The sequence below is a fragment of the Anastrepha ludens genome, chromosome 6, assembly GCF_028408465.1.
Source record: "Anastrepha ludens isolate Willacy chromosome 6, idAnaLude1.1, whole genome shotgun sequence".
In the NCBI taxonomy this organism is placed as follows: Eukaryota; Metazoa; Arthropoda; class Insecta; order Diptera; family Tephritidae; genus Anastrepha; species Anastrepha ludens.
The window spans coordinates 66,369,327-66,657,684 of NC_071502.1; the positions used below are offsets into that span (position 1 = coordinate 66,369,327).

At 35.2% G+C, this 288,358-nt stretch overlaps 1 protein-coding gene across 1 annotated transcript; it reads right to left on the minus strand.

Annotated features, from left to right (window-relative positions):
• Window positions 1–32,748: 32,748 nt before the first annotated feature.
• On the minus strand, window positions 32,749–190,422 carry LOC128867648 (protein sax-3). Its single transcript, XM_054109071.1, has 20 exons — window positions 190,246–190,422; window positions 140,058–140,176; window positions 136,108–136,291; window positions 123,243–123,512; window positions 120,539–120,816; window positions 117,029–117,230; window positions 116,757–116,839; window positions 95,579–95,739; window positions 86,499–86,580; window positions 85,150–85,320; window positions 54,961–55,053; window positions 54,133–54,331; window positions 49,970–50,091; window positions 47,152–47,304; window positions 46,703–47,024; window positions 42,089–42,306; window positions 41,736–41,970; window positions 34,630–34,804; window positions 34,180–34,497; window positions 32,749–34,048 (listed from the first exon to the last, which is right to left on the minus strand). The coding sequence occupies exons 1-20, from the start codon at window positions 190,343–190,345 to the stop codon at window positions 33,367–33,369; spliced, it is 4,167 nt and encodes a 1,388-aa protein (XP_053965046.1). The 5' UTR covers window positions 190,346–190,422; the 3' UTR covers window positions 32,749–33,366.
• Window positions 190,423–288,358: the final 97,936 nt, after the last annotated feature.

A 288,358-nucleotide genomic window follows, 5' to 3' on the forward strand; every position in this document is an offset into this window, starting at 1 on the left:
ACCACACAAATTTTCCGTTTTAACTTATTTCTGGCTTTTACGTTGAATTTTGAGCTTTGGCTAGAATTTTACATTTGCTCTCAATTATGTTAGCCCTTTTGGAAAGTGTGAAATTGAAAGTGGCGGTTTTTTCAATGGGCTCCGAAATTTGAGGGATTTGTTTCTGCACGTAAATATCCTCGAATCTTGTCTATGGATACACTAACACCATTTTTTTTTTTGATACTGCTTCAGCTTTAAGTTAAGTTAAGATAAGTTCGGCTTTGTCACAAATAAATCAATGATCTACTGATTTTTCTATATTATTTATGCATTTTTTTACCGCATCGTCAACGTTTTTAACTTCGCGATACTTTTAAGGTGTGGGCTTCAAAGCACTTTTCATACGCTGATCTCAATTTGTGAAATCAACGTATGCTTTCTAAATTTCTCAGAAAACTCACAAATTGCATAAGACGCATTGCGAAAACAATACGCCTCTTATCAGCGTTTAAGTTGTTTTATAAATAAGACAGATTGTAATTATTACACTTCGCTATTCTCGGCACTGGTAGAGCAAAAAATAATTACAGAAAAATTGGTTCTACGGCGGCGTTGATCAAATCTTTTTTCCTCTGAATTCAATTGAAGGTGATGGTGTGTATTAAGGGGGAGCCTGGTTTATAAGGTCAAAAAACTAATTTTTTTTTTTTCCTTTTAAGCGATTCCTAATATATGTATTTCAGAATATTCACACAAAGTTACAGAGCCTAATTCTCAATATTTTCGTAGATACAAAGCCAAAGGTAGGCGAGCGTTAGGTAGTTACGCTGTGACCGGACAGCTATAGTACAAACTTTATCTTCTTTTCTCGACTTTTCATTTTTATGATTTCTTTGAATTGGCGTAAAAGAATGAAAAAAAACTAATGAACCTTTTGAAATGAATCATAGCTTGTTCCCTTCAGTATTAAATTCTCTTCTATTTGAACTAACAAAATAGATAAAAAAAAAATTTCAAGATTTTTATACCAAGTTGAAGTGAATTTTTTTTTATAGAAAGGCATTTTTTTTCTTTAAAACCTCCAAAAAGTTGAAATTTTGGAATTTCTCTCAGTTGTCTTAGTTCATCTAGAATAAAAAATCATGATAATTAGAAATCCATTTGAATTGTTTGCTTTAGATAATAATTACGAGCTGTATCTTGTACGCCAGTTGGAAACTACAGCGTTGCAGCGCTCTACTAATTTCTATGTTAAACATTTTTTTCAACTTATTTTAGCCAGTACAAAATTTTTTTATACTTTTTAAATGTTCATTAAAAGATAGAAAAAACTTTGCAGTGCTAAATTAATTGTTTCCTTAAAAAAAATCGCAAAGAGATGGAATTTTTAGACTTCATAAACCAGGCTCCCCCCTTAACTTTGACCGCAAAAAAAAACAACAAAGCAGAGTGCAGAGCATTTACATTTATCATTGACAGATTTCTGCAATAAAGAGTCTGTTTCAACATTTTGTCTGCAAAACTATGCTGCAACGAGTCCAGGGCAATAACAAAAGCTCCTTGGTATATACCAAACGCCGATGTCCGCCGTGACTTAAATATCCAATTAATGAGACAATCCATCGATGACGAATGCTCCTAATTTAAAAGAACGGTCGAAGAAAGCTGAAGCGTAAGGCTCCTACTGCCCTAATAAATAGAATTCAGCAAATAATTGCTGAGAACTTAATTTAAAAATTATGTAAATATCTACCAAAATAAACTTTAGCAAAATGCCATGAGGGACATTAGCTTACACGTGTCCATCTATTTATTTTCATATCAACAGGTGTCATTTTCAAAAAAAAAAAAAATTATAACCAGATAAATTTAAATATGTATTTTAATTGACACATTATGTTTCGGAATCTAATAATAAGCTTACTAGCGCCAATGAACTAAAAAGTGTATTTACGAATAGTACTTCAATTGACAAAAAAAAAGTTTTTCCAAAAATAGACCTTCGCTGAAAAATTTCGCAGCAACAGGACCCGCGAAATATGATTTACAGCATTCATTTTATTTTTATTCCTAAAGTGAATACCTTAAATTTTATTTCTCTATTCTTTTGCTGAATGAATTTATTTTGTTTTGTTTTAGGATTACTTTAGTGTAAACGGGACCTAATTTTTGAGTGATTAACTAATTATTGTACTTGGCACAAGTTTCATTTAATTTAAAAAAATATTAAATTTTGTGTACGCTTTTAATGTGGAATGGATTATTTTTTGATCTATTTGAACTGCTCTAAAACTAGCTATTATAGAAACAAATGGGACTGTAATTTTTTTTGGCTTATATGAGCTGGTATTTTAACTGCTCTTTTGCTGATGCATGACCGGAATTTGTAGAACATCGCCAAGTAAAAAATAAAAAAAAAAAAAAAAAAGGTATATCAGGGTATCTACAATAACACTTACATATGTAGTTTTGTCCCATTCGACAGGCGAATGACACATCACGTCGATGTGACTTACTTGTTGAAACCCTTTTCAATCCCAAAATAAACAGTCAAAAGTTAGTTGTTCATATTCTGTTGCAAAGAAGTCAAACTGGCAGTCAAGTATGCCATTTTTTCGGCGACACAGCAAAAGTCCAGTAAAAAAAATGAGAAGAAATAAAGTAAAACGAATCAAAACACTACTTTGCTGCATTAACTAAATCACTTTAAAGGTCTAACTGACAATTGACAACTGAGTATTTTAAAGGGATATTATGCAAATTATTTTAACCAAATTCTTTAAACAATGGACCCGATATTGGGCATAATGCACAGAGGCATAAAGCAAAGAGTAGACACAACCAAACCAAGGAGTGCTTGTGCAAAAGATAGAGTAGAGTTGAAGTAATTTTGAGCATCAAGTTGGATATTGTAAAACTTTGTATGAGCATATCTCGTTGAGGAGTAAGGTCAGAGCAACCAACAAATATTCAGTAAAAGAAATTGAAAAGTAATGCATACTCTTTTAAGGAGTCCCGGTGGTCTAGAGCTTGAATACTTAGGGTATTTTCATGATTTTTTTTAACCAATAAAAAAAAATTAAAAACGATTCTTAAATTTTTTTCACCTTTTATTTAACTTCTTTTCCATACAAAAAAGGAAAATATTTTTTTATAAAATTAATAATTTTAAAAATGGCGCTGATGTTGACTCTCCCGTAAAATTCGACCTGGACGGTGTTGTCCATTTTGGCTCTTCTATTTATCTGAAACACAAAACCCCAAAAAAATTATACAGCAGTTTAACTGTAGCTATGTCCCGTACTAGAAAAAAAATGTTCACAAAACGGCGCGGTTTTGAATTTGACACTCTAAAAATCAGGCTTTTTCAGTTTTAAAAAAAAAAAAATTCGAAATAATTGAAATAATACCATGATTCTAGTACGAGCGATAGCCACTGATGTTGTGAACAACATTTTAAAATTTCAGACGATTCGGTTGTATATATTTTTTGTTTTTGACAACACCAGGCCGAAAAAAGTAGGTTTGAGTTAATTGAGATTTGAGAGTGGATATTTTCCAGTGATGCCGCCGCATGACGAATCTGACTCTACCTGCTAAAATGGCAGTAGAATCGAAAATATTCCCAGTATTCCAAAAATTTTACAGTATATTCTTAAAAGCCTATACTTTCGAAATATCGAAAAAAAAAAAAATCGATTGTTTACAAATTCTAGACCACCGGGTCTACTTTAATTTTATTTCAAAGCCTTTGACTGGCTTAAAGGTTAGGTAAGCAAGCAGCTTTGCTCCTCCTTTGCTTGCTCGCTTTTGGCAAATTGTCTTCCTTATTTAAATTAATGCTGCGTTTTACAAATCAACGTACGTACTTATATAAACAAATTTTAAATTGAAGTAAAAATTGAACTTTTGATGCAAATTATCACCAACATTATTTTAATTTTGGCGCTTTACTTTTTTATTATTCGTTTGTCTGATTGCAAGTATTTGAGTATCTATTATAATAAAAACGATTTTTTTTTTTTTTTTTTTGTTTTTTTTTAACCTGATGTTCGAGAGTATCGTACGAGCCGCAGAACTTAATCGCTTAGGCACAATTTTTTATAAGAGCGTACAATTGCTGGCGTATGCCGATGATATTGACATCATCGGCCTTAACAACCGCGCTGTTAGTTCTGCCTTCTCCAAACTGGATAAAGAGGTAAAGCGAATGGGTCTGGTGGTGAACGAGGACAAAACGAAGTACCTCCTGTCTTCAAACAAACAGTCTGCGCACTCGCGTATCGGCACTCACGTCACTGTAGACAGTTATAATTTCGAGGTTGTAAAAGACTTCGTCTATTTAGGAACCAGCATTAACACCGATAACAATATCAGCCTTGAAATCCAACATAGAATCTCTCTTGCTAACAAGTGCTACTTTGGACTAAGTAGGCAACTGAGCAGTAAAGTCCTCTCTCGACGAACAAAACTAACAATCTACAAGACTCTCATCATGCCCGTCCTAACGTATGGCGCAGAAGCTTGGACAATGACAACATCCGATGAAGCGACGCTTGGAGTGTTCGAGAGAAAGATTCTGCGTAAGATTTTTGGACCTTTGCACGTTGGCAACAGCGAATATCGCAGACGATGGAACGATGAGCTGTATGAGCTTTACGACGGCATAGACATAGCGCAGCGAATAAAGATCCAGCGGCTACGTTGGCTGGGTCATGTCGTCCGAATGGATACAAACGCTCCGGCTTTGAAAGTACTCGATGGTACCAGCTGGTGGTAGCAGAGGAAGAGGGCGGCCTCCTCTGCGTTGGAAAGATCAGGTGGAGAAGGACTTGGCTTCACTCGGTGGGTCCAACTGGCGCCGGTTAGCACGAGAAAGAAACGACTGGCGCGCTTTGTTAAACTCAGCCAAAATCGCGTAAGCGGTTATAGCGCCAATTAAGAAGAACATCAGGCAAATGAGCGCTACGATTACGCTTACAGGACAATATCCTTTTCAGGAAATTTCCCGTAACCCAATTGCAAAGTAACTGCCCTATGTCCTCGATAGCCTCACGAATCGACTCTGGGCTGTTGGCGTAGACCTTCTCTTTCACGTGGCCCACACACAAGTTGTTGTTGTTAAATCACAAGACCTCGGTGGCCAATTGTGATCACCTCTTCCAGAGAAAGTCCGGAAACTTTTCCCGTCAAAGATCATTGGTTTCGTTGCTTGTGTGGCACGTAGCGCCGTCTTGTTGAAAGTAACGTTGTCCAGATCAATACTATCCAATTCCGGCCATGAAAAATCGTTAATCATCTCTCGATAGCGCAATCCATTCAGCAATACTACATGTTATTGGAAAACCCTTTACTACTCTAAATTCCTTATTTTCTTTAATTTTCTTCTGTTTGTATCTGAGTGAAACGATAGTCGCAGAAGGTTCATATGTTAGGCATTTTAGAAAAAAAAATCCTATGTATTAAACGGTTAAAGCTAAGCGCCATAATTTTATACTAAATGCTCTAAAAGCCAGATTCATCTTTTAAGAATATTCAATATATTTAAGAGTTTTCTTATTACTCATTTTTGATTTAATTTACTTTGCATGAGTTCCAAAGAAATTGAAAATGTTCCCTCTGCGCTTACTAAACCAACGGTGATCCCCTTTATTACTTTGGCGCTAAGTCACTACGCAGCGCAGCACAAAAGTTGAATGATTCCAGAAATTTATAAATACATACTTATGGATGTATGTAAATTTATGGCGTCTGCAATGTTGCTTCACTGCTGCCACATCAGCATAAATTCCGCAATGACTTTGTTTCAAGCTCCTACTTCATTCGCTTGATATGAGCGCCTAAAATGAGAATCAGAGACAATGAGGGACCAAAAGCGGCGGTGCGGCAGGCAAAGGGGCGCATGTCGATTGTTTTGTGTTGTGAGGCAGCACAAAAAAGTGTTTGTTGTCGGCAATGCATCAATGCTTTCGTATGCACCCAAAGGGCTTGAAAAGCCTGCCTCGTCTTCCCCATAACCCATAACATATAGGAGCCACTGCACTGGCAAAAAGGGTTGCACTTGCAGCAATTGCAACAAAAATGTCAACATCAGCAACATGATAACGTTGACAGTCAACAATGCGTATGCGAATATTGTAAGTTGACAATACACAACAGCATACATGCAAATGTACATCTACAAATAACGCACAACAGTGTACCCAGTAGGGAACATCAAGCATTAGTTAAAAAAAAAAAATAGGTAAAAACTTTAGTTTTTATTGCAAATATTTATATTTTAGACTGGGTAGACCCGTATGTATCCAACTAAAATAAGCTTTAAGGCCAACTTAGTCTAGTCTTAATTCAGCTTGAAGGCCGTACGGAGATGCGACTAACTTAACATGAAGACTACACAGAGAGGCAAAGTGTTGCTGCTGAGGGCACTAAAATTGCTAACAAAAAAATGGACGTGTTGTGTGTTCTTTAGCGGATATTTATACGGATAGGTCACTAACGACTAACTTATAGCCTTGTACATGAGAAGCTCGCAAAATGCATACTATTCCCATTCTGTGCAGAGAAGTATGAGGCACTAGGTTAAAATGAATGCTTTGCTGTGGGCCTTTATTAATTTCGGCACTTGCACTAGTATGGATTTTGGGTAGGCAAAAATAAAAAAAAATACTCGATAGACGAAGTCCATTTTCAGGCCATTGCAGTTAAAGTCTACGAAAGCATATCAAGATACAATGAAAAGGGGTATAAGAGGTTTTGATTTGGTGACTTTGCTTCAAACTTACCTGAGAGTAGTGAATGTGATTTGTGAAAGTCTTCTCAACAGAAATAGTTGAACCAGCAAGGACTTACCTTACTTGCCATTGGCTCAGCTGCGCATATCTTGAGCGACGTACTCGTATAACCGGTTCCGAAATAGGAAATTCCATGCCACTGAATTTTCCTCCTGGATGTATTCTACACTGTATTTGTATGCAAGTTAGTATGCAAGTGCGTACTAGCTCATCACTGCTGCCACATTTCTGTTAGCATCGCTGCCGCTTGCTGCAATAAACGTTATATATTCATACGATGCCAGATCAGGACTCGCTCGTCTGCTTAACTGTTGTCTGATTTGTAGCCTCTTTCCGGCCTGCGAGCTTGTCGCAATTATTTGTGAAAAGTTGTTCCAACTTCCAACAGACGGCTTGTAAATATACACAAATGAGTTTATGCGTGTGTTAGTGTCTCATCGATTTAATGGATATGTGGGATTTGTTGCTTCACAATACGTATTGAGAGTGTAAGTATGTACGAGTTGTGGAAGTATCTCGGCACAGTTTGATAGTTTTTTTGTTATGAATTTTGCATAACTTCGAAACAAACAAACACTTACATCTATTTGTATGTGATCTAGTACTTGTTTATGTTTGCATAGATGTGTAGTCCTTTAGCGTTCAAGAGTCAAATACCAGTACACAAGTTTTGAATGCAGTTTAGACTTTTATACGCCCCATAAGTTCAGAGGCAGGGCTCTTTATTAAGATAACTCGAACTTTTACAGGCCGCCGTAGCCGAATGGGTTGGTGCGTGATCACCATTCGGAATTCACAGAGAGGTCGTTGGTTCGAATCTCGGTGAAAGCAAAATTAATAAAAACATTTTTCTAATAGCGGTCGCCCCTCGGCAGGCAATGGCAAACCTCCGAGTGTATTTCTGCCATGAAAATGCTCCTCATAAAAATATCTGCCGTTCGGAGTCGGCTTGAAACTGTAGGTCCCTCCATTTGTGGAACAACATCAACACGCACACCACAAATAGGAGGAGGAGCTCGGCCAAACACCTAACAGAAGTGTACGCGCCAATTAATGCGTACACCCTTTTTGGGTGTTTGGCCGAGCTTCTGCTCCTATTTGTAGTGTGCGTTTTAATCTTGTTCCTCAAATGGAGGGACCTACAGTTTCAAACCGACTCCGAACGGTAGATACTTTTTCATAAGGAGCTTTTTCATGGCAGAAATACACTCGGAGGTTTGCCATTGCCTGCCGACCGCTATTAGAAACCTGTTTTTTCTTAATTTTGGTCTTTCACCGAGATTCGAACCTATGTTCTCTCTGAATTCCGCATGGTAGTCACGCACCAACCCATTCGGCCACGGCGACCGCTGTTGACAACATTTACTTAGTGTTAATATATTTTATTTATTTAATAATAATAATAATCATAGAATGCTAAACGATTCCATAATAATTCGAAGTTCTTAAAATTTAATTGTCAAAATCAGTGTTTTTATCAAACGATCTCGAAGAAAAGCACCACCTCCTTAAGTTTCTGGATTTGGAGCTACGGAAATCCCCTACACAGTTATCAGGGCCCATACACTACAAGAAAGTCATTGTTTGGTAAGGATTTTAATTCGGTGGCGACATTGGCCTTCGCAGATGTGCCTGATCACTGTCAACGGCCACCGATATTGAAGGAAGAAAAACAAACTTCTTGTGGCTTAGGATCGATGGAATTGATGTTATAAACAAATTGAATTCAACAGGATAACGCCACTTGCCATACTGCAAGGACATTCAACAACATTCAAACTATTGGATGATAAGTCATCTTGTTTCGTCCTCTTACATTGCGGCGCCATTCACTGACCAGCAAGATCGTGTGGCTTAACGCCGCTTGGCTATGTTCTATGCGGTTACGTAAAATCTCTGTTTGATGCAGACCAACCACAAATGAATGTCAAGCCAAACGCGAACATAGTTGTGTTCTTCATGAAACTTTGCCCCATTTACGCAAAGACCAAAAGTAATCAACTGATATGCACCTCCTACAGCGCGGCCGCAATACCTGTTTCCCAGTTATTACATATAATCTGCAAATAATTCACTTAATGCAGATAAAAATATATAAAAAAGAATGTGTCACAAATTTCGAGCGCTCTTAATGCAAACCCCCTTATAAATGATGCATATTGGGAAGTGACATTGTTCTTACAGAAATTTCTATGGTAATATTTGTGATGCTGCAGTGGTTTTTGTTACTCCAGGTTCTGCTTTCTACTTCCTTGACTACTATGATTTGCTATGATTTGATTTGTATCTGGGTGATTCTCCGCCTAGCGCAGAATTCCATGTCCCAGACGTTTTTAAATAAATAAATAGTATTTAGAGCAATGAATCCAACGTAAAAAGGTAATTTCAGCGGTGATGCCTCTCCCCAGCATCACTTATAAAATAAAAACCAATATTTTAGTGAAGTGTAATAATCAGTATAACTCTTATTGACATTTTGGTATTGTGCAAGATAGTAGAATTGAAAAATATAAAACACTGGCCCCTATTATGAGTTGGATTCGATCTTCGATATTCGCTGGTTGTCGATAGAATCAGACAATACCCACATGTTGCGCGTTCGTTTAGGATTTGGCGTAAAATCACTTTCGTCATTTTAGGAAATGTACACGTCTGATCTAGATAGTTATGCAGGCGGTTCCATACTTGTAGGGTTAACATTTCTGATGTAATCTGTGATGAGTTTTTGCTTAGCTGGTTTAGAATCTTGTTTATATGTACAATTCCCGATAGGTCGACATGCATTTTGTAATTTAAAAAAAAACGCACTATTTCAAAACCGCATAAAAAAAAGCCGCATAAAAACAGAACCTACTGTATATCGAATTTACAGTCGAATGCAATTTTGTTTTCGATTGTGTAGCGTATCGTGGGAAAATTTGTTAAAATGTAAGTTTTTTGCGATTATTTATTGTTTTATAGTAACCAAATAATAAATATATACTAATTTTATTAATTTTATGCAGGTCGAAAGTCGTGAGTACCAAACAGCAATTAGAAAGGCTGGTTGCGTTAATGGAAGAGAATCCACAATTCGCAAAAGGGATTTGCAACAAAGTTCAAGCAGCAAAAAAATGGGAGGAGTTTACAACGTAGCTGAATTGCTTGGGACCACCAGTTAGAACGGCAGCAAAATGGATTAAGATTATTAATGGTTTTTTTGTGATATTTGTAGAAATACATTTTTATTTTCCCGTGGCAGGTATGGGCTGACATGAAGACAAAAGCGAAGAAAAACAAGTCGCAAAACAAAGCTGAACTCCGAGCAACAGGTGGGCGCTCTAACCAACTTCAGGGATTTTCAAATACCGAAGAAAGTCGGTCTACTGCAACTTGATGCCTGCATAAATCCGCCTGGGGTGGAATTTGGCCTGGATACAACTACCAGTGACCAGTTCACAGTTTTGTCCCCGTCAAAGCCCATAACTTCTGGTCCAATACTCTGAGAAAAATGAAGTGGAATTAAATTTAAAGGATGCGTCCCTCAACCGTTTTCTACTTCTAGCTAGTTCCACTAATCTTTCGTCGTCTGAAGAATCGTCAAACCACAACTCCGTTGTACTCATTTTCACAAAAAATACTTTTTTTAACTTTTAAAAATGTTGTTTACAAAGAATTTCAATACACTCGCACTTTAGCGAATGAGCACCATAATACCAAATGAAAATTCGTTCGATCAGCACTTTCGACTACAGTCGAAGATCGAATGTTGCTCATAATAAGGGCCACTTAGTAAAAAATGTAATGCCTTTTTGGATGATATTTCTTGCGTCACTGTGGAGCCAATCAATAAAATTGGATTATTTACATAAAAATAAAATATCAAATTAGTTTTACTCTAGTAAAAGCAACATTTAACTTTGTTAACTTGATCCACTAAGGCAGAAATGAATCTCATGATTGAATTTTTTGGTTTTTTAGTATACCTTGGAAGTATATTAAGAAACTTGTAATGGGAATAACAGAATCGTCACGGTGAAGCCTCCATATATTTTGGAATAGAATTAACAGTTATTTATAATTAATGTTAAATAATGTGTAGTACTATTAGTCTAGTGAGTATAAATGGTCTCAACATGAAAAAAATTGAAAATCGCCGCCAATTTGTTTAAAAAATCAGTAGTACATGTGCGTCATGGTGAAGCTTTTTTGTATTAAACCGTGTGCTTTATTCAAATAGTTACACGTGCAAGTTTAGTGAATTTGTGTAAACAAATAAAGACAAAAAAGACGAGTCATATTTAATTCTCCCACAAATCCAATAGCTTACTTTGCTAAAGAATGGTTGGTCAATAGCTATATATAGTATTGGGTAGTCGAAAAAGTCTTTTCGTATTTTTAATCAAACTTCAACTCATTTTTTTATATTTATAATGAGCTTTACTAAACCAAATATGTGCCATTTTGGTCGACCACCTTTTGACATTTTTCTTCTAGAGACATTATTCCATCAGTGTAAAACTTTTGTGGTTTTTCGGCGAAAAGATGTGTGTGGCTTAGCGTTGCCCTGATGGAAGACGACGCTCTTTCTGCTGATCAGTTCTGGCCGTTTTTTTTCAATTGCTTGCTTCAATCTCATCAGTTGTTGACAGTAAAGTGTAGAATCAATCGTTCGAGTAGGCTGGAGCAGCTCATAGTGGATGATTCCTTTCCAATCCCACCAAACACACAGCATAACCTTTCGAGGCGTCAATCCTGGCTTTGCGCCCATTTGTTGAGCTTCACCACCCTTCCACCATGATCTCTTTTGCACATTATTGTCGTATTTGATCCACTTTTCGTCTCCTGTTTCCATTCGCTTCAGAAATGGTTCGTTTTCATTTCGTTTCAGCAAAGAATCGCAGATGTCAATTCGGTCCATTAAATTTTTCACAGATAATTCATGTGGTACCCAAACATCGAGCTTCTTTTTGTAACCAGCCTTTTTCAAATGGTTCAAAACCGTTTCATGATGAATGTTTGGTGCCTTGGCGATGTCATGGTAGCTTATGTGACGATCCTGGTCAATATTTTCCATAATTTCATCGACTTTTTCAACGATAGGTCGACCGGAGCGAGGTGCATCTTTCACATCGAAATTTCCAGAACGGAAGCGTCTCCAGAAACTTCACAAATTTCACTGGTGGCTTGCGTGGCATTCTTTTTTTTTATACAGAAATTTCAAAATATAGCGAATTTCTTCATTATTTTCACTCATTTTTGAACAGCTATAACTTTTTTTCAACTGCTCCGAATTTAATTTTTTTTGGTTAAATGACATAGTATGATATGACACAATGTGATTGACTTCAACGACATCTACTGACAAAATACGAAAAGACTTTTTCGACTACCCAATAGTACACACCAGCGTTTACAATTAAATTAAAAAAACACAAAAATTATGTCTCACTATGCATATTTCATTCTTGACCCATAACCTTGAAGATTACGTTCTGATTTTTATTTAATTGTAAAAAACTAAAACCAATAATAATATGAATGAATTCTGCTCTACGCGGAGAATCACCCATCTTTAATTTGTGATGGCTTTCATTTTCAGAAAACATAAAATACTTATAGCGAGTCATTTCCTATATATGACTATGTGATAGACTTATGTATAACCAATCCGCCTTCACACCTACCACAGATCTTACCATGAATTTTTTTACCAATTCTGCTTCTCAAGCTTTGTTTGCTTTCCGTAATAATTTTTGAGGTGCGATCATCTGAAGTATTTTTCGTAAATAGCGCATGGCAATGCCATCTGTTCTAATTTTCAGAGATTTATTGATCCTCCCAGTAGGCAGGCATCGCCCTTCTACTATAGAAATTAGATAATACTCACCTTTTCTTATAATTATGCGCTAGATTATCATTTCAGCGATATTTTTTTTATGTATTAATTTTATTGTTTTCTCCAACTTACCCCAGTTGTTACGATCAATTTCAAATCCTAAGCCGAAAGTTGTAATAAAAACACAATGGAATACATTTTTTTAAATTCACATCTCATGTAAAATTTTATTTTCAATATTTAGTTTCCTCGTATTTATCATTAATTTAATAGTTTTTAATTTACATGTAATAATTTTTTTTATACTTAATTTTTCACTTCAATTTATGCTCGCTCTTCGATCAGTACGCTTACACATTTTTTAATACAATTTTTCCAGCTACAACAAAACGATATTCAAGTATGTATGTTGGTTTTGTATTTTTACTTTTATTTTCATGTTTTTCCATGCTTTTTAATTATATTTACATTTTTCTTTTTACCTTAATTTTATTTTTTTTTTTCATTTTATTTAACTTTTAACTTTATTTTAATTTCTATTTCTATGCTTATTTTGATTTTGATTTTTAATATTATTTATCGTTTTATTTAGTTTTTTTTTAAGCTTAATTTCATTTTAATTCTTTTACTTTACTTTCAATTTAGTTATTATTTTTATTTTTGTTTTTACAGTTACTATTTTTATTTTTATTTCTACTTATATTTTCCTAACCTTCCATTAATTTTAATTAATTTTATTTTATTTTACGTTTTTTATTTGTATTGTTTCAATTTTGCACTTTTTATTTATATTTCTTACTAGTTTCTGAATTTGTTTTATGTCTTTCAATATTTTTTTAATAATTTTTCCTTTTCATTTTTAACTGCTTTTTGGTTTTAACTTTTATTTTGATTTTAATTTTTATTGGTAATGTTTTAATTTAGCTTTTAATTTTAGTTTAACTTTCGTTTAATTCTAATTTTAATTTTTTAAATTTTATTTTCATTTTATTTTTATTTTCTTTTATTTTTGCATTCAATATTAGTGCGGGGATGAAGAAATCCATTCCTTTTGTGTAGAAGTTTTGCGCAAATGGTTAAACACTATTTTGATGTCGATTTTTAGCTCCTGAGAGATTCTCCGACGGCTAACATGCCGGTCAAATTCGCTTATTTCTGTGATTTTGTCGACATTTTTGACATTTTCTTTAACATCAAAAAGGCCTGAACGTAACCGACGAAGCCAAAATAGCACCTAATTAGCTATTACGGTATCCGCACCATAAACACCATTCCCAATTTCAGCTGCCCGGCTTGCATTTTCGCCTTATCAAAGAAAAGCTGTAAAACATACCGAATTTTATCTTTGTTGACTTCCATTCGAACTCACAACTGAATGGAACAAACAAAAAACAGCAAAAGAAGTTTCTTAGTGTGAAATGTCATCTTAACGACGAACGTAAACTTTAAATTATTTTATTGCTACTTTACGAGATATCGATTACTACAGCCTTCTACCGAGCAAATAATGGATTTCTTTTTCCCCAAACTAATATTTTAGTAGGCGGCCGCCGTAGCCGAATGGGTTGGTGCGTGATTACCATTAGGAATTCACAGAGAGAACGTTGGTTCGAATCTCGGTGAAACACCAAAATTAATAAAAACATTTTTCTAATAGCGGTCGCCCCTCGGTAGGCATTGGCAAACCTCCGAGTGTATTTATGCCATGAAAAAACTCCTCGTAAAAATATAAAATATCTGCCGTTCGGAGTCGGCTTGAAACTGTAGGTCCCTCCATTTGTGGAACAACATCAAGACGCACACCACAAATAGGAGGAGGAGCTCGGTCAAACACCTAACTGAAGTGTAAGCGCCAATTATTTATTTATTTATTTTTTTTTTAATATTTTAGTCATTTTTATTTCTGTTTTTAAACTCCCACAAAACTTAACCAAAATGTAATATTGATAATGATTAATGTTATGAAATCCAAGCTGTAGAAAGAATTACTTAGTGTCATCCGACAGGTGTAATTAATAAAGGAGGCAAAAAAAAAACAAACAAAAAAAATTCAAGTATAGAATTTTAGTTTTAGTTTTGCTTTTATTTTTTAACTTTCCATTTATTTTAATTAAATTGTTTTTACGTTTATTCTGTTGTCTATGTTTTTATTCAGATATATTTTACTTTATAGTTTTAATTTTATTAATTACACTGTGAGACAGTGATATTATATTTTTATGGAGACCTAGCACAACTTGTAGGTATAGTAAAACTAAGAAAAATGGTATAGGAGAAATTTCCAAGATATTTCGAAAGAACAAAAACAAACCTTTTTGATAGTGTGTTGACAATTTTTCTGAAATTATAACTGACGAGGCTGTAGACGGAACTATTTGGAATTTTTTTATTTTTTCTCTACTTCTTCAACTTTGACATCATTTTTACGATATTGTCCGATATTGAGGATATGAGGAGAACACTACTGTTATAGTAAATTTAATTTTGCGTATAATGAGCTATATTTGACTGTAATTGAATTAAAATTCATAGAGATGTGTGAGTTTTAAGATTTTTTCTTTTTTTACTAATTTGGTATGTAGGTATAACTGACGCTAAATCGGAAAAGTATATTTAATTTGGCTATTTTTGTCACACAGTGTTACTTTTCTCACTTTCATCTTATTCAAATATTTTTAGTTTTAATTTTAGGTTCGTTTCCTTTTTTATTCTTAATTCTCTTTTATTTTTTAATTATTTTATTTTTATATTATTTTTATGTTTTTACTTTAACCTTTAAGTTTTATTTTTATTTGTATTTATATTTTTGTTAGGACGTTTTTTTTAACGCCCGCTTCAAGTTTAGCATTAATTTATTTCTTATACCTATATGTTTTTAATTTGGTTTTTTTTATTGCTATTGTTGCTTTTTTTAATTTATATATTTAGTTAAATTTTTTCTCTTCCTTTTCAGTTAATTTTTACTTTACATTTTTTGCTTTACAATTTTATTTTTGCTCCAGTTTTACGTTTAGTTAATTTTTTAATTTTTTCTTGTCTCTTTTACATCAGTTTTTGTTTTTATTTTATTTATTTGTTTTAATTACTTATATATTGATTATTATATATATTTGCAAATCTTTCTGTTTCATCTTTTTTATTTATAATTTATGTTTTATTATTGATACATTTCTATTTTTTTTGTTTTAATTTTCAATCATATTCTCATTAATAGCTTTATGTTTTAATTAACATTTTATTGCATAGTTTTTATATTATTGGTTTTTGTATTTTTGCTGTTATATTTATTTTTAATTCTTGCTTTCATTTATTTTGTTAAATTTATGGATTTTCCTCCGAGATTTGCGTTCCACTTGCACATACATTTAGCGGTGTATGGTATACCAAATACCAGTCATACGTGTTGTTTAGTTACGAGTATGTCGCATGTATGTATGTATGCACTGATATTGCAATGAATTGAAATGAAGTCTTTATTAACCTTATACCGAGTTTCGATTTTTTCCATTTTGCCTTTAAGCTGCTATTAACACTTTAGTTGCTGTTTGTGTATGTATGTGTGTTGCTGATTTATTTTGCTTCTGACTGTCGGAATGTCTCTACTCGAATACACAAATATAAGTACGAGTAACGCTAAAAAATACTAAATATTAATAAATGTGCTAATTAAATTTATTAATTTATTTCGTTTTTTATTTATCTTTTCATACTTGTAATAATTTTTAATTTACGCTTAGTTTTTACTACTACACAGTTTAATATTATATTTATTACACATTTCGTTTATTGGTTGTCGTTTCAAATGTTTTTTCGTTTTGTTTTTTACATTTTTAAATATTGTTTGCTGTTGTTGTTATACATATATTAACAAAGAGAGCTGATCTTAAACAATACACCTAAATAGTTTTTTTTTCGTTTGTATTATAATTACACACCCATATGTAAGTATGTGTATAGGTATGTATGTTTAATAATCTATGCATGTCTGTGAGTACTTATTTGTTTCTGTTGTATACATTTTAATTTAACTTAAATTTTTTCATAGTTACTTTTTTAATTTTTATATGTATTTTAATCATGGCGAATATGCAACGTTCTTTATTTCCTTCTGCCCCGTTTATTACACTAATCGTTTATTTGATTATTGGTTGTTCGTTTTTGTTTTTTTTTTTTTGCTTTTACTTAAATTTTTTATTTGTTTTGCTAATATAATCTTTTATAATTTTCACTTATTTGATTTAATTGTTTTAAAAATACATTTATGCGCGCTTGTCATAGCGTTTTTTCACTCCAGCATTCGTTGCACCACATTTGTGCATGTGTTTGTGTTTTCTTTTTAGTTTACTTTTTTGTTCAATTTAGAAATACAAATAATTAAATGCTTTAATTATACATAACTATGTAAATATAATCATGTTGTGTACTAAAATTACAATTACCGTTACAACTACAATTATTAATTAATTTCATGTAACATTTGACATATTCATATATTTATACAGGCATACTTTTGGGCGTTCTGTGTATTATTTACTGCGTTAATTACTAGGAATTTACTTTTACAATATGTATGCTTTTCACTTATAAATAAAAAATTACAATAGTAAGCAGTACAAAAGTTGTAAAAAATTGCTACACAGGAAATTGTGCTCAGTTCATTGGAATTATTTAAATTCAGTTTGAAAAATTTCTATATACAGATGTACGTATCTATTAACCATTATTGGCAATCGAAATACATAAATGCTACACATTTTAAATGAGCTGGATGGCAGTAAAAAATTCGTTGCACTTTAAGAGCTGGCAAAAAAACAATACCACAATCACTTTAGCATTTCGTTACTTACTGTGTTTAAATACAATTTGCATATTTAGTAATTACATTAACAGCATTTTTTTTTTTTAAATTATTTCATAGATATGGCTGCTTTTAGTTAACAATTAGAACGCAATAATTTCGAGGTTCCAGTGGCACTATTTTGTTTACATTCTACATATGCACATTAAGGTGGTCCACAAGAAGTGAAAGTAAGATTAAGATTTCATAGTTTTGTTGTTGTTGTTGTTGTAGCAGCATAAACATTCTCCATACTTATATACGGTGAATGCTGCTGGAGTGACAGTCCTTGGCCGGATATAAATCCGGGTCGTTTTGGTAACGTAGAACCGACTGTCGTAGAAACGACAATATTTCATAGTTTCTTCTATCTGCATTTAAATATCGTTTTTCCATTCAAAATATTAAGAGTACATATGTACATAAGTACATATGTATAATTGGCATCTACACCCTTTTTGGGTGTTTAGCTGCGTTCCTTCTCCTATTTGTGGTGTGCGTCTTTATGTTGTTCCACAAATGGAGGGGCCTACAGTTTCAAGCCGACTCCGAATGGCAGATATTTTTTATGAGGAGCTTTTTCATGGCAGAAATACACTCGGAGGTTTGCCATTGCCTGCCGAGGGGCGACCGCTATTAGAAAAAACTTTTTCCTCATTTTGTTGTTTCACCGAGATTGGAATCTACGTTCTCTCTTGATGCCGAATGATAGTCTCGCACCGGAAACTGGACTAACTTCTATCGCAAATAACGCAGAAGACTGTATTGGTAAACTTTACGCTAAACTTATAACAACATCGAACAACGCACTTCGAAAAGATGTACAGCTTGCTACACTTCGAAAGCGTATTCCTAAGATACCGTTAACCATCTATCTCTGTCTGAAATTTGCTAAAGATAATAACCTACCGCTGCAAAGGGTTCAAATCAGTAAACATCGAAACCCACCCTGGCTATTTAAAGAGGCGTCCTTTATTAACGATTTAGCACTAAAACGTAAAGCGAATACATCTCGTGAAGAATATAAATCCATTTTTTCTGAAATCGCAGCGAATTACAGAGCCATGGGCTGGAAGCTGGTCTCTTCGGACGGGTCTAAGACAGAACAGACTTCATATGCTGTCGTAAAAGAGCAAAACGAAATAATAACTTATGGGCTCTTATTCCCATTCTGCTCTATCTTTACAGCAGAAACAGTTGCAATTTTTAACGCTTTTTTGTATGCAATCAGCAGGGCAAGTTCATAGTGTGCACTGATAGCTTATCGTGCTTTTCGGCCATCCAGAACTACAACAACTCTAACTACATAATTGATTTTATAAGAGAGACACTAACTATCAAACCACAAAAAATCAAAATTGCTGACCACACTGCAAAACAAATGAGAATCACCCCTACCATTACAACCAATATCATCTTTAAACATGACATCTACAGTCTCATAAAACACCAAAGGCAAAGCGAGTGGAGTAATTATAACCATCCCTACTCCTTAGTTAGTCCTAAGCGTGTAAAACCAGGTTTTAGTGAGTCAATCCCAACGAATATGGTCACACCATACACACGCCTTCGACTAGGCCACACAATACCTACGCACGCCCATATACTTCAAGGCATTCCACCCAATCTATGCCCGTTTTGCAACTCCACCCTGAGTATAAATCACATTGTGTCCTCATGCCCTAACCTTGCATCGACTAAACATCTTTACTTTCGCAACGTTGACAACCCATTCGGCTACGGCGGCCGCCAAAATATGAAGTGATTTTTTATTAAATTTTGTGAATGATTTTTACCCGTACAAAATACATGGAAAATTTCATGGATAATTCAATGACGAAAAGTGGTTTAAAAATAAAAAAAAAACACTTTTTTTTCTTTTCCAATGCATATCACACAATTTTGAGCGTTATCGTAACAAAAAATCAGTAGTTAAACTTTTTGTGGACCACCCTAATGTATAGGATTATTTTCGAAATTCATTATAGACCAATTTTGGGTGTCGCAAAAACTAGTTAAAACTTCGATTTTATGTGGCCCACCCTAATATAGGTATATGAATATTTTCATTTTCAATATATGTAGACTAATTTTGGGTGGTGTCATAACAACTATTCAATACTTCAAGGAAACCACCAAACTAATTTTTTGGATTTTCATTAAATGTACATAGACGCAAAAAATACTCAATAATTCGACTTTTTGTGGTACACCCTAATAACGGAAATGTACATGTATTATAATTGCATTGAATTTTAATAATTTTTTTTTTGTTGTTTTCACTGCAGTTTATTTCATTAAGGATTTTGTTTTTATACAAATACTATACTCAACACCACTAAGTGCTTTGTAATGAAAACAAATAAAAAAACAAAATTAATAAAAATGAGATTATCAAATTTTTATATTTGCTTTGAAAAAAAAAACATCTAAATAAGAGTAAAAAGTTGCCAGCTAAAATAAGGCAATTTAAGTATGGCTTTGTACCTATACATGTGCACAAGTATGCATGTACAATTGTGAGCAATTAATTAGCAGCATTAATACACTTTTGAATTTCACGCAGTCTTAAAATATGAAAACGAAAAACAAAACACTGACATTCAGTGACAGTTTAAAGTAAGTTTTATAGAATTTGACAAATTAACTCATAATTTTTTTTCTAATTATAAAAGTGTACAAACAAATTAGTGTAAACTATGTGCATCCAACAAGTCATGTGAATAGGTATATTGACAGTGCCATAGCCAGAGTAGTTAGAGTTCACTATCCAAGTGAGCATCTGGAGCTGGGAATAGTTAATTCACAGCCTGTTGAAGGCAAACCCTTGTGAGGGCTGTCTAGCCGGCTACACAAGAATTCAATCACGGTTCGATCAGTTCAACTGACAGCAGGCAGTTCTCCACTGATTATAATGTTTGTTCTGTAGCAGGTTTGTTCCAAAAAGAGGCAACTTTTACTGATTATGTAATTTTGCTGGCGTTTCGTTGAACGTGATTAACGACTATTAAGACTTGCACATAACCAGTGAAAAACTGCTGATGAGACATCGGTAAATGGATATGACTTGGAAGCTAAAACTCAATCATCCTAGTGGGTGGGGCTAGCGACCAAGCCACGCTGGCCAAGTTCAGTCAAATGTACAAGTTTTGGTCACTGGCTTCTTCATGAATTGAAACCAGCTGGTTGCATGGTGAGCTATACGTTATTTGGCTGTAATTTTTTATTTTTTATTTTTGCTACCCTAATCGTTTTCCATTCAGCTAATAAAGTGATTTCGGCTAAGCGGCGGTTTGCCAGAACTGATGACCAAATAGGTCCGATTTATGGAATTTTCCTAAACTCTTTCCAGAACTTCTGGGGATAGGTTGCGCCATTTTTGGCGGATATTCTCTTTGAGAGCAAGAGAAACTGGTTTAATTGTTTCAACCTTCTTTTTATGCACTCTTTTATGGCTGCTTGAAGCCAGGATTCAGTGTCAATAAACTTGAAACTCTTGACCCTTTATCTTCACAATCGTAGCAAATTTTAATTCTTTTAGGGGTCTTTCCAGTTTGGTGGCGATCAGAAGAGGCAAAGGCAACTCATAATCCTCCCTAAGTGTAAACTGAGAATACTCACGGACATTCTCACAGACCACTACAGATTGTGTAGTCATCTGCATAGGATTGGGGTATGATCCACTAACTCCTGTCGTTTCTGCGAATTATCCAATCTAGCACAACTTCCTCTTGAATGTGACGCTATAGCGCGAAAAAGCTTTACACATCTCGGTCGAATGTGACTGGAAGAAAGGCACATAATCTAAGCCCAATCCAGCCCTATTTTAGGTTTATTAAAGGAACTGGGCTTGGATGAAGTACTGTGATGAGTAGAGGGCACAAAATATCATGCGGCCGAAGGCAAACCTCAATTTGATTCATCGGTGTTCTGATTGGACGACAAATTACGAACAGGCAATAGGTGTGAGTTGGCGCATTATCGTCGTGCAATATCCGTGGCTGCTTATTCCAAAATTTCGGGCGCCTTTTTCGTATAGCGTCACGCAAACGGCGCATAGCTTTAAGCTCAAAAAGCACTGCTTCCAAGATTGAGAAAAACACTGGAACTGGTGTGTTACAACTGGATGAAGGGTTGCTTCAAAAGGCGAAAAGTGGGTATTGAAGAACAAATAAATATTATTCGGGATAAATAAAAAGTTGTCTTTCCTTGAGCAAACCTCGTATAAGTAGCGTATTCTCAGTGATTACTGAAACCGTAGTTATATGCGATATAAATAAAACCATTTGCATTTTTTGAAGTAAGATTAATTATTATATTCTTTGAAAATTAATAAATAAAATCGAATATTAAACAACACAAAAAAATCGAAGCCTGTTACCACAGTTTATAGAAAGTCCAATACAATCATGCATTTAAAACCCAAGAGTTTTATGCATGATGGTCTCTCCGGCAGAAACAAATTTTCCTCAACTTACAATAAAAAAAGCTAACAAATTAACATTTTAGAACAAAAATCTAAATGCCAAACTAGTTTTTTACGTTAAGTCTTGGAAAACATTTTAAAAAACTTAAGAAATTCATAAACTGTTTAATAATTTTTTTTTTAAATACTGCTATTTTAGTGCTCATAACTGTACCCGCAATATATGTGTGAATGTAGTGATATATTTGCGCTGAAATGCGAGCAATTAAGTAGATAGGATTACTTATCGAATACTTGAGCGCTGCCTGCAGTAATTTTATATTCATTAATTAATCAAATTGATTGCAATAATCAGCTTGTAAATTCAAACATGCCTATGTGTGTATGTGTGAATAAACATTTTTCAACAGACTTATATTAAAATTCATATATTTTTATAAGCATTTACAGGCTTCCAATATGTAGAACGCATTCTTGCATTCCATCTCACTATCTCTCTCTCTCTCTCATTCAAGTATTTTTCGTGCAGGCCTCTTCCGATTTCATTAATAGTATTAATTCGCATCCACATTAATTATCATACATATTCATGCATTTACATGTGTGTTTGTTTATATGTATTTGATTTCTTAATTTTTATGCTCTTTTTTCTAAAGTCAATTAATAAATACTTGTAATTACTGCTCATTTTAGCGCTTACGTATGTATGTGTATGTGTGTTCATACTAACTTAACTTAATTCTCATTAATTAGGTAATTCTTGTTTACTTACATTTTTCGATTTTTTCCACTTAACCCTATTTTCTGCGTTTTATTGTAATATTGACATTATTGTTATTACTAAGTTCTTTATGCGCATAATATAATATTTATGTATGTATGTATGTAGAATTCGTACTCGTATAAAAATGAAATTACAACTCGTTTAATTGTAATGAAATATGCAATATCACAGGTACATTTTTTTAGTAAAAATTATAAATTTATAAAATTATTAAAGAATTATATGGATACATTTATGATTATAGTAAAAATGTCTCGTTGTAAAAAATACGCAAACTTAACGAAACAAGCGAACAGACGAGCAGTTGATATTTAACAAGCAAATAAATGGCTGGTGTTGCAATTCAAACAATATTCGTAAAAAATATTACGCAATTTTGTGCCACAGATTTGAAAAAAAAAAATTATTTCTCTGCTAATCACCACAAAATTACTACGTTAATATTAGTCATAATAAAAGCTTAAAGTACAATATTTATTTTGGAAAAAATATAAATAAATAAGTGAAAGTTTAATAGAAACAAAAATTTCTAATAAATTTATTATGATATATTATAATAAATTCATGAACTTTTTGTGAATAAAATTTTTGCTGAAAAAATAAAAAAGTGCAAACCTTCTAAACTAAGAAAGCCCATGAATAAAATAAGCAAACACATTTAATTAAAAAAAAGCATGGCTAAAAATCGATAGTTTCGCAAATTAAAAACTCACCGAAGAAAATATAATATTAATCAAAAAATTAAAAAAATATAATCAAATTAATAAAATTCAATAAAAATTAAGAGAATATCATTGACCTTTAAATGTAACGGCTCGAGTGTTTAATAAACGCTTGAAGTTAAGTTAAAGATAGAGCTTGGCTAAGAAAGCGACCCTAAGTTGCTTTTTTATATGGCTAAAACTAACTCTTGCTTCTTGCAGATGGCAGTTCAGGGAAAGCTGGGCGAGTGCATTAATATGCCAGGTTACAAAGGTTTGCTGAGCATTGGTTGAGTTGAGAAAATTCAAAATGTTAGCAAATCCGAAACTCCTGTTAGTGGTGCGGTTCTTAACCGGACACAATTTTTTAGTATGAGCTTTCATTTATGCTTAATAAAATGATCTATTTTCGTAATATTTGACTATACGAAATTAAAAAAAGAAAAAAAAAAATTATGAATTAAGAAAATAACTTAATTTGGCCGTTGACCCAGCCTACTGTAAAATGACTTCGTATGCATGCAGATCTTCAGAGTACTGTGGCTTATTAAAAAAATCAAAAGTAGCAGAGAAACATATTTCAAACAATCACAGACCCACCCACCCAAACCTTGTTGCACTGCTCACGCACACACAATCAGCATATCAAGCCTGCAACGAAAAGATCGGCGCATTGGTTTTGAGCACAAACGAGCCCACTCAGAGGCTTACAAGCAATAAAATTAGATTATGATTCAAAAACATGCTGCAAGGCTTAAATATAAGTAAGTTATACGGGTTCAATAAATAAAAGCATGTTCTTGGGGGGAAAAATAAAATAAAAGCAATTTAAATGTTCAAGAATAACGGCTAATTGGATTTCTGAAGACGAAAAAGTAAAACCAAATTTCCTTATTTCTTACGTTGGAATTTCAAAATATTTTAATGAACTTTTTAAGCTTTTTATTATTTTTTTGTTTTTTTTTTTGAAAAAAAAATACAAATTTCGAGAAAAAAACTTGTTTTCGGGTTATTCATTTTATTAAAAGAAAAGAGCTAATGCTGATAAAAGTAAAAGAAAAAAAGAAAAAACTGTAAAGGTAAAAGAAAAACCAAAGCAAAAATGCAAAGCTAACCGAGATTTTAAAATCAGGTGAACTAAGAAAACAGCCTGCCTTAGCTTTAGATTTTTTTTATTTTAATTCAAAAAAGGCAAAAGAAATATAAGTTATTCATTTTTATTTGAGAAAAGCATAAGCAGAAGTGAAAATAAAAAAATATAATTTAAAAAAATAATATGAAAAAAAATACCAACCACTTCGAACTGCTTAAAACCAAGCCCACTGAAATCTTCAACTGTTCACTACATTTTTGGTCGTACAAAATTAATATCTAAATTCAAATATTCGCGAGTTCATACTTTTTAATTTCTCGAAATGTTTTTTTCTTTGCAGAAAGATTTATAAATTTTATTGAAAGCAGCTAACTCTATTACTAAGGCTACATAAATCTACATTTAGTTTAAATAGTTTAAGTCATAGTTACAGTTACAGCTATATGCAGTTGTTGTAGCCACTAACCATTTGTCATTGCATGAATTTAAATTTATGATTTGTTTCGATTGTATTTACAAGGTTATGCAGGCTCGCACGATGCAGTTTTTGCTGACATACCCACACACGGCATTTTATTCCAAATACCTGTTACTATTTTTTTTTTTGGTTTTTGTTATTCGGATTCAAAAATTGTGAGTGTTTCACAGAACACATGCAGTTTCACACCAATTCATAAATTTTGTACACTTCTTACGAATATAGGGGTATGTTTGTATATATGTATGTATGCATATTTTTTATACACAAAGATGTTGGTGAAAATTAGCGAAATGTCTCAACACTTACACATTTAATAAGAATTTTTTTACATTTTTTTCTCTGTTACCTTCATTTTATTTTCTCTCAATTTTTTTCCTTTTTTTATGACACTTTGCATTTCGATTATTTTCGCATTTTCAGTTTACGTATGTATGCAGATATTTAATTTCGAATTCACTTATTTCAGTACGTATTTGCGTTTCGATCTCTTTGATAGTATGAGAAATGTAATGGACATTATTCTTTAAAAATGTTTTAATTTTATTTAGCACACACACACACTTACACATATATAATTTTAATTGTATTACCCTGTGCTTTGTTCTTTGAATTTGAGTTATTCAATGCTCTTAAAATGTATGTGGCATCAACATCTCTAAATGCATGTTTTCACTTTCATTTAGATATGGGTTTATATTTATAAGAGTGCATAACTCTCCATACAAAAAGATGCTACTCTTTATCCATCAGAGTACTAAAATTTAGTATATTTTAAGGCTTCCCCCAAAATGTTTCGTTAAAGTATGAATATTTACGTGATTTGGCCTGATTTAAAAGTACTTCCAAAAATCTCATTATTTTGACTCTGTTGAGCTTTATTATGGCATAAACCCTTTTATCATCAGAGGTGAATTTCAAAATTTTTTTTTAAGTTTTAAAATTTAATATAATTTAAAAAAAGTTCGATTTTTGGAAGTACTTTCATATCGTAAATTTTAATATTTTTCTGAAATATTTTAGCCGAAGTCTTTAAATATAATAGAACTTGTAATTCTGGTGGAAAAGCAGTATTTTTTCTTGGTGAGGCACCTAATGTATATGTCTGCTTTTGTTTTGTTTATATTTGTGGCAACTCATAGTTTAGCTGTTAAGCATTTTTGATTGACAATTTTCTTGCAATTAAAAAAAATTTGCTTCATTTATGTCTTTATTTCTTCTTAAATCTATTGTGTTGTATGCTTTTGTGTATGTAGCAAAATAATGAAATTTTTGCAGAAAATGGCAGTTTGCTTTGCTATTCGTTTCTGAAAATGTATTATCAGCTTATAAATACTGTTTATATGTAAGAATAAATGCAGTTGTTGTTATTAAAAATAATCATGGCATATTTTTCATTTTGCATATACCTATGGCACATTTCTATCAGTAGTTCGAATGAGTGAAAACGCAGTGCAGTGAAAATAACGAAAAAAATATAAAATACTTCATACAGTGAAAATTTGTGTAGAAGTAGTGTTCCGCTTTGCTCATGTAGGCACTGAATAAGCAAATAGTTGCAAATATTCCAACAAAATTTCAATAATGCAATAGGCAATACCTTTAAATATCCTAGTTCAGCTCAGCTTTGTAAAATATTGCAATACATTTTTTTTATTGAAGCATAAAAGCGCCACGCATCTACCTGTAATACTGAAAGTACATTACATGTAGGCTATTTTATTGGGAGGTTGATTTGGGGCTTTATTGTGAAAAAACGGTACAAAATATTTTATTCGAAGTATTGGCCATCTTTCGGGCAATTTCCGGATGCCGTTTCTCCAAAATTCTGGCCGCTGCTTGGCTATCCATGACTCAACCCATATTTTGGTAGCCTCGTACGAGGAGAACCGCTGGTCCGCCAAATCGAGACTCATATGCCGGAACAAATGATAATCGGAGGGAGCTATGTCTGGACTATACGGCGGGTGGGGTAACACTTCCCAGCCAAGCGTTCCAGGGTATTTTTTGACAGGTTGAGCAACATGCGGCCGAGCGTTGTCATGTTGCAAAATAACCTTGTCGTGCCTTTTTACCGTTTCCGGCCGTTTTTCTTTCAATGCCCGGCTTAAACGCATCAATTGCAGTCGGTAACGATCCCCCGTGATTGTTTCGCCCGGTTGGAGCAGCTCAAGTTATACGACGCCGACCTGATCCCACCAAATGCAGAGCATGATTTTCTTGCCGTGAATATTCTGCTTGGCCGTCGACGTTGATGCGTGGCCGGGCAAACCCCATGATTTTTTGCGTTTTGGGTTATCGTAGTGGATCCATTTTTCGCCGCCAGTCACCACCCGATGCAAAAAACCCTTCCGATTTTGTCGCTCGATCAGCAATTCGCACGTAAAAAATCGCCGTTCGACGTCGCGCAGCTTCAACTCGTACGGGACCCAATGTCCTTGCTTTTCGATCATTCCCATCGCTTTTAGACGCTTGCAAACGGTTGATTTATCAACGCCCAATGATTCAGCAAGCTCTTCTTGGGTTTGGCACGAGTCCTCGTTTACCAATACCTCCAATTCCGCGTCCTCGAACTTTTTGGGCTGGCCAAGACGCTCCTTGTCTTCGGTGTGAAAATCACCACTTTTGAATCGTCGAAACCAGTACTCACATGTTGAAATCGACGGAGTATGGTCTGGGTAGGCCTCCTGCAGCAATTCACGGGCTTGGGCTGTATTTTTTTTCAAATTGAAGCAGAAAAGCAAAGCTTCCCGCAAATTGCGTTTCGACGGCACGAAAGTTGATATACTCGGAGCACGAAAACACTGCGTTGTTTATACTTCAGCGAAATGACAGATACTGATAAACAAAGCCTAGGGATGAGGCTTTGTCATGAATATATATTCAGTATTGCCAACGTGATAAAGTGATAAATAGCGCCATCTGTGTGTCACCTTTAAAACTAATTCAACCTCCCAATAGTAGACCAAAGTTTCAGCCATGTCGGGGGTTTTTCATATTTCCATATAATAATTGGCCACAGAAGCTTTTATGTTACTTGTAAAAAGTGTTGTAAGTACAGAATTTGTTCGCACTTTTTCGAACAGCCCGTGCGTATGAGCAACGAGTAGTCGCACATTTGGTTGATGCCCAGTTTTTCCAGTAATTGGAGTATTCTGAGTATTGTTCTGATTACTCTGGCTATTCCGCCAACATTTTTTTTAATTTTGCAAATTATAATTTATTCAATTATTAAACCATGCTAGGTTAGGCTAGGTTAGGTTGAAGCTGTTGTCCACTATGGGACACACTCAGGCTCATAACGCATTCAAATTACGCGTGGGAAACTTCCCCTTAATCATGCTAACATGATTGGAAATAGTGCTGGAAGATAAAATTGATACTCTTTTTAACGAGCTTCAAAATTTCTAACGAAATTCGAGCGAGCGTAAAATTTCTCGTACTGCCTGCCGGTTATCAAAGCCCTAGTTTTAAATGAAATGTTATTGTCAAAGTTCTATAGCAGAATTTTTGGGGAGCTGATTTTTGTGCAAAATTTTAATTCCCTAGCGTCCTTTTGTATAGGTAAAATGTTACCATATTTTAAGAAAAGCCCAAAAAGTCCTTTTAAATACAATAGAATATTATACATATACCTGTACAATTCACGCATACACCCTTTTTGGTTGATTGGGCGAGCTCCACCTCCTATTTGTGGTGAGCGTTTTAATGTTGTTCTACAAATGGGGGGACCTACAGTTTCAAACCGACTCCGAATGACAGATATTTTTATGAGGAGCTTTTTCATAGCAGAAATACACTCGCATTTAGAAAAAACATTTTCTTCATTTTGTTTTTTCACCGAGATTCGAACCTACGTTCTCTCTGAATTCCGAATGGTAGTCGGCTACGGCGGCTGTCAATATATAGAATATTAGAGTACTAAAATGCACTACGTAAATATGTATCATAATATTTCAGTAGTAGCGGGTAGTTTAGAGTAATATTCGTTCTGTAAATCAAGAATTGGATCAGCGATTATGTAGGCAATCTACATAAAGAGCGATCGTCCGGTCTAGAACGCTGCAGAGCTGCAAAGTGTTTTGTGACAAGTCCGAACAGAAAACTGTCAAACTTTCTACTAAAACTTAGAAGGAAAGACATTCGGTTGATGGTCGGCATCATTACAGGACACAACCCATGGGGTCAGCATATGACCACCATTGGAATCATCGAGGACCCGGTATGCCTGTCATGCTTGGAGGAGGCGGATAGCACTGAGCACTTTCTCTGTGAGTGTCCTGCCATTGCTAGAGCACGGCTACGAGTATTGGGTTCCGATGTCATGAAAATGAGTAATATTCGTTCTCTAAAACTGGAGGATATTTACAGATTTGCCAAAGAATCTGGAAAATTCTCACAGGACTAACTATCTCTATCTCTGTCTCTATTCTTTCCTATCTCTTTCTCTGATACTTTTCTCCTTCCCTCCTTGACTATCTACCCCCTTTCCAGAGCTTTAAATACAATGGGCTCTTTAGCCTGAGTGTTTTAGGAGCCACCAAATCTCCTGGTGCTCCTTGGCTCGACCTTTTCAAATTCAAATATTCGTTCTAGAAAAGTGATATATTCACTGACACCTGTGTACAATTAATATTAGAATTCGCTGATGAATAAAATGCATGATTGTGCTAAATTTTGTAAAAATTAATATAACAAAAGTATTTGAAATATTGCAGTTTATGTTAGAAAAAATGTTTGAAGTTGTTCAAGTAATTCAAAAGAGGTACTAAGATTGAAAACTGAAGCCGAAGCTTGTTTTGAAAGGGCTACCATCACATTCAGCTGTTGAACAACAGATAAAGGAAATCAAAAATGTGTTGCACAACACTCTTGGATAAAAAAGTAGAGATCTCGCTGATAATATTAATTTTCCAACCTCAAAAGATGATTTATGCCTGAAACTAATGGAATCTTATTAGGTGCCAAAATCGCTCCATTTATCAGAAAATCGCCAGCTCATTGATTGCGCTAGACTTTCGAGAGCATTTCGCTAAAAATTGGGTGAAATTCAGGGAACACTTTTATCGTTCCTTAGTGCCTGCACTCGCCTGGCTCAGCATGTAGTGATTTATGGTGGTGTTAGGAGAAATTACACTGTATATTTTATTAGTGGAGGGATGAACCCTAAAAGTGATGAAATAGATTAGATTAGATTTGAAGGGATAAACGAAGGTTTTAAAAGTGACAAGAAGTTTAAGGTTGAGACATTTTAACCCAATACCTCTTATTAAAAAAAAAAAAAAATATTATGTAGGGTCGATGGAAGGTTAAAATATTTGACAGTTATGAGCCCCGAAAAATTTCTGTAAGGATTTTCTCACCATTGATATTTTTCCCACACTATTAAACTTATCGTACTCACTATCATCTCCAATGTATTATATTATAATACCACGCAACAGTAAAAATTATCGGGGAAAAATTTAATGCGCATGAAACTATAGAATTCATATACAATAGTAATGTTGTCTAATCAGTTTTTCATTTCTTCACAAATTAAATGTTTTAAAGGGCCTTGAGACTTTAAACTTTTCCATAAAGTGCTTTAATTACTTATACTCACTCTACGATATTGATATATATGTAGATATTAAGCGACGACAGATATATCCAGATACTAAAACATCTTTTTTTTTACGTTACTCGTACTTTCTTCCTGTCTTAGAAGCGTCGAGATATTGTTTAGCTTCTCTCCGATGAAATAAAGTATGTATATGCATGGATACTACAAAGAATCTATATTCACCGAGGCGAAAAGTAATCAAAAATTTGTTTAATAAGCGGTTGCACCCCCTCTCGTTGAATGTACACATTAATACCATGGGATAAGTATAAATGGTTAAAATAATTTACTGAAAATTTGGTACTTTGAAATATTAAAGTGATTTAAGAAATTAAATTGATGAGAAAGTGTGAAACTAACTATGCAACATTTTTCTTGGATAACAAATTTGGTACAAAAATAAATGCAAATTTATAAAAACACGCCACATTGCCCTTACAGTCCAAAGATTTATGAAAAAATAAAAAAGTAAGTTTCACTTCGCTTTCCTTTTTTAGAGTCCCTTACGAGTGTTAAAAACTTGGTGAGTTCAAAAATTTCGTTAAAAATCTAGTCACGGAAGTGCACACATTTGGGTTTTTAAGTTGAAAATTTCCACGGCTTAATGGTGCCAAATTAGTTATCAGAGCTTTAATGTAATGAATTAAAATCGGTGGATACTTAAAAACACCCTTTATAATACTGGAACATCGTCTGCACTGCTTAAGATTTATTAGAAAAAATCGAAGCAGGTTACTATATCCCCAGAAATAGCACACTCACGTATTTTGCTCACTAACCTCCCTCAAATATATCCAATACAGTATACAGTATACCATACATTTGTCACTTCGATTCAGTAATTTATTGGGACATAAACTTCGCTTTTAAGCGTCCATTGCCATAGATTTATGCTCCACTATGATGGATTATCGCAGAACTTCTTGCAGCCATTCGAAGCAAAAGAGAGAGAGAGGAGTGAGGCCATTTTTCAGCAGCAACAGCCAGTTCCCGAAGTGGCATGCTACTCACTGCCAATTGCAAGTCGCATATTAAGCAATTGAAAGATTTTGCTTTTGAATACCTACGAAAAATATATAGAGCCTAATGCGAAACTACTGTGAATTTGTATGTGTGTCGCTTTATAAATATACTTCCATGCTGTCGCACACTGTGCACGGTAGAAAATATGTGTTAAGTCACATAAATTTAACGTTGATAAAAAAATCAGCTGTTACCGTGACTGGTACAATTTACTCGGAACACGAAGCAGCGGTAGGCAGCGCGAATTTGTTTAATGTTATAATTTATTTGCTTATTTGTTTGTGTATACACATTTGAGGCTACTTGCATTCCAAAGAAAATTATGTTGAATTGTGGCAAGGAGTCGCTGCTGAAAGGTAGCCATTTTTAAATCTGACGCGTTGGTATGCAAAAGGAAACACTTTGGCGCTTGAGGGATAGTGAACGAGTCATACGTTGCCTATAGCTTGTTGTTGTAAATGTTCTGTTTCGCTTGTGCGCAACTAAATTGCTTTGGTAACGCTCTGTTGGCTGACAAAATGTGTGGCAGTCACGCGAAAAGCGACGTTAGAGACAAAAAAGAATTTGCAATTGGAAGACTGGGCGGGGGGAATTACTTGGCTAACTTAGCTGGTTACTGCGATTTGCGCGAATTATCTTCAAGTAAAGGTATCTGAAATTGCAATATTTTAGAAGTTTTCGAAAATAGCCGCAAATAAGTTGTGATATAGCAGCTAAACATGTTGCACTTGCGTGATGCGCCTGTTTATATGCTAAAGAAAATTAATCCCATTAGAAAATAGAAAAATGTGAGTTTGTCTGTCAGTCAGCAGACGAGTTATTCTATGTTAAGTGGTCCAAGTTTTGTGGGCATTGCCACCATTTCTTCTAAAAATTGTTTTATTCGTGGGCTTGAGTATAAGAATTAAACTGAAAAATATTGCAAAAAAAAAAATTGTATAATTTTGAGATCAATATTGAACATTTTACTAAACAGCTTTTTAAAGTGAAATACTTGCGGTTCTTTTTAACATTTTTATAAATTTTTTTTTTAAGTTTTTGGAACAAAATTACTTTACTAAACAAATATTAGTGGAAAAATTATATTTTTCTGCTCAAAATGTGTGAGAATTTTTTTTTTTGTTCGTTTTTGAATTTTTTTTTTTAATTCTATTTTATCCTAAAAAATTAAAAAAAAAATTTTTTAAGTTTCAAAAAGAACCGATTATATTTCACTATACCAAGATTTTCAACATTGTATAAAAAATTATTAACCTTTTTCAACATATTTTCAAATCTACGAATAAACCAATTTTTAGAAGCAGTGGCGACAATGTCGAAATAGCTTGGACCACTTGACATGGAATAGCTCAGGTAGCAAAATGCTGCTTTAAAGTCTTCCTTTGTTTTTTGTTCTTATTTTGCTCAGTTTTTTCTTGTTTTTGTATTAATTTTAGTTTCTGTTTTTATTTTCATGTTTGTTTTCGCCCGTGCTTCACGCAACCTTTGCCATTGTTAGCCGTCATGAGCCTCATGGCCGTGCTTACAATACATATACACAACCATTACCTTGCATGTGTATGTACATTCGTAATTGCGCCTTGTTAAAATCGTATACTTAACCTACACATACATACAAACTACAAATACTTAACTAGCTACACTACTACATAGTCAATACGCATAGCTTACCTCATACAACTTACATAGACTACTCACAAATTAGCGCCGCACCGATGCTGCCGCTGCCGTTACCGTTGCCGCCTTCGGCATACTCGTACATGGGCAGCTGCACCGTCGGTAGCCACTAAAAGTACATGACCACATCGCTCACACCGGCCGCATATCAATTGCCCGGCTGCGTCACTAGTTTACCAGCAGCTACAATGCCACCAGCGCCGCCCCCCAAGTGCGCGCTGCTTGGCGGCATGCCTGGTTCGCCTGCCTCCGCGTACAGACAGGAGCCTTCGCTGCACGAACAGGTGTCACCTTCGCGCGAACTGCTGCAACAGTCGCTGCAATTGCGATGATCGCCGAGCACCTCGTAACCGCAAGATGAGCTGCCGCCTAGTGTGCTGGTATTGCCATTGCCGCCGCCGCCGCTGCCCTTCAACATATGTTCGCGCTCCGCCGTTTCATTGATGTCTGCGTAACCACTATTGCTATTGCCGCCGCCGCCGCCGCCTAGCTTTTGACAACGATAATTGCCTTTGCCGCCCTCTTGGCTACTCTCCGAGCGCATTGTGTCGTTGCCGTTGCCCGCGTGCGCCGCCGCTGCAGCATGCGCATGATGCTGATGCGCGTGCATGTGCTGATGGTGCTGCTGATGGGTGTGGCCATGGTTGTGCGTATGCGTGTGCGAGTGTGAGTGCCGTGAGTGGTCGGAACACTCTGAGGAACATTGATAGATGGGGTTGGCTCCACCTGCATTAGGTGGCAAATGCGCCTGTAGTGGTTGATACCAACCGTCACCGGGTGGTGGCAATGGTTGGAGCGGTGAGGCAAGCGCATCACAGCTATTGCAGGCGCTGTAAGCAAAGAGAAGATAGCGCATATGAATTCAGTGTGTAGAGTTGAAAGATATTTTGTTGTACAATGCATTACAACAATAATGTAATAAAGTAATTGAAATACTGCAATGCGCACCACGCACACTTACCGGCCATTGGAACAACGGGAATTATGTGTGCCCGATGGCTGATATTCGCTCATTGCATGCCTTGGCGCAGGATAGTGGATATGTATGTTTCGCGGCGGTAACTGTGCGGTGCCCGCGGCGCCGGGTGGATAGTATGGCGGTAGTGGTGGTGGATGTTGGCCGGTCGGTGTAATTTGGTAGCGATTCTGTGTGCTGCCGACACAAGGCAAAGGATTGTTGTAGTAATTCTCTGATGGCCTCGAGGCAACACATTGTGGTGCCACCCCCCACGTCGAAAACCCGCCCGAAGAGCTGCTATGTATGGAAGAGTTCAAAGCACTGGCGGCGGGGAAGAGAAAAGTGAACGATTTTTATTTAATTAAAATTAAATTATGGTAGAGCTAAGCACAAATTAATCAACAAAGGCTGCCAGCTACAATGGTTGAGAAAATCACAAAATTTGTCGCTTACCTCTGATGCGTTGATACACCTGAACCGCCGCTCTTGGAGCTTTTACGTGACGATTGTGGTGAGCCAGGCGCATATATGACGCCTCCGGCGCCAGTGCCGCCACCGCTGCAACCGCTGGGTAGTGGTGGTGGGTGCTCAGGTGGTGGTGGCAAGAATTCTGACCAATTAAATTGTTCTGTTATTTTAAGTTTTTGTTTCGAGATTTCATAGCGTTTTAGGATAATCACAATAGCACAACAACAACAATGCACATAAAGTATGAAGATATATTGTAGAGCATAAAGTAATTGTTGAGGAGCCGGAAGTTGAAGGTGACATGAAATTGTAGACAACATTGAGGATTGAGGTTAATATTTAGTTCAAAAATATGTTACGCTCTTATCAATAATGTATTCTTGTAAACAGAATAAGGCACAAAAAGGAATATTAAAAATAAGTTAATTTAAATACTAAGAAATACTAAAACAAAAATATTCAAGCACGCTTCTAGCGTCCTGGAAATAAACAAATTTACAACAATCCAATCTATGGCTTAGTCCAATATGTAGTTCATTAGCCCATATATGTACATATATGGAGTGGCTTACCACGCCCTCAATCTTAGTAAAGCTCAAAATACTTAAATTTGTTGTATTATTTTAATTCATGTATATAAACGAGTATATGATTTCTGCAAACAAAAAACTCAAACGAGAATGTCCAGAAGCCACTGCATCCACAGACACTAAGTGTTGATGCCGTTTTGAGCTGGTGTAATCAGTTATTATTTTTGCAAAAATGATACCCCAAAAGCTATTTCGATGTTTTTTATTAATTGTTTCAAGCGATCGATTGACGTTTAAACGGTTTTGGCCGAATTTAGTTAGGTCGCCAGTGGTTTCTTCATTGTGCTAACTGGCGCCTGTTGGACGAACCAAGTTCTACAATATTGTGCCACCTGCGAACGGTATGAAGAGAAATATGTTCGGTCATTTCCCATTCCATGCCGAGAGGCGAGGGCTAACAGCAACAACTATTTTTATCACGGAGTGACGAGCACGAGCACTTCCAAATGGTCGTCATGCACCAACCCATTCGACTACGACGACCGCCTGTCAAGTAAAGTACAAAAAATTTACCCTTTGTTTTCACTTCACTCATAATCTGGCACCAAGCGATCACCATCATCTTAGCTATTTCTAAAATTTTCTTAACGATACAAAACCGTCATCAACCGAGTCGAGTGAAAATTAACTGATAAAATTGTTCACGAAAAAGTATGAGGAACCTTCAATCGTAGAAATATATCGTTTCAGGTCATCCTAGACATTGTTGACAATTCTTCTAAAAATTGTTTATTTTGTAGGCTTGAGCATGAAATGAAATATACTGGAAAATTTTGAAAACAAATTGCATAACTTTGAGTTTTACTGTAGGTTGAAAATATGGTATTTTTTTAACATTTTGAAGATTTTTGAGTTAATAAAAAATACACTTTTTAAAAACAGTTTTTTGACATAAAAATTATATTGTTTGTCAAAAACTTTTATTTTTGTAATATATTTAAATGAAGAGACTTTCGTTTATTTTATTTATTAAAAGCTGACACAATGCTCAGTAACCATGATTCAATAATAAAAGGTTTGCTCAGTAAGCAGCTTGACAAATCGGCTCCCTTAGCAAGACACTGGGTTGCTAACTCTAGAAATTTTTAGCAAAAGTGGAAGAAAAATAAAATTTGTAGTAAAAAAATGTGGCTTTGAAAAGGGTTTTTATGCACAAGAACTTGCTCGGTATGTCCATAACCAAAACGATATGGAAAACGTCCTGACATACAGTTTAAATCAGGATATGATAGCGTATTTTTTTGGGGCAATGAACGTGAAAGATGGACGTTTTGACAATTTGAGCCCGATGCCTTTCAAATATAGGTTGGGAAAGTACTTACTAGGTTACTTTAAAACTACATAAGTTACTAACAAGAGCTCATTTAGCAATATGTAATTAATCACAGATTCCGGATGGCTGATGACTTTATGAGGAGCTTTCTTATGGCAGAAATACAGGCAGAAATGGAGGTTTGCCATTGCCCGCCGAAGAGCGACCGCTATTACAAACATCATTTCCTATCGTTTGGTGTTTCAGGCCCGGGGCTTTGAATCCTTGCACTTCCAAATGGTAGTCACGCAGCAAGCTATTCGACTACGGCAGCTGCCGTCGATATAATAATAACTAGTTTAAATAGGTGCAGGTAGTTGGTTAAGTATTTATGAATGTAAAAATATTCTTGACTGGGTGGTCAAAACTCCAAACTTAAGTGGGCGAGGCATGGTAAAGTAAAGCGCCGTGAGTACATTCAAAGTTGTTTTTAGTCAACCAATTTCATATTGAATTCGCTTCTTCTATGAAAGAATTTAAGGTAATACTTAGGTAACATAATAGTGCGATACTTCGTGATCAGTTTTGAATTTAAAAATTAATTCGCAAAATATAATTTTGGCATTAAGTTAAACTATTTTTTTAATATCATAGTTGGTAATTTCCGTTTATACTATATGTTTTTTTATAATTTAACTAAAAACGGACTATTTTGCTACCATTTTAAGCAAAAAGTTATTTAATATTTCCATTTTCTTCATCCATTTTTAAATGCGACCTTTTGTAAGGGAGTGTCAGAATTCGAATGTGATAAGTGAGCAAACCTTTAATAATTGAATCATGCTAAGTAACCTCTGCAAGTTTTAGAATGAGTTCACCATAACTTGTCGAGTTTCATTCACATTTCTTCAGCAAATTGGTAAAATAAATACGTCTTTAGAGAAACGACAACCCACATACTGGCACAACATACATCCAAATTGACAGACACATTTTTCTCTAATGTGCATATATTTTGCCTCGGAAAAATAAAAATGTACAAAAAGTATAAGTAATACAAATTTTAAAAAGAACAGAAAATATTTAATTTTTAAAAATTCTATACCAAAATACCAACATTGAATAAACCTCGAAATTATTAGGTTATTTTAAAAATTTGTTCACTTTACGACAATGGCGAAATATTTGGATCACCTGACATGGAATCGGTTTATTGCAAAACTTTCTTCAAAATAAGCAAAATTTATTAAACAAAGTAGAGGATATTAAATCAAATAATTCTAACTATTTTGTATTAGTTCACCGATGAAATAAAAAAAATAATATGCTATTTATTTCCAGACCATATTTTTTTTATTTACCAGCTTTCTAAAAAACAAAAATATCATAAAAAATATAATAAATATCACTTTTCATAACCAAGTACGTGCAATTTATGCAAATCTAAATTAATAAAATATGTAGACCGGATGCCACCAAACGTTTGAAGAAATCACTGTTCTGCCTGCAGCAAATTGAAATAAAAAGTGGCATTCAAGTACTTAGTACTACTGAGTGTAGATTACTAATGCCGCATTACCGCAATTTATCAACTGCAAATCTAGAGCAACTTAACTGCTGCGGCAAAGCAGAAAACTGCCGTCGGCTGGCAGTCTAAGTATTTATTTCCTATCTACACTACATGTACGTTCGAGTATATGCCCGCATGCCACACATACCGCACATAAGGCAGCGCCAAGTTACTTATCTAACACTTGGAAAGAGGAAATACTTCAAAGGCCAAATGGGGAAAGAACTGAACAGAAAGGAAATAGGAGGCAAGAGAAGTTTTGCCGCAAGTAATTGAATTTTTAATTTTGCAAATACGAGAAATGCCAACTTAGCGAAGGATAAACTGAACAAATCACACAAGAAATAATAATGGCAGGCAGTACGAGCAGCAGAAGAAAGAATATACAGAAAAAAAAATTAAAGTCCAACAAAGCTGTGTGACAGAGCCGGCAGTTCAGATCCTTGCTGCAGGGGTTGAAATTACAATGCAATCAGATGAATGGATGAATGAAAAGTGGCGGTCCCCCACTTGAACAGCTGTCAATAGCAATCAGCACTAATACTCGTACCAGGCTGCCTGCTGGCAAACGTATTGCAGAGGAATAGTAAAGTGAAATAAAAGCACATTTCTATGTGTGCATGTATTGTATATACGTATGTATGTATGAAGAAACAAATGAACTGAAATGTAAGCAAAGTCAAAATGAAAGGAAAAAATATTCACCATTGGCGAAATAAAGGATATCAAGGATATCAGATGAAAAACCTAAAAAATGTCGAAATCTCTTTAAGCAAATCTAATCGAGTGCGAAAACAAAAGCAATTTTACGAGGCCAATGGCAGGCTATGAATATTGTGATAGCGAAAAAAAAAACAAAAAATAAATAAAACAAATTAAAATAAAAATAAAAAAAGGATAATTGAAAGCAGACACGTTACTGGCAGTTGAAAATAAAGTAAAGCGCAAATTGATAGCAAATCTTTTGCTAAATCGGATAAAAATCACAAACAATCATGCGCACATGCATATATGGGACAGTAGACGAGCCTGTGTATGTGTAACTTACAGGGAAACAAAAGGATATCAATGACAAGGACGAAATGAAAGCTTCCAAATGTAACGGGAACTCAGTGGCAGTAAAGCTAGATATCTTTTAATTTTTTTTGGTACTTTTTCAAAACAGAAGCTTACTCGTATGTGTGTTGCACACATGAATTTGTGCAAATATAATACAAAATTCCTGCAGGGAAAAGTCATAGTAGTGGAACACATTTCTGGTTCAGACCTAGTGCGATTTTGTCAACTGTGAACCATTTTAAGCGCGAGTGGCAAAGAAGATATAAAAAGATCTTCTTTCTGACACTCAAGAGGCATTTTAGACAAAGCAAAATTAGACCTTAACGCAGCTTCAGCCAGTTTCCTAACTTTTGAAGTTATAACGGTTTGTTTACGAGTACATAGTGGTTTCATTTTAAAAATAAAAAAGAGCAAAAATATATTTGTTTTCGGAATATTATTGACCAAACATTCCCATTACTTTACACGACTTCATTCATGTGATTGCCTCGGCTGACTTCGCAGTAGCGTATCCTGTTGATGATGTTCTCTGACTCAATCTCGTGAATGGTTTGCGAATATCGCCTTAAGAAACTGAATCGCTAATGAATTATTCGCATAACATCGATTCTTCATGGCACCCCATAAAAAACAATCTAACGCTGCCAAATCACAAATGGTTTCAGACACTTTGCTGTGCGACTTCCAGTGATTATTCAAGGTCTTTTTGGATTTGCTATGAGCCTTAACTGAGTCATGCCTACAAACCTGCTATAACTCGTTAGCTCGAATAGGCTATTCCTAGGTGGCCGCCCTAGGTGAATGGGTTGGTGCGTGACTTCCATTCTGAAGGGATCAGTTTCAAATCGCCGGGCATGAAACGTCAAATGATTGAAAAGGGTTTTCTAATAACGGTCGCCCCTCAGCAGGCATTAGCAAACCTCCGGGTATATTTTCGCCGTGAAAAAGATCGGCATACAAAACTTTGTAAACTACATAAATATGTTTGAGAGCTGTCTATGTAGCTTACACAATTCCGACAGATGACTTTTCCCTCACAAGAGCGTAGCGTGATCACCAGAGAAAAAGGTTAATGACGATGAGTCAAATTCCATCGTTAAGTGTGACTTATTACACAGACCAAATAATCTAAATTCCGAAAAGTCTCTCGGAAAATTATATTCTAATTCTTTAATGGCGGTAGCTGCAATTCATTTAGCTGAAATTAATTTAGCTGAACTTCTTTATTTTCACATTTTTTCGATAATTTAAGTGAATGAATTATGAACTTAAAAATGAAGTACTAATATTTGAGCAAAATACAAGAAATTTAAAGGGAACCATTTTTGACTATTCCTCTTCTTTTATTTTGAAATTTAATTATTTTAATTTATAAAAGTAAAGCTCATTGTCTAACATAAATTATATAAATCCAATTTTAAAATTTTATAATAACTTGGAATAATTTCTCGAGCTTTCCATCAGAATTCCATCGCTTTTAATTGGAATCTCTACCTATGAAGTTCTGCTTTTATAATTTTTTTCCTTGCATTTTCTACACCAAAAAAAAAAACGCAAATATCGTCCAAAAATCTGTATAAAATTTCTAACTAAAACCTGTGGAATTGCGATGAAAAGCTTGTGAACTTTTCTTGATTTTTGCACAAATTTTTAAAATAAGATTTACTTGGTTATTCTTTAGATTGATTTATAATTTTATATAAAAAACAAAAATTTATATTGAAAAAAAAATTCTCTTAATGGGATACCGTTTTGTCGCAGGGTGTAAGTCCTTAAAATACATTTTAAAAATTCTGAATTACATTTGGTATATCTGGAAGCATAATTTAGGCTCTCTGAAGTAAATTTAGCAGATTTTAAAATAAACTTAAATTATTTTAAGTACTTGTAAAACATTTTGTGGTATAGCCGACTGTCCTGAAGCGCATTCGAGTCCAAAGGACTACTGAACATTTTTAGTTCTATACTATAATAAAATGCAGCAGCACAAAAGTGGCACTACCTTAGACACATATAAAAAATAAATAAATAATTGGCGCGTACACTTCTGTTAGGTGTTTGGCCGAGCTCCTCCTCCTATTTGTGGTGTGCGTCTTGATGTTGTTCCACAAATGGAGGGACCTACAGTTTTAAGCCGACTCCGAACGGCAGATATTTTTATGAGAAGCATGGACATCCTCAACCTAAATTCCCCAGTTGCTTATATGGAACACGAATATGAATTTGGCGTGGTTTAGAATTAGACCGCAACGATACTACTACATTTTCCAGCTGGGTAAACCTTTTCGTACGTATGCCCTACATATATTTCTTTCTATATTTATATTTATGCAAATAGAAAAATGAAAAGGAAAACTCAAAACTAAAAGAGAAAAATAGTAAAAGCCAAAATCATTTAGAATGACAAAAAACGCAAAGCAGCACGAAATGTAAAATGCAAAAACACTTTAGTGAGTAACGCCATCAACACTTAAATCGACAGGATTATGACAAGACAACATATAAACATAATCAAAATGTATTTAATACAAGAAATAAACTCAAAGTAAAAATGAGAAAAAAATCACACAAAAAAAAAACAATCAGTAAAAATATTTACTTTTCTGCACATTGCACTCACCTGGCGGATATGGATGATAGTTGTGTTTGCCACTACTTGCAGGTGGCATACCAGGCGCCGTAGCGCCGCCGCTAATACCGCCTCCCCCACACTGTGGTGTATTGCCATCTGAGTTGGGCGAATGTGTGCCCGAATCCTGATCGGTGCTCGATGAGGAAGTTTTCATGCAGGTAGTCTCTGTCGAAGAAGCCCCAACAATCATTGTTGTAGCATATGGCGTTGGATTTTCAGGACTCTGAGTAGCGGAAAGGGCAGCAAAGAGGAGAAATTAAAAGAATAACATGCAAAATGTTTGCATATTTTTGCTTTTAGCATATACTTATATATATACGTATGCATTTCTTTATGCTCACCTTGCGACAATTGTAGAAGGTGCTCATGTTGCGCGTATCCACTTCCGCATAGTCGGTGCCACCATCTGAAGTGTAATTCGATTGGCTGTTCGCATTCGATAGCAGTTTCGTCTCACTCAAGCCGGAATCCTTGTCGGTATCGGTGGTGCGCCAGCCGCGGTCAATCCACAGGCTATCCTTACCGTTAATATTTAGCGCGGTGATTTCGTTGGCACTGACTACTGCAGTTGGTGCGGGCAGGAGACAGCAACAACAGCAACAGCAGCGTAATAATAATAATAAAGCAAGGAAGAAAGTAAGAACATTGAGTGATGAAATATGATGTTGAAAACAAAATTTGGGTAATTCGTAAATTTTTGTATTTTCTGCTTATTTTCATATTTTAACAATGTTGGGAACGTGGATAATGGAATTTAACACAATTGCGAACGCAAATGAGTAAAGATGAAGCAGCAATTAATTTGTAAGAATGCAAGAGGTATTTCTCTCAAGTACAAAAAGTTGCAATTAATTGCTTGCAACGCGTTGAATATACTTATATATATTTATGTAAATACTGTATGATGTAAGCGATTTTTATAATTATCAACGTGAAAGTTTGCCGAATTAATGAGACCGAAAAATATTGAAGAGGCAATGTGGATTTCTTTCAGTGCTTTTAAACCATTTATTATTCGGAATGAGTAAAAGATTGTGAGGTGGCGACTAAAGAAAAAAACATTTTCAAATACATTACAAAAAAATCAGATATCTTAAACGAGAGTTCTTCTTTATATTGAATTTGTGGTCTAACAATGAAAAATCGAGCGTTGGTGGTTGAAATCGACTTATTGTTTTTCAAATATTCTCCAGGATGACTTTCACATTTTCACACTGGTTCAAACAATTTTCGAAACACTTTGCCCAGTAGCGTTTCCAGGGCGTTTTTTAATTCGCGTGGAACCCAATATGAATATACCTTTTTTGCCTCAAGGTAATAATACAAATTCTTAGAGGTTTTCGTCATATTAATGCCAAAGGATACCTCAGTTTCGCAGCATGTGACATGACGATCTTTCCCAAATATTTCGAGCACAGCATCAAAATTTTCTACCAAAACAACTGATTTTGAATGATTTTCCTGGAATTTGCCGGAGAGCGAACAAGGACCATGGAAAAGTTCATTGTACCGCTTTTTTAAGTTGCTTGCTCAATGTATAACGAAAAAGTTAAAGTTGTCTTGTTAATCTACATCAAAAACTGTGAATAATAATAGCATTCAGGGCTTAGCTGCATTTTATTGCTGAAATATGAATATTTAAATCCACTCTAAACAAGACTAATAAGGCTCACACATCAAAACGTTCTGCTTGCGCTTACGGTAAGATATATCAAACTTTCAATGGCAATGTCAGATGGCGCCTGGGAACACTAGAATTTCCCAATGCCACCACCTTTAGTATACATATATCAATATACTACTTGGTACCCCCGGTTCCGTTGACGTATAAAATTAAATATAGTACTTAATGTATTTAACAATTACCAAATAATAAGCAAGATTACATTTTTGAAAGGAAAAGGCAAGCAATTTCCGATTTTGATTTATATTAAAAGGCAATTTTAATAATTTTTGGATTAAAAAAAGTGGCAACAACAAAGTTACCGAGTAAGATTCGCCGCTGGCGAGTATGGCTGTAGCTCATTAGGCTGGTATATTGTACGGCCTCTCCAACACAAGTAATTTAAGGCAGTTCCCTTCCTCCGTTGCCAATATCTGTTCATTTGTATCAGTTGCTTCATCTATTCGCCACTTCCTAACGCTTTGCGAAAAGAAAAGGCCTATATTCACCTTAAATTTGTGATGAATTCTTCCTTTTGCCATAAAATTCAGGTGTTGTTACCAAAAAACATGTTTGTGGGATAGAGATTTTCTTTCCATGTTTGCCCTGACACCTATACTGTAATACTTATGTTTTTTTCTTTTATAAATATATTTTTTATAAATGCAAGCAGGTAATAACATCCGTCTAAAATGATTGTTACAAACAAGCCATCTACGATCCATTGGAGCCATTGTTTTTGAATGACGCTCTTTCGTAGAAATGATCTACGTTTTTTATACATAAATACTAAGCGAAGTATAAAGTTCTGACTATGATGGTTTTATTAAGATAAATCCTACGAAAGTTATTCGCTCGTTGACGAGGATATTATGCCTGTGGTAGGGCTGAAATCACTGGTCAGCATCAACTGCATTTTCACATGCATCGGTTAAGGGGGTAGTATGGTTAATTCGGTGTAAAACAAGCATATTTTTCGAAATTTTTTTTGTCGACACAGTTGATTTATTCAAAATTTTAAAATTACTTCATTATAAAGTCATATTTAAAGAATATTGTGTGAAATTTTCATTGATTTTTATGAAGAAATGAGTTGGTGGCAGCGAATTTTCGCGGACGTCTCATAAAAAAGTTTTATTGCGGTGTCCCTCAGAACTCATTACTGGATCAACTAAAATCAAAAAACCAAATTGATTTCATCAGCTAATAAAGTTTCGCAGGTAACAACGTCGAATTTTTTTTTTTTTTTTTTTTTTTAATTTTTTAAAGCGCTTTGAAGTCAAAACAACGATTTCTCATAAAAAAAACTTGAAAACTTTGTTGTTTTAAAATATGACAAAATTTAAAAAAAAAAAAAACTCGACGTCATTACCTCGTGAATAAAGTAAAGAAACAAAAAAAACCAAATTTGAAAAGAATCGGTGCAGTAGATATGAATCTACAGTGGACACCGACCGTAAAAAAGGCAAGTGTGAGAAAAACGCGTTTAAAGATTTTCGGCAGCGTGAAATCCGGTTGGAGAGGTAGATACTTAATCCTTTGTGTCTTTGTCAATTTTACTCTAATGCACTTCAAACTTTCACACAATAATCTTAAGATGTTATAGAATAATTTAAAAAAAAAAAAAAAAAAAATGAAAAAAAAAAAAATACCATACTACCCCCTTAAGTCTATCTACTGTCTGTCTGTCCATTTTATGTTGACGTTGATGTCCACCAATCACCTTTAACTCTAGGAGCCCAATCTCATTTTGAGGTATGTTCCGAAGAAAAAACGCTATCTCTTGCGCACGCACGATCGTAGCATATTTTGAATAAATGTAATAAAAGAACGAATATCTTTAGCAATGTGCTAGTTTTTCCAGTTTTTTCTGACAGTTTTTTCTAGAAGAATGATAGATGTACACATTATTGAATAAATCAAATAAAAATTTTCGAACAAAACCTGTTTTTATCTTAACATTTTTCTCTGCGGCTTTGATCAAGTGAATAAAAAATATCATTTTTTCACGCAAAGTAGATTTAAATTTTCAACTTCCATCATTAGAAGAGGACTTTTTAGCAATCACTTTTCTTAGAAAATAATTCAGTTGATGGCAAAACTAGAAATTTGACACAGCAACACCAAAAGGAATAGAGCTGTGAATGGAGCAGAACATTTTTATATTTATAGAGGCTCAAACGCCCACGGTAGAAAAAATTTTCGGAAAATAAGCGACGAGTTCAAGTGCCTTTATTTGTTCCATTTTGATTTGGATTTAATTTGTTTTAATGTTTTTTTGTCTTACATTTTAGTGGATTTTTTTAGAACATTGAGAGAATTGTATACCTACATACATATATGCGTTAAGATTAATTTCTATGATACAAAAGATCTTTGTGGCTACAGTGTTCCTTTCCCTCGACACACAAAATTTACTATATATCCTAGTTATTTTGTGGTATAAAGGTCAAAAGAGACCTAGACCCAGCAAAGCGGATGCGTTTTCGTTATTTCTATTTTATCTATTCGTTAAATCTCATTATATTTTTATATGAAATATACCACCAGAGTTGATTTAGTAATACTTGTATGTTCACCCATGTGCCACCTAGACAAGTAAATAACTAGTTATGTCTATTTCAAAAGGGTTTCCGTTATAGCACGTAGGATAAAAAATTTGGATTCATTAGGTTTCAATGGAGTGTTTTTCACAAGCACCAGCGTCTTGAAAACGAAGAGTTACCTGATAGGAAGCTCCACGAGCGCAGTATAATGGTTTTGGGACTAGCAAGAGAGTTGTGCATTATTGATTTTTGCAAACACTAGCAAAACCGACTGCTGAGTTCTATCACAAGGAATTGAAACGTATGAATCAAAAATGACGCGCAAATAACCAGTTTAAGACTTCAAAATTGAGCGTTTAAATCTATTTTACCAGGAAAGCACACGTAAATCTACATTGAAAAGCTGGCCCTAAGTTACCAATAAGATTCTTAATACTAGTCAAAGAACTCATAGATGATTCATGGCCATTAAAATAGGTAATGAGGGATTCCGAGGACACCTAAAGCGGAACTCGGCTTATCGCGCTATACTCATTGTTTTCATATTGTGGGTACACTATATTTTTTCCCAAAAACACTAATATTAATATAATATATTACACACATATATGTGTATACACATTATATTGTTATAGTTCTTTAAACCAATGAAGCTTCATTACCAATACCATTTCACTCCAATTTCTCTATGCCATTTAATTTTCACATTATCAAATTTCATTTAATCAGCTAAAAAAGATACTCACCACTTAAATGTCCCAGCTCTTTGGTTAACTTGTGACGCCGCTTGAAGAATACCATTACACCGACAGTGACAAAGAATATGGCTAGCAGAAAGACTATCACCAATACCATAAACCACGTCTGATGCACCACATTTGATGATTTATGATGTGTGGTTGTGGTGGCCGCATCGTCCGGCATGCCAGCAGGATGATAAGCATAATGGCTGCCGTCTACACCCGGACCACCAGGATGGCCATGACTGCCGGCAATGCCGCTGTGTGAGCCGCTAGGATGAGCGCGTGGCGGATGCACCAAATGTGTAGGATCCATGAACAGTGAGACCTGTCACAGAAAGAGGCGGAGAGAGATGGAGATAGGGGAATAGTGTCAATACATACGAATGCAATCAAAGTGAGTTAAGTAATTCAAGCGAACACCTTTACGTCTTCTGTAAATCTATCATACTCACCGGCTCTGAATAGGGCCCTTCACCCGCTTTGGTGTACGAATTCAGGCGTACATTATAGGTGGCGCCAGTGGTCAGATTATTGAGCAATACTGAAGTCGTTGTAGCATTCAGCGTCATATTTGCCAGGACCTTTAGAGTATTGCCAGCGGTCACCTAGCGAGGAATGAGATAAATAAATATAAAATAATGAAATGCTGACATATTTGAATATTTATAATGACTAAAATATTAACGTGGGATTTCCAACGAGGTACATATTTTTATATTAATTAGTTACACATGAATTTACTTATATTATTTTTTGCTGTCATTTTTTTCAAATATTTTTTCTGTAACCTACTCGAATGAACTAAATCAAACTCAAGAAAAAAACTTTGTGTTCCCGTTTTTGATGTTTTGCGCGTTTTTAGAGTGAAACATAATTTCGCGGTATAGTTGACTTGTAATTGGAAAAATTATGTCATATTTTGCAAGCAAAAGTTCTTCGCAGAAAACCTGATAGAGATAGTACTAAAGTACACTTTGAACTAGCGAGGAGTGTGCAGGTGAGAGTAAATGTGTTTTTTTTTTTGAAAGGTCGTAGATTTCACTGAAAATTATAGCTCCAGAATTAACTACTTCAAAGTTCCGTAAAGATAGTCAGGTGCAATGAGCTGTACGGTGCACATGGAAATACTATTGTAGATAATGAACCTTCTACCCATAGCGGACTTTGGTTAGTCGCCGTTTGATCTACAAACGATCATAGCACTGTCGCCAGAAAATGATTGCTGATTACTGTTAGCAATTCTAGCAACCGGTATTCCGGCCTACCACTAACGCTGTCAACTGCATAAAGCACAGTGAAAATTCGGTGAAATTTTCTTTTCAAGTATAAATAGTAGTTTGAACGGAAGTGTTTATGTGTCATACAATATTTTAGGGGGCACTATTTATAGTGTGGTTTGATGTCCTTTGGATACCAAAAGTTTTTAATTCTTTATTCGAAACATACCATGAATGGAATAATACCACTTTAATAAACGTAAAGGTTCAGTATTTGCGTTTAGCTTTAGAAGGAGATTTGTAGATTTATTTTAATCTCAAATGGATGCTATGACTAAAATCTCTAGGTGGAAATGGGTGGGAGCTTGCTAAGGTTTTCACTTGCCGATAACGAAAACTAAATCAAGTATTTAAAGTTTTACTGGACAAGCGAACCAAGTACTAGAAAAAATTATCGGTTTTAATAATGCGCGTAAAGCCTCAATATTTACGTTTAGCTTTTAAAAAAGAAATCGATACATGCATAGATTGCTTTCATTTTCAAAAAGTAAAGAAAAATCGTTTGATTTATTACAATTACCGCCTTTATACAACAGAGAGGGCAATGACTTAATTCTCTGGGTGGAAATGTGTTAGACGTTTTCATTTGCAGGTAATACAAATTTTGGGTTTTTGAATTTTTTTGCTACCCGACTTTTTCATTTATGAATTATTTTATATGGAAATATATTTTTCATATTTTGAAGTGAAACTTCTTAGGCGTCGATGGACAAGCGAGAATGGAGAGTAAAATTTCAAGGCCATGCAACGTTTTGGGCATTTTCGTTCCGCGAGAGAGAGAGAAAAAAAAACAACGTAGAGGAAAAGGAGAGAGAGAGCTATACCTTATATATATCTTAGATACACTTTAAGCTATTTTTCCTGAGTTTTTCCTTGTGCTTGCTAATTTCTAGTGAGAAATAACACTGCCTACTTTTTGATGTTTGTTTGTTGGTGGTGCCAACTTGTAGGAAATATATTTTTGGTGCCTACTTCTTGGCGTTATATTTTCTTGGAGCCTACTGTTTGAGCCGTTTTTTGGTCCCAATTTTTTTGGCGTTTTTTGCCTACTTTTTGGCGCTTATTTCCGTTTCCTGGCTAGTGCTTGTGCGTACTATAAAGTGCTATCCATTCTGGCGTCGGATTTATTGTAATTGAATTGGGGCAATTTGGGTCGTTGCTGCGGTCCGGGAATCGCTGCGTTTGTGCGGGTGATAAATGCTCGGAGTAGTGCGCGCTATTGCCACGGTTCGTCTCCTGCGTTTACCTACATTTGTGTACTCTGCAAATGTTGTGAATTTATTGACATATATATTCTTTCTCTCTCTCTCTCTCTCTCTCTCACTCATTCTCTCTCGGGTCTCTCCCTCTTTCTTTGTCTGCCTTGAATGTTTTACTTCTGTTATGTGTACTACGCTACACGCACTTTTCTTCTCTCAAAAGATCCATGAAACCACTCAACTAAAAAGCATTTTTATTAAAAAAATTTAATTTGATAAAATTTCGCCGGGGAATGCAATTGTTGCATAAAAAGGAAAACAAATTAGTTCATTTAAAATTTTCTGTAGCGCTTTGCAATCAGTAATTTTTTATTAAAAACATATTATCAACATCCTGTCACCACTGAGGAAGCATACAAGGGTTTTTAGCATTTTAATAAGAGATAAATATTTACTCCAAATTTGAAAAGCGTGAGAAACTCAAATATTTTTATATCAACGAAATTTAATTTACAAAAATTTAATATTTCTGTGCCACTTTGACGTGTATTGCAATTTCAATACAAAATGCTTATACTTGTGTGCACTATATTGTGGCGCAAAAGTTTTCAAATTAATTTTTCATAAACTTTATACACTCGTTCAACCACAAAATTACATTTACATTGGCAGCGTAAGCAAAAAAAGTAATAAAAAATAAAATCCAAAATAAAATAAAATATTAATATGAAAAAATATGGCGAAGAGTAGAAAAAATTAAAATGCATACAAACCATCTGCAACAGGACACTTACCTCGATTTTGTAGCCCAACAAGTTGCCGTTGTGATGCTGTGGTGGCGGCGGTGACCAACGCACCCAACCCGCCGTCAAGTTGTACATACCAATCTGGATGTTGTCCGGCGGAGCGGAGGGCACTACAAAATACAAGCAAATACGGGAAAATTGTAAAGAGTGTGTGTATATGTACATATATGCATGTATGTATTATTAGCTGACTATAAACGAGTGAGCGCACATCGAACATGTTAATAATGAAAAGCCCCAACATGAAATGTTGCATATGTGTAGGCGCCAGTATGCTTTAAACATCACCCCACCCACGTAAGGCGAACGTCAGTGCAAGCACTGAATCGCTTGGAAAAAATGAATATAGAGGTATTTATGCGCATGTGTTTGTATGCAGCACAAGTGAATCAGCGAAAAAATTGGCATTTTACAGGAAAACTGCTGGTGGAAAATTCCATGAAATATGCATAAATGTTTGTGTGCACCGGCGTGGTGTATTGCTTCAGGTACTGTTGGAGCTTGAGTGCAGAAGTGCGTGTGAGTGGCTGCGGTTATTGGCCCCACACAGGCACACATACACGCCAACTCATATGATTATTTTCCCACCAGCATTTCCGCTTGTGACCGTAGTTATTTCCTCTGATTCAATGTGTGCTTGCGTGTTTTTGCAGGTGTGTTTATTTCTGGCATATCTCTTCCATTTTTTAATTTTTTATCAACTTAACGCCCACCTGCCGATTTTAAAGTTTTCAATTTTTAAATTCAAGTTCTCACAACTCTAAAGCCAGTTTGGTTGGTTGGTCCGAGTAGTGTTGTGATAACCTTTAGCCAGTGTTTGTTTGCGACAAAAAAGCTACAACAAATTACTCGATTATATGTTGTGCTATTTTAAGCCCTTAAATATTTTTTGTGTTAATAATAGACAAAAAATTTTATTCCAGGCTATACGGTTTTTATCAAATATTTGTAAAGCTTAAAATATTTCAGCTATTAACTGTTAAAGCTCAAAGTTCAGCAGGCGTAGCACACCAATCAAAGAGAATATTTTTTACCTGATACTATTCTATTTTACTGTCGGTATTACGTAATATTTTTACGAGTTTTAAGTAATTAAAAACTTATTGAAAAACTAAATTAATTTGAAGTCTTTACTTTTTATGGCGGATTTAAAACAATATTCATTTGATAAGCGCCAGAGGAATTATATATTTAGAAATTAGCTGGCAATCATGAAATAAAAAAATCTCAATAAAAAGTTAGGAACCATTTTAAAGATAAAATCTTAAGCTTTCATTTGAGCGTATTTGAACACAAACTCAAATGCCAAGATTAAAAATAAATAATATATTTTCAATTAAAAACCAAAAACATATTTAAATAAAAAAAAAGATGTACTAAAAGAATTTCCCCACATTCCATCATGAAATTTGTTTGGTCTATACAAAGTTAGACATTATTGTAAAAAAAAAATCGAAGCATTAATTTGAGCATAACTGAAAAAATCAAAAATATTATTCTTCTTCCTAATTGGCGCGATAACCGCTTACGCGATTTTGGCCGAGCTTAACAAAGCGCGCCAGTCGTTTCTTTCTCGTGCTAACCGGCGCCAATTAGATACACCAAGTGAAGCCAAGTCCTTCTCCACCTGATTTTTCTAACGTAGGCCTCCTCGCCTTCCTCTTCCTCTGTTCCCACCAGCTGGTACCGCATCGAATACTTGCAAAGCCGGAGCGTTTGTATCTATTCAGACGACATGACCTGGCCAACGTAGCCGCTGGATCTTTATTCGCTGCGCTATGTCTATGTCGTTGTAAAGCTCATACAGCTCATGCCTAAGTGCTTAAAAAATGCCAAGCTATTACTTGAAAATATTCAAAACCTTTCGAAATTAAAAAAAAAAAAAAAAAAAAAATTCAAAGGAGATATTTTACAAAAATTTTGCAAAAAAATTGAGCGACCTTTTTTACATTAAACTATGATGATATTTACGCAAGCCTACGCTATTTAAAAATGCCACGCTGTTACTTGAAGATATTCAAAACATTTCGAAATTAAAAAAGAAAAAAATATTAAAACAAGATATTTCAAATTAAAAAAACAAAAATTTTGCTAAAGAATTGAGTAACCTTTTTACATTAAACTATGAATTTTTTCCCACATAAATTTGGACACTATTTTAAAGAAAATTTCAGGTTCGTATTTTAGCATAAAAGCAGAAATATCGAAATTAAAAAAAAAAAAAATGAAAATAATTTTTTTTTTAATTGAACGAAATGTTTACGAAAATAATTATTCAATTTAATTCCGCTCACTTTTCTCATTATGCAAAAATAGTTAGCGAAAGAAAAAAAAAATTATTGCTTGCATTTGAGCATATTTAAAAAAAATCACGAATGTCGAAACTTGAAAGAAATGGAAAAGATAATAAAATTGGTATCTATACATTTTTCGTTTACATTTGTTTTTATCAAAAAGTGTTGTAGAAAAAATTTATTCTGTTTCGCTCAGACTCGTTAGCAAAATCAGGATTTTAAAGACTTATATCTCGGCAATTACTAAATATAATATTTCTTGGAACAAATTTCTGCACGATAGAGTATCTTCACCAAATTTCATGAAAATCGAAGCAATAATACATACTGTGTAAGCATGTAAGCATAAATCCAAGTCTCATCTCTCGTAATGATGCATTTGAGCTTGTCCTGATAGTCTGAAAGCATTGTTTCGCACACATCAACGCGACGACTTTTTTCCAAGAAATTGAGAGTTTTCGGTACCAAACGAGACTTGACTTTCGTAGGCCCAAATGGTCTTTCAAAATGGTTTTCACAGATCCTTCTGATATTCCGATCATATCATTAAGGTCTTTAACAGTCAACCGACGATTTTTGAGCACTACCTCCTTCACTTTATTGACGCGTTGGTCATCTGTTGATGTCGATGGTCGTCCGGAGCGCTCCAAGTCATCAACACGTTCTCGACCGTCTTTGAAGTCTTTGTACCACTAATAAACATTTTTCTGCGACATGGTCGAATCACCAAATACCTTCTGCAATAACCTAAATGTTTCCGCAGCCGAAATTTCATTCCGCAAACAAAATTTGATGGCACTTCTTTGCTTAATCAAATCAGACATTGTAAAAATCGAAAAATGCAGTCTTGGTCGTTTGGTAAACACAAGCGTAAATATATTACTGATAATGACATTCACATGAAAGTTGGCCCAGATGTTATTAACAGTGCTGCCAGCTCATGAAAAAAATAAATAGAGCGAAATTTTAATCCCGCGAAGTTTGACAAATAAATTCACCTTACTTTTTGCCCACAGCAGTACTTTTTTATTAGCATTGCTCTGTAAAAATTATGTCTCAAATACTAGAGATTTGAAAAAATATCTAAAGTTTTTGAAAAGAATATTTCGAAACGAAATTACTTTAGCATATATTTCTTTCAAAGATAATTCCTAGTTTTCCCTCAATCTTAAGGTTTAAGGGGAGCCGGTGGTCCAGAAATTTCAACAAATCGATTTTTTTGTTTTTTCAATATTTTGAAAATGTAGTATCTTAAGAATATACTTTGAAATTTTCATGCGGAAATTCCCAATATTACAGCTTCTAGAGCACATTAAATAGATAGAGAGCGGTCCGCGCGCTTCTGTACCTCAAACTTTAAACTCATTTATCTCGAAACGACTTTTTTCGGCCTGATGTTTGAAAAAAAAAATTATTCAACCGAATCGTCTTAAAATAATATGTTGTTCCCAAAATCAGTGGCTATCGCTCGTTCTAGTATTATTATTTCAATTATTTCGAGTGCCAAATTTTTAGAGTGTCAAACCATTTTTGTTAAATTCTGTAGGTACGGATGATTTTGGATATATTCCAAGATGGATGAAAAACAAACATCTTTATCAAAATGATTGCTCATTCCGTTCATGTACTTTTAGTCAAAAAATGCAATGTATTCTTGTGCTACAATGACAATGTTTTATCATATGGAGCCATTTTTTCGCCCGTAAAACAATCATTCCAAGATAAAACTTTTTTCCATATAAACTTAAATTAATGGTTTTCTAACAAACGATAATTAGTGATGTTCCAATTTTTTCCCCATAAATAAGATGTTCAGGCAGTAGTGTTTAAGAAATAAAAAGTCTTCCAGTTACTCACCATCTTCGTATGTCTGCACAATTTTCGAATTACTCGGCTGACCCTCCAGTGTCTGATAGAAAGGCGCGAGGAAAAACTCGTATTTCGTATACTCCTTTAAATTTCCGACCACATGCGATTCGATTGATGGATTTAACACAGTTAATATATTATACTGCTGCGAGTTGGCGCTTATGTCGCGGTAACGCACATAAAGACCCTGTTAAAAGATGAGAAGAGAAATCATGCAAGTGATACGAAGACAATGAATGGAAAAATAAAGAAAACTGTTTCGCAATGCAGTTGAAAGAAGAGATAAAAACTTTATGAATATGTACATATGTACACATATTCGCATTAGGGCGGGGTAAATTTGTTATCTACTTTGCTTCGGTGACTGAAATAATCTACTGACAATTCTAAGCAAAAGCAAAGAAGTGTTGCTGTAAAGTGCGTTTTGAGCCTCCTCATTTTAATTACTAAAATCACATGCAAATGTTTCATCCCAAATCATCTCCTTATTTTATATTTATTAATTCCAAAATCCATTTTATAGCTATGCTTATACATTTTTTCATAATTTTTTTTTTTTTTGGGATTAATAAATATAAAATAAAATTTAAAATAAGGAGTCTCGAAGAAATTCATTTTACAGCTATGCTTCCATCGAGTTCTTTATTCAGAACTGCTAGTAGAAGACTTAAGTCGCCGAAGTAAAGTGTATTACATTTTTTAAGAACAAATTGACCTGCCCTTGTGTGCTAATGTACGCACTTACGCGTAAAAGTAAGTAAGTTATGTAAAAGTAAAATATTTCAGATACAATCATTTGAGCGCCGCCGACCTTACCTCAACATATTTCTCCGTCACACTGACATGCATGACCCAATCCAGACGCACAGCAGTGGAATTAATTGCAGCGGCATCAATTAATTCGACAATCTGCAATAAAGATTTGAGAAAAATAAGTCAGTTAAAATAATTAAGAAAGAAAATACAGGAAAAAGGTTTAAAAAATATTGAAAAATTGTGGCTTCTTTACTTAAATGGGGAGCATAATTTAAAAAAGCGCTGAGTGCATGTTTTTGCTAAAAAAAATTACGTAAAAAGGAAGCGAAAAAATGAGTTATTTTTAAGTGGAACACTCTCTTGATACGGACAGCTATAGCACGAAGATACTTATTTACTTCCAATGTAGATGCTGTAAATATGAAAACTTTAATGATGAGTATGAATTTCCAAATACACAAACCTCATTGATATGTTACGCTACCTCACTCAAATACAGACGCAGATATAGTTTTTTATTATAACAGTTAAATGTGAAATCCAAAAAACCATCACTAGATTTATGGAAAGGCAAGTCCAATACGAGCTAATCCGGTTAACATAACCGGGAATATTGACTGTTGACTTTGAAAAGAAAACTTCAACTCGGTCCTTGCAAAATACTTCAGTTCACTTATAAAGTTCATTAGAAGTTGTGAAGGTTTCGGAAAAAACTGGAAAATGGCGTCTATTTTGCTAAAAATCATATCTAAGGATAAGATGCATTTGTTTATTATCGAAATTTCCAAATTGTCCAAAGTAGCACTTGTTGATAAGAGAGATTCTCCCTCGGATTTCAAGGTTGACATTATCGGTGATCTTATATGAAGCGATTAGAGGTTCTATCACCTTCTTTCTTAACATCTCCGGATTTGCTTTCAGAAAATGTGTCAACCTAAGACTTAGATTTTCAATTAAAATATCGTTGTCTTGAAAATCTGTATTATTTCCCATAACACAACTATCATCAAAGTAAAGAATACGCTATTATGAGAGAACAATTAAGGCCCAATCGTTAAAAGCATCTTGCATAACGGGATACCTACATGACGTTGTGTGGAAAAACAAACACATGTGCACAATAAGTAAAGTCAGAATTTAGAAACCGTGTTTAAATAGGACGTACGGAGTGGAACTCGAGCAGACACTTTCGCAACGCAGCGAATTATGAACACTGCAGAGATGCATACTCCACGTGCTATATTAAGATACACCAGACTCGATCACCAGCGAAACAAAGATATGAGTCGCATATGCGAAATTGAGGATGTAGCTAAGCGGAGCCGACAACGTCGGAAAGAGTGAAACCGATATTTGAAAAGACGGCTGACTCGCGCCTTGTGAATGCAGCAATTCTAGATAGACAAAATATGTCGAGACCGTCAGCTAGATCCCAAGAAGATGGCATGAGTGTTTGACTTTCGGCACACGATCCGAATACAACATAGATATGTAAACAATGCATAATTTTTGTTGTTAATTCAATGTTGTTGTAAAACAGGAGAAGACGACGAAGATTATATTTTTATAGTTCCTGATTTTCCTCATTCTTAATTTTCTTTATTTAAATTTATTCAGCACTATGCAAAGGGGTATCCCGTAAGAGGACGTCCCTATGGGAAAAGCTTGATGCAAAGCATGGACTTAGTATACTTACACGCATTTTATCTCCCGCGTGCGGTTATTACATATACACGAGTAAGTATTGATTGAGTAAACTGTTCTTTTCCCTACGTTTCTCTTATTTGTTTTTGTTCGCTGCAAATAAATTAAGTTTTCAATTATAGCATCGCTGTGTAAATTAACTGAGAGTCTGAACTATTCATTTGCCATCATCTGCAAATGCACCGCCGCCCAAACTGCAGTCCACCGCTCATTAGCCGCAGAAGTAAATTTATTGCATATTTTACGGCGACACAGGCACTAACAACTCGCATAACTTTACTGTGAATTACTATTTCTGTATAATACTTATAGGTGTACGTATGTAGTTAGCACGAAGAGTGAATGAGCTGGTCTTTTTCAATAAAAATATTTAAAAAAGGCAGACTGGAAATGATATTAAATTCTTCTTTACAATTTGCACGAGTACTCGCTATGTGCTGGGCCGATGTTTTGTTATGATTTATACCCGTACAATTTTATTACAAAGCCAAATGCAATTTTTCGCAACGAGAAAGAAGCTGTGAAAGTGCAAATTACTGCCGTTTTTACCCAAATGCAGCGTTTTTTGCATTTGCATATTTGTTTTTGCGTGTGTACGTGTGTATGAGTGTGTGTAATTTCCTGCTTAATGACTTTATAATGAAACCATTTTTTCTTCGCCACACACTCGCAGAGTGGTTGCTTGCGCAAATTTCGATAAATCAATGCGACCAACTGCTGGCCGTCATGCTGCTGCAGATATGTGGATGCGTGGTTGTGTGTGTGTGTGTGTGTTACACTGCTCGACATAGCTATACGGCTAAAGAAAACTGCATCCCAGTAGTAAATTTGCTGTTCTGATTTACCTTACTGCCAGTTGCATTTGCAGTTGAAGTAGGTTCGCCTTCTCTTTGCGCTTTTTTGAATGCTAGCAACAGGTAATTTAACAAAGGTACAGCCTATTAAGTATTAATTATCAGATTATGTATTAGCATCATACAATTTGATGAACTATTAAGCCCCTGCATCAGTTTTAAGGCTACTGTAAACTATAAGAATATTCTCATTACAATAAGAATTAATTTTTATCCATATCGTGTAATTGGACATGAATTATAGTATAAGAATTCTGAAAGAGGTAGAGAATTTGCACCAGTTTTATTGACATTTCACCAATATCTCAATTCTATATCTCACCAGTGTAAGAAGAGAGTGCGAGAATTTTCTCATACATTGACTTTCATGCTTTATCAGCTCTCATATGTTTCATAATGAGAATTTTCATTCTCATGCATTAATACTGAATTTTTTATATATCCTTCAAAAAATGTGGTCTTTTGTGTCGAGTAAAACACATTTTTGAGTTTTAATTTTTCGAAAATGGTACACCATACCAAAGATAAAAAAAAAATGTTATTGATCAATTCGATTTTTGAGGCATCACATCGTTAAGAGAAAAAATTATCAAAAATCACCACTAACTTGAATCACTTCACTCATACACTTTTTCATATTAAAATTTAATAAACTATAAAACAGAAAGCCCAAAAGTTTGCAAAAAATTCCTATATCCTAACTTTGAAAATTTTGTAAGTATTTTTCAATTTTGTAAAAAATTTAAACTTTAATTCATTCGGGTTTTGTTGAAGAATGAACTATGAAAATTAGATTCCATGTGCCTATTATTTGCGAATATGAATTTGCAATACAATTTTAAAATGTCTCATATTATTGAATTCCATCAGGCTCAAAAAATTGTATACAAAAAATTGATGCTGACTACAGTAATAACGAAAAAAAGAACTTGCATTGAATCAACTAGGAAAACAGCTGAGTTGTTCCAGTACTGAAGCTGAATTTGATATTTCGCTGAATAAAGAAAACATATGGGAGAACGCTTAAAAGAAGTTCAGCAAAAAAAATTAAACAAATATTATTTTATTTTATTTTCCCACACGATCGCACGGGAGTGGTTCGTGTAAATATATGTACATATGAGTGGCTCAGTGCCATCCTTGCCTAACCCTCGAAATTTCATATTTGGAGTTATTATGCGACACTACTTAGAAATACTCCAAACTATCCGTGCTAAAGTTGCACATCCCTAATTTTTGAACGAGACAAGGCTGACATCTATGGGCAGTTTTGGCAATCTCAATATGTCAAAAGTTATTTGGGCCATTTCTGCCTAACCATCAAGACAAGGCGGCCGCGAGCGGCATGCTGTTTTCGTTATCCGACTTTTCAGGTGACGATTGTGATGAAGACAAAGACTACTTACCTTCAGATGAGGTCTCAGGTATTATAGTTTCATTTATTCTTAACCAAGTTCATGGCTTACAAAATATTTTATGTGTTTAAGTTAGGTTATGTTCCATGGGAGAGAATGACGAGCAGCTCGTGGAGAATAATAAAGGGCGAAAGAGAGTCCGGCACCCTCACAAACATAAACAATATATAAGAAAACTAAAGCGTGTACGTGGTGAAGAATATCTATCTACAAAAGGACGACTCATTCCACAAAAACGGTGTGACTTATCAGAATGTGGATGTGTACTTCACTGTTCTCAACAGATTTCTGAAGACCGAAGAAGAGATATTTTTAAGGGATTTTACAGTATGGATGGGCCCATGAAACACTCTTTCCTTGCAGGTCCAATTGAGGTTACAGATATTAAAAGAAAATATACCAAAAATGAAAACAGTCGTAGGGTTAAAACAAGAATCTACAGGCTTCGAGATGAACAAGGGGAAGACAAAATTGTTTGCGAAAAATTCTTTAAAAGGACACTGGCTGTATGCGACGGAACCATTACAAATGCATTAAAGAGAAAGCAGGAATCTGGTACGCCGATAGGGGACTTAAGAGGAAAACATACTCCACATAATAAAACTAGCTTGGCAGACGAAGGGTTTGCGATTTTAATAGGACTATGAATAAGTTCGTGCGGTTTTACAACAGATGGCGTAACTTGATTATTATTCCATCGATCCACATTTCCAAACATTCATTGGAGAGCTACTGTCGTAAGGCACAAACGTCAGTATAAGTTTTTTATTTGAAGCGTAAACAACAATATTTTTACCACACTTGAAAATGTCGAATTTCGTGCCAAATAATGTGTTTTTGCGGGGAATTCTTCTTCATTATTTTAATATGAAGAGGCAAGGATGGCACTGAGCCACTCATATGCGAGAATACAGGATAATTTTCACACCGAAAATATTCTCATGAATCCTACACTCTAGTAAGAATCAATAGCTATTTTTTACGCGGTTCTGTTACTGTGTAAACTGTAAAAACCCCTCATTGCAAATTGCCTATGACCAATGAAAAATTTGATTTTATCCACTCATTGCTTATACAAATAAACAAAAAAACACAAAGCATATGCACAAGTAAACGCTCATGAGAACTCTCACACAGAAATGGAGGCACCCTCATGAGAACTATTCTCATTATTTAAGAGAATCTTAATACTGGTTCATATACCTTAATACTTAGTTCATACAAGATAAAATTCTTGTAAAATTTGTGCCGAAAATCGCTAGTTTTGGAAATTTGAAAAAATTTGTAAATGAAAATGAAAATATTATTATATTTTATTCAAACTGAAAAACTATTGAAAATTTTCCCTTACATGCAATTTTCCGTTTAATTTTATTTCTAAAAATTAGATACATTATTGCAAAATTTTATTAATTTCAAAACCGCATGAAAGCAAAATTGTTGAGTGTTGCTACTTAAAGCTATAACACAACAATTATAACAACAAAGATAATAGAAGAGTATTTGTTTTGTGTACAGTTCTAGTTGGTCCTTTTGCAACCGGTACAATTCTAATCACTCTCGAACTAATCTACCACTTCATTAACTATTCGAATGTGTGTTGAGTAGTTTGCCTGAGGTATATTTACATATACAGATACATATTTACATATATTCACATATATTTGTAAATCTATAAGTATACTTCAATGCATGCAAATATTACTGACTGGCAAAAAATGTCAAGTTTTTCATTTATCGCTCATTTTCGACGCAAACATTTCGCTTTTAAGCCCTTTAGTTGTTGTTCTGCTTTTTTGCTGCTTTCTTCGTGCTATGACGTTTACAACATATCACTTATTGCGCTGGATTCATACCGTTTTTTCACCCATTCGCATTCGTATTTATTTATGTTCCATTACTGTCAGTCAGTAGTTGTTGCTGATGCTGCCGCTGCCGCTGCCGCCACAATTTTCGTTACTGCACTGTTGCAAATATTTGCTTAATGCTCCAATAAACGGGTCAATACGATATTCAGTATCGCATTGTAGTGGCGTTGCAAATAAAAAGAAAGGATTTTCTCACACATACACACACACACACACAAGTACTCACACTCTACAGACGCGGGCGCCCACATGTATGCTCAAAATGTGTGTGTGTGTTAGTATATTTATCAGCAGTATTAGGGGCGGTAATGTTGAGAAAGAGTTGCAATGAATAAAAAAGTTTAAATTGTTAATATTTTTTGTTTTAGTCACGAATTTTTCAATTTTTTTCTTTCTTACCCGGCACTTGATGAGCTCTCATACGTCTCTGAGTATTTTTTTAAATTTAAGTAAACACAGACAAAGAAATCGGAACCTTGAATTACAATTTAAAAAGAAACCTGGACGTACAATCAAACATTTTCATCGCCTAAGACAATTTACCCAGTAAACCTGGATATATATGCACAATTGACATATCGCACCCTAAATACAAAAGGGTCACAACTCAAAATGAGCAGAAGCTCAAATATGAACGAGACGTTATCAATAAAACGGTCCGCGAGTGACATATGGCAAAAATAAATTTTTTGTTTTTTGGTAGGACCGTTATAAGCTTACATGGCAAATTTCAGCGTGATATGTCACATAGTTTGTTTTCTGTGCTACTGTAAACAAATCAAGCTCGAGTGTGGAAAATTTTGAGTTGTGCCCCTTTTGTATTTGATGACCCATTACCGCCTAATGGGTATATAAATAAAAACAATATTTGGGCAAGAGATAATTTTTCGGAAATTGTAAGCGAAACTGATTTAATTTTCCTTTCTAACATTTATTTTTTTGAATGCATACTGACCAATATTCTTCTGCTGCATTTTCTCTCTTTTAAACCTTGTTTGAACAGTAAGACCTTTTCTTTAAATATCACACACATTATTTTGTGATTTCTTTCACTTCGAAAAGCTGATTTCAACAGTCTGCTTTCATAAGGAAAAGTTTGCCATAACAAATTGAAGATTCACTAAGAACCCGCAGCTCGACTGCTGTGGAAATAAAACTGCAAAAATAGAACTGGATCCGCCACACCATAAGAAAAGCAGAAAACAGCATTGCACGTGTGACGTTTGAATGGAATCCACAAGGTACTTTGGCGCGAAATTAAGTCTCTTTCGCAAAATCGAACACGTTGAAAGAAATTCGTTACCGCCCTATGCTCCAATAGGAGCGATAGTTAAGATAGCAAATACCAATTTAAATTTATTAATTATCAAGGATATATAATTTTTTTTTAAATAAACCGGAAAAATTGGGTATTTAAATACTCATAGCCGAACTCAGCTATATCAATGTTAACAAATTTGAAATTTCGTAAGTAAATTTTTTGGCCCATCTGAGCGCATCAATAAATTTTCCTCATCTCAATAATCGTACAGCGATGCCTTACAAATATATAACAATAATATTTGAATATTAGTTAAGCAAAAATCGCGTGAAAAGGATTAAATTGATGCAAAAAGTTGGTGCCAAGAAGGTTACGTTTCAAAGACGATCAAATTGTGATTGTAGTCGCGCAAAAACACCAATGCCTGGCGCATCTATCAAAACAGATGAAGAGTTCAAACCTAACAAGAAACTCCAATGCGATACTCTTCGCACATAACACATGAATAATGAGTATTACAAAAAAAAAGAGCAAGAACTATGTACAGTAAAAAATCAAGAGATAATCGAATTAAAGCTTAAACCGGTCGTTAAGTAACGTGCGACTACAAGTTGCACAGTCACTGACTTATTTTTTTGCTTTCAACCGCTTCGTGCAATCTCTCCCGAATACTAAGCTTATCGCGTGACATAAAATTCTCAAGATAAGCAAAGCATTAGACGAAAAAATACGAGGTGAAAAATTAAAATAAATTTGCAAAAATGTGCACGAAATGAAGACATGACATGTTTCTGCGGGCACAAAAAAGAAAAAGAAAAAAGTTATGAAAAAGCTGAGACTTTGCAGCAAGTGTTCAAAAGTATTAGGAGAGCTTGTATTGTTAGAGCGTTAGAGCGCTTATGTAAATTGGTTTGTTGTTCTTTTTGGCTGCTTTGCAAGTGCTGGTTCCATGCACGGCTACTGCAGCCTGCCACGCGTGTTTATGAAATTCAATTTTATTTAAATTTTATGCGACCAAGTTGACAGAAAAAATTTCCTTTTCCCCCAACGTTTATATTTTTTTGTTTCGTTTGCGAAACGATATGCCACAATATTGTGAGAGCGTTACCGTAAGAAAGCAGCTAGAAAAGCAACATAACAACAGCAACAACCACAAGCATAAAACACTTTTGCAACAAGCGACTGGACATAGATCGATTGCCGCATTGGCAATGTGTGTTGTGTGGCGCTTGTTGCATGCAACAAATATGCCAGTTGACGCTGTTGTTACTGTTGCATTTGTTGTCATCGTAAGCATGCATAAATTATGCAAAAGTCGAGGCGTTTAGCAAAAATCATGTAGCACAGTTGTTGTTGCATATATTGCTGCTGCTGCCTCTGCTGCTGTTACTGCTGAGAGTCAAGTGTTTGTGCCACAAGGTATGCAAACACACGTTGACACGCAGTAATGGGAAAAACCAATGGAACGACTTGCCGCTTATCAGCATGCAATCTTTGTGACACTTTTTCCACTATTCTAGCAGCAATTGTTGTTGCTGCTATTGTTGCCAATAGCGTTTGCCTTGCCTCTGGTGAGCTGACCGCAACAACGCTTGGGTGTGCCTGCACGTTTGGATGGCAGCAATTGTTGCTTACTTGCGACTGACAGCGCGTTGCATGCTACCGTTTGCTTTGTGTAGTTGTTGTTTGCCGGCTGGCGAGCAAAAAGCTTGCTACAAATGCATTGCAATCTAACAAGGCACAATTATCGCGTGAACATGCATAGCGGCGGGGAAGGAAAAATGTATGTATGTGGGAATGTGTGTTGTTGGTGTGTATGTTTTTGCCTTGGTCCTACGGCGATGGCATGAAACTGCGACTGCGTTGCTGATAATACAAACATACAAAGATATTGTAAATTAAACGTTTGTAGTTTTTTGCCTTTCGTGACTTTCAGTCCACAGAATATAAAAAATATAAATTTTGTAAATTATGTGTCGAAAAAGAAGTATTCAAATTAATTTAAATGCTTAGATTGTCAGCAGCGAATGCGAGAAGTTCATCTCTCTTTTTCTATGCCGTCTAACTATATACTTGCGCTTCTGGCAAACACTAACAACTATTAATGAAGAAATGTTTCTAACAAAAGTTGAAAACCTATGTTCCACTGAGGCACACCATAGCACAGCGACTTATTGACAAACTATTTGACAATTTATTTGTTTCATATTTTTTTATACATTTTTTTAATCCATTTCCTTATTGCGATCTGTTTTTTAAACATTAAGCAATATTTTTACATAAAGCTATTCAATTCATTTAAGAGAAAAAACATTCATGGAATACACCCAGTGGTGCAACCATTTACTAATTTTGTGATAAATAATAATTTGGATCAATTTATTACTATATGAGGTATTTTGAAGGCTTTCTCTATAAGCATGTCGATGTTGGGGCTAGCTGCACTGCCCTAAAAGTTGAATGGCATGTGCCATATTTAACTAAAAGAATTTTTGTATCAAAATATATGTGGTTCGATCTACTATAAAAACCATATAAGACCAATTTTCAAACTTTTTGCAAATCACAAAAAAACAATAAATTCTACAAATTTATAACTCCTAAAGCTCCAGCTCCATGGTATACGACGAACGTCGATATACATCAGGACTTTAACTTTGGCACTATTGACAGTGATACGTTACGGAAGCACAAAACACATCAACCGGTTGATGTCACACACAAACTCTTTGATGAGTTGTTGCCCTTACAGGAAACCCAAATTCAATGAACGCCGAAAGGCAAAGTGTCATCACAGCTATGAATATTTCGATATTGTTTTTTTTTTATAGGAAACTGTTAAATTTATTAAAATTGTATGTTTACCAAAATATTGTACCTGTAGTAGATATTTATTGTCAGTAATATTCACATTTATATTTGTTCTGATTTGTTTAACCAAAGTTATAGAGCAATGGTCTCAAATTTGTAGTGATATCCCAGGTACCTTAATAATTCTTACTGAATGTCTCGACACAGTTGGCTACTCAAAAGATGCAATCAAAAAAAAAAATTGTCAAAATTTCAACCTCCTATTTTGATAAAAAAAATTGCCGGAATATATTCAGAAAATTAAATATACAAGTTTATACCACAAAAGTGATATTATCGCCTTGAAAGCCCTCCCCATAAACTGCAACGTACTTTGCCAGTCTCTCAAAACATTTCTGGAGCTTTCGGTATAGCCATCAGAGTCCTCTTCGATTTTTCCATTACTTCCTTTCGGCTGTAAAATCGCTTTCCCTATAGTAGTATTTTGACTCGATTCAACGGACAAAAATCGCAGTTAACCATATCGGTGGTTGCTGGATGGTACTCGTTTCGTTCTTGGTAAAAAAGTCATGAATAATGATGGCACTGTCCGACGATGCGTTATCATGGTGCAAACTGCACGATTTGCTTTCCCATAAATTCTTTATTTGGTAGCCAATTACAAATTATACTCCTTATTAACTTTCTTACTTTTTGGCTAAAATTTGTGATGTACAATACCGTAGTATCCATAAAAACCGTGAGCATCTTTTTGAACTGAGAACTCCGTGGTGTTTGGGTCTTGGTTCATTTGGATCTCTCTACTTACTCGTCTGAAGTCTGGATTGCGCGTCGTCCTCATAAGCCCGCATCTTGTCTCCAGTATCTAATAATACGTTTGATGAATGCTAGGACGGATTCAGTCTTGGAAATCTTGTCTTTAGCAATGTTAAAATGGGACCGCCTTTGCATGAAATTTACGTCCTTTGGGACCAAATTTGAAGCAACACGGCGCAAGCCAAAATCATTAATGAATCAATATCCTGAACGGATCCATTCTCAATGCTCAAGTCCTCTGCTTGCTCTCTTATGGTTAATTTGCAGTTATTGATCAGCTTTTCTGATATGTTTATTGAGTCCTCAATGGACGTACGATCTCTTCTGAAGCATTTATGCTACTCCTTAATGACCATTTTCTTTAGAGTATCATTGCCGAAACAATTTCCCAAATTTTCATTAAATTTAAAGTTATTTAAAAATAATTTTTACAAAAAATATGTAGTAGCAGCCCATTGAATTTTAGTATAAGTTGAAAAAACTTTTTTTTTGCTGTCGGTTTTGTGTTATTTTTCTTTATAACTAAGGGCCGGAATGTTGCTTTCACGACACAAATACCCCCAGAGTTTTGTCGTTGCTCGTTGAGAGGTGACCGCTATTAGAAAAAACTTTTTCTGACATTTAATGTTTAACACCAATTTTGGGTCTCGAAACCGAGATGTCAAAAAGCATCTTTCAAAGAAACATACCTAAATTTTTGGACTGATCGTTGGAATAGTTTGAAAAGCTTGACACATATCCAGCCATATTCCAAGTAAATATTTTCATGATCGAAGTCTGTGTAAGTGAACCTCTTCGTAGAAGTATTATATAATTTTGATCAGTGTACCTAACGCGTCGAATAGTCAAGCTGGCTTCTAGAACTTAGACTCACATAAAACAAAATCGAGGCTTGTAATTGACTACAATACATTTTCTTAGGCTACGGGCATTAAATATTCGGAGCAACGAATGCGAAAAGCGTGGGACTCAACGGTATCTGCATAGTTGGAAAACTATCTGCGGGACATCTAAGTTTTATTGTAAGCTGCAGAACAACTAAGAAGGCGGGGAGGAATCTTAGTTTGTTGCCAGTTGGCGCAAGTACAGTCAAAAAATAGGTTCGTGGCTTCTTCTCGAAGAATTATTAAACTTCTTTTGGAACTTAACCGGGAATATCAAAGGACTCTTATTAGCTACCTTGGAGTACACAATGGGATAAGATACAATTTTACTCAAACGGAGCTTGCTGAAGAAGCGAGCTTCAGGTTTTGTAGATCAGCTGAGGATCAAAGAGATTCATAGCTTTCCGGATAGGTTTTGAACTTTTGCCTCAGTATCTAAGGACTATCACGGGCTACCCAGGTGGTCACAGTGGCTTAAGGTACCATTATACCAAGATGGAGCTTATTGAAGAAGACATCTACAGGTTTTCAGAGTAGCTGATGATCCTACGAAGGATTTCTAAGCTTTTTTTTAGAACTTAGCGGAAAGTATCTAAGAGCTCTTACTGGCTACTTGGGAGAAAATTGTGGATTAAGATACCATTTTATTAAGATAAGGTTTACCGAGGAAAATAACTGGTTTTGATAGTTAGCTCGGGATTAGAGAACTTTATAGCTTCTTCTCGGAGGACTTCTGAGCTTATTTCTGAACTTAGGCAGGTGTGTCTAAGGATTCTTACTAACTATATTACATGAGAGCGCACTTCAAGTTAATGCACCATTTAAGTTTGGGAAGTGAACTACAGGTTTCGTAGGTCAGCTGATGCTCAAAGAGTTTCAGGACTTCATTTCGAATGGATTCTATGCTGTTTTTGTTATGATTCATAGATATATTAGCGGGTTAGAGAGAGATTATAATGTCTCCATCTAAAATCTGGCCTATGTAACTGCCCAAACAGGAATTTTCGGAATACAAGAGTGAAGTGATTTTTTTAAATGATACAAATATTTTTTGAGAGATCTGATTTTAAAGGTTTTTCGCTAATCTATTTAAGCCAAGGTGCGAGTATTTCTGACATATAAATACGATAATAATAAGTGCTTGCATTGATTATTACAGAAGCTGAAGGAGGAAAATACATAGGAGATTTATGAAGATGTCTAACTTTAATGAAGAAGCGGAGGACCACTCTGAGAACTTTCATGCACAACTCTCTGCTGAACCTGACTCTTTTGAGCATAGCAGTCATCTCGCGATATTCATATCAAGAACGGCACTCACCTGCTTTTTGACAGGTGAAATCTCCTCTCCACCCCGTCATCGTAGTCTAATCTAATCTTAAGTTTTTGCACTGTAGTTCAGAGTTCTTTGAGAAGGTATACAGAGTAATAAAAAATTAGAAAACACTGACTAAGTAAATACGTTTAAAAGCCATACAACAACGAATCAGCAAAGCTAACAATAGGCTGAGCAAAAACAGTTTTGACTGTTTGAACTGAAGGAAATTGCAACAGTTTATATAAATACATATGCATAAGCTTAAGTTGAAGTCACGGGTATTCCTTGTACATGAACTGGTTGACTGTATTGGTGTAGGTGTCTGATATCTTTGTAATGTTTGGTTTTTTTATTTTCAATAGCAGCGCCTTCGAATTTTCATTTTTCGGCAGAAATTTTTGTAATACTTTGGCTTGGCAAAAGAAAAATTTTTTGTGATTGCTTGAGCGTATCAGCTGGTAATGTACGGGGTTGGCTTGATCGATTTTTCGCGTCTGCGAACTTTGACGACAGTGTCGAATTTTAGGATTTTTTTACCTACAAAGCCATTAAGTTAACAAAAAAAAACAGTTACTGTTTGTGTGGCTGTTGATTAGGAAGATGCCTTACAATCTTCCTTTTATAAGTAACGTTGCCATATATTTCTTTTTCTAAAAACAAAATCAAGGAACAATAACTGCAAAAAACAGAAGTTGAAGAGGCGTCAAAATATTACGCCATTGAGGTAGAATAAAGTAAATGTAAAATGTGCAGAATTTTCATTCAAAAAGAGACTGCCTGCTCCGAAAACAATGTATGTGCCGTCTATTCATATTTTTTCTTTGAGCCAGCATTGAGCGAAACGCAATTCAACGGCCGCCCGCAGCAGCAGCAGCCGCCAAATTTTGTGCTTTGCCTGATTGCAATTTTCAAAAGGCTTTGCTTTCACTGCATCAACTTCAAAACGGCTTTGGGGTGATATCCGCCATTAAAAAATCAGATATCGATTCATAATGGCGTAGGGCGGCTATTTTGCGTTTTGAGACTTTAGCATGCCCTTTATATCAACGCTTCACTGCACACTTTTACTTCATTTTCTATTCAGTCATTTGCAATTTTTCTACTTCCACTTCTCTGCTGCCGAGTTATTGGTATTGCTCTTCTGCTATGCTTTCAATGACTTTTGTGGCATGATGGCATGCTGAAAGTTGCGCCTCGCAAAGCTTTGCACTTTCTCCAGAATCACCAGTTCACCTCTAAAAAACACTCTGCGTCGCAGGCGTTGTGCTAACCGCTCACCATGATAATAATGATGTGGCATTTGATAGGGCAGTTGGCGCAGTTCAGTCGTGCCTGGTATTTTTTCTTCGCGCTTGATTGCAGCCAGACGCTTGCGAAGCCTTTTTTGTAAATTTTTACAGCGCCAAGAAACACAAACTCAGTAGACATACACATAGTTAGGGATACGGTAGTATTAGTTGTGGTGAACAGTTCTCGATGAAAATAACGGTAGAAAATTATAGTTGAAAACTTTTGCTGAGATACTCTGTGGGCTGGGAAAAATGATTTTTTCTTCCTTCACTACAGTAGCATTATGGAAAATTAACATAATATAAGCAAATTTGTAAATTAGGGTGGCCCAACAAAATATTTAATATTTACCGAGCCACCAAAGCTTGAAAAATTACGATTGAATTCTCATAGGGAAATACACTTTTCCGTAAATTGTGTATGAAATATTTGCAAAATTTACAAATAGATATTATTTAATCTCCACTTTTACTTCTTTTCACAAATGTCTAAAAACTATGCGCTATGCATTATTTAAAAAAAAGGATGCTACTATTTTTGTTTTTGAATTTAAAATTCTTTTTTTTAATTTTGTGGTGTTATGAAGGTTCCTATAAGGAATAATTTAAATTATATTTTTTTTAAATTAAAACATAAATAAAGAAATATGAACCAGTTTAGGGGAAAGCATCATGCAAAACTGCTTGTTTGGCCGTGCTAATGTACATATAGACATACACATAGGCAGAAATGAATGGCGCTTGTATGGTTGTAAAGTTAAAGCACACGTTTAGGCGCAAATTTTCTGACTAAATTATTGGAGACTACATGCACAACTTTGCAGAAATGCATTTAAGCATGGAAACGATGTTAGAGACGCGTGTTGAAAACAATACAGTACCACGGGGCGTATGATGAATTATGTGCAAAGCTTTTGAAGGAATTACTTCTTTGTGTACATATAAGCGGAAAGTGAGTGGGAAGCATATATGTAATTTTCCCATCTTGCCAGTTTCACAATGCACATTCCCCAATGTTAGAGTGCAGATACATATATACAATATACGAATATTCCAATAATAACAATGTCACTTTTAAAAACTCAAAACAAAAAAAAAAAAAAACACTCAAGTCGTCAATGAAAAATCATTTGTGTGCCTAAAATATAACTTATAAGCTTATTACAAAAAATGGTATGCAAATTTCTTGCTTTATATGCTAAACAATGGACTTTATGTCTAAGTAAGTTCTATATTTTCCAGAAAAAAATAAATACGAAAAAACGGATTATCCAGGTTTACACTCTAAGCCGGCAATATGAATTTACATTCATGAATTATTGTTATTGAAGTTATTGAATATTTATTTTGACCTTTACGCGGCTTATATACTAGGAGGCTTATTTATAATAAACTAGCTGTACCCGGCGCGCGTTGCTACGCCAACAACTAAAATAAATTTAAGAAAAATACAATAACTTTAAATAAAAATCAGTACACAAATATTCAATTCATTTTAAACCATTTTATTGATTTTGTTTATTTCGAAAAAATCGGTTGAACGGGGCAGAAGTTACTACTCTGCAGCACCACCTGGTGGCGAGTGGCAGCATTGAGCATATTCTACAAACCTTCTCCGTGGAAATACATATAGGTATATACCAATTTTTATAATAATCGGTCCAGTAGGTTTTGAGTTCATCGAGGACATACAAACAAACATTAATTTTTATATTGTATATAAAAGAAGAAGATAAAACCAGAGACGAGTAAAAGAAATATTAATCGAAGCAGTTTTTCGCAGCTTATTAAAAAAAATATTTAACGCTTTCGGCCGACATTTTTGTTTACTTGTAATTGTATTATATTTATATTAGAAGTGTCTTCTCAAAACTTCAAGTGGCCATGCTCATCTGAGTGTGCGATAAAGCAAGTTAATTGTGACCAATATATATTTTTGAATTAAAATTTCCATTAGTTCTATTTTATCCATAGAAATAGCAGCATTTTCACACCTTTGCTTATAAAACCAAAACCCTTAAGTTGCATAATTTAAAACGAATTTCGAATAAAATAAGAACTGTTCATTTTCAGGAGCTAACTATTATATGTAGATTTGGTAAAATACATACGTACTTTCTTATTTTCTATAAGCTATCAGGAAAATACTATGACCCCACGTACAAGATATCTTTTTCTCAATTTGTTCCACATATGACTATCGTTACCATTTCAGTTAATAAAAAAAAAAATTTAAAATAAATGTTGCTATTAGCAGCTTAGGCCCTTATCATGTGAAATTGCTCTGAGACTATGTTTTGGTCGAATGGAGCGAAAAACGAATGGTGCAAAATTTGATCTTTTAAGGGGGTAGTATGGTATTTTTTTTTTTCATTTTTTTTTTTTTTTTTTTTTAATTATTCTATAACATCTTAAGATTATTGTGTGAAAGTTTGAAGTGCATTAGAGTAAAATTGACAAAGACACAAAGGATTAAGTATCTACCTCTCCAACCGGATTTCACGCTGCCGAAAATCTTTAAACGCGTTTTTCTCACACTTGCCTTTTTTACGGTCGGTGTCCACTGTAGATTCATATCTACTGCACCGATTCTTTTCAAATTTGGTTTTTTTGTTTCTTTACTTTATTCACGAGGTAATGACGTCGAGTTTTTTTTTTTTTTAATTTTGTCATATTTTAAAACAACAAAGTTTTCAAGTTTTTTTTATGAAAAATCGGTGTTTTGACTTCAAAGCGCTTTAAAAAATTTAAAAAAAAAAAAAAAAATCGACGTTGTTACCTGCGAAACTTTATTAGCTGATGAAATCAATTTGGTTTTTTGATTTTAGTTGATCCAGTAATGAGTTCTGAGGGACAAACTTTTTTATGAGACGTCCGCGAAGATTCGCTGCCACCAACTCATTTCTTCATAAAAATCAATGAAAATTTCACACAATATTCTTTAAATATGACTTTATAATGAAGTAACTTTAAAATTTTGAATAAATCAACTGTGTCGACAAAAAAAATTTCGAAAAATATGCTTGTTTTACACCGAATTAACCATACTACCCCCTTAACAAAAACTTTTTAGGTATGTGCTATGTGTCAAACTGAGGCAGAGACAAAATAATTAGACTTCTGAACTTAGTTGTTCTAGCGAATCGATTGCAGTTACTTCGTTCCCCTACCTCTTTGCACATAAATAGTTGGTTCGTATTATTCTTAGTTTATTCAACTCCATAAATTGAACATTTTTTTATTTGTAGGTATTTGAAACGTGAAAAAACTGTGATACCTCAACGACCAGTTATGACTACTTTCCTTTTGTTTTCTTCTTTTTTATACAATACATTTTTTTAAAAAATACAGGTTATTCCATAAAAAATATCGTAGAAATCAAAGTTTAAAATTTTGTAGAAAATTTATGAAAAATCCAAAAATGTTCATGAAAATTCAAACTTTTTAATCAAAATTTTAAAAATTTATTGTTTGCATTTTTTATCCCAATTTGGAGTGGCTTAAAACTCTAGGTGATATTTGATATTTTTCCCTTCATGAATGCACAACATTCAAAATTTTAGCAAACATTTTTCGAATTTCTTTAAATATTATGAAAAGTTTAAAATTTATGAAATTTATATGGTATTTGTTATAGGATTAACTGTCTTTTTCTAAAAGACTAATGATAACTAAAAACAAGTAAAAGAAAAGTTGTTAACACTGATCAGAATGCAGATAGGTAAGTTTCAAACAGCTAAATCGACCAAATTTGCTAACTAAAAAGTATATCTAGAGATGAATGTGTTGGTGCGTGACAACCCCACTGAAGTGCAGAGGTTCGAAACTCCGGCCACGAAGCAATAATTGATAGAAAAAGTTTTCCTAATCGCGATGGCCGCTTGGCAGACAATGTGAGACCTCTGAGTGTATTTCTGTCGTGAAAAAGTTCGTCGTAAAAAAACCATTGACCGTTCATAAGCGGCATGGAACTTTAGGGCCCTCTATTAGTGGAAAATCATCAACACGCACACCACAAATAAGAGAAAGAGCTCAGCCAAACACCAAAATAAAGGTGTAAGTGACAATTATATAGAGAAATATGTATTTACGGACAAAAATATTAGGACCTGAATTTAAACTTTAATATGAAATAAACAAAATCTTTAAACAATGAGTCGTAGTGATGCTAAATTAAAGCAATCAGATGCATAATTTCATAAGAAATTAAATTTGTCTATCGATGATGTCAAAAAGCGGAAAAGCGCACTTTACTCCTACTGGTAAATGCTTAAGACTACGATCCTAGTATAAAAAGCAGTAGTGGATCATTTAATATGTTCCTAATCTGATACTCTTGCAACAATCAACAAGCAAAATAAAGTTTTAAAAATAAAATTTTAAATTCACATCTTCCATACTACAGCGTGATATGCAGGTTGGAAAAATTCACAAAATGTATTGCTATAGTACAATTTATTAATATTTATTTACATAAAGGACGTTTATCTGGGAAAGAAACGTTTAATGCCATATTGAATGTACTGCCCACCTCTTTTATGTGCTACAGTAAAGTCAGGTTAGCTGAATTTTAAGATTTCTACTTAGGCAGCGACGATTTGTATCAAACAAAAAGTTAAAGCTATGCCAAATGATAGGAAAATCTTTCAGTAAAATCATTACTGACGTTAATGAATTAGAAATCTGATTTCTAGACTAAATGTATGTATATTGAATTACCTAGTTTGCGAGCTAAAATTGTACTTAATCACAAGTTGTCTGAGAGGCTGATGACGAATAATAGATAAAGAGTTTGTCTCCATTTAGAGCATAGAAACAGTAACTATCAGATTGTGGTTTTGCCCAATAGACGTGATTGAAAATCTGCTAACATTATAAGCGTTGAAGTGTACGCAACCTTTATGTTTGGCTTAGAATTGGGCATCATTCGTCTGCCGCTTCCGCAACTATTAATGGGAGAAGCTTAAGGGTTTCCAGAATACAGCAGCTTTTTGTGAATTTGAGATCTACAGATAGCCATAGTTTACTACATAGTTTGCTTGACGGCAGAGCAGAAAAGCACAACGAAGTTAATCTTTTAAAGCTTGCCTTCTTTCTAAACATGCAGACTGCATGCAATCAAGGCTATGAAAACTAACTAGAAATGTGTTCAAATATTTCCAACCTTCTCAGAAACCCTCACTAATGTAGAATAAATCTTTACAGGATCCTGTTTTCACAGCACTCAGACAACATTAAGTCCATTGTACTGCCCTCGGGTTCCTTTTTTAACTTTCTTTAAATCTATTCGCCCTCCGAAGAAATCTGAGTAGACCTTGCGATGCCAAGAAGCCATGTCAGTGCCAAAGACGTCGAGCCTGATTCGAGCGAAGGCCGGGCAAACGCACAGAAAGATCCTCCTTTCCACTTGCTGGGCAGAGTGCACTGTGTGCGATGCCTACCTTTTCCATGTGCTTCGTCCATGGAAGGTGGCCAGTAATCAGTGCAACCAGCTACCTAGAGTCGCGTCTGCTTAATGACAGGAGGATCTACGGCAGTCGGTCGGAGATGACAAGTAACATCACTTTTATCCAAAGCTAGCTACAGGCGAACTTATCTTGAAATCTACGGTGTGTTGCGCTCATTTCGATCAAAACTCTTTGAAGAATGAACGCGCAACTTACTGAAGGGCTATAAAATTAACAGACTAAAATATAAGTCGGCTATATAACATTTAAAGTTCCCTGGTTTGTAAGCCTGTAAGAAACCTGCTATAGGCTGAATAATTAATCAACATATGAAACTAAATAAAATTGGAAACCCGGAACCAATTTCTGCAGGAGCTACGGAGCAGAGGAATCTCAAACTTCAGAGTACATCAATATTTTTGGGATCACAATGAGGTGCACTTTGGTAACATAATTGGTTTCACATACAAATACGTCAAATAATAAAACCTCATATTCTGTTTGGGATCTGTGCAAGATAAAAAATGTGAAATAACTATTTTTTTTTTTTAAGTAAAAAATATTGAGAAATTACCATAAATATCAATCATTCTTCCTTGAAAGAAATTCGGAATATTTGTATGCTACCAATCCAACCCCAATCGATTAAACCGAAAATTACCACAATTGCCTTGGAGCGCTTCTAAAATTGTTCCTTCCTTAAACCGAAATGCCTTCGCAAACTTAAGTAATTTGACTTAACAGTTGTTGCTATTTTTGTTTTTTTTTGCCCGAGGAAATAACTAAAGTAGCTACGCGAGTAACAATAAAATTGCCATAATAATAACAATGTAGGTTGAAAGCTCTGCTAAGTGAAGAGAAAAAAAGCAATTCAGCAAATGTAAATGTACGTATGTAGACACTCACACACACGCATTTGCACTGGCGAAATAACAAATAATGGGAAATAATAATTCAAATTCTTATTGCCTTTCACTTAAAGATGGTATTAAGCAGTGCACTGAAAAAAATTTCGACACACCTGCGAGGGAAGATAAGGACATTATATTTACTTACAAATATATTTCTAAATAGCGCAATTTTCGGTGATCTCCTGATATTATACAAATAATTAATTTTATACTGCAAATTCTATAAATACAACTAGCGACAAATGATACCACATCAAAATTTAGAGTAGTTTTGGCTATTTTTCTTTTTTTTTATTTAGCATTAGTTTTGAATAAAAGTAAAGCTTATTACATAACAAAATCCATACAAATTGGATTTCAAAATTTTACACGTAAATAAGAAAAATTTTACAAACTTTTCATTCTTTTCCCACAATTTTTATTTCATATGGAAAAAATGCGCGACTCCGAAAAAGGAAAAATTTATATAAAACCCACGGAATTTTTCACCAACTTTAGACTTGTATTTTATCATACTAAAATTTTATAAACTATAAAACTGCATAAAAAAGATCTTTTACATAAAATTCTATAATTGGATGCTTAAAGATTTAGTTAGGCAATAAGCTATATCTCCTACTTTTACACAACAATAGAGAACAAAACCAAGCTGTAAAAAACAACACCCTCCGGGTTTTTGTTTGAAATATCTTATCTCTAAGATCTGAGTGGTCTAACTGAAACTCAGAAAGTATAGCACTTCACAGCATTCACCAAAATTTCTTCAAGTGCACCAACGCAAAGAAAATCAGTAGGAAAGCGATACTCAACCTCCTCATGTACGTAAGCAAATTCATTTCTCCTGGGAGCACAAAATAATATCCGAAAAAATTATTTATGGAATTTCGAAATTTTAGTGAACAAACCCATATACTTAAACATTTACATACATACATCGCATAAGCGTAATCTTAAGATAAGCGAGGCAGCAAATAAAGAAAGAGCAAAAAAGTGAAGAAAAATGCAGACGATGCGAGCTAACGTGTATTTACATCGCTTCAATAAATTCAAATGCCTGACATGTTATTAGAAGAGGCGTGGCAGCAGTCAGCAAGGTGGCATAAAACACAATATTTCGTATTTTTTGCATCAGAGAGAACGGAGAATAGTGGAAGGTTGCAAATGAAAGAAGAAAATAAGAAAGGTAAGGAGCAAACTGGCAAAGGGAAAGATTCTGTGGGGTGTTCAAGTGGATATTCTGAATTTGCTGGAGGCGCTGCCGAATTTATTTGGGTGCTAAGCTGGTGCTGTAATCGTATATGTTGATATGTATGAATATACAATTAGTACAGTATTAGCGAAAATGTAACAAACATTTTCGGAAATACTTTTCAAAAATTATCGAAGATACTGAATTATTTTTAATTAGATAGTACAAATTCCCTCAATTAAAACGTTTAATTTATACAACGAATAAAATAAGGAGAAGAGAAATATAAACATTTGATATAAAGATGCCATTATTTTAAAGTTTTATTGGAAAAAGAAGCAATGACAAGAATGAAGTACCCAAGTTTATTTTAACATAAAATTATCAATGAGCGGAAGAACGACAACATTTGAGTAAAAAATACTCAATGAACAGACCAGTTATCACTGAACTAATTCATAGTCAATAATTGACTAACAAGTGATTAATTGGCAAACTCTAAATTAATATAAATCCACAATTTCCATCAACAGACCAGATATTTCTAAACTTATTTCGAAGTGTTTGAAGACAGTTCGCGCATCTCTCAGCATACCGGCTAAAGATCACATAAAACTGCTCGACGTGAAGACTTCTTGGCAAGCAGTTCAATTTCAAGGGATACCACAACTTCTTTTAGTGAACGAAACAACCATTGGAATTTAGAAATTAGTCAACCGGCATAGAGCATAAAAGTCATTCCTCTTGGCGTAATTTTTGGTCGAAAATAACTTGTATCGTTGGCAAGCCATATTCCATACTTGTCTTCATTAGGAGATTTTCTTTGTTTCAGTGATCCGCACATGTTCAAATTATTATTTACACCCTTGTTTAGTGTGATCTAAGTTGGAATAAGCTGTTTTTATATTAGTATCGAGTTCATATCAATTCTGTTATGTGAGGAGACTTTAAAGCATTCATAAGTCATTTGTATGCTTTGCTCTTAGATCGTTTAATTTTGTTCAAAGATGTTTATTACTTGCTTTACAATTTTTGCTAAGTAGAAGGGCTATTCCTTCAATTTCTTTCATTTTCGCATTTACTTCCGCATTCAACATCGAAGCCTTTGGAATCATAATATTTTTTTTTTTAACGAGTATCGACTATTTTTGCCCATCACGCTCTTATTTTATACGTCTTAAGGGACTTAATTTGATCTAAATGTTTTCAGATTTGGATTTTTCTTCTTCGCAGTATAAACTTAAACTTTCAATGAATTGTTTAAATAAAACTTAATATAGATATTATTGGATAGAACTTACTGAAGTTCTTTTTAGGCGCATGCTCATTCCCTCGAACTTGCTGTTAGTGAGAACTAGACGAAGATTGTTAATATGTTAAAAAGTTTCAGAATAGAGAAATGTGCGCCAAGCTGTAAAATTAATCCGGGAAGAGATTTTCAAAAACCACTTAATGAATTTCAATCTACCTTTTTAGTATTTTTTAAACACTGGAATCCACATAGGCTACAACCGGACCCTCACCTACCGGTCCGGTTGCGGTCGAAATAAGTTTATTTAGAAAAATTGTATTGTATTTATAATACGATTTGGTTCATATTCAAAATGGATGTACAATATATTCAATTTTTGCTAAACCATGGCAAAAGAGCTCGATCCTTGCCATCTAGCGGGCAAATGAGGTAAAGTGTATGCGGTGCACATTCGAAGTGACCTATATTTCTGCTTTTAGTGTTCATCTAATAACTCGTAGTTTCGTCCACGGTATGTAACTTATTTTGATGATACAGACATGTGAAAAAATAGTTCTCAAGAGAATTTTGTAGACAAAAATTTTCTGGATCCAGAATTTTTTATTGTTTTTTCTGTAATCTGCACATTAAGCATATTGTGAATGTTGTGAACTACGAAAACGGCATCAGCTAACTAGTATAGGTATACAAAAAATATACAGTTCTATAGCATAGTTTTAATATGAAAATTTAATACATGGAAGATAAATAAAGTCGAGAAAGTGCTTAAATTTTGGCCCATACTGTATAAATATAAAACCTTTTTGGGTTTCGCAGCAGCATTGAAAGCTTGGAGCCTTGAGGACACGTATGTATGTGCATAAGTATGAGTAAATACGTATGGAATAAGAAAGGCAAGCGATTCGTGGTGTTCAGCTATGCTAAGTAGTAATATCAATCATTGTTAATGCAGTGTAAAAACTGTGCTTCGAGGAGGAGCACACGCGCACACAAATAAGCATATGTTGCATAGGTGAGAACGTAGACGCTTACACTCACCCACACATTCATTGTCATATGTAAATATATAGGATGTTTTTTTAGCTACATGGGAACTTTCGACATCGATAATTATAGTTTTACAGCTGGGAATGACAAACTGTGTTGAAGCTTGAAGCAAATTTGTCTATTCTGAAACTTTATCTATTGATTTTCAATTTTCAACAATCTCCCTTTAGTTCGCAGGGGGAATGAGCAGGCGTCCAACAAGAAGCTTTGGCAAAAATTTACTTTGACAAAAAAAAACAAACAAAAAATCTGTTCACAATTTCATACAGCGAAGTGTTGAGCTGATATATGACGGATATCACATTCAAAAAATAAATTCCATGAAAATTATCTACCACATTATAGTAGTAGAAAAATTAATTTTTGTTTTGTGTTACCATTTCAGGTTCTCAAGCTCTTACAAAAACACCCGATATTAAAAGAGGAATGCAAATGGTCTTGCTGTACATGTGCACGCTGCCGCAGGCAGGATTTACGGCAGCAACAATAACAAACACACCTTTTATTTTTATTTGGTTGGCCTTTTTACGCTCGAAATTTTCTTTTTTCGCTTTATGGTTTTTTTTTTGTTTTCTTGCTGATGCCATTTTTTGTTGTTTGTTCTTTGTATTACAAATAATTTATAAAAATTATTCACGCAATAAATTGTAACGGAATCATAAGTAAATACCGGAAGTGTATGCCGCCCCAGGCATGCTGAGCAGAATTGAGTTGAGCTGAACTGAGCTGAGCGCTCGTCTTTACCACAAATTAGTAGCATCAGGAGTGCACTCAAGTATATATTATATTTATTTATGGATGGATGTCTAGAGGTGTGTATGTGTGAGGATGTGTGCGCATGGCCGCCTGTCAAAATCTTTGCGTTGTGTGCGTGTATGGCTGTAAGGCGCTAAGCGAACTGAGTTTTTTCAGTTTTTCGCATCATATTTTATTTTAATGATAATTTGCGGGGCTGTCTTCAGCACAGCGTTCGTCGAGTCGAGTTGAGTCCTATATCCTGCAGCTATTGTTAGCCTCGGCAGCTCACACAAATATACATATAGTACATAATTACATTGCCAGTGGGGTTGCTTTGTTGTTGCATGTGTTTTTGTAAGCATTTTGGGCTGCTTGCTGTTTGGTGTTGAAGCAAAAATTATGGTAATCGTTTGGGAAACACCCCAAACTATTTTTGTAATGGGTGTGCTTTTTGGGAGTATGGATTTTATTTTAAATAGAACTCTTAAATAGAACTCAAAGAAATTCATAAGTTGGTTTCTAAGAACAAGGCAGTCATAAGGTGGACAGCTGGACAATAATTATGTATAAATTTATACATGGAACATTACCGTTTACGCCGAACTGAAACTCAACTGCAAAAGTAAAAACCTACGACACAAACATTTTGGGTAGCTCTTCTACACGGGTAGCAGTTTCAACTCGGTGGATATGTTTTTTTTTTATATTTGCATTTTTTCTTTTAATTTTTTTTATGTGTCTCTTTAAATTATGACACATTTTGTTAGATTGTCTAGGAGATGGCATGAGAGTGATATTGAAGGGCCAGTGCCCCAAAGCTCATTAGAAAAAAATATTCTTAGCATTTAAAACAAGTGACTAACAAACATTTAGTTGACAATTAACTGCATACGTTTTGCAAGATCTATTTGTGTTTGGTGCTTAAGTCCACTTTGGGTGGAGGGAGCCTTCTCATCACAGGATTTGTGTGCGTCATTAGTCTGCTTTTGTGCCTTCTGCTAGCGCTTTGTATTGTTTCGCCAATAGCAACGATATTAAAGTCGCGATGAATATCTGCGTTAGGTATGCACCAAAGAGCATTAGTCATTGACCTAAGCATTTTAGACTGGACTCGTTTTAGTATACTTAGATTACGCCCAAGTTAGCACGCAAAATTTTCACTTCTGGGAATCGAAGTAGATGGTAGAGGCCAATGCGTGCTCAGAGAGTGCCAGTTTGGTGTGGATTTTAGAACAGTGGCATCATTGGACCATTTTTTTTTTTAAATGCTGCTGGAAAAGCATTACGGTCAACGGTGAGTGCTACAGAGGTATGACAAACACTTTTTTTTTACCGAAAATTTAAGACATGGACTTGGACAATCAGTGGTACTCGTATAAGTAGGAAGGCGTGCTACGCCATACAGCCCATGCCACAATCGATTTTTGCAATCCATGTTCGGTAATCGTGTTATCAGCCATTTCGGCGGCGTCAGTTGGCCACCTCGGAGCTCTTATTTGACGCAGTTAGACTGTTTTTTGTGTGGTGTTGTGAAGAATCGATGTTGTGTGAATAATCCATTAACAATTCAAGCCCTTAAGGCGAATATTGAGCAAGCCATTCGTGAGATAGAATGCGCTATTGCGAAGCCAGCAGAAGCAGCCACATAAGTGAATCGTGTTCCATAAATAATGGGAATGTTTGTTCTTCTGGAAAAATATACCGCCAAAATAGTTTTTGTTTAATTTTTTTGAATTTTGAAAAACAAATCATTGTCCGCCCGAGTTTATAGTAGTTGGGCGCTGGGCATGCAGCTCATGTGGACATTAGACGATGGGTACCTGCACCGCTAGCCCATTGGTGCACTTTAATCTACAACGTTTTCAAAATGTATTCTAAGTGATGGCAAAGCCTCAATGCCTGCTTAACTGCCGATATGAGGGTTCACTCGCCAGCTAAAGGTATATTTCCAGTAGGAGCTCAGCCGCTTTCCGTACAGCTGGGCGTTTGGCTTCAAAGGTGCTGCATTAGTTCAAGAGCTTAAAGTATCTGCAGCTTGCGAACTCAGAACAGAATAGCAACGCGTTTCCTCTTGTCCATTTTTGAAACATCCGTGGAAAGCCACTGCGTACATATAGCTTTTGTCATTCTCCATAACCTTGAGAGAAGTAGCCACCCGACATAATACCACATAACCAAGAAGAATTGTGCGATGTCATTACTTGAAAACAACGAAAAAGGAAGTTTGTTTCCTAAGCTCTTAGTTAGTTAGTTTTTATTGGGCTATATTGCACTGCCTATATTCCATTCGGGAAGTCTAGGATTTTAAGGAGATAATAGTGGACTGTGATCTCTGATGTGGTCTATTGTGCTTGACCGCGAGCCTAGAGTTGCAGGCTTCTAATGAATTTGAACACTACTTCATACTTTTTGTTCCATATCACCTAGGGATTTAGAGTCATCCCACCTAAGTAAGTCAGTCTTCGTCTTTCGAGGGATGCATATTCGCAGAACCTCTTAGTGTCAGTCGAAGAGATCTAAAGTCACTTTTGAGCTATTCGTACACTAGCAGTGCCTTTCCCAAACACTCCACATACTTGCAGCTTCGGCACCTTCTTTACCAAATTTTGCCTCACCCACTTTTGAATTTCTGAACTCTTAGTGCCAAATACGTTATCCAATGAGTCGACATACTTTCAGAAAAAGGTCTAAATATTTATTTACCCCTAGCGATGTATAGAATTACTAGAGCACAAAAATTAGCATCAATATAAAAACCCGCACGTACTTTCTTAGTTCACTGATAGCTGCAGCAGATGCACGTTTAATGTTCGTTGTAGTGGCGCAGTAAGTACGTCCTTTCAAATTTGATGATATTCTTCTATAAGACCACCCTTTGCAATACTAAAATGTGCTTCAAATATAATCCAGCACAGTAGCCACATAAGCTTCATTGCCCTGTAAAATCCGCTTTGTTTCATAAGCCGCTCTCCCACTTTTTCTAGCCTTTTCTTCATTAATTTTCCTCAATTTATTTTGTTCCACCACTTAAGGATAATGATTATATACGCATTTACGAACGCCTGCAGAAGAGTTTACTCCTTTTTCGGCACATGGGCGCATAAATTTCACACCGTTCGATTATTCTTCGATAGCTGGCACTCGAATAGTTCACTGTGAATATTTTGGGTCAATTACCGCGGTGTTGAATTATTTCCTTAAATTTTTGTGCACCTATTTTCACTAAATGCTTTTTACCCTTTCCCAATTTTCTGATGTGCATTTTCGCTACGCATTCACTTCGAACTCGTACTTTAAATAAATATTTGTACATTCTTCGCCCTCAAAAATTCCACTTTCGCTCCTCTTGCTGTTTTTTTTTAATTTTTCCGCTACGGTTATTGACTCAGGTGTGCAATTGCTGCGGCATTGTTGGTGCTCCACTATCCTTGCCAACTGCCCAAATGGGAAATGCAAAAACTCCGAATATTTATGCGTTTTACAAGAGAAAATTTATGCAGTTCGGGCGCCATCTGGTGCACAAAAATGAAAATAGTGAATTCCATTCGAATGGCAGGAAAATACAATTTTACTCAATTTTTACAGCGAAATTTGGGTCAGTAGTAGTTAGTAAAGTATATAGTGTTGGTGTTGGTGTTGGGCGAAACCTCGATTGAGGCACTGACTTTTATTTTGTATGCAGAAAAACGCATTAATCAAAGTGTAGCAAAGAAGCTCTGGGTGAAAATTTGATAATGGAAGAGGATTGAATCAAAATAAACCTTGAGTTATATGAAAGTATCAGGAATTGGTTTAACAGGCAACCTAGTTTTGATATAATATAGCGAGCAAAGTGAATTGTAATCTTATATGTTTCCTAAGTTCCCTAGAGCTATCTTTGTTGACAAGAAAGCTTTACACAACTACAGTTTTCCCGTCGTTATGTTACATCTCACCGATTTAACAGACAGAAAACGAATTCAAGCTAGTAGCCCAAGGAAAGGCTCAATTAGACTGTAATGTGGGACATTTTTTTATATAGAAAAATGTGCAAAGCCGTCAGGGGAAAAAATTATCTAAAATCAACGAGAATTTTGAGTAACCTCAAACCTGTACTTTATGGAATTATAATTGTGTGGGCTATAAAAATACATATGAAGAATTTTTCTTAGATGAGATAGGAAAAGATAATACAATTCGAAAAACAAATAAGAGTTAGTCAAATCTGGTCAAAAAGATGATGAGTATTTATAGATCTCATTCTAGGCTAAAGGCTCAAACGTCTCGATAGACACGTTTTTAAGAAACTTGCATATCTCAGGTACATGAATATTAAAAAGTTGATGAAATTAATTTTGAATGCTAGTTGGTTTTAGGGCCGAGTGAAGATTGTAAAGCTGCGGCATCAAAATAAGCCAGTATCTTAATTGCCTAAAAGTACTAATTTTTGGACATTTCTTATCAACTTTGCGAATATACTATACGTGATACGCAATTCGCAATCCACAATAGTCCTCGAAAAAATATTAAACGGTGCAATAACCCGCGCTTTGTAAATAGTTTCTGAAAATATACCTATTAGGTAATAAAACACAAAAAAAAGTTTTCTCTTAAGGCCTACTAAAAATGTTTTCAAACAAGTGTAAAAATTCTTAAAAAATATATCTGAGCAAAATGAAAGTTCAAGATATATACAGTAAAATGTCATGGAAAATATTTTTGTAGAACATTGTAGCCCACTACCTCCCACCTAAAAGGGTAATTTTGACCTTTACTTCAAGAACCCAATCAAAAAAAACAAAACTGTTAAGTTGTTAGAGGAAAAAAAGGTTTTAGAAAATTATTCACTAGAAAATTTTACTAGTGCTCTACTCAGGCAACGCCGTCATTCCATCAACGTAAAACTTCATAGAGAACCTAGGCTAACACTAATTCCAATGTTGAGAAAAAGAAAAAAGGTAAAATATAAATTGTCTGGTATAAAGAAAAATACTTCAGAATATTTGCTATACAGCTGTCTAGTACAAAAGACAAGCAATGGAGCGGTAAAAGGTCAAACTATAGATTTCCATCATTCAAAATATTTTTTTTTGTATTTAGTAAACCAGTCATTCAAAAACAAAAATTTAAAGAGCTAAACACCGTTCAAGAGGCCTAAAGCCGTTTCGAATAGTAGAGCAGGTTTTTTTTAGAATTGTATTACCTAATATTATATTTTCCAAAAGAGATACTGAAATTACGGTGGCCTTTCTTACCCTCTAATATTACAAGCGCGGAGAATCAGTTGGAGATGTCCTTTTTGTTTGTACTCTTTGAAGGGCTTCAAATCAAAACTTTTTATTAGTACTTATAGTAAAAATATAAGCTCTTATTAGAGGACAAAAACCTTCTCAATTTTATTGAACTTAAATCATTAATTTTTCATTGGTAAAGTTTTTTTTTGATTTGCTTTATGACTTCACTCACCTTTCCACTCAACACCGCACGCGCTGCAGATATCTCAGTTGGTGGCACCGTGCCCGATTCTGTGCCCAGCGTCTTGATAACATTCGATAGTCCAGAAGGCACCGAGAGGCCGTGCGAGTTCTCAGCTCTTACAAGGAAAACATAAGATGTGGCTGGTTTCAAGCCGGAGATCTGGAAAGTTGTAAATAGGTAAAAAAAATGTGTATAACTCAAAAAAAAAAAATCTTAAAAATGCTTTTTGAGTATTTCTGAAGTAGGTTCCCTTTCAAATGATTTACAAAAAAAACATACACCTTCTTCCGACTTATATTTCTTGTGTAAACTATTGCTATAACCAAGTGGGATCAAGAAGTTATATGTAGGTGGACAAAGACCATTATGGGCTTAATTCTAGAACATCTATATGGGATCTGCTTATGTTAAGGATATGAAACTATAATGAATTCGAGTACTCATATAATTCCGCCTGACCTCCCACTTTGAAGAATACGCGGCCTGTCTTTGTTAAGAGTTCTTACAAGGCTTTGGGATTATAGGTGTACTTCGATGCAATATTTCAAGAGATGATAGTATTTGCACTTTAAAACCAGAAGTTCTGCTCAGATTTATTTGTACACCATAAGTTTTTTATTCTTAGCCAAATAATTGATATTTACACACGTAAATGAAGTAGAACTCCGGGTTAACTTGTACAGAGGATTTCAAATAGATGCAAATCATAAATTCGCCTTTACTTACAAACAGAATAACAAATAAAAAATCGCTCAACATTGTAATATATAAGATATGCAGATAATTTTCTTTTGACGATTCTAATATATTCGTATAAAAAGTAGTTGCTAACAGGCAAAGTAGGAATGAAGGCCAAATGTGCTTGAGTATGTAAAAGTACTATGCAACTAAAAGCTGAAGCAGTTGAGCTGAAATAAGATGCAAATGTGAGCCACTTTCCGGTAGAAAGGCCATAATGTTGGCTACCAGCACAAAAACAAGAAAAAATAACCCAAAAAAACAAGCTCCACTTGCCCATTTACATTTCCCTAGTTGCCTAATGTGTAAGCTTGTCTGAGTAAAGTATGTATGTACGAGTATAATATGTTTGTATGTATGTATGTATAAAAATAAATGCATGCAAAGGATTGTACCTTGGCGTATATTTAAAAAATATCTTTAAGATATATTGTTAATGTTATAGCGTTGCAACAGCAGGACACCTGGCGGAGCTGGTGAAATTTTTCTTATTCTCTAGTAGATACTTATGCATATGACTATGTGAATAGTTACCTTAAAATACCGTTAAAAGTGTATTTATGCACCTACATGTACATACAGGTATTCTGTACACTTACCGTTATTTGCTGATCAGGCACACGATGCGCGGCAATCACCCAACCCGTTTGTAGATCCGAGCTGAAATACTCCACTGTATAGCTGCAAAATGATAAAAGGGAAGGGGAAAAATTAGCATAAGTACGGCGAGAAATGTGAGGAACAAAAAGAAACGAAAAGCAAAAGAGATGAAAAGCACAAAAGAAAAAATTGTTTGAGCTGACTAGCGATAAGCTGCTGCACAAGCGACGGCCGTTGTCACATAGAAAGAGTTACGAACTCATATAATTATGTGTGTATGCATTAGGGTGGTCTTCAAAAACATCAAATTAATGCTTATTTTCAGTCTCACCCCCTGAATTGGTCATACCACGATCAAATATATCACATACAAATTTTGGTCGCGATTGCAGACGGTTAAGGGTACCTATACAGTTAAGGTGGTCCAGAATTTTCAAAAAATCGATTTTTTTGTTTTTTCAATATTTCGAAAGCATAGTATCTTAAGAATATACTATGAAACTTTGATGTGGAAATTCCCAATATTATAGCTTCTACAGCCCATTGACTAGGTAGAGAGCGGCCCGCGCGCTCCTATTCCTCAAATTTTAAACTCATTTATTTCAAAACGACTTTTTTCGGCACGGCGGGGATGAAAACAAAAAAACTATTCCACCGAATCACTTTGGATCAATTTGGATATGTTGTTCACAACATGTATCGCTATCGTCGGAACTAGAATCATAATGTGCTATTTTTTTAACTAAAAAACTAGTGAAAAAAACCCGATTTTACGAACTTTTTTTTCAAAAGTGCACCATTTTGTCAATTTTTCATTTTTTCGATTTGTTCTACTTCCGACCATAACTGCACTCTTTCTAATTAAGAATCCTTTTTAATTTTGAGTTTCAGATGAGTAGAAGTCTCGAAATTATCTACACCGTCCTGGTTCGATTTTTCGAGAGGGTCATCTTCAGGGGCATTTTTATAATAATAAATATTGTTTCAAAAGTAAACAACAAATTTTTTTGCACGCTCAATAAACGTACTAATAAGCCCGAAAATTTGAAACATCGTTTTTTAAGTTTTTAATGGCAAAAAAAAAATCGTGAAAATAGGTGAAATTTTCGTGCTCTAGACCGCCGGGTACACTTAAGGCATGTCACACAAGTCCAAACTACCCTATGACGGCTCAAAAAAGTAAAACTAATTTTTCAATTTAAACCCCAAAATCAATTCTACTGTAGCTGAGGATATATATGCAATACCATATATATACATATATACAATTGGCGTTTACACCTGTTTTTGGGTGCTTGGCCGAGCTCCTCCTTCTATTTTTGGCATGCGTCTTGATGTTGTTCCTCAAATGGAGGGACCTACAGTTTCAAGCCGACTCCGAACGACAGATATTTTTTATGAGCAGCTTTTTTACGACGGATTTTTGCCATTGCCTGCGGAGGGGCGACCGCTATTAGAAAAAAACCTTTTCTTCATTTTGGTGTTTCACCGAGATTCGAACCTACGTTCTCCCTGAATTCCGAATGGTAGTCACGCACCAACCCGTTCGGCTACAGCGGCCGCCGCTAAAGCCCGATCTGTTTAATATGTTAATAAATTGTATTTATTTTTATTTAGCTTGGATTTTTTCAATCTCTATAGAGTCCCTACAATCCTTAACTGCCTCTAATCGGGACTAAAATTTATATGATGAAACAGGTAAGCAGCAGCCACAGATATGGCGAGCATTTCCATCACGGCGAAATGAGAACTGAATACGTTTTGTCCCGGAAAAGCATCAAATTCCATAGCAGGAATCTTTCGCAGACCCGTTTGGTCACGCAATGATAGCGCGAAAGTGGTGGCGTACGCCTCAGGTACATATGAAATTTAGTACATCAAAATTGTCACCCGGGTTTACGAAAAGCTTTGAAGGCTTCCCTAAGATGGAAAAATTGTGCTCCCGAATGTCCATTTCACTGTGAAATCGATAGCTTTTGCGTTGTACGAGTGAAGTCTAATTTTGTTTGGCTCGATTTGATCTTATGAAATTTCGTGCAACAGATTAACTCTTGTGTTCAGTAGAAAGTTTAGGAAAACAGGACCTGTTAATCAATTTTATTAAACAATATACCAACAACAACACGGAAGCAGCAAAGAAGATTAAAAAAAATTATAATAACTCCTATACCGTTAGTTTGTCAATCCATATTTATTAAAACTTTTTAGCTTATTTTGGTCCACCATAAATATTTTTCCTTATTTTTTTTTTTTTTCAACACACTGCGTGGATAAGCTGTTGATATACATATGTATATTATACAATAATTTTATTCATACTTTCGCGTATGTATTGTTTGTGCGCACACATCCGTTGTGGACCAATTTCATATGCAAAATAGACTATTTTTGTGGCAATTTAAATGGAAAGAAGCATTTTGAGTTGCACCAAAAAATTTAATAATGACGGAATGAAAGGCGGAAACAATGGTGCAAAAACCGATTTGCTGGCACAAGCCTGCAGCATAGGTACATATTTAATATGTAGCAACATTTTGAAAATTTGAAATATGAAATGTGTATTGCTGCCACAGCTGCAGGACTGGGCGTGTTTATCAAAGGCAAGTTTTCCAGCCACAAACTAACAATAAATGCCTACAATAGGAATGTTGATAAAAGCATAGAAAATGCGCCGCAAACAACAAAAAAAGCCTGCAAAGGAGCAGCATTCGAAAAAAGGAGGCGTCCACAAAAGCCTTCCTGAGCATGCACGTACTAGTATATGTACGGGTATGTGTGAGTTTGTGTCGAAAGTTGGCTGCTTTCATGCTGGCTAGCAAATTTTAATGATGCCCGAAAAAGTCGCAAACGCAGAAAGGCAAACGAGTGAATGGCATTGCAACATGCAACTAAATTGCAGCCATTCATTCGAAATGGAGAACAAAGCCCGAAAAATTTCCAGCTACAAGCAATCGCTATGCACTTTATTGGCATAGCATAGCAGGACATAGCATAGCGTTGCATGGCGTGTGCCATTTTATACTTTTGATTATGTTAATTTGCGCAAATCTAAATCGCCATCACTAAGACAGATCAAGAAAATGTCAGAAAATAAAAGCAACAAAGAAAAATAACTTGCAACCGAGTGTGGCATTGTACTAGAATGCAAGACCAGCTGGCAATATTGCTTAGTAAGCTGGAAAATGCTCGCCGAAATGTGCGCTTGACCACCAAATAATAGAAACGCGGTCGCGGCCAGCAACATTGACCGCGAAACGGCGGAAAAAATGCATTCGCAATGCAAGGCATGCTACATGCAACATAGCAACGATTTGGTTCTACCGCTAAGGCACTTGTGGTCAGCAGCTAAGCAGCACACAAATGCACACACACACACACAAGCCCATATCCATATATATGCATGCATGCAAGTGCTAGCGTAAAACCAAATTGCTAAGCGTGTTGCTGCACTGCCGTGTCGAAGTGCGCCGCCACTAATCAGAGAGCAGCCGCAGCGGTAACAGCAGCCGTTAAATGGCCCAAAGCTGCTGTTGCCACAAAATACCGTATTATTAGTTAGTTACTTTTTTTGGTGCTCGCTGGCTTTTTCATGCCTGCCATAGCGCGATTGTGTTGCAAGTATGCGATGCATAGAAATTGACGGCCACAAAACAGGAGAAAAAATTCCGCGGAAAAAAGAAAATCCAGCAAAAAACGTTATCTACGCTGAAGTCCAGCACTTCAAGGTAAAAGTCAAAAACAAAAATCGAGAAAAAGGAAAAGCAATGCCTTATTTTACAAAAAATGCCCTAGCGCATGCATGCAACACTCGTGTGGCATATACGAAAGCATGTCGGGCGTGTACTCCAGCGCTTATATCTAAGCACAATAGATTCACTTAGCACAGTTGAAGTTGAAAAAGCAAAGGATGCAACAGCTCGGCCTACATTTTATTTCGCGTTGCTCTTTCGCGGTGATGTAAAACTCATTGAAATTTAATCGCTCCACAGTTTATTCCTGGTGGCAACAATTGTTGCTGGTGTAATGATTCTTGCTTTGATTTTATGTTTCCACCTTAGTTGCGCCAGTTATTGTTTTTGCTTATCATTTAATATTTCGCTCTGCCACTTGTCTATTGTTAAATACGAATTTGGCTTGAGATGGTAAGGTGGTTGCATGGCAATTTAGCAGATCGCTTGCATTTAGCGTGAAAGGATGAGTTTGTGTATGCGCCGAAAGATGACATTTGAAAATTCTCTCTGATAGTTATGTTGATAACTGCGTTAAGTGTTTGGAGATTCGAATGGTAAGGGAAAAGAATCTTTGAAGAAACCATAATTCTTGCCAAAAGAGAAGACACAATGAGCACTGAAGGCGTTAGAGGGTGAATGAATTGAAAAGCGTTGTTCGAAAATAGAAGCATACCACTCATTTGATTCGGTGTTCGATGGACTTACAATATTAAATAGTAAACAAATTTATTGTAACGGGGCGCCCTGGGGATGGAATGATAAATATTGCACCAGGGAGCGCATGAAAAACCTACTAATGAAAACCAGCTACCTTTCGGAGGCTCAGTTTGTAGAACATTATCAAGACGCGCGCTAAATATTTAAAAAGTTTAAGTAATGAAATGCAGGGTTCGTACGGTAAGCATGCATATATGTGGCTATAACTTCCCGAAACCATTATTTTTCCATTCACTCTTTCTCATATAAGACATGAAGGACTCCAACTTAACTCAAAAAAATGAAGATACTTCTAGATTCACACAGATTTTAAAATACCTAATTTTCTTAAGCGCGCTCGATCATTCGTTCATAAAGTTCGCCGACGTGAATTGGAAGCATGAGGCGGCGAGTTATCCAAGAAAATCTCCGATCCAAGAATCCGATAAAGAGAATAATTGATGGCTGTGTTCCAACTCTATAGAGTTCCTATAGTCATGCACACGAAGTTTCCATCCACTGATATGGTTTTGGGATTTGTAAGCAACAAGGGATATGTAATTCTACCACAATTCTTTACTCAAGGATTTCGAGTGAATTCTGCCATATATCGCGGTTCTAGAGACAGTAGTGAGAATCAGAAGTCACATTATACGCGGTGCGGGCTGTCATCGCTATACAGTTTTCAGTAAGTTTTTGCTCCTCTACATAAGGCGATGGCGACACAAGATTGGATGGCTGAAAATTTCCATAACCACATTGCACCAAACTTATGGCAGCCTAATTCCAAGCACATTAATCCCCTGTATTACTACGTATGGGGCGTAATTCAGCGTGAGACCAATAAGCATCTTCATAACAACATTTCTTGGGCATTTGTTTTGGGCGTGCATTGATTTCTGACCCGGATTGAGGCGGTTATTGGAGATAATGGTAATTTTATTCAATTATTTTATTAGATATTCAATAAATTAAAGTTGTGCAAAAAATTCGTGAATTTTCCTTATATTATATTTTATTCAAAATAAAAGTTAATTAGTTTTACTCTCAAGTTGTACTCAAATGCCGCACGCACTCTGTATATATAACCTAATTAAAAGCTTATAGCGCCGCCATAGCTGGATGGGTTTGTGCATATTCGAAATATGCAGAGGACATGAACCGCCAAAATCATAGAAAAATATTACTTCTAATATCAATCGCTCCTGGGCAGGCAATGGCAAACTTTCGAGTGTATTTTTGCCTTCTTATCTCTACTAACTGTATGTTCCTCCATTTGCGAAATAACCACCTTTTTGGCGTGTTGCGTTCCACAAATCGCAGGAGAAGCTCGGCCAAACAAACAACAAAGAATGTGCATGCCAATTACACTGTCCAATACAATAATAAAAAATAATAATTAACAAGGTTCCGGCAATGGATTCTGGGGAGGGGGACAACAGAAAAATATAATTCTATCTGTGATTCCAAAATGTATACTTAGTTTTTTTTTATATAAATTCAATATACTATAAGTTACCGTATCACTATTTTTTGGCCTTGGGCAATTTTATAAAGTTATCTGAAAAGGTTCAGCATATTCCAGATATAAAGTAATGAATAGTCTTACCCTTATATTTTTTCTTTTGCCTGCCTCTTTGTACGTTCTAATATCCGTAATGAACGAAACTCTTTAACAGAACTTTCTCTAGTGTATAGAGGATTTTTTTTTTACAGTACAGGGTGGGCCATATAGCGTTTGCTTTTTGAACCACCTAATTTTTTGAGAATGGTAACACAAATGACATGTCAAATGTGTTCACAATTTACTTAAAGGTTTGACATTTACGAAATGGGACGCTATACGCTGGAACAAAATTGGGAAATATTGAAAACCTATTTCCAAAGTGGTGAGTCTTCTTCTTCTTTTCTGATTCTTACATCGGTGGCTACGTCAATAAGCAAAATTGTCTGATTTGGGGCTCAGAAAATCCACACGTTACTGTAGAGAAGCAAATGCATCCACAATTAGTCACTGTTTGGTGCGGTTTTTGCTCTGACGGGATCATCGGGCCATTTTTTTCGAAAATGAGCGAGGAGCCGCGGTTAGAATAAATGGCGAGCGTTACCGTGACATGCTCAGCGAGTTGTTTCCAAAAATTGAAGAGGATGATATGGACGACATTTGGTTTCAACAGGACGGTGCAACTTGTCACACTGCCAAAGTTACACTCGAATTTTTGGCTACCGTTTTTGAGTTCCGATATCAATTGGCCGCCTCGGAGCTGTGATTTAAGCCCGTTGGACTATTTTTTGTGGGGAGCCGTTAAGGACAAATGCTATGCGAACCATTCAGAGACGATTGATGCTTTAAAACACGAAATCGAAGTTGCCATTCATGAAATTGGAGCCCAAAAAATCGAAAATGTGCTTAAAAATTGGGTTAATCGAATGGCCTACTGTAAAGCCAGTCGTGACAGTCATTTGAACGATATAATTTTTGATTCATAAATGACAATGTTCAATCTTCAAAATAAAAAAAAAGTTTGAAAAAATATTGATTAGTGTTTTTTTATAGCCGATTCAAAAAGCAAATTTTACATGGCCCATCCTATATGTGTTATATACATGTATTAAATTTTTTATCCTAAAAACATTATTTTCCAGGTAAAGCTAGCGTGTTTAATATTTCTAAGACCTCTATTTATGGTCCAATTCAATTCGAATTGAAAGCATAGTTAGTCTAAATGAACAAAACATGTAGCTTCTTAACGAGTGACCCGCCACTGCGGGGTGGCCCAAGCATTGCGTTATTAAATAATTTGGAACATTGCTTCGAAAAATTCTCCCAATCACCTTAAATCACCTTGGGAATGGCAATATGATCTTCTAAGAGATATTATTCCACAAGCTAACCCCGTGCTTCGATTATTGATCTACAGAAATTCTTAGTTTTTCAGCAAATGTTTGGTAAGGTCCAACATTCACTTAAATCCTGCAGCGTTGACATAAAGCCAAGTACTCCTGTTGTTTGCTGAAACATAATTAAGTACCTGGGCAAACCTCACAGCCGTACCAGCTAGTACCTGTTCAATTTCCATACTTCTCCGAATTGTTGTCTATGTGCTGAACTTCATACGGCTCATACTACTCATATTATTAATGTGCTATAGTGCACTAAGTGACTCTATGTGGTCTATTGTGCGTTTCCGTGAGCCTCCCGCTTTTTGTTGCATATCCCCAATGGACTAAGAATCGCACCCGCTAGGTGTTCGACTCTTTGCCTTGTGAAGACCGCACATTCATTATTATACTCATTCGTACACAACTTACTAGTCTATGGAACGGGAATAATGGCCTCTGAAAAATGTATCGTTAAGTATTCTTGAAATTTCTTTACGCAAAACGTCAAAAATAGGTTAAACTTTCCGCCTGTGAAATAAAGGATAAGCAATACTAAAAAAAGTCAATATTTGTCCTGGCGAAGAGTAAAAAACATTTTTTTTTAAAAGCAGGAATATGAGTATTATATCTTAGACTGAGTGTAAGTGTTAAAAACATTTTTTTGAAAATTTAGTCCATTGGAGTTTTAAAGCCCTTCAAAAGATAAAATTGGTGAGAAAATGTGAAACTGAGTATGCAAATTCGTATACGAAATTCTTTCACGTGCATATGCAATTTTTCCTGCATAACTTTTACCGTCGCCCTGTGTTACCCACCTGATCAATTTCATCAGTGGTTCGAAGCGGTTAATACAAGCGTAGGTAGTCATTGTTCGACTTTTCTTACAACTCCACCTATCTCGCCCACCGTCTCTCTCATACCTCTCGCGTCTCTCCCCTATCATTTTCTGTTTCGCTATGGTATCACAATGAACCGATTTGATTTCGCAACGCTTGTTAAAGACCGTTCACTCAATAATCGATACCAAATTAATTTATTAGTACCTCCAACAAAAATGCCATAATTTTTATTTAAAAACAAAGCAATGCCACACACACACATTACACATTGCTGCTCACTTTTCCAATTACTCTACTGCTATGTATTTGCTTAGCATTTAGTTCGCTTCAAAATGCTTTACTTACTTGGTGAAGAATATTAAATGAAGCCATAAAGTAATTTAGAAACCACTTCAAAGCATAAATTCTCATTTATTGGCAAAATTGTGAAAAATCGGTAAGCAAAGCTGAAGTCAATCACCCTGCCAATAAAGCTGGCTCTGATGGGGAAATACGACCACGTACATACAAACAAAGTACCAATCAACTACAAAACGAGCGAGTAATCACAAAGGAATACAAAGCAATAAAGTGTTGGTGGAGTTGCAAGGAGTAACGATTGCGAGACCTTTGCAAAGCAAAAAATGGGCAAAGCAATTTGCCGGACTGCATAGACAAAGCATTTTGTTATGTTGAAATTTGCAGAAAGTTGGAAAAAATTTGGAATAATGCCACCACGCGCATACACAAGCGCACATTAACTGAAATTTGCATATAGTTGGTGTTGATAAAGGACTCGCTTGCAAAATTATTGTTTTGCGAAGGAAAAGTTTACTTTTTGGGAAAAGAAATGAAAAAGAAGTACTTAAATGCTAAAATATAAGCAAAATTCAAATCAAAAGAGAAAAAATTAAACCAGCAACAACATTCTTATACGTATGCATCACTTACCCTATAATTGGACCAGTTGCTCCCGGCTTCTCTTGGCTGCGCGACCAACGCAATCCGATGCTATGCTGTGTGACGTTCACCACCTTTGGTGTGCCGGGCGGTGCCGGATAAGCACTTGGATCCACCGAACGATGCAGCATTGATGAACTGCCCTTTTCCACCTGCCGCAGTTGTAGAAGTCCAGCAAAAGAAAGCAATGGAATGGCAATAATGATGTTTTTTATTTTGTTGAGACATAAACGGGTTGTTGCCCAATTTTCCATAGAGTGCAGCCATCAGCCATCAATGCAATTTGTTGAGCGGTGTTTTGTTGTTGGACGCGTTATGAACGGTTGTCGATTGCCAATGGCGATACGTCATCATCATCATCCAGCCAAATGGCGCATATGCAAAATGCAAATATGAAAAGAAAGGCGAAAAGATTGCAAAATATGAGTAAATTGTTGTGAAAAAAATAACGGTTGTACAATTTTGTGGTCCTATTTGCTCTTTTTACTAACTATTCGCAACTGCGCTTGTCATCAGCTTCTCAGAGTAGTTGTAATTTACCAGCACTTGAGTGACATGAGTGATTGGCATGCTGACAGACAGCTCGCCGACGTTGAGCCACCGAAAAAGATTTGAATGATATAACCCCTGATTTGAATAGACAAACACATGCACACGTATAATAGTATGTGTACTTAGTTACCTTCGAATTTGGGATTGAGTGATCTGCAGTGCCGCATGGCGCATTGATGGATGGATTGGCTAGCGCTTGAAAGCGCTTTAGAATTGAAAGCTGAAGCAATCCATTGGTTTAAAAATATTACAAGAGGAATAGTAGTTCACAAGAAAACCAAGAATAATCCATCCCCTAAAAGTGCTCAGATAACGTCATGAATGTTCCATAAATATTAGGGTGCTTTACTCATCCTATAAAAAAAAGCGCTACAGTTTTCCAAACGGAACTTAAAGACTTATTATTTTGTAATGATCTCCGCCAAAATATTTCGGAAACTTATTTTGATTTACATTAGCTGGACCAATTTAAAAGCAACTCTAAAAATAGAGTTTTTTTAAATAAAATTGGTTACTAAATTTCTTTTACAAAAAATCACCTCAGATGATAACAGAACCTAAAATTTAGAGGACTACGCAAAAAATCTTTACAAATTGGGTAAATGGAATCAAAATAATATTTGCGAAACAAAATTTAGACATGAATGGGAATAGGAAATGTGAATAAATGCAAATGGTGAGCAAATATCTTTTCAATGATATCTTAAATATCTAAATCTGTTAAGATCTGACTGAGTTATTCAAGATCTCCTTAAGCCTTTGATCGAAAAAATGTCGAAAAAGTCAACAAAAACTTTATTATTTTGGCTAAAATATTTTGACATTTTTATGCATAACTTTTGAACTTCAGTTCTGATATTATATTAGGTTACTTTCTGGAAAAAAATTATTTTAAAAACTTGTATTTATAAAAAACTCGCTTTCTATAATTACTTTCAAATCGGTCCAGCTCTCGGAAATCTTGATATTTTCCCGAAACATTTTGTCCGCACCCTTAAAATGTAATAAGTTTTATAATTCTAGTGGAAAATACGCAAATTTTTTTTGATGCGGCAACTTAGCGACAAATAATTCTGAGGAGTCTCCGACGTAATCATAAAATATTTTCGCAATTTCGAAATTCGTATCGAAATCGGTGTTACGAGTACTGATTTTCAGTTTTTCAAGCTGAAGGCATAAAATAAATATTGGTTTGGGGAAAAAGTAATGTCGTAGTTTGTCAATTGAGCGCGACATTTAAACATATCTTGCGTTGTACTTATTGCATCGGGTCACACTGAACGGCGATTTGAAGACGACAATCTGTACTACAAATGTCTCTTTGACAGTGTTGTGATCGTATGTTTCAGTCTTAAGTTATAGCGCGTCAAAGATGGAGTACACCAAGCAAGAAATTCGTCATATTTAACGTTTTTACCACCTTAGAGGTAAAAATGCAACGAAGGTGGGGGCAAAAATTTGTGAAATTGATGGGCCTGATACTGTAACGATTCGCACAGCACAGCGTTGGTTCGATCGATTTCGTTCTGGTGTAGTAGATGTCGAAAATGCACCCCGTACTGGTGGGCCAATCATCGTAGAGACTGATAAAATCGTTGAAATTATCCAAAGAGACCGGCATGTGAGCATTCGCTCGATTAGTCAGAAACTACTTAGGTGTAGACAACAAACCCGTTTGGAACCATTTGCAGAAGATTGGATTTCAAAAAAAGCTGGATGTTTGGGTGTCACACGTGTTGACGCAAAAAAATCTCTTGGACCGAATCAACGCTTGCGATTCTCTGCTAAAACGGAACGAACTTGACCCATTTTTGAAGCGGATGGTGACTGTCGATGAAAAGTGGATTACGTAGGACAACGCTAAGCGAAAAAGATCGTGGTCGAGAAGCGGCGAGCTGGCCCAAACCATCGCCAAGCCCGGATTGACCGTCACGAAGGTTTTGCTGTGTGTTTGGTGGGATTGGAAGAGAATTATCCACTATGAGCTGCTCAACTATGGCCAGACCCTTAATTCGGACCTCTACTGTGAGCAGCTTGACCGTTTGAAGCAGGCGATTGACCAGAAGCGGCCAGAATTGGTCAATAGAAATGGTTTTGTGTTCCACCAGGACAACGCTCGTCCTCACACATCTTTGATGACCCGCCAGAAGCTACGGGAGCTCATATGGGATGTCCTAACGCACCCTCCATATAGTCCGGACCTGGAACCAAGTGACTATCATCTCTTCCGGTCCATGCAAAACGCCCTTGGTGATACCAAGTTGGCCTCAAAAGAGGCTTGCGAAAACTGGTTGTCTGAGTTTTTTGCAAATAAGGAGGGGGGGTTTTATAAACGGGGGATAATGAAGTTGCTTTCTAAATGGTAACATGTGTGCAACACAACGGGGCATATTTGACTTGAATCGGATAATTCTAAGTACGTTAAATAAAGCGTCAGATTTCGATTACGCATACGACATTTCTTTTTCACCAACCAAATATAAATAATTAAAACGGGCTTTAAATTGCATGCAGAGCAAACATGTTAGGAAAATGTTCTATTGATAAATGGTGCATAATTTTCAAGTTATTTTTTCAATAAGTCTCGACCATCCGCACATCGCTGACAATACGGGAGGTCGATTAGCATACCGACGATAGAATGAATTAAATTATAAATAGGAAATTATGAGCTTTATTGCCACCTCTACTAAAGATTTCAAGCACTTTTAATGAAATGTCAATTCGATACTGGTATTTTTTATAACCTTTCCTTTAGTCAGTTTGTCTACCTTCCCTCTTCTACCAATAAAACGGCTACAGCTATGAAATCTACTTGTATTGCTACTTCTATTTTAATTTTAAATTTCGTTGTTTCCCGCAATTATCTTTTTAAAATAACGCTTTCTGTGTCAATAAATATTAACGGTCCATCTAAATGTTTCCATAATAAGTCGGTAGGACCAATTCGAACGTAAAGCAAGTGATTGGTAACACTTAACATTCTATGTATAAAAAAGTTGGAGTTTTCTAATAAGCATTTTTCCCGAATTCATGAAAGGAGTTTCGCTGACGACGGGAGTTCGTTCATAATACATATGTATTTTCTCGATGGAACCTATACCACGCTTGGGTATCCAGCGCAGAGAACTCGTTGAGAACTCTTCTACTTTCGAATGATACCTAAAATTGGCTAAAACAGACTGAAACATGCTGCAGAGATTAATTAGGCGAAGGCTAGAATTTTGTACGAAATAATTCTTTCCGAGCAAGCGCGGTTTTCAAAGCCAGCCTGAATATCAGCCTAAATCGTCACTGCTTGCCCACTAGAAGAATTTTACATTTATTTACAATATAAAGAATGGTTTCACTAGATAGTTCATATTACTAACATAAGCTCGGCCTAAAAAACATTGCAGAGGCCTTGGAACTTAAAACTAAGGTTGAGAAGGAGTGTTGCGAGTGTCTGCCAAAGCTGTCATCAGCTTTTATGGGATTACTATTTTATCAGCGCAGACCATCGACTTCACACATTCCCATATTTTCATAACCTTTGTGGCCATTTAAAAGGATCAGGGAACGATTGCTTTTAATACCTGCTTGTGTAGAGCGCCGTTTGCCAGGTAGCATAACACTGTAGAACAAATTCAGATTAGCAAAAATTAGGTCCATTCTGAGAGTGGCGGGTGAAAATAGAGGCGAAATTAGAAGACCCGTATCGCGCCGTTTTTTTATGTTAGTTCGAATTTTTTTTTAATCGGCATTCGAAGTTTGCAGTCAAATGCCGATTTTCAGTATATTGTTTCATAAGTACCACAAAAATTTTCGAAATCAATTTTTTCAAAAATTGTAATTGTTGCACAGGTCTCTAGCAATAATTTGGCTTTTACAGATTGAAAAAATATCAATTAGTCGACGAGTTATAGCCAAAAAACCATATAAACAATTTTGCTCCGATTTCGAACTTCGAAGGTCGATTAAAAAAAAATTCGAACTAACATAAAAAAACGGCGCGATACGGATCTTCTAATTTCGCCTCTTTTTTCAGCCGCCACTCTCAGAATGGACCTAATTTTTGCTAATCTGAATTTGTTCCACAGTGTAATTTTTTGTTTTCAAAATAAAATTGAAATTATTTTTTTGGTATACTGAATATAGAATTATCAAAATAATTTTCAATAAAAGTGTGTCTAAAAAATTAAACTCCGTCTTAGGCCTGGATAAGTATATATATATATATATATATTATATAATTGGCGCGTACACCCTGTTTTTGAGTGTTTGACCGAGCTCCTCCTCCTACTTGTGGTGTGCGCCTTGATGTTGTTCCACAAATGGAGGGACCTACAGTTTCAAGCCGACTCCGAACGGCAGATATTTTTAAGAGGAGCTTTTTCATGGCAGAAGATATATGTATAAGTGTACCTGTATAAGTATACTTAAATGTAAATTGAAGAAGGAGTTGGAGAAAACGGCAACCAATTTAAGATCTTCTATGAAAAGCAACTCGAAAAAGCAAATAATTTTCACCACCCTAAAAATTGCTAAATACAATTTTATATTTACAACTTTTTCGCAAATTAGGCTGGAAATCACCCCTTATAAAAAACAAAGTTTGAAATATAAAACCAAAATTTTGTTTAAACAAGAGTTAAAATCTCCGAAAGGACTTTTTGATTATAACTACGGCATTGAATGCCCTTTTTTTCAAACCGATATATTGTTGTAAAACCAATTGATACATTTTAGGCACATTGCAGTACACAACAATATATCGTCTACAAAAAGTGGGCATCAAAAAATTCATTTCCGCTGCTTTAAGGTTGGTCCAAAATGTTTCTTATATTTTTTCTCTTACTTTTGGTTTGTATGTCGAAGTTATGAATAAATATTCATTTTTGCGGTTCTTCTTTCCAAAAAAAAATTTTTTTTTTCATTATTCGTTTTTGCATGGGCAGTGCGCGCCCTAATCTAAGTTTATTTTTTAAGTTTATATTTTAAGCTATTTTATAATTGAAAACTCCAAGTCGAACTGCATTAAATTGAGTGCAAAATTAGTCCTCCCAAAAGGCTTCATGTACTTAATTTTGATTTCAGACACACAGGTGATATTTCTACTACCGAAACAAGTTTAGGAAAAACAATTTTCATTCATTAATATTTAACAGCAGAATGAGTAAAATATTTGGCAATGAAATATGTCAGCGCTGCAAGCAAAAATTTCGTTAAAATTTCTCAAGTACGCAGATGCATTTATAAATCAATTCGTAAACATTTGCATATATACACACACACACACGAATGCTGGTATTTTGCAAAAACAACGTAGCACAACAAAATGATAACCAATTTAATGATCGCCGCCAATTTAATCGAAATTTGTTTACATACGAGCCGCCGTGTGTACAAGTGCTTGCAACAATTTGCGTGGCAACGCGTGTTGCAGCATACAAATATTGTTAAATATCAACGCCCAATGAATGAAGCGTAATTTTTCAAGCAATTTCGTTGGCCAGCTGAGATGTGAGATGAAGTAAGCAATTATTTTTTTTGTGTTGCTGTTTTTTTGCTTTCATTTTTAATTTCTGACCGAAGGGCAATCAATTAATTTCAATTTTTTGATGTATTACAAATGTAAAAAAGTGGCCTGTAAATGATTGATGTGTTGCATAAAACATAGCGAAAAAAGTATGCGGCAGATAGAAGAAAAAGCCTGTGATGCAAGAGCAAATGCAGTTGGATATTAAAATCAGAAGGGCACAAAGTTGTGTGATGCAGCTTCTGCCGCAGGGATAGATAGGAAGGAAGAGGAAAAGGGAGGTAGACAGGTTGATGTGGCAAGCAGCAATAACGGGCTGATAGAAAGCAGGTGCGGTGGTGTAGTCTACGTTGATGCGCGAGTGGAGGCAGGCACAAATGCATGGACAATTTTTTCAAATTGATTTGACATTTTTTTTTTAGATTTTTATTGTTAACATTTATATATTTTCTTTCATTTGCAATTTTCGCCTACTGCATAAATTACATACAACTACAATAAAGTGTGCTGCAAAAATTAAACCACAAACCAAATATCATGACAGTGTAGAGGCCAAGTTGTAGTAATGGCACTGGAAACGGGTGGCTGGGCTGCCGGCGGCCTGGTCATCACGCTTACAATGCGACAGCCACAGCCAAGCAGGCGTCTGTGTGCATAAAAAAGTTCACATAGCAGCACACACAAACAAACATATCCACGCACACGTACATATGTGGGCCGCGAATATGTAAGTGTCCGCTCGTCAGGGTATATGCAGTTTGTGCCTGAGAGGATTCACGACAAGGGCACTAAATTGTTTTATGCAAATTGAGTTGAAAATTGTGCTGCAACACAATACGCCAGCCAGTCAACCAGTCAGCTAGCCAGTTAGTCCGCCGGCCACTTATGCAGCCGTAGTGCGAGCAGTAAAGCTTTAGGAGAATTCTAAAAATCAGTAAAAAAAAAAATGTTTATGCTCAATTACGCACCATTTAAAGCGACAAACCACTGCACAGTGGGTAGAAGTGCACAAAGGCGTACAACTTTTTTTTGCTCAGTTTCAATTTTTTTTTCTTTCTTTTTACGCGTATGTTTTTGCTGCCGCTGGGAATGTTAATAAAAATGCAAATTTTATTAGTAAATTATGAAGGCTCAACGATAAGTGCAATCGGTTGTGAGAAGCGCCAAACTTCGGCCGCATACGCACCACCCATAATTACTGTAATTTTTTGTGTTAATTTTTTTTTTTTCGCTAATCTCTTCTAAATTGTTGATGACTTTCGAGAAATACTCTTGGCACACAAGCACATGCACAAAGTTGTGCGAAATCACGCACAAAAACATTTTTCATAAACATTTCCTGCCGCTGGTGTAGAGCGGCAGGCCAGCAGTGTGTGTAGGTCAGCCAATTGTGTGCCACACTAAGGCTGGAAGGGGCATCTGTTAGTGTGGCAAATAAAATGCGCAATTTATGTGACAGTTGCTGAAGCGCAGCGAAAATGTCACGTAACTGTGGCATAAAGGCTTGTAAATGTTGGCTGAGTGCCTTAGAGCAGCACTTTTGAAAGAAAAGCATAGGTACGTTTTTTTTTTCTGAATAAATTTTAATTTTTTTGCATTTTTCACATCTTGCCAAAATGTATGGCGTGCGAAAATGCTGACGTTTGTCCAGATAAAAGAAATTGAAGTGGCATAAAACATGCAGATTATGTTGTGCATCAGGCGCGTCATGACAGTTATACCGGCGGCGACACTTTAAAATGATGTTTTCTTGTTTGCATGCGTAGCACTGGCAAAATTTAGTGATGCACTGCTTCTACTTAAGCAACTAATGGGAGTATGCAAATGTGCGTTCATAGTTAGTTGGTTACCTTTTCTTGCCGCATTTGTAAAGGTTTTTAGGTGTATGCAAATTATCGCACAAAATTGTATCTTACTGATTTGTTTACTGCATTGCGCTATTTGTTTTTTATTGGGCTTGAGTGGCATGTGCTTAGAGGTGTTTAAGATTTGAAAAGATAGAAAATAAGCTACAGCACTTGATGAGCTTTCGCCTCTTCATTCTTCACTCAATTGGTTTCACCAAGAAAATGAATGTAATTATACTGTGCAACACATTTTTCAGGCAAACATCGCTCATGACTTATGTGACTAGGTCACTGTATGAATTAAACGAAAATATATGTGTATATTTTAATTTATTTATTTATATACCCCCTTTTCTTAATTTTTTGTTTTGAAACTTTTTTTAATATTTTGTTTATTGAAAAAGTTATTCGCTGTTTCTATGGTTATTTACGTACACCATTATTTTAATCTTCCGGCGATTTTTTCCTCTTTGTGCAAAATTTTGAACATATTTTTATTTTGAAAGATTCAGTATATTAAAACGATATGTCATTATTTAGAAACATTTATGGGAGAATATTTTGGAAAATTGTTAAACTTTTTGTGCGGCACACACGAACATATGTGGAGCGACTCACTAGAAACTTTAAGGGGGGAAGTACCTTTAGAGGGCCGAAAAAAAACAGTTTTTCGTGATTTATTTTTGGGAAAATGAAAACAGTGCACATGAAATTAATATGATATATATTTAGGGCAATGCTCCAAGAAGAAAAAAGCGTATTTAACATTATTATAAATAAGCAATTAATTGAGTTATGGCGGTTCACGTAAATCGTGTCGCCGCTGACATCGAATTCGGCGAAAGCGATCCTGACCGCAGCTTTCATCTGAAATCATAAAATCAAACATTATTTTACTCAGGAGGGTTTTTTATCCTAGATAGACTACAATCTCTAGCAAATTCGAAGATTACCCATTAAAATGAGGCTTCAAAAAAAACGTTTGGTTTTGTGTTAAAAAGTATCTAAAAATTATTTTTTCTTTTCGTCCGTAGTCTACCTAGAGTAGCTTTTTATGCCCTTTAAAATGAAACCTTGATGAAGAAAATTGGTTCAATACTTTTTCCGTAATCACTTACGCCAATTTGAAAAACATGGTTTCGAGAAAACGCCGTTTAAAGTTCGCGGTCAAGGAAAAAGAAACTTACCGAAGTTGGACGCTAATCAGCACCACCAGGCTCATAGAGCAAACCCTCAGCTTCCTCAAAATATTCGTTTTCGGCGAGTTGTGCCTCTCTACGAGCACTGCGGGCCTCCTTCGTGGAAAATAAAACAACACGGTATTCCGGATTACGCGCGCAACGGGGATCCTTGACGCCAGGCGCGCTCGGTCGGCTCGGCGCGCGCCACTTTCAAGTGGCATATCTTCCATAATTTTCAAGATCGGCTTTTGAAATTTTGCAATAATATTCTTAGAGCATATACCTATCGGTTAAGACAATAAAAAAAAAAATCGAGTTTTTGAAACGTCTAAAGGTACTTCCCCCCTTAACTGCATAGTAGCAACTATCAAAAGAAGAAGTATCAATCACTCGCAATGAAAATTCTGGCTGGCTTTTTACACGAAAAACAAAAATACTGGTTCGTATTTAATGAACAATTTTTATTTTTATTTAAATTTTTTAAAAATTGAAAAAAAAATATCAAATTATCAAAAACAAAAAAAATATTGTACTTCTAAAGCTTTCCAGAATTTTTTTTTAAATATTTCATAAGCAGATGAGTGGGAAATTTTGTACAATCCCAAAAAATAAATGTTTTTTATACTATCTAAAATTAAGTGTCGGTCTGAATATTATTAGAAATAAGACCAGCGGTTATCAAGATATTTCAAATCGAACTAAAAGGTAAGCAAAACTTTAGTTTTTTTAATTGATTTTGTGTGTTTTGTGTATATTGTTCTTGTTTTGCTGAGTATATGTGTGTATATTTATGTCTATAGGCCACAAAAAAGCTCCTCATACAAAGCTATCTGCCGTGCGGAGGCGACATGAAACAAAAAAAGCAAAACGACAAACTGAAGGGGCGCTCTGCTAAACATCCAACAGAAAAGTGTAAGTGCCTTTATTGTATCTTAGATGTGCCGCAATCACTATTTGTATACAGAAAATCCCATTCTTCCCATAATCGCTATTAGTATTTGGTCCCTTTGCCTCTAACATCATGTAGTGTTAGGATTCTATATGGAAAGCTCACAAAGGATGATTTGAGTTTGAATGATTTTGCTGTTTTTCTATGACGCTGCAATGACCTCCTTCAATCTGTATTTGTTGTTAAGATTTTGACCTCCTGTGTACACTTCTCGAACTGAAATCAACCAGACCTTCTCAATGATGTTAATAACAGGTGACTCGAATAGCCAGTTAGCAAAAAGATTGATGTGGCCCGGCATAAAATCTGCTAACGTATACCTGGCCACATGGATAGCGCATTGTCTTGTTGCAGTTGCCAGCTTAAAGCAGCATTTTCGTGATCATAAGTCGAAACTTTGTGGCTGGTGTTTCCTTGATTTTCTTTTACGCTTATAAACGAAACTTTCTTAAATTACCCAATGACACCGCACAAAATCACAGACCCATCACTAGATTGACGATTATTGAAGATATTTTTTAGTACATAAATCGTGAGCAAAAGTGGAACAATAAATTAAACAATTATTTTCGAAGTAGTATATTGCTTTTATTAACTAACTTTTTCAAATTTAATTTTATATTTCGGTTTTTTAATATATTTCTTGTTATAAATTCACATAAAGTATACAGATGAAAATAAAAAAATCGCTTGAATATGGAATTAACTGGATTGTTCCAGTTTTGAACTGGATGAAAACTTCTAGATACTCCACAAGTTTTAGTATTTTGTCCACAACCCTCTCGATTTTTTTAGATCCTGGAGTCGACGAGGCATGCTTTCATACAAGTTGTGTATATAGTCTGGTGGAATCGCGAACCACTCCTCCTGTATCCGCTCCCAAAGCTCTTGCATGCCTTTGGGTGGGTTTGGGTAATTTGTCAACTGCCGCTTCAAAAAACTCTACAAGTTTTCAATTGGATTCATGTCTGGACCTTGCGGCGGCCATTCCAATGTCTGAAAAGCTTGGGATCTCAACCAATTTTGCAGTACTTTTGACGAATGTTTTGGATCATTGTCCTGTTGAAAAATAACACGCTTCTCTTGCATACGTAACATATCGACAGCAACCGGCAAATTCGTTTGTAAAATTCTTAAGTATTGGTCCTTGTTCATTTTACCGTCGATTTGCACAATGGGACCAACTGCAAAGGGAGTAATGCATCCCCAAACCATCAAACAAACACCTCCAAATTTAATCGTTTGATTAACTTGGTGTACTTGAAGTGGTCCATTGGAATTTGTCCAATACCAGGACCTCCCGTCAGACTGGAAACGGTTAATTTTAGTCTCATCGGACCCAATTACCTTAAAAAAAAGAAGGCTCCTATAAATTAAATTAATTTGTACGTACTCTTTTCCAGTCATCAACTGTTCAATGCTCTTGACGTCTTAAAAAGGCATTTCTAGCAGAAATGTTTTTAGGTGATAAAGCAGGCTTCTTTTGTTTCTCTTTTGCTTTGTACTGCTTGCCTTAAGGCCCGTCGTAAAGTCCACACGCTTACTTTTTGGTGCAAAAGAGATAACCCTTCCTTCGGCGAAGCCAATTTGTTTGCATTTAGAAGCATACCAATATGTCTAGCATCGCGCATGGTAATTTTGTTTGGTCTGCCTCCTTTGCTGACTCCGATCCTTTTGACATTATTTGCTTTTCCAAGCCGTAAAACCGAGGTACTAAGGTGCAGCTTTTTTGCAATATCACGGCAGACTGGCCGTCAGATAAAAATTCTAGCACTTTTTTTTTTAAATTTGCACAAAGAGAACGCATTTTGGAAAATTAACACGTTTTACAAAAAAAAAAATCACCGCACATTAACGAAAATGTCAAATGAGATTAAAAATTCATCCGTTACTATGGTCGAGCAAAACTGGAACAATGCAGTTATTATTTTCCAACTGCTTTAGACCGCGCTGCCATATTAAATTTAACTATTTTTGATGGTCATACGATAACTTAAACTAAATAAAAGAGAAATTTTGAAAAAAATTATGCGAAAATTTTCGGATAGCATCAAAACATATCTGTATATCTCAAACTCAATTTTTTGTTCCACTTTTGCTTCTCAGTGTATAATCGAAAGCGAACTCCTACTTTTACATTGGCTTGCGCTTAATATTTTTGTATTTATCCCACGGGCTGAGAACTGCTCTAAATGTTTTGAACTCACCGGATTCTCATGCTTTAATAGTTTTCAGTCTTTAATTGTCGGGCAGACGATGTTTACATAAATAATACATTTTGAGAAGTATTTGTTTTGAAAAAGTTGTGAACAATTAATTATGAAATATACTAACAAGCAGGCCGAAAATTTTATTTTACTAAGCCATATATAGGACAATATGATGTCTCAAACCTTGCAATTTTGCAAGGCTGGCTATCAAGTATGCAAGATGTCATTAACAATGACTTTTCGAAGGCTTTCGACAAAGACTCTCATAAAATTTTTCTAAGTAAATTAGCGTACTTCGTATTCCATTCCATGGATAGCATCATATTTATCTGATAGGCGCTGCTCAGTTGTACTCGAAAAAACAGCTTCCCGTTCTTTCCAAGTAACGCCTGGTATTCCTCAAGGTAGTATTCGCAGCCCACTTCTCTTTGTAGTTTTTATTAATGATAAAAATTCATCTATTTACTTTTCGAAATTTCTCCTCTATGCTGATGATCTTAAAGCTTACTCCGCTATATCGAATATTCAAGAGTCAGTTTTAATACAATCCGACCTGGACAAAGTTTATTTTTGTTGCGAGGAAATTCGTTTATATTTGAATACTGACAAATGCTTTCAAGTAGTTTTTTCAAGAAAATCTAGTGCCATAATATCTTTAATAGTTAGGGGTTTAAACTTAAAATTGTATACCAAATTAAAGAACAAGGGGTATTTTTCGACTTTAAATGATTTGAATGAATGAAAGTTATATATAACATTTGAATATGCCCGTTTAAAATATGGCACTTTTATCTGGCGGCCCTTCCACGCCACTTACAGAAAAATAATTGAGCATATACCAGAAGTTTCTTATAAAATTCGCGTTGCAGCCACTGAACTTTTCATTGCCCCCATACGCTTCCCGAGGTCAGCTGTAGAATTTAACATCACTACACAGTAGAAGCACACTTTTGCAGTGTTCTTTGTAATTGGATTTGATTGCGCTGATATCTTAAAAAGATTTCTCTTGGTATACCTTTCAGGAACTTGCGTCAGTTTGACATGTTCCATATGCAACTGAACAAATTCAATGATACTTTGAATGCATCCTTTGCGCGAACCTTAAGTGAAGTGAAGTGAAATCAAAGATATCGACTGGCCCTTTACTGGAGCAGCATTGAACGAATCTGTTTATGAGTAAGCTGGTAAGAATATAATTGTATGGCTTTGTTAAATAAATAAATAAATAAATTGCAGACTTCATGTGGCTATCGCTTCATAATGGACTTATTTAAAAACACAACCTACAGTTTTTTCGTACGATTCCTCAAATTCTAACCCAAGCGAAAAGCGCGCAAACTGAGCGGTCGACTTTTTCTTTAACTTCTAATAATAACTTAAAAACAACTATAATTTCACTTCATTAGTTATTAGCCATGTAATATTTCCGAGAACCAAAAAAGTTGTAAATTTAAATCTTAAATGAAAACTTTACGCGCCAAAGTGACTTTTTATTGTTTTGCTAAAAATAATAAAATAAAGGAAAGAAATAAAATATTCTAAATCTGCGCGCATCAACGAGTTTCGTCAAAAATTACTGGTTTGCTTTGCTACCATGCAGCGCCAAATATTTAATTGTGCATAATTCCGTGCCAGCAACAACAAAACAATTTAAATTAAAATAAAAAAAACTGCATCTAACGAAGTACGAGCAGCAATGAAAATATTTTAATTTGCATTTTCTTGATGTGAAATTTGCAAAATTTGTTGGCGCACAAATAAATTCAGCGGAAAATTGCTAAGCCGAAAGCGATAAAGTTATACTAATACACAAAATGTGAAAATATTTGGCAGTGAGTTGGTAGAAGGGAGCCATTGAGGCAAACTAATGCCTGTGTTGCAAGTGCTAAGTGGCAAGTGTTTGTATGTATGTGCTAAGCACCTAGTAAGTGGCACGGTAGATTAGTGCAAATGCTCGTGCGTGGCATAGCATACTCGGAAGGCAAGTGGCATGTGGTGGGTTGCGCAAATATTGCGCGCTAAGTTTGCCAAATCAAATTTTTATGATGCATACCGCAAAATTTCTAAAGCAGATGCAAATATGCGAATACGAATCTACATACATGCATACATAAAATATGTGTAGGCATCAGTGAGTACCCTGCAAAACATTAGGACACTAATCTCTAAAAAACGTATTCCGGCATTAGTCTCCATGGGCTACAATTCGGTATTAATTCGACAAGGCTGAGAAGAAAATGGAAATAACCGCTACAATGGCATAATATGAACACTGCAGCAAAGCTGTGGTCCTAGTCCGCACTCGGTCGGGTGGATTTTTCAAATTAAATAAATATGAAGTAACTTTGTAATTTTGATTAAAAAAATTATGTAGGTTTAGAAAGCATTTAGAATGTGAAATGTAAATAAACTTAATGCAATTGACTGGGCCAAGATTAGAGCTCCAGACTTCATGTGTGGTATGCCAATTATCTTCTCTATCAGCAGTAAAACTCAATTTTGTTTCGCAGAGTTATGCTTACTGAATTTCGAATTTGGAAAACGACTAGTCTCATCTCATATCTGTTCGGATATAAAAATGATACAATTCGTATTTTCTTAGGACCGGCTACAACAAAAGTGAGCAGTTCATTCCATATAAATGGATCAAAAGTGTCAATAGTCGTACGCTCCTTTGTGACTAATCCCGCACAAGTCCCGGAGTAATCGCATTTTTGCAGGTAGCGCGCGCGCACATAAAACTTTGGATGTACATACATAATCGATATATGAATCGCATGTGGCAGATGTGCGTGAGTGGTTGAGTGGCGTAGGCAAAGAGGCAGACAAGCCGCGCAAAACATGTGTACGATGCGCTGTAAAACAAATGATGCTAAGTTCTGGTGAAGCAACAAAAGCTGGGCACTTTTTTTCTAATGCCAGCAATAATAATATTTTTGTTTGGCAGCGGCAGCTCCGCTAGAGTTTCCATGAATTTGCGCGCACTTTTGCCAAGAGCGAACATCAAAGTGCAAGCAATAAAATTTTTAAAGAAGCCATAACTTGCTTGGATAAATTTGTAATTGTTTTTATGATGCATTGCATTTGAGTAGTTTGTGGCTGCTGCGCTGCATGCAAGGATTGAGGAGAGGCGGAGAGCGTTTCACACAGTTTACGGTAGGTGTGTATGTATATTTACTTCTGATTCAAAGGCTTTGTCATTAAACAAAAAATGTGGCATTTGCAGCAACAATAATCCTCAAGTGACTCATCGCCTAATGATGCAACGCAAAAATTTCGCTCTTTGGTGTGGTTTACTTGCCAGAATCATCTTTTAGGTGACGGGTATATACTGATTTTGACAGCGCATTGCTGATTTTTGCTGCTGAAAATAAAAACCTACTGATTTTCGATACAGCAAATGATTTTATGTATCAGATAGTTGTACTGATTTCGTGCCGATATTTGCCTCTTTTTAATTATATTTTTTATTGGTAAACATTTATTTGTGTACCTATATAATCTACCGAAAATCTTAATTTTTCTAACTTCTATCCTAAACCGCTACGCCCATAGCAAAAATTTGCCGAACCAAACCTTTTTACTTTACGAAAAGCACCTTTTTGGGCACTTTGCTAACAAAAAAATTTCTTTAGTTTATTAAAAATTTTCAAAGTTTGAGCAAAAACATATTCGTTCAGCTAATTAAGTTTGGGTTATATTGTATAGGGGATATAAATGTATATAGGATAAATAATAATAATATTAATTTTACAATTCCTTTGAATGAGTCTTCTACTCATTGATTGCGCAAAATTAATGATTCAATTCGGTTTTTGAATAACTTTTTTATCAAATAATTTGAAAAATCTTTATTTTACTTTTAAGCGGTCTAGTGCTTGTCTGTTCGTTTACTGTAGTAGTTACTGCCTTACGACGCCATTTGCAAAAACTACAAATCTTCCGATGGGGTGATTAATTTTACCCGTTAGAACCCGTTAAATTTAGCTAACACATTTTTTTTTATTTTTATTATTTCATTTATTTATTGCAATCTGTGTTTTAACAGTCAGCAATACTTTTCAGAAAAACTAAGACTACTAGACAAGCATGGTGCAACCATGTCTAGATTTTTGCTTATTAGCATAATATATTCCTTGTTCACTTCCTCTTCAGTCTGTTAAACGAGATGGGATTCAGAATTATTTCTACAATTAAAGGGTTTGGGTGCAATTGGAGTCTTATATTGTGTGATATGGCAAGCTCTTTTATTTCTTCAGCTATTGTCATGGTGTATTTGGGCACCATGTAATATGGTGCGTTTGTAATCATTCTTAGAGCTGTTGACGGGAATCTTTGGAGTATTTCGATATTAGAGTTAGCTGCAGTGCTCCAGAGTTATACGCCATAGGTCCACATTGATTTTGAGTTGGCTTAGTACAGTAACTAGTAACTAGTCGAATCGCGTATGTAGATCACCTGGGTGTCACTACTGGGCTAGAAATAACTTTTTTCACGTAGAATTTTTACTTAAATTTTAATCTGTCATATGTCATCGTCTTCTATTGTATTTCAGAGCGATTCCTAGTCAAGTGATCCTAATATTTTAGAAACTATAGTAGACTTTTCTAGAAATTGCCTTATTTGTAGGCTTAAGTGTAATAGGAAGTAAACGAACAAATTTTCGCATTTATTCAATAGTGGAAATTTTGATATATAATATATAATTTTTTAAAGTGAAATATTTGCGTTTCTACCTAACAATTACATAATTTTTGGATAAAATATACTTAAAAAAATTTTTTTTTGTTGTTCAAACTTGTTGGAAAGAGCCTGCTCCCTCCATCCTTCCTGAGATTTGTTAGTTATATACGAGTATTTTGAGTTATACTCAAACAGAACATTTTGAGTTATACTCAAATCGCACAGCGAATCGCTGAATCACTGCGAAATGTTGCTTTAACTGTAAATTATGTCCATTTGCATATCGATCGAAGTGTCGGAACTTACCTTAGTAAGCAGATACACTTTTCACAAAAACATCCTTTTCAAAAAGTAAAAAAAAAAAACTATAAAACGAAGATATTTCATTTTAAACAACTACATACTAAAATTTTCAGCATTGAATAAATCTCAAAATTATTAAAGTTTTTTTCAATAATATTTCAATTTACTTCTTATTAAAACCTTGTAGGCTTGATACCAATAAACCAATTATTGGAAGAATTGCCGATATCTCGAACATTTCTATCACTTGGCATGGAATCACTCTTCAGACTATCTTTCTTCTACCGTTCATGATTTTAATTTTTGAAGACAAAAACATAGCAAATTTAATAAAAATAATAATTAATATTGTACAAACAAAAATTTACATGAAAAATGCACCAGTTTTCTCTCAGCATCCATTTAAAATTGCTCACGTAAATAAAAAAAAAAAAAAATCCCGTGGTTAATTGGCAATGTTTCTTCGCCACAACTAAATAATAACATCATTTTGCTAACTTCACTACGCCATTATCAATTGATTATATTTTCATAAATAATCTTCTACGCGTACATTTAAATTTATATGGGCGAACTTAATAGCCTATAAATAACAGACTGGTAATTAATGTAGCTGTGCATAATCCAGGCGCTCCAACTCACTGCGTCTCACACTCGCGCAACAATTTTTAAATTTAAGTGCGTAATTCAAAGTTTACATAAAATTTACAGCAAATTAATTTTAAACATTTATTGCTTATAACTGGCCGTCTATAGCAGTTGGTCCGTCGCAAAATAAGGCTTTAAATATTCATACGAGTGGCTGACTGCATAAAAATCTGCTCAAACCACAGACAAGGAAAGAGAGAGAGAGAGGAGGAGCGCGCAACCTATGAGCGGCAGATCAGCTGAAATGGACACAGCTGTGCCTTGGTGGGGTCAGTGATTGGGTACAGGACGTGCTTTGGCTGAATTTGCAACAAAGTTTCGGTCGTAGGCAGAAAGGCAAACTGAAATGGACACATAAGCAGCATCGCAGGCGAATGTGTGGCTGCGTGTGTATGTGTTTGTATGAGTGAGCATGTGCATATTTACAGTTATTGCCATTTTGTGGTATGACGCGACAATTATGCCATAAAATAGAATTTATGAGAGACAGCAGGGCTGCTTGGCAACAACTGAACCCAATTGGGCGTAGAAATAAAGGAATGAGGCTTTAAAGTGTGGCGACATGCACGGCACATTTAAATAAATAATATTTTAAAAATTACCTTTTTGGAAAGTGTAGGAATCACATTACAGGGCTTATTTTCTATTCTGATGCAAAAAAAATATTTGTTAAATTTGGCGTTACTTAGTAAATTTTGACCATTTCGTGGTCTTGTACATATTTTATTTTTATTATTATTATTATTTGGCCTTAATACTAATGAATTTAAGTACGTCCTCAAGGTCTGCACATACGCAGAGAATATAGTCGGGACTTTCACCATTCAGTTCGCCAAAACTGCAGACACTTTTTCGCTTAATTCTAGCTTCCTGAAATTATAGCAAGAACTACAATGTTCCGTATAATATCCACTGAGGTTTAATAAACCCTCTCTATCCAGGTTAAGGAGCCTATTTGATGGCCGTTTGGCGCTAAACGCTTTGGCATATCTATCTTCCCCAACGGTCCCTAATGAACTTCAGTGTAGAAGCGTGCAGCTTCATATTGAAAATATCAGACTAAGCGAGTGCCTTTCAGCCCATAGTTTTTGCCATCTGGATGACTTGCAAATATTCCGTACGTCTGCAGATCCGAAACTAGTACGCTCTGTTATCTTTTCGTCCAGCAAGCGGCAATAGAATCCACTGATGCTTTAATAGTCACGTGAAAAGTGTCCATCACGGACTTAATATTTTATTGATATAGAAATACTCCAATTTGGGAAGCGAAATAGTTGATGAGGAGCTTTGAGCGACTGAACACCATATAAATATCTTGAAGGCAGAGGCGGCTTTGGTGAATATGAGTTTCATTAAGTGTCGTATCTCTCAACATTGGTTAAGTTCGACAAATAGCACATAAAAGAATCTACAATCCGGCAGATGCCTTCATACTCGCTTAAATGACGTTCAATACCACAATACGATTGGCAGCGATAATATAACTCAGCTTAATGCGATTTTCATAGCGTGCTGAACACATAGTATTTTCACAGCTAATCGGCGCTGGAGCATATTAGCCCCGATCAACTCTTACAAGATGTAATCTACGACTAATATTTAATTACAGTTGTTACTCTTCTCTTCTTGCTTTTTATTATTAATCTACCTCCACGTTTCATTTGATCAAAGTGCCTAGTCTTCGCTGATCACTTAAACTACTTTGTCCATGGTCCAACAAACTCTATCTACAAAGTGATCTGTATGCATTAAAGAGTCGTGTAACACAAATTCTTTGACTTTTAGGGTAGAAACAGCTGATAGTTCTGAAAGTTTACACGGGTCTTAACTGTAGTAACATAAATTCTTGGTTGAAATAAGATATTATATTATTTATATATATTAATTTAACCGAACTGAATTAAGTTATTAGTGAAAATTTGGTATTAAGGCGGTCGCCGTAGCCGAATGGGTTGGTGAGTGATTACCATTCGAAATTCGCAGAGAGAACGTTGGTTCGAATCTCGGTGAAACACCAAAATTAGGAAAAACATTTTCCTAATAGCGGCCGCCCCTCGGCAGGCAATGGGAAACCTCCGGGTGTATTTCTGCCATAAAAAAGCTCCTCATAAAATATCTGCCGTTCGGAGTCGGCTTGAAACTGTAGGTCCCTCCATTTGTGGACGCACACCACAAATAGTAGGAGGAGGAGCTCGGCCAAACACCCAAAAAAAAGGGTGTACGCGCCATTTATATATTGTATATATATAAAATTTGCCATTATTTTTCTAGGCTAGCAAAAGTTTTAACTCCAGTTAAATTCTTGATAGTAATTTGGTACTATTTTTCCAATTTAACAGAACCGAGTAAGGTTAGTGCACTTAACGGAGGTCATAACTGTAATTATTAATTTGAATAGAACTGGGAGCGTTTAATATGTTTCTGAGGTCCTAACTCCAAGGAGTAAAGCCGACAACTGAAGCGAAAGCTGCAGAACGTCTGAATTCGTTAGAAAAATGGCAAATCAGATGGGACTCGTCTATTAACGGACGTTGGACCGATAGATTTATCCCCAAAATTAGCCAATGGGTGACCAGAAGGCACGGTCACGTACACCACTATTTACACCAAATATTGAGCGGTCACGGATGTTTCTTGGAGTACCTCCATCGTTTTCACATGGAGGACAGTTCGTTCTGTCCAAGCTGTAACAATGCAATAGAAAGCGCGGAGCACGTGTTCTTCTACTGTGATCGTTTCAACGAATAACGCCGAACGCTTGAGTTAGTCTTGCGTGAACAACTGAGCCCAGACAGGTTAATCCATCACATGACTGTTGGAACTCAGTTAAAAGTTTTATAAAGAGGATAATGCTGCACCTGCAACGCACGGAGTGGCAGCGCATAACATCCATACGCCCATGTGAGAGGAGCCTGCGAGCATGCCATACATTCCACTGGCATGACGGCACTAAGACATTAGAAGACGAGCCTTTAGCATGAAGCTGGCTACAAATGTGGTGGACCCAGACGTGGGTGAATAGTATTTGTCCATTTGATGGACACCGTTCTGGGCCTTCCCGAAGTAATGCAAGGTAGTTCAGGGAAGGGAGTCTCCCCAGAAGAGGAGGAGGAATTGTTTTAGTGGCTACACCATTCGACGCAGTTGACGACGGTCGCTGTAAGTGCGAAGTTGTGTTATCTAATATCTAATCATATCAAAAAAGGAATCAGTATGGTAAAATACATTCGTCGTTTCTCTCGAAAGTTGTCAAATAAATAAAGACAATTCAAGCTTACCATCAATGTAGCTGACCAAGATGTTTCCCCGCTCTCAGATGACGCTGTGCAAGTAAAAAGTCCCGAGTCACTTTGTTGTAAATCTGAGCAGAAATGAAGGAGAGAATATTGGAATTAAAAGTTGTTTTTTTTTTTTGCTTTACAGCACTTATAGTAGATATATTTTTTACTGAAGCTTGTGGTTTATCATTTAGTAAAGTGGTGGTGCTAAAATATCTAAAATTTCAATTTAAATTACCCTCTCAAACACTTCTAGTATTTCTTTTACTCACCATCTATACGCAACGAACCACCCTGTACTATGGTATAGCGGTTGCCACTCTGCAGCATTGTCCCATCCTTGTACCACTTGACACGTGGTGTTGGATTGCCTGATGCGCGACATGGTAACATGGCAACACTACCTTTGGGTAACGTTTGATTTGAGGGTCCAATTTGTATGATCGGTGGTGGAGTATCATCAACAGAGGTAACCTATAGCAACAATTAAAATAAAAAATGTACCTTGTTAAAACACAAATGGCGCACTTGTGGGACGTAAGCACAAATTACATTTTATACAAATATACAATCACATACACACGCAAATAAACCACTTTAAAATGCAAAGCAGGACATCAAGCATTGTCACTGCTATTTTTGTACCATTTCAGAGCAATTAAGAGAACAATTTAAACCCAATAGAGAAAATTTAGTACGAGCACTTGAAGTTCGAAATGTACCTATAACGTTTTTGATTTCGAATTTTATATATTATGGCAAACTGTATAAACAACAAAAAAATGTTGTAGACCTTCGGTATAACTCCGTGCGATATTAAAAATGATCTAAGACTAATTTGAACCTTTAGTGATACTATAGATTACAGACATAGATGAGCACTTTGCAGTAGCAGTAAATATAACACAGGCCGACAGCATCTCAGACCCAGAAACCAAACTATATATTTCCGAAGGTTTATGATGCGCTGAATCCAAATCTGGCCTCAGAATTGCTATATCAGCTCTGGTTTTCCTCCGTGGTGTAGGAAAATTTAGAAACATGAAAATTTCAAAATGCGATATCTCTGCGAAAAAAAAATGATATTTGAGCAAACTCAACGCCATTTGAAAAAAGAAGGATTGTATTTAGAGATGCCATCCTTTAATTTTGGTGAAAGAAAACATCTGCAAGGCTACATAACCTCAAATATGGGCAAAAACGGTGTTTTTTGCACATTTAGGTTAGGATATCTCAAAAACCAGAGCTGATAGAGCAATTCTGAGGCCAGATTTGGATTCAGCGCATCATAAACCTTTGGAAATATATAGTCTGGTTTCTGGGTCTGAATGTTGGTTAAATTTTGTCGGCCTGTGTAATTTTTACTGATATTGAAGCTTAGTTTTCATTGGCAGTAAACTCTTACTGATTACTGGAAAAAATTGCATTAAAAATATTGATAATATAATTTGATTTGCGTTATAGTAGTCAAAATATAATGAAATTAAATAATTTATGTACTCAATAAATATTTTTTAGGTTTGTCTTATCTTCTTTTCCTCAGAAATAGAAAAAGAACATATGGCACACAAAATCAAAAGGAGTCAGAACTTGAAACCGAAAACATTCAGCAAAGGCTGAAATAAAAATTAAAAAAATATAATCTTAAAACAAATTTTTATTATTTATATTAGATATAAACTATGAGTTAATACACAGAAAACCGAGGTTCAAATAAACGATATAACAAAATCATCACCTCATAACTGTAACTGTTGTACAATTCAAGCAAAAGAATTGTATGAAGAAGCAAATAGATTTCACAGGTACTTCCTGATTCAGTCTAATGTTTGGGATGTTGTTACTGCCGCTATTTTTGTCCCTTACATTAAATTGTGATTTTTATAAACCCTTTTAGACGTCACTCTGGAGATCAAGCGGGTAATAGCTCTTGCCAACAGGTGGTACTTGAGGCTCAGTAGGCAATTGAGAAGTTGATTTCTCTCACGGAGGACCAAGCTGACACTTTAGAAAACGCTTATCATTCCCGTCCTGCTGTATGGCGTAGAAGCATGGACGATGTCAACAGCAGATAAGAAAGTTATGGGAGCCCTATAGAGAAAACTTATCTATAAGATCTTTGGTCCCTCCACATTGGTGAGACCTATCGTGTACGGGGGAACAGCGAGCTGTATGAGCTATATAGGGACATGGACATTGTTAAGCGTGTAAAAATACAGCGGCTACGCTGGCTCAGCCATGTTACCCGTACGAATGAAGACGCTCTAGCAAACGAACCCATGAAACGGTACCCCAAAAAAGAAACGAGTAACAAGAATAAAATTATCGAACAGTTGCTCAGTATCTCCAATGCCAATTCAAGTACTTAAAATATCTGGATTTGTCTCTGGCTTTGTTTTAGAGCGCTTGACAGCGTGTTGTCCTTCGCAAAGCAATCTTGATGTCAGTTCGACTAATTCCTATTTTTTTTTTGGCCAGAAATAAGGACCTTTTGAAAGAGTTACATATTTGAACAAACTTTGCAAAAATTACACCATAAAGCAACTTATTGGAGTGGAAACTATGCTAAACATATACCAGATGGTGTCTTGTTTGGTGTTTTCATACAGGTCTTACGCAAATTTTGAAAAAGAAACTAAAGTTTTAGTGCTTTTTTCCATTTATTTTAACCAGCTATTCTATTAACGAGAATGAACGAAAGTGCTCCTGCACGACAGTTCTTCCAGAGGGAACTCACTAGTGGATGACGAAGAATAGGAAGACCCAATCTCCGTTGGGGAGATCAAGTGAGGCGTAACCTGGCAGCACTGGGTGTCATCAACTGGAGCTAGCAAGTAGCGAACCGAGCTGGATGGCGCAATGTTTAGATTAGCCAAAATCGTCATACGGTTGCAGTGCCATCTAAGTAAGTAAGTAAGCTATTCCATTAAGCTGACTCTCAATGAATTTAGCTGAACCTATTTTTTATTTTTACTACACCTATTTCCTAAAGGGTTGCTAATACTGCGCTAGAGATTTCAATTGCCGCTTCTTTGTGCACTTCGTGCATACCTTTTAGCTATTGAAAAGATGGTTTTAAAAAATATTTTTCATAAATTTGATTCTCATTTGAATCTATAGATAACTGTTATTGGCTACGCACTAAAAAACAATACCCAAAAAAATGTATTTAATTACATTCCTTTGTGCCTTTTACGTCTACAAAGGCAACCATGGCAACGCTTTCGCTTAAATTGTCTCATACCATAGTGACCTGTAACTCGAAGCCAAAAGGGCAATTGAAAGGCTACAAATTGAGGCAAACATGCTGACATACCAATTATGAAAGAATGAATGTATTCAAAAATTTATGTAAATATGTACGTATGCAAAATGAAAATTCTGATTGCGAAGATATGTGGGCACTCGGGTTATAAGGCAAACTCTTACATAGTCAACAAGGGCGGTTTGGTCAAATTAAATAGTCCAAAATAATAAATTCACTTGTTTGCTACCGAATTTCGGTTTATCGGTAGAAGAGACCAATTAAAATTTATTTAGGAAAATATCAATTCAAGTCCATGCATACATACATACATACATACATATATACATACATACATACAAACATAATTGTGAAATTTTTTCTAGCCACACAGTAGCCTGAATTTCAAACAAAAAAATCCTTCGTTCGTGTCAATTCAAGTGTTGCCATGAGCACTGCGCACCTCACTCTTCATCTCACCCCCTCAGTACTGTACCATCATCATTTCGTTAGTTAGTTACGCCTTTACATCACTCACCTGCAAGAATGCCCGTATCGTTGTCGAGTCCACCACGCTGAAGGCAGAGCATACATAGTAGCCAGCATCGTCCTTTTGTGCGCCACTCAACTGCAGTGTCCCTTCGACGGAGACATGCATGTGACCGTAAGAATTGTTGGGGAACATCAACGTGGATGAGCCCTCTTTTGTCCAGAATACCGAAGGCGGTGGATTGCCATCGGCAACGCAAGGAAACTGAGCAACGCCATTAAGTCCAACCTTTTTGTCCTGTGGCTTCACCACAAAAGTGGGTGGTGCTGAAACGGAACAGAGAAAGGGAGGCTGTCGTTAAAAAATTCGAATTGTAAATAAAATTAATCGTTGGAAGACAAGCAATAAAGATTTTTTAAATTTTTAAAGGAAATAAAAATTCCTATTTGAAGAAATGCTGATTTCGTTGCTTTTCTGCACAAAAACGCAAATGTGTATGCATACCTAAGTATCGCGATTACTGATGTTGCGAAATAAGGCACTTTTTATATAATTATTTAGTAATAAATCAAATGAATTTTCTATTGCTTTTTAAATTAAAATATCTTTTTAATTTAATTTTAACTTGTTATGTCGTTTGTAGGTCATAAAATTCAAAAATAAATAATTAGAAAAAATTGATAAACATTTAGAAAAGCTACAAAAATGTTTTAAAAAATTATACAAAAATTATTTTTAGGCTTTAAAATATTCATCTTAAAATAAAAACGGTAAATTTTTATACCCAATTATATTGGCATTACTGATGCTTGGAAATAACGCAGTTTTAATAAAACAATTAAATTAAATTAGTGCTTCTAGATTTAAATATTTTTTTAATCTTAATTTATTCATACGTTTATGCAATATAAATTAGAAAAAAAAAAACAAAAAAAGAAAAAATAAAAATAATTTAAAAAATGTCCAAGTATTAAAAACCTTAAAAAGAATAATATAAAGTTTTAATAAATAATAAATTAAACATTTCTAACAATTCTTTAAATACATAAAGTTCTATTTTTTGATAATGTGGTTACTTCGCTTCTTGCCATTTCGGCTGAATTGATGCTGAAAAAGAATTGATTTTTAATAAAACAGCAAAACATTATTATTTTCTAACTTTTTTAGGCTTGTTTACTATTAATTAATCAATCAGTAATGCTTTTTACGTTTAAATATTCTTTGAAATTCCATTTTAAGGACTTCATTCGTAACATAGAAATTCAAAAAATAAAAGCAATTAAAAAAAAATTTAAGTTAATTTAAAAACCTTAAAATTAAATTTACTTCAAAACCATTTTATTTGTTTTGAGAAAATAAATAATATTTTAACACTTAAATTTTTTTTTTTTTGTTAATTTTAATTAAGACATTTTTGGTGAAAGCTTCTAAAGTATCTTATTTTTAACTTTCTTAAGTCTGAAATTCTCAACAAAAAAATTTTAAATTAAATTTAACACTTGAACAAAAATTTTAAAATAAAAAAGTGTTTGTTTTCAGGATGACATTTCTTCAGGAAAAAATTTTTAAAAACAACTACAATATAGAAATTTGTTTCATTTATTTATTTATTTGTAGGTGTATTTTTTATTTCCCTTTTTATCGGAAATTTTTAAATTCGATTATCGACTATTTTTTTATCAGGTACTAAATTTTGCATTCCAAACATTTATTTAAAATTTTATGCTTTCTAAAGTTCAACTCCACTTCCGTTATTTTCCTTCAAAACTTAAACCTTAATTAAAAAAAGTCATATTTATTCACATTTCATATTACTTTTTCCCATCTTTCGGGTAGCGCAGGAATTCCGAGCCTTCTTCCTTCACTTTCGAAGAATGAAAACACTTCAAAAACAAGTGATTGAAAGAAACGTCAACTGGAGAAGACGACAGTTGAGGTAAGAGCTCCCATTTTATTGTTTCGTTTTGTGATATAAAATCGATTTTTATTCAAAATACGGCTCTTAACAATTAAATGTGAACGTCTATAGATCTACATGTAAAATCCGCCAAACAGCCGATTTATAAATGTTTAATTACTGAGAACGTCGAGATATCGATGTGAAAGTGTGATCAGCAACACGTTACGCTACAGTAGTAATATTCTCCACAGAAGGTCTAGCTTTTGATATTAAGATCGGCCATTTCCGTAATAAATATCAATAATTTTAATGCGTCGTGTAAATTTGTGCATCTTTCTGCTTGAAAAATATCAAAGATGACATAAAAAAGAGGTACCATCTAGGAATTATTCACTGCTGACATCTACGCGTCATTTATCGAAAAAATGGCGGAAGAAAAGTTTTACCTTTTATAGTTTTAGTTATGATCTTCAGGGTTGCATGCTTTTGTTAGAACATAATTTAAAAAATTTTAGGTTTAGAAAGGAAAAGAAGTTGAGTATTGTAATTTCCAGTTTTCTCTTTCAAATAAAATATTTAATTTTACATCTTTTTACAGTCTCATTTTTTATGTATGATACATAGTTTTTTATACATTTATATATTTATGTTCCAATTATTATCTGAATTTCAAAGCAATTTCCATTATGAATCAAATAATGTCAACTGTTCCCAAAAAATCGTTAATTACAAAAGTTTCTCTCACTTTTGCTACTCATCATTTACTACCTCTACAACGCCACTATTCGGGTTTCCCCGCCACACATCCCCTCTAATGCACTCAATGTATGATCACCGAACTTCTTCACTTACCATGAACTGTTAGCGAGGCGCGTGCACTTATCTGTCCAACACTATTGTGCGCCTCACACACATAGGTGCCCTCATCGGCGGGAGAGATGTTGGTGATTTCTAAACTTTTGTCATCGTGTTGTATACGCGCACGAGCTACGGGAATATTGCCTTCCTCCTTTTTCCAGAGTATTTTTGGTGGTGGATCGCCGCCCACAAGGCAATGAAATTGCACTGTTTGACCGGAGAGTGCGGTGAGATCCTGCGGCTCCTTCATAAAGTATGGCTTGACTGTGGACGAGAAAGACAGAGGCGAAAAGGGGAGAGTAAGAAAAGGAAATTACATTAAAAATTGTGAAGTGCGTGCAATTGAAAAATTATGAGCTCGAAAGCGTTAGATAAAAAGCATTTACAAGGTTCACATTCAAAAGGGTTGGATATGAAGTTATGTATGTACGAAAGTGTGTGTGTTTGTTGTTGTAGTTGTTGTTGCTGTGGTTATGCTGGTTCCGGCGGTTCCTAGTACGAGTACACTCACGCGAAATTAATAAAGTTTTGAATTAAAACGACTAGTAACCATCGGCTGAACTGCAGTTGGCCCATTCTACTCATAAACAGTTATTGCAGCATACAGCTTCCGAGCTAGGCAAAGTGGCGTGGTAAAAGTTAATGAAGATTTCTTAAAAAGGATAAGAGCATCCTGAAGCCGTTGCTTTTGTCACTTGTACTCTATGCTCATCCCAGACACCGGCAACGCTCATTTTGACTACAACTCGCAAAACTTTTCCAATAATAGTTTAAAGTTTCTTCACAGCACAACACATACATACATACATATATTTACACATACAAAGGAGTAGTAGTGGAGTAGCCGTTACCATATTACATTACGGCAAATAAAAAACTATAAAAATGTCTCATGAGACACAGCAGTCAAATACTTGCCAGGCGGCCAGTAGTTAGCAATTCGGTGTGCCCTGCTAAGTATCGGTACTTAAGTTCATAAAAGAGTGGTCTGCCTGTAGGTTAATGAGTAAAAATCTTAACTATTTTTCACAAAGCACCACTTGCGTCGATGCAGTTTTTCACAGATTTTTTTCCGAGACTATCATTGGTCACTTACATTTTTTTTGTTTTTTGTTGCATGCTATGAAAAGTTTCTTGCACAAAAAGCTTGACGAGGTAAAAAGAAGAAGACAAATGATAGCAAGCGAATAGCTAAAACAAAAATAAAAAATACAAAATTGAGCAAAACTAACAGGTCAACTATTTTAAAGGGCTTTTAATGCTCTCTTATGTGAGATTGTGAGATAGTGAATGGGATAAAGTTTACAGCAGCGGTTTTTGTGCACTCGTTAAACTTTATACATACGACGTTTTTATCTCAGTTGTTCGAGTTACTTTTAGTGGCGGTAAATGTAATTAATTACTACCGTTATACAGGGGCATTATAGTTTTTACTGCTACGCGCACATAGTGATAAGTTTCGGTTTTTGCGTTTTAGAGCAAAAAAGGAGAAACATATGGATGTTTTTATAAAAAAAATTCTGCATAGGTGAAAACGTTTCGAAGAAGGAAGAGTTTGAACAAAGTTGATGAAAAACAGGTGAGAATAGAAATACTGTTAAAAAGTAATAATACACCGTGCGGCAAAGATCAACTTTTTTTGCTATCCAACACAAATTATGTATGCAGGAAAAACTATAGGTTTTACGTAGTAATGGTGCATACTCAGTTTCTACTTTTCTCCTCAATTACATTTCTTAAGAGGCTTTGAAGTTTCAAAGGACTAAATTATTGAAAACTGGTTTTAAATACTTATGTTCTCTCAATAGTTTTATTATGGATCCCAAATGAAAGTTATTGAGCTTCCTACTATTTTCGGTGTTTTATTTTCTTTTCGCCAAGACAAATATAGGGATATGTTTTGTAGCATTCATTGCGTATACTTTATTTCATAGGAAGAAGGTTCAATTATTTTATCTATGTTTTTATAAAACAGCAAGAACAAAGTCGAAGTATGCATTACTACAAATGCTCACTCCTTCTATTTCAAAATAATTCATTAGAAAGTTTGAAGGATATTTAAATATTTGATAAATTTTTGGTCCTTTGAAACTTTTAATCCTTAAAAATTAAATTTATGAGAAAATGAATAACTGAGTAGGCAGTATTATTACACAAAATCTATGTATAGTTCCACGTGCTTATAAAAATGCCAGGTTATGCATCACATAATGTACCAATGTACATGTAAATCTACAGTGAAGGCCTGAAGTAGAAGTACGAATTATGATTTAACGCAAAGTTTAGTCATCGATAAAATCACTAGCAATACACCGAAATCTTTAGTAATAAGTACTTTAGTTTCTAAGTGGTATATATACAATTAATTCCTACTCTCCACAATATAAACAATTTAAAAAAATTGATAAAAACCCGTAGATTTAATATTTCCGATCTTCGCCGCCTTTTGAAGCTTTTCGAGGCAATTTTTGCAAACATTTTTCTCGACCTCTCTCTGAACTTATGTAAGTCAAATTACTTGAGATTATTGAATAATTGATTTAAAATGTATGCATAGAATTAGTAATTATTTATAAGTTTGTTATAAATTATTTTATAATTTATATTATTTAATTTTGTTTTCATTAAATTTATTAAAAATGTTAAAGAGATAGTGGAGTATTTTATTAGGGTGCGACACTCTCTATACAAAAAAAAAACAAAAACAGCACAAAAAAAATCGGTACTGTCGGAATTATAAAATTTATTATACGTCAATATGTACTTCCACCAAAATATTTCGGATCTATTCCTTAACGCGTTCCGCAAAAAATTGTCTAATGGAGTCCAATCGCAGTTTTTAGACGGTCTATTGACATTACCGTTGTGCCTGATTATCGATTTTCGAAATTTTTTAACATCGACCAATTTTGTAAAGTAAATTTCTGACACTTAGCTGTTGCTATTGTAACAAAGTCAAAAATATTGATAGTTCAAGTTCCAAAATCTTAAAGAACCTATCCGCATTTATGCTAAAAATAAGGTGGAAAATTAACCTTTTAGTTATACGAAAATTGTTAGTGGCGAATCATGACTGAGGACCGTCTATATCTAAGTACTGTTACAACTCTGGCTGTGCCTTAGAGTATCCGGCAAAACATTTTAGTTTTCTATAGCTGCTCTAACTACAAACAAAAAATTGTCTGTAAGGCCGGCAAAGTCGGATTAGGTCCACTATTAAAGTTAGCGTCAAACCATAAACGATTGACGGACAGTTCTTCTTATGGTTTTTTAGCATAAAAGGGCCATTCGTAATTCGATAATATGTTGTTCGCTGGCAGTCTAATATTTGTGAATTGATAAGGAGCTCAAATTGCGTTAATTGGAACTCTTAGATCTTTAAGAGAAGCAGTTACAGCACTTTAAGCAACAGCATCTTCTTAATAAAATTAAACTATAACTCTCCTCGGAAAAATTAACATGAAAATATGAGTTTTTGAAAATAACATCTACTTGTAAATATTTTAATGCAAGTGCTTATATATTTTTTTGGAACACTCTCAATTATATTGAGATGCACCTTGCTGGCAGATGGCTGCATAGTTCTTCAAAAATAAATTTCAGATGAAAAATGTGTATTTTCACGCTTTTTTGCAGACTTTAGTCAAACTTTGATTTCGTTTGCGGACATACGGTTTTTCTCACCATTTTCTACCATTGATATCAGTCTTTTAAAGCAGATGTCTTATGACTAGGACATTAAACCTCTTTTTTAGCTCATTTTCACTGTAAAAACTCTGACTTTGATAAAAATCGTGTTTGAGAAAATTTTAGGCTTTTCTCCCATCTGCTTATTGAAGAGCTCAATAATATCGACAACATTAAATAAATTAATAATTGACGCGTACACTTCTGTTAGGTGTTTGTCCGAGCTCCTCCTCCTATTTGTGGTGTGCGTCTTGATGTTGTTCCACAAATAGAGGGACCTACAGTTTCAAGCCGACTCCGAACGGCAGATATTTTTATGAGGTGCTTTTTCATGGCAGAAATACACTCGGAGGTTTGCCATTGCCTGCCGAGGGGCGACCGCTATTAGAAAAATGTCGACAACATTAGTTATTGTAAATTTCCTTGGACGTATTCAATAAATAAATTAAAAAAAGGAAAAACAATATATGACTTTTGCTCAAAAATCTTCGTCATCTCGTGAACAGATTTTCAACCACAGGAAGTCTTTATCGATCATTCAATATTCCAAGCTCAACAATTTTTTATTTTTTTTTTACTGTCCGAAATCCCCTTGGCACCAATATAAATACGATCAAATACGATTAAAACACTTTCGAATTCGGTAGCACGCCCCTTCCGGTGTTTAACTACTTCTATACTTATAAATAACAAAAAAACTTTATTACAAAAATGATAAGCCAATCGAGTTCATTAACACTTTGCGAGCTTCTAATAATATCGCCATAAAAATAGAGTCCACAAGCAGCACAACGCAATAATGTCATTTATTCGTCTCACAAGGCACTAAATTAGCCTTTTTACTACACACACACATACACACACACTTAGTTGCATATGTATGTATAGGTATAAATGCACGCGTATGTAAATAATTTGTGGCCCCCTACTGGCGTTAGCGATACGATTACACGCACACCCCTTCAGGTGCTAGTGAACAATTGGACTTACATGAAATTCCCTTGTAGGCGCCATTCAAGCAGCGTAACCAACCGATCGCTGCTAGTAACAACAACAACAAGCGAATAATCAAAAGCGTTAGCAACGGAAGTGAGTTGGTGTACGCATATACAGGGTGCGCCAAGACATCTCTACATAGTCAATGGAATTATTTAAATATTCTACTGATACAGCCAAATAAAGGATACGCGTCATTTTGACCAGTTTTGATGAATTTCTGTTATTCTTTTAATTTTAATAATTTGCTATGAATATATAATTCATTCTACAACAAATATGACCTACATCAAAATCTCAAACTGTGTACAAGATTTATGAAAATTCTAAAAATTGTTACTAAAATTTCGAACTTCTTAATCAGAATAAAAAAAAAATTGGATACGCAGTTTTATAGCCCACTAAGTTTTTGTATGACAAAGTGCAAGGTGTTGCACAATTTTTCCGATGCACGACTTTTTTGTGTATGAAAAAAATGCACAAAAAAGTCGGGGGAAAAATTATCAAAAATTAAAAATAAAGAAAACAAAAAAATGTGTCACAACTGGTCAGAATATCGCATTTCTACCATTTTGATCATAGGCGTATATTAGATTGCATCACTGTTATTAAAAAAATAAATATCCACGGAATTATGGAATTTTTTTTATTTTAAGACTTTCCCGAAAGTATTTCGGAAATATATAAAGATTTACAAGAGGTGGACTATTTTGAAAAATTGAGTTTTTTATTAAAAAAATATTTTTTCCAAAAACGTACCCCTGTTGATTGAGCAGAGAAGTGCCATCAAATTTTGTTTGCGGAATGAAATTTCATCTGCGGAAACGTTAAGCATGTTGCAGAAGGCATTTGGTGATTCGACCATGTCGCAGAAAAATGTTTATAAGTTGTACAAAGACTTCAAAGAAGGTCGAGAACGTGTTGATGACTTGGAGCGCTCCGGACGACCATCGACGCCAACAGATGACCAACACGTCAATAAAGTGAAGGAGTTAGTGCTCAAAAATCGTCAGTTAACTGTTAAAGGCCTTACTGATATGATCGGAATATCAGAAGGATCTGTGAAAACCATTTTGAAAGACCATTTGGGCCTACGAAAAGTCAAATCTCGTTTGGTACCGAGAACTCTCAATTTCTTGGAAAAAAGTCGTCGCATTGATGTGTGTGAAACAATGCTTTCAGACTATCAGGACAAGCTCAAATGCATCATTACGGGAGATGAGACTTGGATTTATGCTTACGACCCTTAAACAACCCACCAATCAAGCGAATATCGTGCTAAAGGCGAGGCCAGACCGAAAAGAGCACGTCAAAGTCGTTCAAAAATAAAGGTCATGATTACAGTTTTTTTCGATTTTCGTGGTGTGGTGCACTATGAATTCCTTCCACCTGGCCAAACTGTTAATAAAGAATATTATTTGAGCGTTATGCGTCATTTACGTGAAGCAATTCGTCTAAAAGGACCAGAATTATGGGCCAGCATCTCTTGGTTTTTGCATCACGATAATGCACCGTCTCACACTGCACTCGTTCTTCGTGACCATTTCGCCAAAAATTTCACGCATATCGTTCCGCAACCACCGCATTCGCCTGATTAGGCTCTGTGTGACTTCTGGCTATTCCCAAAACTCAAGAGACCACTCCGGGCAACGCGTTTCGAGTCGATTAAGGAGATAAAAGCTGAATCAAAGAAGGTGCTGATGGCTATACCGGAAATGGACTATTTGGCATGTTTCGGGGATTGGAAAAATCGTTGGCATAAGTGTATTTCATCGAGAGGGGGTTATTTTGAAGGGGATGAAATTGATTTACAAGAAAAAATTAAGATTTTTCATTTTACAACCAAATTCACCTTACTTTTTGCCCACAGAGTATGTAGTACGCTGACAAGACGAAAATCATAAAAGAGCTCACGAAGGAAAAATACTCGCCTTTATTTTACCAAGAACGGCAAAACTCATTGAAATTAATTGTAAAATTGTATGGCAAATTAAAAAAGACCAACATTTCTAAATTTATTGACCACTGTGAAATGTATGCAATAACTTCAGTAACTAGCTTAAGGTAGCGCACCCTGTATGTATAAGTCCACACATATGCATGTTCACATCACTATTGGTTGCAATTGATGACGCCACAAATACTACCCACGCTGCCGGTTGAGCCACTTAACTTTGTGCTTATGAATATTTGGAAGCTCTCCAAAGCACCATTGAATGAAGCACTCAAATCTGTGAACGGGTGCATCTAAATAAATATGTAGGTATGAATATTGTGTAGTATATATGCATGTATGTATGTGTGTTTGTGAAACTGCTATCAGCGCACATCAAATTATAAACAAAATGATATGAATATTTGTGTTTATAAGGAAAATCGATTAGGTAAACAAAAGTTGTATCACAGCAGCGGTTGGTTGGTTAATTGGTTGGCAGGCGGTGGCGTGTATATGGATGAGCAGAGGTGTTTGGGGGTTGGTGCGCGTGAACTTGTACACATGTGAATTTACTTATACGGGTAAATTTTAGTGTTTACAAGGAGGTGTTTATTTGGTTATGATTACGCTGGAATCGATGAGCTTTTAAAATGAAAATAAAAGCGTTTTCACACGGAAAGTAATAAAAAACAAATAAACAGGAAGAGGAGTGCATTTGCTTCGATGAATATTTTTATATCAATTTTTAATAAAAGCTTTGCTTTGATGCATTTTTAGGACCCTATTAAAAATGTGTAATGAAAACTTTAAACGAAATTTTTATAATTCACGAACATTTCCAACACACGTAACAAAGGTATTTGTTGATATCACACATATGTACATACAAATAGCCATTAAAGTGTGCGTTCATCTTACAAATATTTTTAAGTTGTTTAAAAATACAAGGAAATTTATATTTTAAGACATATTTTATGCATTTATTTCTTCATTACATTCTTAAGTTGCAAAAACAAAAGAAAATAGCAAGATTCCTCACTTCATTTTTTACATAAAGGTAAGTAATTGCAACACCCTGTAAATGTAGCGAGCAGAAAGTGTGTATTTACTTTGTTGCTTTAAATTATACCGTTATTTTATTAGGTTTTTTCTCGTTTTTGCTCACTTTTCATTTTTTGTTATAACTGATCGGTGAGTGAACTCAGTTGCACATTTTATTTAAAAAAGGTAATAATTTGAAAATATGGAAACCGAAAATAAACAGAAAAAAGTATATAAAATTGTAGAAAAATGGAAATATTGGCAAAGCGTTTTCAACATCGAAAAACTGCATTCAAATTCGCGGTAAACACAAATAGATGGCCAAATCCTTTTTCGGAGAAACAGCCCAAACCAGAAGCTTAACTGGATGTTTCACAGTTCACTGAAGTTTTCGATTATCAGCAGAACGCCAACACTGACGTATGCAACTATTTACCCAAAAAGAAGATTTATCCGTGAATATTACGTTTGCCGAATTCCGTTCTGAATTTGCCTTTGCCCATACAATCGATTTCTCAATGTATGATTTTCCAGTGTCCTCCAAAATGTGAGTTCTTTTACACGTGAACGTCCTATCTTTGGACATATTAAACCACTTTACCTTAAACCACTTCAGCTTGACGCAACTATAAATTCGGCTTTGTTTCAAACAAATCAATGATCTTCTGATCTTACTTTGGAGCGGTATTTTTTTTACCTCGTCCGGGTAAGTCGTGAACGTTTTTAACTTCGGTATACAGTTACATCCATTTTATTTATGACCCCCCCCTTCAAATATTTTTTGCACATGCACGAGAGATTTTTAGACCTTTAAGATGTGTACATAGGAACACGGTTTTCATATGCGCTTTGTATTTCGCACAAAACTAGCAAATTGCACAACACGTATTGCGAAGACGATACTCTTATTTAGTAGCATTTTCATTTTTTATAATGGAACTCCAATTTTACTGGTCACACTTCCATTTCACAGACTGTAAGAGGGTATGGAATGTTGTAATGGTAATTATAGGCGGTCAGCTTCCAGTGACAATAATAATAAAAGATACAACAAAGGTCGCTTCAGACGAGAAATGTATTCTGAATAGTAAAAAAAAACTTTTTAAAATAAATTTAAATTTGAGTTTTCTTTTCTAGTTAATATTTATAATTATACTCATACGGGCATGAGAAATATTCTGATGATTGGGAATTTATTGGCACAAGTGTGTTACTGCGGAAGGCGCCTACTTTGAAGAAGGTACAGCAAATTGATATGAGAAATAAATATATGCAATTTTATTGACTAACTCCCGATACTTTGTCAAACAAATTAGCATGATTTCTCGGGCTATCTTTAGCCCGAAACCATTTAACTGTTTCAAACAACCCAGGCAAGCTTACAGCGCCAGACCAAATTTTGTACGCCTTTCAATGATTATAAACTTATTGACTGCATACAAATAAACAAGCGAACTTTCAGATTTACATATAAGATCGAATGTTGACCTTTCATTTCTTCCCTTTTTCGCTATAACCATTTCTGCTCAAACTCCCTTAACTCATTTTCCTCTTCAGTTGTCATTCATGCAAATCGTATGACAAATCGCATATTTTCATATATTTTCCAAAACATTTTTCTAATATGCACTTGCAACGTCAGCATCTGTTGGCAACTGCACTGACCTACTTGGAAGCTGCTTCTATTTATATAAATATTATATATGAACATTAGGGTGATTCGGCAAAAAAAGTTGGAATTTTCCACGGGAATTGTAATTTCTGAGACTCCCGTCAAAATATTTTGCAAAGCATATTAAGAATTGCGCGCGCTGGACTGATTTATAAATATATCCTAAAATCGAATTTGTTATATAAACGAAATAAGTTTTTTCAACTATTTTTTCTTAAAAATTACCTCAGAAAGAATAATAATGATGAGATTTTTGACTTTTATTACATGGAAAATTAACCCATTCACTCCCCGAATTTAGTTTTATGCGGAGCTTAAACTCTTCTATCATCTAAGGCTAGGCACATGGAACAGGTAGTAGCAGTGGAGCTGCTGGTTTGATGTTTTTTTTTTCAATTTGGTTGGCCACTACATTGCCAATTTTTCTGTAAACTACTTTAAACTGTCAATAATTGTTTACATACGTTGACAAAGCAAAAACAAAGTCTATAGCACTTGTTGGTTTTGCTCTGTTCAATGTGGCTTGACATAAGATGATGTTTTGGGTAAAATATTTTTAAAATTGTGAAAAAATTGGCCCAGCTCACGTCAATTTTAATGTTCTTCCGAAATATATTGCCAGAAGTCTTAAAAAATAATATGTTTTATAATTCCGTTACAAAAACAGTACAGTGTTTTTCATGTATGTATGTAGAGTGGTGCACCCTAATATACTGCACATCTCTCTACCGCTCACCATTCACTAACCGCTCATCTTCACTTCCTCGCGCAAATGGAGTATAGATAATGTTGCACTCAACTTATGCAATTTAACGGTTTTTATTTGTTTCTTTGCTGTGATATGATTTTTGCGCTTTTCTCTATTTTTTTATTGGCTCGAATTTTCCTGTGAATATTTTCTTTAAATAATAAGTCACGCATTCACTCTTATTTAACTTACTTATGTATATATGCATGTACATACATACATATCTGCATATATATTTATAGGTATATACATATAAATTTATTTTCACCGCTATCTTCCCATTTTACTTTTAACTGCTTTGTGGTATTCAGAGCCGGTGCGATTTCTTGCTCGCATCCCGCTGTGTTGTACTACTGCGCATTTACATACGTATGTTTGTGCAAGTATGTATGTATGCGTGCACGAGTTTATGCTGGTCGCCTGCTGCGCAAAAGTCCCTACAACAATAACAAGGACATGTAAGTGAAATTTGAACAGCGCATCACCAATACTTTGATCCCATTCACATTTCCATTTGACTTCGACTTTTGCTGTGAATTTTTACATTTTTTGTTGTTGTTATTTTATTCATTGCAGTGATAACTTTTTATTGTCCCTCTGGTCCTTTCTCTTTTTCCGGCTGCTCGTCGACTTACTTATTTATTTACTGCGGCAAATCGTTGAATGGTCACTAAGTGCAACAGCAGATTTTCGAAAAATTTATGCTAATAGTACTTTCGTTCAATAAAAGTTTGCGATTTTTGGTACATTTGTGTGAAATAGAGGGCAGAAGAAAAAGCACAACGTATTTTGAATGTGAATGTGTAGTTAAAGGCGTGTATTTGCTGTAGAACGAATAGATTAAGCTTAGTCGAAATGGAAAAATTGCAGTTTCGCACTAAATGGACTTTAAAATTTAAGATATGAGATTATTTATATATATAAATGGCTATATTCTTGAATATAAAGACCAACTGACGCGGAGAAGAATCTTTTTAAAGTACTCAGAATAATTTATAAGCAGTAGTTTTATCGCATATAATTGGACCAAAAAATTTACCAAATTTTGTGAATATTTCGAAGCAATTCCATTCCAAAAATTTACGCGCTAGGGGGGAAAGGCTAATCCGTACAAAAAGCTAAAGATATGTAAACTTAACAATAGCTCGGTTAATATTGATTTTGAAGGATACCAATCAGGGGAAACGAATTCTGATAAGAAATTTAGGATGTGTGTGGGTTTTACATATATTACCTATAAGTATTGTATATATATATATTAGGGCGGGTCGATTTAAAAATCGTTCATTGCTCTGTGAAAATCGTATTCTAGGGATCAAAATAAGAAACTTTGCCGAAGGAACCATACCTCTAAAACGAATTTTGATGTCCCCCAATTTGGGTCGATCTTTTAGTGTCTTTTGTGGGGAAGCAAAAAATCGCCCATTGCTCTGTGAAAATCATATTCTAGGGATCAAAATAAGAAATTTTGCCGAAGGAACTACACTCTAAAACGAATTCTGATGTCCCCCAATTTGGGTCGAACTTTTTAGTTTCTTTTCTCATGTAAATTCCAAAAATGGTGATATTTTGAAATGATTGTATGGGGAACCCCCCAGGGGAATTCCAGGGGGTGTGCCACTTGCACAAATTACGCATTTGAAGCAATTATAACAAACTTAAGCAACCAGAGTGTGTCAACAGAAAGCGTGCCGTCTTCCATCATAACAGGACCAGAGCGAGTTCACTTACACTTAGAGAACTTGGCTGGGATGCTTCGAGCGATTCATTATATAGTACTGTTATTGGACCCTCTGACGACGGTGTGTCTTTCCATATCTCCAGAACTCGTTTAATAAAGTAAAATTGAACTCATTCTCACGTCTGATACTTTCGGACTAACATTGAGTTAAAAAGTTCAAGGAGATCCGTTCTCCAATATAATAATATTTATTATTATAAATTATAATTAAAATTATAAATTATATACAGCACTGGCTACCAGGGCTATCATCTAATCTCCAATATAAATATAATATAATAACTACATATATCCAATATACATATAAAAAAAAACATTTTCCTCTACATTTTTCGCTTTACAGATGCTGCCAATGCTGCTGGCTACTAACTCTGACCCACTGAGATAAAAAAATCAGGTACATTCAAAATGAATTTGTAAGTTGTAAAAAAAGATGTTAGAATTCCAGACTCCTTAGTGTTATGCATGAGTGTATGGACATTTCAATTTATTTTGAACATACCTCCACATATACATACACACATACGAGTATGGTATGTTTAGCTTGCATTTATCTTAGCAACATCAAAACTTATCAGCAACATGAGAAACCTTTTGCAGCGCAGAAAAACAGTTGGAAATATGAATTGAAGTTTATTACACAAATCTTGAAAAGCAAACATATAACCAACTAACTAAATTAAAGTTGATCAACACGTTTTAAAGTCATAAACCAAAGGAAGTATGGATCCAAAAAAACGAGTAACGCAGAAAATCAGAAAAAACAAATGGGAGTCAGAATAAGAAAAATTAAATAAACAGGTAAATTTGCAATAAACCAAACAATCAAGCACTAAAATAACAACACTCAAGCCAGAGAGTCGGTCCAACAGACTGGTCTGGTATTCATAAAGAAGAGAAAAGCTGCAGGAACTTTTTGTGGACGTGACTGACAGTTTTTGTTTGGGCGGTTCGGTTCTTTGCTTATTTACCTTCCTCTTTGTGTTGGTAGTTTTTACTTTTGTTTTTGGTTCTATCCAAACTTTTTGATAAACTTACCTTGTACAATTAATTTAGCATAACTGGACTCGCGTGTGCCAACCAAATTTTGTGCAATGCATTTGTAGTTGCCCTCGTCAATGGGTTCCACGTTGCTTATCAATAAATTGCCGCCATCCACGACGCGTATACGTGATGTGGGTCCATAAGATTTCATTTTCAGATCATCCAGCGGCACGCCGTCCTAAAAAGATTATAGATTGAATGCATTAAAAAGGAAGAAAGACATGAAGAGAGAACATTTCGAAGGACCTAGATAAATACGTTTATCAACTAATTTCTGTTTTAGTATAATTGGATTAAGTGTTATGAAATTTTTATTCTATTTCTTTTACTTATTTATTTTATGCTAGAATATTTAATACTATTCGTATATCTAACATTATATTATAGGATACTGTCTGTCAGGGAATACGACTAAAAAAATATTTAAATAAACTTCCTGAAATTTTTTTGAAACGATTTAATACGAAATTTGGTTGTTTTTTCCAAAATTTTTTAACTATTTTGCTTAAAACTATATTGGGGGAAAATTTATTTAATTCACCCAAAGCTAATAATTTTAAGGAAATTAATTATTTTTTACTGTGAAAAAGAAAACAGTTCGCGAAGTTCTTAGAGCACAAGCGGCATCGTCGGTCCGTATTTCTTTCGAAACGAGGAAAGAGCTGCCGTTACAATGAATGGCGAGCGCTATCGAGTCATGGTGACTGAATTTTTGATTCCAAAAATTAATCAACTAAACAAAAATTAACCAACTAAACATCGACGATATTTGATTCAAACAAGACGGCGCAACTTGCCATACAGCGCGCTTAACAATCGATTTATAGCAATATTCAAGTTACCTTTTACACCACACGGCCAGAGTTTTGGAGAATTGAAATGAGTAAATGGACTATGTATCCTTAAGCTAGCTTAGGATCAAAAATGCAACATTAAATAAAATAAAATAAAAATTGTATTACATTAGAATGGAAAATTTAATGACAGGAAACAAACCAAAATTTAATAAAACAAAAAAATTTAAATTTAAAATGAAATAAAATAAAATTAAAGAAATTAAAGTTAAATAAAATAAATTAAATTGAAATAAAATTAAAAAACTGAGATGGAAATACGATGAAATAAAATAACATCAAATAAATGAAATCAATGGAAATCACAATAAAATGGTAACTCAAAAAAATGAATTAAAATTAAATCGGAATGGAAAATAAAATTAATTAAAATTAAATAAACTAAATTAATATCAAAATGAAAACTCAGATGAAATTAAATCAAATAAATTGAAATTAAAATGAAATATAAAATTGAAACGAAAAGAATAATATAAAATAAATTAAAATGAAAAATTAAATTAAATGAAATAAAATTAAGCTAAATTAAAATAAAAAAACCTAAAATTAAATAAAATTAAGTAAATAAAAACGAAAGATTAAACAATTTGAAATTAAAATGAAAAATAAAATTTAATGTGGATGTTAAAAACTAAATGGAGCAGAGTTAAAAAATATAAAAGAAAATCAAATAAAATTTAATTGAATAACAAAAAAAGTAATTTGAAAAAAAAACTCCATACAAATTGGAAGACAAGTAAATGGCTATTTAGTCATGTTAATTAGGTTAATGGTTTTCTAAACAAATTAAGGCTTAAGCCCACTGTAGCGGCCAAATTAAATATACTCCGGGTTTTTTCAGCGGTCTAATGAGATAAATCAAAGTTTTGAAAAGTGCCATTTATTGCACCTACGTTCTATAGACTGCATAATTTATTTTTTTTTTTCAAAATAATTTAAAAGAGAATGCACGCTCAGCTTTTCTTCGTTTCGGTTTTTTCTCTTGATAGACGCCGCCAGAAAACCAGTAGCTGTAATTTTTGATTTTGAATGATGAACAACGATTTTTTTCAACTACACCAGCTGATTCGATTACTGGTCGTGGACTGGCTTTTGATTAAGAAAAAAAATGTTTTTTCATAGAATTTTGCCGGATCAATTTTTAAGAACTTTCGAGGAAAATTACTTATGTTTTCATAAACTGAAATTACATACACAAAAACTGTTGCTAAGCATTGGGTTCTGTCTTCGCAAACATAATAAATACTAGCATATGAAAGGAAAATAATAAAAAATCAAGTTTTGATTTAAAGTTTTCATTTCTACTTAGGAGCCCCGGTATCTCAAACACCGATTTCAGTTTACCAAATCTTCCCGTTTGCTTAGGTTAGTCCCATTAAAATATAGTTGTTTGATGACTAAACGTCAATACTTTGTGTTCTCTGTTCGCTTTTCTACAAGAAATTAGAAGTACGAAATGAATTTTGCACGTCAGACATGAATGGCTTCGTTACTTTGCCGAACGTTGCTGAACGGACGCAACGAAATTTATTCTCTTTAAATTTCGCTTTGCATCTTATTTTCTTGCAATTTAGTATATGTATACCATTATCTACATATTTATATTCTATTCTTTTACTTAAGCCCTTCGATTACCATTACTTTTATCACTACTCTATAATATTTCCCCTACGACTTCATCTACATTCTATTTAATAATTTGTAGTTCAATAACAAAAGCAAACTTTATAAGCTAAAAATGGATAATTTAAACATCAAAACATAAAAAAGGAAAATATTTTCTTTTAAATTTTTTTATGCCTATAGAAATACAGTATATTTTTATTATATTATATATATTTTTTTCGAAAAAAATTCTTAAAAATCGAAAATTATAACTAGAATGAAAGTACGAAAATGTTTATTAAAAACAAATAAACATCAAAGAAGTCCATATTTTCTTTGATAAATAAAAGGTTGGTGATACACCGTTAAATTTCAAGTCAATCGGTTAAGATTTTTTCATGTTATGAGAACGACCTACTTTAGAAATATGGAAAAACGCTAGAGGGATTACGCCAAAATTCAAAACAAAAGAATTTTTAATTCGTTAAATCTTTAAGTATGTCATTTATAAGGACTAGGGAGTCCGTTAAGCAAAACACAAAAAAAAAAAAAAAAAAAAAATAGAAATTCGTTTTGAAATTCTACAGTAACCTAACCTTTTAAAGGCAAAATTAAAATTCACACACTTTTCTTTGCCTATGAACTCATTTTAAAAATTTACATTCTAAAATTTTAAAGTTTGTCTTCGAAGGGAAACTTTACCGCCATCAACAGCGCATTTCCATTTGACTTAGCTGTGCATCTCATTTTTGCACACAGCAGCGAAATTCACTTAATTTTCGCTTGACAAATATAGCAAAACACCTTCGCTGCCGCCACCGCCGTCTTTCCCATCGGCTTAACCCATAGCGCCTTTCTGCATATCATTTTCAAAACGAATTCATGCGCACGCATTGCGCTTTCTGACAGTCAGGTGTATAAATAATTCACAGCTTTTCCATTTGCGCAAATAAATGCGACTACATTTATGTCGGCATACACAAACACCTATGTATATATCAATGTGAATGTATGCATGTGTGAGTGTATGTATCCAGAAAGTGGGAATGCGTCAATTTGAATGCGTGGCGGCAAAAGAGCGCCAGGTGTCACCATTCTGAGCAAACGTAACGCATAAAGGCTTGTATTTTTTTTGTCACATGGGGGAAAATAAAAAAAAAAAAAAATGAATAAAAAAAAATGAAATAAAAAAGAGATCTTAAGGAAAAGCATGGAAGTTTTTACTTGCTACATTTATTTACGTCGCGTAACTTTGCAGGCTAATGCATTATGTACGCATGCCAGCATTGTCAGTCACAGTAGATCGACTTGTTGCTGCAACATCAAATCACTCAAAATCGGTATGAAAGTACGAAAATGAAAAGCGGTTGAGGTGCGGCACCTGACTCCTTTTTTGTTTTTTGGTTTTGTCGGAGTTATGCTTTTTCCAAGCATACATTTTTAGTAGTGGTGAATATATTTGTAAAGCATATTATTGGTACTCACCTTCACCCATATTAGCGCAGGTTCAGGGGTGCCTTTCGGTGGGCCACACTCCAGCAACGCAGTTTCGCCTTTGGCCACACGCGTGTCCTTGGGTTGAGAGCGGAAGTCATCGCGAAGAACTGCAAAGAATTGAGGATGAAATTAGAAATGATTAAAAATGTGTTTTAAAATTTTAAAAGTTAAATACTTATGAGAGAAAATAATAAAATATAATAGGGGTAGAGAAAAGATCATAATTTCTAGCCACCACTTTTTGTAATTATATTTGCCATTCGCAACAATTTTTCTTAACCGACTGGTAATTAAGGCATGCAATAGTAAACTGCTTAGATCTAACTCATATTTGAAAGTTTCTACGCGGTGCAGACATACATAAAAGAGCTCAAATGATTAACCTTAGATTAGGTCAGGTTACTTTGGTTTCAACTCTGCATGAGGGTATAGAGGGGCCTGTGAGCTGTAATGCCCAATGTAGTGAAATCCCATCGTCTCTCTAATAAACAATGAAATATTTCCGATGGCTACCAATTCTGAGTTTGCCAAACAAACAAGGAAGTAATGCTTTAGCCAACAGCTTCGAGTCATGACAGGAGCGAAACAATGGTACAGAAAGGATTTAACCCCTTTCTCTACCTCGTCGATCCTACAGCTGCATCAGAAAACATTAGAGGTAGTGCCAGTGAGGTTCCTAAACAATCTACGGACATATTTCTGTGCCCATTCCCTCTTGGTAGAACTTGTCTTGCTATCTTACTGAATAGCTCCATGATTTATTTACTGTTGTGTTGCGTGGTGTAGACCGGCCTACTCCAAAGCCCCTTCAGGATAAACTGATGCCCACATACTGGGCAGAATTTACTGATTTAAGATCAGTTCCCTTCCTACCAGGTCCCGATGATATTTTCTGGAATGTCTCTGTTCCCTCGAACCTAGGCAACGTTCGTGGTGCACCACTTTGTCAGCTCATTTAGAATAACTCTACATTCGGTTGAGACTTTAGATAAAAGGTGCTGGCACTGTAGAGATTTTAAGGCAACTTGACGCGAAATAAGGAACGAGTACCTAACACAAAGTTTAGCCTCTTTTATAGCTGACAGCTGATCTGTTAGTACGAGTACTATGCGCGGTTTTGAGACCCTTCGTTTTGAGTGCTTTTAGAGCAGTAATCGATTTCCTGGACCTGTTTTCAATATTTCGGATTCAGTTAGGTTTATGATCCAGAATAATTTCGAGATACTTTTCCTCGTTAGTAAGTATAAGAGCCACCTCATTTAGTAAAAGGACTTGAAAGGAGGAATTTTATATTTGTTTATGAGTACCACCACTTTGGTTTTTATGAGTTCTATGAGTTCTTCCAGACACCAAGGCATAATATAACAATAATTAAAAGGATTTTCTGCTACATAGGAGCACACCGTAGGAACCTTGTTGGATACGAGGGGTGCCTTTTATATGTCGGGATTAGAGAACAAAAACAAATTTTAATCATCGAAAATCACTTTATTGTTTTTCAAAATATTCTCCATGAAGATCTATACACTTTTGCATGCGTTTGACCCAATTGTCGAAGCACTTTTGCCACTCTGAATGAGGTACCTCCAAAATATGCATTCTGAATGCCGCGATTGAATTCACTATATCATCGATAAACACTGGTCCTTGATGGAGCTTCATCGCCAAAAAATGAATTAAGTTCATACATGCAATGTTGCTGAATTAGTCCACGTCGAAAGTTGTAAAAAATAATCGCACGAAAATGTTCACGATTTAATTCTATTTTTGGACCGAGATGGATCTTTTAAGTTACTGTAAACAACACAAATAGCGCTGGTATTTCAAAACGTTCTGAGTACGTAAAAGCCAAAAAATGTCAAACTTTGCGATGCAGCTGTCAGTTGCCAGATTGCAACACCAGGGTTGCCAAATCCCGAAATATAAAAGGCACTCCTCGTACCACAAGATTGTAAGCTACTGCATCTTTCTCTTTTCTTCACCATGAAGTTGTCATAGACGAATGATCTTATGTGTAAAATGCCTTAGTTATTACGTATACTCCCGCATTATCCTGAATCAAATTTGAATCTGTTATGTAGATTCTTTATTTTATAAGATCGGATTGAACCCTCTAGAATACGAGTACTTTAAGCAAATTCTATTGCCCTTTGGGAATAATACAATAAAATAATCTGTATCCGCGGTATGCCAATACTGACACCTATAAGGCACTCAAGGGATCTTCCATGCATTTAAAGACAAAAGGCGATTGTAGGTACAGCAATGCTTCAAAGATACCACGAGAAAAAACTCCATTCGGGGGCTTTAAAAAAAAACAAAAAGTGCAATAACCAATATTGATCCAAGAGACAGGTTTTCATAAACAATCATCTGCCATTATAAAGCGTTATAAAAATGCAGAATTTATGGGACAACTTAAATTAGAGGAGAGCAGATTGGACCTAAAGCCTTAGAGCCCTCTGTGAGAGGGAGAACTTAGTTACTGAAGTTTCTAATATAATATCAACTTTAACTAATATACACACGTTATTAAGGGGGTAGTATGGTATTTTTTTTTTTCATTCTTTTTTTTTTTTTTTTTTAAATTATTCTATAACATCTTAAGATTATTGTGTGAAAGTTTGAAGTGCATTAGAGTAAAATTGACAAAGACACAAAGGATTAAGTATCTACCTCTCCAACCGGATTTCACGCTGTAAAAATCTTCACAAATCTTTAAACGCGTTTTTCTCACACTTGCCTTTTTTACGGTCGGTGTCCACTGTAGATTCATATCTACTGCACCGATTCTTTTCAAATTTGGTTTTTTTGTTTCTTTACTTTATTCACGAGGTAATGACGTCGAGTTTTTTTTTTTTTAATTTTTTTTAAATTTTAAAACAACAAAGTTTTCAAGTTTTTTTTATGAAAAATCGGTGTTTTGACTTCAAAGCGCTTTAAAAATTAAAAAAAAAAAAAAAAAATTCGGCGTTGTTACCTCGTGAATAAAGTAAAGAAACAAAAAAACCAAATTTGAAAAGAATCGGTGCTGATGAAATCAATTTGGTTTTTTGATTTTAGTTGATCCAGTAATGAGTTCTGAGGGACACCGCAATAAAACTTTTTTATGAGACGTCCGCGAAGATTCGCTGCCACCAACTCATTTCTTCATAAAAATCAATGAAAATTTCACACAATATTCCTTAAATATGACTTTATAATGAAGTAATTTTAAAATTTTGAATAAATCAACTGTGTCGACAAAAAAAATTTCGAAAAATATGCATGAAAAATATGTTTTACACCGAATTAACCATACTACCCCCTTAAGTCACTTTATCTTTTTAAAATATTCGCAATATTTTTCATTCAGCATTTTTTTCGTAAATTTGTTATGCTCCAAACTTCGTGCAAAAATCACAAAAATTGTAAAATTTGTCATCCAAATTTTAAATTTTTTAATCAAAATCTTTAGAAAACTACTAGGTATGCAGTTGCATGATCCATTTTAGTAAAGTGAAATTTTGAGTTCGCCCACAAATGTTGATTTTTGACAATTTTGTTTTTGCATATGATGTTGAACATTTCCTTCCACATAAAAGGAGGCAAAAAAAAAAGTTCTCAAAATCAACGCAATTATTGAGCCAATGGAGATTTTTAGTTTATTATATTATTTTTCTAAAGATTCTAATTATAATAAAAAGTATTAAGTTTTGATGTGAGTTTTTGGAGTTATTTTTTAAATTTGAGCAAATTTTAAAACTGGTGGTTTTTTCGAAATAATACTCTATATTTTCATACAAAAATTATTAAAATTGAATAAGCCCCTGTTCTGTAGTCATTTCCCGCAGTATGGTATTGCTGCGAAATGCAGCTGGGGTGGTGTGTGGTAGGCAAGAAAGGCAAATGACCAGTTTGGATAACAGCACTGTGTGGCAGGCATTTTTTTACCGTACCTTTTTCTACTTTTTTCGATTATTCTTATGCTTTTAATAAAAAATAAATTAACAATAAAAATTATCTCCTATTAACCGCCTCTTAAGCGACACTCAACCAAAAACCCCACTTAAGCATAGTACTTATACCAAACACTTCCATATGTACACATATATTACATGCATATGCTTGTACGTACAACCTACTTATTCACATAATTATTTTACATGCAATCTCCAAGACATTTTGTTATACACAAAATGCGCTGGGAAAAGTAATAATAATAATCGCAGTTTTATGACAAAACTCCATTAAGGCAATAATTAAAGTGATGTTCAAAGCGCGTGAGCAGCTTGAACAACGTTTAAATAGAGTTTTATGCGACACACATGCATACATACATGGCACTCTTGAGCTCGGCAGCAGCCAGCCGCACCACATGTGACGCTGAAGGAATTGAAGAGTGCTGCGCGCATGCGCATAGACACTGCTGGTTTGTTGTTGCTAATCGAGTCCCACACTAGCAGTTGTCACAAGCGCAATGAATTTATGTGATTTTAATTGAAATCGTGAAATGTGTGCGACATGGAGCGTGCAGGCGGCAAGCAAATTTCCGCTGCGACCGATTGCGCCTACGATCCTTTAAAGCACAAAGTCCCAATGTGTTGCCCTTTTGTTTACAACACATAATAGCATACTAATCACAGCCTTTTGCTGTACAGATTATTTTTTGTGTTTCGATTTTCCTTTTGTGTTTTTTTGACTTTGATTTCCAAGCTAAATTTGGTCATAGACAAATATTTGCGTAGTGTCACTTTGCTTGCAACTTGTCGTGTGGCGACATATTGGCCAAACTGAAGCCGCTGTTGGCGAAAATATTTAAATGAGTCTTGTGGCAAATGAAAATATTCAATTTATGTGGTGTTGCGAAAGTTTTTTTATTCAAGTATTCACAGGGTGTCACAGTTGAACTGGAAGCGAATTTAAACTGTTATAAATCTTAGACTCTTTTAGTTTTGAAAATTTTGAAAGTTATATAAACAAAATATATATGGATTTACTAACATATAAGAATTTACATATATGAATTTAGTTTACTTTAACATTCAAAGATTTCACATAATTGATGGAATCTTTTGTAAATTTATTTTAAATGTGGATAAATGCCTTCTGTTGAGTAAGTGAATGCGGTTTTTATTTCAAATATATACAAATAAAATTTTTGTTAAAGAAAGTTAATAATAAAACCTAAAATATTTTAAATGCATTTATTTTGAATTTGAAGTCAGAAAGGACCCCATGTGATGGATAATGGTAATAAAAGGTAGCGCCACGGACGGCGAGTTAAATAGAAGATTTGAAGAGTAAAAAGCGCCCCGTAAATATATATCAAAAAATTTGAGTGAGGGTTACCACAAACACAAAATCTGGTTCGGTAACTGATAGGAATACTTGCAAGCCTCACATCTTCACCTACCTTTCAATCTAACTGCTAGTTATCTGTGCATATATATGCAGTGGTAACTATTTACAAATGTTAAGTTTTGTCAAATTCCGCCTGCACATAATCTGCATAAAAATCCTCTTGGTCACTCGCAACTGAAGGAGCTCGATGGTTCTAAGAATGTCGGATTGGGCATCTTAAAGAAATCTATAGCCCATGCCAAATAATAAAACAACTACTTATATGCAACATATAATCAAAAACGGACTAACGATAAATACGTTTGAGTACTACACTGAGATATCGACGTCCAAGCCCAAAACAGACAAAAAATAAAAGGCCAGCCAAAGCTCGATAGTGCGAAGACGCTGTCGTCGTACTCCACTAAATAAGTCAATACTTGCTGAAAATCATTTTAATTAGAATATCACTTGAAGCTAAGTAAAAACCCAAGCGCGCAATTCCTTCCATGTCCACTCTCCATTAACGTTTTTGGACCGGTAATATTTAGCTCACGGGTGAGAAAGTACAGAAGGTTGCGTAAATCCCAATACCGGAAATACTCGGCGCCAAATTAAACAAAAAGTTACGCATAACGAAATTCAGCTACTCGGTTCTCCCTAATTTTGACAGAATCACCTGTTGAGCTAACGTCAAGTCAGAGTTTTGCTTGCATTTTTGTATTTATATCTTACTTTTTTCTTTCTATTCACTTATTTTACCTTCCTTATTTATGGTATATCAGCTAACTTAAGTTTTAATTTTTGCTTATGAAAGCTGGCCTTTTGACATTTTCCTGTCACTTCTCTTCCTCGTAGCTGCTCTAAAGCTACGTAGGTTAGGTTAGGTTAGGTTAAATGGCTGCCCTAACTAAAGGGCTCACTTGGACAAATGTTAAGAAATTCGTCCGTTGTGGTGCCATACATGGGAGAGGAGAGAGGAGATGGGAAGGAAGAAGGAAAGCTACGTAATTATCAAACTTTTTCCAGGTTGGGTAACAAAACTGCAGATGATAGAGATGCAACGCAGAGGTGGCAACGTTTACACTTCAGTTTGAGCTCTTCTGGGCCATCAGTTGTACGTATAGTCGATTGCTTGGTATGAGAATTTTGGCGCAATAAACGTACCAAAGCATTGAAGTACTTAATAAATCTCTATTTGTGAATGTAGTTCAAGTTTAAAGTCCTGCTGAGTCTGAGTTAAAGGCAGCTATTCCGAAATTCGAAATTATTGAAATTACTTACTGAATAGGAGATAAAGGCGAGCTTCGAAATGAATGAAAATGTATTTATTTTTCACGATATGTCATTGCTTGAGTAAATGTAAATGAGTTAATGCAATAAATGTAAAGCAATAAGTGTAAAGTAAGTATTCGTTATTCATTTGAGTTACCCTGTATTTATGTAATAATATATTTTTACTACTTGCGCAATACAAGAAAAATACTAACTAGCATTTGACTTAATTCGATGTCTTTTTTTTAGTTAAATCTGTCCGTGCAACACTTTTAGATTTTCTGCTGTCATTTTATTTCTAATCACCAGCGCAATTACAAACGAAATTAAATTCAGTAAAAATATTTGCCTTTTTTGCAATTCAATCGACTTGACTTCACGTGCTCGCGTTAAGTTGATTGGTGTCGACTGGCAGGCGGCCCAATGGGGCCATAAATCAAAGTTGTCGCCACTTTATTTAATTTACAGCTTTTTCATACACCCACCCAATTTTTCGCGCCCAAAATGTTTAAACATTTTTTAAAATTATTTTTCTCGCCACACATACATACATACATACGTATGCACTCGTATGCTTATATGCATTTATGTGTGTATATTTGCGCGCTTGTTAAACCCCAAATATAATCAAAAGTGGAGTGAGTGAGTTGGGTGTGAGCGCGGGCGAGACAAAGGCAAGCGCAGGCAGGCAAAGGTAAAGTCGACCGCAAACAATAACACCTTTTTCAGCATGAAAGTGGCATACGGCATACGGCATGTGGCATGTGGCATGTGGCATGTGGTAGATACAACTGTGCTTCAACCGCCGCGATCGCCACTAATCAACCGCAGCTGCATGCATACCCACACACACATGTACACATATCGACCCCCGCTGCCATTGTTGGTTATGTTGGCTTATGGAAAAGATTTTCTGATTTACCATTTTTTATCCTTAACTATATTTTTTCTCTTTCCTATATTTCTGTATTTGATATTCAATTTTTGCTTCCTACTTCATAATTTTCCTTTGTAAAGCAATTCAATTCAATTCAATTTCGTAAATTTAAAAAAAAAGTGTTTGTTTTACGTATTCCTATTTTTTGTTGGTTGCCATTTCATTTTGGTTAAAAACAATTGATTTTTCCACCCGTTTTTGGCCGCTTTGTGGCGCCCACATACAATACATTCATATACAAACATACCTGTATATGTACACACACACACACGCACACATATGTGTATTTTCTTTTATTTGTATGTATGTATGTGCTTTCCCATTGTTTCTGCCATTTGGCATTGTCTTTTGCTACAGATTTGTGTTCGCTATTTTTTGGTTGCCACTTTTCAACTGCATCTTATTGTTTATGCAACACCAGCAAGTGTCAGCATAAATTTTCACGCTGTCAAGTTTCCAGCCGCGTGCAGCAGCACAAAATATTTACAGCTATTGCATAGTTCAATGGTAAATTGCATTCATATATGCACACACATCCGCACATACATATGCGTTTGAAATTTTTACGACTTTAATTGTGCCGCTTTGGTGCCATTATTTATAACAGAAAAAATTTTGGAATTGAAATAATCGTAAAACATATTTAAATTTATTAGACAAGGGTAAAATAGGAAATTAATTTTTTTTTTAATTTGTATATCATAAATATTCTCTTCATATTCCGAACAAGCGCTATTTTCCTACAGAGATTAAACGATCAACTGCAAAATAAATTTTATCTTTCGCAATAAGTTGAAATAATTTTAAAACCGCGGATGATTTAGAGATTGTTCTATAATTGGCAATATTGTTTTTACTGTCACTTTTGAATACTAGATTAATAGTTGTTACTCTGCAGGCATCTATGAGTTCTCCCCGTTCAAGGGATTTGTTGAACATTAATGAAAATAGATAGGCATTGCAAATCAGTTTTTAAAAAGAATGAAGACAGGTTTTGTCGATTACTTAAGTTGTCGAGTTCCATCTTCAACATCAGTGTGTATGAGGAATTTATGATCAGGTGACCCTCATTAATCAAGTCCACGTCTACTTCGAAATTCGAGCAGAAGAAATCACAAAAATCACATTAGCACATAAATGCAATATAGAGAAAAATATGCTTGAGTTGCATTGTAAACGGACGGAATACTTGAACATGATTTCATGGATTTAACGTATCGGCAAAAAGAACTAGGAATTGATTTTATATCCGATTTGAAGTTAAAATATATTTCGCTTTAATTTCCTTTCCAAAGATTTACGCTTTATAGAGAAATGAACAAATTTATCTTTATCGGCTATGGAGCTTGACAACTTAAAATTTTTCAAATGATGTTTTCTCAAGATTTTAAGTTTTCTGAGTTCCTTAGTATTCCTTTTTTTTTTGTTTTTTTGATCACAGTTAAATTTTTTCACAGATATCATTTGTCTCACGTTTAAAAATATCATAACAATTAGCAACTTCAACCCCGCTAAATAAAGAATCCCACTCTATAAAGTCAACACCTAAATAAATTATATTAAAATCAAAATTTGTGAAACAAAAACTAGTAGTTTCATTATCAGGACAAAAGGCATTCAACTCACAGAATTCTATAAGAAGGGTAAGCCAGGAGGTAAGGGTAGTAGACCAGGAGTAGATAGAAGTTCTAGGCATTCGAGTGAGAAAAAAATTATATTAACCTTATTTCAATGGTAATATTGAACGCTATATTACTTACTACAATTTTGAATGAAAGGCACATTGTTTATATAGTGCGTCCGCCCTAGCCGAATGGGTTGGTGCGCGACTACCGTTCGAAAGCTCGGGTACGAAGCACTAAATGCTAGAAAACGTTTTTTCCAACAGCGTTCGGCTCTCGGCAGGCAATGACAAACCTCTTCTAAAAAAAACCGTTTGGAGTCGACTTCAAATATATACAGGTATATGTATATAGAATATATATACTAGGCCGGGTCGATTTGTTGGGAGGCAAAAAAATCGCCCATTGCTCTATGAAAATCATATTCTAGGGATCAAAATAAGAAACTTTGCCGAAGGAACCATACCTCTAAAAAGAATTCTGATGCCCCCCAATTTGGGTCGAACTTTTAGTGTGTTTTGTGGGGAGGCAAAAAAATCGCCCATTGCTCTGTGAAAATCATATTCTAGGGGTCTAAATAAGAAACTTTGCCGAAGGAACCATACCTCTACAACGAATTCTGATGTCCCCCAATTTGGGTCGAACTTTTTGGTTTCTTTTCTCATGTAAAGGCCAAAAATAGTGATATTTTGAAATGATTGTATTGGGAACCCCACAGGGGAGTTCTAGAGGGTGTGCCACTGGCATGGGTGGATCGGCCGTCCAAAGTTAGTGGGGGTCGGTCATACATTTGGACTCGATTGGAGCACTCTAAATGGGTAAAAGTGGGATTTTTCGTTCGACCCAAATTGGGGGACATCAGAATTCGTTTTAGAGGTATAGTTCCTTCGACAAAGTTTCTTATTCTGATCCCTAGAATACAATTCTCACAGAGCAATGAGCGATTTTTAAATCGACCCGCCCTAATATATACTCATATATGTATAATACAAATCAATAGATATTATAAAGGATCCCAAGGGACTTGGTCATAAGATTTGTGTTGAAGAAACTGGGACCCTGGCTACGTATTCCGGAACTAAGCCCGAGCGCGATGGATTACAATAACAGCAGGTATTCAGTGTCAAATAAATTTGAAGAAAGAGCTTCCACTATTAACCAGTGCGCAACTCCAGTCAGCTACGAGCAAACTCCAAAACAACAAAGCACCAGAACCGGATGGAGGGCCCGCAGAAGTCCTCAACGAGATCACAAAAACGCAACCATAAGTTTTACTAAACATGAACAACGTCTGTATAAGTAATGGAATTTTCCCAGAAATCTAGAAAAAGCAGCAGCATAGGGAAAGGCAACCTCCCATCAGCATATCGGCTATTATGTATGCTCGATACAGTAGGAAAGCTCCTTGAAACTCTGATGAAGCCTCGACTGACCGCAGCCAGAGATAACGCCGGAGCATTATCGGCAAGATGCGGAAAGTCTAAGAAGTTAGCACGCAAACTTGCTACGCTAACCACAAAAAAAGTTCTAAAGAACCTAGACATAAGACTGGACACAAGCCTAATATTTTGGGCCCAAATTAAACACGCGGTAGAGAAAGCCGCCAAATTAGCATCGCTGGAGATTGATGGCAAACCCAAAGGAAGCGGACAATAATGTTGATGCTTTCTTTTCTTTTATACAGACCTGAACTGTGATAGACAGCCACGAAAAGTTTGAAAAGGAAATGTAATAAGGATGGTGGAGCGCTGAAGTATTGCGAAAGCGGTTCCATAGTGGGCGACGGTTTCAAACGAGAGGGAGTTTGATTTTAGTCTTCAGCCAAACCATTGCTGCGACGATAGCTTTGACGATGAATTAGGCATTTGAAAAAATCTCATTCGCAACAAAAAAAATTAAGGATTTCATATCCCAGTAAAGCTTTCTAGAAATATGACAATACGGTCCTCTTCAAAATTGTCAAGAGATCAGTATGCATAATTCCGTATTCATAGAATTAAATAAAAAATAATCACTGATTTTGTCAAATAGTATCTTAGCACCGTTATAACCACAAAAGTCCAGTTAACTCCGGAAGCAAAGGAGACTGTTTTTTCAAACACAATTTAAATGAAATTCGAGTATTCATGATTCGAGTTGCGTGCAGGCAGACAAAGATATACCATACGCACACAACAAAAGAGTAGAGGTAGAGGAAGAAAGGCATAGCACAGCCATGGCAATCTGTGAGTGTAGTAACAGCATGAGCAGCCTCGGGCGACTAGCTAGTGAAATGATGGAAGGATGAAAAGGAATGCGTTTTTATGAAGAGGCTGGCCAACGCTAATTTCTCCACCAAAAAAGAGCATTCCAGCAAGTGAAAATGAAACGTTTCGCATAACACAAATGCAAATTACAATTTTCTACAATTCAAGGTGTTAGTGAGTGTATGTGTGTATGCATACTTGGCTATGCGCACATTTGGTTACTAATTAAAATATTAAATTAGCGACACGTGAGAAGCGATGCGTGCCGTTACGCCTAAGTGCAGACAACTAAAAGGCGCACAACCAGACACACCTACATCTACATAGAAAAAACCTACATCTACACCTACATCCAACATAAAATCCAACACATTCTATTCGCCATTACTACTTATAACAGCATTAGCCGCTCAAAGCTATAGCACACACATACAGAAACTCCCAGACAAAGAAACGAAAGGATTAAATTCTCAAAGTGACTCAATATAATTGTGTGAAATTTGTGGGTTTGTATAGAAATGTGGGCGGCGACGTGTGCTTAGTTAATTAGGATGTGTGGCGTTTTCATGTGTGGAAGTGTGTGCTTGTATGTATGTACGTACGATTGTGTGTGGTGCAGTTTAGCTGGCGGTGTATGCATTTAATTATTCCATAATTAGCATACAAAAATATTTGCAGAAAACGTGATGGCGGTGCAGAGCAAAACAGGTGCAAGGCGTTGGCATGCAGCGCAAAAATGGATGTCGAGAAAGGGGGCAATCTAGCTAGTTGGGGCAGATAGTAAAATACAAAGGTGCGTGAGCGTCTAATTGAATTGAAAATGTCTGGGTTGTGCACACACATGCACGTAACCATGCACCCACTCAACCACACACACACACACTTGCACTCACTCATCTTCTGCTCATTCATTTATTCATTCGGCTGTTCGCTCGCATGCTGGTCGACTACCGTTAAGCTTTAGCGCCTTCGGCTGCATGGCGGCACAAAGTAAATACGCACAAATTGTTTGAGACAAATACAAATACAAATAGAAAGATTCGAGTACAAAGCAAAACGCAGATGAAGTATGCAATAGTGGATCGCGCAAGAAGCGAAGCCAAAACGAAAAGTGGCTAAATTTTGTGTCGATGGTGGGTATGTTTGCTTGCCCTTATTTACTTGACACTTTGCAACGACTTTAATGGCTGGAGATGCATGATGATGTGCGGAAATTTATTATGTATTTGCTTGACATTTACAAATACCATATTCTTCAATTTCCTCTAAGCAGCATTTGCATGCTCTTTGCATTCCCCTGTGCCGCGACTGGCAGCAGCTGTTAGTTGCAAAGCCGCGGCACGCATGCAGCGATGCGTATTAACACCTTTGTCGTCATAGCCATAGCCACTCAAGCGCCGACTGCATGGCAGGCTCCCTCGAACGCCGTCTTTGTTTACTATTTATTTGTGAGTGCAGACTACCTTTTATACGAGTACGAGTAGCTAGTCAAAGAGTATTGTGCAAAAACTATGCAACTTTTCCAGCTGAGTCACAAATGATGATTTTTTCTAAAATCAATGGATTAAAAATAATGGGTGTTAAAAAATTGAAAATATTTAAAGAGGTAATAGTATAGACGAAAATAAGCAAAAACGCTTTTATATACATGCGCCAGTCACCGTAGAAGCAAAAAGTTGTGTTACCCGAAAATTTGCTATGCAAAACTTTAGCAACTTTTTCTTGTTATCCGATTTCTAGCGCTATAAAGAACTTCTTCGAAAAACCCCTTCAAGTTCGTTTCTCAATACGGTGAGTGAGTGCAGTGATTCAAATTAAGTTCAATTATTTTTCTTATAAAAATACATTTAATCTTAATTTTTAAAAAATTAAAAAAATTTCAAACTTTTTATTAGAGTTGAAAAAAAATTTTGGGTATTTAATTTTATACCCTTTGGGTATTTATAGGGTATATATATTTATTTAATTCTACTATAACAAAGTGTAAATTTAAAGTCACTCAATATTCTCGTTGTATTGAATTTTTTTCCATGACGGTCTTACGCATTTTCTCCAGATGACTGATGAGTGACATTTTTTTTATATCGAAGAAAACAACCAAACCATCAGCGAAAAAAATGTCAAAAATCTTTTTTTGAGCCGTATCAAATAAATTTTTGAGCAAATCTGCGCTTTAGTATAACAAATTTCCATGGGCTATAAAACTAAATATTAAGAATTTTTCTAAAAATTCTGCTTAAAATGTGTGAAATGTTGATGAATATTTGTTGAATTTTTTTGAAGTTTGCGCAAGGCTTAAAATTAGGATTTATGTGGTTTTTATAGGAAAGTCAACTATTAAAAAAAAAACAAAATGATTCAAATTAAATGAGAAGCAAATAAATTATCAAAAATTGTCAATAGATCCCAGTGTTATGGTAAAACGCAGAGTTAGTTAGATCAATTAAAGAGGCTTGAACATTTCTTAACTTTATTTCACCTTAGTTCGAAAATGAGATCAACATAAGTAAGACTATCCAATTTAAATGATAGACCCATACTCAATATTTTATTTAATACATTTTGACCATTATGAAGCCAATATCATATCGGTTGCTTCTCAATCAGCTGCTTCAATTTAGTCAGCTGCTGATAGAGCACGTGCGAATTCAGTATTTGGCTTGATAGAAACAACTCATAGAAGATGGTTTTTTCCTATTGCCACCAAACACTCAGCAAAGCCTCCTAGACTGCTAATCCAAGCTTGGTGATCATTTGATTTAGTATACCGCCCTTTGACCATAAATCTCTTTCGACTGCTATTTTTGCACGTGACAAATTTTATGTTGCCAATTACAATTCAGTACATAAATGGCTCGACTTCATCACATTCCAACAAACCCAAATAGTTCCAAATATTTTTCCATCCAATCTTTAGCCTCTAAGAGACAAAACAAAGGTGCTCATATTTCGGTTCGAATCCACGGTTTTATCGATTGCTTTTATTCACGATTTTATCGGCACGCCTATGTTATTAGAACAGAATCGTTGGAATTACTGCGTTGCTATAGCATTCGATAGTGCTTTGGTACATGTACGAGCAGATATTTTTTGGACCGCTTGCTACGACTTTTCATCTGGAATTCATAGAATTTTCTCTTTTTTACCTTTATATATATATATATACAATATATATAATTGGCGCGTACACCCTGTTTTTGGGTGTTTGGCCGAGCTCCTCCTCCTATCTGTGGTGTGAGCCTTGTCGTTGTTCCACAAGTAGAGGGGCCTACAGGTACAAGCCGACTCCGAACGGCAGATATTTTTATGAGGAGCTCTTTCATGGCAGAAAGATAATAGTTTGATACTTTTCATAACCCAGCAGATGGTGAACCAACTTAGAATTAATGTTGTTATTTTCAACTTTACGGTTAGTAAAATGGAGAATGTCTTTTATTGAGAATGAAGAATTTCTTTTATTCTGATCCGAATTTTCCGGAATTTTTTTTCATTTCAAAACTAATTATGCATTTCCAACCTACATTCACTGGCTTCAATTTGTCAACGCACACTTTGCATACAAAAAGACTTCCACAAATCAAGTACGAGCGAAATTTTCATTAAACTCGAAAATTCATTTGAAATTTCCAGCAACGGAACGTAAATTAAGGTACTCAAATTCACGTTAGTATAAATTTGGTAATTGGATACACCTGCTGATTTTTATGGACTTCCTAGATACTAGCAATACATGTCATGACATAACTTCACCCCACTCCACTTCCCTCCACTCGACCACCAATCCAATATCTACCAAATTTAACTAACAATTTATGTGAGGGAATAGCTACTTTATGCCAGAGTGTCTGCTTTATGTGCCAATAAAAAGGAAGGTATTTGAAACGGCATGGCCTACGCCGCCACGCAAGACTCCTTCGCACATATTTATATATATGGTTGTGAGGTAAGATTTATACAAGATGCCATTAAAAGTTAAAAGTTAAACGCGATTTGTATTCCTCATTCGGCTCGTGTTTTCTTGTATGTATGTATGTAGAAATTATGTGCAACATAAGCTTGCGCTATAAAAAATCTGCAGCACGAAACATTTTTAAATTGCTAATGCCTTCCCAACCAACTTGCCAGCCAGCCAACCACCCACCTGCAGGCTATGAATGGTCACTTTACAGGCGCTGGCCAAGTTCTTTATATTCCATACAAGTATGCTATTTATGCCCTTTTTTATAGCTGGCGCAAGTGTTTGTTGTGAGGAGAAAAAAGTAAAATAATTCTTATTATGAAAATTGTATATAAAAATCAACAAAAGAGTAAAATTTAATTGCTTGTAGTTAAATTTATTAGCTATACAAGCTCCATTTGCCACTTATGTATGCAATGCGCCTAAAAAGATGCCTCAAACAATTGACAGGAAAACATTAAAATTTAAATTTTGAAAAAAGTAAATTACAAGCAAAAACCTTAGGAGGGGTGGCTTTGAAGAATTGTAATATGTATCTCGCCATGAACAATCTGAAGCATAAAAAGTATGCAGAGGGAGAAAATCAGCATTCTCAAACTGAAGAGGAGGCATGAATTCACTTTTATGTCAGCTTGGTAGGTATTTTCGTGAGATTATATTTTTCTGTTATAGCGCCCAAGGATAGGCAAAGTTTAAAAGCATTCGACGTCAATTGTGAACAATAAGTAGGTTTACTTTGGATTTTATTATTACATTCAACAATATAATAAAATAAATTAAAAGAAGTAGTAGTAAAAGGACGTGAAAAGAAAAGAGGGAAATAAAAAAGAAGAATAGTAGAGGCGAAGATAAAACAATGGCATTGTGATAGAAATACAGAAAGTGCCGATATGTCAGGGATTTAAAGACATTCGATTAACAAATGCTTATCGTTTAGACATTTGAAAAATCAAAAGAAATAATAATACTTAAAAATAAGAAGATTAGATTTAAAAGACTCAGGGGAGAATATGAAGCGAAATTGAAGCAAAATACCTTGGAAAAAATGCTGTTGAAGATTTCGAGGAAAGTGATAAATACTATCACGACGAAGATAATCAAGATGTAATGATAATTGCGATGGTGATGAATGAATGCGTGGGACGGACTTCAACAAGAAAGAAGTCATAACTAGCAAAGCCGATGAGACACTGAAACTTATTCCATCATAGGCAAATGGGTCCAATTAACTTCAGGAAAGTGAATTACTCCTTAACTGAGTTCCTCTCAGGCCACGAATACTTTCGCAGATACCTATACCGTATAGGCAAGGCAAGCGATCCCCAGTGCATATACTGCGAAACGCCGAGTGATCACGCTGAGCACACAATTTTTAGTTGTGATAGATGACTCACACAAAGAGATGCTCTGAGGAAGCAGATTGCCGACATTGCGTCCAGCAACATAATCAGCACAAACAAAGATACATCGAGGACGTATTACGGAAAAAAGGTAGACCTCGACACGATGCAATAAAGCGAAGTCTCGCGAACAAGAGACACAAGAAGATGAGCCTATAGCATGAAAGCTGGCTACAAATACGGTGGACCCAGACGTGGATGAATAGAATTGGTCCTTTATGGATGCCGGTCCACCTCCCGGAGTAATGCAGAAAGTAGTCCCAGGAAGGGTGTTTTCCCAAAAGTAGAGGGGGTACTGTTTCAATGCTCACACCACTCAACGCAGTAGACGAAGGCCTCTGTAAGTGCGAAGGTAGTTTGAACCAAACCTCACCCACAAAAAAAAATAAGAAAATGAAGCTTGTGGTTATCCTTATTCTGCCAATAATCCTAATGACGATGGTGATGATTGCAATGATGTGCTTTTGGTTATTTCCTCGTTTTGTTTTTATTTGTTAGATCGGGGCATCTAGCAAGTACAGCACTCAGGCAACATTCCCTTTTTAATTGTCTTTAAATCTACCCGACCTCCGAAGAAATCTGAGTAGATCTTGTGGTGCCAAAGATCCAAGGTGGTGACTTCTTAACACATCAGTGCTAAAAACCTCGAGCGAAGGCCAGGCATACGCACAGAAAAGTCCGCTGCTCAGAGTACACTGTCTGAGATGCCCACCTTTTCCATGTGCTTCGTACATAGAAAGTGACCCATCATCAGTACAACCAGCTGCCTACCGTCCCTTCCGCTTAATGACAGAAGGATCTGCGACAGTCGGCCGGACATGACAGGTAACATCAGTTTTGTCCATCTGTAGCCTCTCTCAGCCTTGTTATTTTTTCTAGTGCTTTTCTTCTAAGTAACAGCACTTTCGAACTGTCAAGCTTAGAAGACTCTAAAATGTATGCAGTTAATAAAAAATTGCATAGATATAATGGAATTAGTAATTTTGACTTATTTAGAGTAAATCGCAGTAACTTTTCCTTTTACATTCAAGCACCAACTTTTTCTCCATATTTTGGCCGCACTCGGAACACTCTGCCAAGTTGTGCTTCTAGGAGAGATGTATTCCACGTTTGGTTCATCTTTTCCCAAATATTTTATTCAGTGGGCAGTCAACTTTTCAAATCAGGTCCGAATACTTCGCGACAGTTCGCTTGTTCGTTGCAGTCGAACAGGATCTGAAATACAGCCAATGCAACCGCATAATTCAACTGCAGCCCACTCATCAATCAATTTTGCTGCTCATTGTGAGAGAGACAGCAGATTGTGGAACTCCCTGACGGTCTGCTTTAATGTAGACGCACTTCTAAAAATATGTTTCGTTGACGGTCCATTTACCTTGGGCTTCTGAACTTCGCTATTCCGATTAACAAAATGCGGCCCAAACAGATGTTCATTGTGATCATTTTACTAAAATTCGGCTCAAAGGTTACAGACCTGATTATCCTTCTTGTTACTTACTAACTCATACGCAAATGCTTTAAATATTTTCGCTTTGAATATAAACTAGTGCAAAAGAGATCATACGGCCCTTTTTTGCATTAAAAAATGTATGTGGGAGAGTAAAACAAACTATGTATTTGCAAGAGTTGCGTTTCTCATGAGAGATGAACTCAAAATTGATAACTGTTTTATGAAGATTAAAAAAAAGAAAAAAAAAAATCAAAGACATAAGTATTTGACACCTTTATGATTGTTCATTTCCATGAAAAATTATTAAAAACTAAATTTTTTAGGTCGCTGACAAGTCGCAAATAAAGGAGTAGAAGTGGGCATACGAAAAGCTCGAATAATAGTAAAAATGTTACGTAATATATTAAATTAAAAAAAAAAATAAAACAGAATAGCTTTCTGGATTATCATTTATTTACGGAGAATATTTACATCAAGTTTAATTAGTCAACTCTGACTCTAAAATTCCATCAAATGTCATATGAGATACACATTTACCTCATCGTTGACTCCAAAAAAGAAGCTTTAGAGTGAGAAGTGCATCCGTATATTGTCGGCAAAATCCACAAGTTAGAGGAAGATGCAAAATCATGCGTATGCATATATTTACTTCACTTTTTCACATTGGCGTTAAGAATGTAATAGGAATTTTGCTCTGCGCATTGTTGACTATTTCTCTCAACAGTGACCATCAAAGGTCAATACATAAATGACTGTCATTGTTTTTGCAGCGTAGGTTTTGGTATACTTGACCACCTCTGCAGATTTTACGAAGGAATTCTCTCTTATCTCACAAATACATAAGTAATACAAAAGGAGTTAATCTATCATTAGCAATGGCTTTTTCTTGAATATTTAATATATTTAGAAAAAATATATTTCCAGACATATAGAATGAAAACTTTGAGAGTCTGGGTAAAGGGAAATCTTGGTATTTTCCGCTTCTTTGTTTGTTAATAATGAAGAAAATTCCAGCGAAGTCATTAATGAATCAATTAAGTATAAACTGCAAATATTTCAATATCAGTTCTAATTTAAATAACCAAATGTACAGTCAACGAGCATCAGTCATTTAGTGGCAAACGACGCAAGTTGGACTACGCTTGAACTGAATAATGATTTGAGGAATAAATTCAATTTATAATAAATTCAATTTCTTTAGAATGCCAGGCAATCTCTTTTGTTAGATTTTTGCTGATAAGGTTCCTATGGCAACACGGATCCTGGCGTAATTCATTAGATATTTCACAATAGCCGCCTTGATATTTTACGGATTTTGCCTGTTCATTTGTGAAAACTTGTTGAGGCATTTAATAATCAAAACAGCTTACTTTCATTGTACTTTCTCTGCAAGCTTTGTTTGCCAGCAGCACTTCCTTTTGTCTGCCACTAAATGAAATTGAATTCACACAAACACAAAGATATTTAATACTACGGCAATAAAAGGCAAAATTGATTTAAAATTTATGTTCAAAGAAGAAGCTGGCTGGTCATGGAAAGGTGGTGTTAGGGCCAGTAAGCAAGTGGAGTGAGGGTGACAGTGCAAAGTAATAAATGCCAAAGAACGTCTGCAATGGGTCGAAATTGTCCGTAGTCTGAACTTTTATATCTCTTGCATGCGTTCTCACCCCTCACACGCCTATGTGACCTCTCGTCTTTGTTTCTTTGTTAATTTTATTTGTTTATTTACATTTTTATATTGAATTTTATACTCTTCCACAAATAAGCTAAATGTCAAAAATTGTAACAGCTTTCGTGCATATTTTCACATTTAAGGGCCATGTGTTGTTTTTGGCCCAAGGGTGGACAAAGAGCGAAGCAATAAAGTCGAAAATAAAAGAATTATAGAGGACGAATGAAGAAAACGGGATACATATGGTATAGGTATACTCGTGTGTACTCATTGGTTGTAAAAATGTTACCCAAAGGGTATTCGATTGCAGAAAACGGGGTATAAATGCAATGCCAGAGTAAAACTTTCATTTCAGATGGCTACGTGTATGTGTGTGCGTGTATGTGGCTTTGATGACGTGACTGCCCAACAAGCACCAAAATACTGTTTTTTCAAGTTGATATCTTCAGGTTAGAGTTCAAACCTACAAGCTTTATAATTCCCATAGCAAATCGAAATCACGCGCCACTGGATTTGTGAATGAAATGTATAATTCTCAAAATTGCCATGTAACATGACTCTCCATTGGATCTCGAAACATTGATAAAAAACATAGATAAATTTGTAATTGTCATAGTTGATATTCAACTTAATTATCTAATGGATTTTCAACTTTGGGAAAATTTATAATTTCCAGTTCATATCATACTGCCTCATATTCCGGCCATAAACGGAAAATAAAATTTCTGACCATATTTGCGGTTATCATGAGAAATTTTATTGAAAACGCTTTACAGTATCTCAAAGTACAACTATTCTTCTCTAATTTTTACTTGTCTGTGAAATATTGTTTACTTAGTATACTCTGCTTTTTGAATTCGTCAATATCCAAAACTGGGTAGCATCGGTTCATAGGGACAAATGTAATATTATATAGCGCAAATGTTTCTGAACTTTTAAATGATTTTCTTTTATTTCTTTGACTTACTTTTGAAAGCAAAATGAAATCGGAAATTAACTTTTTCTCAAGTTGAGAAACACAATTGGAGATTTGAGAAATACCTTTGAACTCAAATCAACCTCAAGTTGAACTCAAACCCAATTGTTTATTGGGTGCTTTTGCAGGCAATTAAAAAATTTATTCGTGACTCTCTTTACCTTATAGCTTTTATTTTTAACTTATTTATTTGTTGTTGTAACTATTATTATAGCTGTTGTTTGCTTGCAATCAACACAACTCAACACAGTTTGATTGACTTATTAGTTCTTAGCCGCAGGATTATATGCATTCTCATGTCTGCTTGCCCGCATGCATGACGCCGATTGTGTATTAGTGCAGCTCAGAAAAGCCTCTTAGCTGCTATTGCGCGCATTTTCTTATTTATTTATTTTCCCTTTTGCACATTGCACGTTGCGTTGTACCTTAAATGAGGCGTGATTGGCTCAAGTTCGCTTGGCAAATATCTACACTCACCTCCTCCTATTCGACTGCGCTGCTCTCGCCGTTGTTTGTTTCCACTTGATTGATGCGGCTATGGTGTTGTTTACACTAATTGAAGTTTGTTTGCTTGAGATGAGTACGAGTGAGCGTTAGTGAAGCGAGCAAGGAGGACAAGCGACGCGAATGTGATAAGAACGGGAGTAGGCAGTTGAAAGTGAAGTTTGAGTAAGTAAAAGTGCTTTAAAGGAGTTGGATAAAAGACGTCAATGACGCCGGTTTGCATGCTCACAAAGTCTCACATATACACCTATACACACTCAACCACTGCAACGCAAAGGAAACGTATAAAGGAGTTTATTGTAAGTAAGCAATGCTTCACATACAGCAAAGTTATGTGGGGTGAGGTGTGACCCCTTCAAGTGCCAAACGTGCATACATACTGCGCATGTATATCCTTCAAATCCTCCAACAAGTTTTTCGGACTAAATGTGGAAATTGGGAAAATAATTGGAAAAGTTTCGCAATAAATGCATGTTGGGGTTCGTCAGCTTGTCAGTTCGTCCATCCATTCCGTGAGTGCGCTGCGGCAATTACTGCTGTTGATTGGTGCATGAGTCAGCTGAAGCCGGCGAAGGAGTTGTTACAAACACTTTGTATAGTAAGTGGTTTGCAATTAACGTTGCCAGATTGTTGAAAGGTTCATATACAAAAAAATATGAGGCACAAACTTTGTATTAATCAAGTTAAATTTGGTATTAGAAGGAATAGTTTTGTTTACTTTTTTCGCAAATCCTATGAAAAAATTGTATACTTGGGTAATATTGGTTGATGAATCCTTTGGTCCTTTTGCACTTGCATATGAAATTTGCTCGCTTCACAATACCTTTTTTTACCTCAACAAATAAATTGCTTTTTTAGGCTACCTTCTACGTGAAGTGGAATTAAGAAACTATTGAAATTTCACTAGAATTTTAAGAATATTCAGGGTTACCAAGCAGTATAATTTCGTAGCAACAGAGGCTCATTTAATATTTTCATTTATATTTCATACTAGCTTTAACCCGCGGCCCCGCTCGCGTAGGAGTAGTTTTGAAGGATTTAGGATATGTGTATAAAAGAACTACAAACAATAATTTCATAGAAAATAATGTTTTATTAATAACCATAATATTACAATACCCGGCATCGGTTGCTATGCCTCGTTGAATAAAATCAAAACAACCAATCAGAAAAATATCAAGCAAAATTATTTTTATTAATTTTCTATCTCAAACCGTTTTTGAACTTTGCATTTGGGTCATAGTTGAACAGCTTATGGGGATTATGAAGTCAAGAGTGTGCTATTGATAGTGGAAAATAGGAAAAACCAAGATTTTTTAGATTAAATTTAAGCAAATATTCGATTATTAGTGACGAATGAGAGTGGTGGCGCGGCCTAGGGGCTGTGGGAAGGGAGTTCCATCATAAAAACATGCCTATAACCTTCATTGTGTGAAAATATGAATGTATAAAAAATTTTACCTCATTTGGTGTTGTCATTTCGTAGTGATGCACGGACAACGTACAGACATTCACCTTTATAGTATAGATTTGCAACTCTCCCTGCTGGTACAAACAGTCAGTCAAAAAAGTGTTGGCGCCGTAATTGTTTACAATACATATACAATACATTCATGCTGAATATTTTTCGCTAATTTTGTATGAAAAAATAGTTTTTAATATAGCCATATAAATCAAAGTTTCAAACTTGGTTCAAAGTTCCTAAAAATTCGCGAAATTTCCATCGAAGTTTAGAACTTTTTATTAAGATTTTTCAAATTGTTTCCTTGTGTAAGCTATTCCTGTACCTAATTCTATTGCAACGAAGTGCAAGTTTGAATTTTCAAATTTTTGTTAAATTTTAATAATTTTTCTTCGGAAAATTTGATGAATGTTTTAATGTTGTAGTTATTGAGTTTTTACAATTTTTTGGTTTTGTTGCAGTGGAAATGTATTTTTTTTTTAAGAATTAACGATTTCGCGTGAAAATATTGCGTAAGAGAAACACACTCACTGTGTTGAAACATATTTGACTTACTGTATGCAAACTATTGGTGCCAATTGTTGATGGAAAAAACGAATTGTTATAAAAGCAAACCAAACAAAATTCGCAGAGGACTCTCTTCACGTAGAAATATACACACAGCTTCAATATATTGTTTATAAGCCATCAAAAGCATTTGCGTATCAGTTTTGTTGAATATTTTTTTTCTGTGATGGAATTCAAACGTAATAGTGTGATTGCGTTATATTTGGCTGGAAAATCACAACCAGCCATTGTTCGTGAGCTCAGTCACCTCAAAGTGAATAAAATGTTTGTGTATCGCACTAAAAAACGTTACAATGATACTGGTAGCATTGAAAAACGATATGGAGGTGGACCAAAAAAACCCGCAACAACGCCAGAAATGGTTCGGAAAGTGAAGGCTCGACTTAAACGAAATCCACGTCGAAGTGGAAGAAAAATGGCTAAAGAGCTGAAAATATCGGAAGACAGCATTCGACACTCAAAACGATCGTGTTTATTTGACCGAACGCTCATACTAGAATTTGAGCCTACGTATGGGCACTCGAAGCAATTTCCCATCGCAAGTATTGGTTTGAGCCGCAGTGACCGCTCTCCACTCGTTTTTATCGAGCCTGGTGTCAAAGTGTATGAGACTTATTATCGGGAAAATGTTTTAGAAGCTGCTTTAGAGCCGTGGACAAGCAAACATTTCGGTCGTAAACCATGGACGTTCCAACAGGACGCGGCACCGTCTCATAAAGCTCGTGAGAACCAAGAATAGTTAAAAAATCATGTTCCAGACTTCATTTCGTCCACACAATGGCTTTCGAATTCGCCAGACGCAAATCCGATGGACTATTCGATCTGATCCATTTTGGAGAGGAAGGTGAGGACTAAAAAATATGCCAGTAGGGATGCGCTGAAAATACCCATTATACGAGAATGGGCCAAAATACCTCAAGATCACATTCGTGCAGCATGCAACTTATTCTTTGACCGTTTGAAGGCTATAGTCAAGGCAAAAGGTGGTCATATCGAGCTAAAGTGAATGTATGTATGTAAAATTGTAACCTTTTTTGAACAATTTTGTCTTTGAAATCAATAAAAACTAATTTCACACAAAAAAGTTATGGTGTTTTGAATAGGTAACACTTCATGTCGATCAACCTGTAGAAAATCTCTGGCAACCTTCTGCCATCAGCAAACTTCAAAGATAAAACAAAATAAATTATTTAACACAACCGCGTTCCGGTGAAAATGCCAATAAACCGGTTGATTCAATAAGAAATTACACTTGACTCAACGCGTGAAGACTCGTTAGCTCAATAGCGAAAAGTATGTATATAAAAAAGTATTACCATATGAGTTGATTATTTCCTTGTATCTATTCAACATACTAGGAAAAGCACAAACATGATAACTGATAGAATAACGGGCAAACGTTGGAATTTTTACAAAATGCTTAACTTGGTTCCAACTTGATACCGAAGTACTTGAGCTTAGTACTTCGCTCGCTCTTTCTCTCGCACATATGTAAAGGGTGCTTCATGAGACCCGCCTAGATGTTATTTCAAAATAAAACATGTAAGAATTTTACGACTTTGAACAATTATATGCCACGAAAATGCCACGAAATTTACGAAATGGGACGTTATACGCTTGAACAAATTTGGGAAATATTGAAAACCTATTTGCAAAGTGGTGAGTCTTCTTCTTCTTTTCTGATTTTCACATCGGTGGCTACGTCAATAAACAAAATTGTCGGATTTCGGGCTCAGAAAATCCACACGTTACTGTAGAGAAGCAAATGCATCCACAATGAGTCACTGTTTCGTGCGGTTTTTGGTCTGGCGGCATCATCGGGCCATTTTTTTTTCGAAAATGAGCAAGGAGCCGCGGTTACAGTAAATGGCGAGCGTTACCGTGACATGCTCAACGAGTTTTAGTTTGCAAAAATTGAAGAGGATGACATGGACGACGTTTGGTTTCAACAGGATGGTGCAACTTGTTACACTGTCAAAGTTACACTCGAACTTTTGGCTACCGTTTTTGAATTCCGATATCAATTGGCCGCCTCGGAGCTGTGATTTAAGCCCGTTGGACTATTTGTTGTGGGGAGCCGTTAAGGACAAATGCTATGCGAACCATCCAGAGACGATTGGTGATTTAAACACGAAATCGAAGCAGCCATTCATGAAATTGGAGCCCAAACAATCGAAAATGTGCTTAAAAATTGGGTTGATCGAATGGCCTACTGTAAAGCTAGTCGTGGCGGTCATTTGAACGATATTATTTTTCATTCATAAGTGGCAATGCTCAATCTTAAAAAAAAAAAGGTTTCAAAAAATATTGATTAGTTTTTGATTTTTTATAACCGATTCAAAAAGCAAATTTTACATGACCCACCATGTATTTTGATTTCGTAGATACAATTTTTAAACCTTTTCGAATGAAGTGATTTTTTGGAAAGTATATTTTTAAATACCTATGTGCTTTGTAACAAAATATGGAGGTCACAGGTCTTAAAATGCAATAAATTGTATAACTCCCCGGGTGAAAAACAGCACCTTTTTGGGCGAAACACCCTGATATACTTATTCATTTCACAACAGTATTTTGTGTATTGGACCGATCAACAATTACAACTTTAAAAATTACTGTAATTTTTGTTCAATATACTATAATGAGTACTAAACAGTACCATCTTACAAGAAAAAAGAAAGTTCACGGTAGAAGCTTGAATTTAAATCATTTTTCCAAGGCAATTTTGAAAAAACGGTTTTTTTTGTGACGGCAACTTCGGCATTTACACTAAAATCTTAAAGTGTAAGTACTAGACTGGAATACTTGAGGCCAATAATTGCGAATGCCAAAGACATGGCGAGCGAGCAATTTGAAAAGGCGACCGCTCTATTCGGACAAAAATATAAATGTTTTTTTAACACTGCTTTGCAACAATACTTTAAATTCAGTGCACACACTTGATTTTTTTTCGGTAAGGTCCAATGTGGAAGTACTTATAAACATTATTTATGGGTAGACGAATATTTCTCCCAGCTACAAGTAAACGCTTTTAATGATGGCTTTAGTGTATTTAATGACCCCCACTATAGTTTTCTGACAAATATTTTTCTAGAATATTTAAGTCCCCAAATATTGTAATTAAAATAACTTTTTAGACTTTTCTTAAACTAAGTGTAAAATTTACCCATACAACTCAAGATAGAGGGTTAGATATTCCACAAAAATGGTTCTCGTAAAATGCTACCGTTGAAGATTGAGAACAAAATTTCTTTTACATATTCACTATACAAATTTTTCATACATACATATATAATTGGCACTTACACCCTTTTTGGGTGTTTGGCCGAGCTCCACCTCCTATTTGTGGCATGTGTTGATATTGCTTCACAAATGGAGGGGCCTACAGTGTTAATCCGGCTTCGAATAGCAGATATTTTTTTATGAGGAGCTTTTTCACCGAGATTCGAACCTACGCACCAACCCATTCGGCTATGGCGGCCGCCAATTTTTTTATACCTTATCCGTAGCCGAATGGGTTGGTGCGAGATTACCATTCGGAATTCACAGATAGAGCGTTGGTTCGAATCTCGAACAACATCAAGACGCAGACGACAAATAGGAGGAGGAGCTCGGCCAAACACCCAAAAAGGGTGTGCGTGCCAATTATATATATATATAAATAATATAAAAATGTCTACGAATTTGCAGAATTTTCAAATTTAATCTCAAAAATGACTTACTCAAGATTCACTTTCCGGTTTATATGGTCACTTTTCTGTTTTAATTAAAAAATGTACGTATTGAGTGGCTCATACAACTTTACCTGTCTTTGACTGCTCTTCTTTTATAGGTCTTTAGAGCAACTTAATTTTTGCCAATAAATGGCGGAAGCCATGCCTTAGCACCTCTTTCCAGTGGCTTCCGGTAGTGCTACAGTTAATTTTGCTATTGCCTCTACGCCGCCCAAATACCTAAATAGCCACTTTACTAAGCAATTTTCTATTATTCAGCCGATCTGGTAAGCTTAGCTGGCACGCTAGGTAAACAATTCGTACAACTATGCAACTCTCCACGCAAGGATTAGGGTAAACGATACGCAATCTGCTTGCTTCCAGGCCAACTATCAACCACCTACACGAAAAGTGCTTTAAATTGCTGTTGAATGGGCTTGTAGTTGCAAGCGTACACATACATATATCATGTACCTTCGCATGTATATAATTTTTTGGTACATATTTACATATACGTGAATGTATGTAGGTTTATCTGCATGTGTATGCATGCATTTGTTGGGGTTGAAACGAGTTAAACTGCAGTTTATAAGTCGATTTATTTGTTTTAGAGTAAATCAAAGCAATAAGCCGTGGCGTAAGGATCTATACATATAAGCAAAACTCCTTTATTTCCTAGATGCAGTATGCGTATGTATGTACACACATACAAACAAATACATATTACTAGTTTGTATCTGCGTTTTTTGTCTTAAGCGTAGCTGAGTTTATGCGCTCCACACTTATGAAAACAAATGGCGATTAGCTTAGCTTATTGTCGGTTTTCCTTGTTGTTGGTCTTCTAGCTGGGGTGCACTTACCTATACGCACATCCATATATGTATGCATAAAAGTGAGGGATCTACACAAATTGGGTTGATTGGAAAAGTTATTGATCTGTTATTTTGAATGAAAATTGATTGGTTAAACTTTTCGCAGCTGTAATTGGCAAAGTAATTATTGGAACATAAGCAGAGCAACCATTTAGTAAATTAAATGAAGTTTTATGTGCTAGCGGCACATTGTGCTTACCTACTTAAATACATATGTATGTACAAGTACTCAAGTAAATAAAAGCGAAGAATTTCAAAAGGGAGGGTTACGAAAAGTAAAGTCAAACAAAACTAAGTTTTGCAAAACAATATATGCAGATATGTATATTATTAATGTATTCTATGAAGGAAAAAATATATACTATAATAAGCAAATTAGGGTGAGTCAGCTTGTTCTTGAAAATTATAACCGACTCAGTTTCGGCACCTGAAGTATTCTACTAGTAATTTTGAACTAAAAAGTTCAAAAAGGCATAGCTCTCTAAAAATGATTTATTTTTAATTTTAAGCCTAGTACTGAGTTCGCGTTTCATGTGAAATGGCTGTCAGAAACTATACAAATTGCATTGCCATGAAATATGCGTGAAATTTCGTTAGTATCTCACGACAAAGTAGTACTCATTTCACGCCGTGAAAATGCCGCTATTTTATCACTCATTTGCGAATTACGTGCCTGAGTTGGAATACTCCGAGATATGGCATTTTTGGGTAACACATCTTCGTAAAAATCTTCTTTGTGTGTTCATTTTTTAATTTGTTTAAAAACGTTTTTCTTACCAAAATTTATCAATTGCCTAGGGCGATGCTCAAAAATTTGACGTTCTTCTCATTTGACAATCAAAGTTCCTGGCGAAATTTCGCGGCTGCACTAACTTTAATTATTATTAATCCCTGATCAATTTCTTTTTCTATATTTTGTTATAGTTTTTAGAAGAAAAGTTATGTCTGTCATTTTTATTTATTTATTAGTTATTTATTTATTACAGCTCACATTAACACTAAACCTACCATGACGGGTCAAATGACCCATTTTAAACTTGTTTTCAGAAGATTTTGGAAATAACATTATTAAATCGCCGTTTTCTTTCACGACTTTTATTAAAAAATACATCGAATGTATTTTTCAAAATTTACTCCTCTCTTGCTAATTGTTTTACCGAGAAATATATGTGATCTGCTCTAACTACCGTAAAGGGTCATTTGACCCATGCACAGATTGTGTCTCTTGATTGAGCCGTTTTTTCTTATTACGTGTTATATTTCGCTCCATTGAGTTATATTTATTGCAGACTGACGGATGAATAGCCAATTTCGTTCTACTACAAGCGAGCGTTACAGTAAAAATTTCAAGTTATAGTGCTATTTTGTGAATCAAAAATTCTTATTTGATAATTTTACATATAATTCTTATCCCAAAATTGTCAAAACATTCAAGATATTTGAAATCATTGGAAGTTATAAATAACATAGATGAAGAGTGTTCGGAATTCAGTGAGGAGCATCTGTCTGAAAGTAAAGTAGATAACATAGTACAATATAATAATTCATTTGACAGTACAGATGAATGTGAGTCCTCAGGTAAAGAAAGCGAAGACGAGAAAAAGACCGTTATCGAGTTCAGAAAGTGAAAAATATGTGGAAGACCGATGTACTGAAATTGCGCCTGATGGTACAATTTGGCAAGAAATAGAACAAAGCTCAACACCTGGACGTTCTCCAATTTATAATATTTTTAGGGAGGTTGTAGGTCCGACAGCGTATACCAAACGCAATATAAGAAGAAGTAAGAACTGCATTTTCTTTGATTATTGTCAATCGTGTAATGGAGCACTTAAGAAAATGCACAGAAGAAGAAGCCTCTTGAGTATTGGGAGCTCAATGGAATTTTACTCCTGCAAAAGTGAATGTATTTATTGGTCTTCTATGTATATGCACGTGGCTTATATCAGGCAAAAAATTTTAACATTTCATATCTATCACTAAATGGGGTCTAGCCAGCAACGAAGCCAGCGTTTACAAAATTGTAAATTCGCTCAAATCCCAGAAGTATGGTACAAATTCATCAAGAATAGCCAAAATTGTTAGAAGCCTGTGTAACATGTAACTATCGATGAACAGCTCTTCGAAAACAAAGTAGATTTACACAATATATGCCGAACAAACCGAATAAGTTTGGTATCAAATTTTGGCTAGCATCTGATGTCAGCCTAAATACATCATAAATGGATTTTCATATTTGGATTTTCATATTTGCTTCAACTTCGCTTGCGAAATGCGTTGTTCTCAAACTAATGGAACCGTTCACAGGATGCGAAAGAAGCGTCACTACAGATAATTTCTTTACAAGCGCTTCACTCGCTACGAAACTATTAGAAAAGAGAACCACTCTTTTGGAAACGATTCGCGGAAGCATAAGAGAACTGCCCAAATTAGCCAAGTAGAAGAAAGATGGTGCGCCACGCTTCTCAACAAAACTATATAGGTAAATTCATTATTCACTTACCATTTATAAAAGTAAGACAAACAAAAAAGTGCTTTTACTAAGTGCAAAACATAAATCTGTAAGCATTGAAACGTATGGCAAGCGTATACCAGAAACGATAAGATTTTACAATAATACTAAGTACGGTTTAGAGATGACGATTCAGATGGCCAGAAAATACTCTGTGAAATCAAAATCGCAAAGATGGCCTGCGCAGATTTTCTTCAATATTCTTGACCTGGCTGGAATCAACTCAAGAGTTTTATATAGAGAAATAGAGAAACAATCGGCAAAATCACCTCTAGATAACAATTTTTATTTTAATTAGCTGCAGAACTTGCCGAAAGAAGATTTTCAACAGGAGCAAAAACAAAGCAAAGAATAAACTATTTTTATGTTTCTTAAATTTAATATATAAACTATTTTGAATCATTAGTTGAAAACAATTGTTTCATTCATGTACCAAATTGGCCTAATTGATATATTTTTCGCTAGACTTAGTAATATATATAACATTTTAAAGGCGGGTCATTTGACCCACTTTGGTAGGAATAGGAATACATAAAGTATCGGTAGGTTTAGTGTTAAGGAAAGTATTGATTTCCCGCTGCTCAATAAAAATTTATTTATTGCAATTATTTTATTTGAAATTATCTGTAAACTGTAAAGAAGGCGTAGATAAGTCACCATAATTTTCTTAATCTAAGCAAATATAACACAAAATCAAGAAACGGTGAGGAAAAATTGACTTTTATTTATAAAAACATCAAAGTTTAGCTTATTTTATGTGTTTTGCAGATAAAATAATAATTTGAAAAAATAACTAAAAATTTCATTAATTTCCGTGCATGCTTTTCATTAAAAAAAAGGTATTTTATATGTACCTGCATTATGTTACTCTCTTTATAGAATAGAGCTCTCGATTTGGTTCGCACAATTCCAAACTGTCCTGCTCAATAGTCATTTCTCAAAAATTTTCGAGCGTGAGCTCGAGTATATAGAGTTTTTCGAGTAGTTCCAGGTTGATTATTTTGACTTTTTTCTCAGCACTTTTTTTTTTAGTTTTACAAATCATTTATATACATCGTTAGAAAACTAAAGAAGAGGTGGCAGATAAATCTGACAACTTTTGTTTAGCTGCTGCAATTGTTTAAAAGCTCGAAAATTTTGAATAAACATTTGAGCAGTTCAGCAATGAAGAAAAGTATCGAGAAAATGCTGCTTAATCAGTAACAGTTGACCGACCACAGCTGAGCCATGCCGGTGAGGCTCTAAATATGAATTTATTTATTTACTTATTTATTTAGTGATTCAATCCTAACACAGCAAGGCTAAACCTTATAAATAAAGCTACTCAAAACAATTTACAATTTTCATAATAACATTTACAAAGAAAAGAAGCAAGTTAACATTAAATAAATGAGAAAATTACGCATAAATTAATATTATCTGTCATTAGCACTAAGACTCTCTTAAATTCTCGTCTAAATCTATTCATGTCTCTTATAGATGCTAAATTTTTGGCAGAGAATTCTTAAGTCGGCTCACATTAACCCATATAAATACTAAATGTCCTTCTGCCGTTAGAGTTTTGTATTTCGCAGTGAGAAGTTAAGATTTCATGGTAGTTATTCTGAGGGCGAGATACCCAGGTACTTTCCAGTAGTAGATTTTATTCAAAAGTAAGAGGGTTACGAATGTAAGAAACTTGTCCACGGACATGCAGTAGATAGTGTAAGCAAAATGAGAAAGGCGGTGTCTTGCCTTGATCTCGAACGCATAACGGCTAATATTATTAAACAGTGCATTAATCTTGTGTTTGCCCGCAAATCCACAAACTACAACAATTTCACAATCTTGCAATAACGAGGGCATAACATTTGTTTTAACGATTAAAATACGACTAAGTGGATGAGAGAAAAGTGCTGCGTAGGCCAGAGTGCGCGGTTTTCACTCACACTAAGTAATTGCAGATTTCACTCATAGATGGCTTCAGTTGAATTTTTAGGTTTGCAGACGGAGTACAAATGTAAAACACATTTTGTTATTTGATAGGTGGCAATTCAGCTGTCAATCAGTACAAAAAAATTTTTTTTATGGGTTGCGTAGTTTTCGTTTGGCGTTGAAAAATGGAAAATCAAAAGGAACATTTTCATCATATTTTGCTTTTTTATTTCCGCAAAGAAAAAACCGCATTATCGCAAGCTCATAAAAAGTTATGTTCTGTTTGTGGTGACGAAGTCTTAAAAGAACGACAGTGTCAAAATTTGTTTGCCAAATTTCGTTCTGGTGATTTTTCACTCAAAAATGAAAAACGATCTGGTCGTCCAGTTGAAGTTGATGACGCCCTAATCAAAGCAATAATCGATACGGATCGTCACAGTACAACACGAGCGATTGCCGAGAAGCTTCATGTATCACATACAGGCATTGAAAAGCACTTAAAACAATTTGGCTATGTTCAAAAATTCGTTATATGGGTTCCTCACGAACTGAAATAAACGTATTTAACGCAACGCATGAACAGCTGTGATTTACTAAAGAAACGTAGTGAAAATGATCAATTTTTAAAACGACATCAGTCGCATCAAACTGGCGATGAAAAATGGGTTGTTTACAACAATTCCAAGCGGAAAAGACCCTGGAGCAGGCCAGGTGAACCAACTCAAGCAGCATCAAAAGCTGATATTCATCAAAAGAAGGTTTTTCTATCAGTTTGGTGGGATTACAAAGGAATTGTCTGCCTTGAACTCTTACCATCCAACCGAATGATCAATTCTGATGTACACATTGAAAAACTATCAAAATTAAACAATGCAGTTGAAGAAAAGCGGCCCGAATTGACAAATCGAAAAGTGTATTGTATTCCATCATGACAATGCAAGGCCACATACATCTTTGGCCACGCGGCAAAAATTATTGGTGCTTGGTTGGGATGTTTTGCCACATCCACCATATAGTCCAGACCTTGTACCATCTGGTTACTTTTTGTTTCGATTTTTACAAAACTCCTTGAATGGTAAACATTTCAATAATGATGATGATGTCAAATCGTACCTGATTCAGTTTTTTGCTAATAAAAACCAGAAGTTTTATGAACGTGGGATTATGATGCTGCCTGAAAGACGGCAAAAGGTCATTGATCAAAATGGGCAATACATTACAGAATAAAGTTATTTAGTTCCATGAAAAATAGTCTTTGATTTTCTAAAAAAAATCCACAATTGCTAACATAGTTGCCAACCCAATATAGTTTATTAAGCTTAGAATAGAAAGTAGACAGAGATTGGACAGTTTTGAATTCAAATAACTCTTTTCTATGCAAATAGTTCTCAAAATCTAATATAAACGTACAATTTTCGTTTGGCGTATACTTCTTGAAAAAACCATTCAGCGTTTGCCGCTAATAAATATATATAAAATGCGGCCGCCGTAGCCGAATGGGTTGGTGCGTGATTACCATTCGGAATTCACAGAGAGGTCGTTGGTTCGAATCTCAGTGAAAGCAAAATTAATAAAAACATTTTTATAATAGCGGTCGCCCCTCGGCAGGCAATGGCAAACCTCCGAGTGTATTTCTGCCATGAAAAAGCTCCTCATAAAAATATCTGCCGTTCGGAGTCGGCTTGAAACTGTAGGTCCCTCCATTTGTGGAACAACATCAAGACGCACACCACAAATAGGAGGAGGAGCTCGGCCAAACACCTAACAGAAGTGTACGCGCCAATTTTTTTTTTTTTTTTTTTAAATGAGCCCAAATTATAATTTTTGCGAAAACAAAATAAAATAAAATAAAACCAAAAGCGCATTGTGCCATTTTCCGCTCGCACAACAAAACGAACAGCGAATTGCATTCGACAATCTTCAGATCAACGCCAGCAACCAAAAATCCACCTACTAAGAAAAGCTTAAAAAAAAAACAATGAGACGCAAACCACAAAACTATTATTGCAAGCGTAGAAATCTGCTGTGAAATTGCAAATTTCCAACAATTTACACGCTACTGCAGGCTACACAGATTTTCTCCTCCCACCGTATGCCGCATGCAGCGGAACACATAGTGGCGGGCATTAGTTGTCGCAGCATCACCGCATCATAGCCTACGAAGTGCAACACAATGGTGCAACATGCTGCGCGTGTGTGTCGGCAGTGCCATGAAGAGGCACATCATTGCGAAGTATTTTTGTTGTTGGGCGCGCGCGTAAACACCCACTTGGCGAATAACATTTCGTTGTTGCAAGTATCACCTGCGGTTGCGACTGAGCACCGGCACCGTTTGGAGAAATAAGAAGTTTGTGAGCGTACACTTTAACCTCTGCAGCGGCGGCATTCACTTGCAGCATATTATCAGTATTGGGGTGGGGCAAGACACGACGAAGATGTAGCCACCAAAGCTGCTGATGATAGAAAAATAACCGCAACGTGAAACGTTTTGTTATTGCCTTAGTCTTACGCGATGTGGTATGTGTATACCTATATGCCTGTGTTTGTGGCATGCACGTTACACTACCTTGAGTTGCGGCACGCGTTGTTGTGCGGTAGCTTGCGGCTGTAGCTGTCGCTGGTGTGGCATATTGGTTTGAATTGTGCGGGATAGCTGCCACCATTGCTGGTTGTGTTGTGTGAATGAGCATATCGAGTTATCGGTTGCCGCAAATCTTTAACATCTGCATCAGTTGTCATGGTTTCAGTTGGCGGCTGGCAGTCCAAAAAGGTTGCCGACTGCTGTCGCTGTTGTACACTAGCGCACATACAGGTTGAGGTAGTTGCGGCATAACAGCAGCAGCAACCAAATTGCAATGCAGCACGCAAATTGAACAAAAGAAAATATTTGTTGAAATAGTAACACCGTTTGGAGGTTAGGTACAGTGAATCAGCCAAACAAAATTTGAAAAAAGGATGTCGAGAAATTGGTGAATAATCAAAAAACGAAAAAACGAGAAATGTTAAAATTGAGTAAATTTTCAGTTTAAACTTGAGCTTGAGACGTGAAATAATTTTTAAATAAAGAGGTCGGGAAATTGATGTATAATTTTAATAACGAGAAATGTTAAAAATGAGTTGGAGCTTGACTTGAGCTGAAGCTGGATCTCAAGCATATTTAAAAAAAAAGAGGTCGAGTTGTTAGTGAATAATTTGAAAAAATAGAAATGGAGTTGCATATTAAGTTTGAGCTTGAGACTCGAGCTGAAGAATAATTTGTGTGTAAAAAGGTCAGGAAATAGTGAATAATTTGAAAAAAAAAAATGACAAATATCGAAATTGAGTTATATATTACAGTGGGGCTTGAGCAGAGCTTAAGCTTAACCCTTTCGCGACGGGCGCCGTGTATACACTGCAGCCCCTTTGGTGCAACGCAGCGAATGATGCCGTCTATAAGCGACAGCCACTTTTTGGTCCACACAGGCTGACATCGTGAAAAGTGGCAAAGTATGGTACAGTTACGCCGTTGCGAAAGGGTTGAGCTTGACCAGAAGCAAGAATTAGGGTAAGATTTAGTATTAGAATTAAAGTTAGAGTTGGAATTAAAGGTAGATAGAATTAAAATTTTAGTGTTAGGAGTTAGTGTTAGCGCCAGAGTTAATTTTAAAGCTATAGTTAGTGGTAAAGTTAGAGTTGGATTTAAAGTTAGAGTTAGAGTTAGAGTTGAAGTTAGAGTTAAAGATACAGTTAGATTTTGAGTTAAAGTTAGAATTAGTTGAAGTTAATGTTAGAGTTAGAGTAAAAGTTAGAGTTGATGTTTGAGTTAATGTTAGAATTACAGGGTTTGATTGAAAAGTAATGAGCCTTCCCGCGCGGAGCGTCTGCCAAGTGATCAACCGAATCGGCTGGTGGGGGAAAATGACCTTGCCCTTCCACTAGAACCCGGTGCAGTCAACATCGCTCCGCGCGAGAAAGCTGTTTTAAAAGTGTGTTAGGATTTTGCAGTGGCGAAAATGCAGCGATCGTTGGAGCAACGTTACTCCATCAAAGTTTGCGTAAAGCTAAACAAAACGATTACCGAAACCATTGTTAAATTTAACTTATTACAATGTGCGGGATATCGTGACCGGAAAACTTGAAATGCGCAAATAGTGTGCCAAATTGGTTCCAAAGGTTTTGACTGATGAACAAAAGCAATTGCGTGTTGAAAAGAGTCGTGAAGTATTGGAAAGTGGCGAACAGGATAATACTTTAGACAATTGTATCACATGAGATGAAACCTGGTGCTTTGAGTACGATCCTGAGGACAAGGGCGAGAGCGCGGAGTGGCACACGAGCCAGTCGCCACGTCCCAAGAAGGCGCGCATGTCGAAATCCAAGGTCAAAACCATGCTGATCATCTTTTTCGACTCTCGAGGCAACTTTCACAAGGAGTTTGTACCTCCAGGAAGCACTGTAAACGCGGCATTTCACAAAGAAGTGCTCCTTCGGCTGAAAAACCGCGTCGCCCGGGTTCGGCCCGACCTCGTCAACAATTGGACCCTTCATCACGACAATGCGCCGGCGCACACCGCCTTCCTCTGCATCTCTGCATTTACGAAGATGGGGTTTCCGGTGCTTCCCCACCCTCCCTACAGCCCAGACCTGTCCCCTCCGGACTTCTGCTTGTTCCCGCGCCTGAAAAGAAAGCTGAAGGGGAAGCGTTTCGACTACATCGAGGCGATCCAAAAAACTGTGACAGCCGAATTGAACGCGATTCCGGCGGATGAGTTTAAAAAATGTTTCCTGCAGTGGAAGGGCCGCTACTAGCGGTGTATTGACGCTCAAGGGCCCTATTTTGAAGAATATTAGTTGTATAAGCCAAAAGATTTAATAAAACTGCTTAAAAAAATAAGGCTCATTACTTTTCCATTAATCCCTGTAGAGTATGAGTTACAGTTAGGGATTAAAATTAGAGTTTTAGTTGAAGTTAAAGTAAGTGCAAAGGTTAAGGCTTTGAGGTTAAGGTTGAGTGTCAGCTTGTGCTCGCATTATTAGCAGAGTCAGAAATTACATTTTTATTATCTTCAAACACATTTCATTGTCACACCACTGTGCATGTTTCATATGTGCAACGGCAGTGGCGCCTGCGGCCACTTCTCCCTTACTGCACTTAACCAATATATTTTTTGTATCTAAAAATGCAATACAGCCTTCGTGTTGCACATACAGTATTTTTCGATTATTAATGGCGAAAATATTGCGGTAGTGAATTGTGGCAGAATAATAGTTTTCGTTGATCTCTGTATGGCAAGAGATATGCACAAGCGCACACATAAACATTTAAGGTTAATCGCTAAATAATGTGTTGAGAGGTGTATCCGCTAGGCGACTAGGACAGCTAAATCATTGAAATCCAGATTCGGACATGCCACATAACAGCAATATCTTGAGCTGCACAAAAAATATGTGGATGTGTATGTACGCAGTAAATCTGTAATATGTGTATATGCCTAATTCGTGCCACAAATTCGCTCTGCGCGCAATTCTTCCGCATTTCGGAGTCGCTGCTACGTAGTTTGACCTGCATTGTGTGCATCAATTCTCATGGTGAATGCCACAGTATTGCTGATGCAGCGGCTATGAAGCTCGAGCTTCATATCACCCCTAAGCGTTATTTGGCATTGCACTCAGCTGATCTGGCCACGCCAATGATCGTATCAATGAATTGTAGAAATGAATGCAAAGAAAAGATTCAGAGCTTGCTGGCGATGCACCGAATATGACTACTGGCGTCTTCTAATGAATGTGGCATGCATATGCATATACATATGAATTTGTAGGTAAATCTTTGAATTGCGGTTGAGGTCAAGAGTCACGTGTTCTGATGTGTGGACATGCAATGAAATTGAAATAGATTTTCTTCATGGTTCATAAAAATTAAGCTGCACTAGAGTGCATCACTTTGCGACCTGCACTAGACGTAACTTCAGTTGCTTTAAATTTTCGTGCAAATTTTTATTGGCTTGGCTTCGTTGAGTTTTGTGAGAAACTGCCATTTGACGCGGCCAACTTGCTTTTCTTTTTTTTTACTGCACACACAGCTCTAACAACTAAAGCAATTGATTTTACACTGTCACGCATATTTTTTTGTATTTTTTTTTTTGCGTTGCACCATTTGCAAATTGCGAAAATCTCTTTTTATCAGCAACTTGCCACAAATAAATCTGCGGCTTTTTTATTGCTCATTTGTCAATCAGCGATTTACTGTGATTTTCTTCACTTGCACGGCACTTGTTCACTAGTCTTGGAATATGTATGCATACCTATATGGTTATAAGTGTACGTGCAACATGACTCTGCTACCACTGCCACGTACCGCACCATATTGATTTTGCAAGAATTGCTAGGCAGCCAGCCAACAGCACTTCACCGCCGCTCAGACGAATTGTAAACAATTCATCAGCATGTGTGCACTCGTGTTGCAAATTGTTTCACTTGCAACTGCGTTATTCATCATTGCAGTTAGCCCGAAGTGTTTGCGCTGTCAACAGCAATGCTTTGTTGCACGTATTATATATAATACTAGTACTCGTTGGCGCTGATGGCAAGCAGCCGGAACAAATGACTTGCATATGTGGCTTGGCATATTAGCTGCAACAACCTTGATTTGTTGCCACTTGTCCCAATACGTTTTATTTTATTTTATTTTTTGCCGTTCCTTCATTTCAAACTGCTGATTCCCTTTGCTGCATTGGTCTTAACGCTTTTGTTGTACGACTATCAGAAGGAAGATTTTTTATGTCTGCCTTAACGCGCTGATTGACAAACTTTCACATGCCACATGGTATATTCTGCATGCTGCATGTTGCGAATGGCGCTCATTTCGCGCTTCACTGAATTTCTTTCTGCATTTTTTGGCATTCTCCCATTTTTTTCTTTCTTTCTACAAATTACGGCTCATGCTTGATAAGAGTCGGTCGTGTTGCAAGAGGGCGTATCAATGCGTGGCGAGCACACATACATGCATATACTTATAGTGTAGCGCAGTGTACGATGAGTGAGTGGTCTGCCTTGGTTTCTCTCCTTCTTTTGCTGCGTTCTTCCTCACATCTTTGCTTCTTTTGAGATGAGTTTCTTCCTCACTCTTGGCCTGTCAGTTATTGTTGGCGCGGCAAAAAGTTGCATTGAATTGGTGTTGATTGATAACACCACGGGCGGTCGCTTCTTACACCACTTCTTCCTCCCTGCGGCGTCGGCGGCGTGCCTGTATCCCGCTGCTACGCTTTGTTTAAGCTGGCACAGAATATGTTTCTATGCGTTGAATTTATTAATCAAACTTGTTATCAGCGTTTCTCGGAATAACAAAAACAAAGAGCAAACAATTTGGTTTAATTTATTGTTTCCTCCTCTGCAATTTATTTTGTTTTTTTTTTGGACTTTTTCAAACATTTTTTGTGCCAAAATGTGGGACCGCTTATTTTTGAGAAAATCATGACTGCTGATAAGTACGAATAGTGTGAAACACCCAATTTTTTTTTATGGTTTCTTACACTTAGAGATTGCTGCGCACTCAAAGAGGTCCACCTTATTGACAGTTGGCTCAATTGAATGCTTCTCAACGAAGTGCGCGGGAAATGAATGTTTCAAGCTCATTTAAAGGATGGGAGAATGCGAACATATCACCTTTATTGAGAGTTCCGGGAAGGTTTTCAGCTGGTGAATTTAAGTTGGAACCAGTCTAAGGTGGAACCGAGAGAAAGCTCACAATTCCAGTTGACGTAGCAGTTTTTTTTGAAGGTAAAAACATTACTGTACTCAGCGCAGAAAGAACATAATTGAAATACAAGGCGGTGGAAGATTTAAAGTTTTTGCAATGACAGCCGATGGCCCATGCTGCTAGTGCTGCTGCCTTCTTATATTTGTATAACTTGTTATTATACAAATTTAATAATAATAATAATAATAATAATAGTTTTTGCAAATGCCGTCGTACGTCAATCTAGTGGATAAGACAGCTGCAATATTCAAGCAAACAAGCAATAGAGCGCGTAAAGGTCAAAATAAAGGTTTTCACTACTCTAAATAATGTTTTTTTAGTTAATAAAAAATTATTCAAAAACAAAATTGAAATAATAATAATGCGCCACCTTGTATACGAGTATAGCTAGTGAATGGATTTTTATAGTTTTGTCTTACAGTTTTACTCCTCAAGTCGTACTTATGGTCCAATTTGATTCATACTCAGAATACAGAACGGATACATGAATAAAATACTTACTAAAAGGTGAGTCAATGAGGAAGAAGTGATTTGTATCAAAGTGTATGAAGGAGTTCAGTGAGAGTTAAGGTTAAAAAAAAATTTTTTTCTTGCTTATTTGGATAACCGTTTCTTTTAGTTCCAGAAAATTTGTATCAAAAATTTAGTAAAGGTGACGTCGTACGCAAACTTTAAATTCTGCTAGGGTCCTTGGCTTCTTGGCATGTAACTACGACTTGAAATAACTCTACGAATAAAAGTCTGGCGATGTAAAATCGGGTGATCTGGGTGGCCACCTAAAATCGAAAATTTTCAATATCAGTCGCCTTACCAGAAATGTGAAACTACCTTGTCGTTTTACAATGGAATCACAAGCAATGGAAATCACAAAACCTGCTATCATGACTGGATAAAAAAAAGTTCGGCTTTCTTGTATATAAGAGATTTCAGTAGGAACTTTGCAATAGATTTCTAAGCAACTTTCTGATGAGCTCAAATCTCGGGTGCAACTCAATATTTAGCATTTTGCTTCAGGTTTCATCGGCCGCTGTAGCCGAATGGATTGGTGCATGACTGCAATTCGGAATTGCAAGGCTTCGTGGGGCACGAAACACCAAAAAGTATGTTCTAATAGGGGTTGTCTCTCGGCAAGCAATGGCAAGCCCCTGTGTGTATTCCTATCACGGAAAATAATCCTCATATAGGTCCCTCCGTTTGTGGAACAACATGGAGCTCAGCTAACACCCAATAAAGGGTGTAATTAGGTGAATGAAGCGCCTTAGGATGATCAAGTAAAGTAAGAAAAGTCGCATATTGTTTGTTAATATTGAGTATAATGTTATCCAAAACGTAGTGCAGTTTCTATTGCATTTGAACCCTGATTGCATGGGTCCACAAAGGCAGTAAGGTGCGGTACACGAAATGGATCGACTTACTTTTGAACAGCGTAGGGAAATATTAAAAATTTACTCGTAAACTAGTGAACCACCTTCCGAAACTTCAGAACCGAAAATTACGTTCTTAGCCGCTCAGCTGCGCGTGATTTGTTGGACCAAAGACTAGAAATAATATATATGTATAAGTGTAATATTATAGAATACTCATACTAAGCCTCGTTCTTGTGCCTTATACACCACTAACGCTTTGCTAAAAAAAAGATGCCAAGTATAAAAAAAAAATCTATTTCATGAAAACTACGCAGAAAATGATAAGTAACTTTTTAATTCAGGATGATGTATAGTACGCCAGGTCGATTTGTGGGGAGGCAAAAAAATCGCCCATTGCTCTGTGAAAATCATATTCTAGGGATCAAAATAAGAAACTTTGCCGAAGGAACCATACCTCTAAAACGAGTTCTAATGTCCCCCAATTTGGGTCGAACTTTTAGTGTATTTTGTGGGGAGGCAAAAAAATCGCCCATTGCTCTGTGAAAATCATATTCTAGGGATCAAAATAAGAAACTTTGCCGAAGGAACCATACCTCTAAAACGAATTCTGATGTCCCCCAATTTGGGTCGAACTTTTAGTGTCTTTTGTGGGGAGACAAAAAAATCGCCCATTGCTCTGTGAAAATCATATTCTAGGGATCAAAATAAGAAACTTTGCCGAAGGAACCATACCTCTAAAACAAATTCTGATGTCCCCCAATTTGGGTCAGCAACTTCAGGGGCATCAGAATTCGTTTTAGAGGTATGGTTCCTTCGGCAAAATTTCTTATTTTGATCCCTAGAATACGATTTTCACAGAGCAATGAGCAATTTTTAAATCGACCCGCCCTAATGTATAGTAAGGCTTGCTGATTTAGTTAATTTCATTGAGTTTAGAGAAAGAAAGAGAAAGCAGATCAATCTATTTGTGGTGCACGCACTGGTTATTTCATAAAATACAACACTTTTTCACTCTGTGCTTTATTTGCCATTTAGAAATTTTCCCACATTTTGGACGGATGCATGCCATATATCGTCAAGTACTTATAAACATATTTGCTAAGTGTTTGTATGTAGTCCTACATTCATATGCTAATATGATTTTTATGTAAATACTTGTGCATATGTATGTATGTGTTTGCATGAAGTCATATTCATAGCGGCGCATAGCAATAAATAGTCCACATACTTAACTCATTTCTTCAACACTTCAACTTATTGACACACATTTCGTGCCTCAACAACACTTTACAAGCACATGCACACACACACTACGCACACTTATGTTTCATGCCAATTTGATGCAGAATTATTTCATTCTTTAGACAGTACTTATGTTTTTTTTTTTTATATTTCTATGCGATGGAAAAATCAAATTTATTTGCTCAAAAGCACTTATGAGCCGACAAGAATATAAAGTCAAACATTTGTTGACACTTTTGCTTGCATGACAAATATATTTACAAGCAAATAGACAGAGCGACAGGCACTGGAGGAGCAAAAATGTAAACCAAAACAAAGCGAGAAATCTCACATGGCTCCCATTAGTAGTTACACTCATAACTGTATGTATATATGTATATATGTATATATGACTGCGTGTGAGGGGCATATTGGGGGAAAACGCCCCATAAATCTATCATGGAAGCACTTAAGAAACATCAATTGTCGCATGTACCAACGACACAAATCTCAAAAGCAACAATAAAAATAAAATAACTTGGTCGGGCAGTGTTCTTTAGCTGAGAGTGAGACGAGTGAGGCGGAGTGGAGAGAATATTAAAAGAAGACCGCGTGAAATGAAAGTGATGTGGCATTAGCGGCAATTTTTAATGCGGCATAAAATTAAGACTTTCGATTTTATTTTCAGTTTAGCCGCTCACAGATGTACATACATATATAAGTATGTAGTCAGTCAGTCCTTGTTTTGTGCTCGCTGTTGACTTTTCTTATTTCAAACCGCGAGAGACATAAGTTCAGACCACTGGCTTCTCGTCTTGCTTTCATGCTTTGCAACATGTCACTTGTATTTCAGCACTGCGCTTTCTTGTTTTTCGTTTCTGTTTTTGTTGACTTGTTGAAGTATTTTTGTCACACAAAATCTGCTGCTTTCAACATTTCCCGGGGGACTTAGCAGCGTTCACACTTTGCCTTTGAGAAGTTGCAGTTGTAAGAAAATTAGCGAGCTCATTTTTAAATTTCGCCAAGGAGACAGAATTATTTTTGAAGTTGCTGACATGGTGCCAAAATTTCCATAAAGGTAAATGTTACTTTCATATGTGCCCGTACACATATACAGAAAAGAATACAAATATGAATATGAAAATGAGTTCGCTTATGGGTATGAGTATGGATATAAATGTGAGTATGAGTATGAATATGAATATGAATATGAATATGAATATGAATATGAATATGAATATGAATATGAATATGAATATGAATATGAATATGAATATGAATATGAATATGAATATGAATATGAATATGAATATGAATATGAATATGAATATGAATATGAATATGAATATGAATATGAATATGAATATGAATATGAATATGGGTACGAATATGGGTACGAATATGGGTACGAATATGGGTACGAATATGAATTAATATATATTTAAATTTATGTATGAATATGACTATGAGTATGAATTTTAATATGAATATAAATTTGAATATGAGAATGATATGAGTACCATAACGGTAAATGCATACTTTCATATGTGTACATATACAGATAAGAATACAAATATGAATATGAATATAAGTATGAAAATGAATATAAATATTATTTAATATAAGTATGAAAATGAATATAAATATGGATGTGAGTATGAGTGTGAATATAAATGAGAATAAGAGAATGAGTATGAATATGAGTATCAGTATGAATATGGGTACTCATATGAATATGAATAAAAATATAACAAAAAATATATATAAATCTATAATATGAATACGAATATATATGAATATGAGTGTGAGTATGATTATAAGTAGGTATAAGTACCTATATGACTATGAGTATGAATATGAATATATGTAGGTCATAGCAAGTCTTGCTCAATGGTGCCAAACAATGTTTTTTATAATGGTAAATATGCAAATTCTGCCATAGAATCTGCCAATTTATTTGCCGCCTTTTTTGTTATAATTTTGAACCCGACTTAGACTTCGATTATAGTTTGCCCTCTAATAGTTTTCTAGCTCTTAATTTTGAGACTTTGTGCCTATCTGTTACTGAAGTCGTCAAGGGTATTATGAAGCTCAAGCGTACAACAAAAAGTGACTCGGATGGCCTTTCGGGCATTTTGCTGAAGAACTGCTTGTGTCCCGCTGAGCCTCTTACAATTATATTTAATAAATCGTTGTCCTCCGGTATCTTTGTTGACGACTTGAAATTTATTTCCGTTACGCCTATATTTAAGAGTGGAAATAAAAACGATGTTAGCAATTACAGACCGATTTCGAAGCTTTCGTCTGTCCCAAAACTTTTTGAGATAACAGTGACTGATCATTTTTATTTTGCTGTCAAAGGCCTAATATCTACCAACCAGCATGGTTTCGTTGCAAGTCCCTCCCCTGTCACTAATTTGTCTATTTTCAATGATTACTGCATTTCAGACTTCCAGAACAGATCTCAAGTTGATACAATTTATACAGCGTTTGACAAAGTATCGCACCGAATACTCTTGTCGAAGCTTGCATCATTGGGTATACACTCCACGTTTTTGTCGTGGATCAAATCATAAAGAGTGTTTTTTTTAGAGGTTAGGTTTTCAAGATGAAATAAAACGTATATAATTTAATGTTATGGCCAAGAATTTAGCTTTATTATAAAGATAAGGGTTTGCCATTATGTTTTAAAAATGATTTCGGGCAAGTGGCCGCCGCGGCTGGCTCGAATAAATTCCAGCCGAGAGGCCCAATTTTCGACCACTTTTTGCAGCAATTGGGGCCGTATGTCAGCAATAACGCGCCGAATATTCTCTTCCAAGACATCAATCGGCTCGGGCTTATCTGCGTAGACAAGCGACTTCACATAGCCCCACAAGAAATAGTCCAGCGGTGTTATATCGCACGATCTTGGAGGCCACGCCACAGGTCCACGGCGCGAGATAATGCGCTCACCAAAAGTTTCCTTTAATAAATCGATTGTTGCGTTGGCTGTATGGCATGTAGCGCCGTCTTGTTGGAACCAAAGGTCGTCCACATCAACATCGTCCAATTCAGGAACGAAAAAGTCATTAATCATGGCTCTATAGCGCTCTCCATTGACTGTAACATTATGGCCGGCTTCATTTTTAAAGAAATATGGACCAATGATTCCCTCTGCCCATAGAGCACACCAAACAGTGACTTTTTGAGGATATAACGGCGTCTCAGCAATGGCTTGTGGATTATGTTCACTCCAAATGCGACAATTTTGCTTATTGACATACCCATTCAACCAAAAGTGATCTTCATTGCTGAACAAAATTTTCTTGTGAAAATCGGGATCGGTGGACATCTCGTTTTGGGCCCAAATTTGCACGATTTGCAAACGTTGTTCAGGTGTAAGTCTATTCATTATGAAATGGCAAACCTAACTGAGCATAAATCAAGTGACAGCTGTCAAAAAGACCATCTACGAAAAAAGTAGTGCCAACTTGAAAAATTAACCTCTAAAAAAAACACCCTTTATTTGTCCAACAGGCACTGCGTTGTAGCCGTTGATAATACGACATCCCGTGCATTTATTGCGTCCTCTGGTGTCCCACATGGAAGTATTCTAGGACCCCTTCTCTTTATACTCTCTCGATGTTTATTGATTGACTTAAAACCACTGGATAGCAGACGATCTATTCTATCGTGCTCATTTATTATTCGTATCATTTCTGGATCTATTGATTGTCCTTCCCTTTTAAGTAAAATTCAATTTAATATACCCAATATGAGGCTCCGACAGTACGAAACCTTTAAAATTGGCTTCTCGAGAACCAACTATGGGGTGAATGCTCCGATTCCTAGGGCATGTGCAGATTTAAATATGTTTTTCAATTCTTCTGGTGCTGATTTTACATGGCCGTATGGCATCTTAGTCAATCATCTTAAATCGTTCTTTTCTTAGTAACTACTAAACTATTGTACATTAGCTTAATATAGTCTGTAAGAAAGACAATAAATAAAATCTCTTTCTTTATTTCTTCACTGCATTTACATCTGCTCCAAGTATGCACTTCTCTTAACCTGCAAATAAAAAATCTTTTGCACGCACCATCTGCTGAAGTGCTTTAAGCTATTGTTATTATTGCACACATTTACGATCCACTGTGTAAAATAATTCATCAAAATGCAAAGTGAATTCAAACAACCTGTCTGATGTCTGTGCGAATGCCGCCGTCTCACTGACGAACTGACTTACTAGTTAAAGCAATAGAAGGAATAGTAAAAATTTCATTTCGTTGTTTGTATGCCTCCTAACCTACAGGTTGGCGATTGGGCCACCACGGATGCATTGGGCGCCTTTACGAATACCCTGTACATACATACACCCTTCGGCCGGTGAGTGATTGACTCACTGACTAACAGAATAGGTGCTTGCGAGCAAATAAATGTAAATAGTGAGTAAGTGAATGAGTGACGTGTATATGGCGGCGCAATTAAATTTTGTTGCAGCGCTGCCACAGTAACTTTCAATGGTTTTACAATTTGCTTGTTTTCAAAATCCTCACGCCGAACTTCAACAAATCTAATGGACATGAACCGAAACTTTTTCTTGTTGTCTATCACGGCTTTACTACTTCTTCTTGCGCCAAAATGTGCTTCACTGCATTTTGATGAGTTCAAACTGAGTTGTTATTGTAGTAATTTTTTTCTGTTTATGTTTAGTTGTCTTCACTTGAATGTGTTCAGTTGTGTGTGCATTTTTTTTGTTTGTTATTTATCGCTTTTATTCGCTGTTAATATTCGCTTTTTTATTATTTGCGTTTCATCTCATGCCAGGCATTTTTACTACTTTTTCGCTTCAATTCACTTTCATCATTTCAAGCACAAAAGTCATCTTTTATCTTTCAACGTCACCATCAAAATCAGCTATTCTGTACATAATCCCCGCAACCCCAGGTGGGAGGTTGATGTTTTAATAGCTTTTGCACTTTCTTAGCGAGTGCAACTCTTAGTCAGTGGTAATAGCAATGCAAAAGAACAACAAAAACAACAATAAGCATAAAAATGTAATTAAGATTTTTAAGTTTAGGCTCATAAAGTTCAATTGAGTGCCTTTGGGAGAAAATATGAGTGCCGACTGCCATACAGTACAATTGAGGAAAAATCTTGCAATTACATATTGAATTGCTTTTATCGATTTTAGAGATGGAAATAGGTAAAGCTTGTGCAACACTAGAGAATAAAAATTTCGATCCATTATCCATAGGATGCGTAGGTTTGTAGAAAAAGTTAAAAAGATGTAGAAAATGGAATATCCGAGACAGTATCCATATGTATATATTTGAGATCTTGAAACAAGCTCTGATGCCAATACCATATAATATAGCGTTATTGTTGCTGAAGGAGCATAAAAACATTACACTTTATGGAATACTGTTGGTTTGCTAAACTTCAGTCTTGTCTATGCATTGATATAATTGACGCAATCATTCTTCGGTGGGAGTTAGATCGAGTTTCCTGCTTATGTGTGAGTCATTATGATTCGTTACAACTGAGGGCACCTGCGGTCTCTACCATTGTCGAGCGGCAATTAGTTTTTCATGAGATGCTTTTTTATATCAAAAAGGCATTTGGAAACTTTCCATTGCTTGCTAAGCGGCTTCATTTAATGGGCCACACTCAAACTCAATTGGCTATGCCGGTCGAGATATTGGTTGGCTATGTTAAGTGGTATTGTTTCGGAGGTAGGAGGACGTCGATTGGAAGATTTATAATTTACACACGGAGTGCTAATTTAGGATCCTAAGTGGTATAGTGATTATTGGCTCCGGGCTGTAGGAGCAGATAATTGCTCTTAAGCTTACTTGGTGTTTCCTTATGCGCCTCAGTTTAATTCACTTGAATTTGATAATTTTTGGAGGTTTTTGAAAAATTTATTTGTTTATACCAGTCATTGGCTAGATTCCACTCAAGGCAGTATTTGGTGCAGATGCATTTTTTATATGGTTTCTTATGTCAGCCGGATTTAAGGTCTTTGTTACTCAGTACTTTGATAATTTTTGTTCATTGAGCAGATTTGAAGACGCCTCAGGTGATACCAGAAATGAGTCATTAACATTTTGAAAATATTCTCTTGGCGTAATAGGATCATCACTCTTCTTATAAAAGAAGTTTATTGAATATCTCTTTCACCCTGCTTAAATGTATATCAACAATTTTAACTTCTAGAGAAGCAAGCGCTTTTATAACGCAAATGCTTGGAAAAGCAAAAGCTTAACAAGTGAATAATTGTGACTGAAAAATGCTTGAAAACAGTAAATGCTTTAGAGCGAGAAAATTCCTGACAATTCTTGAGAAGAAACTACTTAAGAAAATCGAATGCTTTGGAAAAGCAAACGCTTGAAAGATAAAAGTAAATGCTTGGAAGAAGTAAATCCTTCAGAGAAGCAAATTATTGATATCGATAAGTGCTTCAGAGAAGAAAACAGTTTAAAAAAGTTTATACTGGAGCGGAGTAAATGTTTAAGAGAAGCAAATGCTTTAGGGAAACAAATGCTTGAGATAAGTAAGTATTTGGCATCAAACGTTGGTGATGGGAAAGTGAACTATAATTTCTGTCATTCAATGCATCATTCATGGGATTCTAAAGACTTAGTTAAAAGCAGCTCACTATCGCCTATTGTTCACAATACAAATAGCAAACTTTAACATCAATAGAAGTGATACGTTCTGAGAGCTAAAAAAGAAGAGAAAAGCAGAAGCTCAGTCTGACACACCGGTGGTGCCCTCGAAGATCTTTATTGAATATTGAAAAAAATATTTTCTATATTTCAAAAATGAGGAAGTTTCTAGTAAAAACCAGGTGTGTCAATTGGATGTGGCGTTATGCTGTAGGTACCTCAAAAGTTCTTAATTTTAATAAGCAATAAATATATCTCTTTATAGCCTGGAACTAAATTTTTTTTAACTATTTTCTGATTTTAATAAAAATTGTATGACTTCGTAAGCAATAACTGGAAAACTTTTTTTTCTGATTCTATGTATTTTTTTTTTCTAATTTATTTATCTGATTCTCTAACCAAACGCCATAACAGTGCCTTCACGGGTGTAGCTAAGTTAAAAAGTGGCCTTGGAATGGCGAGTATAGAAGTTTAAGTTTACCTTTTCGCAGAGTTTAGCACACAAAAAAATGTAACAGTCTTACCGTCTCTTTTCTCACTTCCCGAGACTGCAGTGCTTACACATAAAATGAAGCGCCACAAATTAGCGCCGCAGTTAAGTTGCGAATGCGTTAAATACCAAACTCAATTCACACATAACAGACAGAAAAGTGGCCGAAGGAAATGAAGGCAAAATTCTTAAGGCAAACTACAGTCTTCCGCATAGCGCCGAGCACATATTTTACCTTTTTACTTGTGAAAAATCTAAGAATAATTAACTTTCGGAAAAAGTACAAAAAGGGTATTTTCACTTACCGGCAATTTGCAATGTGGCCTTTCGACTCACCGCCTTGCCCACATGATTCTTTGCCACACACCAGTAGATTCCGCTGTCTTGCTCTTTTTTGCTCATCATAGTGCGATAGAAGAAGAGCGCACCATCCTTGAATAAAACGCGATGTGATTTCTTTTCGTTCGTGTTGACGGGCTCGCCATCCTACAGAAGGAAAAGAAAAAATTTAGCAAAAAGACAAAAGAGTTGTGTAAATAAAAGTAAGAAAAATATTTATTGTAAGTGTATACAAAAAGACCAAAAATAGTTTGTGCAAATATATCCGTGTGTTGGGAAAGATAAACGAGCTAGGCTTTTAAAGTCATTCAAATAAAACAAACACTTTTAGCACTTATTTTGTACTGTGAAATTCGCAATGGTACGCAAACTCCTACACAAACGCATACACGTAGAAAAAACTATAATACGAGTGCCTTTGAGTAAATCGGACCATTAAACACCAGCGCCGAACTAGTCTACGAGGCATCAGTTAAGAAAGGTGTTTAAATGAACTCCTTGGAAGAATGAGGGCTGTAACTTTGTAACCATTTTTGTAACCTTGGTAATGATGTGGAATAGTTGAACTACACAGCTCTCAGTGAATTCGACAGAATCAGATGCGGTATTAGTAGGTTTTAGTTTAAATTCTTTTGGTTTAGAAAAAACTCTTTTCTTTCATTTATTTTTTTTTCATTACCTTCTTCATTAAAATTAACAAAACTTTACTTTCTTTTTTGTTTACAGACTTTAACTGTGCTGCGTTCTTATTTCTCTGCAGACCTCATCTATAATTTCCTTGCGATAGAGTTATGCCGCCCATTCCATAACAGTCTGTGCAATTTTTTATTTATTCATTATTCGATGTTATCAGCCATCTTTGTAACTTCTCGAAGCTCGAAGATCCGTTTAAGATCTGATGTAAACAAATAACTAGAAAGCAAGTCAGATCGTTCATATGGCCATCACGTAAATCACCAAGCCGTAAGGAGTTCTTGAAGAAGACTTCAAATTGAATCAAACTTTTTAAAATAAAACTTACAAGAGTAACTTTAAAATTGTGTGTTTTTTTCAAATACTGTCCCTCTTTAACTCACAAAAACAAAAATACATCACCTATCCGAGATAAAAATTATATTTTCTTCAAAGAAACTTTGTCTTTGGACCACTCTTGTGAGTACAGTCTGCATTAGTCTGCATTTAATTGGAGTACGACGCTTCAACAATTTATGCACGTTACTTTTATGATACTGGTTTTATGCTGTAATATTATAATTTTTCATCATACATTCATTTGATATTAAGGTAAATAAATAGATTCTGAATTAATTCTGACAGTAGGCTCAGTAGATCTGCTTGAGAAAAAAAGTTGTTTAAAGTCTAGTAGCTTCCTCTGTGTAACATCATATGTGACTAATGGCTCCGTGGTAGGAGATTGCGTCTACTGGCAGCACACACTGACAGAAAGGCCTCTACCGCGCCGAATCGATCCAGGATAGAAAACTTGAGAACATCACTGGATTTTTATTAAAGGTATTAATTGATTGAAAAAGAGAGTCCACGTTCGTAGACCTGACCGCACAGCGAGTCTTAAATTAACTGAAAGTTGACAAGTATCCAGAGTCTACAAAGTACGCAGGGTCGCCCCTGGTCAAACATTATTCAGCGTATGCTCCTGCGCCTTTGGCTGTAATTATTTTTTGAAGAGAGGGAGCTACTCGAGGAGCAATACAGGTTATAGCCAAAAGCAGTGGCTTATACTATCAACCAGCGCCTTATATTCGAAAGGTTTCTACTACCCAGATACCAATTGGATCTGACAGAACGATCTACAGGCAGTGGCATAAGAGCGTGTTACGAACCGCCGAAACAGCAGAGAATTCAGCTGTACTTCCAGCAAAGAATGCAGCTGCAATCCAGCTCAGAAAATTGTAAATATCGCCCATACACTTCCTGACCGACAGTCCAGCAAAGGTGCAACTTCGTTTTGTTACCAATACAAGTTTAGAGCACAAAAAGCAATTGCTTTACACTACTCTCAAAACAGTTCTAAAATGATTACTTTAAGACTAGCCTTATGTGGGACTGCCTCTATATCCACCCATATTTACTGAAGGGCTAGAGAAAACAAATAAGGGTTTACATATTTCTTTTAAACTCAACTGCTTGTGGCAACCTTTCACCTCACTCACCCTCAAAGTTGAGTTCCTTTTGTAACCTATTCTCAGTTGATTTGCAGTCACACGAAAATATCAGACTCCAAAAGACAAACCGCACTTTTGTTTTTGCTTTGCAAACTTTTGCGGTTTAGCTCTCCTTGTTTCTGTGGAAATGTGGCATTTTGTGCTATTTGTTTTTTTTATTTTTTCAGTAGACACACTACAATTGAATTAAAATTTATACCGTAGGTGGCACTGTGAGACCAACTATGTATGTGCGTTGCATGCCACTTTCGTTTTCATGAGTTGCGCTTTTGCTTGCAGATGCGACAAATGCGGTTGATGGTGGTCCAGCTTTGTTTTTTATTCCGTATTGCGGTTTTGGTGTAATTTTTCAAAGGAAAGGAAGATATTTGATTCAGGTAAAATGTCGTAAGTATGCAGTTGTGGCAAGGTGTAAATAATGGCCATAATTTATATCGCTACATCAAGAAAAACTAGTGTCTATGAAATTAAAAAAGAAAAATATTAACAATTTAAGAAATTGTTCCAATAAAAAATATACCGGTAAGCGATCAGTGCATATCCAGGCTGTTTACAAGAGGATCCTTCCCCACTCGTATTCCTTCAAGTATAACATACAGAACCTAGGTTGACCACGTCTGCCCACACACCTCTCGAACTTGAACGGAGAGAGTGCTAGCCAAGTATTCTGCGACTAGCTCGTGATTAAATTTAGTCTTCTTGTTCATTAAAATGGCTCGATAAGGTCTTAAATACAAAAAGAGAGTTACCTTTCCTACTTGTATTATGCCCTTAAAAGAGCAGACCGCGGTTCAGCTCTGCTATCACTGGTTGAGAAACTGGCGACCTTGCATGTCTAGGTGCTTCTGTAGTTCGGAAGGCATACGAAGAGTCTTAAAAGCCAACAGTGCCTCCCGCTCGAGTTGCCTTATTGGCATTTTCCGATGAGTATCTTTGTTGTGGAGCTTGGCATAACATTAAGTTTGTAAATCGATGAATTGGAATTTTCTCAGCATTAACTCTAAGACTTGCACACTTTCACGAGACGAATATTCAAACTTATTGGCTCTAACATTTTAACAGAAACACAATACTTTTGCTCAAAATTCCTTTGCTCTATTTCTCGAGTATTTTTGTACAGGATAAGAAGTCGGTACTACTGACTTTTTATAATAACGTGGTTCTTTATATGAAGGTCTTACTGTAAGCTCACTCAAAATTTAATTGTAGCTTGAATAACATTTAATTTAATTTTACTAACAAATTGAAATTTTGTTTTCTCTTTCTGCTGAGGTTCGTTATTTAGAGGTTTTACTGTAGGTTGGTAAAGTCATTTATTAATTTTGTTTATAAATTTAGACAGTATTTATTTCAGTGTTTGTAAAAAAAATTTTCATTTAATTTTACTAACGAATTGAAATTTTGATTTTTTTTCCCGCTGAGGTTCGTTATTTAGAGGTTTCACTGTAGGTTGGTAAAGTAGTTTATTAATTTTGTTTATAAATTTAGACAGTATTTATTTCAGTGTTTGTCCAAAATATCTCTCACTTGTAAATTTTTTTGTGATGAGACCAGTTATTTGGAAAATTTGCTATATGCTGGAAAATTTTTTTTTTCTAAACTTTAGTTTTTAAAATAGAAAAATTAAAAATTTTTACTGTTTTTCCAACAAATTTGAGTTTTTGGGTTTTCATGGCGAAGTTCGCTATTTTGAGGTCTTACTGTATGATAGAAAAACGCTTTTTTAGATTTGTTCAAGCAATTTGAGTTTGAGATTTTTTCTAGTGAAATAAGTTATTTAAAAATTTTCCTCAATGTTAGGGAAATTCTATAGTAATTCTTTTTTAAATATTAGTATATAATAAACAAATTTTAATTAGGAATTTTAATACCCAAGTTCGCTATGTCTAGATTTTACTGTGTGTTGGAAGTATGCTTTACTAAATTCTTTTTCTTTTAAAAAAGTGTCACCTTTATCCAACTAACCTGAATTCTGAATATTTCATGGCGTTATGTTGAGGTTTTACTGTACGCTGATAAAGTTCTACACTCCATAGTTTCCTCTTATCTAAAAATAATTTTGGTTAATTTTTATTCAACAAAGCCGTTAATGGTTTTCGATTCAATCTCATCTTCCTGCACATGAAGCAAAAATGCAATGATAAAAAAAAATATTTTTGAAAGCAATCGTCGTACAAAAAATCCTCATCAGTTATTATTATTTCATGAAAAAATATCTTCTTATAACCAAAAATGGAATTCAAAGAGGGATTTAGAATAGTAATTGCAGTAAATAAATCACTCGAGAGCAGCTCATACTCGACTGCTTGAATAAAAGCAAGATAAAAATAAATGCAAACTCTTTTGCTGCGTTTACTACGAAACAACAAGGAAAACCCCAAAAATTTAATTAACAATTCGATAGACTCTCTTTAATAATAATCTAATACCCAGTTCAATATTCATTCATGGCATTCAACTAAATCTCAAATATCGTCTAGCCAATACCTCTCCGCCACTCTCCTTCCACTTTGAAACTTCCGCATGGAAAATCCTCGGAAGCACATCCTCCAGTGACGACAAAAACATACTACCTTTTGAAATTTATTACAATTCAAATTGTAAGCGACTTTATTGCTATGGTATTGCCGGGATTTACATTTTCAATTGTTTTATTTAACGTAAGACGAAAAAAGGCGGACGAAAACCAAAAAGAGAAGAACGAGTGCAAAATTAAATAAAATTCGAGCCACACATGCAACGTTTGACTGCGAGGTAAGTATGCATGGAAGGTAAAGAATTTAATACACTGTCGGGCAGTAATCCTTTGCCAAGCACATGCTCACACACTAACACACGGTTGAAGTGCTCAAAGCCTTCTTGCGCCTAGTGAATATAAAGAACTCACACACATTAAAGCATTGCCATTTTATTGTTGCAGCGTGAGTGATGCGATGATATGGCTTTGTGTGAGCCCATGTGTATATATCCTTGTTACCACGTATTTGTGTATTTATCTTCTACAGCATGTGAACTTACCTTAAACCATTCAATTGAGGGCTCCGGTTTGCCTTCGACTTTACAATTCAGTGTGGCAGGTTCATTCTTTTTCACAACCAAATCTGTTGGATGCTCGATTATACGCGGTGATTGATATTGAGCTGCAAAGAGAACGAGGAAATAGAACATGGATGAGTAAAAATAGTTGAAAAGTTCAAAAAAGGCAGAAAATGAAAATATATAAAAAAAATTTTGAAATTGAAAACATTTATTTTGGTGGGAAATTCAGTAAAAACAAAGAGATTTCACTAAATGCGTTGACTTCAATATGAATGAATAAATCATTGGCGCTGTAAAGAGAGAGTTCTCTTTTTAAGCGCTGAAAAGGGTTAAGTTTTGCGGCGGTGCGGATAGGAGATATGTGAATTTTTTCAATGAAATTCGAGCGCACGTACGAAAACTACAAACAAATGCAAAATAGATTTTAAATTTTACAAAGCGATACCCACTATTAATACTATACATTCCCGTACATATACATAAGAGCACTTATATAATATACCCTGCAGGAAAAATCCGGATTAATGAAGCGAGTTACTAATTCAGCACTAGTACAAAATTTGGGTAACCCAAAATAAAAATTGCTATAATTTTCTTCTGAATAGTAATTCTTTGTACATTTTTGTTTTTAATTCAATTGTCGTTAAGAAAAAAAATGAAAATTAGAAATTTACCAGCTCAAATGATTATGAGCAGATGGTCATAAAAGACAAGTCTAAGCAAAGATTTGAACTCGTTTCCTTTTAAGTCTATAATTACAAGAAAACTGCGATATGCTTAGAATTTAAACAAAGGCTCATTCGATCGGTGAAGGAGAAGGAAAAATAATAATAAAACTTTATTTCAATGGTATGGATAAAGCCCACTTTGACCTAAATTGCAACATATGAGAGCGAATCACAGCGGTCTCGGTTGGCTTGTTGGCCTTTCTCAAGACTCGAAGCTTTTGTGAAGTCTCACAAATACTGATCGCCAAATTTAACACTGGGTTGATTGCATGCCCAACTAGTTCTTATTTATCGAAGTTAGTATTATTCACGAGTTACCGAAAAAGAGATGCAAAACGATTCAGATCTCATGTGTCAAATTTAGTACTGGTACCCGACTATCGGCAAAAGAATTGAATGCGATTAATTTAGTACTATCGAAAAATAGGTGCAGTGGAAAGCGAACTAAATATCTTTTATTTTGTTTTAGTACTAAAAAATTATTCAGAGTGAACTCGCTCTCATTTTAGTACTACCATTTAGCACAAGTCTCGAACTATCTAAAACTGAATATAAAGCGAACTAAATCTCTTTTATTTTTTTTAGTACTAAAAAATGATTCAGAGTGAACTCGCTCTCATTTAGTACTACCATTTATTACAAGTCTCGAACTATCTAAAACTGAATATAAAACTAGGAAGGTCTCATCCGATCTATTTAGTACTAGCCCCAAATTATAAAAAAAGAGATGAAAAGCGAGCTAAAACTAAATTTTATTATTTAGTACTAATTTCAAACTCTCGAAAAAGAGGTGCATTGTGAAATTCCGCGGAATTTGGTATTACTTACAGTGCCATGATATTGAAAGAAGGAATACTAGACGGGATAATAGACACTTCCTAAAAATCATAGTATGAAATTCACCAGTTACTTGTATCGAAAGTAGAGAGAACGGAGAGCATTTCTAGCAGGGTAATTCACGTTACATTGTTAGTGGTGTCCAAATATGGGTTACTTTATTGGGGAAACGTGTTTGTGTTTTTGACTGCGTGTATTAAAAGGATTTGCTTTTGCTTTTCCACCGAGCTGATATGGCTCAAATGTATTTTGTTTTGATAAAATATATCTATATATACATATATTTTTTTTTTGTTTTTGGTTTTAGCTGCCTCGAAGTATAGTTTGTTGCATGGATCAGAGAAGAGCAGCAGTGGCATGAAATTTGGTTTGTAACGAACGTGTCGATTGCTAAATTTTTTATTCTATTTATTTACAAAGCTTTGAGTAACAGTTTTGACAGGAGCGCTGGGGATTTAGGTGGCAAAGAATAGAAGCGGAAATATATATTTTTGTGCAAAGCGAATCCAATTTGCGAATTTTTTCTGTCACAAAGCCGATCAGGAAATTTGTGTGTGTGTAGCTTTACGAGTGCGAGCAGTTTTTTTGCGATAGAGTTTGAAATTTTAAGTCATTTTGAACTTCAACGCGGGTCAATTTGTATGGAGCAATTGTATTTCGACTTCGGATTCGGATTCAACAAAGAATTATAAGAAAAAAAGTTAATTAGAGCAAAGCTCTAAAGTAAATTTCGAGCTCTCCAAATTTTAAAGAAAGATTTGTTTAAGGGGACAGATGCCTGTAAACGGCCATATTTTCCTTGATTTTCAATAAAATTATTTAAAATTAAGTCAATATATTTTTTTCAAAATTGGCATACAGTTTATTTATACATTAAAATAATATACAATTTTTATTTTATTTTAATCATTTAAATAGCGGGGCTTCTCAATCGGCGGGCATTGTAGCATCGGCGTCAGTGACCTGAATACAAAAAACCAAAAATTTTTTGTTTATTAATGTCATAATTTCTATGTAAATTAAACAAAAATGGAAAAAAAATCGCGGAATAAAATGCTTCAAAAAAGAAAAATTATTTTTGGGGCGAATTTTCCTTCTATTTTTGCTTCGAAAAAATAATTTTCGAAAACTTGTAAATAGAACACACATAGAAAGTAATATTATAAAAAAGATTTGTGCAAAATTTCAGGGAGATTGGTCTAAGCGATCTCGGCGTAAAAAATTCCCCTAATGTATGTACTCGTATGTATTTACTCGTTACATAGCCAATCTAATCTAATCTAATTTTAGTCTAACGCGATCTAAGCTAATACAATTGAAACTGGTCGAATTTAGCCTAATTTAAATTTTTAATCTAATATAATTTAGCCTAATCTAATTCAATCCGATCTAATCAGATTTTATTTAATTCATTGACCAATGAAATATAATCTTGTGTAAGCTAATCCAATCGAATCCTATCTACTCTAGTCTTGTATTTGCTAATCTCATCTAATTTAATCGAACTTAGCTTAGTCACTTCCATTAGGGTATTTTCTAGTTGACTCTAATCAAATCTAATCTAGTAAATCTAACCTAAAACTAATGCAATCGGAGTTATTCGATATTAATTGAGCTTAATCTAGTTTAATATAATATATTCTGATTAAATTTTCTAATCTACTTGAATTTAAACTAAACTAATCCATACCATAATACCACTTCTGGTATAGTCTATTAAATAGGGTGAGCTATGTAAAATTTGCCTTTCGAATCGGCTAATCAATATTTTTTCAACCTTTTTTTTTATCTTGAAGATTGGACATTGTCATATATGAATGAAAAATAATATCGTTCAAATGACTGCCACGACTGGCTTTACAGTAGGCCATTCGATCAACTCAATTTTTAAGCACATTTTCGATTGTTTGGGCTCCAATTTCATGAATGGCAACTTCGATCTCGTGTTTTAAAGCATCAATCGTTTCTGGATGATTCGCATAGCATTTTTCCTTAACGGCTCTCCACAAAAAATAGTCCAACGGGCTTAAGTCACAGCTCCGAGGCGGCCAATTGATATCGGAATTCAAAAACGGTAGCCAAAAGTTCGAGTGTAACTTTGGCAGTGTGACAAGTTGCACCGTCCTGTTGAAATCAAATGTCGTCCATGTCATCCTCTTCAATTTTTGGAAACAACTCGTTGAGCATGTCACGGTAACGCTCGCCATTCACTGTAGCCGCGGCTCCTCGCTCATTTTCGAAAAAAAATGGCCCGATGATGCCGCCAGACCAAAAACCGCACCAAACAGTGACTCATTGTAGATGCGTTTGCTTCTCTACAGTAACGTGTGGATTGTCTGAGCCCCAAACCCGACCATTTTGCTTATTGACGTAGCCACCGATGTGAAAATGAGCTTCATCAGAAAAGATGATTTTTCGGTAAAAATGCTCATCTTCGGTCAAACGATTTTCTGCCCATTGAGCGAACCGAAAACGCATTGGACTGTCATTAGGCTTCAGTTCTTGCACCAATTGAACTTTGTAAGCCTTCATACCGAGGTCTTTATGCAAAATTCTCCTCAAAGAAGTGCGTGAAATGTTCATTTCTTCAGAACGATGACGAGTTGAGATTGTTGGATGTTCACGCTCATTTTCGGCTACAGCAGGAAAGTTTTCGGGTGTACGCACTGTACGACCACGTTCACGTATTGTGTTATCCATTAACGATCCGTTTTCACGAACACGATTAACAAAATGATCCACAAACTGTCTTGTTGGCAAATCTTTTTTTTTTAATTATTTTTTCAAATTTCTCACAGTTTGAGTAGAAGACTCACCACTTTGGAAATAGGTTTTCAATATTTCCCAACTTTGTTCAAGCGTATAGCGTCCCATTTGGTAAATATCAAACCTTTAAGTAAATTATGAACACATTTGACATGTCAAGTGTGTTACCATTCTCAAAAATATAGGTGGTTCAAAAAGCAAACGCTATATGGCCCACCCTGTAGTTTACTTTATTCGAAAGATAGTTTAAGTTTTTCTAATAAATTTAAACTAAATCTGAACTAATCGGAGCTATTCGAGTTTTTAGTTTGATTCAATCCAAACTAATCGAAACTAATCCATTCTAGTCTAAGCTAAGATATTCTGTTTTGATCGCATCTAATCGAATTTAAACTAATCACTTCTGGCATAGTCTATTATAGTTTACTCCATAGGAATTCAATCTAATTTGTTCTAATAGGTCTAACCTGAATCGAATCCAAACGAAGCTGTTCGGCACTAATTGAGCCGAATAACATTTCAGGGGTTACATGGGTTTCGTGGGTTCAAAAAATCGATTTTTTTGCTTATTAATTTCTACAACATCTCAAGAACATGATCCTAAATTTTCAAGTCGATCCGAATAATAGTTTCGGAGATACAGCCTTTGGAAGGTGTGCACTCCAAGCCACTTTTATTGTTACTCAAAACTTTAAACGCGTTTTTCTCGGAACCGTGTTTTCAAAGTCGGTTGTCAAATGTTCTCGAAAACTACTCAATCGATCTTGATGAAATTTTACACAGGTGTTTGAAATACAATTTACTCGTGCTTGAACGAAGAATTTTTTTTTTTTCAATTACAACTATTTAAAAAAAACAAAATGTTAAGCAAATTTGACCGAAATTTTCATTTTTTTGGAAAAATGTCTGCCAAAATTCCAATTTTTACTTTTTTTTCCTGTCAGGAGTTATGCTGACAATGCGGACACACCTTTTTTTCGAAGGATCACCAGAAATGTCATCACAATGAAGGAGTTTTAATTTTTTTTTTTTTTTAATTTCAGAAATTATTCTTTAAATATGTATTTTGTAGCGTTTGATTTAAATAAATATTTTTTTACATAGAAAAAAAAAATTGAAAATAGGTCGTTTTTTACCTGACGAAACCCATGTAACTAACCCCTTAATCTAATATATACCGATTCTGATCTAATTGAATCAAATCGAAACTAACAGAATTAAGCAGATCAAGATATTCTGATTTGATCTTTCTAACTAATATAAATCTAATTGAACTAAGCTGAGCTGTAGGGCCGTGGCAAAATCAAAAACATTTTCTGCTTCTAAAATATATTTTTTTTCTTGTCCTTCTCTTCTTGACTGTTTAGGATTTTTTCCCGAAAACAAGTACAAAATTTTACCACCAAAAATCTATCAGGAAATATTTCCACATGCTTATTAACATTTAGTAATTAAAAACTTCCATTAAAAAGTTAATACGTTTTTCGTAAATTTTGTTGCGCAAACTCAATTAGGTAAAATTAAATAAATTAAATTTGCCGGCAGTGACTCGTAGCAACATTGAGGATATAAATTTTATTTACAATTTTCTTGACGAAAAATTTCTTCCAATATTCTTCTACCGAGTTTGTCGCCGCTGATGTGCGCGTGTATCTGTATGGAGCGCAGACGAAGTCCTTTATGAGATGCCAAATTAATTAAAACAGCGCCCACTTCACCTGCATCCACCGCGCCCCGAGTATATCGACTGTAGATGCGCTTGCTTGGCTATGGTTATGCCGCAAAGTGCTTTTAATATATTTTTTTTTATTTTTTTTTCATAAAAATTGCTTAAGAAAATAAAAAGCAGTATCGATGCAAAACTCATTAAAAATGAAAATCACGTTTATGCAAAGATTGGGCGGGCTGTATATGTCTCCATAATCAAAGGCAACGTGCCACAGCAGTAGACACTAACTAACCCCCCTCATTTGCGCCCGCATATCCGTCACTGTGAACCATCATTATTATGCATGTTCAACAAATTATTAAAATGCCACTTAACGACCGGGTTGCCGCGCGCAACATTCACTCAATTCATCGAACTAACAGCAGTCAGTGCGCAATACACAGGCATATCTTCATAACTATATCTGCAGAGTGTCACAGTGCTAACGAGTGCCGCTAGAGGGGATTGACTCTGCTTACACACATATAAATGTATATGTGTGTATATGTTTTAACATGGGTACTCGGTTGATGGCGGCAGGCGGATGCTCTGTTGATAGAGCAAACAGTTAAGTAATAGAAATATTATCCTGCAATGAGTTGATCAACGCAAAGTCAACTCACTATTGCCAGCGGTGGCGTTGTTAAAGGATGCAATGTTGCCTGTGATGCTGTGACCAGCACTTCCTTCTCACCTTCAAAATATTCTCTCGCACGAGATGTAGTTTGTGTGCTTTTGGTTGTAGGCAAACAACTTGCAACATGACATTGTGAAGGCAACCCCGCTGACATAAATAGTCATTGAGTTTCGACCGTTGCTTTGCGGGCAAAAGAATCAACTCTATATGCTATAAAGGTACCAAAAACAAAGAATGAAACCAATTGAGGTATGATGGTAAAGACGGCAGTGGAAAGTGGCTTGAATGAATATTGACAGCATTATTGCCACTGACAAAAACCACGAAGGAAGCAATAAAAACCAGAAACACATCCACACTAATACGAGGGGAGGGCAAAAAGTTTGCGGAATGAGGATTTACAGAGGAAAGATGAGAGTTTTTTTTTAATTCACATCGCCTGATGAAGCTAAACAACTATAAATACTCAGCTTCTGACAAATTGGTTCATTGCCCTTTGAACTTTCGCCGGCTAAACCGGTAGATCGGGGAGAGTCTGCAGCCATGACTAATTTTCTCACAAATCGTGGAACAAGACTACAGGTCATTAAGGGCGGTTAGTCATCTGCTTATGGATAGTTTTGTGCAGGAAAACGACAAATTTCGAAGTAACACAGCCTTGCGGGCGAAGTAGAGGGTAAATGGAAGATGAAAACCGTTCAGGTCGACCGATTAAGAGAACATTTTCAGAATATTATTGAAAAATCTGAGAATGTAAAAATTTACTCTGGAAGATGCAACTTTAAAAAGGAAAAATGAATAAGTTTGGAATATCCTCTACGAGTATTTTAAACCAGCGCAAGATGCCCGCCGAGAATGCCGCCATAGAAGCAGCAGCACATCGAGTGTTCACAGTATAGCAAGAAAAGGCATGCATTTATGAACCAGATTATTACTATGGACGAAACTACGGGGTTAAGCACCATGAATTCACGTCGAAGCCAACGTTTTAGCAGTGACACAAAAATGTTGTAGCACCGCCTAAAAAGTTCTAGGCCTCAGAAACAGCTGGACAGATGTAGCCAACTGTTTTTTATGGGACTTGGAAGACATCTTATGGCCGATTACGAAAAAAATTTGTCAATATTAAAGGAATATAATACGTTATATATATGTATGTATATATAATTGGCGCGTACACCGTTTTTGGGTGTTTGGCCGAGCTCCTTCTCCTATTTGTGGTGTGCGTCCTGATGTTGTTCCACAAATGGAGGCACCTACAGTTTCAAGCCGACTCCGAACGGCAGATTTTTTTATGAGGAGCTTTTTCATGGCAGAAATACACTCGGAGGTTTGCCATTGTCTGCCGAGGGGCGACCGCTATTAGAAAAATGTTTTTTTTAATTTTGGTGTTTCACCGAGATTCGAACCAACGTTGTCTCTGTGAATTTCGAATGGTAATTACACACCAACCCATTCGGCTACGGCGGCCGTGATACGTTACACTTAAAAAACAAAACAAAAAACAAAATATATAAAAAAAACTAAAAAAATCACTTATGCAAAAGTAAGGCGAAATGTACGCGAGGCGTCCTTCGTAAAAGTCATGTAGGGATGGCTAATTTTTACAATTGTAAGGTAACCGTTCATCCCATATGTTAGACTCAGCTGCTTCAGGTTATCATTTATTTGCAAACAAAGAGAAAGAGTTTCGAAACAAAATTCTAATGACTTACTATGTCTATATTTTTATTGTTTTTGTTTTACTCTTATTATTGTTAATATTTCTTTTTTTTTTATATTAGGTTTAGCCAGTGCATTAGGCTCAAAGGAAAAAATATTGCAGAGGAAAACTACTTTGATATTTAATTTTACTCACCTTCTTCTCCATTCTGCAAACATTTTAACCACCCGACGTAGGCAACCGCAACAAAACCAAATCGCACTAGTTATGGCCAATAGTTGACAAAGAGGAGGTAAATTGTTTTGATGGCAAGTAGAAATTTTGCTGTCATATTGCACGTGTTGTACGTATGTATACAGATCTGTATGTACACCTGTGTTCCCAATACTAGTAGCGCGGCATATAACAAAGTTATGGCGAAATTTGAATTTTTATTACATTTGTTTTCTATACATTCATAGATTATACTACAACAAAAATCATATAACTGAAAGTTTGAGACTTTATAAAAGAGTTTAAAAAATTAAAAAAAAAAAAATTTCATACAATTTTCAAACTTTTCAATCAGAACTTTAACAAAAATTCAGGTTTTGAAATTATGTAGCCCTTTCAATTTGATTTGATTTTTAGTAATTTTTTTGTTAAAGGTGTTATCCATTTTGTTCCATATAATAAATGCTCAAAATTTATTATGGAGAAAATGCAAAACACCGCCAGCAAAAAGGAATTGTTAAAAATCAACTTCAAACTGCACCAAAATTCAATAGGCTACCAAACTGAAGAATCGAAATTATTCTAAATGTAATGATTAAAAAGTTTGAAAATTTGATGAAAATTTAACTCATAGAGTTTTCGAAAATTTTGAAATTTTCAGTTATATGTAATATTTTTGTAGTATAAACTATATTTTTATAATGAAATAAAACAAACATTAAGAAAAATGGACAAAAATTTGCAATATGTCGCGCTGCTCTTATAGTGAACACAGCTGTATGTATTGCATGTTTTCATACGAACAACGATCAATGCCAACACGACTCTGCAAAATTTAAAATACTGAGAGAACACACACTCACATAAACACCGGCAAAACAACGTCCAGACACTGTCAAGGCTAATAAGGAACAAAACGAAAATTTAAGGGTAATGCAAAGCTAGAGTGAGAGAGGGAAGAGTTGAGGAAAGAAAAGTCAACCACATGGAGCAGGCAAATAGAAATAAGGCAAACTGAATGAGGCAGTGCAAGCAGGCAGCTTGGTTGCAACATAGTTTAACGGCGGTCGTCGTTGGCAACCGCCATTGCCAACCGAAACCACGAAACTTGCTTCAACCTCACGCCCCTGCATATGTAGGCATATTCGCGCGTTTCAATATGTAAATTAGCGCGCCTCACTGCTACATACAGTACTTAATATCAAATAGGTACCAAACTGCTTATTAACGCAGACTTTAAGTTTACCAATTTATAAATAGAGGCATGACTTAGCATGCGTGTTTTCGCAGCATAATAATTACAAGCCACTCAAACGCATATCAAATGGGTAACGCCTGCAATTTGGTGGCTGAGATTTATAATCTTTTGTATGTTCGCAAAATATGTCTGCAAAAATTTCCAAGGGAATGAGTGGCCACGTCGTTTATATGCAAACCAATACTAGAACACTGAAAGTGCACGATGAGCTATTGAGGGGAGCTAAAGAAGGGTATACTTACCTCGGCTCTGAGTTTAAGGACCCTGGAATTAATTTCCATATAATATTAACCTTTTCTGCTCATATCGCCTTTTTTGTTTCCAAGCTATATGTCTTGCAAGAATTAGGCTTCTAGGATCCAAAAGAATTGGGCTTGTGGAATCCAAACACTCTGAAACTACTCAACAAGGGGCACCCTTCCCTTATCATGACTTTCCCACAAGCCATATTGAGCGCATCAAAAAATATTCTTTAAGTTTACTGCACCCTCGCTGAATTTCAATAAACCCATACCTTCGTATTAGTTCAAGTGCCAGCTTCTACGATTAGATTATTTGAATACACAAAGAGCTGTTTTAGCTTACACCTTTGCCATCAGTATTTCCACTGTCCAACTCTTTATAAAAGCTTTGTTTAATGTGCTAAGTCTAAACCTTCGCTACGCTATGCCAATTTAGGTAGAGTTTCCTAAATGCGACTATTCAAAAAATGTTCCAGCGTCATCGAAAATTTAGACCATCGGATGGAGGTGTGCCGCCGAGGCCACGGTGGCCATTTGGCCGATATTTTGTTCCGTACGTAATTGAGCCGTACCAGTATTATCATAATAAAAAAATTACAATAATTTCCTAAAAAAAAATGTATTTTATTCAAAATCAACACCGGCCCTTGAAACTTAACCACCCTTTATAATCATTTTCAGACCGAAAAAAAGTTCAGTATACGAAACATGTCACCGTTTTGCGCCTATTTCAAATCAGAGGCTTGCACAACATATTAATTATCTCACCTAAGGATGAAACCATTCGGTCTGCAGCTCTCCCTTGCCCAACTACGAAGGGTGGAAATCACGGAAGTCAAAATATTTTACAAAGCTTGAAGATTGATCTGCAGAATAAAGGTAACTGAAGTAAGCCTTTTCTTGACTGGTATTTTCACTGGTCATTGCTGACTGCGCAGGCATTTGGACAAGTTCGGAATATGGTCTAGCAACTCTTGCCGATTCTACCACCAATCTCCAGAATCATCTCTACAATTGCTTCTCGACTGCGAAAAAAAACGCATACGCCCCGCTCCATCCTAAGTTTATAATGGGAACTAGGTTTAAATGAAGTATTGTGATGAGCAGAGGGTACAAACGAAGTGTAAGCCTCCATGTTTCTTCTACAGCTTATGAGATCGTAACAAAATTATTTCACACCATAAATACCATCATTGGATTGTTTAGCTTTAGCAAATGCAGTACCGGAACTGTAAGTTCAGGAAGAACTAAAGGACTAAAAGAACTAAGTTATTTTCCGGAAAATCAAGTTTCTTAAAGATATAGTTTCCCATTGTTTATGGATCGCGATTTCCTTCATATGACAGCTTCATTTGACTTCGAGTAGCGCATTCTGTGGATCCAGCTTTCCAAGACTTTTCTGAGGATTTCGGGATTTATCTCACAAATGAAATTCACCTTCGGAGACTGAATCGTTAATAGATTATTCGTACAACATCGCTTCAAAATCCACATCAAACTGTCTCTCTCTGAGGATCCACCACTTGCTGATCTTCAGATAGCCGCCGATATGAAAATGTGCTTGTTCAGAAAAGCTGATGCTGCACTCTTTGGGTTACACAGCATTGAGTTTGGAAATGTAGTTCAAGTGATATGAAAGACATGATGTTGACTTTCTGTCACGTTCTCCTATATATTTAAAAAAAAAGCCGTTGGATGGGCCATCCTGTGTATAAATACATTATCCTGTATACAACACAAAAATGTACAATGTGCCTTTTTGAGAGCCCTACAATCTTATACGCTCTCCGAATACTATTAGGCCTTATATGTTTTTCATTTATCAATATAGAAAATGCATCTGAAGGTCATTCAGAGCGACCGCTCTGAGAAACACTTTTTGTTGCTTAATGTCTGCAATAGACCCCCAACCGACTTATAGAATCTACAGCCTTTCTGTCACGCATAAATAACTACTTCAGGCAGCCGTCTAACATGTCACACCCATCACCCATCACCAACAAACATACACATATACACTTCAGCTGCTAACAGTGGCCAATTGGTACCCAACGGTATGGAAGTAATTCATGTAAAGGTGAAAACAAAAGGCAAATTGACGAATAACCAACCGAATATCAAAATCATTTGGCCATAAGCTGGCCATACAATCGAAACAAGGCCTTGCCCAGCTAAAGGCACAAGTTGCAACAGCAGAATTGAAGCCCATGCAAGGTAGCACAATTAGACACCTGAGGTGAGTCAATATGTTTAATTGTATGAGAGCACGGAATTGTTGTTGCATTTGCGTTTTGTGCAATTAAATGTTCAGAGGTTTACCCGCAGGTCCTTTTGCCACTGCTGCTTACTTAAGTTGTAGCATGTAGCATGTTCGCATAAGTAGGCTGTGACAGTCAACTGATTGGCAGCGCGGTTGTTCCGGGAATACTCGTAACACAGGACACACGTTGCTTCCGCACTCTAACACCACCGCCCCCTCTACTCTCTGTAGCGCCTGCCACTTTCCATGTTAACAAACCGACATTACAGTGTCCACGTTGATGGTCAGTATCACCGTTGACGCCCACAAGGCATTATTGTTGCAGCTGACTGGCGATTGCTTTAGCCGATGTTCTTTATTATTTTTTCTTGTTGCTTTTTTTTGTATTTACGTATTTCCCTTCTCGGTTGTCATGTCTGCCACATAATTAGCATACTTTGATTACATTATAATTATGCGAATGGCTGACGCCGTTGATGTTGCGCATTCAACGACGATTTTCTGCTGACTCCTGTGAGCTCAGCTGGTCAGAAGGTAAACGCCGTTCTGAGTGAGTCTTGCTGGTTTGTGGTTATTCAATATGTATATATACTTGTATATGCAGCGGTACACTTATTTCGATATGCAGATGTGCTTAAATGGATCCTCTTGCTGGCGTTCTTGCTAAAAATGTTATTTAACCGCCACGTTTCGTTGCACAGAGACTCGCCGGCGGACGAGTTTGGATGTGCGAAAGTCACGTTGACCCTTTTGCAGCTCTTAACATTTTAATTTTATTTTCCATTTATTATTTCTTTCTACATTTTTGTTGTAGTTGCGGTCACCCTGTCACATTTTAACTGTTGTTTACATTTTTAATTGGTAATGGCTTGTTATTGCCACAAACGTAACACCCGCTTCAAATACACCTAGATACTGTCAAGGTATCCCGTTATTTTCCTTGATGAATTTATAGTAATTAAGTTAATCAATTTGTTCCAGGAGAAGTAGAGAAAAATGTGCACAGATATGACTGCTGATTTACATGCATACATATGTATGTATGTGTGACACTCGACCGCTCCTGCTTAGCATAAAGCACTTCCGTGCAAAGGTAAGAACGCGGGTCTGCTTCCAGTTACTACACAAATTTATTTATTGACTTTTCCTGATAGCTGCCGCAAGCTTCCGAGGTATTCTTCGTCTCTGCATTTCGGTTACAGTAGTGCGAAAAGGTTGCATACACCTCTAACAACCGATTTTTTTACTAGGCGGAAAGGATATTGTTACTATCATGTAATCTGCGAATGAATGGAGGTTTGTGCGGCGAGTTTATAATACACTCATGTACTTTTATGGAAGTTTTACTGGAGAATGTGACCATCGTTTCAATGAAAACGGATATGTGGCCGACTATGGATATAAAATAAAAGCATTTCAAATAGGAAGCAAAATAAGATATTGGTCGCATGACATTATAATAGCTTAATACTTCCGCAATATCACTTGGTGAATTACTTAAAAAAAAAAGTGCACAAAACGCCTCATTTTTAATGCAACAAGATTCAAGGAAACATGAAAATTTGAAAGATTTCTTGATTTTAGGTGAAAAACGATTTTTTATTTTGAGAACTTTATTGCGAAAGAAATTTTAGAATGGATGGAAAAACATGAGCATGCCACAGATTCGAGGCAAAGTGAGTAAAAGTAGTAGTAAACAAAAGTAAATGAATTTTCCATGACATATACCGTAATTAGGATCATTAGTGAGTCAAATATTTGTATTAAAATTCATACAAATTATTGCCTCTTTATTATGAAAAAGAAAAGAATGAAGGCAGGTAGAATTTTTTTGTAACACTTCAAATTTAAAGTAAGCCAGCTTAGGAAGTAAACGAACGTTATGACAACACTGTAAAAAAAGTTTTTTTAAATATTTTTGTTGTTAAAAGTTGAACTGTACTGTTGTAGGATGTAGAAAGTTAATATATTATTAAAATGTTTCGTAAAAGTATTTGGGCTTAATATGAGAGTGAAAAAACTTTGCAAATAAGAAAAAAACCTTATTTAAGCTTTATTTTAGAAGAAAAAAACACACCAAAGTAGGGTTAGGTTAGGTTGAAGCGGTGTCACTCAGGCTCATAGTCCATTGTGATGCCACGAGGGAAGCTTTCCCTATTTCTCCTAAAACCAGTGTGTGCTTTTCAAAAATTTTAGAATACCTCCTATTTCTGCGGAACTGAAAAGCACATCTCCGTCTGGATAGAGCAGAACAATGGCACAGAAGGTGTAAGATTGTCTCTTTCTCTTCCTCATCAAGACAACTTCTACAGAAGTCATGTGCTTGCACACCCATCCTTTGGGTGTGCCAAGTTGATGGGCGATTTTGCAGGTGGCTTCATTACGCCATCTTTCGTTTGGTTTCCTTACGATTTTTTCAAGGATAAGTAGCTTACATTTTGTAAGGATTCGAGTGGTCCAATTTTCAATGACTCTTTCGCATGGATCCGGCTGAATTTGAGCGATGGCTTGTGTTATGTTCACCTTTACAGCATCGGTCGATTGTGGTTTATTTTCATAGACCTGAGTCTTCAAGAAACCCCACAGGAAAAAGTCTAGCGGGGTCAAATCGCATGATCTTGGTGGCCAATTCACATCACCCCTGCGAGAGATAACCTTACCCTCAAATCGTTCATGCAGAATGTCAATCGTGGCGTTTGCTGTGTGGCACGTAGCGCCGTCCTGCTGGAACCACATGTCGTCTAGGTCCATATGGTTCAATATGGGCCATAAAATATGGTGAACCTCGTGTGGATTGGTGTCGTCCCATATACGGCAATTTTCTTTGTTAACACAGCATTCATCCAAAATTGCGCTTCTTCACTAAAGATGATTTTTCGCCCAAAACTGGGGTTCTCTTCCAAACGATTCGAAGCCCAGTCAGTGAACAAACGGCGTTGTCTATGGTCATCAACTTTGAGCTCCTGGGTCAGCGCCAAAACCGACCCGCGCAAATTGAAAAACCCTATAGTACTGAAATTGTTAAGAAAAAAATGTGTGTCTTAGATTTTAGTTATTAAGTTTTAAGTTGGTTTTAAGAAAAACTGACAAACCTGAAAGATAATAAGCTTACAAATAGGATACAAGACTTTGTTCTAACATTTCTAAACTTGCGACTTAACCTCTTAAACCAAAACCTGTTGGCCGAAGCTATAAAGTATACGAAATTTTATGATTCGGCTGAAGAAGCAGCAAATTTCTTTCACTGAGGCAGCTTAAAATGTACATACGGGTATAGGTAAGTATGTCCAAATAGATATGAATTATTGTCCAACACTCGAATTTACAAAGAAACAAAAACCATATATATATGTACGTGTGTGGATGTATGAGCATATTATTATCGCCATTATGAAAATTATGGTATTAAAATGGTAACACCTTAAAGTAATTATTTTTTATGTCCATTACTGTTTGTTGCTACTTCGTATTAAACATTAATTACTTTTCGCAGACGTGCGTGCGAAAAGGGATTTCGTACTATTTTTCTTTGAAATTTTTTTCATACCACCAGTTTTTTTCTTACTTTGCACTTTCGCCATATTGATGCGACAACACTCGTACGTGAGCTGGCGACCGAAATACTTAATTATTATGCGCAAAAAGGTGTCAACACTGGTCACTTTTGCAAGTGACACTTTGACAGCGACAGCGACACTAGTGACGCCGTAGACGCCGGTGCTCCCATGTAGAGGACCACATTGCGGGCAGTAGTTGTGATTGTGTTGTAGAAGTGGGGAGAGTGAGGAATGAAGTAAACGAACGGAGGGATTTCCTCTGCAAGTGGCTGGTGGACAGGTGCCGTCTTGGCTTTATTTGTGGCAAAGTCATGCATGTTTGAATTCGTGGCAGACTAGTTGGATTATGGATTTGAAGGTGACGAGAGAAAGTTGTTGGGAGAATAAGTTTGCTTTGAGCGCAATAGGTATTTAAATGTGGTTGGGAAAAAATTTCACTGTATTTTTCGTACATTCAAATATTAAATACATACCGTCATGAGACTTGCTGAAAGTTTTGAATTTTATAAATACTATCCTTCAGTATACGGATTAATGATTATCTTCACATAAATAGAATTTAGCATGTACGAGGGTCAAACGCCACCATAGCATTACGTTGTGGGTAGCCAAATACGTTCTAGAGGCCTATCGCCCACCCCACATTACATTTAGTCTGCCCTGTTACAGTCCATTTTTGGTTCTCTCCCTACGAAAGACAGGAGACGAGTGGAGGAAAAGGTTCACAAGCAGTGAAAAAAAGTGCGTGGCAGCCGCTTGGATTTATTTTGTGCTTGCTTCCACAACGTATTTTAAAATTTATGTTTACTGTAATGCAGGCGAAGAACAACTCAAAAACTTTTGTGGACAGCGTGGGTAAGTGTTTATTTTTTTTTTTTTTTAATTTCTTCAATTTTTATTAAAATCGTAACCATTTTATTTCAGAGTCCCCAAACAATAACGACAAATTTGTATCATGTGTGGTAAAAAGATTGGAGTAAATTAAAAGTGTTTAGAACAAAGAGTTCAAATGCGAACTAGTGAACTAGTGAAAAATCAGCGTAATTTACTGGTCTAGTGATGCGCTAGCATTTGCACTCGATTTTAGTTTAGTTTAACTTTTGGAGCTTTGGTTCAGTATAAAAACTATCTCAGGCTAACGGCCAATTTCGCCTAATCCTACATAATTTACATATTTAGGTATTGCAATATTTTAGGGAAATCGACCACTGCGTTTAAGTTTTTATTATAATTTAACAAATAACGAGTATATTTGAGTAAAAATGCACATTATTTTTATTTTCTGAGCAAATATTGCACTTCGTTCGAAATGCGGTTGTTTCTGATTACAAAGTTTTCTTATTAATCCTTTCCATTAAGATTCTTCATGACAGCATACGAAGCAAAATTATTTCACTTTATTTGAACACCCATTATCATCTTCAATGAAGAAAATTTCATCAAACTCTTATTAGTTCGTATTTAGTGTTAGCTACTTTTTCCAGCTAAACATTACATGCCACTCTAGCTTTGCCAGGTATATACCTATGAAGTGAGACTTTCAGCTATTAGTCCATAGATGTCGCTAGGAGTATTATTAAACCTTCCTCAATGTCTTGTTTTTTTCATCTGTCATCTGTCAACAACATTCAGTTCATTGTTTGTTACGTTTCATACAACAATGCATTTTTCTCGCTCTTAAAAATATCGAATTTCGTTCCTTCAAACTACGATTTGCCGACAACGTTGATTTTCTGTTATCAATTGAAGAAAAACGTTTCTCCCGGTTCAAAAGGAAATCTTTTTTGCATCGAATCGTTACGGGTGATGAAAAATGGGTGTATTTCTCCAATTCCAAGCGTAAATAATCGTATGGTCCGCCCGGCCACAAGCCAAAAACAACGGCTAAACTAAATCCCTTCGGCCGCAAGGCAATGCTGTGTGTTTTCTGGGATCAGCGTGGGACGAGCTAGTAAAACCAGGTGAAACAGTTGACGGTGAACGCTACCAACGACAATTGGCCGATTTGAACAGCGCTATGCACCGAAAACGCCCAGAATATGCCGATCGGCGTCACAAAGTAATTTTTTTTGATGACAATGCACCGCCACATCGAACAAGAGCGACCCGGGAATTGATGGAGACGTACGATTGGGAACCGCTGGTGCATACGGCTTACACACCAGACTTGGCGCCTTCCGATTATCATTTGTTTGCATCGATGGGCCACGATCTTTCTGAGCAGCGCTTGAATTCTCACAAAGAAGCTAAAAAATGGCTCGATGACTGGTTTGCGGCCAAAGACGGCCAATTTTTTTGGCGCGGCATCTACAAATTTCCTTAAAGATGGGCAAAATGTGTCGCTAGCGATGACTATTATTTTGAAGATTAAATTTGTAACCATTTTTTGTTAATAAACGTTTGAAATCGAAAAAAAATTTTCATTTCGTAGATATACACCTGGCAGTTGCCGTTTTCAGCATTTATGTCATGCATAATTTACTAATAGTTGGAATACTATTTGAACTTCCTCTTTATCGTACTTATGTTTTAATGTACTTTTTTATGAAAATAATGCCTACTGTTAACAGTCCTGTGTATTTTTCACATAATGAATGATCGATTTTTTTTTTGTTTGGAAGAAAACACATCGTATGCGTACACTTTATTATGTCAAATTTAAGTGAAAACTGCATAGAAGTGTTAACAACTTCACACTGCTTGTATCTGTAAAACAGCTCATGACATCAACGTCAAAATTGTTCTAATGACAGTTGAATATATTGTTTATAAGCCATCAAAAGCATATGCTCAGTTTTGTTGAATTTTGTTTTTTGTGAATAAAATGTTTGGGTATCGCTCTATAAAACGTTACAACGATACTGTTGGCATTACAAAACGCTATGGAGGTGGACCAAAAATAACCGCAACAACGCCAGAAATGGTTTGGAAAGTGAAGGCTCGACTTGAACGAAATCCACGTCGAAGTGGAAGAAAAATGGTCAAAGAACTGAAAATATCGCAAGACAGCATTCGACGCATATTGGAAAACGAGCTGAAGGTCAATGCTTACAAGTTCCAAAAAGCACACGATCTTTCACCTCAGCAAAAAAAATTTCGGTGCGAAAGACCAAAGAAGTTGTTGCGCTTGCACGAACGTGGCGAACTTCCTAACATTGTGTTTTCTGATGAAAAAGATTTCCCAATTGAGCAGTTCATTCACACTCAAAACGATCGTGCTACTTGACCGAACGCTCATACGAGAATTTGAGCCTACGTATGGCCACTCGAAACAATTTTCCATCGCAAGTAATGGTTTGGGCCGCAGTGACCGCTGATGGACGCCCTCCAATCGTTTTTATCGAGCCTGGTGTCAAAGTGAATACGACTTATTATCGGGAAAATGTTTTAGAAGCTGCTTTAGAGCCATGGACACGCAAACATTTCGGTCGTAAACCATGGACGTTCGAACAGGACGCGGCACCGTCTCATAAAGCTCGTGTGAACCAAGAATGGTTAAAAAATCATGTTCTACACTTCATTTCGTCCACACAATGGCTTTTGAATTCGCCAGACGCAAATCCGATGAACTATTCGATCTGATCCATTTTGGAGAGCAAGGTGAGGACTAAAAAATATGCCAGTAAGGATGCGCTGAAAATACCGATTATACGAGAATGGGCCAAAATACCTCAAGATCACATTCGTGCAGTATGCAATTCATTTTTTGACCGTTTGAAGGCGATAGTCAAGGCAAAAGGTGGTTATATCGAGCTAAAGTGAATATATGTATGTTAAAATTGTAATCATTTAACACAAAAAAGTTATGGTGTTTTGAATAGGTAACATTTCATATCGTTCACCCTGTATTTTCATTTATGCGGAGTAATATTTTTCTTGTAAACTTTATGTAACGATTGCGTCGCAAACGCGGTACCGATTTTTTTTAAATATTTTTCTCTGCTATTTTTGATTTCATAACTTACCATCGGTATTAGATCTCTATATATGTTCATGGTTTTTGGCTGCCTTAGAGAAGCTAATATTGTTATTATAATTTTATTTTATTTATTTATAATAAATTATAAAATTTAATAGTTAGGTCACATCGCTTCCAGGGCTATTGGTTGCTTATAAATATTATCTTGGATTATATATAATTGGCACGTACACCCTTTTTGGGTGTTTGGCCGAGCTCCTTCTCCTATTTGGGGTGTGCGTCTTGCGGTTGTTTCACAAATGGAGGGACCAACAGTTTCAAGCCGACTCCGAACGGCAGATATTTTTATGAGGAGCTTTTTCATGGCAGGAATACACTCGGAAGTTTGCCATTGCCTGCCGAGGGGCGACCGCTATAAGAAAAATGTTTTTATTAATTTTGCTTTCACCGAGATTCGAACCAACGTTCTCTCTGTGAATTCCGAATGGTAGTCACGCAGCAACCCATTCGGCTACGGCGGCCGCCCAGGAATTATCATGGAATTGTATTAGACTATATAGCTTAACAATAACTCAGATTTCTGTTTCATTAACCAATAATCATAAGTTTAAGGCTTTGAAATTTATTTGTGGTTTTTTGGCAAGAATGTGTTTGGCAAAGATTTGTAACGTATTTCTATAAAAAAAAATTAAAAAATATTTAGAAAAAAAAAACGAAATGCAAATTTATACAATATAAGAAGGTTTATTTTGCATTTTTAATTTTAGTTACTACCCTCTACAAGTAATTGCCTGTTTCTTACTGGACGGACGAAGTGTAGTGCAGAGGTGGCGATTGTCACTCGGCATGTATTTTTCTATCTTCATGGTAGTACTACGGCAGTAATGGCTTATTTCCTATGATATGCAAATGGTAAATACGCCTAACGAAATTACTGAGACTACTGATGCGTATCAAGTGGTTGACGGCTCGTCATTTCAGGACAGGTCGCATGTATTGAACAAGTAACAGGAAAGGCAATTAACGGTTGTTTATTTGCAAAATTTTGTATGCCTTTACTTATTCTTAAAAAAAAAAAAATAGAATCTACCTGTATTTCAAGTGTTTCCGATTCTCTTGTGATGTGAAGCAAAATAAACCTTTTTATCGAAACACCTCCGGAGATTCACTGTAAGCCACTCAATTTTTAATAAAAATGCAAATAAAAAATGATGTTTCAATAAACAGTTATGGTAATTGACTTAATAAATTGACACTATATTTAAAGCCAAAAAAAAATATTGAAAGCATGCCTTTCACCGAATTAAACCACTTAAGGGGGCACTGCTCAAAAAAGGGTTACCGCTCAAATAGCTGATAGCTAGTGCCGAATATAAGGTGTTCAGCACACTTCACAATTTAAAGAAAACATACCGCGTTTTGTCTAAAAGCTAAAATTTCGATTTGATGTGTAAGATCGAAAAGGGTCAGAAAATATATAATAAAATATAAATTTCAGAAACACTTTTTCTACACTTTCGATCCAATCAATTACAATATTATTTGAGCAAAATTTGGTCATTTTGTATGAAAATTGAAACCAGAGTTTTATTTTTTATTAAAATTATTATAAAATGGGAAGTCCTAATATATAACGCAAAAAATTTAAGTTTTATTATACAATAAAAATTATATGAACATTTCTACGACACATTTCTTTCAGGTTATCCAAGACTATACTCCAAAAAAAGCTTCTTCGATTGCAGTCGTATTTGTTCTCAGTCCCAATTCTCAGTCCATGGGACGCACACAAATTGCCGTTTATTCGACAGTTATTCATATCTGTGCACTTACACATACATATGCACATGAATGCGTATGAATGTAAATGTATTTCTAAGTTTTTTATAGATGAAGCTGTCAAAATAATTGACAGTTGCTCCTGGTGCTGCTAGTTGTTGTCACGTACGTGCAGAAATGCATATTTTTCTAATAGTGATCCCCCAAAGCGCTAAACTCTCCCCCAAAAAACTATGTATGTATATTCTCTGCCCCCATTATCATGCAACAAACATAGTACATAAGCAGCTTGCCAGTTGCCACATGAAGCATGCAACCTGAAGTAAACGGACCCCACTTGAGTTGCCGATCGAATCACCCTGTAAATGTTTGCTTTGCAGCCTCATATTTCATAATTTTGCTTCAACTTCCATGAGGGTGGCCACGGCCACTGCTAGTAGTACTTTTCGGTATTTATTTGTATGCGTTTTCTCCCTTCCAAAGCCTGCCACAGAGCGCTGCTGACACTTTGACATATCTGACAGCATTTGACTTTTGGCAAAAGTCAATAATGCAAGTGCCAAGATAATAAAAATTACATACACATATGATATGATCAAATGCATGTGGGCACAGGGGAGCAGACGGTTGCTGGGGGTGAGCATAGCTAGGGAAATGAGCATGAACTTGGCACACATACATATGCATGTATATAAATGTAGCATGTCATTCGCCATAACGAAATGTGTACGTGCTGAATGCGAAACAAAAAATTCACAAGGCATATGCCACCCATCCCACTGAGCATAGGAAGCGAAGCAGGAAGAAGAAATCAGAGGAATGAGTGTCTGTTATTGATAAAGATTGCTGCATTGGCACTTGCATATCAATAGAAAATTTTGTAAATGCACACGCACATTTGTATGCATTTCCCGACAATAAATATGAGGGGATATAATATGCCCCGAACCATAAAATAACAATACCACAACTACTTGCAGTCATGAAAATATTTAGTAAATTCTGGAGAGGTTGCAAATATTGGGTGTAAGCTCACATTTCTTCCGCTACAGACCACACTTCCTATTTATTCGTACACAGACATGCACATATACATTCATACACCAAAATGGCAAAATAGGGGAGACTCCCCATTTTCCTTCGGCTGCTGTTGGAGAATGAAATACATGCACAGCCATTAGTATGCCGCAGATAAGACACTGACGTGTAAATAGGACAGTCATCATCCCTTGCTCATTTTTCAACATCCCTGCTAATGTTGAGCTTTCGATAATTTTTCTTAAGCGCCGCGAAAATGCATTATTATGATGGATAATACGTGTTTACCCATGTACACATACATATTTGCGCACAGAAATAATTGCTTGTGCTTCAGCACTGCGCCTTTGGGTATACTACTACTCTACCCATATTCTATGTACATACTACATTCACATACACTCGTTGCTCTACTTGGTTGTGCTATTTTTGTTATATTATTTTTTTGGTTTTTGAGTGGATTAAGTTTTAATTAAAGTAATGTGCAAAATGACAACTTGACTGGATGAAGTGAAACAAAAAATTTTCTTACGCAAAGCTGTGTGTAATTTCCGAGAGAAAATCCCTTAAGAACACAAAATGTTGAAATCGTGATGGCATTGCAGGAGATGTATCAAGTGCGAGGAGTGGGTTGGAGTAGCTGAAGTTATGAGAAATTATTTGTAATGAATTTTAAAGCAAAAATGAAAAATTATTTAAGCAAATTCGAATGTCTTTGAACGGAATGAAGGCGGAACGAATAATTACACCCCAATGGTAAAAATATATTCCACAATTTTATATGGAACTCGACCAGGATAATATACTTGTTACGAAAAATTATTTCTAAAGATTTCTAAAGCAAAAATTAAGAATTATTTAGCAAAAATGTGAAAATATCTCCGAATGGAATGAGGTCGTTCCGCCTTACACCTTACAATTACACCTTAAGTGTAAAAAATATGTTCAACCATTTTATATGGAATACGACTAGAATAATTTTCTATGAATATATTAAGCCTCACATAACTGTATTGTTATAATTTTTTCTTCACTGAGCTGTTACACCTTTTCTTCCATATACCCGTAAAGTAAATCCTCAAATTTTTGTGTATGGAAGAAAAGTTGCCAGCCCTAACAGGTTCACTAAAAAATTGCTAAAAATCAATGATATTTTCTAGTAACTTGAAACCTGTACTTTATTTGTACTAAAATTCATTGGGCTATAAAACTGGGTACCCAGAATTCTAAAAGTGAAAGTTGAAGTTCTGAAGCAAATATGAAACATTTTGAAATTTCTTTTACAAAATATTAAACTTTGCGTTGTATGGTTTTTGTTGTAGCATGCACTATGTTTCTATAACAAAAATAGTACTGCATTTATAATTTTGCAACGAGGTGTATATGAGGAGAAATTTTAAGAGTATGAATTAATAGTAGTTAAGGTAAGTATAGAAGAAGGTAATCTTTGCACAGAAATTTCAGCAAGAAACACGTTAATTAAATATTGTAAAATTATATTAATTATTAAATATATCTTAGCAAACAAAAGTTTTTCTTACAAAGTGTCATCCATTTTCAAAGGGCTAAAGGCGTCTCCCAATGTGTTATGCTTCATTTAAAGTACTCTTAAATTTTGCTGCCTTTTTCATTCAAAAATATTATAACATAAGGTTATAATAAAGTTCGTTCTACTCGAAAGAAAAGAAAAATAATTGCAAGTATTTAGAAGCTATGTTTAACTTTTTTACGTCATGTTAGCTGCTGTTCAAATATTTTAAAATTTGGCGTTTGAGTTTGGCAGTGTTTTTGTCAAGTTTAAATAAATTCAGGCAGCCAGTTTCTCTTAGACGTAGCAAAGGGTTGCAATCGTAACTTTTCGGCGATGGAGTCAGTCTTACTATGAGAAATTTATGCCGATTTGGAACTAAAGCTATAGTATTTCACGAAGAAAAAGCGCACTTCAACTACGTATCAGTGCAAAAGTCCGCAGTCACAACTTCGAAATCGCATGCATCAGATTAGGAACTGTCCTCTCTCTATCTCTCTATCTGCATGCTTTTACATAGTGCGAAGGTGTCTTGGTAATTTAATTTAAATAAGGGGTTATACGCAGTTATGACTTTCAAAAAAATCGATTTTTTTTATTGCATTTTTGTAATGTACATATATTCAAAAGTATACGCACGAAATTTGAAGTAGATCTAAGCAATACTTTCGGAGTTATACCTAAATATGTAGAGATGCCTCGGCACGTTTTAAGGTAGGTATTGAAACTTTAAACGTGTTTTTTTCAAAACGGCATTTTTCAAGTCGGTGTACACGATATCTCGAAAACGGCTTGTTTGATCGGTCAACCGTTTTAACTCAATCTTTAAAGACACATTTTTTAGTAATTAATCGTTCCTTTTGTAAATCTGATACTTATTTTCCATTTTATAATCAATTTACGGCCAAATTTTAACGTAAAAATCGAAATCATTTCTCTTAAAAGCTGCCATTTTGTGGAAATTCACTATTTTGATTAGCCGAACGATTAATTACTAGATAATCTAATATATTAACAAAATTTGTTTGGTTTTTTGATTTCAGATAATCCAATCCTGAGTTACGATGTACACCGTAAATCGTCTTTTTTTAAAGGAGGTTCCAGAAATCGCCTGCAGCGCGCTCTATAATCAACATTTTCATAAATAAAAAATTTTGTTACGTTCTTGAAGGATGCTTTTATAACCGCCAAAAATTTTCAAATTAAAATATTCTGAAGTTTCTTCAGGATAAATCCTTGACAACCCGTCTTTTATTTGCTTCATAACTGCGTATAACCCCTTAAGAGGTCACCCATGAAGGGTTAAAGCGATTTATTATTTCGAAGATTTACAATTTTTTTTTTAATTTTGATTAAAATATTGAGAAATAAAACATTTTTTTGTTAGTTTTTTATTTCCCTATCCAGGCGTCTGTAAGGTGGTATAATATTGTATAACATAAACAGTTAGCCACAACGATTATATTATACTATACAACAGGGTACTACTGTCTGTATTAAAGGAGACACCAAAACATAAAATTAAGACCCATTCAATCCCGTTTGCAAGTGTGGGTATAAAAACTAGAATAATACGTCTACAAAAAATCACTCGATCTACTTTTTAATGGAGAAATAGAAACTCCTCCTGTAGGCAGTTAAATTAGAGTGGGATTTGAAAATTTCTGTGCGGATTTAGTTTAAGTAATACAAATTTTGTCAAAAAAAATCATTGGTAAAATATGTGCCTTAAGGAGCGTAAAATCCACTTTGTCTAACAAAAGCGTGACTGGCATAACTTGCAAGCTATTCAATAAAATGTATAGTCAGCACCATTAGCTAAATATAATGGCTGCACATCTTTGAGTCATACTTTGTTAACTTAATTTCTGCGCATGTTGTGGATATAGTCGGCTCCAAATCATATGAATTTGGCTTCATAACTGTTTGAGCGTAAATATTTGTTTTCCTTTGAGTTTTTGTCTAACACTTGCCCAAACATTTTCAATACGGTTGGCATCAGGCGACTATGAAGGCCAACCTCACATATCAATCCCATTTTGCTGATTCCTGTCTATACACCTTCAACTTCGATGCTTGCGCTTGTTGTCGTTTTGTAAAATCCAAGGTTGGCTAGTTCTTTCAAACATCTTCGCAACGGACGCTAATAAGGCTTTTGGTATCCATTTGGCTTTATCCATCAAAACTGCATTCAAGTTGCCGGTAAGCACAAAAAAACGACCAACTACTTTTTCAGAGCAGTGTCAAAACATGAACATTAAGATACCTGTAAAATTTCGAACAAATAATTTCGCAATTTTGCACACTACTTTTTTTATGATATTACTTTCTATGTGAATTTACAAGTTTTCGAAAATTATTCGAAAAAATAATTTTTTCGAAAAAAAAATAGTAGGTAAATTCGGCCCAAAATTCATTTTTTTTGAGCATTTTGTGCCGTGAATTTTTTTTTCTCATTTTTTTAATTCACATAGAAATTATGACATTAATAAAAAAAAAATTTTTAATTTTTTACATTCAGATCACTGACGCTAATACTACAATGAGCGCCGATTTAGAAGCCTCGCTGTGACCTTCCTGGAAGAATTGAGTTTAATGAAAATCAGGGAAAATATGGCCGTTTACAGGTATCTGTCGCCTTTATTGGAATTTGTCTTAGTACCATGCAAGTCTATGGATGCACTTATTTAGCAGCATTCACATTTTTTTATAACGGAACTCTAAGTTTAAATATTGTCGGACAGACTGTATATCACAAAACAAAAAAAAACAATAAACGGACTATGGCCTCCACTTTTGAGATAACTAGACGTTTGGAGTTTCCTTTTAATAACTGCTCTCGTAGCTTCAGGAACGAAGTAGAAGTTGAGAGTGTAGCTCTCTCCGTCCCGCTTTTACCAATTTCCTACATCACTAGCTAAACTCTTGTTTATTTGGATGTCTGACAGACCCAGGCTTAGACTCCGAAGCTATCTAAATATCTACTTTATTACTTTTAGAAAGACCCACAGTTTTCACCACATTGGGAATTAGAGGAGATTTGAGCCAACTAAGTGGTATCAGTGCGCCAGGCTCCCACACAGTGGCATCTTCATGCAGAGTGGCAATCTAACTTAGTAAGAAAGAAGAAAGTGTAAGATACCGAAATTAGTCCAGTTGAGTAAGTCAGTAAAACTATTACGAATAATTAAATAGGATCTCCGTAATTATGTAGAAAAAAAGAAAAAAATGTGATATTAAATTCAAATAGAAAATTAGAGTACAGCATGATTAAGTGCAAAACTATTTCTGCCTTGAGGTATACAAAATTATTAACTAATGAGCATTTCCGTGATGTTCTAAGGCAGACAAAGTCTCTACTTCAGCGGCAACGCATCCTTAGTGGCGCCATAGTTTTGTAACAAATACCTATATCACCTACCAAAAATAAGCCTTGAGATGCGACTGCGGCAACTAAAAATATACAAATGCAAAAAACTTTGAAAACAAGCCATTCCATGTGAATTGATTTACAAAAAACTTTCCTCTTACCAACTTTCCGCCTTTGCTCTCTACGCAACAACTCGTTCCAGCGCAATAAAACTGTCAAATTAGTTAAATAAATGTTTCTATCTTGTAAATGTCATTTGTAGCGCAACAAAATTGCCAATCAAAGCAAAGATAGTCTGGGGGAAAATGCCGTAATTGGAACAATGACAATATGCAGCTCACTACTTTTGAGCAGCACTGCGCTTTCCGTTAAAAAAATTGTGTGCGCTTGGATATTTATGGTCCAATGCTATTTTTAACAAATTGCCAATGATTTTTATGTTAACAAAATGACAACAGGCGACAGTTTTAATGCCAATCAAATGCATGCAAAGCTCGAGTGGATGTGTGATGAGGCAATGTTTGAGGCAAACGTTGAGTGACATGTCAGATGAGAATGAAAAAATGAAAAACTGAAGCAATGTAATTGACAACTGAGACTGTGTGCCTGGGATAACATAAAGGTGCATACATAGTAAATGAAGATTTAAAAATATTCTCATTTAACAACTAAAGTAAGAACGTTTTGAAATTTTTGCTGAAGAGAAATTAGTTTTTTATTTTCGTTTTTTCCCTAGTTTTTTAGAGTTTTGAAACTTTTGTTAATTTTAATAAACTATAGAACTATTTACTTGTAAAGACTTTGGATTTTATTAATTCTTTTTAATTAATTAATTCTTTGAAATTTATTATTTTGAAATTTTTATTATTACGTATTAATAAACTAAAGTGAAATTTGGTAGAGAAATTTGATTGTTCTAATTTTTTGCAAATTAATTAAATTTTAAGTTTTATTTATTAATAAATTAGAGAAATATTTACCATTAAACTGTTTTTTTGTTTTTATTTTCTTCAGATCTTTAAAGTTGTAAAGTTTTTGGTAGTTGTAAGTTATAGAAAAATTTGTAACTCAAATAAATTCTCAAATTTTGTGGAACTGCATACCTACATATTAGGGCGGGTCAATTTAAAAATCGCTCACATCGCACTGTGAAAATCGTATTCTAGGGATCAAAAGAAGAAACTTTGCCGAAGGAACCATACCTCTAAAACGAATTCTAATGCCCCCCAATTTGGGTGGAACGAAAAATCCCACTTTGACCCATTTAGAGTGCTCCAATCGAGTCCAAATGTATGACCGACCCCCACTAACTTTGGACGGCCGATCCACCCATGCCAGTGGCACACCCCCTGGAACTCCCCTGGGTGGTTCCCCATGCAATCATTTCAAAATATCACCATTTTTGGCCTTTACATGAGAAAAGAAACTAAAATGTTCGATCCAAATTGGAGGACATCAGAATTCGTTTTAGAGGTATGGTTCCTTTGGCAAAGTTTCTTATTTTGATCCCTAGAATATGATTTTCACAGAGCAATGGGCGATTTTTTTGCCTCCCCACAAATCGACCGGGCCTACTACATATCGTCCCCTTAGTATAACAATAGCCTATGTGCTCATAGGCTATTATTTTTTTATTGAATTTCTGGATTCTCCATCGTCGATTTTATATGTGGTCAAAATTTTGTCAAATTCTAGTTCCACAAAGTGGGTCAAAACGTCAGTCAAAAAATAATAAATATTTACAGACATAAGGAGATTTGAGTGAGAGCTACTTTCGACAAAAAGTTTGAAATTCATTTTCTCAAAACATCAAAAAATTTATAGGCTATTTTAATACTAAGGGGACGATATACTCAATTTCTTCGATTGGCCAGTCTTACTATTCTTTACCTCATTTGAAACCACACCCAACAGTCGTATTTATTTTGCGAAACACACATTTGGTAGTGTGGCTACCTGTTCGCAATTTCTAAAATTTATTTGATTAAAAATAGAAATAAATATGCTTATGAAACCAAACATATTTCAAAAACCTTTCTTCCGAAATAACTACTTTACAGAGTTGCCAATTAATTTACAATAGATTGGAAAGGTATAAGTTTAAAAAAATACTAAAATGTATTTATTAGTTAAACTTAAAAACTATGTTTAAAAACTGTAATAAACAATATGTTTGCGCTGCGTTGCCACATAATTATTAATGGAAAAATTTAGATTAAGATTAAGATGTTAAAAAAAAAATAATATAAAAATGCTTCTGATTGCCTTTGCCACAAAGTTTTTATAAGAATTAGGTAAAAAATAGCTAAAGGTATTTTAATTAAATATTAGAAAACGGGTATCAAACGAAAGGTGTTAAAGAAGAAATCAATGTAAAAATACATCTGAACGGTTTTGCCTAAAAATGTAAATTAGTTATAAACTACAGATTTGTGTTTTCAGTTTTTGCTTATGGAGAAGTACCTCCAATCTGATCGCCCTTCAGAACTTAATTTGGTTGGGTTTTCATATTTAATGCTTTCATATTATAATTATACATATAAAACATACAGAGAACAAAAAAAATATATATATGCGTGCTCTGGCGATTTGAAGGTTAACGATTCACCTGATTGCTTTGTTAAACGCTGCATAACATAAATGTCGGTCTTTGCGGTACAGTACATTATTGAGGACCATAGGTCTACATCTGTTTTAGCATTTGGCACTATAGCTGATAGAATATATACCATTTTTTTTTGTTGGTGAAACCCACGTGAAGTGATTTGGTTTCATTCAATTTTGTATTCGAATTTTCCGACCAAGTAACGAAAAATGTATTTAAGCGTTAATTCACTTAAAAAAATGTTCTGGTAAAATGTCATTACTTGTAAGATAACGTACTTTTTTCCATCTGTCGGATAGCTCTGTGGGGAAAAGATGTGCTCAGTAACCAACCGCTAACCGGCTTTCAGCGAATTCGGTTGAATCAGCTGATGGGCTGACGTAGCAGGGAATTTAACGAAAAACTGAGATTGTGTTGCTGATATACGAAAAAAATCAACACAATGACTCTTCGTTGCCGTCTGAACAACGACTGATTGGACGAGTGTGTGAATACATGTGAACTGATGGTGCAGAACTCGGCTGCTGAATCCCTGTGACGTGATAGCCGAAGTTCCTCTTTTGCACCATAGTTAATGAGCAAACATTGTAAATCTATCATGCCTGGGACAACATATAAATTCCACAACGGACGGGGTGCCCGCATTTCAAGTGAAATTATAGTCGGAAGGGAAAGTGCCTGCATGGAACAGCGGGTCCAATTTCAAATTTCAGTGTTGAGCAATTCCATGCGAAGGGATTCAATTAATTGGAACTTTGTAGTGAATTCTTCTAAAAATTTATTTATTTGAAAAAATTTTAAGAGCATTTAATAATATTGAGATTTATTTATTGCTGGAAATTTTCATATAAAGTTTTTAAATATCTTTCATATTTTTATTTTTTAGAATAAACATTTTTTTTGGGGAAAAAATTGTTTTTTTGGTCACAATTTTTTGGTAAAAATTTTTTATTTTTGTCATCTACATCTCTCTCAGAATTTTTTCTCATCTAGGTTTAATAAAAGCTGAGCCTATATTCAGTACTATACCCACTGCATGTTTCATAATGCGATCCCCATAACTTTTTAGGTGTAATATGCGAGTATGTATTTGAATCCAATGCTGGTCCCTTGTGTTGGTTTCATTCAGTCTAATAAGTAATTCATAATATAGGGTAGTCAAAAAATTCTTTTCGTATTTTGTCAATAGATGTCGTTGGAGTCATCTATCTCCAGTGCTGCCAATCACATTGTGTCATATCATATGGTGTTAGAAAGGTGACATTTGAAGCTTCATTTAACCAAAAAAGAATTAAATTCGGAAAAGTTGAAAAAAAGTTATAGCTGTTCAAAAATGAGTGAAAATAATGAAGAAATTCGCTATATTTTGAAATTTGTGTATAAAAAAGGGAAGATTGCCACGCAAGCCACTAATGAAATTTGTGAAGTTTACGGAGACGATGCTGTATCAGTTCGTGTAGCACAACAATGGTTCGCTCGCTTCCGTTCTGAAAATTTCGATGTGAAAGATGCACCTCGCTCCGGTCAACCTATCGTTGAAAAAGTCGATGAAATTATAGAAAATATTGACCAGGACCGTCACATAAGCTGCCATGGCATCGCCAAGGCAGTAAACATTCATCATCAAATGGTTTGAACCATTTAAAAAAGGCTGGTTACAAAAAGGAGCTCGATGTTTGGGTACCACATGAATTGTCTGTGAAAAATTTAATGGACCGAATTAACATCTGCGATTCTTTGCTGAAACGAAATGAGATCGAACCATTTCTGAAGCGAATGGTAACAGGCGACGAAAAGTGGATCAAATACGACAATAATGTTTTTCGCACATTGGTGCAAGGGTGGTGAAGCTCAACAAATAGTCGCAACGCCAGGATTGACGCCTCGAAAGGTTATGCTGTGTGTTTGGTGGGATTGGAAAGGAATCATCCACTGTGAGCTGCTCCAGCCTACTCAAACGATTGATTCTACACTTTACTGTCAACAACTGATGAGATTGAAGCAAGCAATCGAAAAAAAACGACCAGAACTGATCAGCAGAAAGGGCGTCGTCTTCCATCAGGACAACGCTAGGCCACACACATCTTTGATGACTCGGCAAAAATTGGGAGAACTTGGCTGGGAAGTTTTGATGCATCCACCATATAGCCCTGACCTTGCACCATCGGACTACCATTTGTTGCGGTCAATGCTGAACTCCGTTAATGGAGTAAAGTTGGTTTCAAGAGAAGCATGTGAAAAATATTTGTCACAGTTTTTCGCCGAGAAACCACAAAAGTTTTACACTGATGGAATAATGTCTCTAGAAGAAAAATGGCAAAAGGTGGTCGACCAAAATGGTATATATTTGGTTTAATAAAGTTCATTATAAATATAAAAAAAATTAGTTGAAGTTTGATTAGAAATTCGAAAAGACTTTTTCGACTACGCAATATTTCTTTCGAAATGTTTTTTCTCTATATATTCTTTTTTTTCTCAAATTTAAATTTCGTAATTATGGCATAATTTTTTTCTTAATCAACTCACGATGTGTTTGTTGAATTTTCTTAAAATCTTTTTGTCATATTTTTTTCGCAATATTATTTGTATATATTATCTCAAAACGTTTTTGATCTAAAAATACTTCTATTACGTTTTTTTCAAAACTTTTTTTTAATTTTCACAAACATCTTTTTATTTAATTTACGCAAAATATTCTATTTTGCACACTTTTAGCATAATTATTCTTCATTTATATATTTTTTTCAATGTTTTTTATTTTATATTTGACTCAATAGCTATTTTTCATATATTTTTATAAATATTCAATTTTTTCGCAATAACTCAAGATGTGTTTGTAGATATTTTTTAAAATGTTTTACTTTGATATTTTTCTCGCAATATTATTTTTATATATTTTTCTCAAAACATTTTTCCCTTAAAATATTTCTATTTAATTTTTTTTTTCTCAAAACTCTTTTCGTTTTCTATTATTATTATTATTATTTATAGGAGATATATACAATATAACCCTAATTTAATTAGGACACTGGCTACTAGGGCTTTCAGTGCCCTTTTCATTTAATTTTCCAAATATATTCTATTTTTCGAATATATCTCTGTATTTTCGCAAAATATTCTTTTTTTACATATTGCTTTATTTGCATGTGTCTACGAATTTTTAATTTTCATTTCATTCAAAATCCACTGCTTTCCTCGCTTCGCAACAGCTGCTCATTAATTTCGTCAACTAAACTAATTAAAATCTGTGTTCTGTGTTCTAGATCAAATAGCAGAAATTCCAACGCAGTATCGACATTTTACCGCCACTGACACGCGACTCCCGCCCAATTTTTCATGATAAATTTCCCAACTAATCGCTTTGATGGCAGGCGAAGCGTTGAGAACTGCACACGAAGCTGGCGACAGTTTCGAACACCATGGCACTTTGTTGCTGCAGCACATAAAATTGTAAAATTTCGAAAATGTCAACAAAATGTGTGTACATACTTATGTATGTGCTAGCTAACGGAAATCATGCTAAAATAACTAAAAAAATTATATAGCTTGCGCCCGCAAGGAAATTAACTATGCGTGTGTGAGTACGTGTATGTGTTTGCTGCATAAGAGATGAGGCAGACAATATTCGATGTTCATACGGCGATGAGGAAGCAGCTCGGCCAAAAGGCATAAAAGTGCCGCTATATGGAAAATATATTGATTTCCATCAAAAATTTTTTTTTCGATGAGGAGCCTAAAAGCTGGATGCTGGTACATATGACTATATTGCCTTGAAAAATCTCAAAAATGTGTTCGGTAGTTTCTAATTTTGGTGCTTGAAGTGAGCCAGCTGCTACAGTCTGCTAATAAATTTTTGTTTTATATAACCAAAAATGTTTGAGCCCTTGTCTAGTGCATAAATTTATATTCTGAGAGGATCATTAGCTTAGAGTTCCCATGTAGTACAAGTATTTACTCGCACTTATGTAGATACAATTTATGTATGTGTGGGTAGTTCATAAATAAACTATTATTGCTACTAAAAGCTTTAAATACAAATTAATTACATGTTTTTAGATATGTGCTAGTGTGCGTGTTGCCCAAAATGGCCACATACCGCAATAAAGTGTTACCACAGCAGAGACGCACAGATTTTTACAACGCATACAAGGCGTTAAACAGTTTGGTTAACTACTAAACATGGCCACATACAATCACATGCCCTGTTGGAAATTCTTTCTTTCTATTAACAAAGCATGGTCAATAAATCCGAAAAAGAAAGATTGTGGAAACTAACCGCTCTCAAATCAAAAAAAAAAAAATGTAGGAAAAAAACACGTGAGCTGAAATTTTCACTCTAATGTATTCTACTTAAAAATATAAGGATACGCGTTTGTGTTTCCTTATCTCATTCTCTTCGAAATACAAATAGGGAGTTCAATCAGTTCAGCTATCCATCAGATTTGAGTGTAAGCATCGTTATATTTTCCCCAAGTTTACAAACACAGGTTATATGGTTATATTAAAAACGCTGTGATGAAACAGAAACGTCAGGTGGAGACCGCGAAATTTCACTGTAAAGCCGAGTATGCCTTGTCAAAAATCTTACCATGAACTATCATTTCTCAGTTTGACAACTCATCTTGACGGTATCCAAACACAAATTCAATGAACTGATAGAGAAAATAAAATTAAAACACGATAATAACAGCTGCGAGATATAGATGTGGTGTTAATTTGCTGAACTACAAAATGTCTAATTCCTCGTAAAGCTCGCAAGACCCGTCACTCAAAGTACTGTACGGTGTGCCATCCATGAAATTAGCGCCAGAATGTTCGTTTGAAAACTTCAAGTGGCACCATTTGATAAAGAAGTTTTCTATGGAAAAGTAACTGAAATCTATAGACTTTACTTTTGCATAGAAAGCGCGATTTCCCGCTGGTATTCATTTAATCAAATACCCACTCGTAAAATAATCACAACATTGGAAGTTGACGCAAGTGACGCTGAAACAACGTTGGTCATTAAATACTTAAACTGCACCCAGGCAAGGAAATATTTTCTTTTGTTTTGTGTCTCAGCTGCTTTTGATTTTTGTTGAGTAGTTGTTGTTCCAACTTTTGCTATTGTTACTTACTACTGCCACTACCACTACAGCTTGTCTCCTGCACAAAAGACATAATCGATAGCTATCTAGTGAACAACCAGGATAACAGGACCAGGACATAATGTAGCAGCACTCATATTGACGAATTATTAATCATGCGTGTATAAGCACTAATACACACAAAACACATGTGCATGTGCGTGTATATGTTTGCAACACTGTCAATTGCAGGTTTAGCGCACGTTTTAATTAATCGCCTGCTTGGCGGCTCTTTGTTCGCTCTTGACGTTTTAATAGTTTTATTGCATTGCCATTATTATTAGTTATTTTCTGGCTTGGTCAGACGCTTGTATGTGATGGCAGATCTGTGGTATAGGATTATGCATGAAGTATCTGTCTGTTCGGTTGGCAGACTTGCTATAAGCTAACGTATTATTTTTGACATTGGCTGTAATGTATAACGGAAGCATTAAAAAGGTAGGACGTGAGAAGTTGGTAAGAGGTGCAAACACGATTTTGTTGTTAGTTCTCGGCAAAGTGACAATGGGTGCGGCTGGAGTGTGATTTTGTCTAGCAAAAATGTGTGGTGCTGTAAAGTAGATTATAATTTATAGAGAATGTCATATAGCGAAATTAAAGGATGTCACGGAAATTTTTTTAGATTTTTTAATGATTCCTTTTTTCATTAATTTTTTTTTGTCAGAAAGAGGTAGGAAATAATGTTATAAGCTATAATTTTTACGAATTGTAGCTAAATGGAGTACGGTACTTTATGGAGCAGGCAAAGAAAAAATAAAATGTGTGGAGAGGTGAATTAAAGAGAAGTGAGAAGAGGTTTGTTGAAGTGAGGTAAGGTAAGATGAGGTGACTACTATGGCTGCGCTTTCATAAAATTGACGAGCGCCAACTATGTCCATAAATTATTTCGTAAGCATTTTGAGAACTGCAGTATTTATGTTGTGCAATTGATATATTAAGACTGACTATGCAAAGCAGGCGGCCGCCGTAGCCGAATGGGTTGGTGCGTGATTACCATTCGGAATTCACAGAGAGGTCGTTGGTTCGAATCTCGGTGAAAGCAAAATGAATAAAAACATTTTTCTTAAAGCGGTCGCCCCTCGGCAGGCAATGGCAAACCTCCGAGTGTATTTCTGCCATGAAAAAGCTCCTCATAAAAATATCTGCCGTTTGGAGTCGGCTAGAAACTGTAGGTCCCTCCATTTGTGGAACAACATCAAGACGCACACCACAAATAGGAGGAGGAGCTCGGCCAAACACCTAACAGAAGTGTACGCGCCAATTATTTATTTATTTTTTTTTATGCAAAGCATGGAAGTAAATGGCTGAAGGTGAAAACAAAAATGGTAACCACTGGTGCGTTGCCTTAACTCGATACTATAACCGGTCATGAGTAAGCGCTGTTTGGGTGTGGAAACACCCAACACCGTAAACAAAACAAAAAAAGTACGCAATTTTCGCATTGCATAAAATTTGGATTTTATTATTGGACTTTTATCTCTATCTCTATACCCACCCGCATCTCTATTTGTATATCTATATATATCTAACTCTATAAAATTCAGCAAGACGAACAGCTTGAGATATTGCTCACTACGGCCTCCAGACGTATTTAACAAAACGGTATCTCTGTAGGATGAAACGTCGGACTTGAGGTGCTTTTAGTGGCATTAAAGTACCACACTGACTAAGGCCTCGTTAGAAACAAAAAAAAAATGTATCTCGATATCCATCTCTATATCTATCTCAATCACTATCTCTATCTCCATCTCTATATCTATCTCTATCTCAATCACTATCTCTATCTTCATCTCTATCTGTCTCTCTATCTTTATCTCTATCTCTATATATATCTCTATCTCTATCTCTATCTCTATCTCTATCTCTTTCTCTATCTCTATGTCTATCTCTATCTCTATTTCGATATCTATCTCAACCTCTATCTCTATCTCTATCTCTATCTCTATCTCTACCTCTATGTCTATCTCTATCTCAATCACTATCTCTATCTGTATCTTTATCTCTATCTCTATCTCTATCTCTATCTCTATCTCTATCTCTATCTCTATCTCTATCTCTATCTCTATCTCTATCTCTACCTCTATCTCTATATCTATCTCTATATCTATCTCTATCCCTATCTCCATCTCTATCCATATTTCTATCCCCATGTCTTATCAAAGCAAAACTAAAATGTGCAGCCAAAGTATTCTAGTATTTCGTACGATGGATTTAATAATATGGCAGTTATTTTTAATGTACTCTCTTTTGTTGTTGTTGCTTTGCCATTGCATGCATTTGAACATCCACTTTCGCATTTAATTTATGCAAATTTGTGACTAACAACGCATATAATCCCATTTGCTGCTAAATTACGATGCAAGTGAACGGCAGTGCAGAAAGTACACAGTTTTGTTGTTGTAATATTTTGTGTGAAATGTGGAAAATAGTACTGGAGAGTAGCATGTATGGCAGCAGTAAACAAAAAAACCATAAAACAACACCATTGTTACGATAACGGCCGGTAGTGGAGGGGTAGGCAAAGCAAGAAGTGAAACTGAAAATGTAATTTTGCCTTTTTGATATACTATAAAATTCATGGAGACGTCGGGTGAGAAAGGCAAAAGGCATGCACATTTCTTGGGACGCATGAATTTATTTTTAGAAATTTATGTATATGAGGCACACGGAACTCCTATAACAATTTATATATTGATTTTGTGCACTTTTGCTCCTTGAGCGGTCAATGTTCGTGTGCCAAAAATGTTGGTACAAATTTTTTCTGGCATAAATAAACTTCAAAGAATAAAATGCTATTATTTCTTGATGTTTAAGGCTTTATTTTATTTTGTTTTAGCACATTTTTTCTAAAGCACTCTTTAAAATATTTTAAATTAGTTAAAATTCTGATAGCATTTTGAGCCACTCGCAGAACGCCACGTGTCCGTGAAGTGGCAAGGAGCGTAAATGCGAAATGTCTTGAATGAAACACATCACACGTGTTCGGACATTGCTTCAATTCACAATTGAAGAACACTTTAGCTGTTTAAAATGGAAACGAAGAATTCCAATGAAACACTTCAACGAAAAATGCTGAAAGGCGAGTGAAGTGCCGTTACCGGAAATGCCTACCGTAAAAGATCTTTGCCCTCAGAAGAATTGTAAGTTGAATGAGGGAAAAATAAAGACAAAAAAGTACAGAGAAGAACAAGAAAATCGAGGACGTAGGTATAGCCCGTGGCTGTTGGAGTTTAGGTGAAAGATTCTTTACGCCTAAAAGTGCGCTTCGATGCTTACGGGGTATGTCTACTTCTCATGTACACGTTCGTATGTGTATGCGTGTGTAATATGCCCGTCAAAACCACTGCTGTCACTGCTCACCTGGTTTGGTATCCATTTTCATTTCATTTCACTTTATGCCGCATTTTCTGCTATCCGCTTCTACATTTTTTTCTTTTCATTACTCTCGAAAGCTCCATTGTGGTCTATGCATCGGTTCAGGACTCTATAGGGTACCGCTGAACTGCTGAAGTGTGCAAGCGTAGTAAACATGCTCGAGGGATTGTGTTTCTGTCAGTTTGAAAAGCAAAAAAAAAATCAGAAAAATACAGTACTTGCAGTTTTTTAACGTTTCTTTCGCCTTTTTTGCTTGCTGACAGGCGCGCCCATCAAGTTGGGATTTCAAACGCGGAGGGAAAAAAAAATTGCGATTCGGTATAGCAAGTATTGGCAGTCAATTGATTGCCACCAAGGGAGTTGTTGTTTTGTTTTTGAAAGTATTGAAAATGCTGCACTTTAGTTGGCAAAAAGCGCGTCCAATCGCCTTAAAGTCTATTTTGTTAAGAGTTGGATGCTAAATATATGAAGTCGAACTTTTGCCGGGGAAAAAGTACATGAAAACGCCTTAAGGTACGTTTTGCGAAATTACGAGGATCAGATCGGAATATCGATTTATGCTGGTAAAAAACGCCTTAAGGTATGCTTTGTGATAGCTGGAAACTAGACCGAGGAAGACGAGTTTTAGCGCCTTACAGTATGTTTGAGGGAATTAAATACTAAGAATGTTTAGTTTAATTCTGTTTGATATAACTTAAAACGTTTCAATTATATTGTAGTGAAAAAAAACATTATAAAGAATTTCACAATTAGGAGCAAATCTCGCATTTTTACAAATGATGAATGAAAGTAATATGTGGAAAATTAAATTTTTTTTGTGTTGCATGATGTAAATTTTTCTTCGTTCACAATGAGTTCAGTTTTAAGTCTTTCGAAAAGTCAAGTCCGTTTTTTTTTTTTAAATGCCATTTATGGAGAATGTCAACAGATCTGTCAGCATCACAAAATAATTTTAATTCGATGCGTCTATTAAAAAAAAATATTTACTTCAAAACCAGTTTCTATGAAGAATGCCTCTGGCGAAAGCCTGCTGTTCTAAATATTTTCCTGAATATTTATCGAAGTGTCATTTTATTAGAAAGCGCTTGTATGTTACTTGTAAGGATGAAGCTTTGGAAAGCATTCGAAAATAAAGTCCCGAACTAGACACAAAAGAAAGATACTGAAACATTTTACCATCCTTATTTTATGTTAAAATGCATTGGGAATGTCTTAAAGTCAAGGGAGTAGCAGGTTGTTTTATGCCTTAAAGATCGAGTGCTGACCAACCGTTGCTACAAGGAATGAAAAGAAACTGAGTTTCGCATTGCAGCTTTACTCATCACTGATTTTAATACCCAACGGAAAGCTAATATACAAAAAATGAAAAAATTTAAAGTGAATATCAACGAACTGAAGCGAATCCCTTAAAAACCTATTTGAATCGTTCGAATTGGATACTCTATGCCACACTCCTTCTAACTATCTCCTGCTTTGATCACTAACATGGCTTGGTTGGTTAACAACTGTGTTCGTTGACGAGATCCAAAATTGAATCTGTTTATGGATTACTTCAAAAGGCTACGTACTCTTTTTCGAACTATATACTTTATTCGGGAAAATAATGTAATTCAAATTCATTTTTATTTCAAGCTATAAAGGTCAGTACATCAAAAAATTGCTTTTCATACCATTTGTCTTCCTAATGAAATGTAAACGTACGAGATTTTCATATTCAGTGGCATCCCAGTAAAATTGGCTGCGTAAAATTTTAGTGAAACAAATTGTGCTCCCAAGCTGCCTTTTTAATAAACTTTTTTAATATCCGTGTTTTGAAAAACAGCCAATATTGTTCACTTAAATAGGAGATAGAGCATTAAAATGCACAATAAAAAACTCCTCGTGCAATTCTACTGCAGAAATCTGACTCCAAAAATACATCTGGTGTCGTTATACTTAACATTTTCGTTGAACTATTCACACTTTTGTCCAAAATTTTAAAACTTTAACGCCCTCCGTAAAGCAAAAACTAAGACCTTTCCGACAAATACTATCTTCGCAAAGTTCACTCTAGTGGCATCGTCTTTACCATGTTTAGCGCTAGTTTGTATTGAGTAATCAGTATATAGAAATTTCGACTACTATTTGTAATTTTGTTGGCGATACAGAAACATTAATTCAAAAAATGTATGAAAGTAGCTTCATATAATCTGAATATTAAATATGATTTATGTCTATGTGAGAAAGTTATCGTCAGCAAATGCGTTTACTTAAAGCAGTTGAAAGCGATTGCGGATGATGAAATATCACGGCTTTTTGACGTGATAACGTCTTATAATTCGATTTAACAGGCTGCACGCACGAAAAAATGTGTCGTTACCTTGCTCATTAGTGTTACCTTGCTCTTTAGTGTTACCTTGCTCATATGTAGTTACCTTGCTCATTAGTGTTACCTTGCTCTTTAGTGTTACCTTGCTCTTTAGTGTTACCTTGCTCATTAGTGTTACCTTGCTCTTTAGTGTTACCTTGCTCTTTAGTGTTACCCTGCTCATTAGTGTTACCTTGCTCTTTAGTGTTACCTTGCTCATTAGTGTTACCTTGCTCATATGTAGTTACCTTGCTCATTGCATTGCATGAACTGCAAGCGAAAGCGCGGAACGAACGACAAAGCAAACAAAGCAAACGAACGGCAACGTTCGACATCTTGCTCTCTCCTACTTAAGTGAGCGTATATATGTATGTATATGCGCATATGTAGGGGAGGGGGCCCAGTTGTGACGCGGGTTTTGAAAAAAATTAAAATTTTTTCCTCAGTTCCGCAAATTGAAAAATGAAGAAGTTTAACATTTAACTATTAACCAAACGCAACTTTTCTCCAAAGAAAGTATGTTTATTTGAGTTACTCAAAAAATTTTGGAACAAATTTTTTCAGGATAACTTTTTTTAGGACAAAAAAAAAGTGGCCCAGTTGTGACGCACCTGAAGAAATTTACTGGAAATGAGAAAATATGAAAGGAATGTCACACCAATTGTTGTGATTTAATGATTTATTTATTTTGAAGGCTTTCAATGGTAAAAATAATGAAAAATACAAAAGAAAATGTCCTTCAATGGCCATAAATGACAACGATTTTTATTCATCATCGTCATCTAAATATTCCTAGTCGTCGTCCACGTCACTTTCGCAGTGTTTGCAAGTGAAATAACTTGCCTGCATGTTGGCGCACTTCAAATGAACTGGACGCTTGCATACGTTGCAATTGATCGAGTTGGCAGTTTTTTTTTTTTTAAACAACAACAAAAATGTAGGAATTCGGCAGTTCTATATGATCGTAGTGCAAAAAAAAGGTGCGTCATAACTGGGCCACCCGCTGAGTCACAACCGGGTCACGATGCTATTTTGTGTATGACAAGCAAGTTTTTTATAGACACCACATAATCACATAAATCCATATAGAATCACAAAATATACGGCAAATACAATATTTTGATGCATTACACTCGCCTTTTCACTGTTAATTTCACAAAATTTTGGTACTTTGAAAAAAATCAAAATAACTTTTTCGCACGATTTTCAACACGATGTTTGGTGCGTGTATACACAATGCGACTACTAACGTTGGTGTCTGCACAAAAACTGCTGAACGTCAAACGAACATGATTGGCAGGGCTCAAACTGTCATTTTCATACCGCATGTCAAAAATATTTAGCTGCGTCACAACTGGGCCCCCTCCCCTACATATATAAATTCACGTATTTGTATTTGTTTATTAATTTGATTCACTTGAAGAATTTAAAATAAAACCAAGTTTGTTAATAATACCTGTTGTTTTAATGTTATTATTGTATTATTAATTTTTTTATTATATATGAAGGAAAAAATGTATTTTAATATTTACCATATACCTTATAAGATATGTTGTCTATACTAATATTATAAAGAGGAAAACTTTGTTTGTTTGTAATGAATAGGCTCAAAACTACTGGACCGATTTTAAAAATTCTTTCACCATTCGAAAGCTACATCATCCACGAGTTACATGGATTATATTTTATTTTGGAAATAGGGCTCGAGATATAGGTCAAAACGTGGACCCGGGTAACCTTCGGATGTGTATGTACAATATGGGTACCAAATGGAAGCTGTTGGTGAATGCTTTAGTCCAGAGTATTTTTCATGCCGCTCCGTGAGTAGGGTCTCGAGATAGAGACCAAAACGTGGACCCTAGAATGTGTTTGTACAATATGGATATCAAATTGAAGCTGTTGGTGAATGCTTTAGTACAGAGTATTTTTCATGCCGCTCCGTGACTGGGGTCTCGAGATATAGAACAAAACGTGGACCCGGGTAACCTTTGGTTGTGTATGTACAATATGGGTATCAAATGAAAGCTGTTGATAAGTGCTTTAATACGGGGTAATTTTCATACCTATTGATGACTAGGGTCTGGAAATATATGCCAAAACGTGGACCCGCCGTGTCTTTGAACCGAATTAAACCAAACTTACACACATTGTTAAGTAGGTATGGAAGATGATTTCCGTATAGTTTGAATACCTATTGGTAGATAGGGTCTCGAGATATAGGTCAAAACGTGGACCCGGGTAACCTTCGGACGTGTATGTACAATATGGGTATCAAATGAAAGCTGTTGGTGAATGCTTTATGATATGTTATGTTATGTTATGTTATGTTATGTTATGTTATGTTATGTTATGTTATGTTATGTTATGTTATGTTATGTTATGTTATGTTATGTTATGTTATGGTATGGTATGTTATGTTATGTTATGTTATGTTATGTTATGTTATGTTATGTTATGTTATGTTATGTTATGTTATGTTATGTTATGTTATGTTATGTTATGTTATGTTATGTTATGTTATGTTATGTTATGTTATGTTATGTTATGTTATGTTATGTTATGTTATGTTATGTTATGTTATGTTATGTTATGTTATGTTATGTTATGTTATGTTATGTTATGTTATGTTATGTTATGTTATGTTATGTTATGTTATGTTATGCTATGTTATGTTATGTTATGTTATGTTATGTTATGTTATGTTATGTTATGTTATGTTATGTTATGTTATGTTATGTTATGCTATGTTATGTTATGTTATGTTATGTTATGTTATGTTATGTTATGTTATGTTATGTTATGTTATGTTATATTATGTTATGTTATGTTATGTTATGTTATGTTGTGTTATGTTATGTTATGTTATGTTGTGTTGTGTTGTGTTGTGTTGTGTTGTGTTGTGTTGTGTTGTGTTGTGTTGTGTTGTGTTATGTTATGTTATGTTGTGTTATGTTATGTTATGTTATGTTGTGTTGTGTTGTGTTGTGTTGTGTTGTGTTGTGTTGTGTTGTGTTATGTTATGTTAATGTTAACTCATTCTCTATATCCATACAAAATATCTATCAAACAAATAAAATTAAAATTTTCTTTTGAAAAATGCAACCATTCAATCAGTATTTTCTTATGACGTTATCACGTTAAACTATCGTCAGTAAACCGAATTTACAGACAACCTCTTTTTTATACATAGAGCGCTCTCGCTGTCAGTACAGCTTATAATGGGCAGTGACAAAAACTCAGAATTTGAAATCATAAACTGGAATTTGAAATCGTCCGGCTTTAAAGGAAAAGAAATATGAGTAAAATGCTCTTGTTGTGTGGAAAAAATCGCGACTTTTGACCTTAAAAGTAGTTTTATAAAGTTGACGGCATATTGAATTTTGTAAACAGATTTTTGTAGAATTTTTCACGCTTGGTGCTAATGGATGTAGAAACAGTGTTGGACATTTACATTTTCGTTTTGATGTTGATGCAATTCTTACATTTACTTCAAATATTTATTAAATATCTTAAGCTTTTCTTTTCAATATTAAAATATATTCATTCATACTTAATTTTTTCCATTCCCACCCACTGTAGCTCCCAAATGATTGCCCACAAATAACGCCTCCATCTCTGTTTCGAGTTTGCTTGGCCGAGTCACGCATAATTTCATTTTCAAATTAGCTAAATTTCTTTGCAAATACGTACATGCGCATTTTCCCAACCCACCTTGCTCAAAAAAAAAAAAAAATTGTTTACCATCTTCCTTTCTGTGCTTACGAAGCCTCTGCGGCTGTCACACCCTTGCAAACGTCGCTATGTATAGGTGTATGTAGGTGTATGCTAGACATGAACGTGTGTATGTATGCGTACATATCCGGAAAACAGGAAATGGAGAAAACACTACACTTGGCCTAGCAGCTGTTCAGTCACTGAATCAGCCAGTCAGTTAGGCAGCCAGTCATTTTGTGAGTCAGCCGCCATGGCGGAAAAAGCAAAGTCCCTCATTTGTTTGAAAATCTAATTAATTTGCTTTGCTTTACCTTCGCTTATTCACTTATTCGCTCATTCGTTCTTTCGTTTGTCGCCCGTTTTAGGTTTTGCTTTCATTTTCAAGCTTGATGCCATCATTTTATCATTCATTTATACATTTATTCATGTCGCTCTTACACATCCATATGCACGTAGGTATCTGCTTCATTTGTACAAAATTTTTCTTTTAATGGGACACTCCAATGCGGACATGCTTTTTATTCGGAATTTGATATTTTTCTTTTCGAATAATTTTTTATTCTTGCGAAATATTTGGGTAATTTGAATTTTATCTTTGCATGCAATCTGCTGCCTTTGTCGAAACGCCCACATACAAATAAACGTACAAATGTTCCTTGTTTTTATTTATTTTGTTTTAGCTGCATTTACTTCAATTCATTACCTTTGCTGTTTTTGGTTCGTATTTTGTTCTGCTTTTTCCCTTGCTCGCTTTTTCCTTCTCCGAAGCCGCTATCTTAATCGCATTTTCGCTTTAATTCACCGCCTTTTGTTGCTGTTTTGATTAGAATATAATTTTTGGGTGCTTAATATTTTGAGAACTTTTTTCTACCCCCTCTACTTGTAGCTTAGCCGCCTTTTCTACCACCTTGGCAACGCCAAACAGCGAATTTATGGCACAGAACACTCGAGTTTTTGAGTCATATCTATTTCCCTCCTTCCCTTTCTCATTTTTTCTAATTACTAAGGTTTTTGTGGTTGCTGTGTTATGCGGCAAAATAATGATTTTATGGTAATTTTTAATAATTCCACTGAAATAGAATTTTGCTTTGGAAATGTTTCTATGCTATAATTTGAGCTGGAAATTTTAAATGATTTTAAACGCAAAGAGAAGGAAAATGGCAAGTCAGCTGGTTCACTAGAATGGTTGCTTCACTGGAATCGCTGCTTCAAAGTAATTTTAGTGTTCACATTTGAATAATCTATAAAACATACGTTCACGAATATATATAAATCGAAAAAAAACATTTAAATCTATTATAAAGGGATCAAGTGAGTACAGAAAAATGGTGAGTACAAAAATGATGAGTACAAAAATGAAACCTTTCGAGTGGACGTATTTCGCAAAGTGAACGACGATCACACGAGAGCGATGGTTTTATATAGGGTGAGCCATGTAAAATTTGCTTTTTGAATCGGCTATAAAAAAAACTAATCAATATTTTTTCAAACTTTTTTTTTATTTTCAAGATCGATTGTGATTTATGAAGGAAAAATAATATCGTTCAAATGACTGCCACGACTGGCTTTACAGTAGGCCATTCGATCAACCCAATTTTTAAGCACATTTTCGATTGTTTGGGCTCCAATTTCATGAATGTCAAACCTTTAAGTAAATTATGAACACATTTATCATGTCATTTGTGTCACCATTCTCAAAAAAATGTGTGGTTCAAAAAGCAAACGCTATATGCCCCACCCTGTATAATAGTACAGGTGTAGAATGTAATGCTAAACTCTATTTACAGTGTTACCATTGCTACAAAAGTAATACATACTTAATGCTAAATTATACGTATGCTACAAATCAGTATTAGTCAATTAAATTTCCAAGTAAACATCTGTGTTATGAAGTGAGTGACACCAAATGAGTGATATAATAATAAGGTCAGCATATATGGATAAGTTTCGACTATATTTTCCTTCACATACATTTTATTTATTTATTTTTTTCAACCAACCATCGTAGACGAATCATCCCTCACCAAGCGAATGCGATCTCGCAGGTATCGGCTCACAGAAGAAAGTTTTCGAGCACTTAAATGATCGAAATAATAGGTCATCCTTCTTACAGCCCTGATTTGGCGCCTACACTCTTTTTCCTTAATATAAAAAATAAATGCGAGCTAAACATTTTTAACGTCTGAATAAGCTGTAAAAGACTTTAAACAACTCGTTTTAGAGGTATCCACTTCTGAGTGGCAAAACTTTTTTGCAAATTAGCTCAATTGAATGCAGAGTATATTTATTTCTAAGAATAATATATTAAAGAACAAAAAAATCATCTCCGGTATTAACATATTTTACTGCGTTTTCATTATTGGACGAAAAAATATTTTTTTATTTAATTCGTCAAACTGCTAATCGGCGAGGTAAGATCAAGCCTTCCCAGAAGTTTTGAAATATTTAATAAAATAAAATAAATTTATCTTCATATCTTCGAATTAACCCATTGGCGAAACAATTTATTACGAACTCTGAGCTTTTGGCAAGCATTGAGTGGAGCAACATTCGTTTAATCCAATGGAGCCATACTAGGTATAAGGACCCAGCTGGTCTGAATTCATTTGAAAATGTGGCAATGTGAGAATTTGGCAATTTGACTCTTATCATTGCCATACGAACACGTTTGTCGAAATTCAAAATATTACTTGAAGTCAATTCAATGGCAACAAGATAACAATGATGAGGAAATAGACTTTAAAATTAATTTGTGATATGTATAACTTGTATATTTCAAACGTATAGAAGAACATTTCTTTACAGAATTATTATGAATGAATAAATTTTGTGTGTGAGTTATTCTTTGACTAAAAAAAATGTGCTTTTTAGGTTTTAAAATGTTTTTTTTTATTCCAGGTTTTAGTTCTTTTCAAAACTCAAAAGTTGACAACACAGCCCCTAATGGCCGATTTCCCGAATTTTTTAAATAAAAGCTTCAGAAAATATTTGCTAAAGGTTAATCTGTGCTGCGTTTAAAATTTTGTATAAAATATTTCATTTAACTTGGAAAATAAGAAAATATGACTTCCCAGCCTTCGAACTCCTTGTAAATCCGAATATACATACAGTGAGTCACAGTCAAAGTAAGCCACCAATTCCTTCAAGATATTTGTTTAAACAACTTTTGTAAATACTTTCAAACACCCATTATTTTTTGTCAACTTTATGGAGTGACATTATTTTTTTTGAGTGTATTTTTTCTGTTTGTTTGCTGCCGAAGTAAGAGTAATAATGAAGAACAAAAACAAACGCACAAACTAACGTCACTCTCAAAGTGAGCCACCTAACATTGTTTCTTTTAAAATAACGGGATATGTATTTTTGGATATTAATTTTCGCTTGCATCTTATTCTTAGTGTTTTAGTTGTTTATTATCAAGCGGGTTATAAAGATGGGGCGACAAACAAGTGTTGAAATTAGACAGTTAGGAATTGATCATTTTAAAAAAGGAGAATCCCAAGAAAAATTGCGGAATATGTGAATAAAAATCGAGGAACTGTCCAGCACATCATACATCGCTTTACTAGAGGAGGAAAAGTAGGAAACAAACAGAAAGAAAGCAAAAAAAAAGGCGTTATCAGAAAGGGACGAGGCATTTATTTTGCGGGAAGTGAAGAAAAATCCTCATCTTAGTGCTCCAAAATTGACGAAGATGGTTGCGGAGCAGCTAAATATCCACGTTAACCCCGAAGAGTTCTCAGAAAGCATGGTTATAATGGTCGTACGGCCAGAAACAAGCCATTTATTAGCAGCAAAAATCAGAAAAAGTTTAGAGTTTGCGCTGAAATATGTCTACAAGGATATGAGTTTCTGGCAAAAGCTTCATAACGGTATAATGCAACGTAGAGGCTATAATAATATTTTTGTAGGTTCTCTTTACAGACGAAAGTAAATTTAACTTACTTGGCTCTGACGGTAAGAAGATGGTATGGCGACAAAAAAACACTGAGTTTCAGCGGAAAAACCTAACTCCCAGTATGAAGCACGGCGGTGGCTCCGTCATGGTTTGGGGCTGCATGGCAGGTGGTGGAACTGGAAATCTTCAACATATTCGAGGCATAATGGATAAATACGTTTATTTAGACGTTTTGAAGCAAAATCTTAAGCCAAGTGTCGAAAAACTAGGGATCGAAGTTGACTTCTATTTTTACCAGGACAATGATCCTAAGCACAAGTCGTTTGTTGCGCGGGAATATCTATTATATAACTGCCCCAACGTATTGGAAGTACCACCGCAGTCTCCAGATATAAATATAATTGAAAACTTATGGTTCCGTCTTGACCAAAACCTGCAGAAACATAGCATTTCTTCAAAACAAAGTCTTTTAGATGCCTCACAAGACGAGTGGCGTGCAATTCCTTCCACATATAACTGTAAGTTATTAGAATCAATGCCCCGACGTCTAAAAGCCGTTATTTCCGCCAAAGGTGGCCCAACAAAGTATTAATTTGTTATTTAAGTTCAGTTCAGCTAAGGTGGCTCACTTTCACTGCGAGATAGATTTGTGAATTATTTTAATTTTTGTTAATTTTTTTATAATAAACAAAGAAAGTTCTTCATGTAAGCGATGAATTATTGAAGCTAATATTCAAACAATAAAACACATAAACCTTTTTTCCAATCTGTGGTGTTTTTAAACAAATTTCTACTAAATCTGACGACTAGGAAGTGTGGCTCACTTTGACTGTGACTCACTGTAACTATTAAATATAAGACAGGCAGATGGCCTGCACTGCTGTAATGTAATATGATTATTTATACATTATTATTTTTTACGTAAATAAATAAACTTAAAGTCCTGGCCTAAGGATCAGACAGCGTCTGGCAATTTAACGCTCATTGTGCTAAGCATTAGCTTCAGATGAACAGAAGGTCTTGAAGGAACACATATGTAATTAAAAACAGATTTTTAGTCTTCAGGTTCCTCCAAGAAATAATAGGTATATGTATTAAAAATATGTTCTTCAAAGAAAATATACTTGGCTAAAGAACTGATTAAATATTAAACACAGTTTCTAGTGATTACGCAATTCCAATTGCAAAGTGCGAAGTGTCAAAGTAAAAGTAAATAAACCTCTAAGTAATCTCGCTAAAATAACATCCGTCATCTTCGAATCAATGGAAAGCCCATAAGTCACGCGTGTTAAGCGATTTTTTATGGTAAATGATTTGTTTAAATTTATTTTGTTTGCTTTTCCATCACTCACATACACTTGTATCTTTTACTGACATACATTCAAATAGCTGAAATAAAATAATAGAAGCGTAGAGCAAAATAAAGGTAGGCAGACCCGTTACCGAACTTCACAGAATGTTGATACTGACGATATTGAAATCTCAAATGAGCAATCAATATCAAGCGAAGGCAATTTTGATTGATCGCATCACGCTTTCAGCAACGCTTCAGCAGAAAAAGCTAACCACAGTAGGTGACTGAAAAGCGCTTGAGGGTACAAGGTAGGCCGGTATCAGCTAAAATAAATAAAACTTGAAAAAAATTACTCCTAGAGCACATGTACTTGTATGTGTATGCGTGTAAGAAGAATCGTGATGCGCGTGAGGTGTTGATTTGCTGCAATAAAAAACACCCAAGAGGCAACACAACAACACATAGTAAGCACACAAAGAGGAATGAAGATCAAAATCAGCATCTCAAAGAAATTTAAGCCGCGCGATGTGAAAAATGTCTTGGATTATTGGATAATTCTTTTGAAAACTAAAGTAATGGAAAACAAAAAAATGTAAATTGTGGCAACTGAGCACCGGTTTGCAATTTTATATAAATAAAAGATGCACAAAAAGTGAATGCAGTTAAAGCGGTAAGAAAGTAGTAACAAGATGCACCATAAAAAGTTGAAATAATAGTAAAACATATTTAGTAGCAGCAGCGACGACGACCAAGATGCAGCAACAATGAACGATCAGAGCACGAGCATGTGGCAGCATGGCGAAGTAGCACGGCAACTTGCAACAAATGCATGCAGTGCGGCACAACATATTTTCCCACCACACAAAAATCGCAATAATCGCTATTTATACTGCAATGACCCTTTCTCTCGCCGCTGCAATCACCCACTCGTTTGGCCGCATGCGCGTAACGCTTTATCCGCCTTCCGCACCAAATTAATTGAAGGCAATAAAAATCTCCCGCAGTGTTGCAGAATTGCAATTGCTACAATAATAAAAATCATAAAATGCATTGTGAATGGTTCTTGTTGGTGGCAGGCATGAAGATGTGGCGCGGCATGATTATTTGTTGTTTTACATTTTTTTTAGATTGGTGGCTCAAGCATTTTGTCTGTTGTTGAAAGCTAAAATTGCATATTTTCGATGCAGGTTTATGTTCGCAATTGGCACAGGATCCGTTTGTTGTTGTATTTGTTTTGTGTTTTGAAAGTGATTTCTTATTGATTTTATATGCGCACACAAACAACAAGGAACACCACTAAAACCAATACTAACACCGAAAATATCAGAACATAAATTGCAGCTGGCGATAAATAGCCCGGCTAAATGGCAGCGGGATATTTGTTGCCAAAATAGAAAATAGTAATAGGGAAATTTGTTGGCAAATCGCCTAGTAAATTGTTGGAAAATTGTTGCATGCAATGAAAGGCTTTGAAGTTTGCGATTTAGGGCAATAGTGTTATTTGTTTTTGGACATTTTTCTATGGCTTCCATATTTTGCAGCTTCGAATTAAATCCTTAAAAAAATGTAATATACATAAATAATTTGTGAAAGTTTATTTAAAAATGGCTTAGTGCATAAAAACTCTAACTGAGCCTCTCCGAGGTAAACGATTTAAAGCTTAGCACTCCGCTAAAGACTGCATGTTTGTATAGCAAGCGCGGTTGGGATCGGTTTTACCTTGGAGCTCTCCGGCTGACTATAGAAAATTCTCTCAATAAATAAACGATTCACAAATTACAGTTCGATATCTACCTGCAACTCCGCCAATTAGTTTGATCGGCTAAACGTCTTTTATAAAACGGCAGAGCCAACTGTAGGTCCGAATAGTAGTTAGTAAGTTAGATACTAAACACTAATACAATTTAAAAGTAAGCGTTTGGTGCGAAGAATGTCAGTATATAAAAAACCAGTCACAAGTCACAAGTCACTAGTCACCAGTCACAAGTCACTAGTCACAAGTCACAAGTCACTAGTCACTAGCCACTGGTCACAAGCAATTAATCAAAAGTGGCTTTTTACTGTTGGCTGAATACTGAAATTCAGCACAGATAAAATCTGAGTGAAAATTGTCACTAGTAGCTAGTCAACGGGGTCCAGTCACTCCCTCGTTATTGAAACTACTGATTTGTGCTTTCTAAATCCTTGAGTAAATTCGAATCATAAATATTTTTGAAAAGCATAAGTAAAACACAAAGCGTGAACCCGAGATTCTAGATAGTATTCTCCAAATCTTGCAAAATATGTGCAGAAGGAAGACCCTCTTCTCAACTTTGTATCCGCATTCGGGAGCATAAACTGACTTGCGTCCATTATACGTAGAACTGAATTCTCTGAAAAACTAAAAACTGATTTTCTCTTCAGTGGAATTTTTTAAACTTTGGATAAATGACTCATTGAAATGTTTTTCGTTTCCTAACTATTAGAAACGACATATTAATAGTGCAGTCAAAGTGCGCAAGCTAGCTGAGACATGTCGTTGTACACCGTTGGTGGTGGAGGAAGAAAACAACACATGAAAGGCTGATCTGCTTTAGATATTGACACTGACGCGATTTGCTGCACCCAACTAAAGCCACTTCAGCGGTAACTGTGCCCATCAAGCAGAAGGACGGGACCGTAGAATAAGCGTAACTATGTATAATATATTGCTTGATTACCTGAGGGTACAACTTCGATGTTAAAAACTAGTCAGTTAATAACTTCAACCTTATACTACTAACAGGTGCCGTGCGGAACTATGCATACTTATAAATCTCTGAGTTACAATGCTAAGAAGCCAGGAAATAACTTATCATTTTTTTAAACTTCCAGAAATTCCTTCATACTCTGGGACATTTTTTGATACAACAAAATCTTAGCAACATTCATGCTACATTATACATATGTATATACAGGGTGGCTGATGAAAGCCGCTACCAAAAAAAAATTGAATAACTTTTTTTCTTTTTAAGTTATCTGTTCCATTTTTGTTTTAATTTGCAGATTGATCTTTAAAATTTATTAAAATGGATAACTGGGACACGCAAACAAGAATTTGGATAGTCCGCCGCTATCACGCACTGGAGTCCGTAGTTTTGGTACAGAGAGAGTACAGGCGGATGTTTGGCGGCGATCCCCAGAGCAGATGGACCATAATGAGACTGGTGAATAATTTTGCTGAGCAAGGAACAGTCGCAAGAAGGCCTTATCATCGAAACCCACCAGTTCGGACGGAGGAAACGATCGCTGCTGTAGTTGCAGCTATACAAAGCAATCCAAGGGTTTCAACAAGAAGCTTATCTGCTCAACTTGGTGTCAGCCGACTGTCTTTGCAAACAATAATGCACAAAGATTTAGACTTATTTCCCTACAAAATTCAAATGGTTAACAAACTGAATGCAGCAGACTTGCCGATTCGCTTGGAATTTTGCCAGAAGATCCTGCAAATGGTGGAAGAAGACCAAAACATGTTAAACTGCCTTTTCATGTCTGATGAGGCCCATTTCGATTTAAACGGCAATGTGAACAAACAAAATTGTCGAATGTGGAGTACTTCTAACCCACAGATACTCCACGAGACGGAATTGCATCCTCTTCGCTTGACAGTGTGGTGTGCGGTTTCTTCACGCTGTATTGTCGGGCCTTATTTTTTTTGAAGAAAATGGTCACACCGTTACGGTTACTGGAGACCGTTATTTGAAAATGCTGAAAGAATTTTTCTATCCAGAACTACGCCGAAAGAGAATTCCTTTCAACTCTGTGTGGTTTCAACAAGATGGGGCAACGTCTCACATAGCCCAGATTGTTATGACAGAGTTGCGACGAAAATTTCCCAATAAACTGATTTCAAGAAACTCCGAATTTCGTTGGCCCCCCAGGTCGCCTGACCTTACTGCACCTGACTTTTTCTTGTGGGGTTTATGTAAACAAGAAGTTTATAAAACAAAGCCAACAAATTTGGATGAACTAAAACAATGCATTCGGGCAACAATTGCGGCTATTCCTGTCGCAACTCTCAAAGCAGCAATGAACAACTTTTTACTAAGATGCCGCACTTGTGTCAACGAGCATGGGGGGCATTTAAATTCAATTATTTTTAAAACTAGTTAAGCTACATTTAATAAAATTTAATGGCCTTCAACTTGAAAAAAAAATATTGTAAATGAATTCCATACACTAAAAAAAAAGTTATTTGAGTTTCTTAATGTAGCAAAATTCATCAGCCACCCTGTATATATAAGTATATTAAATATTTACCTACAGGTCGAATAACGAGTGCTACATTGAAGCGTTTTTTTTTTAATTTTTGTTGGAATGCCTGCAAGAAACGGCTGCCTTCGCAAACTATTCAAACACTACACTACTTCAAATAATTTCTTCGCACTTCAACTTTTCACTGCCAATTATTGCGAATCCTTCATGGCTGATTGTGGTTAGAGCCAAGCTTATATAGCATTAGCACGTTTTTTAGCTGTGCTCAGTAATACACACAATTTGAGATTATTCCGCATTAGAAAACTTTCTTTTCTACTCTATGCAATCCAGAAAATTCCCAACACTGCAGTTTGCACATCTACCACTAAAGAAGGTAATTAGGAACCCGAATAACATGTCAGTGGACGAAGTGCGAAACATGTGAAGACAGATTAGTTACATAGAGTTGCACAGGATACACACATACCGACACTAATTTCATTAAACATCCCTGCAGGGAGAGCACAACTATAATTTTTTGAAAAGCATTTCAGGAAAAGTTAAATGGATACCAGAATTGCAAATTGAGCGTGAAGAAAAGGCAGATATACTTCAGAACAATTATTTTGTACTTTGGAATATATAACAAATATGCACAAGGTGGCGCAAAATTAATCATCCACCTTGTATTTCAGAAGGGCGCAGGCAAAACACGTCAAACCGTTCAAAATTTTGATTTTTTTTGTGCACGACTTCTTCGGTTTCATTGTAAGTCGAATAATTTCAGGTCTAAGAGAAATAAAATAAATGTTTTCTGAAAGATTTCTTTCTTCCATTTCAATACAAAAAATTCTGATAATTTTTTGGTAAGCCTTTTTTTAATTTTTGTTTTTAAGTTTGCACGAATACAAAAAGGCGGATCAAAAATGAAGGAAAAGAGGTTTCACAATTGAAAGTGAATCTGAAGGCATTTAAAAAACGTAATCCTTCATTTTGAATTAGAAAAATTAATACCGTATTCGATAACAGCAACCCCAAAAATTCTTGCATGCTAGACAATATGAAATTTTGATCCTTTGTTTCTTCACCCAACTGTCACTTTCTTAATAAATAAATAATGTACATTCAAATAATTTTTTCCGAGTTTGTACAAACTTTTTAGGTAGAAAGTAATAAATCCTGATTTGATCAAGTTACATGCGGCATATGTGCCCCCAATTTCCAGTTGACCACATTTGACCAAAAAATAGCCCTCAAAAAATCTTCACTTGCTGGTATGGGAAAGGGAGGAATGGCAACTACTCCTCGTTCTAAGTTCATTTTGGTGTATTTTCTGCACGGATGCATCTAATAAAATATACAAACACACAGCACCAAACTACTCAGAAAGGATTTACCCAAAATCGATGAACATTCCAACTCATCAAAAGTAACTGCGCGGTAATTTACTGCCTTCATTTCACTAACAAAAAAAAAAAAAGAAAACCAAAAGCTTCGGAAAATATAATCATGCTGCAATGTAAAAAGAGCAGCAAATGGCAAAATAAGCAGTGAGTGGTTTCAACCATAATTTGCGACAAAACTACTACCGCAAATTTTTACTAATTACTTGCCAACTAACCGACACAGAGTGGTCACTAAAAACGTAGTGGTTAAATGATGTGAAGTGCAGGACGACTAGAAACGAAGGGAGTAAGCCATTTCGAAAAACGAGACGAGTTAATGCGCTACTCCAGCTACTTAAATCGCCCACACAAACGACTTCGTGCACATAGAAATACACACACAAACAACGTAAATAAGAACAAGCATGCGAAGTATGGAATAGACAGTGCTGAGCACTTAAACGTACATATGTGATTTCAGCAGAAAAAAAAACGCACTTAAGGAAGAGACAAGGGAAAAGCGGATAGACGCTTGTTGATAGCTGGTAAAAGTGGATTTACACCTCGGTTCCCCCTTCTCAATGGCAGAAGAGCAAAGTTTATTTGTTTTACTTTTTCACTGCTGAGTTTTTGCTTTGCGCTTTCGAATTTTCCTTTATTTTTGTTTCAAATAAAATGAAATTTGTGGCAATCATTGGCATTAGTTGCCTTTTCACACTTACGCTTGTAACTTCCCCACCCACCAAGGGGAGCAAAAGGAGAGCACATAAGAGCATACAATTCAGCGCACTTGCTATACACACATACATACATATGTATGTACAGAAATCCATCCATGCATGCACAAGTACACTAGTAACTCCTTTATATGTAAGGCAACCTTCAGTGCGTTCTGTGTGCGCGATTGCTACTTTGGGACGCATTAAAGACCGCCGTTAGAAGAATGGGACTTGGAGTGAGTTGGCAAATGCACAGCTCATCGCCCACCTTTATTATCTTTTGCCCTCTATATTTTCACTATTATTCTTACTAAGGCACTTTTCCACCAATCATTCGTGTATGTTGTTGTTTCTCAAACTTAAAGTTACAAGAATTTTGTTTAAACTTTGCTTTTGGAAATAAGTGGAATAGATGTTTTTGAAAAATTACAAATGGTGTTTTATATAGAGGAAAATTATTGTGGGTAGAACAAAGAGAAAAGTAAATCCCGCTTTGTAAATAGAACATGCCTTTATTGATCGGCAAAAAATTTAATTACTAAAATTATTTAGCAACTACATTTTTTGTAAGTTTAAAATTTGATCCAAATACCAATTATAAATGCAAGTCTTTTTGTAAATATAATATAAAACCAACAAGAGCGCTGCTCCATAACCAGAGCAATGGTTCAACCATAGAAGTTGACTTCAGATAATCTGATTAGACTAATGCGTGGCCAGCGAGATAAATGAAACTCATGACGAACAGATTTTTAGAGGTGTGCTCTTAAATAGACCGTTATTCGGCTCTGAGCGAATTTGACAGAATCAGCCGATGACCTGGCGTCACTTAGGATTTGTTTACAAAAAAAACTAAGATTGTGTTGGTGATGTACGAAAAAAATCAACCAATGACACTTCGTTGCCGACCGCATAACGACTGATTCGTCGAGAGTGTGAATACATGTGAAGTGATCGTATAGAATTCGGCTGGCGAATCTCTTAAGTGACGCGGCAGCCGAAGCTCCACGCACAATTTCATCATAGTTAAAGAGCAAACCTTGTAAACCTTATCATGGGGTCAAGAAACAATTGTGGAAAAATATTTGAATGGTCCCTTCCTTCTTTTTATTTTTATTTTTTTTTTTTATTTTTAATTTTTTTTTTTTTTATAAAAGATTTAGTCTTGAATGCCTGCCACCTTGGCACCGTAACGGAGATCAAAAACTACATACAGAGGAGGGAAATGATGTAATACTTTTACTTTGCTAAGACTGTAAAATCCTTCTTCAGTGATGATTTCAAACTAAATTTTCTGTGTAGAAACTGGTTCAGTACGTTTAAGAAAATTTGCTGCAGTCAAATCCAGTAATCTGTGTGAATAGCTGTATTTATGATGCTCGAAATGAGTCGTTGTAAGATATCAATAACTCATTTTTTTCTCGAGCGGTGAGACGCGCAGCATCATCTTGCACCAGTCAGCAGTCTCTTTCTTATCACTTGCTACCAACTTTTTCGCCGAAAATGGCATATCTTTCCCCAGTATCATACTTTATTTACCGAAAATATTCCGTTATGTTCACGTGATTAAAAAAAATACTACGAGCCAATAAGTCTTTTCGAATAGGCACCGCCCCACACATTAATTTTTTGTACTAGACTTACTGTTGTTCCTTATAAACAATGCACACTAACATTCCTGAGGCACGGATTTTTAATTTTCTTATAGAAATATATATAGATTCGTTTAGCTCTTTACCTGAATAGCACAGGATATAAGAAGCACACGTTCTGTTTCCTCCTCCTACTTCTTTCACAACTTTGCACCATCTACATAAAGGGCAAACTTACAGCGACTGATGTTAGTAGCCGCATAACCTAACAGATCAGAGTGCGTAGACATTTCGTGCATCGAGTATTTACCATCAACCATAACTGGTGTGCCCTAGATATCAATACAGAATAGAGTGGTTTCGCGACAAGCCAGCTAATCATTCTTGGAGTTACCCCAAGTGTCGCAATGGCCTATAACGCGGTCAAAGCGCATACGAAATTTCACAGTCACTTGTGAGCTCGACAACGCTTGCTCAAGGGATTTCGCAGCCGCCTGTAACGCCGTAAGCACCACTCTTATTGCGGGCAATGGATCCTTAATTAGGTAATAGTAGTTTAGATTGGAGGTCTAGTCGGTTTCTATAAGGAGTGCGGATAAGACTGCGCTAGAATTTAGTATCCGTCACTATCCTTTTCATGCGAGAAATGCCTGAACTACTTTTTCCTTATTGTTTATATTTTTATCGTTTAAGCAGAGTTGCCATTAAGGTTTTCAGGGAGTTTCTATAGACAATTATGAGTAATTTTAGGTACTCAGGATGAAAAAAAATAAAATTGCTAAATGAGATCTTTAGGATAGCTTGAGGGTGTAATGATACGGTGAGATAGTGTCAAGTCTTTGCTTCATTTAGTTACTGTACGAAATTTTTTGCCTATGTTAAAGAAGCATATCTTCTCTGCGTTGCTTAAGCGTCAGTTATGAATCAACACATGCATGTTAGAGACATTTTTTTACCAGATCTAAAATTTTGCACTGAATTTGTGCTCGACTGCGCATTTGTTGTTTTCCCCCTTCTCACAGTTTCATACATCTTAAAAACGACACTAGTCGGTGTTTAATTAAAATTAACTACCAACTCGTAGTTTTTTAATAGATTATTGACCAGTAAGCTGCGAACTTCTAAAACCCAATAAGAATCACATACCTTTATGCTGGGCCATTCATTTATTACTCATATGTATGTATGAAAGTATATATGTATATGCATGTTTGTATGTAGATATACAAGAATATGTAGGTTTGTACTCTACAATTTTTTTTTACTGATTACTACTTTTGTGCCACTTTGTGATACATTTTTTAATTGCTTCTCTCATAGAATGCTATGCTCACTCACACATACACATAAAAATGCAAATATTTATTGCGCTGACTCAGAAAGTGTCATTTGGAATGGAGGATCATAAACAAAAATTTTACTGTGCATAGCCGTTTCTGTAGGCTTCGAGCTGTGGTGACCAGTGGGTTTTAGAGCTCATAAAATAGTTTACATTTTAGACAATAAAATGAGTTGGCCTTGCAGCTGATTGGAGTTTCGTTTTTTTTTTTGAGAAGAGGACAAGTAAATTTATAATTGCTTAGAAAATCGTTTTCAATTTTGAACTTTTTACGACTTTCGTAAAGCACATTTGTGATAAGTATAGTTTTTATTTTTAATACGTGAACATTTTTGTGTGTAAACAGGGTGTTTAAAATTGAAAGTGGATCCTTTTTTTGACATTGACAGCTGTACTAACATTTGCGATATGCTAGCAATTTAGTCTATTGTTAGAAATTCATAAAATGGAAAATTTTTGGCTCGAACAAAATTGGAAAATATTAAAGTCAAATGTTGAAATTCGAAAATCGATTATTTAGCCAAAACCGTAACGTCAATTGGTCATATAGAAGCTGCGATTTGATTCATTGCCATCATTAAGGATACATTTTAAGTCAATTGGTGAGATAAATATTAAATAATAATAGACAAGACCACCCGAAGCAAAATTATGAAATTAATTTCGGCTGCTATGTCATTGTGGTATACCTATTTGTATGTTCGGCCAATCAGTCTTTGTTCAGCCGGCAACGAAGTAAAATGAGTCATGTCTGCGCAGATTTTTTTATGTCACAACGCACTTTCAGTTTTCACGTCAACACAAACCGCTATCACATCCCGTGTGACGTCAGGAAATCATATGATTTCTTCAAGTTCACTAAAAGTCTGTGAACGGTCTGATGTTCGCCACACCTTCTGTGGCCCTGAATGAGAAATTGGGTTGAAAAAAAGACATCAAAGCTAAATGTATAAATATTCTATCTCAAATAACTAGGTCTGATTCTACCAATAAAAAAAGTACAAATAAAACTGAATTCCAACAGCTATATGGACTATCCTTCACATGCGTAGTTACATTAGAGTAACTGGGCAAAAAACGACGACAATCGTGTGTCTTCAAGAACGTAGTATTGTCGTTCGGAAACACCAAGTTTGCAAATCCACTACATAGTCGCTTTTTATTGGGTCTTTGCTACAGAAAAAAATCGGTAAAACCTGATACTGAGGATTTCATCTTAATTCGTCAGTTATATGTTCCGGTTTTGACCTCGGAAATTATACATAATAGTGGTAAGGCACATAGTTCTATGATGGAATAAATAAAAGTGAGTTGAGACAAGATGCGTCGCACCGCCCATAGACGTACCTACATTTTTTTGCATATCATAATTTGTAAAATCCACACATACAATGTTGAAATTTTGTGAGAGGGCACAGCTGAGGCCGATATATGGTAGGTACGCAGGAGTTTATTTTTATGTACATTAGGATGAAGCAGAAAAAATATTTTGTTTTCCTAGATGCTACCCCATAAATTTGTTACATGGCCAAAAAGAAGGCACTTCCTCAAAAAAAACAAAAAATTTGATATATTTTTATAAGGACCCTGAAAAAATCATAGTACAACTATCTACTATAGGTAAAATAAAAAAGGTATTAAATATCAACAACAAATTGTCCAAGAACGCTAAAAAACACTTACAAGCACAATAAGGCCAAAAAGAAAAAAAACTAGATAAGTATCTTCGTGTTTTCATTTTAAATTTTTTCTTAATGCGGAGTGGTTTTAGGCTCCTGTAAAGGCTAGTTCAAATTATTGTTATTTTTTTTTAATAAAGCATAGAGTATGACCCTTTGGACATTTATGAAGGAAAACTAAAAGATAGAATAATTTATTTCGATTTGTAAACATTTAATACCAAATTTACTGCAGCATTTGCAGTAGGGCTAAATAATAAATAAAATCTAAAAATAAAAATATAGAATAGACTAGTTTCTTATTTATATTTATAGTGTAGAATATTTGATTACAGACTAAAAAATAGATCTTTTAAGTAAATAAATAAAGAAAATATATGGAAATGACCTTATATAAAAATATAAGTGGCACAGTTTTGTGGTCATAAAAATTAAAAAATAAAGACAGTAGCATCGTAGGAATGGCTACCCTTATATTCTATATACGTGAGTTGTGTAAATTAAATGATATGTATGCAAGAATTAGTATACTATATATTCACAGACATAGCAAAAGTCACATAAGTATTTGAAAATACTAAAAGGTCAAGTAAAAAATGTGGTCTTGTGTACCCTTTGCTGTAATCTCTAAACATACATATGTACACACATGCAACCTTTTGGAGATAAATTCTGAGTGTTTTTAAAGATTTTATACTTTTTTGATAAGTTTGGTGACTGAGCTGCAAGTATGGGTGATATTTTATGAAGTTGTGTCTCATCCTCAACCATTTAGAAATGTAATAAAATTATGATTAAATCGTTCACTTTCCAGCCTCAGAGGCTCTAGACTAGAATGTCTGATACGGATTTTTTTATATGCTACGAGAATTTTGTGGGGTATGTGCATTCAACGGCGCAGGGGGAGACTATGGCACGCAACTCCTCATGCTTCGTTGGGTCACAGGCCTTTAAAATGAATTGAAAAAATATTAGTATAAGATCATAAAAAATAGAAAAACAGGAAAACATAATTTAGGCGTATTTACTATGAAGTACTAAATAAGTGCGGAAAAGTGGACAAAAATTTGAAGAAGTTTATTGAAAACCACATAAAATGTTTAGTTGAAATCAACGAGCCGATATATATTGTATATTTCTCATTTATATAACCCAATTAAGGGGACAGATACCTGTAAACGGCCATATTTTCCCTGATTTTCATTTAAGTTATTTAAAATGAAGAATTCAAGATATTGTTTTCAAAATTGGCATACAGTTTATTTATGCACTAAAATAATATATATATATTTTTTTAATCATTTAAAATGGCGGATGTACACTCAATTCTTCCCGGAAGGTCGCAGCGGGGCTTCTCAATCGGCTAGCATCGGCGTCAGTGACCTGTATACAAAAAACCAAAATTTTTTTTGGTTTATTGATGTCATAATTTATATATGAATTAAACAAAAGTGGAAAACAAATTGCGGAATAAAATGCTTCAAAAACAGAAATTAATTTTGGAGCGAATTTTCCTACTATTTTTGCTTCGAAAGAATTGTTTTTGCGAAAACTTGAAATACATAGAAAGTTATATCGTGAAAAAGATGTGTGCAAAATTTCAGGGAGATCGGTCAATAACTTTTCGAGTTATCGTGTACGCGAATTCGACAAATATATATTATATTAGTTTTCAGAAAAACGCGTCTAAAGCCGGCAACGTAACTATACCTTTGCCAGCGCTCGAACGCGTAGAATAGAGTCGTCACGGTTGACGATCTATAATAAAAGAAATACTTAAATTAACGTTCTAAAATTTTTTTGACATATTCTTAAAGGATTATGTTAACATTTTATGAAAAAAAAGATTTTTGTTCGAAATTTACAGGTATCGGTCCCCTTAAAATAATAAAAAATAAAAAAAATGCATGCATATATAAATTTCATTATATATAATATTAATTTTTTAATTAGTTATTTAAATGAGTTTAGGTGTCTGATAGAATAATTGCTAATTTTAGTTAATTTTCATAATCTTTTTGCAGATCTACAAGAATCCAATTTTTTTTCTTACATAACGTTAACCTCCTAACCTGGTTGTGGCAACGTCAAGTCTGCCTGTCTGTATTTATGTACTATATACAGAGTTCAAAATAAAACTTTCAGTTTCTATTTTAATATTTCTATAAACTGCATTAGGGCGATCATAAATATGAAAAATTTAGGTTTTGTTTTTCTTAATGATTTTTGTATGGACTTAATTTTTTTCTAATATATTTTCATTTTATTCGAATCAATTCTTATTGCATCCGAAACTGTCCTTAAAGAATACCATGTTCTTGCCGCTATTGGCCAACATAAAAAGATTCTCGTGAAGCTTTGAAGTCGAAATAAAGGGTGGTTAAATTTCAAGGGCCGATGTTGAATGTGAACCACACCCAAACGGCAAGTTTCTTCTGCATTTCATTTGACAATTTTCAATTTCAGACTAACTCAATTTGAACCATGGAAAGATACACAATCTAGCAACGCGTTAAAGTTATTCAGGCTTATTATGGAAATTTTCGAAGAAAATCATATTCAGTGATGAGGCACATTTTCACCTCAATGGATTCGTCAATAAGCAGAAGTGTCGCATTTGGGCGAATGATAAACCAAGAGTGATTACCCAAAAACTAATGCACCCACAAATAGTGACTGTTTGGTGCGGTTATGGGCCGGCGACATCATTGGGCCGTATTTTTTCCAAAATGAGCCCGGTCAGGCAGTTACTGTGAATAGTGTTCGCTATCGTGAGATGATAACGAAGTTTTTATGACCCTAATTAAAAGATATGGATGTGGACGTTATGTGGTTTTTACAGAACGGTGCCACTTGTCACACAGCTAACGAAACAATGGCTCTTTTGCGCGATAAATTTGATGGCCGAATAATCTCACGTCACGGCGATGTCAATTGGCCGCCAAGATCATGTGATTTGACACCGTTGGACTTCTTTCTTTGGGGTTATTTGAAAGAAAAGGTGTACGTCGACAAGCCAGCAACAATTCAAGAGCTAAGGGATGAGATAATTCGGCACATTAACGGCATAGAACCTCAATTATGCCTTAGCGTCATCGAAAATTTGGACCATCGGATGGAGGTGTGCCGCCGAGGCCGCGGCGGCCATTTGGCCAATATTTTATTTTATACGTAATTGAGCCATACCAATATTATCATAATAAAATAATAAATATAAATGACAATAATTTCCTAAAAAAATTGTATTTTATTTAAAATCAACACCGGCCCTTGAAACTTAACCCCCTTTACATAAAATTCAGTTACGCCAGAAGAAACTAAATCAGCTTAACAGAATCATACCAATCAAAATAGCACAGCGTCAGTGTCATACATGCAACCTTTCGAAAAAAATTAATGTTTCATATTTTCTTAAGGAAATCAAAAAATTTTTTTTTTAACTTTACAGAGGCTTTGAGAGCAAAATTAGTTATGTTGACTTAATCTTTTAATTATTCAAAATCTCAAGCAATTAATAGCAGTTTCTACAAAACTCCTTCGTTGGCTGCATATGTAGGTATATCCGGTAGCAGCCGCACACTTGCGAGCATTTAAATAATTTCGAAATTTTATTTACCATCATTTCCTGTTGGTCTGCGGCAGCAAACCATTTTACTACTAGCAGTGTGTCGCTTGTTGGCCTCCCCAAGTTCGGTGTGTTCGAAGAATGCGTCGAGTAAATTTAATTTACTGTAAAATATGCATGTGCCGTTAGAGCGGTCGACTTACCACCTCCGTCAGTGCGCCTTGTGCAAGACACTCAAAAACGTCTGAAGCAGATTTTTCACTTGAAAAAGCCATAATTTTAATTTAAGGCGAATAGTGGGGCTGGCAGACAGAAAGGCGGGAAGGCAAACGGACGGACAACCAACACTCAACACTTTCTAAGATGGCAGGCGGTGCTGTAGAAATGGACGGACGAACAGGCGGGCAAAAATTAAACAAGCAGTTAAATACACGTATGTATGTGTGTATATGTCCTACATATGTATATAGGTACAAGTAAGTGGCGGTGTGTGCTCATTTGAGGCTGCCGCATGTCGCTTGGCCCTTGAGTTGCAGCACTTTTCGTTACTTTCGAGGAATGTGCAGTAAAAACTGTAAGAAGAAAAAGTGCAAAACAACACTAGAAAAATATTTTACAAAGCACAAAAACAAGTCACACAAACACTTGAAACTGAAATGGTATTTGTTGCAAAAACAAAAATGCTCAAAATTAATGGTGCTGCAAAAACTATTGAAAAATGTACGCAATTCAAAAACAGATAATTACCGCCTTTGGAGTATTACTTATTGCCACATTTGCCACACAACAAAAATGCAGACCTATTAGCGGGAGTGCATGCATCCATACATATTTATATATGGATGTGTGTACATTGCCTCGTTGTCGACAAAGCAGTTAAAACTAAAAAAGGCACCAGATTGGCGTGAAATTTAGCTACAAAGAAAACATTTGCGCTGAAACTACAAAGTGCGCAATAAGTCGACAGAGACACTAAACATTTCTCTGAATTTGGCTTCCATCAATCGACACCTGAAAAGCGTAGCAGCGTGCCGGGTGTAAGATTCTGTAACAAATACAGATAGAGCCCACAAGTTGGTAAGAGGGTGCTTATCTACTGTTTAGCTGGGACCAGCACCATTTTGTGGACTTATCTAGCCTATCCTCTAGAAGACTATGCACCGAATGGGGTGAGTACTAAGGATGTATATCCCGCGAAACCAGTATCCCGGAAGGTGATTGTGATTTTAAATCTCTATTTGCCAGCAATCCTGGAATTTTGGGGTTTTAGTTTCTTCCGTAGCATATGAAATGGAGACGGAAAAATTCTCTTTTATACCAAAACACCAATGTTGCTGGCCTTAACTTTTTAGTAATTGTGGATATATTTGAACTTTTTTTTTTGTTTTAATATAAAAAGCAATGCATACATATACTCGTATAAGTTACATTGACTTACCTGATTATTTCTTTTAGCATAAGGGAACATTTATAAAGCCTACCACCGACCGACTTTTCCGCTAAATTTGCACGAAATTAAAAAAATGTATGAACTTCTTCCAACCGCAAGATATATTAATTTTTTTTTCTTCTTTAGTTTTATGTCATTTAATGAAATAATTTTCAATTTCAATAAAAAGTTATATTTAAAATCCTTTTATTTAATATTTGCTATACACAAACAATATTGAGGATATTTTTTCTTATTAAGGTGTTGCAAAAGAATGAATGTTTAATTCCGGGGATCCCGGAATTGTAACAACAATATCCTGAAAATCCCGTGATCGTAAAAACTAAAAAACGATGCATCCCTAAGTACTAACTTTGATTTAATAAAACTTGTTTTCTTCAATTAAATTTTAACAGCCCGCCAACCTCGCGCATTCATACGTTAAATTTTCGGTACGTACTTATTAGTACTACAGTACTATGGTAGAATGAACTGGGTACATCAAGGGATAATGAGCCCAGCGGTCGCTTTCATTCCGCTCAGCCGGCACGAAGGCTACAGTCCGCATGCCGAGCATTTGTTATATGGAAAAATACGCAAGACCGCTGGCGAAAAAAATCTCAAAAATCAATACGATTTTTCGGCCACTTCAAACTTGCACTTTATTACACCGAATTCCATGAGGCCTAACTCTGCTTACTCGAAACTCGTGCGAAAATTCTTGTTAAAAATAAATTTAAAAATTTTTTTTAATTTGTACAAATTGGAAACTTGATATTTCATAAAAAAATTATAAAAATTAAATAAGAAGCTAATAAATAGTAAAAACTTGTTAACTAGTCCATGTGCTATAATAATACCACTTTATTAGGTGAGGCAGAAAGCTGTGTGCGCCTTTCGATTGGTTTCAAGAATGAGATTAAAGCGGAATTATCTAATTTAGATGAGGTTCTAGGTAAGGGATCAAGTGCTCCCATGCCAGGCAGACTCGACAATCTTAAAGATTTTATCAAGAATTGGAACAATGGACCCATCAGAATGGAATCTTTGGAATCACCGCAGCTTATATTGTATTAGGTCCATTAATATCCCTAATCTTTTTGGTCGCCGGCTTCAACTTTCGATCTTAGTCGTAGTGATAAGAGTGAAAAATGTTTTGAATGTTTTCAGTTTTTAGCTCCATTTTGCAATACTGTAGCAAGTAACTGACCTCATAAAACACAAAACTATCTAGAAACTATTCTTTAAGCGTAATTTCATATTTAAATTACTATATAGTTCGATCCGATGCAGCAAAAACATCGAGGGATCAGTGAAAACACCTAACATCCTGAACTTTCAAAATCCCTAAAACTTAAATATTGGGTTGAGTAGAGTTTAAAAAGCTGCAGCTAAAGCTTTGTGAAGCTTTCACTTAAATTTTTTTGATACTTTCGACTGCATTAGTAATTTTTGATTGCATTTTTTTGGCAGCACAGTTTTCCGACTCGATCTTTATTTTAATTGATCTTAACGAATAGCTCTTTAGTCAAAATTTAAAAGATTTTAACAGAATCTTAGCATATAATTGTGATTTGAAATTAAGTATGAATACATTGAAAATTTCGCTTTCATTAATAATTCATAATATTATATATACGTAAAAATAAGTACACAAATATAATACCCCCATGCAAAAATCATTGAAAAATATTTTATGGCATACTTAAAAAGGAAACCAGCCGCTGGCCCACCCTCTGTACGAGCATGTTCGAAAGTTTTCCAAAATAATGCTGATTTCTTGCACAATTTTCACTCAATGAGCATCACTTTTCTAAGTACTTTTTCAAGTACTTCCTAATGCTACATATTGGAACTGTGAAGAATAACTTTTGCAATATTTGTTTTCGATTGCATTCACATACACACATGCACATACACATATCGATGGTTTTCGAGAAAACCGACACAACTCAAAATTAACTCAAATTCGGAGTTCTGCCGTTAAAAGCAAAAATCAACTACAGAGTTTATATATTTTTATCTGGAAAAGCGTCATAAGCGAATCTTGAAGCAATTCTGAGAGATCGCGTTAGTGTCGTTTTGTCAGGCGATCGAATTGGCGCGTCAATTATCTACAAAACTGACCCACCTCAGTATTTTGTATTTTTGAATTATGCCATTTTTCTCGAAAACCATCGATATGTACTCTATAATACTGATATCCTGTTTACCGCTTCTCCTTTTACTCATCCAATTTGAGTTATGTGCTCGGATTTTTTATGCAGCAATTTTGGCAATTATTAAACGAGCATTTTATGAACTTATTGAACCACTTCCAACAACGCTGCGCATTGTTTGTTGCACGCATTCCTGATGAGGCAAACAAAAAAAATGGAAAAACAATAGGAAAGAAAATAATTGCGTAGCAAAAAACAAAATAAGTTTGGCTTTGCCTCTTCAGCTGACGCTTTATTTATGTGCGTAAGTACGTGTCTTTGCCGTAACTTCTCACAATAAAAAAATGTTCCACATGAGGGCCTGAACGCAAATTCCACGAAGGCAATAGCATTGAACAGGAAACCACCCTAAAAAACTACGCACTTCCGTTCTGGGCGAGTTGGTTTTCGTGCCTGAAATATATACAAAAAAGTAGCAACAAGCACAGCAGTCAGTACAGAGCTTAAGTGCTAGCCGCACGTGTCACATAAAAATTGCATAGCGAGCATTTAAGTAAAATGTACGAAAATTACCCAAAACAAATCGGATGGGCATGAGGGAAAGAAAAAAATATGCTCATGGAAAAAGTGTATGACAAAAATATCCAGTAAAAAATAGAAAATAATGAGGAAAAAGCAAAATACCCGCAGCTTAGCAGCGGCACCGCAGTCATTCACATTTTGGTTTGCTGCTCTTGAGGGGTGACTGCACCCGCAGCAGACACAAGTACGTCCTCATATGTATCAGGGAAAGGTTCAGCAAAAAGTTTCCCTAATGCTGAGCCAGCGTTTCTCAGACCAAAGGGCAGCCAAAGTTTTGTCATTCACTCACTGACACTGTGGGTGTGTGTGCGCGCTATCTCTTACTAGCTGGGTGCCAGGGTGTGTCCACCAGGATATAGATATTGTAGGAGTATGTATGTATGTACGTTTATGCAGTGCAATGTCCACTTACATACTTGTCAAAAGGAATTTATGTCACAACAATAAAATTTATTGCATATTGCATTTTTTGTTTGAGCTCCTCTTGCGTTCACCGCAAAGATATGGGTATCTAGTTTTCTTCCCACTTGACCGCACACAAAGGGAGGGAGTGCGACGCGCTCAATCCTTCCTTCCTTTCTTCCATCCGGTTTTCATTTATTTATTGCTTTTTATTGTAACCACAGTTTGTGTGGTCAGTTTGTAAGCTTGTCAATTTTCCAGCAGTTTGAGCGGTTCCCATACAGTTAATTCCATTTGAAAAAATGTACGAGTATGTCTGTATGTATCGAAATTCAGTTGTGGAAGCAAATGAAAATTCGAGCGAGCTTTTCTGCATTTTCATTTGAATGTAACCGATTTTTATGATCAAATTTTGATTAAAATTTCTTTGGGAAACTTTCAAATTGTAATACGTGCAGTATAAAATATTACATCAAAAATTAATATTTGATTACTCGACAATTTTGCTTGAGAAAATTCTACAGCCGGCTTTGCATTGAAAACTGCGCGACAGTCCAGTTGTTTCAAATTCACAAAGCAATTAAAGATTTTTTTCCTTAAAAACGTGATTTTTTGTGATGAAAATTTCACTAATTCCATTAGAAGAAAAAAAAATTATACTCAACAATCCCCTAGATTTTAAACGACTAGTCCCAGGATCCCAGAATCCCAGGTCCCAAGATGTCGGGTTCAGATGTTGAGGGATTAACATCCCAAGATTCGCCACATTTTCACTGAAGCGTCATCCCCACACTAAAATCGATGAGTGTTTGTAAGTTCTAGAAAAAGGTTTCAGGAAAGCTCATAAGATCTTTGTGTGCATTATTTTTCCCGTCACTGCTCTTACCACTTCCCTGCACTCATTCCCTTATTCTTTCCCTCACTCAGCTATTCATATATCACTTAAATGCCGATAATCGTAAAATTTTATAGTTCTCGTCTATCGGCCATGTATCCCCATGATAACTTTCATGTAACCATAAAAAAATATTAAAAACTCCACATTTGACCTCCGTTCGTGCATTTGCATGCTGCTACTAAAAGAAAATAAAATTACCCATTAAAACATTTCCAAACAAAAGCTATAAAATTTAAGAATTCTTTCGAATTCACTAAAGACAAAAACAAAGCTCTTCTTCTGTCACTTCTATTCACCATCAATGGAATAATTTTTTCTTTTTTCTGTGCACTTTTTCCACCAACGACTAGCCCACTCCGCTTGCTGCCGCGCACTCTTCTGCACGTCCATTTTCATTCGTATTATAGCCCATTATTTTGCCACAACGCTCATAAATGACAATTGTTTTTTAATATGCGTTCATTGGCAATGTTGATTTTAATGATCGCTGCGACAATGGCTGGAAACGCCAGAAGCGTCAGTTTGAAGCGTTAGCCAACAGCGTGTGTCCAATGGCTCCACATGGTACTGCAAGTACCAGAACGATTTGCGCGCCTTCCGTTCCACCAATGCTGTTGTATGTAGTTTTAGCACATTTGCCCTTTGGGTTGCTTGATTATGTGGTTATGCCTTTTGAACTTTTTTAATTTTTTTAATACCTTTTTTTAATATTTCTATTTTTAATTTTTTTCGGATTACTCATATTTAGTTTTTACTAATATTGTTTGTTGGCTATCGCTCTGGGTGTTGCTTTTGTTGCGCTTGCGATTGTATGTTTTTCTGGTGGCTCAACGTTTATTGTTATGGCTTTGGTGGATTGGCTATCTTGACATTTTATAGCAATCGAATAGTCAAATGAATAAACACTAAATTAAGTGACTATTAAAAAGTGGATGGCCCTATAAATATATGGTATAATATGTTTTCTTACCCATAACTCATGAATCATTTGAGGCCAATATGGACTATAAGAGTATGGGCAATTGAGCACTGAAAATATATTGAAGTACTCTTCATACATATTTGCTACATAAAATCCGTATGAAACAATTTTTTAGGTTCATATTTAATATGCTCATTTCGTAGTTTTAAAGATCAGTAAATTTATTTATAAGTTTAAGCAAAAATTTGTGCATACCAAATGAAATGGCAGGAAAAAAGCTTTAATTATCAAATTTCACGTGCTTGTCTTAAACTTTCATTGAGTTGGTCTTGAAGACTCCGGCACTCTTCTCTCCGCTGAAGGATAGCTAGATAAATTTAATGTAATTTTTATATACATATTTAAAAATAAAATTCACTTATTTTAAAAGACTTGTACATTCGTGTAGCTCACATAAATGAAGGCTATATATTCACTAATATTCGAAATATACCCTTCTAAACAATTTATTAATTTAGTTTACCACCTTTCTTCATATAATAAAGCACGTAACCTATTAGGTCTGGTGGTTAACGAAGTCAAAACTAAGTCAATTCAACGGCCTTGCATCTTTTCAGTTCCGTCACTGTTGATAGTCATGAACTCAAAGTAATAGAAAACTTGGTCTATATGGCTTTCTTGACTGTAGCAGCCAAGTTACTTTCCAGGGTGTGTGAATTTTCTTTTATTATTCAGTCACTGATGCCAACCAAATGATAAAACTTTATTTGTCTTGGTGACTTGGCCAACAAGATTACACAAGTTGCTCCCCTAGACATTTTCTTGTGAGCTTTCCTGAAGTTACTATATATTCTATACATACAAGTTAGAACTTATGGAATCAGGCACTTTGAAAACAACTCGTCCTAATTCAAGAAAACACAACTGTTTGGTGAACACTGTAACTTAAAAACCCCTACGTAGATTTCAATAAAATTTATACAGCTTTTGAAAAACATAAAAAACTTGTGCCTGATCGAAGGATTTTTTTTTTCAAAAATTTCGATTTTTTTTTTAACAATTAACTGTTGGTTTTTTCCCGAAAATCTGAAAAATATTTCCTGAGGCCGCCATTTTGTTCATTTTGAAAAAAAAAACAAGCTTCGATCCGGCTCGAGATTATCTATCAATAAAAATAATTTTTCTCATCCGATTGGTTTTAGATGAATCTGAGGGGACTTGTGATGTTCACCGCAAGGGACTTCTGGAGAAACGGGCTTCACACAAACAGCGATAACTTTTGCAATTATTAATTTTTTTTTTTTGAAATTTTGGTGAAGTCAAGCTAAAACATGATGTTTTTATGCTATGATTTTATTTTTGTTAAATAAATTAATTAAGTAGCAAAAAAAAATTCGTGAAAATCATCATTTTTCCGGGCCTCTGACTACCCCTAACCCCTTAAGGGTGCGAGCGACTTTGGTCTTAACTTCCAACAGATCAGCTCTTTTGGTGGCGATCATAGGATCAGCGGAAATGGGCAGTAATTTTAAAACTTCACTCACAGCTGATTGAAAGCGACCAAAAGTCGATGTGAAATTCACCAACTTCATCTACACTCCGAAAAAGTATTGTGGATTTTGGAGAAGTGGTGCACAGGAAAACTGTTTTGTATTCTATTCATATTATTTATTTATTTATTCATATATTTAATAATCTAAAAATATATGACTTCTCCTAGTACTCCTTACTTTGAATCACTTTGTTAGTTATGTCATGTTAGTTAATTTTTAGTCTTCAAGTAATCAAATAAAAGGAGGAATGTTGTGAAATTTTTTGAAATTTTGTGAAATCTAAAACTACAAGTATTTTTATTTTGATTCTTCATTATGAGTAGCTCTTAAAATGAGCTTAAATACCTGAACCCTTAAATGAACAATTCCATTATAAATTTTTTTATTTAAGTTTCCTACAAATGTTTACTTTGAAATAATAATTTAGTGCTAAAAATGTTGACTAAAAAATGTTGTACCAAATTTCTGGTCCGTAACATATTTTCCCTTTATTCAGCAAAATTTTGTGAATTATTTAAGGTGTTAAGGGTAGTCAGAGGTCCGAAAAAATGATGAATTTCAATAATTTTTTGCTAGTCATTTGCTTTATTTTACAAAAATAAGAACATAGTATTAATACATCAGGTTTCGACTTGACTTTAGCAAAACTAAAAACAAAAAAAAATTGGCAATTGTAAAAGTTATCGCTGGTTGTGTGGAGCCCGTTTCTCAGGAGTCAATTGCGTTGATCAGCACAAGTCCTCTGAGATTCATCCAACATCAATCGGACAAGAGAAATTAGTTTTATTAATAGATAATCTTGTGTCTAATCGAAGCTCCTTTTTTTTTTAATTAACAATATCTCGGCCTCAGGAAATACTTTTCAGATTTTCAAGAAAAAAACAGAGAATTCATTAAAAAAAAAATCGAAATTTTTGACAAAAAAATCCTTTGATCAGGAACGAGTTTTTTATGTTTTCCAAAGCAGTATACATTTTATTTAAATCTACTAAGCGGTTTTTAAGTTGCAGTGATCAACAGTTCAAAAAACAATGTTTTGAGAAAAACGCATTTAAAGTTATTGTTTTGGCCGAGCGCCCTTTCTTAATTGTTCAATAACTCGAAAAGTGTTTGTCGGGTTCATTTCAAATTTTCACACAATATTTTTAAGATAAATAAAATAAATAAATAATTGGCGCGTACACTTCTGTTAGGTGTTTGGCCGAGCTCCTCCTCCTATTTGTGGAGTGCGTCTTGATGTTGTTCCACAAATGGAGGGACCTACAGTTTCAAGCCGACTCCGAACGGCAAATACTTTTATGAGGAGCTTTTTTCATGGCAGAAATGCACTCGGAGGTTTGCCATTGCCTGCCGAGGGGCGACCGCTATTAGAAAAATGTTTTTATTAATTTTGCTTTCACCGAGATTTAAGATATTATACTTCAAGAATATGGAAAAAAATCAAGTTTTTTGAAAATTCTGACTACCCTTAACCCCTTTATTACTAAAATTTGTGTTTTCTTCTACTAGCAAATGTGTACTCAATTTTTTTTATTAAAAATGTTTACCAAATTTCTGGTCTATAACATATTTTCCCTTTATTCCCCAAAATTTTGTGACTTGTTAAAGAACTTCACTTTATTGTAAAAGTAGATTTTTTTCAGCAAATTACATATTAGTTTTTTATTAAAGAATTGTGCTTATAATCGTTTTTAATAAATTATATGACAATTTTTTTACTAAGTTTCACAATTAAATACAAATGACCGAAGCTCATTGCATTAGAAAGCTATTACGGCAAATATATAAATTTTGGTGTTAAGTAGCCATCGTAATTTGAAAACTCCTTAATGTGAGGCTAATTTAAGGTACCTAACTGTGAGTTTTTAAAAAATGCGAATTAAATGTAAACGATTATGGCAAATCACATAAATTCCTTGTTTTATTTAATATCAAAGTTTGTAGCGCTTTATAATTCGAGGCAGCTTTGAAAGCACCAGAACCTCACGAACAAATATTTCTCTAACTTCTAAGTTTAAGTTAGTCGCGTTAAAATCAATAGCGAGGCGACTCGCATAAAAACCCGCCAATCCTCGAGCACCATCTAGTACACCCCTAAATATTTGAAAAATGCCTATTATACGCTGCGATATAAACAGTGCCGCTACTATTTTCAAGTACTAGTCAGTTTTGAATAGACAATCGAACTCAATGCTTGCTTGCTTGATGACATTTAAAAATATCAGCACCAGTGCTTTGATGAACCAGAAAGAAATACGAAAATACGATTAAGATCATTAAATAGAACTGATAAATGAAATCTTACAATTGCTTCATTGTTTAAAGATTTTAAGTGGATCATACAAATTTACGATCTCATGCCAACTGTCACAACACTTGGGACACAAAATCAATAATCGTTACGTAATAAAAATACGATCGCATAAATCCCATTGTTTATATACTCGTACATTTATTTTTTTATATACAATTATTTTTCTTCTCACGGAAAGAGCTCTTCTTTATTTCTATGAAGTCTTCATTTCACTCTTCTCTTTTTACGACCCAACACAACTGATAAGCATTGTGGTGGTGGTCTAATGTACTTGAATAGGCTCGGCTACTAAACTGAAGAATTTATTATATACTTGACCGATGGCGGGTTATCGGCAAAGGCCAAGTATGTACGAGTATATTAAAGAATAAGAATATATGTAAAAAGAAATTAAGCAACGCGCACTTCTGTTGGTGTTGTAGCCACTTTTCATGCTTTGCAATTATTATTATTTCTCTTTATCAGCGAATGGGTGGTCGTTCAACGCTTACGAGTATTTGTTCGAAGTAAGAAAATCAAATCTAATTCAAAAACTCAATGCATGAATATAGCGTTTCAAAAAAAACTTGAAAACACAAGCACAATATAAGGAAGAGTAGAAGCTTCGAATGAAACACAAAGGCGGAGAGTCGTAAAAGTAATGCAATAAACTTGCAAATCATAAATATCACTGCTGCAGTATGACTGCCAGCAACAACAAGTAAAACAACAATCATAAATTCATTCGCACTTTTAGTCACACTTCTTTCACTATGCTTTTTACTATTTTTCGCACAAGCAAACCATCATACTTGGACACAAACACACACACACTTTTATAACGCTATTCCTTGTGAGCTATCCTTCCTCTTTCTTAGGTGCGCCGCTGTTGCTCGTAAATTAATTAAAATTTCCCATAAAACTCTTGCAAAAATAGACAATGCGGAGTGAATGAATGAGTACTCGTAACTGAGTGAGCGAGTGAGTGAGAGAGCAAAGTGTTGAATAAGCAAGAAGCTGCTTTTTGGCTTTGGGAAAAATGAAGAGCAAAGTCGTCGCTAGGTGCGCGAAATCATTTTGCAAAATTATGCGTTAATTGAATTTATATGCCATTTCTAATTGGGCAATTTGGTATGGACTTGCAGTATAAGGGCAACAACAACAATTTGGTAGCAGGCAACGCTGCTATAAACTACTCCCAACAATGAGGCAGAAGCAACAATAGCAACTACCACAAACGCGCAATATCAGCCAAATTAGCAAGACTCACTTTTAGCAGTACGCAAACATCGCGGCACTGCTTACTTGGGGTCTCGATCTCTTCTGTGTTTATGTACCTAAGATGCTTCAGGCGTAAGTGGCACTCTGCGTGCCACTCCAATGCCTAGAAAGACGTGTCTCGCGCGCCATAGTTTACAGTTTGCACAAGCAACTTGTAGGTGGTGTTGTAAACGCTACGCTCGTACTTGTATATGTATGTGTTTAGTACATCTCTTAGTTTCATTTTAGCGTCACGTTGCTACAAAGACTTGCTGTTGAAAAGTGAGCCCCAGCAGTGGGGACTTTGGGTGAGTGGCGAAAGAAGTGGAAAAATGTTCAAAGATGCGCATTCATGTACAGACCGAAATACAAACTTACGAAGTGCGTACAAAAAGGCACAAATAAATTTAATAAAATCATACGATTTGCAATTCAGTTATTCTTGGAAGAACCACTAGCTTTAATAAACATTTATGTCCGAACTCTTTTCTTATATTTTTTCAAATTCTGAGCTATACTTTCATGGAATTAAGTACTCAATTTTGTATTAAAATTATTTGCTCGACTTTTTATAAATTGTATTGACACATTGCATCAATTTTCTTGTGTTTACGTGCAGTAAATTTATATTAAATTATGTAAGTAAATTCTAGTACTAATTTTTTTAGAGTTTCCTTGGTTTTCTTAATTCGTTTCTTTTACTTGTACCGCTCTTAAAGTTTGAGCTTAGATATTAAAGAATAAGTTATTACCCTTCAACTCGAATATAAAAAAACTTTGTTCTAAAATTGCTTTTCTTAAATTAGTTTTCCACATTAATTACTTTAGTATGTGTTTTTCCTAAATTTAACTTAATTAGTTGATAATAATATAGATTGTTTAGCTTTTAAGTCGAGTAGAAAAGTGTGTTCGAAAATGGTCCCACGGTGTACTTAAGTACTTAGAATTATTAAGCTTTCAATTAATGTATAAAATAAAAACGTATGTGTTGACATTTTTTTTATCTAAATTGGATTTTCAATATTTTTATTTCATAGTTCCACAGTTCGCAACTTTTAACGAAAAAATTTGTCTACCAAATTTTTATATTTTAAGTTTAATAACAATAATTTGAATATTTCACAATTTGAAATACTAACATGAAACTAAACCCTGGAACCCCAGGAAATAATAATACAAATATTTCCATCGTAATAAAAATTTTGTGCTAAAATTTAGTACTAAAAATTGCGTACTAAAATTGTTGTCCTAAATTTCGGGCCTCTAATATATTTACGCCGTAGCCGAATGGGTTGGTGCGTGATTACCATTCGGAATTCACAGAGAGGTCGTTGGTTCGAATCTCGGTGAAGGCAAAATTAATAAAAACATTTTTCTAATAGCGGTCGCCCCTCGGCAGGCAATGGCAAACCTCCGAGTGTATTTCTGCCATGAAAAAGCTCCTCATAAAAATATCTGCCGTTCGGAGTCGGCTTGAAACTGTAGGTCCCTCCATTTGTGGAACAACATCAAGACGCACACCACAAATAGGAGGAGGAGCTCGGCCAAACACCTAACAGAAGTGTACACGCCAATTATTTATTTTTTTTTTAATATATTTACTAGGCCGGGTCGATTTGTGGGGAGGCAAAAAATTCGCCCATTGCTATGTGAAAATCATATTCTAGGGATCAATATAAGAAACTTTGCCGAAGGAACCATACATCTAAAATGAATTCTGATGTCCCCCAATTTCGGTCGAACTTTTTAGTTTCTTTTCTCATGTAAAGGCCAAAAATGGTGATATTTTGAAATGATTGTATGGGGTACCCCCTAGGGGAGTTCCAGGGGTGTGCCACTGGCATGGGAGGATCGGCCGTCCAAAGTTAAGGGGGGTCGGTCATATATTTGGACTCGATTGGAGCACTCTAAATGGGTCAAAGTGGGATTTTTCGTTCGACCCAAATTGGGGGACGTCAGAATTCGTTTTAGAGGTATGGTTCCTTCGGCAAAGTTTCTTATTTTGATCCCTAGAATACGATTTTCACAGAACAATGAGCGATTTTTAAATCTACCCGCCCTAATATTTACCCTTTATTCACCGGCATTTGGGGATATGCTAATGCATTAAATTTTATTGTAAAAGTAGGTTTTTGTCGGCAAATTAGATATCAGTTTTTTATTAACGAATTGTTAGTAAGTCATAATCTGTTTCTAAAACTCATACAACAACCAAGTATTTGACGTTTCGTGGCGTGCTTAAGGCGAGCGCTTTAGTACTTCATGAAATAGGTGTTCTGCTATTCTGGCCCTGGCTAATTTTAAAAGCAAATCAAGGCTGTGTTTGCAATGGAAGCCTCTCATTAAAGCGTTGCTTGCTAGGTTTAATTTTGTGATATTTCCGCTTAATTAGAAAAGCTGAGTTTGGAAAGCGTTAGCGAGAAACTGAGCCCACTGTAAAGGGGCATATCTTGTAACTTGAGCAATTGAATCATACCCACTTAGTCAGCGTAGCACGAATGGGAATACAAAAGATCATCCATGCTCTTAGACAAGTTCGGTCTGACTCTGCAAGGTTTATTGCTTTTTCGGCTAGGCACAGACCATAATCACTCTTATAGGAAGGCACACATCTCGCTAATGCTTGAGCAACAAAGATTACGATGGAGCAGGGAAACGAAAAAAATCGTGGGGTTCCTAAATATTATAAACGATGTTTACTATATTGAGCAAGAGCCCTCAAAAATTTAAACTATGAATGAATTGTTGTTAAGGAATCGAATATTCTAAAGGCAGTATTCGTAGCTGAAGATACGTACTAAAAAAACTCTGCATTCAATCAATCACCCTGATAAACAAAAGTAGTATATCCACATCTGCGCCAGTTACCAAGCATACATCGAGAGATACTGTGAAACCAAGATTATCTGATTATGGTTGACTTTGTTCTGTACTTACATATTTTATAAGCCAGTTAAGAAGTGCAGATATGTGTGCCAGTTGAATGAAATGTTAAAAGCGAAATAATGAGCCACCGCTAAGTCAATTTTAGCATCTTCATGCAAGCTCTTCAGCCTTGGATGTAAATACATATTTTTCTGGGCATCTCTGGAAGTATTTTTAATTTAAATTATAAAAAAAAACATTTTACACTCACTACTACAAATCAGCTTCGCATGAGTGCAGCACGCACACGCACCATTACTTAAATTACAGCCGTCTCGAAATGACTCATGAGAACAGTTTATGGTGAATAAAAATATTATTGAAAAGGACAAAATTCTGCAAATAAAAATAAAAAAATATGTATGTACGTACATACATACATGAAAAATCAGAAGCCTTGCACTGACTGGCAGAGGTAGAAAAACATAATGCCAATGGGAGGAGGTTTGAAGAAGGACTACGAACCGGCAAAACTTGTATACACTTTGGAAATGAATTTGTAAAAGCAAAGCACTGAAGTAAGATGCCAGCAATATTTTTCTTGGCTGCATTTACACGGTTGATGGCAAAGAAAAATAAATAAAAGCCATAATTTCTGGTACGAGTAAGTACACTTGCAGCCAACTGAAAATTGTTTGTGGAGCTTTGAAATGTGAGAGTGCTGCTAGAATATAGAAAACATAATGTTTCCATTGCATCTGTGCGGCCACATGTATACATATATGTATATACGAGTATGTGTAACTACAAATGCGCGTACAAGGCGTGCCTGTATGTGTGCGTGCAACTACTTCCATTACGCGTTGGCAAGTTGATCTTTTTATGAACTTCAACGACGACGCGCAATATGAATAATTTCACTCAAAAATTGTGCGAATAGTGAATTTGAAAAGCGGAAGAGAAAATGCTTCAAATAATAAAGTCAGCAGCACTAGTAAATCTGAACAGAGTGTGCAAAAGTGTAATTTATAATATATTAAGGAGGAGAAGAAGTAGAATAAGAAGAAGAAGAAACATACTCCAACTAGGTACTTTACAGCAATTTCGCTGATGCTGCCAACTATGATAATAATGATAGAAGTGCTACTTGAGGATGCGAATATGTTGCTCGAGAGCACGCTGAGCAGCAGAAGCAGGGGTAACTTGGTGCTGCCAGCGTTGATTGTGGCAGCATTGTTCAACGCATTTTTTGGCTTATTGCCAAACATAATTTGGCAAATGTAAGCCAATTTTGCATGAAGCATCAAAATTCTCGCACAAAACATAAAAGTGCACAATAGCAGGGAGCGAGAGGGAGAGGGAGAGGGAGCGACGTATGAGTATGAGTTTGTAGAGGCTCACTTGTTTGGAGTGCGGCGCAGTTAAATGAAATGAAAATTCTTGAGATAAGCAGGCAGTGCAGCGCATTCATTATTATGCTGCCAAAAATTGGGTTAATTTAGCATGAAGGTGACTGAAAAAAATTTAATTTTCTAAAGTCAAAAATGTTTAATATTATAAAAAAAAAACAGCTGCCTTTCATGTTTTCAGCGTGAAATTTGTGTGGTAAGTGAGGTTAACACGATTAAATATTTTGATGACCGTATACAAAGAGTAGTTTTGATGGAGTCAAGGCGCATACAAAAAAAACCTGCTACACTTGCCCTCAATTAATCCGCTTAAAATTTTGAGTGACCAAAGCAATGAGATTAAATATTTCTTTATTTCTTCGTTCAAAAATAGAAACTGGCAGTGGCAAGCGGCATATTGCTGAATGAAAGGGCAGCAAACATATTGTAAGCAACAAAGCTTATGCACCTAATGGCTGGCATCACAAAGAGCAATGCATCAGGAGCATGCATGGAGGTTAGGGTGCTCCACGAACAATCGGTCATTCAGATCTCAGAGCTTGCATTTTTTGAGGACAAAATTCGTTTGCCCATTCAAAACTATTTATTGTATATGATTTTATTTGAAAAAGCGCCTTTGCCTCGAATAAACCACATTGAAAACTTCGCGTGCAAGGCAGTACCCTCAAATAATAATCGATTTCGAGAAATAAAAAAATCCATATATTTCCTTTTTCTAAATAAAACAATTCTAGGCGGTGTCTTAATAAGTATTCAATACTTCAACTCTTTGTGGATCACCGTAATGTAACTGCTTTTTCTTTTCGTTATTTTTATTAATGCATAACCAATAGAAATCAACTAAAACAAGTTCAATACATTTCTAAACCAATTACACGGCTGCCACTGGGCTTAAAAGGTGTCAGAAAAGGTACCTTGCTGAGAAGTACTAATATGAACAATAGAAAGAAATCAGTTATGGGGGAGTTTGCTTGAGAAAAAAAAATAATTTTTTTAGGGGCATTAAACCTTTTAGAACTAATGAATTATTAGTGATCTGCATATGCGAAATCGAAATTTTTTGTATATTGTAATAAAAAAAAACTATTTATATATAGTCGCGGTTATTCCAAAGCAACAAGAACATACATTTAATTCCATACTTAATTGTTGATCAAAGTTGTAAATACAAAGAGCACATTTTTGAAGTGTCGGAAAAATCATTTTGCACACAATCAAGAAGTATAAACATAAGATTTAGAAGAGCAGTTAAAATAACATTTCCTGTGTTTTGCTCATAAGAAAGTTTGAGTAGATTATTTTAGAACAAAAATTAGTACTTTCAATAATTCAAGGCAAAAGTTAGCACTTCAATTTGAAGAGCATATAATGTGAAGCAAATACAGTAGGAAATTAGTGCAGAATTTAGAGCCAAACTTAGTATTTTCTGCATATAATTGAGACCAAGAACAAGACTTCTGCGTTATTTGTAATATAATAGTAAACTATTTGAGCTAATTTAGTGCTTATTACAATAAACATCAGAAATAAGTACCCGTTAAAAGTTAGAAAAAATTTAGTACCTACCATAATTTAGTAGAAAAAAAATTCTAGTAGGAATTATAAATTTTTTGAACCGAAATAACATAAACTAATTTAGAACAACAATAAGCACTTTGATTTAAATAATATATGTATAATTTGATAAAAATAAAATAGTTAGTGCAAAATTTAGAACAAAATTTAGCACTTACTATTTAGTACTTACTCAGAGCAAAAAGTACCATTTTACTTTCACCGAAATTATAAACCATTTAAGGGGGGAAACCGGTTGAGATCGTTCAAAAAATCGATTTTTTTTATTGCATAAATCGTCAGTGTAACTACTCAAGAGTATGTGGTAAAAATTTTATGTGCATTTATGAGCAGTTAAGTGACTGCCCGTCGGTTCCGCACCGTAGCGCGCGTTAGTTAGAACGACGTTTTTCTCGAAACTACTTTTTTCAACTAGTGGGCATTCTAGCTTAAAAAGTTATCGACCAATCGTTCTAAAATTTTTCGAGATTTTTTTTTTTATTAAATTCTAATTTATATGAACCTAATTCTGGGATTATATTATTATTTAAAATATGGGTTTTTAAGCAAAATAGATGAAAAAATATTGTATAAAAAAACTACTTTGTGTTCAAGCGCCTCAAAAGCATGCAGTTTTCAATATTTTTTTACCACAATTAGGTTCATATTCTTAGGAAATATGATGTTAATAAAAAAAAATTGCTGTTGATTTCAGAGAAAAATTCCAACTTCAGGAATTCCCACCAGCGAGACCCTCGGATGGCGATCGTCCATGGGCAGCACGCTCTAACGCCATTATCTCCCGCGGAAATAGCTTCAAAAGCATTTAAAAGTGTACTTAAAATATTAATAAAATATCCTCTAAACTTAAACAATTTCTGAGTATTCCTTCTTTGTTCAAAAAATTCTCAAAAACACCAAATTTTTGGCCTCCTAAGCCATCTTCCCCCCTTAAATCACATACATTTCGTATTTCAAGTATTACAACCCACCACAATGTAGAGCAAAATTTGGTATTTACTATAAGTCAGAATAAAAAATTTTATTTAAAGTTTACTTTAATTGTAATAATAAACCATTCAAAATAGGCAGAATAGAATTAATTAGGAACACTAATTAGTAACCGCTATAATTTAGAACGAAAATTAGTGGCTTGTTTTAATTCGAATAATAAACCACTAGAACCAAATAACCTATTGTAATTAAAACAGAAATTTGTATAAAATATAATTTAATACTTTATGTAATTCATAGCCAAAAATAGTGTTTTAATTAATATAATAAATTATTTCAACAAAAAATTACCTGCAAAAATTTAGAACGGAAATAAACACTTTTATTGAAATTGGAACAAAATTTTAATCTGAAATTTAGAACTATGATAAATGTTGTATTAAGATTAGAATATGTTTTAAAAACAAAAACTGGTTTTAAATTAAAAAAAAGCTTGAAATATTTTTTAGAACAAAACTCACTACTCTTTTTAATACAAATAGAAAACATGCCCATATCAAAGTGAAAAAAATTGACTATATTTTCGAAAAATGTGTACTATATTTTAGAGCAAATCTCTTAGAATAATTTATTAGTCAGTAAGATTTTCCTGAGTAAAACTTTTAGCTAGCACGGTACCGCATAAGTCGCATTGTGAATTTTTATAAAGCCGAAAAATAGTTCTTTGTATTTTAGTTAATATGACCCTTACAAACTTCACGACATAATACAATACGACATTTACAACACTTTGAGAATCATCAACAAAATTTCCACATATATACAAATTTTGAAAAATCCCACTTTGACCCATTTAGAGTGCTCCAATCGAGTCCAAATGTATGACCGACCCACACTAACTTTGGACGGCTGATCCACCCAAGCCAATGGCACACCCCCTGGAACTCCTCTGGGGGCTTCCCCATACCATCATTTAAAAATATCACAATTTTTGGCCTTTACATGAAAAAATCAGCTCAATGGCTATGTTTTTTCTTTATTTTTATTTATTTATAATAATATTTATTATTTATTTATAATCATATCTATTTTTTTCTTAAGAAATGTATTTAGTCAGAACATATGTAAATGAAAAAATTAATTTAAGTGAGTTATAGAAAATAATCTAAAAAGTTCGATCCAAATTGGGGGACATCAGAATTCGTTTTAGAGGTATGGTTCCTTCGGCAAAGTTTCTTATTTTGATCCCTAGAATATTATTTTCACAGAGCAATGGGCGATTTTTTTGCCTCCCCACAAATCGACCCAGCCTAGTATATATATATATATATAATTGGCGCGTACACGCAGTTTTGAGTATTTGGCCGAGCTCCTCCTCCTATTTGTAGCATGCATCTTGATGTTGTTCCACAAATGGAGGGACCTACAGTTTCAAGCTGGCAGATATTTTTTATGAGGAGCTTTTTCATGGCAAAAATACACTCGGAGGTTTGCCATTATCTGCCGAGGGGCGACCGCTATTAGTAAAAACTTTCTCTTAATTTTGGTGTTTCACCGAGATTCGAACCTAGTTTTTTTTTTGTTCCAAATGGTAGTCACGCACCAACTCATTCGGCCCCCAAAAATATAGTTTCACAAAATAATGTACGATATTGGAACTCTGCCACTGCCCTGCTCTATCCAGACGCAGGTTTACTATTCTGGGTAGACAATTTTTTAATGAGTTAGAAGACCTCAGTTCTACAGAAATCAGAGATATTTTAAAATTTTTGAAAAGCACACACTGGTTTTGGGAGAGATAGGGACAAGTTCCCCACGCGGCATCACAATGGGCCATGAGCCTGAGTGTGTCCCACAGGACAACCGCTTCAACCTAACCTAACCTAGAACATCAAACACAAATTACTACACACTATTTTTAGAAAATATATTTAGGATATTATGCTTCAAAAATATTAAAGCACTATATTCGATTGTTATAGCAGGTAATCACTTTCTCTATTCTACAATTTACACTCATCCATATGTATTCCTATAGTTAATTTATCGCCTACATAATTATTAAATTATGTGCCTTCTCATACTCCTAAGCACACATACATCCATTTATTTCTGAAATTAGCTCCCTCAATTTTGTTCGCTATCAAAAACCTTTAGCTCTGCATGGTTCGGAACGCAAACTAAATATAATGGTTATAATAACCACAAAAGCTTTTATATAATAACTGTAATAATCATATATCAAAAGCAAATAACAAGGCGGTCGGCCATTTATTCTTTTATTCGTATATTTGTAGGCTGAGTTTATGGCATCTGAACTTGAAGGATGGAATTATTGCACGCAGATAGATAGATGAGGCAAGACGCAAAAGTATTTTTAGTTACTTTTATGTAGGTGTGAAGTGAGGTGGTACACGGTGAATTGATATGAAAAGTCTGCCAAATAAAAGGTATGTAAGCTCTGTTAGCTTAGTGATAATAGCAATTGAACAAAGTACCAAAGTTATAACATACGAATGTCTTGAACTCGACACTTTACTTCTATTGTATTTATGTAAGTAGTATGCATTCAGCCGTGGGACTTCTTTGCGCCTATAGGAATGTACTTGGCATCTATAGTATGTGCTTATAAATACAATGAAATACCATAGCTTACACACATACCCACATATAATGTATTTGAGTATATGATTTGTAGATGTGCGATGTTATTTAGTTAATATTTGTCTCCTGTTGCTTGAGTTGGCATGTCATACAATAGCCACCATTGAAAGACGCATATTTATATTCATATTTTTATATTTATATCCCAATATCTGTATCGTTTAATATGGCTGGGAACTAATACCATATCAATCATTGCCCTGCATTGGCCTGCTTTAAGCAAGATTTTTATGTAAGATGTTCGGTTTTAGAATTTGGTGTTTCGGTTGTTTTTTAAGAGCTTGACAACTTAAAAATACAATGCGAAACAGAAATATTGTTGGAATGATTTTTATTTTTGCATTATAATCTGGTAGATAATTTCATCTTCTTTTTTTTATATCACATGCGTCATATATCCGTCGCGGCTACGATTTCTCGAGTTTTTGATTACTTTTTCCAATAAATCTGGGCGTATGGTGTCAATGGCAGCTTGCAAATTGGCTTCCAATGATTCAAAAGTTGCAGGTTCATCGGCATAAGCCTCATTAAAAGAAATCCAGAGGCGTTAAATCGCACGAACGAATAGCCAGTGAGAAAAGGAAGAATAGTTATAATTCTTAGGCGCACATTTTTTTTTTTTAAATAAATGTCCACAATTGGGAAGCATTGTTCTGGCCTTAAACGATTCATGATAACTACCCAAACTGTATTGTACAGAATTGTCATAGTCAGCTACCAACCTTAGTTGTGGATATCGATAGTTCTTATGCAGTTAAAAACCCATTTTTACATTTTAAGTTTTTGCTCCCCTGAAATATCAGTAGTCAAAATATTCAAGAAGTTAATAGAAAACTAATAGAAACTATAACTTTTATTCTTTTGTTCTAAGTAATATACTAAACACTTTCTTAAACTTTCTGAGCAATTGGGTTTGGTCAATATTTTTGTGACAAAGTATTTTAGTTTCACTGAGTTTAGTACTTCAGCATACAGTTTAGTACTTTAGTACTGAGTTTAGTACTTCAGTATACAGTTTGAGTTAAATTTAGTACTAATTATTAATTTTAGTATTGTAGCTTGATTTTAGCACAATGTGTGCATTTTAGTATTAAATGTGGATTTAAATGCTAAATGTTAATTTTAGTACTATATCTAGATTTCAGTACTAAATGTTAATGTTAGTACTATACTCTCATACTTTTTGTATTGTACAATATACTGTTTTTAGCTCTAAATTTTTTATTAATACTCACTGTAATTATATTGCAAGTTTAGTACTAATTGTTGACTTTAGTACTATATATTAGTTACAAACATCTCAATAACTAAATTTTTTCGCGAGTTTTCGTATGATAGTTTTCTCTTTAGTTTGGTGCTAAATTATGTAACTTAATTCTATGTTAGATTTTAGTACTTAATATTTTTCATAGATTATTCAATTTAGTTTTAGATGTTAGTACTAGAAGGTACTTGCAAACATCTATGCAACTAAATTTTGTTCAAAATATTTGTGATACTTTTTTATTTTTTTGTTTCACATAGTTGAACTATTTGTTTACTATTATTTGCTTAGCTAAACACTCTTGGAACTTCAATCAACAAAACCGCTATAAACAAAATCTGAGTCTTTGCTCTTCTCACGCACAAATCGCCCGAAAAGTTTTAATCAAACCTGTCCATTCACTACTTCGTATACTTTGAAAATATTGTGGATACTAACGAACCGTCTATTCCTGGCCGCTCTTGGACATACATACTTTTCTCAAAAGAATCGCAGCACAAATCCGCCATAAATCAGGTAGAGATAACGCAGAGTTTATTTGTCTAAAAACATACCTGAAAGTAGAAAGAAGTGTAAAGGAAACATTAGAATTATAGGAACAGTTGCTGAGCTCTAAGGCTTATCAAAACTGTCTAAAATAAATGCCAAATCAACAAAGTGTAAATATAAAGGTACCTCAATACATACATATGTTTATACTGCAAAGAGAACAAGTGGGCACATTTCATACAAATAGATATACTTATGCTCGAGTGTTTGAGTCTTATCTCATCTCGAGATGCCAATTAAATTAAAAACAAATTATAAATAAAATGAGAAAATGTTGTTCGACATGCAGTACTCGGAAGGAGGAAGTGATGAAAGAGTAGATTAGATTAGGTGTTAGGGGTGTGGGGGGAACTAGGGCCAGTCAATAAAATCGAAAATTTATGTCAGAGCATTGCAGTTGAGCAAAGGAAAGCAAGTGAAGATATCAGCTTATTTACATAGGTATGAGGGCCAAGGGAGCAGGGGTAAATCAAACAAGCGTCTCCGATAACGCAATAAAAAGCAACAACAAAGTTGTTTAAACACCTTAAGAACTGAAATAAATAAGCAAGAAAGACAGAAATAAAAAAGTTGACGGGACTTTGTTAGCCAAGTGCTAAGGGCAGAGAATTAGAAAACTTACATACAGGAGGACAGCACGAAGTGATAGTATAAAAGCGGGGTGTGTGGCAATGCGCGTGTCCGAGACGATTTCAAAAGCTAATGCAGTGGCAAATATAAACAAATGGACATAAAGTTTTTTCTATGTTTGCTTTGCTTCACTTTGATTTTTTTTTAATATTTTTTTCACATTAACTTTCAACATTTCACTGAATTGCCATGAAAAAGTAAGCACTCCAATCGAAAAAAAACACAGGAAAAATACTTTGTTTGTAATATATTTATAAACAAACAAACAAATAGAAAGGAAAACATAATACAAACAAGCAACAAGAACCAAAGCAATAGCAATAGCAACAAAAAAAGGTAAAATAAATATAAGAAGCGCCAGTAGTAGAGAAGTACAAGAGAACATCAAACGTTCCCAAAAGTAAAGAAAATTTTTCAAAATGTGAAATGGAAAAACAAGAAAAGAGATAAAAAAACTATAATACCAAAACAAAGAAAGTAAGGTGCACTCAAAAAGTAGGCCTCAAAGGCGGCAACCATTAATTTTACTCAACTGTCAACTGGCGACTTAAGTTTAATACTTTTGACCGCAGCACGAAAAAACGCAACCCAGTTTGACCGACACGTCACTAAAAAGCTATTTGCCTGAATAAGTAGTTTAAGAGTCTGATGGCTGGGAAAGCCATATCCTTAACCTCTTTGATGGAGGCATTTAATATTGGCACTTTTCTTTGGCCAGCAAAAAGAGTCGTCCGACTCAAGCGCTCAACCGGGCAGGCAAGCAGATAGGCATTATCTCGAGTAGGTGGACATGGATTAGAACAATAAAGTATATGTGCATTCGTCTGTATGTATGTATGTATGGCAATGCAGATGCAGGCTTTCGACATTAGCTCGGACAGTCAGCTGCTGCTGACCAGTGACAGGTGGGTGTCTGTGGTTTTATATTGACTTTGGTTGGCAGGGTTAGAAGGTAAACAACGCAGGCGGTGAAGCTTTGAAGTGGGTAAGATAAATTCAAACAAAGTGGCATATGTTTGTATGTTCTCATAGACTCTTGTGTGCACACACACAAACACACACAAATATATTATATAATGAACACATACTTGTGATTAACTCGATCGTCTGCTTATGATAGCACCTCTACAATGTAAGCTCTGGTGAGCTGTAAAGTAAATAGTACACCTAATAATTTCATAAGTATTGGTGTGCATGCGCTTAAACACAAATTTGTGCATATTTACGTGGGTGCGATCGAGATAATTAATGATCAAAGCCAAGTAGCGTGAGTTTTGTACTTTTTAGCTATAGTTTAATTGTTACTTGCAAATCAAAGTTTGGCAAAAAGTCCAGTAGAGAGATTTACTATTGTATAATAAAATAGTTAATAAAGTAACCGGTTTTTTAATAAATTTTTTGTAATTCTGTTTTGTGAAGCTTGCAATTTGTTTAAAAAAAAGGTGTTTTGTTGGGTTTGTATAAAAAATATTGTTCTAAACATATTTGCTAAAATGAAAACTAAGCATAAATATAAATAATAATAAAAATATATGAAAAGAGAAGTACTTTCGCTATTGTACCTTATATCTATCACACACGCCTTCACTAATTTATAGTTCAAATTTTTAAAATTAAAAACATTCGAAATTTTCGGTTTTTAGTATTTGTTTTAAATTTTGCACTAAATAAATGTTCTGCTGTCTACTAAATTTTTCTTAACTTATCATTTCTAGTTTTATTTTTCATAAAAATAATTTGGCTGGTTATCCAAGCAATCCTATTTCCATCTGTGTACTAAATCTGCGTATCAACATATTGTTCCAAGAGCGTAAAGTCTTGGACAAGGAGCATGAATTAAGTAACTCCTCTGGAAAAGGTGAGTACTAAATATTTTATCACAAACTTTGGTTCCATAATTTTTCTCCAAATGATTGCACTAAATTTTTTTATATCCATGTCTTTTAATGTACTAAATTTCTTGCACACAGTTTTTCCACTTCTTTCATGTTCCAAAGATTCATACAAAATTTGTGTTTATTTTGGATGCAATGAATGTATTAAATTTTTATATAAATATATTTCATTGTAGTAAAGTCTTTTACTATAAATTTTTTTAATTTTCTTCATTTCCAATGTACTTAAATTTTTTACTTAATGGTTGTATTAACTTTTTTCAATGTACTAAAATTGCTATATAAATTTTTTCCAAAAGTATAAAATAAATCGCAAAGGTTCATTAAATATTTATACCGAAATGGCGTGCTATATTTTGTACTAAAATATTTTTCAATGTACTAAATATTTTATTTACATTTGTTATCAAAAAACTCCTTTATATTCCAAAGGCTCATATAAAATTTTCATTTGTAATGTACTAAATTTTGTACCGAATGGTTACACTAAATTTTTTGCAATGTACTAACTTTTTTAAAAATTGTCTTTCGTATTTCAAAGGATCATGCAAAATTTGTGTTTCTAGCGTACTAAATTTTGCACGAAATTATTGTACTAAAGCTTTTGTATAAATGTTTGTCAAAGTTTCGGTAAAATATTTGGTCTGAGCCAGCGTAACTTGTTTTCAAATAAAAACTTGTTGTCTCAACTCATAAAGGTGGTTATAATTATCTAAATTTATGTAAAAATGCGTATTAATTTCTCCGTAGATATATTGTGAAGCCTTCGAGGCCATGAGTTTACTTTTCAGTATAAGCCAGTTTCAGAAGTCAGATGCAGATGAATAAAATTGCAAACTCACTAACATTGAATTTCCAGGAAAATGAAACTTAATACTTTTATTTTTTGTTAATTTATGAAAGCCTTTGAGCAATTTTCAAAAGTAAACACAATTTCCAACCTGTTAGCGTGCGGCATTTAACTAGAAAATTCAGAAGGTAATCCATTTCTCAAATTTTGTTCGCCTAAGTGCACCGTTAGAAAATAACTCATTAGCGAACGGTGGCAAAAAATACAAAACCATATTCACAAGAGGATGAAACCATTCGCTAGAGCAGCTGACAGCAGACAACGGGCTACAGACTATCATTAATTAGACTTAGCTGCTTCATTTGCCAAACGGTAAATCCCGACCAAATTAACAACGCCAAAGAAAATGACATAGTCAGCATAGAAACTAACTAACTAAGCCAAACAAAAGCAAAAAACTAAAAAACTCCCAAAAAAATTAAAAGAAGAAAACCGTGCAAAAATAATAAAAACATCCTTAACTAACTTTAAGTCGCAAAACTAGTAAAAACCCATTAGCGCTGATATGCCACATGTGATAGAGGCCTTTGCACCTGTCACAGGCCCATCCACCTAACAGCCAAGTAGTCTCAATGGACAGCCCCAGAGCAGGGTAAATCAAAAGCAAGTGTCGAAGGGCGAAGAGAAAGCGAACGAAAATAGCGTTGGAAAAATGGAGAAAGCAGAAAAATTTGAATGGAATGGTGCAAATGGGAACCGTAATGAAGTTGGAGATAAAGTAAAAGCAGCAAAGATGTGGCTAAAAGCAGTGTCCCAAAAGTAATGACCTGTCTGACGCACCTGGGATACCCCCACCGATGCTAGCACATGGCCTAAAACGCACACGGGCTCACAAGCCTACAACAGTGCATGAGTAGCCGCATATAAGTGAGTACCTCCATCAGCCTTTACTCGCAGCAAGAACGTCGGGATTAATTCCTTAGCACACAAACGCACACCATGCAGCCTGACACTTTTCACACTTTTTCCCACTATAATTCAGCCTTGCTGATTGTTGTTTCTCTCTTCTTTTCCTCCGCACCATTTTAATGGGGCTGTGGATGTGTTGCCTTAGGAGAGTTGTTTGGCATTTTAGCCCGAATGAATAAACACAAAAAATTAATGAGAAATGTCCTAACAAAAGCCCAAAGCTGGCAGCTAAAGGATGCGGGTGCATTAGATAGAGGAGGTGTTAGATGGAAGGATTTGAAACAGATAAAGATGATGATGACGGTAACGGCAACATGTTAATGTCGACTTGATAGTTGAATTGAGGTTAAGGGAGGGTAGGTGTGCCTAAACGAAAGTGAGCTTAATACAGCGGAGTCCCCGAATGGATGGTGGGTGGCTAAAGGGGATGGATGGCGTGACATGAAGAAAAGGTAAGCGCGCAGGTGTAGGTATATATACTTTTTCACTATCCTCTTTACCTATAATTTGATGTGTGTTTGTATATTGCTGTGCATGTATCTGTGTAGGTGCTTAGTTAGTGCAGCTGGCTTTAGGAAGCAGTGTATCAAGTTGCTTATCAACCATAACTGGGAAAATCTCATTTGTTAGCGGCTTAAGTCGCATACTTACGCAATTACCTGCATAGACAAGCACATATTTACAGATATTATATAAACGGTATACGGACACACTTGCGACCTATTCATTGGTGCTGTCAGCGTATAATTCGCATTTTTGCGTTAGAGAACCGAAAATAGGCTAGATACACCAGCGAGAAAAAAGAGCTACCAACTAAAACAAAGCGAAAGCTGTGGAAATATTTGTCACAGTTGCTATAGCTCGCATGTGAAAGCGCATAGGGGCGAAATTGGGTCGTAGTACGGACACTGATAGTGTATTCCTGCAAATGGTGCATTCCACGGAAAGCGATATTTCACTAATATTACTTCCGAAGGATTTTTTAGTTTGCATATATTTAAAATATATAACTCGGTTAGCATATTTTATTGATTTCTTATTTTGTTACTTTTTCCCGATGCATTTTAGTTACGTCGCCAATCTTTTTTATTATTATTTGTTCAAATTGTTACATTTTGTTTTTGCTCCTACCAATTTAATTTTTACTATCGTTTAAATATTTATTTTAAATTATTTCAGTGATTATTAATTTTAAGGACTTTAAATTTAAATTATCGACGTATATTTTCTTATATATTGACGTTTCTTCTTCAATTATCAAATTCTTCTTCTATCCATTTAAACTAATTATGATAGGTTTTATTGTAATATGTAACAACGGTAAAGTAAGTAAAACGTTTATTCATTTTTACTTTTATCATATCTCTTTATTTATAATACATCCATCACGGATTTTAAATTTTTTTTCTCGATAATTTTTTATGCTCGATTTTTTTATCGATTAATCATTGTTCTAAATT

What these genes read in the sequence shown, in the direction of transcription:
- LOC128867648 (XM_054109071.1), bottom strand. Translation starts at nt 190,345, where the DNA reads ATGATGAGCAAAAAAGAGCAAGACAGCGGAATCTACTGGTGTGTGGCA. An exon ending in GGCCACATTGCAAATTGCCG is followed by an intron (nt 140,177 to 190,245) that starts GTAAGTGAAAAT and finishes AATTCTTTGCAG; the next exon opens with TTCTTCGCGATGACTTCCGC. An exon ending in CGCCTCGCTAACAGTTCATG is followed by an intron (nt 120,817 to 123,242) that starts GTAAGTGAAGAA and finishes GTTCCGTTTCAG; the next exon opens with CACCACCCACTTTTGTGGTG.